Source organism: Sander vitreus, chromosome 8, assembly GCF_031162955.1.
Source record: "Sander vitreus isolate 19-12246 chromosome 8, sanVit1, whole genome shotgun sequence".
Taxonomy (NCBI): Eukaryota; Metazoa; Chordata; class Actinopteri; order Perciformes; family Percidae; genus Sander; species Sander vitreus.
This window is the reverse complement of record NC_135862.1, coordinates 12,986,338-13,199,134: the sequence shown is the minus strand read 5'-3', so window position 1 is coordinate 13,199,134 and position 212,797 is coordinate 12,986,338. Positions and strand designations below refer to the sequence as shown.

At 41.7% G+C, this 212,797-nt stretch overlaps 11 protein-coding genes and 1 long non-coding RNA gene across 17 annotated transcripts; 7 read left to right on the top strand and 5 right to left on the bottom strand.

Annotated features, from left to right (window-relative positions):
• Positions 1-7,395: 7,395 nt before the first annotated feature.
• Positions 7,396-28,656, bottom strand: vwf (von Willebrand factor). The gene is made up of 53 exons (XM_078256903.1): positions 28,488-28,656; positions 28,286-28,337; positions 27,992-28,135; positions 27,616-27,718; positions 27,272-27,480; positions 26,891-27,012; positions 25,548-25,767; positions 24,737-24,859; positions 24,533-24,644; positions 24,375-24,421; positions 24,137-24,273; positions 23,908-24,046; positions 23,427-23,527; positions 23,129-23,324; positions 22,825-23,040; positions 22,213-22,459; positions 21,999-22,093; positions 21,542-21,693; positions 21,343-21,446; positions 21,126-21,264; positions 20,846-20,980; positions 19,838-19,984; positions 19,583-19,723; positions 18,919-19,017; positions 18,656-18,812; positions 17,906-18,073; positions 17,623-17,758; positions 17,202-17,511; positions 15,810-16,977; positions 15,622-15,726; positions 14,993-15,136; positions 14,772-14,915; positions 14,524-14,688; positions 14,254-14,300; positions 13,976-14,153; positions 13,497-13,738; positions 13,213-13,402; positions 12,758-13,099; positions 12,410-12,648; positions 12,093-12,195; positions 11,555-11,626; positions 11,037-11,141; positions 10,721-10,926; positions 10,479-10,628; positions 10,234-10,350; positions 9,792-9,972; positions 9,453-9,493; positions 9,247-9,363; positions 8,821-8,919; positions 8,379-8,507; positions 8,105-8,144; positions 7,916-8,013; positions 7,396-7,709 (listed from the first exon to the last, which is right to left on the bottom strand). Exons 1-53 carry the CDS (start codon positions 28,491-28,493, stop codon positions 7,524-7,526), a joined length of 8,565 nt encoding a protein of 2,854 aa, XP_078113029.1. The 5' UTR covers positions 28,494-28,656; the 3' UTR covers positions 7,396-7,523.
• A 3,687-nt stretch (positions 28,657-32,343) lies between these two features.
• cd9a (CD9 molecule a) lies at positions 32,344-39,053 on the top strand. Of its 3 annotated transcripts, none has more exons than XM_078256900.1 (8): positions 32,344-32,502; positions 35,438-35,540; positions 35,743-35,840; positions 36,281-36,355; positions 36,520-36,621; positions 37,429-37,518; positions 37,882-37,965; positions 38,084-39,053. In XM_078256900.1, the coding sequence occupies exons 1-8, from the start codon at positions 32,434-32,436 to the stop codon at positions 38,147-38,149; spliced, it is 687 nt and encodes a 228-aa protein (XP_078113026.1). In that variant the 5' UTR covers positions 32,344-32,433; the 3' UTR covers positions 38,150-39,053. The 3 variants fall into 3 exon arrangements, with proteins under 3 accessions (XP_078113026.1, XP_078113028.1, XP_078113027.1); XM_078256901.1 differs by lacking the exon at positions 32,344-32,502 and adding an exon at positions 33,938-34,088; XM_078256902.1 differs by lacking the exon at positions 36,281-36,355.
• bbs10 (Bardet-Biedl syndrome 10) lies at positions 38,862-45,022 on the bottom strand. Its single transcript, XM_078256899.1, has 4 exons — positions 44,884-45,022; positions 43,149-43,348; positions 42,085-43,065; positions 38,862-41,156 (listed from the first exon to the last, which is right to left on the bottom strand). Exons 2-4 carry the CDS (start codon positions 43,337-43,339, stop codon positions 40,334-40,336), a joined length of 1,995 nt encoding a protein of 664 aa, XP_078113025.1. The 5' UTR covers positions 43,340-43,348; positions 44,884-45,022; the 3' UTR covers positions 38,862-40,333.
• A 2,847-nt stretch (positions 45,023-47,869) lies between these two features.
• LOC144522090 (synaptotagmin-1-like) lies at positions 47,870-52,428 on the top strand. Its single transcript, XM_078256896.1, has 8 exons — positions 47,870-48,025; positions 49,098-49,279; positions 49,711-49,824; positions 49,969-50,136; positions 50,245-50,412; positions 51,456-51,573; positions 51,982-52,115; positions 52,222-52,428. The coding sequence occupies exons 1-8, from the start codon at positions 47,878-47,880 to the stop codon at positions 52,426-52,428; spliced, it is 1,239 nt and encodes a 412-aa protein (XP_078113022.1). The 5' UTR covers positions 47,870-47,877.
• Positions 50,111-55,734, bottom strand: LOC144522092 (uncharacterized). Its single transcript, XR_013502379.1, has 3 exons — positions 55,306-55,734; positions 51,437-51,542; positions 50,111-50,388 (listed from the first exon to the last, which is right to left on the bottom strand). It is a non-coding gene; the product is annotated as an uncharacterized LOC144522092 (long non-coding RNA).
• Positions 55,735-61,089: 5,355 nt separating this feature from the next.
• otogl (otogelin-like) lies at positions 61,090-88,651 on the top strand. Its single transcript, XM_078256897.1, has 57 exons — positions 61,090-61,365; positions 61,831-61,873; positions 62,184-62,262; positions 62,488-62,566; positions 62,683-62,775; positions 64,097-64,251; positions 65,259-65,380; positions 65,683-65,888; positions 66,480-66,604; positions 66,881-66,987; positions 67,195-67,301; positions 67,408-67,533; positions 67,623-67,731; positions 67,808-67,854; positions 67,936-68,078; positions 68,189-68,315; positions 68,475-68,652; positions 68,725-68,849; positions 69,178-69,387; positions 69,594-69,762; positions 69,911-69,985; positions 70,204-70,247; positions 70,503-70,668; positions 72,529-72,636; positions 72,860-72,998; positions 73,909-74,043; positions 74,263-74,409; positions 74,548-74,667; positions 74,869-74,985; positions 76,704-76,860; positions 77,048-77,074; positions 77,218-77,397; positions 77,480-77,758; positions 77,884-78,001; positions 78,094-78,173; positions 78,816-79,720; positions 80,430-80,607; positions 80,741-80,883; positions 80,967-80,990; positions 81,106-81,198; positions 81,291-81,480; positions 81,921-82,138; positions 82,571-82,712; positions 82,812-82,997; positions 83,130-83,342; positions 83,631-83,735; positions 83,869-83,976; positions 84,126-84,227; positions 84,308-84,412; positions 84,574-84,614; positions 84,723-84,786; positions 85,061-85,239; positions 85,419-85,523; positions 85,599-85,718; positions 85,996-86,041; positions 87,769-87,848; positions 87,982-88,651. The coding sequence occupies exons 1-57, from the start codon at positions 61,293-61,295 to the stop codon at positions 88,180-88,182; spliced, it is 7,863 nt and encodes a 2,620-aa protein (XP_078113023.1). The 5' UTR covers positions 61,090-61,292; the 3' UTR covers positions 88,183-88,651.
• A 1,015-nt stretch (positions 88,652-89,666) lies between these two features.
• On the top strand, positions 89,667-129,424 carry ptprq (protein tyrosine phosphatase receptor type Q). The gene is made up of 63 exons (XM_078256895.1): positions 89,667-89,820; positions 89,977-90,102; positions 90,207-90,351; positions 90,491-90,775; positions 90,870-91,087; positions 92,024-92,204; positions 93,192-93,560; positions 93,658-93,969; positions 94,795-95,088; positions 95,590-95,889; positions 97,460-97,590; positions 97,745-97,874; positions 97,948-98,101; positions 98,254-98,360; positions 98,926-99,023; positions 99,504-99,672; positions 99,855-100,115; positions 100,247-100,407; positions 102,377-102,488; positions 103,248-103,356; positions 104,528-104,642; positions 107,307-107,376; positions 107,541-107,740; positions 107,899-108,127; positions 108,245-108,373; positions 108,479-108,625; positions 108,901-109,064; positions 109,572-110,079; positions 110,219-110,380; positions 110,693-110,872; positions 110,966-111,073; positions 111,516-111,797; positions 111,911-112,192; positions 112,606-112,726; positions 112,839-112,993; positions 113,135-113,280; positions 113,908-114,079; positions 115,480-115,800; positions 115,874-116,149; positions 116,282-116,433; positions 116,709-116,850; positions 117,361-117,636; positions 117,740-118,111; positions 119,298-119,407; positions 119,613-119,799; positions 119,907-120,145; positions 120,503-120,572; positions 120,899-121,057; positions 121,293-121,575; positions 121,737-121,810; positions 121,934-122,033; positions 122,268-122,396; positions 123,308-123,352; positions 124,314-124,340; positions 124,538-124,619; positions 125,534-125,624; positions 125,787-125,863; positions 126,172-126,306; positions 126,494-126,619; positions 126,959-127,104; positions 127,249-127,384; positions 128,612-128,735; positions 128,820-129,424. The coding sequence occupies exons 1-63, from the start codon at positions 89,776-89,778 to the stop codon at positions 128,855-128,857; spliced, it is 10,794 nt and encodes a 3,597-aa protein (XP_078113021.1). The 5' UTR covers positions 89,667-89,775; the 3' UTR covers positions 128,858-129,424.
• A 479-nt stretch (positions 129,425-129,903) lies between these two features.
• iqsec3b (IQ motif and Sec7 domain ArfGEF 3b) lies at positions 129,904-159,745 on the bottom strand. Of its 2 annotated transcripts, none has more exons than XM_078256889.1 (15): positions 158,876-159,745; positions 152,778-152,852; positions 150,028-150,145; positions 148,602-149,003; positions 147,323-148,026; positions 146,456-146,617; positions 144,175-144,297; positions 139,538-139,704; positions 136,637-136,776; positions 136,341-136,472; positions 135,939-136,038; positions 134,897-135,055; positions 134,703-134,795; positions 133,560-133,606; positions 129,904-132,554 (listed from the first exon to the last, which is right to left on the bottom strand). In XM_078256889.1, the coding sequence occupies exons 1-15, from the start codon at positions 159,715-159,717 to the stop codon at positions 132,135-132,137; spliced, it is 3,684 nt and encodes a 1,227-aa protein (XP_078113015.1). In that variant the 5' UTR covers positions 159,718-159,745; the 3' UTR covers positions 129,904-132,134. The 2 variants fall into 2 exon arrangements, with proteins under 2 accessions (XP_078113015.1, XP_078113016.1); XM_078256890.1 differs by having other exon boundaries at positions 132,408-132,537.
• A 732-nt stretch (positions 159,746-160,477) lies between these two features.
• Positions 160,478-167,389, top strand: wash1 (WAS protein family homolog 1). The gene is made up of 11 exons (XM_078256893.1): positions 160,478-160,593; positions 161,739-161,879; positions 163,399-163,510; positions 163,653-163,799; positions 165,124-165,260; positions 165,356-165,491; positions 165,581-165,776; positions 165,882-166,055; positions 166,234-166,392; positions 166,827-166,898; positions 166,996-167,389. The coding sequence occupies exons 1-11, from the start codon at positions 160,586-160,588 to the stop codon at positions 167,136-167,138; spliced, it is 1,425 nt and encodes a 474-aa protein (XP_078113019.1). The 5' UTR covers positions 160,478-160,585; the 3' UTR covers positions 167,139-167,389.
• On the bottom strand, positions 167,204-177,549 carry ddx11 (DEAD/H (Asp-Glu-Ala-Asp/His) box helicase 11). Of its 2 annotated transcripts, none has more exons than XM_078256891.1 (28): positions 177,476-177,549; positions 176,794-176,937; positions 176,502-176,717; positions 176,306-176,392; positions 176,040-176,176; positions 175,538-175,595; positions 174,868-174,975; positions 174,509-174,596; positions 173,930-174,132; positions 173,693-173,767; positions 172,545-172,622; positions 172,410-172,456; positions 172,236-172,315; positions 172,092-172,133; positions 171,945-172,012; positions 171,812-171,850; positions 171,574-171,712; positions 170,899-171,030; positions 170,695-170,807; positions 170,540-170,612; positions 169,779-169,882; positions 169,535-169,684; positions 169,338-169,406; positions 169,115-169,215; positions 168,698-168,782; positions 168,496-168,571; positions 168,229-168,383; positions 167,204-168,135 (listed from the first exon to the last, which is right to left on the bottom strand). In XM_078256891.1, the coding sequence occupies exons 2-28, from the start codon at positions 176,920-176,922 to the stop codon at positions 168,103-168,105; spliced, it is 2,685 nt and encodes an 894-aa protein (XP_078113017.1). In that variant the 5' UTR covers positions 176,923-176,937; positions 177,476-177,549; the 3' UTR covers positions 167,204-168,102. The 2 variants fall into 2 exon arrangements, with proteins under 2 accessions (XP_078113017.1, XP_078113018.1); XM_078256892.1 differs by having other exon boundaries at positions 176,794-176,934; positions 177,476-177,528.
• A 317-nt stretch (positions 177,550-177,866) lies between these two features.
• Positions 177,867-188,377, top strand: fkbp4 (FKBP prolyl isomerase 4). The gene is made up of 11 exons (XM_078256888.1): positions 177,867-178,318; positions 178,856-179,000; positions 179,088-179,230; positions 180,692-180,812; positions 181,051-181,207; positions 181,572-181,662; positions 181,771-181,854; positions 181,952-182,137; positions 183,303-183,446; positions 186,954-187,049; positions 187,177-188,377. The coding sequence occupies exons 1-11, from the start codon at positions 178,220-178,222 to the stop codon at positions 187,276-187,278; spliced, it is 1,368 nt and encodes a 455-aa protein (XP_078113014.1). The 5' UTR covers positions 177,867-178,219; the 3' UTR covers positions 187,279-188,377.
• A 3,950-nt stretch (positions 188,378-192,327) lies between these two features.
• On the top strand, positions 192,328-212,529 carry b4galnt3b (beta-1,4-N-acetyl-galactosaminyl transferase 3b). Of its 2 annotated transcripts, none has more exons than XM_078256886.1 (20): positions 192,328-192,869; positions 196,647-196,702; positions 196,817-196,900; positions 199,442-199,537; positions 199,901-199,991; positions 200,100-200,200; positions 200,291-200,358; positions 202,361-202,439; positions 202,601-202,667; positions 202,902-203,036; positions 203,199-203,308; positions 204,103-204,203; positions 204,517-204,584; positions 204,665-205,871; positions 206,354-206,613; positions 207,392-207,545; positions 207,691-207,763; positions 207,881-208,034; positions 209,110-209,236; positions 210,004-212,529. In XM_078256886.1, exons 1-20 carry the CDS (start codon positions 192,734-192,736, stop codon positions 210,113-210,115), a joined length of 3,279 nt encoding a protein of 1,092 aa, XP_078113012.1. In that variant the 5' UTR covers positions 192,328-192,733; the 3' UTR covers positions 210,116-212,529. The 2 variants fall into 2 exon arrangements, with proteins under 2 accessions (XP_078113012.1, XP_078113013.1); XM_078256887.1 differs by lacking the exon at positions 192,328-192,869 and adding an exon at positions 193,429-193,652.
• Positions 212,530-212,797: the final 268 nt, after the last annotated feature.

Sequence of the window (212,797 nt, the reverse complement as noted above, 5' to 3'; positions counted from 1 at the left end):
CAAACTGTTGTTGGTTTTGTGGTTCTATTCTATTCTATGTGAATTTGCGAGATATTGTGGTCCTCGTGACTACAGCTGTCAGTCATGGCCGCAGCCGTGCCGCAACAAATCCGGACCTGGTGGGTATTGATGGACGGCGGAGCACGCAGAGTACTATAAAATCCACTTCCTCTCACAAATCACAGCAATAAGGCTGCACAAATTAAACCAGGTGACATCCTTTACTGTCAAACTGGGAAAACAACAAATACAATGGGATTAAGAAGGCTAGTCTAAACATAAATGTTGTGTGCATGTAACAAATCTCTTCTGATGTTATGTTTGTTAAGCTAGGCTACTTATTAGCTACATGGCCCTACAGTGTAATGTAACTGAGCTTTTCACATCTTGACTTTAGCAGGCCAGAGTAGCTGGAGAGATTAGCTGAAGCCTAAAAGTAGTTTTATAATTTTCTTGGCTATTGCTAGCCAAGAAAATTCTGAGTAGTGCACAGGATGAAGAGAAGGAGGGAAATGAAGAAGGCAGTAAACTGAACTTTTGTGGTTAATTTGTGTCTGAAGGGATCAGATGGAGTTGATTCAAACCCTTAATTTCTCATGTAAGTGGTACTTTCATAAAAATGTAGATTTATGGGGCACTGTGATTTAGGATTCAAAGACAATTTATTTGTGTTTATGTCCATTTTATTGCACCACTCTCTTCCTGTTTTGATAGATGTATATATTTAGGCTATAGATGAGGCTGTCTAGTCACTCTGGCTAATTTTTTTCTCAAATAAAATAAATCCTTAAAGCTGCACTGATCAATATTTTGTGTTATTAACTATGGAAAAAATAACTAGGTATAATGAAAAAGGGGTCGCTCGTAGTGACAAACAAAAGTTGTTCAGTTCTAAGAAGCGTTTTTAGCAACTTCCAGGTCATTTCTTATGTTTCGTAGCATACAACTTTACTGTTTTGGTTCACTCTCACTGCTCTCTTCAGCACAATTTCCATCAACAGCAGGCAGCTGTTTTAAGTGAAAAAAGTTCTGATAAGCCAACCTAACCAGCACCAAATGACAGAGAGAAACAGTTACTACTAGCGGGTGAACATAGTTGAGCATTCGGCAGCTAAAAAGCCAGATATTGCTCTCACGAGTAGGCCTGTCGCATAGTCAATACATGGACTTATCGCACGATATATGGAAATGAGCTCGGTAGCTTTTGGTGACGCAATATATTGCAATTGATAATTTGTATAATTGAAAATAAAGATTTATTTATTTTGACATACAAATGAATGTTACCAACATTTTAATCGTAGATCGTCTGCTTTCTGTGTTGGAGGAAGAGGTGTGGCTCAGGCATATCATTAAAGGTGCAGTAGGTAAGACTTATAAAACTAACTTTCTGTCATATTTGCTGAAACTGACCTTATGTTCGAGTAACACTACATTAAGCAGGTAATTAAAAAAAAAATCTGGCTCCTCTGGTACCACCTACAGCCTGTAGTGCGATTTGCAAAAATCCACAGCTCCCTGTTCAGATCCAGGGGGGGTGTCAATCACTGCTCATGCACACGCATTCATTCTCCCTTGTGGGGGGAGGGGCTTTAGAGAATGTATTGGGCTTCAGCAGAAAGGGGGGAGGGACTGAGAAGTTGTTGATGTTCAAATTTTTTGGCTAAATCCTGGATCTTCCCAATCCTACCTTAAGCACCTTTAAACCAAAACTACATGTATTAAAATCATAGGATTTATTATTCCCAAAACAAAAAAGTAAACTGATAATTGATATTTACCAAATAATTTTGGTAAAGTTTGTAGCTGATTTGACAATAACCAGTGTATATTCTAAAGCATTTCTTGTTAATAAAACTTTGAATTGCAGCTGTGTTTGAAAGGCTCTGTGACACTAAATAAACCTGTTTTGTCTTAAAGTTGTTATGGGCAGCTCTCTCTCCGCCCTGTTTTGGGTGTTTTTGTTCTGTTTGTCTGTGTGTCTCTGTGTGTATCTGTGCTTTTCCACCTGGAGTGCTGGAGGTGTGTTCAGAGGAAAGTAGGTCAAGGGGCGTGGCCGAATCAACACTGCACAGCCGTTCCTCACAACTGCAGCTCATCCCCAAGATTCATTCCAGCAATACTTAAACCCGGGCTGATCGCCTCTTCGGCGCCAGTTCGTTATCTACACCCATGTGGTAACTTGGCTCTGAGTTCTCGGTTTAGTCAAAGTTGTGTCCGTGTTGTCTTGTGCACCCTAGCGTTTGTCTTTGTTCTCCTGAGCTCATACTTACCCTGTGGTTCCGTCCAGTGACCGCTCAGACCTGCTGCCTCCTCCGCTGTCCTACAAGCTTCCAGCCTCACCATCCAGCCTAATCCTCCACCTGTGGAAACTACTGTGAACTCTTCCCTACCTGTCCGCCTCGTGTCTCGTACGACCTGGATCTTTCCCCCTCGGCTCGCCTCGGAACTCGGACCAGCCAGGAGATTCCCCGCTCAGACAGAACCCACACTGTATCTCTGAGTACTCTTTTTGTTCATTAAAACCTTTACAAACTGCGTTCATTGTCTGTGTGTGAAATCTCTGCGTTCTGGGTCAGAACAAGCCCCTAACAAGTCTAAAGCTACCTGAGACTCGTAGTAAACCTGCAAAATGTCCCTGAAAGAAATGCTCCCGTGTTAATTTAATTATTTTCATTGGATGACCATGTACCTCCAGAAAAAAACTGTATATATTATATTTAACATAAAATAATTTGAGCCAACTTATATTTTGGGGGTTTAGGATGCAAATGAGCATTTGTCCCTTGATTTATACATTAAACTATATTACACATGACTGTAGTGCAACTTAACATTTAAAAAATAGACTAGCTCAACTTAACCAAATTGCCTCAACAGCAACTAACTAGGATTAATTAAAGAAACCCACAAACGAGATCCTGGTTTTAAACTCGCCGCAAACGAGCCCCCAACTTGTTACGACCGGCTCACAGGCCACAACAAAAGAGGGAGATGTACAGCAACGTAACAATAATAAAGTGACATTTATTAAATAATGATGCAACAAGAGAATGATGAGGTGTGATTGTCAGTATCAGTGATGATGAATGAAGGTGTATGGATGTAATGGAGAATGTGAGGTGCATGTTGTCGGTAGTTAACAAAGGGAAAACTCAAACGGAGCGAGAACGTGTTGGTGTGCAGTCGGGAGAATGCGGCCGCCTGGTCTCGGGGCAGACGGGGTTAAATAGTCTAGGAGGACCGGCAAGGTGATCAGTCATCTCATTATCGCCTCTGCTACACCTGCAAGTTAACAAGACAAACCACAGTACACATGTACGACAGGCCCAGGGCTGTCACACCAACAAACATGACAAAATTTTTATGCATTTATTTTATTTGTGTAGCTAGTGTTTGTTTGTATGCAGTAGTTATTATATAGTTATGAGGACTAGTTTCAGTTTTCTCACATCGCCACAGGACTTTTTGGGGGGTGGCGGCAAGAAGCTTGCGCATAAGTGAGGATTAAGGTGAGGGTGTGGGTGCGCAGACCTTATTCCCACCATCTTCACTCCTACCAGACGGACCTCCAGTGGTATGAGGGAACCCATGACGACCTTCGTCTGGCAGGAGTTGGAGGGGGCTGCCGGTGGTCCGGTCAGTTGGACTCCGCCTGTGCCTGTCCCCAGGTGCAGGTTTGTCTTCGGGGTTTACTCCCCTAGCCACTGTACCCTCCCTAGTTAACTCACGTGGCTGTGGGGTTGCCTTCTTCCGCCTTCCCAGCTGTTGTGGTGGTTCTCACAACACCATCTTCCGCCTGCGCCGCCGTTGGGGGTCTTCACTATTTACCCATAGCTGGGGCTATTTACCCATAACTGGGACAGTGGATGGCGGGCATCAGAGCGTTTCTACTCACTGATTGGTCTACATGCCACGTCTTTGCGGCCCACTGCTGCTCCCAGATCCCGTACAACTTAGCCGGAACCACAAGGGACCAGTTACCATGTGTGCCACGGGGAGGCGTGTTCGAGATCTTGGCAGTGGAGAGGCTATGTACCGGCTGAGGAGGCTTACACACTCGGCTCCTCTTTTCGCCCCTGAAAACAAAGGGCTATCCGGTGGCAGTAACTGAAAGCAGAGAGTGTCAAGCAGATGCAGCATGCACTAACTACAAGCACTACTACTCCAACACTACTGCACTGACGCATCACACGCCCTGCGTGAAAATGCGCACACACACACAGACAGACAGACACAGACTCCCCCCCCACACACACACACAGACAGACAGACCCACCCTCACACAGACAGACCCACACACAGTCCCACCCCACACACACACACACACACACACACACACACACACACACACACAGACAGACAGACAGACAGACCCTCCCACACACAGACAGACAGACACTATACAAGTACAAATGCATTTTCTTTTCCTCAGCCAGGCAGAAGCTTTTTGTACCACTTCTTCTTCTTTGGCTTTGTCATTATCTGGTTCTGAAGATCTACCAGCTGGGACCTCATGGTGCTCTCAGTCCTCTCCCAATCCTGCTCTTTATCCCGCTGAGTCAGCTTCAGGCCTTCTGTGGCCTGAATGAGGGATGCCTTGTCCTCCTTCCACTGGTTGAGATTACTCTCCAGCTGCTGCTCAGTCTTCTTCAGAGCAGCCAGGAGGCAGTCACTCACAAAGCTTTGCGCGTCATTCTGATCCACATAGGAGGCTCTTGATTTTTTGCTCTCCTCTAGCAGGGAGGTTTTCTCCTGCTGCCATAGGAGACGCTCACTCTCTAGCTGATGTTCACACTTTTTCTCAAGAGCAGCCATGAGGTTCTTATTGCTTTTGTCCTGCATCTCCAGCTGGGCTCTATGGGAAGCCTGGGATCTTTCCAGTATCTCCTTTGCCTCTTCGTCCTGTTTTAGGAGAGCTTCCTCCATCTTGCTCAATTTATCCTTTAGCTCCTGAGCTTGAGCCCTCTCAATCTCCAGATAGCTCTCCAACTCTAACTCCACGTTGGTCTTACCTACCGCGAGCGTCTGTCTTTCCTTACAAAGCTCAATCTTCTGAGTCTCCACATTGTTTTTAAGGGCCTCATTCTCTCCCTTCATCTGCTCCAATTCGACTTTCAGGTCTTCAGTAATGAAGTACTGCAGGTCGAGATCTTTCTGGGCTTTTCGCAGTCTGTTGCTGAATTTTCCCAGCTGGGTTTTCAGATACTCTGTTTCCCTGGATGAGGAGTGGACACGTTCAGCCAGAGCCTCATCCAGCTGGGCTCTATGGGAAGCCTGGGATCTTTCCAGTATCTCCTTTGCCTCCTCGTCCTGTTTTCGGAGAGCTTCCTCCATCTTGCTCAATGTATTCTTCAGCTTCTGAGCTTGAGCCCTCTCAATCTCCAGATAGCTCTCCAACGTCACGTTGGTGGTCTTACCTACCGCGAGCATCTGTCTCTCTTCACGAAGCTCGATCTTCTGGGTTTCCACATTATTTTTAAGGGCCTCCTTCTCTCCCTTCATCTGCTCCAATTCGACTTTGAGGTCTTCAGTAATGAAGTACTGCAGGTCAAGATCTTTTTGGGCTTTTCGCAGCCTGTTGCTGATTTTTCCCAGCTGGGATTTCAGATACTCTGTTTCCCTGGGTGGGGAGTGGACACGTTCAGCCAGCTGAACTTTCGAGTCACACATCTCCCTCTGCATCAGCTTTTTGTCATGGCTCAAAGTGCTGCCCTCTCTCTGTTGTTGGAGCTGATCGAGGAGATTGGCCAACAAGTCCTCTCGGATTATCAGATGAACTCTTCCCTCAGATTCACATTGGGTGAGCCTCGCCTTGCTGTCCTTCAGTTCACGCCGTACTTGTTCTTCAAGTGAACTGAGATAGAAATTCATTTGCGGTTCAATCTCTCTGGAGTGGAATTCCATGTTTTCCAACTTTGTATTCTGCTGGACCAGTGTCTTTTCTCTTGTTGCAATGTGCACCTTTGGATTGTCACAGTCAAATGACTCTCTGATACAAACTGCTCTCTGAGTGAATTTGTGTCAAAACTAAAGTTGGGTCCCAGTATTCATAGTGTGTCGTTATGACAACAACAACAACATGTATTCTTATGTTTTCAATCCAAATGGTAATTGATTCTATTCTATTTCCATTTTCCTTTTATTCTATTGTTGCTATGCGATACCAGTTTGTTTATGTTTGAATATACAGTATGAATGTATAATTTCTGATGATTCCTAAAATATGGCAAAGAAAGAACACTCTACGAAATATGGAAAGGAAAACGATGGATGTCTTTGCACAATAGCAGTACACACAAGTATGCGCCAGTTGGGACGCCATTTTCTCTAACTCCAATAACCATGTGCGCTCAGCAACTACCGATTATTTAAGATGTGCATTTACCACAATAAAACATTTTTTTTTGTACTTTTATTCAAACTGTCCAATACTTTTTATGTTGGATTTGAAAAGCTGTTTGGCCCCTGCTCATGTTTATCTTGTACATGTTAAAAGTTGTCGTAAAGGAAGCAAACTATGAAGCTATCCCAGTGAGAACAGAACAGTGAGAATTTCCCCATTTTGGGAATAAAGGGCTTTTCACACGGGGAGCGACATTTCACCTGCGTAGTCGCGTGGATTTCGCTCCTTATGTGAAGGACAACGCTCCGCGATTAAACGCCAGGCGATCAATGAATGGTAACCATGGGGATTCTGTGCACTACTGTATCCCTGCCGTCCAACTGATCCAGATCAGCTGACTGTGGTATCATATATCCCTAATCACAGGTCCATTTATAACAAAAAGTGGCAATCCTAGTATTTTCCTAACCACGATCTGTTATTGTTGATAGCTAAAGTTAGCTAAATTAGCATAGTCACAAGATTGCACCCGCTTGTTGCGTCGCCTGTCAAACTGCCCGATCATAATCATCTGATCATAATTACTGATAAAATAAGACACATTCTTCACATTTCTATTTGTCTTACTATATCAGTAATTATGATCAATCAAAAGGTCAAACAAATGATAGAATTATGTTATGCAGTTTTACAGTTTTTCCTCTATTTGCCACACAAGCCATTTACATATGAGGTTTCTGTATAGCATCTTCCAATGCCACCCTGCCAAGACCTTTTGCCACCCTATGTCAAATTTTCTAGATCTGCCACTGGTTCCCCCACTGGTATTTTGTTTAGTTTACTTGAAAAAATGTGATAAATTGATTCAACATTGATCAACTTTTTTGTTTTTAGAATTGTTAGCCAATCTCAAAAACCTGAAGAAAATCTGTTATCACTTTTAAAATATTCAAACATCTAAACAACAAACATCAATCTCGACAAACCCATACATTTCAATAAGAATATTCAGATTACAACAAAATGCAGATAAAAAAGTAGGGCTTACAGAAACTGGCAGGTTTGTTTTATTGTTATTTGTGTTGTTATTTTTTAAATGGGTACATTTTACTTGAATACACACATACCGTCTACATTTATAAACTCTCTCTCGTTCTCTCTCACTCTCTCTTTTTCTCTAGGTACAGTGTTTGGACATACAGTCGCATGCAGTGACAGACAGGACAGTCTGGTGGGTACGAGTGCCGTTGGCACACATGATGGGAACGCTGAGTGGCTCCGTCTCCACAGCCGCACAGCACACACACTCCTGCTCCACAGCATCCCTCTCCAGGGAGTACATGGACTTACTGCGACATTTGCCCTGACAGACAGACAGACAGACGGACAGATGGACAGCACCACAGGGAGAGACAGAAAGGTTGGAATGGTGAGGGACGGTGTTACAGTATGATTTCATTGAACTTTGCAGGCTAATCCTAGGAAGGAAAAGTATTAATCATCCTGTGTGTGTGTGTGTGTGTGTGTGTGTGTGTGTGTGTGTGTGTGTGTGTGTGTGTGGTCTCTTACCTCACAGTAGTGCAATTCTATCTGGTTTTCTGATTGGCAATCATCCACTTTGATGAAGTTAAGCGTTCCTACTGTCCTCCGACACTCTGGCTCCGTACCTTCACACATGTACGCACTCTTATTAAAATCAGAGCATCCAAATTTTTCAAAATAGTGTAAAAGTCTTGCAGATGGCACAGCGCTACTTACACATCTCACAGCAGGTTTTTCCAATCTGGCTGACTTTCCCCTGAAAGCAATCAGGACAGAAACATTCAATACAAATTTATGGCAGACACAGGAGAGGGAATACGGTCTTTGGTGTTTTTTGCCCCCAACGTCTCCTCCCAGGCAGCATGGCAATGGTTATGTTTAGGGTTAAGGTTAGGGTTAGCTGCCTGGAAGGCGCCGCTGGAGGCAAAAAACACCATCGAGCAGGGAATACTGGGAGATGGATGAAGGGCAGATTGTGTAGCGGTCGTACCCCCTGGTCCAGGCAAGTTTGGCGGTTAAAAGGAGGGCAGGTGGTCACTTTGGTTTGCAGGACAAGATCCCCTTTACTGTTTACACTACAGATATACAGGTTGCAACCATCCTCGCTAGTGGTGTTCACCTGGAGGGAGAGAGGCACACACACGTACATACAGTGTTTATGCTGCTAAAAAAAAACAGTTCTCTCCATAAAAATGTACTGAAGTAAACAAATGAAGACAACATATTGCATTTCTAATATAGACAAACTTTATTAGACTGTCTGTTTTTATTTTTATATATATATATATATATATATATATATATATATATATATATATATATATATATATCAAAATATATAAAAATCATCATTACCAACTTTCCCTGCAACAGCAAATGTGTGTGTGAAAGGGTTCATGAGCAAAGCATTGTCTTTTCTGCTAAGCACCTACCTGCAGACTGATCAGTTTTCCATCTGGCCTTTGCATAAAGCAGGCAGTAGGAACACATCGACCACAGCAAGCATCTTCCTCCTTCTGCAAAGTGTAACCCTGAAAACATTGTGGTTAATAGTACTGCATGTTAGTTCATTTCGGAAAACATCAGAAGGACAGTACTTCGAAGACATACATTTGCCTGGACCCTTTTGTGCAAATAAATATTGCACTACTTACCTCTGTGAACGGAGTGAATCACGGAAAACGATGTGGCCACAATTTGATGAGTAGGGATGGAATGTGGTCAGTGGATTAGGAAATCTTTGATGGAAATGATGGACGTTGGAAGTTATTGGTACGTCATGATGATGATGATGATGATAATGATGACCAAAAACAATGGTGATAATAAAAAAATAATAATGAAGGGACGACAGTTACCATCGGGCAAGTGGGGCAGCTGATTCTCCTGCAGGACAGTCTGTATTTCCTCACGGCACCGTCCTCCACCATACACTCACAGTGTGTACACACGTCCACCATCAGCCTCTCCCCTGCCTGCACAAGCACACACAGATGGAGCACTGAAGGAACTATTCAAAACATTCTAACATGATAGAAGAGTGCTACTTTTCTGCGCGACTTACTCCTATCATAGTGTTGTTGAGGACACAGGCATCCATTGGAGCTGTGGAGAGAAAAGCACAAAAAAATGTAATTGGCATTCATTAAACAGAGGTAAGGTCTGGTGAGGATAACTGGCTCTGGGAGGACACCAATGTGAGAGAGCCATCTGGTGGACAGACACTGCGACTGCAACTTAGTATGTACTGTTAGTAGGGTGAAAGCTTGATAATTCAAGCATTTAAAATCATGCCTGCTAGTTGAAGGGCGATCTCCTAACTCATAATGTCATCCTGCTGTACCAAATGGTGTGTCTCTTTATGTTTTCCTAAGTGTGTAAATGCATATGAATGTGTGTTTACTGCAGTGGCAGCGGGGGCAGCAATCCTGGGTGTTGCAGCGTAACTCGGTTCCCAGCGGGCAGGATGGAGTGTCCATAACAGAGCAGCTTACGTTTGTTGCAGAGATGAACACCTCGTCTTTCACTTTCACACACTGATGTAAAACACATTTATCATGTGGAGACTGCCATACCTCTCCCACCTATAAACAGACACAGATATTAGTTTAAAATCATATAAGAGAGGAGATAAAAAGCTGCAATAACAATATATACTTTTTCTGTACATACAGCCAGAAATGTATTTCCTAAGCAAGGGGTTATAAAAAAGACATTACGCTGAATATGAAATTCTACACATTATACCCTACAAAGAGTGCTATTGATGATCACAGGAAAATAATAATTGCTAAGAATTTGTTGCCTATATTGTTCAGGCATGTATGATTTCTCTGCACACATACACGTCTGAGGTTTCCTCTAATCAGTGTGTCCCCGCGCATCTCTCCTGTTGATTCCACACAGCTGTTCGGTGTGCACTTTCCACAGCACTCTCCTTTTGATGGAGTGTATGAGGAGCCCTGAAATATATAATAATAAATATATATAGATTAATGGTTATAGAAGCATAATGCAAACATGTATGTTTGGTATGTGTGTGTGTGTGTGTGTGTGTGTGTGTGTGTGTGTGTGTGTGTGTGTGTCCCACCTGAGGACAGGTTCGATCACACACAGGCGGTGTACACTGAGCAATGTGCAGTGATGTGTCTTTGTCCTGTAGCTGGGTGCAACTGCACTTCTCGCATCTTTCCTCCCATTCACTCCCCACTGGGTGAACAACGCCACCGACCACACATACCTGGAGAGACACACAATATTAAAACATGATAGTTTAAACACTCACAGAAATGGAAACTGATGCATTTAAACAAACACATATTCCATACACACCTTGTCTGGTAGGCAGTTGGTTTCTGTGCAACCACAGTCGTTGGTAGAGGAGGATGTGATGAATCCAGCAGGGCAGGTGTGGGTGTAGTTGTGGCAGTTGCACACACATTCAAACATGTCGCAGCACTTTGTGTCTTTCACTGACAGTTGGCGATGTGAGGGACAAGCGGGGGGAGCTTGAAGAGCACACTCTTCCTTTTTGCAGACTGCGAGGGGGAAAAGAGATTACATGGATGTGTGCTCTTGTTTCATGTCTGTATGTGTGCCAGAGAAAAGCATGAGCTCGAACATAACAGAGAATGTCTACATGACATACCGCACTCGTGAATAGGTTGACATTCCCCAGGATTTTTCAGAACCACAGTCTGACCGTCCTCACAGCGGGGCACTTCAGGCAAGTTGCAAGTCACCAGGTCACACACTGAAAAGTCACAGAGTGAAGCAGTCTGTTAAAGTCGGGCGAGATATACACTCTGAAATGCAAGTGCCTGATAAATAAAGACAAAATGTTCAGCCAAATTTGAATTAATGATTTAAGATGTTTATTTTATTAGCTTTTTAACATAAAGGTGGTAGAGGTGTATTCGTTTGTCGCAACAAATTACACTGAACTTAATGTTGTTGCATTAGGGCTCTGTTGTGTGAGCAATATATTCTGGCGTTCAGCACCAACCTTCCAATATCTATTCTAGGTGCAAATCAGACCTAGTTTCATACATACATATTATATTATATTAAACACAGACAAGTCTGTTCTGCCCACTCTCATTTGAGGCTGCTATAATATTGGATCTCGAAATAGAAATGTTATGCTACATGTTGTTTTTAACATACCACACTCGTACTCTGGGCAGCACTTAGACTCTCTCTTCTCTCTCAGCATCTCACAGGTGCCACATACTGGAGCTACACACACATACAGATTAATCATTATTATTATTATTATTTTCATGTATTGGATACAGCGTTCAAACAATATTTGCAACATAGTACAATATAAGTCTCCATTTTGTGTTTTCAGAATGAACAATTCTTCAAAACAAATGTCCTTTTGTGGTTTCATCCCATATCCCCCCCTCCCCAGTAGCCAGTTAGACACAAAAAAGAACAAACAAAAAGGAAGATGAATCATTATTAAAGTGTTACATCTAAACCAGCCATGCACTACTGGTAATATATATGTGTGTATATATATATATATATATATATATATATATATATATATATATATATATATATATATACATATATATATATACATATATATATATATACATATATATATATATATATATATATATATATATATATTTTTAGCAAAACCAGATTCTGCTGTATAAGCATAAGCCGCAGTAATAGAAGGGGTGCTTGCCTTTGATGTCATTGCAGGGCCGGGCAGTGCAGTTGATGTGTTGTTGGTCCAAACACATGCAAATCAAACATGGGTTCTCATCTGGTACCCAACTCTGCATGTACTGTACAAACAAATCAAAACATGTTCATTTGTATTGGTTGTATCAGAAATAAACACTAGAGGGCGCCCACATAATACTTGATTGGTGAATACTCCAATGTTTGCACCATCCAATTCTATCAGCATGTGTTTCTGTAATTAAGAAGTTAAACTGGGTTTTGAATCATTCCCTCACACATTTACTCATATTTTTCGTATCTTCCCATGTGTCTTACCGTATACGTGTGTCCATGATGGTCAGCACACTGACCGCATGCTTCTGGTGATACACACCGTCCGTGATTCAAAACTGTCCCTCCAGTACAGAAACAGCCCTCAGTAGGTGTGTCCATACAGGATGACTCGTTACCCCTGGCAACCGACCAGTCGCCTCGCAACATCTTTGTGCTACCACAATCCTCTACACACCCTGTCCAACATGCATCATACTCCATGGAGCTGGGACACTGTAATGCTGTAACACACAGATCAAGCTGAAGTTTAGGCTAAGGCTCAGACTGGGTGTTAAACGTCATCCTCTATATTGAAACGTGTACACTTCCACATATCAAAAACTAACTTACGGCAGAGGTGGGGGCTCCTCCAGTCCACACACACACCACTCTGTCTACACAGGCGTGCATAGGCAGAAATGAGCTCACACACATCTGACTCCTCACATGCCTGCTCCTCACACTTGGCAAGGAAGACCTGGACAGGAATATGCGCATGGCATGGTTCAAACACCTCAGAACGTAGGGCCTGACATCCCATCGCTGCTCCAGACACACACACTGCCTTCCGCTTTGGCAGACACACGCCGTCATCTACAGCCACAGTCCAGTCTGAGATGAATGCTGGCTGGTCAGCGGTTGAGCTGCCATTACGCAAAGATAGGATGTTAAACTTTTCCTCCCCACAGGCACCTATACAGAGAGAAAATGGAGGTCAGAGCAATGTGTTACAGTTGCGCTAGAAGCTAATAAAGAGAGACAAACAGGGCTGACTTTTTTTACACTTTTGAATATATGTATGTTACCGCAGAGTCCAGCTGTGTGGCCTGTGGTGGGGGAGCTGAGCAGTCTGATGGTAAACTCGTTGCTCTGAGGAGTGAAAGTCAGGACGTAGCCGTGGTCTGACTTAAGCTGCAGCATCACTCCTCCATAACGCACCAGCTCTAGGCCAGCGAACCGCCACGGCAGTGCAAGTTCTTCCCTATCGATCACTGCCTGCTTGAACAAACACATTAGTTAATAAATAACCCTTCATAGACTCACATATAATCATCAATTTCAGAGTGGAGGCAACAATCACATAGCTTACAGTCATATCATCCTTCAGCAGCACTTTATGCGCTCCGTGGTTAACCTCCATGGCTTTCAAGCAGACCTGGTTGTAATTCGCTGAGTCTTGACAAGGCCCAGTGTGGAGTTTGACCTCTGACCCTTCCTTGGTGCCTCTGCTGACAGTGAGAAGTGTATAGGAGCACAAACCCTCCCCATCCAGCCTCAGTGCCAAGCCGTCAAACCTAACCACATGATTGGTGGAGCTGCCCATACACATGCCTGTCAACACACACACACACACACACACACACACACACACACACACACACACACACACACACACACACACACACACACACACACACACGAAGAAGGAAGAGAGTGATTGAACCTGAGCCAGAAACATGTCAGTCAGTATAAATAGACTGGAATGCAAGTCTCCAGCACTCATTGTTAACAGCCCATGTGGGAAATGAAGTGCACTTTATATAGATGGGTTAAATGTGATGCACATACAAGGGCATTCCCAGTGGCAGCCACAGGTCTCCTGGACTTGGACAGGTGGCATGTTGTTTCTGCAGGCCGGCGGCTCCAGTCTGTCACAGCTGACTTTGTGGTTTTGTACTGTCACTGCGCCACTGGGGTGGCACAGGAGAGAGTGGCAGCCGTCCTCCAGCAGCCATGACTCACCAGGCTGAAACACATGAACAATTCATTACTAGTAGTGCTGTAATGGCTGTAAAAGGTCGCCGTACTATTCTAATTTATAGTCAACATCAGCAGACACTACTCACCTTTCTCTCATTTCCATTATCATCAACACACAGTCCTGGTGGACCAGCTGAGAAACAAAGAAAATAACCAATATCATCATTATGTTCAAACACCATCATTATAATGTATTATTATTAAAACTATACTCTTTGGTATTTAGTAGTAATTATTTTTACCTGGAAAAATTAAACTGAGTGTGTGTGTGTGTGTGTGTGTGTGTGTGTGTGTGTGTGTGTGTGTGTGTGTGTGTGTGTGTGTGTGTGTGTGTGTGTGTTTGTGTGTGTGAGCACCTCTGCAGATTCTCTCTGTGTAACCATGATCTAGAGTCAGCAACATCAGTAATTGATCCATGCTGTTCAAGTGCAGAGTGTTGTCTTGGTTGCCATGGTGACCAAGCACGCTAAGCTCACTCCTGTCATAGCCTGGTCCCACCCCGATGGGGAACACTGACACACCTGAGGGAAGAGACTCTGATCAGTGAAACTAAACCAGATCTGTGACAGAGGAAGATGGAGAATGGAAACAGTGATTTAATTACCTGCTGCCAGTGCCTCATTAGCAGCTTCTTTGACATCATCAGCGGATTTGTCAGTCACCAGCATCACCACAGCCTTGGCTACGCCGACTCTTCCACCGATGACTGGCGAGATGGCTGTCTGCACAGCGAATCGCAGTGCAGACCCTGTAGACAGACAGAGCAGTCAGCGTGTGTGTGTCTGCTTTAATGTGTGTGCACATATTAGTTTATATATCCAATACCTAGTGCGGGGGCAGCAGTGGTCCTGCTTGGTATACTGTCCACAAGGTTCATCAGGTGAGATTTGCTCTGTTCATCCTTCCAGGTGAGATCTGCTGTGTTGGTGTCTCCATACTGAACCACACTTACCTGAGTGCCATTCAGCCCTGCATAAATAAACAAGTTAAATCACTGTAGAAATGCGCTGGAGGGAGATCTACAACCTGGTTACTTAAATACACATTAGTGATTTACGTGTACCTTAATGGTTAGTTATAGTTTTATAGAAATCCTCAAAATGTTCTCAAGTGCACACCTTTGAAACATGTTAGCCCATATAAACATGTCTCCTCTTCTCTCTGTCCCTCATTGGTTACCCACTATCTAAATAAATGACTAGAAAACACTGGGTGACGACACAACACTTAAAAATTATCCAAATGTAAATGTAGCATTCTTTTCCCAAAGCTTATCTGCCCCCTAAATGTCATGAAAACGTAAGAAGTGAAACGTGAAAGATTTTGAAATATCATCGTGAAAGACAGACAAATTGAAGACAGGTAGAAGTAATAACAAAACTACACATCAGTGAAATGCAGTGCACATTACATTAAAAATGTAGTAGGGTATTTGGGGGCTGGGTCACACTTACCTATGTCAGCATTATTGATGAAAGCTTTGACAAATGTCTTCATGTCCTCAAACTGCTCTCCGGCCTTCAACAGGAACAACACATCCACAGGCTTCTTACATGGCACTGTGTAAAGATATGCTCACAAATTAACACAAGCTAAGGACTCCTTATGGAGTGAATGATTGAAACAAATGTGTCTTCTGTACCTGAGGTTGGAAGGCTAGCGAGTGTTGGGAGGACCAAGGGTGGCAGTGTAGGAGAGCGAGGCCTGACTGTGGTGCGTGTGATATTGACTACACGATCTACCAGGGTCGTCAGACGGTCGTAGTCATCAACAATCAGCGGGCGTTGAGGGAAGCTTAATGATAGCAAGTCAATCTCACGTATTTTTGATCCAACACCAATTGGATACACTTGTGTGTGGGTGCTCGTAGATGGCGGGCGAGTTACTGTGTCAGTTGGCGGGTTTTCTGTCACAAGGAAGACCAGCTGAGGAGGGGTGGGGCCGCGTGAAGGCTGGACCGTAGCCATTTCTTGAAAAGTTGTAGTGACAGCTGCGCCTGTGTTCGTCTTACTTCCACCCCTCCAACGGATCTCCCTCAGTCGTTGCCGCAGCAGGGTCCTCTGCCCCCTCAACTCCCACCGATGGATCTCCACAGTGACAGTTACTGAGTACTGGATCACAGTAATACGAATGACCTCCTCCTCCTCCTCCATCAGCTGTGAGATCACTTCCTCCAGGAAGAGGAGCGACTTGGTAAAGTTGACCTCGCCGACTGCATCAGAGCCTTCCAGGATGAAAGTCACATCTTTGGCTGGAGAGATGGAAGATGGCAACGTGGTGAGGGGAGACAGGCCAGAGGGGGAGGTGGATGTAGGAGTGTTGGGGAGATGTTGTGTGGGGTTGGGCTCCAGGCGAGGAGCCAGGGTTGTGGTGGTTGTGCCCTGCCGAGCTTTACCCAAAGTGGACTTTGGCGTTGGAGGTTTCACCACCTCAGGCTCCATCCCCAAGGTACAGAGGTAATCATTCAGCTCTAACAGACGATCAGGCAGCTCACCTGTACTACTCAGCACATAGGCCCTGTTTTCTGGGTTGGCCTTGGTGATGTCATTAATCTGCTCCATGTTTACCCCAGGACCCAGTGCCACTGTCAGGGTGGTGATGGCTTTCCTGCGGAGCATCTTGACCATGGCACGGACAGGGCGAGGGTTGGCACTAGCAGTCAAGATGATGGCAATGCGGCCAGCATTGTCACGTTTGTTTTTGTCATAGATGTTGATAACTAGATACTTGACAGCCTCATCCAAGAAGGCTGCATCTCCTCCTGTGTAATGCAGATCATGCACAGTCTTCTTAAACAGCCACTTCTGAACCTACGGGCATAAATGAGGAAAACAAAACAGGAAGATCAAGTAACCAGGCGTAGACATTTATGATGACATTCCGTTTCCGTGAGTCAGCAAAGCAGCTGATTTCTGGGCGAAATTTGAGTGACTAATGAATTGTTATTCCACAGAATTCTTAATCCAGCACTGAATATTTGTGCCGATAAACAATTTTTTGCTGTGTCACATACGTCCAATATATGTTTATCTACCTGCAGGTCATATGTTTTGACTCCAGAGTGGTATAGCAGCACTGTGGCTCGGGTGTGAGCTGAGCCCATGCGGAATCGTTCAACCACTCCCAGTATAAAGTCTTTGGTTGCCTGAAATTCGTTTTCACTCAGGGCTTCTGAACCATCCAATAGGAATGCCAGATCCATGGCGCGGTCACACGTGCCCTCGGGCATCAAGGTAGTGAAGGGCAGGGTCGTGAAGGTGGCATATGCAGGTGTTGGAGTGGGAGTCGTGAACATGGCAGAGGAGGCACAAACTTCACAGCTTAGTGTGTTGTTGTCACAGTGACTTTAGAAAAGAAAAACAAAGCATCTTAAAAAGTGCAAAGAATCAAATTACAAAGCCATAATTACCAGAAAATATGCAGACTTGTTGCAGAGTGTTCTAATGCAGGATTACCATATCTTGCAGTGGTCGGGGTCATTGTGGTTCAGGATGACCTTGTTGCCGTGGGAAATTCTCTGACCCTCATGGATACACACCTGACACTGAGAGGGATCTACACAACGCATTGCCACCTCATCCAGTAGTTGGCCTAAGAAGAAAAAAGGCTGAAACTCACCTACACTATTTGCATATTTATACATAAATATATCCAATTATTTGTATATTGTATTAACATTTTGCATGCTTAAAATATATTTGCATTTGTAAGAATCTGTATGTCCAGTATTTTTGGCACCTGGGGGGCAGTAGGCATGGCAACCTTCCACACATGAGAGTGAACAGTGCAGGGGATCTGGGTGCTGGCAGGTGATCGGACAGGCAGGGCCACAAGTGTTATACCTCCACTGGCATAACTCCTCCCCTACACCTGGGCTCTTGGGGTTCAGCTCCTCACAGCTTATGGCTAAGGTGACAAAAGTTAAATTACAGAGTTTTATTAACCATGCGACGCAATGTGATCTCTGCTTTTGACCATTCCTAACTACATAGGTCTCTATCTTCAAGATAAATATGATCTCTGACCTGCATAATAAAGTATTCAGTAATGTAGAAAAACAAGATAATTACATCACATCTAATATTAGAGTACAAATCCTTATCGGAAGAAATTCAGGTTAACTATCCATTCAGATAAAATAACTACAAAAGTGTTAACTCTAGTTAATAACACAAAAGGTGTTATGTGGGGTAACAATAGCTATACTGAAAAGTAATGGTGTGGTGACTGTGCTATGTTGTTAAGTTGATCTAAAAAAGGAGAAGAGCTGCATGGGAGTTAACTTGTGTCTTAGACAGAATTCTTTAATTATTATTTTGTTTTGTTTTTCTGCCACTTGATTTTGACAGCTTAGAAGACACTGCTAATTGGTTTAGCTTGATCGAGCAGCCATGATGTATTTTCCTGACAACAAAGTATAATTCAGGCAGAAAATAACTGATGGAAAGGATAAATGTCTGGAGCAATGGAGACATTCTTCACACTCACGGCAAAGATCATTGGATCTCCAGCTGATGGATACACCCCTCTCTGAACAGGCCTGAGTGTAGGCCGCGATGACATCACAGAAACACGCACAGTCGCCCACTGAGGGACAAGAGCATGCTGCCTCCACACACATCTCTACATAGGGCTCTGCATCCACCTAGAAACACATATACACAATACACATGTTAAGAAAGACCAAGTGCATAAACCGAACAATGCATGTGGTGTCGTGGGATATATAATGTGTCTGTAAATACACTCACCTGGCTGTTACATTCTCTGAAGAGAGGACCAGTGATCACACGACATGACTGCTCCACCGTTACCAGCTTGACAATGTTATGGCTGCAAGGCGCGGGTATCTATACACAGAAGAACACACAAATTTAGTGCGACAGTATCTACATCTCATCCTATACTACAAATGTAATAGTTAGTCATTTAAGAATCAAACTAGTGTTTTTGTATTTCTCAGAACATTAACTACAAATCATGCATACTTTACGTGATGGCAAACCTATTTCCAAAGCATAATTTACATTTTAAGGTTGATTTCAAACCTTCCAGGCAACCATTACATTTTAGTTAGTCAGTATGGTACAAAACTCAACTCGCACAGACTTGCCTGAGGTAAGTCATCCATCACGGTAAACATGTAGTCTGCCCATTGACAGCCCATCTGGTATACTTATACTTGCCCACAAACAACAAAATTCCATGGTCCTAAAGTGCCCCAGATCTGGCTGCGAGAACAGAACCATGTATGTTCCATACATGGTTCTGTTCTCGCAGCCAGATCTGGGGCACTTCTAAGCCAGTCATATTAAAAGAGCTGGCCCTAAATTGTCCTGAAACCAAAGCTAGAGAGGAAATATGTTATTTTGTAATTTGAGCGAACTGACCCTTTAATCTAAGAGCAGACTTTACCTCTGTTACATCGGCACAGCTGGGAATAACCTTCCACGAGTTCCCAAAGTGTGAGGAGTCCACCTCCAGCTGATTGTTACTGCTCACCAAGTCGTTGTTGACGTTCCCATCAAAGTTACCACACAGGCCGCACACCCGGCCCTACACACAATAAAATGTATGTATAACAAAAAGAACATGTTTAATATAAAAAAAAATGTAAATAAAACCAACAAGGTCCAATCAGTCAAAAGTAGTGTCATAATACATACGTACCCTGTATGTGGCTGAGATGTGAACCAGGAGGCGAGTTCCCTTGTCCCAGCTGAGGGAAATGTGTTTCCCCAGCAGCACGGTGTAAAACTGACCAGATTGCAAAATCTCCACCTGTGAGCTCTGTAGCACCGGCCTCTTCATCTTCACCTATAAGAGAGAAAGACTCCAGCCATGGATGTATAAACTCACAGGTCGCATCTAAAAAGTTTGGTTGCAAGACTGAGTAAAGCTAAATATAAGTCACGGCCCTAAATCCAACTTGTATTGAGAGCAGTGTTGGGCAGAAGTGGCGCTACAGTGTTTTTTTAACTACTAAGTATTTTAACTACTTCTGTAAACACTTTTCTCTATATTAATCTTATATGCTTATTGCTTTTAAGTGACTAATCAGATACCTAGTTCAAGTTGCGCACATGCTCAAAGGTGCATAGCTACTATGCATGTATAGTACATACAAACCTAAATTACAACCATATTGTTTCATGAAAAACAACAATAGGGCGATAGAAACAGGTAGGTGTAATGCTCTCCCTGAGGAGAAAACACATTGTTTGCTGTGTGATTTAGCTGTGATTAAAGACAAAGTCCATTTCATGTCATTGTTTTTTATATGATGATTTAAGGACTACACTTTTTTAGTGAAATGTTCTTCATTTCTTATGAGTCCTTCTGGTTGTATGATTATAAAAAAAAATGTTGCATTATAGGAAGGGGACCTTTATTGTCACAGATGTTATTTGGGACAGGACACAGAGTTATTTGTTTGCAATGTAATGTTATATGTAAGAAGTTATGTTCATGTCTAATGTCTTTCACCACTGCAACAGTATATTTGGTGTTTTTTAGAAAATCCTATGGGCTGGGCACTTTGTGTGCATAACACACCAAATCACATAACTGGCTACGTGTGTGTGTGTGTGTGTGTGTGTGTGTGTGTGTGTGTGTGTGTGTGTGTGTGTGTGTGTGTGTGTGTGTGTGTGAGTTAGTATGGGTATGTGAGTGTGTTACCTCTCCATGTTGCATTACGATCAACCCTCCCTGGTAGAAGATCGTGATAGCTTTTGCACAGCGATGTCCCACAATTCCACAGGCCTCATTCTCCACCAGCACTCTGAATGAACCCTCCTCTCCATTACACATATCCTATTGTTAGTGAAAGTGGAAAAAGACAAAAGTAGGGAAAGGATAGAGAGATTAAATGAAATAAATGCATGTTGCATTTTCCTGTTTTGACACCAGTCTATTGTTCAATCAACCCTGGAGTTATTTTTGAATTTCTGTCTCTTACCTGGACCAGGACATATTGGCAGAGGCCGGGAAAAGAGTATTTGAAGCCATCAAAAGTGATGTAATGCCCTTCCCCCACAGTGCGGCACACACCATTGCACGCCTTCTCTGTGCAGCGCCACTTCCTGTTCTCACACACACTGTAAACGAGAAGGCCTGTTAAGCGAGCACATTGCAGGTATTCTCCTTCATAACCATGTATGCAACAAGTATTATACCAGGTGTTGCAGTCCACGGAGATGGCCTGTCCTGATGCATATGGCCTGTTGTTATGGTAACAGGGACACTGTTCCGGTGCAATGCAGTCTCTGCGGTGACGTACCTGAAATCAATCCGCTCATCAATCAGCATGTTCTATTTTAGAGGTTTGGTGCTTTATCTAAAACACACACACAAAGATAAGACACCACCACCTACTGTGCCGGGAGGACAGAGGCAGCCAGGGATGCAGGCGAGGCTGACACAAGGCAGATCCAGATTCTGGCATGTTCTGGCACACTCAAGGCCTTTTTTTCCTGCATCACACTCTGTATGGACTAAGGGAGGAGAACACTGGGCTGACCGGCGCTCTGTATACACAAAAACAAACACCAATGTTACAGATCAGTTCAGTAAAATGTAAAATGAATAAGGAACTCAGGAAAGATAATAAAGCAGTTTAACTTTAATTGGCAAGTAAAACTAACAGGATTATTTACAGTGATCAGACCAGAGAAATACTATATTGGCACAGTTGTTTGCTGCATTTAAGGGCGGCAAAATCTCATGGTAAAAACAAATGGTCAAATGAAAGACACCATATTGATAGTGAATTATACAAGTCACAAAACACATGGACATTGAACAGAGCTCCTGTAAAATATTGAAATTGTACCTCTGGATGGTGCCGTGTCATCATCATAGAAGAGGTCAGACAGTGAAGTACTCATTTCAGGGGAGCTGCAGTGCATGGTGCCATTCTCACAGTAGCTACACACACAGGCACACGAGAACAACACAAAAAGTGAACGTGTATCTATTAACCACAATAATCATTAGCACATCATAATTGGCATAGTCTGTGAATACACACATTGACAGTCACTGACCAGATGCTGCTGTGATCCGCGTAGACATCACTAGGCTGGTAAAGCTGTCCATCGTGCAGGCAGGTGCACAGGTCAGCTGTCACACATTCTCCGGAGTCGCTCAGGTACTTTCCAGCAGGACAAAAGCAGCCCTCCTCACACACCCTCTCCCCCTCACATCCAGCCTCAGCGCCAGACAGAGCACGGCACGTCCGGTCGCACACATTCCCACAGGCTTCATATACCTGGCCTCCAGTGCACTCCAGCTCTGACAACATCAAATCCAGGTAGGGTTAGGGATCTAGTCTCAGTTAAACTGTTTTTATTTCTAAGAAATAGTGTACCCAACTTTTCCGTTCCCAGAATTATGATAGATCTTTGTTGTTTGTAACAACTGTTACTGTTGTACTGTACTGTTGTTGCAGTACTCTTGATGATACAAATATTCAAATGTGGTGCTGACATCCTGATCTTCCCCTACGTAGAGCTATGGCTAACCCAGATCATTATTGTACTTTGGCTTTTGCTCTATAATGCTGTTTTCTGTCTAAAAATGGAATGATGTGTTTGTATGGTTACTAGTGTTTGTGCATATGATAGATGAGCTGTGAATGGGTTCAGTGTGAGAGTTACCACAGAGTGAGGGAGACCTCCAGTTGAGCAGCACTCCTCTGGCAGTGCAGGCAGCTGCGTAGGCAGACAGAGCAGAGCAGAGGCACTCCTCACCGTTCATACACGCACACACATCATACCGACAGAACCGCTGGAACGGACCCGGGTTCACCAGATAGTGGCAGGGACTGAACACGTCTGACATCATCACCGAACATGCCTCTTCTGCAAAATGCACTAAAAGGTGCAGGAGGGAGTAGAGGTTAATGATTTTGTGGTTTTTGTGCTGATGTGTGTATGTGTGCATCTGCACGGAAATGTATACCTCTTTTAGGGTTAATGGCACATGGATCAGTCTCATGTTTGTGGGTAGATTCACAGTCTCCGTTGATCCTCCATGACTGGCCAAACGCCTGAGGACCCGCCTCGACTAGACCAGATCCAGACAAGAAGTCATCACCTTGGTTACCATTAAAGTTACCACAGAGACCGCAAGTCTGCCCTTGCCAATGTGGTCCCAGCTGGGGGGAAGTGGACAGAATTCAGTTAAGTTGTGTGCTAATCTTTTTGTTCCATATGTACCATTATCAAAAAAATCCATATACCCATTTAAATTGCTCTACCTTTAAAAGCACACGGCCTCGCCCATCCCAGTCCAGATGAAGGTCATCTCCAAACTTTACACGCACAGAAGACTGCACAGATCTCTGGATATGCAGGCGGCCTGTAAAATTGCACACACAGGGACCTGACTAGTTGAAATCTATATGATGATAAACGATTAACAATCCTTTCAATAACTTAAAATTATTTTGCTAATAATAATGATCACAAAGTTGACCAATCTCCAGATTATTTGATGTTTATATGCTGCTGTTGACTGGATGTCTTCTCTGTTTTCAGAATGGAAATTGTAGTTTTTGTTGCATCTTTGAGGCAATGTTTTGTCCTCTTCAGAATATAACAGGTTAAAGTGCAATATTTTCAGTACTTTCTCTGATCTACTTCAGGCCTTATCATAAGTATGATACCATATACAGAATAATATGCTTAGAGGGTCTATAAAAAGTAGATCTGATCCACTATTGTGCCAAAGCAGCATACCATGATGCATTGGGGTCTGGATGTCCATGCTGTTGACAGAGACAATTCCTCCATGCTTCAGCTTCACTGTCATGTCCTCCAGAGAGGACAGGCTGAGTGTCACTGAGCGTGTGCACACAGCATCCTGATCATCTGCACACTGAAACACAATACCAACAACCAAAATACTGTAGATTATAAGCAGCTAGAGGCATGAAAGTGACATAAAAAAATCCCAAACATCCATTACCTGTACATTCTCAATAATGACAGAAAACCCATTATCTGTGCAATCTCTTGCCAGCAGATACTGACAGTGACCAGTGAAAGTGAAGAACTTGTTGTCAAAGGTCTTGAAGTGAGACTGGCCCACCACCAAGCACTCACCTACACACAGACAATGAAGACATAACACCAGAAATTAGCACTTTATTTACCAGTAGAATGTATAAGTCAGTGCATTGACTACTACTGTACATCTCTCTCACCAGGGCAGCCTTCATTGGTGCATTCCCAGGAACCGTGACGGCACACACTGCAGGAAAGAGACAATTTAGTCAGGGAGCCTTGTATTTTTTAAATAGCAGTATTTCTGTATTAGTGTATTTACTGTATATGTGTTCCAGCATGCATATTGCTCCCTCACCAGGTGTTGCAGTCCTGAGAGATAGTGGATCCTGGTGGAAAATGTCGTCCCATGTGCACACAGGAACACTGAGATACCTCCACACAGCGAATACCATCCAAAACCTTACCCACTGAGAAACAAACACACACCATGTTACAGTACAACTACTAGTAACAGAGCAACAGAGAATGAAAGAAGGAGATACAGTGAGTGGGAGGTTACCAGGGCATGTACAGCCATCCACACACTCTTCCTTGCAGACCTCCTGGATGTTGAGACTATGGCAGGTTGTAGAGCAGGACTTGGTGCATTCACTGTACTGCATCCCAATTGGACACCTGGGGACTGAACACACAAATTGAAATCATTAATGTGACTTCATAGCTTACCACTACTTTCTTTGGTGGAATTTCCATCTTACAAACTCATGCTATGTAAGTTGAGACAGTGGTACCCCAGGTCTCATTCAGGTCAGTGTCCAACATATAATCTCATACACTTTCCAGGCAGAGGAGTACTTCAACTTTGTGCCTCCATAGATTCATGAATGATAAATTAATGTTTTGTTTCAGGTCTCCTTTTGAAGGTCGGTGGGACTGCCACACTTTTGGATACTTCCATAAGAGAGAGAGGTAGGCTAAACTAGGCTTTAGCATCTGTGTTTTAGGCACCTGAAATAACTTTGTTTACATTGAAGGTTCAGCTAAACTTAATGCCTCCAGCATGAGTTTTAAATACACCTTCAGGTGGCGCCTGGATAGCTCAGTTGGTAGAGCGGGCGCCCATATAAAGAGGTTTACTCCTCAATGCAGCAAATAAAGGCCTAAAAATGCCCAAAACATAATCAAAAAATAAATAAAAAATACACCTTCAGGAAGAACTTCAAAAGTTGGGATGGCACATACACTGTACTGTGTAATCCTAAACTCTCCTCAATTGAGAATTCATTATATGCTCCTGTGTAATTCATCAAAGTCTCCCGAACCTTCTTCACGTATGTGAAATGAGTTGTGCTGTCCTGACAAAAACTTACAGCACTGGCTCTCCTCCAGCCAGCCACGAAGGAGTATCCCGTGGGCGTGGCACGTGCGAGCGTACTCCAACAGGAACGGACAGTAACAGTCCTCCTCCTCCCTCTGGTTACAGTGACATGCCTCCTCCTGACACAGCAAAAGGAACGCCTCAGGAGAGACCAGGTGGGCACAGTGCAGAAACACGCTAGACGTCTGCAACACGCTGCAGCTGGACAAAATCTTCACACACACACACACACACACACACACACACACACACACATGCAAGATTAAGTTCAAAGGAGTGATGTGGTTAAATAATGGGAATTCCAGGACCCCAGTTCTTTGTGACTGAAAACATTAGTATTCTTGTTTTGTCATGCATGAGCTGTTGTGTCTTGTCAGCAGTAAATAAGGGGCGATGGGTTCTAACAATGACACTGGGTGGGTTTTAAGATGAGCTACTAGTGTTATCATGATTAAAAATATTTGTATCAACAAAAGGGGGGCCCTGCAGAAAAAGTAACCACTGAGTTAGGCAAACAAAGAGATAAAAGTCACTAAGTACCAGTTGAAATTATAAAACAAAATACTTAGATATATAGATGAAGATATACTGTATTAAGTTCTTAAACTAATATTCTAACTCAGTCAGACTTTGGGTGTTACTGAACAAAGCCCAGTTACACACTGAAGGAGCACCCATTTCCTTCAGAGACAGAGGAAATATCTCAGCATATACTGTTTATATATTGCAGTTAGTGAAGGAAATGGATCACATGATGCTGATGACATCCGTTGGTTTCACGCTAACATGTAGCTTTTACAGGTTTCATCACACCTGGGTGTTCCTGTGGTATAAAATGTTCTCACTAAAACTAGCTGATTTTTCAGCCTACCCACAACAACTATAATATACATGTTACAGCACTGCACTCAGACCTGTCAGATCTGTTTGTTTACCAACTGTTCCTTTTTAATGAAACTCATTCATACTGTATATGCACATTGGCACCAGGACGAAAATGATGAAGTTTCTAATAATAAATAAAAATTGGAAGAAACAAGTTAAAACTTTGACTTGCATAGTCATGATTATAAGATAATAGGTAAAATGTCTGACACAGTTATGAGATTTTGGGGGGCATCTTATGCCTTTATTACATAGATAAAAGAAGAGAGGTGAAAGAAATGAGGAGAGAGAGATGGGTAATGATTTTCAAGCTGATGTGTGAACCGGGGACGTTGTGGTCCATAGTTGGCACCTTAACCCTGGGGCCACCAGGGCAGCCCATGAAATCCTTACAGATGTCCTTACACATGTATGTGAGCATGTGTACGTGTGTGTAAATTGTCCTCTCACCGCTGTGGTCTCTTTTGTGCTGTTACAGGACTGGCTGGGACTTGAGACACGTCGACATGACTGATCAGTTCCCTTCACTGCCCACGAATTCGCAAAATCATAACTGTCCTCTGTCGGAAATCCTGAAAACACACACATAAACGAGTTGAAAGATTTCTCCTTAATCTCATCCTACCACTACTGTTCCTCTTGCTTTCTTTCACCTTGTTATCTTTTCCTGTACTGACCTGCTACTCTTCCTGTTGCTGAGTGCTGGTGACTCAAATCATTTCCTAGATTCCACTAAGAATGAACTCTCCCTTGTTTCATTCTCCAACATTCACATATCCCACATACGCACACAGTTATAGACTTTGACACCATTTGCCCGCCTGATCTTACCCTCTTGAGCAGTATATTCATCAGCTGATACAGAGTTGAAGTTGCCACAGAGGCCACAGGTGCGGTTGGCATGGTGTTTGGTCAGTGTCAAGGCGATGTTGGCTGCATTATCAATGGTAACAGTGAAGCCAAACTCCTCACTCCAGAGCTTATAAAAGCCAAGCTCTGAGCCCACAAACACAGCATGAGATGCATAGGGAACAGATAGTCTGCAAAAAAGGAGATACACATTAAGCCTCCCATAATCATAATCAAACTATGGGGTGAGTTTCTCTGCATTAAGGCAACATAAATACAGACATAGATTATGATTATTGCATGCTATCTTAATTGTATTACTCAACCTTTGTCCTCCTTGTGAAAGCCGTCCGTCTACAGACAGGTGCAGCTCAAAGGCGTCCCCCAGAAACAAAGTGACTCCAGTTCTTTTGCCATTGACAAAATCACCTGGGGATAGAAACACACATTTGTTTAAACATCAAATCTTAGACTGACAATGATGTCTGAATTTATAGTAATGATCTTTGAATCTTAAGAAAATTAAAAGGGAGGATAAATGAGTAAGCTATTTCAAATGTCAGTACAAGTACATACACTGTTTTTTATCAAACCCAAGGCAGTGGCTATGCACAAGCCACTGTGCTGCACTGGATGAGCATCAGATGTAATTAGAATTCAAATCTGTTTGTTTCTTTATAGAATTTTCTGAGTGTGACTCACCCAGCAGTGTGAAGGAGCGATGGCTGCAGTCTCCAGCCAGCAGGTAGCTGCAGTCTCCAGGAAACTCATACAAAACACCGTCAAACGTGTGGATGTGGTGTCGTCCGAACAGACTGCATCTCCCGGTCATACCTGCCACGCAAGCTGGACACACGCATAATACACTTATAAGAACTGACTGTAGAAAGACAAGTGGGGATCTTATGCAAAACATTTTACATGTTTATTGTCTATAAGACAGTGTCACTTTTGAGTACTAAAAAGAATTTGCACATCCTCTGATGTCACACTCACCTGTCAGATGCAGGAGAACCCAAATTTCTCGCAAGTACCTCCACATACACACCTGAAACACAGATTAATATGCCCTCCATTATCATCACCATCACCTATACCAGCATCATCCTCATATCTAAATATCACATTATTGTGTGCTGTGCACTGCCTGTTTAAAAAACTAATCTTTCTTTAGTTCTCAAACTCCAGTTAGTCCTACCTCCATGGCTCCAGTTAATCCACAGAGTTGCAAGGAAAAGGCAAACACAATCCAAAATCGGAAAATCCAAATGTTGCACTTTTAGACCTCACACAGTCAAGGCATAATGATGCAGTGTGATGGTCTGTGTCAAACCTAGGCTCAACTGAGAAGTTGGTTGAATGCTCAACTACCCTGGAATCTATTATATAGCAAAGAACGTACCCCCGCCTATCTGCCACTGGCTTTTCTTTGAGACCCCTCCCCTCGCCAGGTTATGTCAAAAACGGCAGAATATCACTCTGTCCAAAGCTCAGTGCCTGTAGACTAACACCGTCAAACACACTCAGCAGGACAATACCAGGATATGCCCACTGATCGCCTGGCTGAGTGATTGGTCTACACATACATAGCTGTATCGGCGCCAACCCAAACTACTTTTGTGGAAAACACACTTACTGGAGATATCTCACGCAATAACACATGACTAAGCTGCCCCAAATCACACACACACACACACACACACACACACACACACACACACACACACACACACACACACACACGCACGCACACTCTGGGAACGTGTATGGATCAACACTCCCAGGTGCAAACTTCCCCTATCATCTGGCAAAAAGACAGTATTGTGCGTCTAAATATATGCCTATCTAATGCTGTTACCACTTTGCAACACTGTGCTCTGTTTTAAAATGTTTTTAAAGCCCTGTATGCCCTCACAGGTGTTTTCATTAGACCTTTCTTCAGGTTGATGTTGGGTGCAGCAGCTGTGCTGGAAATGGACTTGGTATACTGATAACTATGATAAAGTTATAAGCTGTCAGGTCAGCACACTCTGTACATGTCCACATAGTCCTGAGGGTCTAGTCAGGCATGTTACATGAAAACACCTGTGGGGGGGGGGGGGCACGGGTGTATAGGTGCTTGTGTGTAGGTGTTATTAATAACATTAACAATGGCTCTGTTTTATTCAAGAGTCCCAATAAGCCATGACAGTTTGACAGCGAGTCAGCATGCACAATACCAGGACCCTGGAACTGAAGCAGCTATGTATATGAATTCAGCAGTTTTCCTACTGTGACATATCATGAAATCTTCTATGAAAAGCCCTGTAGACCTTTTTCACAGCAGACATTTGACTTGTCATAGCATGAAAAGAAAAGGTGACGATGGCTCAGTTCCATTAAGTGTCCCAGCAGCAGATGCCAGCGAGCCAGTACACACGATACAAGGACCATGGAACTAGCTCACCTAATTAGAATGCAGTCATTTTTTACAGCGACAGTGACGCTGGTATTGTTTTTACCTGGGGAGTCTGTGTGTGTCATCATGGAACAACGTGTTCCTGGAGACACTTACTGTAGCAGGACTACCACAGAGGTGGTTTTGAGTACTGAAAGGTGTTTCTTTGTCTGTCTGTGGCCAGATTTTCTCATTGCAATAGCGCCACAACTGTGCAAGATGCAGTCACGAAACTTCACAGGTGTGTAGTTGAGATTAGAATGAAGGTTGAGTTCAAAGTTGGGTGGGGTCCAAGCAAAGGCCCTGGAAGTAAGGAGGTAGAGTAGGGAAGGGGCCTTGGGCCCTTTGTTGCGTGTCATTCCCCCTCTCTCTCTCCCCTTTCATGTCTTCATCTGTCCTATGGAAATAAAGGCCCCGAAAAAATTATCTTAAAAAAAAAAAAAAAGATGGTCTCTAGTATAAGTCTAAATTTTTTTAATTTACAACAATCTATCAAGTTGGCAGTTGTAAATTTTAAGAAAATGTTGATAATGGATTTTTGGTCCAGATCCTCTGCAAGTCTTTTCCAGGAGATAAGTGGTCAAAGGACTGTTCTTTCTGGTGAAATTCTTAATAATGACCTGAACTATTAATAATCTTGTTTTCATCATTAATATGGCTCTTAGTTACAACTTATAAACCCTTTATTATGGGTATTATTATCAGAAAGTAGTGCCCAGTGTCTGTGGATATAAAATGTGATGTACACTTAGGTACGCAGTAATGGTTAGAAAGCTTGATGCAGACAGCAAAACCAACATGCACACAATACACATACAGGTGCTGGTCATATAATTAGAATATCATGAAAAAGTTGATTTATTTCAATAATTCCATTCAAGTAAAACTTGTATAATGTATACATTCATTCCACACAGACTGATATATTTCAAGTGTTTATTTCTTTTACTTTTGATGATTAGAACTGACAACTAATGAAAACCCCAAATTCAGTATCTCAGAAAATTAGAATATTGTGAAAAGGTTCAATACTGAAGACACCTGGTGCCACACTCTAATCAGCTAATTAACTCATAACACCTGCAAAAGCCTTTAAACGGTCCCTCAGTCTAGTTCTGTAGGCTACACAATCACAGGGAAGACTGCTGACTTGACAGCTGTCCAAAAGACGACCATTGACACCTTGCACAAGGAGGGCAAGACACAAAAAGGTCGTTGCTAAAGAGGCTGGCTTCCTGCTGCTGACCAACTTTATGGAGATGCAGATTTCATTTTCCAACAGGACTTGGCACCTGCACACAGTGCCAAAGCTACCAGTACCTGGTTTAAGGACCATGGTATCCCTGTTCTTAATTGGCCAGCAAACTCGCCTGAAATTAACCCTATAGAAAATCTATGGGGTATTGTGAAGAGGAAGATGCGATACGCCAGACCCAACAATGTAGAAGAGCTGAAGGCCACTATCAGAGCAACCTGGGCTCTCATAACACCTGAGCAGTGCCACAGACTGATCGACTCCATGCCACGCCGCATTGCTGCAGTAATTCAGGCAAAAGGAGCCCCAACTAAGTATTCAGTGCTGTACATGCTCATACTTTTCATGTTCATACTTTTCAGTTGGCCAACATTTCTAAAAACCTTTTTTTGTATTGGTCTTAAGTAATATTCTAATTTTCTGAGATACTGAATTTGGGGTTTTCATTAGTTGTGAGTTATAATCATCAAAATTAAAAGAAATAAACACTTGAATTATATCAGTCTGTGTGGAATGAATGTATACTTTTTGAATGGAATTACTGAAATAAATCAACTTTTTCATGATATTCTAATTATATGACCAGCACCTGTACTAAAATAAATGATACTACAAATAGTCAAAATTATGTTTTGAATAATAAGAGGTTGGCCACTTTGTGTTTGTTTGTCTGTGTGTGCGTGTGTGCTGCCTGTCTGGGAGAGTGTAGCTCGTGCACCGTGTTCATTCATGTACAGTATATTCAATCCGTGAACGCGCCTTTCTTATACTGGCAAAATTACGTCATCGCACAGCCCGGGGTGCTGCAGGAATTCGCGGTCAAAAAAACACCGCAGGCTGCTGTTCAGGGCATTGCTGTACCGTTGAATGCAGGAAAAAGACACACGCTGAGCACAGACGATAGTATAATGAGATAATGAAAGTAATTTGTAATCTTATTTGGAGACACTAAAAATATTATTAATTGCAATACAAATTGAAAATGCATACTTAGTGTCACACATGTTATTCCAAGTCCCTCTATATGTATATGATCACTATTATTGTGATGAAAATGCCACCAAAATGCAAAAAAGATCGTTACATGAAAAGTGTGTGTGGTGTGTGTGTGTGTGTGTGTGTGTGTGTGTGGGGGGGGGGGGTCCTGCAGGAATAGCAGGCTACAGATTTTTTTTTTTTAATTTACAGATATTTCAGAAAGCAAACGGGAAACCAAATAAAGTAAGAATTTGTAAGAAATAAAGAAAAAATCTACAGGAGGTTTTGCCTTTGCAGCCCGTTATGTGTGGGGGCGGTCCACTACAGGCGCGCACAGCACGGCGCGCGTATCAGTGCCGGCGCGTCTGCAAATAACCTCATTCTGCATACTAGCTGTTATTTAGAAGGTCTTCTATTCCACCGTGGGTTTGAGGTGATACCAGCAATAGTGAGATCTAAAGCTCAAGTACAGCCATGGCTGCACTGTCGGGAGGAGAGATGTGCATCAAATACCTGATGTTTGCCTTCAACCTGGTATTCTGGGTGAGTTTGAAGCGAGAAAATGTATTGTTCTCATAGAAAAATATACATCCTGTCTATGTTTCATATATATATATATATATATGTGTGTGTGTGTGTGTGTGTGTGTGTGTGTGTGTGTGTGTGTGTGTGTGTGTGTGTGAGTGAGTGAGTGAGAGAGAGCTTTGCGTGCATGCGCATTCGTGTGTGAGCAGGATACTATACTGAATGAAATTATACGACGTCCTAGATGCAGAATCATACCAAGCGTCCACAGCCTCGCTTACTTATCACAGTATATTCTAAGGAGCCCCCAGATTTATTTGTGGCACTGGCCACCACTAAACACAAAGTGTCCCAATACGCGTAGAGACCAAGCGGGCAGGAAGAATAATCCCCAGTGGCCAAGTGACCCAGTTCCACCGTGCAGACTACACTCAGGAGTTTGCGCGCACGGCATTCTATGCAATGGGGGGAGGGGGCGGTTTATTGTGGTGGAGAATGTGACTGATATAATAATAATTAAGACTTCTGCTCCCTCACGTGATGTGAAAAGTTGCGCATGTCGGTGAGCCAGACTGTGGATATCCCATAGGCTATTTGTGTCCTCCTTAGCCTGCAGGGTGTGTCTTGTTGTGTCCGTTTGTTTGTCATTTGTGTGTGTGTGTGTGTGTGTGTGTGTGTGTGTGTGTGTGTGTGTGTGTGTGTGTGTGTGTGAGAGATAAAAATGATCCAGGCAACAGAACCAATTTTGGGTATTCAAAAGCTTCAAAGATGCAAAATCTCACTAACTTGATAATTTGTAGAAAATCAACAGTGTCAGTGCGGAACAACAATTTAAGCAAGCAGGAAGGTGACTATAAAGTGTAACTCTGTAAGCCTGTCCAAAGTGCAGATGATCCCCATTAAGCAGGAAGTGAAGATGTGACACTGGTCATAACCCTGTTCATGCAGTCACAAACAACATGACACGGATATCTGATCTCACCCCATGCGCAGCTTTATGTCAGTGGAACAAGAGCAAGGTTCACGGACCTTGCTTTCAATATAAACATCTTCTGGGAGTAGGAATGGGAAGTAGTCATATGTGGGAGCAGTCTATTGATTGTAGTTACACAGTTCAGACACCAGAGCAGTATATATGCTGCTATTCAGGTATTTAAAAAAAAGAAGCTTTTATGTCAACATGCCTTGACAGAGCCCTCTGTGCTGCTACATCCCAGTCAATAAAACCCTCTATGCGTGCACAACCTGCACAAATGCAGTAGTTACAGACACAAACTGTACATCCATGAGAATGGGACATAAGAAAGGAAGGAACACTGGCAGGAATTCATATAGCATACACAATGGAGGTCAGTTTTTCAGGTAACACAGCTCTCTTGCCACTCCCTAACTGAGTAATCAGGTGACGAAGGCGTGGTAATGAAAACACATTCTCTTTCCACCACCTTTTTCAACTGACACCATTATGCTTCACTTCCTCTTGGGAAGAGGTTAGTTATTAAATACTCATAGCGGTGCATTGTGTAGACTGAATCAACATGGCTGTCGCTGGGGGAATCAAGTGTGTGAAATATCTCATGTTTGTATTCAACTTTTTCTTCTGGGTAGGTGTTGTGATTTCCTTTTTGTGTCTTATTGTAGTAGTTGTGTGTGTGTGTGTGTGTGTGTGTGTGTGTGTGTGTGTGTGTGTGTGTGTGTGTGTGTGTGAGAGAGTGTGTGAGAGAGAGATAGAGAGGTGGAGAGACTTTCTTATACATTTGCACTTTTGTGGTTGCTCTAATCTGCCATTTTCTTTAAACTATGGAACATTTAAAAAATATATACAAACAAAGTATACACAGTGAAAAACGAAAGCACAGTAGTATATACACAGAAACACACACACTATCTGAATAAGAGATTGCTATCTTTCAGTAAGGCTTTCAAAGTAAAACATTCACTGACCTTTCTATGCTGACAAGCCCTGTAAGCACTGTAGTGTACAATATGGCATCGTGCCAGGCATTTACAGTGTAAATTACAGGCCTGTATGCTATTTTGTTCACATGAAGACCAGAACATACATGCATGCATGCATAATAACGTGCGGGCAGCTATGTGTTGATGGAGTCACATGATACTTTGTGACAAAATTAAATAAATATGTTGATGAAGAAGGGAATGTGTGAACATAAAAAAAAAGCAAAAGAACTTTGTTTTTTCTCTCTCTTATCTGATTGTAAGACTGGTCTTGTTTCCTAGTTAGGCACAATTCTTGAGGAAGTATAGAAAGAGTGCGTGGTGATTGGGCACGTCAATAAATCATCACATTGGGAGGCACCCTGGTAGCTCACCTGGTTGAGCATGTGCCCCATGTACAAGGGCAGCGGCCTGGGGTTTGATTCCGACCTGCGGCACTTTGCTGCATGTCATTCCCCCTTGCTGATGTCTTCAGCTGTCCTCTCAAATAACTTTCATGTGATGGGTAGCCCCATGAAGCCAGAATAAAAATTGAACCCAGTGTAGACAACATACTGGTGCTGTTGAACAGTTATATATAAAATGAGGACTGTGGAAATCTCTTTCTGGACTGAAAATTGAAACAGAAAAAAAACTGTAAGGATGAGACCTGGAGAAGGCTTCCAGATGGGGCCTGTCAGTGCAAATTCCAAGATGACAACCAACGCAACTGAGAAAAGAAGAGTTATAAAATTCAGACAGCAACAAGATAGATATTAATTGGTGTGGTGTAATCTTAATCAGCTAAATGAGTTGACAAGTGTGAAATATGCATAAACATGGATATGACACATACAAAAAAGTATTAAGCTTAAACTTAATTTCTCACTGTTACACCTATACCTATAGTAAGATTTATCCTGCAACTGTACAGCCAGACTGGCAGTGTGCCATTTAGTGCTATAACTAATTGCAATACTGTATGTGAAAATGTATGTATGTTTTTGTGTTTCAGCTTGCAGGCACTGCTGTCTTTGCTATAGGCCTGTGGCTGAGATTAGACCCAAAGACCAAAGGTCTGTTTGAAGGACCAGACTCTCTATATGTGTTTTACACAGGTAAGATGCACTCAGTCCTTCAGCTGGAACATTAGCCATTAGAATGGAATAGAATAGAATAAATCTTTGTTGTCCACCAGGGTGGAAATATTTCTTTGGCTCCAGCCATGATCATTTAAGCAAAGGTTAAGTAAAGTTTTGTATTATGTCAGCTTTGAGAAACCCTAAATATGCTTGTATGTATCTGATATTCTGTGTGTAGGTGTGTATATCCTGATAGGAGCTGGAGCACTGATGATGGTGGTGGGTTTCCTGGGATGTTGTGGGGCCATCCAGGAGTCCCCCTGTATGCTGGGACTGGTTCGTACCACTTTTATATGCTTCTTTTGACTAACATAAAACGTTGACTCTTTAACAGTTCCTTTCTCTCTGTCTGAGTGAGTCTCTGTTTTGTAGTGATCTCACTCATCAGCACTTGGACTTATTATCCTATTCCACTTGAGCAAGTGTGGATTGGTGACTGGCCGTGGGCTCACTGAGAAATATCGACTACATTTATCGTTGTTTACTGAACAGTATCAAGGCCAGAGAAGATTCTCTCAACTTCCCTGCACTTGTTCCCCCTCCCTCGTGGCTCTAATCTTCTTGTACTAATCTCTCAGGGGGAGGAGCCTATGTAAATTGGGTTTAGCTACACTGACCTTACATGTTCGCACATGCACGCAAAAGACATGCGCACATGCATGCAGGCACACATTCACACGATCAGCTGAGTTTAATTTTGTCTCTCCTTTTTGCAGTTCTTCTTTTTCCTGCTTATCATATTTGCTATTGAGGTTGCGGCTGGAATCTGGGTATTTTCCAACCAAAGCAAGGTAACATGCAAGTTCAAAGAATGTTACATTGCACTGTTCATAGATAAAGAAATATAGCAGCCAAAACCTAAAGTAAATCACAAAATTCAAGGTACGGCAATGAAAAAAAAGTGAGTGATGCATGTATATAAAATATTTTCTCCCGTCTTGCTGCTGTGTTGCAGGTGGTGAATGACATCACAACATTCTACATGCAGACCTACAATAACTTCAAGACAACAGGAGATGAGCGCCTTAAAGAGACTCTGCGGGTGATTCAAACCGGGGTGAGCCACATCTGCTTCATTTCTGCTGCTTTCTAACAATTCAGACTGAATTAGATCTTATCTTAAAGGAATTTGGCACAAAAGGTATTCTCAAGCAAATGCAATGTATTCCCATGGGAGGTTGTCTTTGTCGTGAAAAAAAATGTAATGTCTGTAACACTGCTTTTAACTCCCATATTTAATACAAAGGCAACGTTTCGACCCTGAGACCCAGCAGGGTCGAAACATTACATTTTTTTCACTTTAGTATTTTTCATTTGTCCTGTACCTGCCAGAAGGTGGGATGTGCACACAATTACTTTTATCAAAGTTGTCTTTGTCACCTAGCAATACTTTTCAAAACTCTTCACATCAAGTATTTTCAATAATGTTAGATGACTACAGTAGAAGTTACACATTTAGCAAATTACCTTAAAGGAAAAGTTCCACATTTTAGGAAATAAGCTCATTCACTTTCTTTTGTTAGTGTGATTAGCCTAGAAGACTGGAAGGAAGGGGAAACAGAAAGGTCAACACAACTACCAGTACCTCTAAAGCTTACTAATGAACATGTTGTATCTTGTTTAATTTGTGCACAAACAGTTATGTAAAAAAGGTTTTAGAGAGAGGTATGTGCTTTAACTATTTCTTGCATTTTATACATGTAGTACTTATGTGAAACTCACTTAACTGTGACAACAAGACTTTGGGAACTAAAAATTGAAACAAAATGTTAAACTAATCCTTTAAAACACTTGGAGTTAGATATGTGTTTTTCCTTCCACCATTCCTTGTTCTCTAAAGGTATGATTTTGTGTATGTTTACAGCTGAAGTGTTGCGGGCCAACTGGTACTGTAGTAGGTATTGCCAAAGACACGTGTCCCCGGGGAGAGCCACTTGAGGAACTCATTACTAAGGTACAACTACCCTGAATGTGTGCATAGATTGAATGCCAAAACAGCAAGGTACTTCAAGAGCTAAAGAAAGAAAATATATTTCAATACAAGAGACGATAAAAAAGATCTAACAGTTGTCAGACATGCTTCAGCTCTGTGAGAACTGGAGCAATTACTGTATGTCAAATACATAATGATGGACTGACGTGTGTCATAAGTTAATCAGTCTTCCCTTTGCAGACTAATTCCCTCAGCCTCCTTGCAATGTTACTATGGCAACAATGGTTTACTGGAGCCTGCATGCTCTGAGACTGTCCGTTGTGTGTGCCATACCACAAGCTATGTTCAGCATAGGTTTAAAGGAATCATGCTTGTGTGTTGCAGAGCTGCCCTGACGCCATTGATGAGGTGTTTGACTCCAAGCTATACATTATAGGAGGAACGGGCATCACCATCGGTGTTGTTATGGTAAGTGTGATTAACTGTAACTCATCAAATTCCAGTGTCTGCTGCCCTTGATGATGAACTCAGTGCAGAGAAAAGCCAACACAAACACAAGTAATATACATCTCCCTCTTTCTTACAGGTGTTTGGGATGATCTTTAGCATGCTCCTGTGCTGCGCCATCAGGAAGTCTCGGGAGGTGGTGTGACACCCACCACCACATCCTCAAATCCTTGTTTATGTTGCATGATGTCATTCCTAGAGTCAGATGACTCTCCACTGCCAATAGAAACACTTCTTGTTCAAGAGGGATAATCTAAGCTAGCCTGGGTGCAGATATTTCTGACTATTACATAACATCGGTTATAACTGTGCTGCTGATTAGGCTCACCTTCCTGGACTAGATAGACGCAATGTGGTTATTAGGCCCAACTATAGAATATGTGTCATCTTTGCTTCAGTGGCAATGACACATGTGGCAATGTAGTACAGAAATGTGTAATTTTGTGGTCATTTGATTGAAATTAGTGTTTGTGAACTGCTAATTATTTAAACAAAAGATCATATTATTATATATTATAGTATACTGATCACATTTCTACTATTACTACTATTACTTTTATAACCTACCGACGAGAAGAGTCACAGATCAGGGCCATAAAAATGACAACCACCACCACTTCAGCACAATACAGCAGTAGCCGATGACTTTCTACAGTCCTTTTTCTTACAACACCGAAGTCAAACCATGGCAACTAGTAGCCAATTCAATGCCGAGCTGTGAACTGCTATGATTGAAGTTTCTTCCAGCTTGGTATTAGAGTAGCAGCTCGGTTCCTTCGTTGTTACATTTCATTTGTTCCTTCCTTTCTCCATCTCCTAACTTGCCCTTTTTAAAACCGCCTTTAATTTTTGGCACGTTTTGTAAATGTCTTCTATTTTTATTTGTAACAGATTTATACACTTAGGTGGTTGTATGGTACATGTGGTTTGATTATGTATTTTATAATGTTCTTTTCATTTTACAGATTGGGTTGATTTATACCATATGCACTATGTTTCACTGAGACAAAAAATAATGACAGCCAAATAAACCAAAATGTACTGACTGAGTTCAGTCTGAGGGTTTTACATTATGGCATGCAATCACTCACGTACACACAGTAAAAGTCAAAAGAGCTGTAATTCTTTTATTAAGCTTATTCTCAGACGGTCACTGAGTAAAGTTCATTAACTAGATAGCAACATTTCCACTATTAAATTGACACATTTTCAAATTGACTCTGCACAGCATGTTAGATTTAGCGGTGTAGGATATAGGGGGCATGTAAGGGTTAGAAGGGTGTAGGCGCCTTGATAAGACTGAAAACAACATCCAGGTTCTTTTCCATGTGCGCAGTGGGAAAAAAACATTCTGAATACTCCCCCCAGCTCTCCCCTCTTTGATATTTGCGACCATCAAGCGTGACTCATAGTTTGAGCCAAAGCACAAACAAAGTTAAGAACTGTCTTTGTTTCTGAGTCATGCCATCACGATTCATTTACAGAAAATGTATGATCAAAACTAGGGGCGCACACTGATTAAAGTAAACGGTGCACAATTATGCATGTCAGTGAGTCAGTCAAGCTATTTTTAATGACTTGCTATTTCACCAAAAAGAGGTGAGAATAGAGTTAGTGTTCCTCTGATTATAGCAAAAGGAAGTACACTTTGATTTGGTTGTTGACAGCCGGGTGTTGCCCTCTCAGACACCCCACCCCCACTATTGAGAGAACGCTGATTATAAAAAGGAGTGTGTATATATGTGAGACGGTGTCTTCGTGTTGTTCTGTGTGTATGCCTTTTATGTAACAGAATGTGTACTGGCCAAGGGAAGAGGGCAGGAAAGCTGAGATAAGGAAGAGAAATAGGAAAATAGGAACCGTGATGAGAACTCAAAGAGGAAATAGGTCAACGTCAACATCTACTCACTCACACCACTTCACATTAACACAGATGATAGACTAAATTATTTGATAGCTGCACATTCTGTCCAATACAGAGAATAACACTAAGTTGTTTGATGTTTTCTTTTTTACTGTTATTGCCAAACCTAGCCTTGATTCAGGACAGGTTGATACAGAACCACCGTAACATTTTATTGGCCTATTAACTGCACCACACAATAGTACTGCCATGAAATATAATTTAATATCTCAGTGGAAGTATAAGCTTTCATTACAAATATATGCATCACAAATATATTGTGGTGAGGCAAATAAAAAAAATACTGTGGCCATACATGCAATCTGCATTAAAGTGCAAATGATTTCCTCCAACTATTGAATGATAACTGAGTAAGTACTGAGAAAGAATATGTTTATTGCTTTCATCTTGGGACACAATACAATCTCAGTCTTCAGCCTCGTCCTCTGTACCCTCCCAGGAAATGTTTGCAAGTCTGTGTGACGGAGTGTGTAAAGCTGTGTGTGTGTGCAGCATGGTGTCCACATGGAGAAGACTTGAGACACACTGTAGCACGGCCACAAGCAGCTGGTATTTACAGGAGACAGATTCAAGGCCCGAGTCTGACGTAAAAACTTTAACTGATGATACGTCAGTTTCTCCACAACAATGCTTTATTAGTTTACCCTCCTCTAGAGGACATTCACTATTACCCCGATCCTGTACGAGGATTGTGTTATGTTCTTGTTTGTATACGTGGCTGAAAGGGTGGGAATGATTTTGAATAAAATTCAGGAGCCTGGTTTGAGTCTGCAGGAAACGTCGCAGACTGTAGGAGTAAATATGTCGGGGCACACTTAGTAGAGCATTTGCCAACAGTTGGGAAACAGCAGGGACATCCATAATTGTGTCATCAGAAATTGAGCAACTGCTACCATGTTGTAGGAGGGCATGGTTTAAGAGAAACTCAAATGTCCCACCAGCAGGTATAACACAGCCTGGCTCCAACACACACTGTTGGAAGGGAGATGCCTTGACGATCTGATTGTCCACATGTAAACATGTGCTTTTGTCTGGCTGAAAGGTCTTCTTTGATGCTGTAGTTGCAGTTATACCAATAGGCTCCCAAGTTGAAAGTAGCATGCGGATGGCATCTTGAAATGCACATGCATACTGGTCAGTTTGCCCTTCCCCTGGGCCACAAATGACCAGACTACAGGGTTTGACCGTGACCCTTTCCTCTGAATCATGGAAAGCCACATGGACATACCTGTGGAAGAGAAAAAGAGTTCAATTTTAGCTTCCATGAATGAAACCAGATTAAGAAAATCCTTATACAGGTATGTGTAATCCATTATTCATAATTCTGTGTACTGTTGAGATATTTCTATTATTGTAGACATGATTATAGAATATTAGCAGTTATAGTTACAGTTTGGCATGTTGCAAAAAGAGCTGTGGGCAAATCATTGACGGAGTAGTTAGAATGACCTCGGTTGCAGAGAAAGTTCAGCCGTTAAGTCATAAACTTAGTTTATGCTTTTATGAGTTGGGGGTATGAGATAAGCAGGGACACAGAAGAGGTAATTAAGGTTGTAGGGGGTACCATATGGTTAAAGGTTTACCCCAAAGATTGTGTGCTTCTCAGAGATGGTGTGTTTCTGTGTGAGAGGTTTTATGGCAGGAAATAGTCAAGTAGAGATGTGTGTTCAGGCATTTGGTCAATAAGGTCACAACAAGACAAGGAGACGGGGTGTCTGTCAATCCCATTTGGAGGAATGAACAGACAGCTGCCATCCCAGGATGCATGAAGCATCCCCCATGCTGAGGAGGAGGAGGACCAAGCGCCCAAAGGGAATAAAAAGAGACTGTAAACTGTAAAGAATTGCTCATTTGACTTGGGAGGTATCGGAAACCTCAGTTAGTGAACCCACATGTGCCTTATACCTTAAAATACTGTCACTAAAAGTGTTAATTGTAATCTATCGTCTCAGTGATTTTATTTTAAGTCCATTGGTTAAGAGATCTTTTAACGAATACGCAAAAGAGGATAGTTTATAGTGTAAAACAATTGGGATCAGAATTTAAAGTAAGGGCCTGTGAGCCTAACGGTGCAGAACAAGAAATATCCTCTTCAGTATCTATGTGTGTTACTTTGCATATGCGCAGTAAATGAGAGAGAAAGAAAGACCTCATACCTATGGGCTCCCAGCAGTATTGGTCTGCAAAAGGTCAGTGTAGCAATGTGCTCTGGTTCAATCTTCCAGCAGTCTGAGACAGGTGTGGCCCCACTTAGCTGGGCAAAGAGAGACAGCTCATCTTCACTGACACACTCCACAATGCACATCTCTGCCTGTGCAGCTGAAGCCAGGACAGCAGCAGACTGTTTCACTGCAGACAGGAGCACAGAGGCACCCAAACTCTGTAGCTTTGCAATGACGCACTCTAGTGATCTTTCTGCCCAGGCAGTAAACTGCACAATACTACTCTCCTTCCTTGAATTCTCCTCCCTCCCTTGCTCTCCACATCCCAGCACCAGCACCTCTCCTGCATTGAGCAATTTTGGCTGCAGGCACCCAGTGACAACTACAGCTTTAACTGGCTGGTGCTCAGTCTGAGGGCAGGGTGTAGCAAAGTCCCTGTGAATGACCTGCCCTTCAATCAAACGTGAACAACTAATAGGGAAGCCTGATACAGGTGTATGCAAGGCAGCAAAGTTGTCATTTACAAACTGAAGTGATGAGGACGGTAGGTCACTTTTGAACTTCCAGTGAGTGAGCATTTCACAGGTGAGGTTGCTAATAAAGTCACAGTGAGTGCGACCCAGACGTGAATGAAAGAATGATGCCAGCAGCTTTTGGACACAGTGATTGATTGTGCATGCTGGTAATTTTGTTTTTGCAGTGAAATCCTCCCATGAAAGACAGCATCCATACGGGACCACTCCCATGGCAATGATATCATCCAACTCCTCCAATGCAAATGCCAGCATTTTGTCAGCCAAGTGCCTGGCAGTGGAAGCCTCTGCTGTTTCCCTGGAGTTATAGGTGCGAGACACATTAGGCTCCTTGCAAGCCGTTTTTTGAATCATCCGTAGTAATGATGCCAGCAGTAGGATAAAGGTCTTGGATCCATCGCCTGTTACAGTGCTGTGTTTCAAGACACACTCCACCACCATCCTAAAATAAAGAACACAAATACATCAAAAAGGGAAAATGTCACTTGACAAACACTATCATAGTGAAAGAGTAGTGTGTGTTACCTGGCCAGTGGATGCTCCAGACGTAGCGCAGTGAGAATGCGAGTCCCACTACGGCTCAACATTGCCTGTCCTGTGTCTCGGGTGAACAACACCTGTCCTCCTTCAGGGCCAAAACTGCGGAGGACGACTGACTCCAACACACACACAGTCTGCAGAACATGTTTCAGGTGAAGATGCTCCATCGGCAGCATCCCCACACTCTGAAAGGCACACAGGCTGAGGTTTGAAAGAGGATAGGCAAGGGATTGCTTGCAATTGCAAGTATCAATTGCATAAAATAAATATATGTTTCAGAAACAGGCAACAGGCCCAGGATTTATAATAGGGCTGGGCAATATATTGATATTATATCGATATCGTGATATGAGACTAGATATCGTCTTAGATTTTGGATATCGTAATATGACATAAGTGTTGTCTTTTCCTTGTTTTAAAGGCTGCATTACAGTAAAGTGATGTACTTCTCTGAACTTACTAGACTGTTCTAGCTGTTCTATTATTTGCCTTTTCCCCACTTAGACATTATATCCACATTACTGATGATTATTTATCTAAAATCTAAGTGTGAAGATATTTTGTTAAAACACCAATTGTCAACCCTAGAATATCGCCACAATATTGATATCGAGGTATTTGGTCAAGAATATCTGATATGTGATTTTCTCCATATCGCCCAGCCCTAATTTATAATTTTAAAACATCTTTTCTTTTGATTTAGCATCACAGGCAGTGTTCAGATACACGTTTTTGGCCAGCCATGAAAAGCAACAGAAGGGAATATACCAGATGCATTCAAATATTATTGGCTCAAAATGCTACAAGTGGGCTTTAGAGGCTAAACAATATAATGTATGCAGCGGAGTTGTGCTTTATTTGACACATGGCAAATGTCAATAATGGGCCTTTGCCTACATCTCATATTCTCTGTTTTAAATGTTAAATTAATTACGTACATGTTAAGATAGTCTCACTTTAAAATGCAGTTCACATGAGTATGAATTACCCATAATAATGTATTAATAACGACTTCTAACTCATATCTATGTTTACAATATAATATACATCCACTGTATATACTACTGTAATATAGTATTCAGTATAGTGTAAATGTAGCCAATAATCTTGCAAACGTGCAATGTAAATCTTCTGAGTATCTTCTGAATGAAGAAAAATGGATTAGACTTTTTGTTAGCTTAAGATCTACAAATTGGCACAGACTGTATCTAGTTGCTGTGGTACAGTAAAGTATACATGTAACCACCTGTAGGTCTTTATTAACCGCTGGATTGCCTCTAACCAGCTACAGCGTTACTACACAAGACCCAAAAACATTTAGACTCTGTGGCTTCTGCGCTGTAACTTTACCACAATGTCCATCAACTATGAATACATCTCTACAAAAAGAGGGCTCCTCCTATGTTAAAAGGACCACTGTAGCGTTATGTTAGCTGCGTTTTCACAAAAGTGAATACCCAGCGTTTGTTCACTTTATAGACGTCCTGGTTTACTTGGTAGGCGTTGTTACTACTAACGTTAACTAGCGCTAAGATAACTTATGCACCGTTGACGTTAGCATCTGCTAGCTAGCTGAATCAATGCGATGATGAACTCGTCAGCGGCTGAACTTATTTTATAATAAACCCTAGGAATGACTCAAAAGCACAAGTTCCTAGCTGCCAGAAAAACAGAAATAACCCATTCCTTCCCAAGAAGGCTTTAATCTGAGAGAACTCACCTAACGTTACAGTCCAACAGGTACGCTTTCTCTGTATCCTAGAGACGAGGCTTCTTCTGTGGTTTGTTGCGTAGATGCAATTTAGATCAGAAATGACTATTGCCACCTAGCGAGTCGAGGTATGAGTTGTTTTCTATCCCTACAACCAAGATCAATGTTATACAATGATTTACACTGTATATGTACAAGTAACAAGTACAAGTGTACAAGTAACTGTGCTGGGATTTTCACTTTTTACGTGCATGTGCGAAAGTATTACAAAACCTATAAAGAACATATGCTCACTGCACATGGGAGCTTAATTTTAAATGCTAGTTTGGATGTTTACATAAATCTGTAGACATCATATGTCCTTTCATAATCTGATAATATGACTTTACAGAGTTGATCATAGTGGTGCTAGGTGTAGACAAATATATTGCATATTTGCAGCACATAGGGCTTTGACATGTCACAGTAAAAACACAGAGTAAGGGTTCAGGGTTAGTGTGTTTGCATGCTGGAAAACTGTCACCTTGTAAAGGGTTGCTGGGAAACTCGAAGAACGAAGCCATCATTTAGTTAGTAGTAACAGCGGTGCTTTTCCTACAATGACAAGTCCAAATGTCTTCAAAGACGTCCACTATTCACACCCTCCGTCACTATCACATATGCTATGATGTATTGCAAATGAAAATCAGTTTATTTTTAGTAAATTACATTATATTCAATACATTATTTCATTCATTTTCATAGATATTTAACATCCTTAGTTGAGCTAATAACCACAACACCAGATTTTTATTTATATATTTGCAACTGTTGAAAATAGGGTGTCTCTATATGTGATGACTGCTTTGTCTGACTGAACTGTTGTGATATTGTTTATATGTAATTTGTTCTCAGGTCTCCCTTGTAAAAGAGATCTCTATCGCAATGGGACTTTCTCAAAAAATAAATAAAGCTGAATTTTCTATACACAAATGTACTTAAGGCCAAAAAGAGGGATTTCCTTCATGTCAGCTAAAGATTCCAACATGGGCTTGAGTCAGCTGGCCTCCAGACTGTGTCATAAAAATAATAAAATAGCACACTTTAAGGAGTGAAGATCATAATTGATCTCAAATGTTTGTCATAAGCAAAATGAATACATAGTGTATATTTTTTTTATTTTTTTATTTTTATGCTTCCACTCCCCTGCCCATCCCCCTACCCCCTCTCTTTCGCTCTGTCTAATCCCTCCTTCTGTACAGTATCTCTGTGCATCTCTGGTACCTCAAGGTGAACGGGGCGGGGCCGGAACTTGATCTCTGTGTTGCTGCAGAAACCACATCCTAAGTTTCTATATCAGGCAACATCATCTATACTTAGACAATGTGAGACAGTTCTGCAGCTAGTGCCAGATGTACAGATGCACACACACCAACAGAGCTGTCCACTCTGAATGTAAATGTCCTCTATTGCTGAACTCTCACTATGCTAACGAGCCTTTTAAAAAGCCATGTCACTACACTAATGAATATGCATCAGTGGCCCGGTGAGGGTGACCTGTAGGGATGGGACAGAGGTCACAAGACCTGAATGGACAGAAAAGAACACATAACATGCACAAACACAGAGGGAAGCAACACAAGATGACCGAGCTGCTGTTTCCACCAACCTCAACCCTATCTTGTTCTACCCTCCCTCTTTCTTGCTCTCTCTTGCTCCATCTTTCACACACCTGCACTCTTCTTCTTGATGTCTAAGAACTAGTGATACAAAAACTCTTCCCTGCCTCACTGTTTTCCTCCGCCTCTCCTGCCCTCTCTGGTCCTGTCATCTTTTCTCCTCCTCCTCCACCTCTGTAAGGAAAAGCAGTACCTGTGAGTCTGGACATTGCTGGGGGGACGACTGAATACAGGTATGTCTCTGGGTCCTTTTGTTTTTTCTCTTTGTTTCATCAATTAAAAGTACTTTGATTTATTTCTCTCTCGACTGTGCTGTGTGAAAAGTAACTGTGTGTAAACCCATGAACGCAGGGAAATAATATTAACCCGGTCTGTGACGCTCATTCTGTCGTGTACCGGATACAGGCTGGGGTACAACAAAATAATCACGGATGATTAATTAGTTAGTAACTCTAATTTCTGTGATTTTCTTTGGCTTTTTACTGAAATATTTGCTTCTTCTGAGGGTTGAGAAAACGTTCGATGTCAAGCTAAAGATGCTTTTAGGTAAAGAGCTGAAATGTTGCAGTGACATTATATATCACATACTGTCATGTATTTGCAACCTTTTAAGATCAGTTGTAGAAAGAGTTTAAGCTTCCTTAACAACTGAAGTTGGGGGACCATATGATGTGTATACTGAGTCATTATTATCACTCTGTAGCAAACATGAGAAAAAGACGCCAATTTATACATTTAGTGCGCCTGTCTTTTCAGACAAAACAGACATAAACAGAGATCAGTGTCCGCTTGGGTGTGAGATCACATCTGCTGACTAAAACCCAGATACTCAATACCCGTGATGTCTGCAGAATAAAAAATAACATCAAAACATTTTTGCACTTAGGAGTCAAGTCTCAGCAGTGGGACTTTTCTCTCATAATACTGAGCATGACCTTGGCCCATGATTCTCACTCCGGGCAGCTCACTGTGGAACAGCAGCGGTCCACGCGTGACGCTTCCACTTTACTTGTCCCTTTCCTCTCCTATGCCCCTCTCCCCTCATGTCAGCAGATTTTGCAGACACAGCTGCTTGCATATCCTGTGTTCAAGTGTTAGTGCCAGGCCAGCAGAAACAGGAGTCATTTGACACTAATGGTCATTCAGTGTCTATAAGCAGATTATTGCCACAAATACATCTGATCAATAGCATTTATGGAAACTCTGCTCTGTGTGTTTATGTGGTCTGTTTGTCAAATTAGATTTTTACACATTTGTAGTTGTTATTTAAGGGATGAGATGATATTTTTCTGTATCTCTGTTTCTCTGCCAGTACAATTCTGGCTCTGTTGTCACTCCTCAAATAATGACTGGGAACCGCCAAGCTGCCCCGGCTGCACTGGGCACCCCTGCTTCCCCAACCCACTTGCCAAATGCAACAACCACCCCAGGCCAAAAACAATCTGGAGGCCACAGTCCCAACAAGTTCATGAGTGAACTGCACAGCATCCACAGTGAGTTAGACACCTAACTCATTCTCCATCCCTGTGGACCTTTAGGCAGGTCTGGTATACCAAAAATGCATAAAATCAGCTGATGTACTGTTATGGTGCAGCCATTAGAATTTGCTTCTTGAAAGATGTAACATCCAAGCATCAAAGTTAGGTATATAATCATGTATAAAAATGCATACAGGACAGTTATCTCCCTGCTAGAAGTGCATTATCTGTTTGTATGGAAGTTATGCATTAGTTTAGACATCCCAAAGTTGTTTATGCATACTGCTTGTAAAGCTGTGCGCATGTAAAACGAAAAATCTAAACTGCAAGTTAAAGGTATAATAGGTAACGGATTTTTGGATGTTATAAAAAATAATAATGTATAGACTAATACTAAAGAAATCCCTCGTAATGATCACTTACGACCCACTATAAGTGTGCTTTGCTTCTTATTTTTGTGTGTTTTTAAGGCGCCAGCAAAGAACCTTTGGGCCCAACGTGGGTGTGTAACCCCCAGCCAATAACAGCGTTCACGTTGTGCAGCCTGGTCTCATTCCCAACTAGCGCATTGCCCCTCGCGTCTAATACCAACATACAAGTCTAACTGGTGCACACGCACACACACAGACAGGATGAGGTGTGTGTTCATTTGTGCTTTGGAACACAACCGATGCAAGACAATCAGAAAAGAGTGTTTTATCCCTGCTGCTTTGTTCAGCGCCCCCTCTCTTCACTTTACTCTCTAGCTCGCTCAACCACTGCTGGTCTCTCTCTCTCTCTCTGGCTGTTGAGCCGGGGAGGAGGTGCCAACAAACTCACTACATATCATGGCTTTAAATGCTCTTGTATACTGAATATGTCACTTGCTATCATGGTCATATATTGCTTCAATGATGCTTCAGAACAAGAGATGGACAAATGATAACACCTTACAATATATTTTAATACAGTATAACACCACCACAAAATATGGTCTAAAAATTACCAGACTTGAATCAGCACCTGATATTTTCTTCACTCCCTATATCTTTGATTACATTGTGTTTTCACACTGTGTCCGTGTGTGTGCGTGTGTGTGGATTGGCAGTGCCATCATGGGCTGTTGCTGCCCTTTGCATCGTGAGTTTGTGCGTGGTGCTGTCGTGTGCTGTGTGTGTCTGGAAGAAGTGCATGAAAAAGAAGGACAAGGACAAAGAAAAGGACAAGAAAAAGGGAAAAGAGAAGAGCAACGGAGGCTTTGACACTGAAATGGATGGAGGTTACAGCAAGGTAGGACACACACACACACACACACACACACACACACACACACACACACACACACACACACACACACACACACACACACACACACACACACACACACACACACATTGTTCTTGCAATGTATCACAGTCCTGATGCTGGGGTCACTCAGAACTAGTATAACTGTCAGTATGTGTTTGGACTAATGGATGTTTTGCACGTTGCTCATATTGTAGTAAAGGCTGAGGTCTAAGATGAGATGTTTTGGAGTATTGCGCTATCTTCAAGGATGCAGGTCATATTTAAACAATAAAGCAACTTTAGATGGTAACATTATCTTTGTTGAATTGCTTCTGAATGTGTAATGCTATCCAATATACTGTAACACAGCACAAATATCATTTGATTACTTGTAAAGATATATTTTTACCTGCATGTGATCTGTGTGCGTGCAGCCACTGAAAGAGGAAAGTAATAAAGAAACAGAGCTGGCAGATAATGATCCCAAAGAAGAGGAGAAGCTGGGCAGGCTACATTACACATTAGACTACAACTTCACGGATAATACGGTGAGATGCTGCTATTCACTTTGGCATATTTTTGCCCACCTTCTGCCAACTGTAAAATGTCACAATTTTAATACTTCTCCTCTCTCTGTGAATTAGCCAGATCCTCATCCATTGTTATTACTTTCCTTTGCTATCACATTCTAGCTGATAGTTGGCATCTTGCAGGCTGCTGAACTCCCTGCAATGGATGTGGGTGGTAGTTCTGACCCTTATGTTAAACTATATCTGCTCCCGGACAAAAAGAAAAAGTTTGAAACCAAAGTTCATAGGAAGACCCTTGAACCCAACTTCAATGAGATGTTCACGTTTAAGGTAAATTGAAAAGCCTAGATAAATCAATTATTTATCCTGACTGAGTTCACCATCAGCACATAGTGCATGATATGTTTCAAATGATAGTCTTTGACGTGTGTTCTGTAGGTACCATACACTGAGCTGGGTGGGAAGACTCTGGTGATGACTGTGTACGACTTCGACCGTTTCTCAAAACACGATGCCATCGGAGCTGTGAAGATACCGATGAGCCGTATGGACTTCAGCCAGTCTCTGCAGGAGTGGAAGGATCTGCAGAAGGCAGAGAAGGAGGAGGTGGGAGCACACTGTGAGAGGAGAGGAGTTGAACTTGAAAAAAGGGATGCTCAAAGTCGAATAGGATAACGAAAAAAATTGCTTTTACATTTTCTAAAATTTTTATTTAGTGGGAAACACTACACAGTTTCCTTTTATTAGGGCCAGAGCGCCGACAGCGGCGAAGGCCCTATTGAAACTGAAGGAATTATTATTACAGCAAATAAATCACCTTTTTGAGGGGCTTAACATACTCAAAAACTCACCAAAATTGGCGGTCGCATCAAGTCTGGTGAAAATCTACGTATTTTAAGGGTTTTGGGGTGTAACCCTGCAGTACGTTTAACGTAGACTAACGAAACAAGACGTACAAAAAACATCATTGGAGTCATACCCTAAACCCAACAGAAACTCAGCAGCGTTCCTTTTTGATTGCTGATGGTTTGACCCACCCCCTATGCTTTAAGCACATCCCTTTTTATAACTAATGACCCGTTTGATGTACACTATTGTGTGAGGTATCATTGAACTCAGTAGAGACTTCCGTTTTCATTGGTCATGGTTTGGCCACCCCTATGCTTTAGCCATGCCCCCTTTCACAGCTAATGAAGTGTATGACGTAGAGTCTTGTGTGAGATATCAGTGAACTCAGCAGAGAGTTCCCTTTTCATTGGTGACGATTTGCAGTGTCTGAGTGCCGCGCAAATGCATGGTCGCAAAGATCGGCGTTCGCCAGTAACCCCCGACGCGTGCAGAGTAGCGAGGGCCCGTCCAACGCTGCTTGCAGCTTTAATTCAATGATGTGTTTCTTTGTGTTTAGGTAAAAAAGCTTACTGATGCTTGATGTTTCTTTGGCTTGACTAAAATCAAATACTTTCTCCTTTTGGTATTCACCCCATATTTCAAAGCCAGGAGTACTGCACAGAATAGGCACCTCTGTCTCTGAAGAAGACTGCAGCCTGTTGTGATGTGATATTTCAGCTTCAATGTTTTTTATAATTGTGAAGCCATACTTTTTTAGACAATTCCTCAACAGCATACTCACTTCTTTTTCTCTGTATTAGAGTGAGCGGCTTGGAGATATATGTTTGTCTTTGAGGTATGTGCCAACTGCAGGGAAGCTGACGGTGGTGATTTTGGAGGCCAAAAACCTGAAGAAAATGGATGTGGGTGGATTATCAGGCGAGTCAAGCAGCAAAACAAACTGGATTCACAGATTTAAGTTAGAGCTCCATGTTACTAATGTGCTGGGGGTTTTCAGTACAGACAACTTCAGTGCCATAATAAAGTTAAACTTTTTTTTTTAAATCATTTAAAAATTTTTTTTTAAGAAATACAAATGTCTCAGTACTTTTTTTTTTATAATATGACAGGTGCACCCTAAATAGCCTAGATTTGTTAGCTCTGTTAGACTTATAACTACTGATTTTAGTGTGTCCACTTTCAAGCAGTTTTTTTTAATTCGGGGAAACTGTCAGAAGCTACTACAACAGATGTTGTGTGTCACTGATGGAGTTACAGAAACAGTGCCTTTGTGCCAGGCTGTTGGTCTGTTGCTCGGACATTAAACTTCTCTGTTCTCTCTGTCAGACCCTTATGTGAAGATCCACTTAATGCAGAATGGAAAAAGACTCAAGAAAAAGAAAACAACGATAAAGAAGAACACTTTAAACCCTTACTACAACGAGTCTTTCAGCTTTGAAGTGGCATGTGAACAGCTAGAGGTACATATATTTGCACACACACACACACACACACACACACACACACACACACACACACACAGAGTTAGAAATGCATTAATTTGTGTGTGTGTATTTTCATTTATAGAAGGTGCAGATAGCAGTGACTGTGTTGGACTATGATAAGATTGGGAAGAATGATGCCATTGGGAAGGTGCTGCTGGGCGGTAACAGCACTGGGACTGAGCAACGCCATTGGGAAGACATGCTGGCAAACCCCCGGAGGCCAATAGCCCAATGGCATAGCCTCAAACCAGAGGATGAAATCAACGCGCTACTTTCAAACAAGAAATGAAACTGTGACCTCAGTGGGCTATGACCTTGCAGCATTTACCTCAACTACCGTACTTCCAATTTATGTTCCTACCTCTCCCCTAAAAAAATCGTAACTAAGTAAATCTACCCAATAAAACCCTGTTTTACCCCTGACACTATCCAAGTCACTCTTGGACTTTAAACCTTTTTCCTTCAGTAATTCCCTCCTCCTGCTTCTGCCTAAACTGCAACAAAGAGTTTTAAACAATGTTTCACTATGTACAGTGCTATTAAACCAGAGGACTTTTCAAACCTTTGAGTGTTTCCTCTCTTCTTTGCTGTTCAAAAACTGTACACTACACCTGATATTTAAACATGATTAACCTGCAGAGGGAGACAATTGAAAGGCTAATGAAATGAGATCCTCATATGACTGCTATTATGTCTGTACTTTACATTCGTAATATCAGTAGCGGTTTTTGGCACGGGCATTTAAAAAAAAAAAAAAAAATCCTCTGCACCGCGAAGCAGTTTTCTATTATCTATCATTTCACTGTGTGGGGAATTGGCAAATCAGCGCCCCCTGCAGCTGCAAGCGCCCCTGCTTGCAGAGAAGGTGCTGTGCACAGAGAGGAGCATCTCACTGCGGGCTGCAGCGAGACGTACTTGTGCACAGAAGCTGTGTGAGAAGGGGAAAGGGGAGAGGGGAGCGGGGGACAGTTCACCTCTGGTTCTCCCAAATGGAACGGTAACCCTAACCCATGAGCCTCCTTGAGCTTATCGCTTTTTTGCATGATAAGGATCTATCGGAGATCTACCCCAACTGTAGGACTGCTCTCAGGATTGCAATTACTCTGCCAGTCACTGTGGCTCAAGCAGAGAGGAGCTTTTCAAAACTAAAGTTGATCAAGTCATACCTGAGGTCAACCATGTCCCAGGAACGGCTCACTGGCCTTGCCATCATCAGTATCGATCACTCAATAGGGGAGCAGACTTCATACGATGAAAGGTCAGGTTTTAGTTTTAGTTTGTGTTTTCTGTTCTTAGTGCTATAGTGTAATAATTAGACTCTCTTTAGTGTGTTTTCACATTTGTGTGATGAAGGATTTATGCTATTTAGAATATTATTCTTAATATTTTATATTATTGTTGCTCTCTGCTCTTGTTACATTTTTTATATATCTGATTGTATATATTCTTGGCACACACATATATATATATATATATATATATATATATATATATATATATATATATAATTATAACAACATAAGTGAAAGAGAAAATTATATTTCTCAATTGCACAAATCCTTCATTAGAACATTTGAAAAACACACTTAAGAGAATCCAGTTATTTAACTATTGCAATTACAACAGGAAACACACTTTTAAGGTGCACAATCTCCACCTCCAACATTGCCAAAAGACAATGGGCCTCATTCACCAACCGTTCTTACGAAGAAATGTGTTCTTAAACCCCACTTATGCACTTTTTACAAAGATTCTGACATTCACTAATGTTTTCTTATCTTGGATTTGTTCTTAGCTAAGAACAAAATCTACGAACACTCAAGAGCACTCTTACGCACATTTGAGTGATGACAATTTGCTCCAAATAATTTGCATTTTATTTAATTCTATAGTCGTTTACAATGATAGTATTGTACTGTAATGCATTTCTGATCATTTGTTGAAAAAAAAAATCATAGTATGCAAAGAAACACTAACAATTTACATCAGCACTGATTAAATCCTGCGTTGTTTGGTGATTGATCGCGCTATTTATAGGGCCAAAATGCAGTGGTGGAATGTAACAAAGTACAAATACTTTGTTACTGTACTTACGTACATTTTTCACGTTTCTGTACTTTACTTTAGTAGAATCAATAGTGCATATTTTGACTTTTACTTCGTTACATTTTGCAGCAATTCTCTTTACTTTCTACTCCACTACATTTCTACAACGTTCCGTTACATTTTTTGTACAGTTTTTAATCATAGTTGCCTCTCCACAGCGTCGTTTACTCCTCCGCCAGGCTGCACAAGACTCGTTCATATCTTATTTATTTGGCTGGACCTCTTCACATTTTCGCAGCTTCACACACTTTATTTGCTTACTTGCATGGTTAAAGAAAATTAAACCGTCTTAAAATACATCCAGGAATAAAACCAACCTCATTCCGATTCTAACAACATATTTCCGTTTTATGCTGGTTAGGATAGGAACTTATTTTAAAAGCCAGGCCTTGTTTGTGGTAGTGGACATCTTCTATTTTACTAAAGTAAATATTATTTGTACTTTTACTTAAGTACTGAGATTCAGTACTTCCTCCACCACTGCAACGTAGGCTACAAGTCGACTCCGACAACCATCTCTTGAACGCAGTCACACGCTTCCCAGGAGGTGCACAGGAAGTGTCATGTCCTTATATGGAAATTTGTGGGGCGTTTTCTTATGCTAATTAGGAACAACTGGCACGTGCTTTCAATTACGAAGACATGGGATTCATCAATCCTAATGCTGCGTTCATAGACATCGGAAAAACATTTTTCCGAATGAAAACGTCATCATTCACGTCCCTTCCTGTGGGAATCAGAGGTGGGAAACGCGGGCTAGATTTTGCTAACCGAGTTTCCCAGTTGGTGACACGTTGTTGACAACTGACATTTGATGTAGGCAAATTTGGTTCACTGAACATATTTCAATGACAATAAACTGTTTATTGTGGACAAATGCCTCTGCCAAGAAACATAACATGCCAATATAACAGAAGACGAAGAACACGCATCCTGACTGTAGTGGGGCAGCTGTCCTTGGGGTGTTTGTGTCTGTTTCTCTCTCCCCTTTTCCCTCTCTGTCTGTTTTGCCGGAGCGGCGGAATGTAGGTCAAGGGGCGTGGCCGAGCGATCTATCTACCTGCACTGCTGCTGGCGATTCTTCCATCTCATCTGCCCAGCTGTTGCTGATTCTCCTAATCACGGCTGCAGTATTTAGCCCGGTTGGAACCTGCATTCGGCGCCAGATCGTTAGATTACCAAAGTGGTAACTTGGCTCTCTGTTGTTGAACTACGTACGTTTTTTTTGCCTTCCTTTTTGTTCCTCGTGCTCTGCACTCATCGGTTTCTCCTCTCTTCATTCAGACCGACACTACTACACCTGTTTGCCGCTGTTCTACCAGCTCCTCGCCTCTCTGCCGTGCCACCCTCAGCTGGGATCCATGTGAATGTGTTGGACACACTACACTCTGCTTCGCCCGCTGCTATCCTGTCCCCACCACCAGCGCTGCAAGCTGTCCCTGCCTTCGTTGCCTTTTTTTTGGTGAACATTCATTAAAAGACACTTAAATCTTCCTCTCAGTGTCTGTGTCGTGATCCTCTGTGTTCTGGGTCTTAGCCACAGTCTTAACACTGACCATGTGAACGCTGGCAGTCGGAAAAACAACGTAATCACGGGGGCGGTCCCTGTTATTCCCAGGTGGCATGAACGCAGCATTAGAACACGTGCAAACAATTCTGTTGTTTAAGAACACGTCATGAATCCGACGTAGACTTTTCTTAGGGACTTTCTTAAGAACATATTTAAGAGAAAACTTAGGAAGATATTGGTGAATGAGGCCTCTAATGAACACAATTCTGCACATAATATGACAGTATAAGTTATCAGAACTTAAATAAATATACACTATATATAGTATATACAAAATTCTGCACAATTCTGCATACGCTCAAAGGGGGGTCTCGCCCAGGGTGTAATTCAATGTAGAACCGCCACTGCGTAATATTCACTGTTGCCTTTTGCTAGTGAAACAATTGGTTGTTGTCATTTGTTTGTGACATATGCACTCTAACTCTCCCTGTTACCTCATTGCAACATCTTACAGTAGAAATGTTACTTACGAAAGCTAAGTACACACAGTAAGTTACAGTAAGTAAGTACACTGGTTATAGGGTTAAAGTACAGCATGAGAGACAAATGTCAAGATAATGTCTTAGCAGCATCATCATTTATAGACAGGTTTCTGTGCAGCATCACAGCCAAATGCAGCTGGCTAATGTTTTTTGACACTATTTACATTATGATGAAACTAAACCTGACACTTTATAAAGTCACAGTAATAACGACCAATTTGACACAATGTTCTAACATTCTGCAATTTTAGTTGCTTACGTTTCAATTTGGGTTCTAATGAGCGCCACGAAATTACTAACTTCTTCTCTGGGGACTACCAACGTTAAACTTCAGAACCGCATTCTTGCTCTCCCACTAGTTTCGATAGAGCGAGACTCAGCCTAAGAGCTGTTTTACAGTCGCCGCAGCCAAGCTGGCGCGCGCCATCGTGACATCAAAATGACGCAGATCTTGCCGGTGCGCCCGGATTTATCAAGGGGGTAAGCTTCTCCTCGGACCGCGTAGCTCATATGGCGCCATTTTGATGCTACCAAGCCATCACCTCCCGTTAGCATTCCATTGACTGCCATTCATTTTGGCGCCACTTTGACAGTGAATAACTTTACATCTGAAGCGTTTAAAGACTATTTGTCCATTGTTTATTTCTAACACGACAATGTAAAAAAAGGCTCCATTACCTGTACCTCACGTTATGGCTCCGTAGCAGGCGTTTTGGTAAAAATAGGCTAACGATTGTGTCATAACCACGCAACTTACTGTCGCATAGTAGAGGAATTACCGTATAGTACAGGAGAAGCTCGCAGGCAGTTTCGACTTACATTAGCTGTTTAAGTTTAATTACTAATGTTAACTAGCATTTTAGTTAGCAATAATTTGCCTGTGCCTATGTTATCTCCTTAAATATACCTACGCTCTCCATCTCTGCAAGATTGGGAATGATTGAGATTTCTCTTGGCACAGCTACCAGAAGACTTATAACTTTCAGACAGTTTGCTCACGTCACATCTACGTCTTCAAGCTCAGTTGGAGGCTGCGCAGTAAAACGCTCAGCCCTCACCGGAAAAGTGCTTCTAATGCCGTTTTTCCATTACATGGTACATGCCCGACTCGCCTCGACTCTACTCGCCTTTCTTGGTTTTCCATTACGAAAAAAAGTCCCTTGTAGCTCTAACAGGTACTTTTTTTCGTACCACCTCCGTCGAGGTTCTAAGCGAGCTGAGCCAATACCAAAAGGTGACGTGAAAGCAACAGACGGGGGTGTCCTGAACAAACCCGCCATTTTTAAATAGTTTAGCCAGCTGTGTGTTTTTTTGCTGCCTCCAGCTTCATTTGAAACAAAATGTGTCTTCTGGCTGTGGCAACAACACACCTTCGACGTTCTGTGTGTGTGGTGCGGAGGCGGATTGGCCATCTGGCATTTCTGGCAAATGCCAGAGGGGCCGGACCATTTTTTTTTTAATGTGGGCCGGTCTTGTTAATATTAAGCATTTGGCCAGTCTGCAACGGCCGGCCTGGTCCCGAGATGGGCCGACCGACCCAATCAGAGGTTACTTAAATTGGGACGTTCAGTCAAAATCAAGCATGTCACCTTCAAACTGGATCTCTGTTTGCAGGGTTCAGGCTGTACCGGATCCTCCTGGTGATCATACTGCTCTGGGGGACCGGCTGCGCAGTGAGAAGCCGCGCAGAGCTCCACCGGAGCTCCGACTGCTGTCTGTCCGTGCGGCCGTCTGACGGCATCAGTATTAAATTGAGACAGTTTCACTACTGGTTAAAAACATCTCATTATCGCGTTAAATAGTAGTCTAATTCGGTACAGTTGGTTTTAACGCCTGATGCGAAGTGTAGGCCTATAGGAGTACACATGAAAACCCTGAACAAGCAGCATTGTTCTGCTGCGTCTTTCTGCTGTGCCCCATTCACGTAGTAGTTTTATACTATGTAGGTTAAACTCTGCGATTAATCCGTGGTTCACATGTATGCATGAACTGTGGTGGTCCGTTACACTGTAGGCTATATTAAACATCACTGATTAAGTAGCCTAAGTCAATCCTACATTTTTCAACTTGGGAGCAAGTTGAAAAAGGAGCAAAACATGCTAAAAAGTTGGGGGGGTAAAAAGTTACCATAAAGCCCTGTTCATGCTAATTAAACAACTGGACTTTGTGGTCAAGTGTTGTCGTATCCGGCCCATGTCCCGGATGTGAAAGCCCCCTTACTGGACTACTGAATATAATAATATTCCATTATATTTTGTATTTTGAATTGTTACCTGCCACCAGAATTTTGTAATTTCCTTGCAATAAATATTGACATTTTTACCATAAATTGGTAACTAAAAATGTATCAGAATGCAGGAATTGAAGTCTTTTACCCTCAAAATTTCAGCCACAAAAAACATTTAAATTGCAGAGTTAGAGAGTTAAAACGGATGAAAAGATGGAGAACCAGACAACAAAGGACAACATACTGTAGAGAATGACAGTAACAGCATACGAACGGCATAAACAGGCAGTATGTGTAAATTTGTTAGAAATGTGTGCTCTTTAAAAAGTAGTAAGCATTGTTTGCCAGTTACATTAAATGTTTAAAAATCTGTTACATAAGGTACTGCTTATATTATTTCACCATCTGTATACAAATGTAATTAGTGAATGCACGTGTCCGTGGGTGGGGCTGCATGGGCGTGGTAATGTGGGCTGGTGTGGCTACAGTGCCAGGGCTGAATTTTTGCTTTGTCCCAGTCCGCCCCTGGTGTGGTGCGTTAGGTCGTGGCAGTTCACTGCGGCGCCGCTATGACGATCAGCCAAGCTCGCCTCCGGCATGAGGCAGTACTAAATCTGCAATGGAAAAGGAGGACGGGGCACCGCGGTCGAGCCGAGCCGAGTAGAGCTGGTACTAGCAGTCGAAAAACGCCATGATATCCTTCACTGGTCTCCGTTCAGAGCAACGGGATCTGTTGGTCCATGTCTAACTGTCTATGTGTAAAACACGCTTAAGGCGGGAGTCTGGCACAACCACCTTCAATTGAAAATGTATTGTTTAATTTTGGCAGTCAGCTCCAAAAAGCTTGGCTTCTTTTTCAAAAACTTTGACTTATGTAAATAAAATTTGGTTAAAATAATGATCAAATTTATCACATAATACTCAGAATAAAGCTTTCTATCATATTGAGTGAATCCAAACAATACATTTTCCCAAAGTAATGTGAATTGAGGGTATATGTGAACAGCAATGAAATGTGATAATCTGCTCCAAAGTGTCTTGGTATAAAGGCAAGACCAAAATACGGTAGATGTACCAGTGTTTCATTTAGTTCTCCACAAAAAGTACAGCTGATATCAATGTCTTTTTTCATTTTCTGCAGATAATGGTTAGTTGGGTAAAATCTGCGGAGCATTTTGAAAGAGATCTCTTTAACTTTGTTGGTTAAGAAGAACTTGTGTGGCAATAGCCAAACCTTTTCCCAACAACTACATTTCTGTTATCGCCAATGGTAGGCGGTATGTGTGGTCACACTTCTTTGATAAAGAAAAGAGACGTCATGAGGTCGTCATGCCATCTGCTGGCTGTTAAATCGAACTGCTGCAGCTGAACTAACACAAAACACTAGCTAGCTATACAGTGAATAAGATTCAAAACACGAAATGTATAATAGTATAGCTAGCTACAGTCAGACAAAAAGGTAGGCTAACGTTATGTTTCATTTTTAACGTTGTGCATCGATTAGCCAACGTTAGCATTCCGTTAGCTAACATAGCTAGCTAGCTAATGTTAACATAGCATTCAATGGGCATTACAACCTTACATAATGACATAAAGTAAATAAACTTAAGAAGAAATGTACATAAATACACAGTAAGAAAAGAGGAAAGTAAAAAATAAAACAATGAAAACAACGTTAACGTTATCTAGCTTAACGTTACCTTGTCTTGATTGGGTGAAGTTGTTATGTGGCTTGTAGATCTGAAGGTCCTGTAACGTTACCATGGTTGTACATCCTTACCCACCCGTTTGTAAAGTGGACATGGGACATTCAACAACTTTGAATTGCTGACAGGTGGTTGGTAACCTTTGGCGCTAAAGCCAAACACCAGATAATAGGCGCCAACATCTGTAACGTTAACCGTAATGAGTGGCAAGCTGTTAAGGTCCTTTGACCATTCTGTCTCCTAGCTAATTCGTAAGGATTGATATAATTTCTGATGACGAACGAGATGACAAATGACCGGTGACAGAGACAGTAACGTTAACAGTATCTATCCTCCAAAGATTTGGGCGCCTCCCTAGAATGCTTCGTTATTCCCATTCATTGGTTTGTCTCATATTGTATACAATGCAGTATGCTTGTCTTTAGCTAGCCCAAATATCTTTAGGTCTATGTCTATGTTGTAACGTTAGTTGTTCATGTAATGTTAAAATCCATATGGTTTCGTTACAGTAAGTTTTGAGGTTATCTTACTGTTTTTTGCTGTCTGGCACATTCTGGGTTAACGTTATTTCCGGTTGGTGTCCCAAGAACCTTTGAAACCGTTGATAGGTTTCTGCCAAACTTATCACAAGTGCACTATGCGAATAAAAGGTAATTCCCTTCCCTGGCCTTTGTTGTACCGCCGTTTACCACCGCTTGTGTCTACGTCAAAAGTGTCACACCCAGATCATGTGGTCAGCCAAAAATGTAACCTTAACTTTAGAGGTGAAATCCTCCGTGATGGAGCGACAGAACTGCGGGCTCACAGACCACAGAGCCGAATACCCAAGCCTGTCAGCTGCCTGAGGAGAATGTTGGAGTGACAGAGCACTGCAGGCGTATAGCTACCTGCCCACAGAGGTGTAGGCTACTCGTCATCTGCTCCAGGGGGCTGTCGCCACCAGGTAGGTTTTAACAGGTACGGCCAAGCATCGTCCCGGTGCTACCATCCTAAACCCTTTCCTCCCGGGACCATTGCGATGCACCGTTAACGTTTCGGTGGGACTTCCTTTCGGACTCTGAGATGAACTTAAAGTGGACAGTAAAACGATTTCTTCTTATGTCGTTTTCAATCTCCCACTTGCTGTTACATGAGGGTAAGTCTGACAGTTTACTTCTCCAAAATTTGATATTAGTCTTGCAATAAAGTTCGCTACACATGAATGTGGACTACATTTAACAACACAGATGGACATAGGTCTACCATAGAAGATTCTTTATATTATTAAGTCACACTACCCTTATATTACAAGTTCTTTTAGAATAGTAATCAAGTAACCTGTTATCTTTATTATACGTCATAGGTCATTTGCTTTTATAAATATCATAAAGCATATATTGTATAAAATTACTCTCCCCTTACTGCCCCTTCATATTGTTGTGTCCGAACATGGTATCTATCTGCATGCTAAATCATTACAAATGACACAGATGTGAATTGGTAAAACGTTTCTGATTGGACACTTCTGGATCTACATTTAGCTATTTTATTTATTTATACTAGATAAATAACTGATACCAATTTTGAAAATGTAATGTTAATTATATAACTTTGTGTTTAGGAGCTCAGAGCCGACTTTCAGTGGCAGAAGGAAGACTACAGAGGTAAGTCAAAAGAAAGAAATTATTTTCTGTCATTAATAGTGTGGACAAAATATAAGTAATATTTGGTAAAGAAAAGAAAATCATCTTTATGCTTTTTTAAAGGTAATTCTAACACAGTTGTATAGGCTGACAATGATGAATGCATTTGCACTTTCTGTTTCTGTCACTAGACTCTGTGACAATGTGCACTTGTGCATGTGAGGGTTCAGTAAAGAGTAGTTGGGAGTCCGAATTCAAGTGGGGTAAAGTGCACTTAAGTCTCCCCTCTGACTGTTTCTTCCCACTAATGTGCATGTTTGTGTGTGTGCAGAAGGGCTAATGCACTTCGGAGGAAACGGGATCTCCTTGGGGAGGAGGTTGGTACACTACACCTAAGAGAACCAGAGGAGGTCAGGGCACCCACATGCGCACAACACCCTAACTGGCACAAAGCTGTCTTTGTAAAAAATGAGACACACTCACTAACACATACACTTTCTCCCACTCAACCTGACGCAACTTTTAACTTACAGCAGCAGGTCACCAACGGTACAGCATTGTGCCTCTGATGCTGTTAAACCTTGAGAATTATTTAAGGAACTACTCTAAGTGTTTATTGTTCATTGTTTTCCAAGACATACAGACCGCTGCTGTCGGAGGGTTCTCTGTCACGCAGCATTTTACACAACTACACAGCCAGAGATGCCTCTTCAGGTAAATACGCTACTTCTGAGGTGACCCTAAGTGCATTCACAGAAGCTTAAAACTATCATTATCCAGATAGACTGGGTTAAGTGAACTTGAGTTTGTTCGGGTTTTTTTTTTCCCAGAATATTGCGGCTGCCTCAATGGTGGCTGGTGTCAGGAGGGCGGTGTGTGTGACTGTGCTCAGTTCCAGGCACTGGGAGACCGCTGCCAGATCAGTGAGTAATACACACAAACAACAACGCACCTACATGTATTCCTTTGGTGTCAGATCAGTATTGTCAGAAAATCATCCACATTGCAACCCATTGTTGATTGACAAGCATAATTTCTGGTATGCAGCAGACTAGCTGGTTAGCACGCTTACAACTTTTTTAATAACAGCACACAGTATACAGTTACATACTCAGTTATACAGGAATGTGTATGAGGTTGTTCATGTGTGCGCATCAGACTCACCAATCATTCAACAAATGTTAATTAAATGCACACACTCCAGTATTAATTATCATATTTCCCCAAATCTCTCTCTCTCTCTCTCTCTCTCTCTCTCTCTCTCTCTCTCTCTCTCTTTCTCTCTCTATCTCTCTTTGTTGATACAAATCCACCAGCATTCTATCAATCCACCCCCCCCCCCCACACACACACACACACACACACACACACACACATAGATTTTACTCCCTACAGCAGCAAATATAAAATCACTTGCACTAAGGTAATAGGGTAAGGGCTGAGTGATGGAGTTTTCGGTTTCTATATTCTGAATAGACTCCTCATACAGTTTATCAGGAGATCTGAGGTCACAGTTATTGTAAAGACATTTTTCATTTAAACAAACTTATTTAGTGTTGACAGACACACATGTTGAAAACAATATAGTTCCTGAGGGAACTGCAACTGAACTAAAGCTTGAAATTAAATCCTCAAATAAACCATTTACAAGATTACATAAAACAAGGTTCCTCAAAAAAATCCCTAAAGCCTCATCTAAGAAATATTATCAAGCCTCCCAGCCATAATGTACATTTTGAAGATGAGGATAATAGGGCTGATGCCACGGAACACATCTTCTAAAAAATATTAAATACGATTAGGAAATGTTGTTAATTGAAATATGGGTGTCTTGTAATTAACATATGTAAAGAATCATTTTGAAAATGTACAATTTCCAATTCCCATCAGCATGACAAGCCACTCACTGATAAGATTAGAGGATGTGACTCACAGCCACCAGCCCCCACCCCCTCATATTTTGGGGAGGGTCTTAGGCAGCATCTTGGCATCACTAGCTGGGGATTTCCTGTAACAAAGGGCTTTTTTAGAAAAGTCAGGTATTCATTTTCCACTGATAAGTTTAATGAAATAAAAGATGATGAAATATATAAATATGATAAAAGAGATAGGGTGTATGACTTACCCTCTTAGTTTAACAAAGTGTCAATTTCTGCTGAAATTAATTTGTGTCACCACATGAAACCGATCCACTTCATCATTACGGGAATGTTGTCTGAGTGAATTGCCCATTTCCCCCCGCAGTACCTAACCAGGGCCAGGATAGGGACGGCATCTGCAGGTCGTGGGGTCAGAACCACTACGAAACATTTGATGGAATCTACTTCTATTTCCCTGGAACCTGCTCTTATATTCTGGCCCAGGACTGCCACTCAGCTGCACCACAGTACACAGTGTGGGTAAGAGCATCGAAATGAAATACAGGATAGTCTGGCTTTTTTTTTACAATGACACTAAAATAAAAAAATACACAAGTCACATTAAGAAGCTAAAATACAGTGGTATTTTACTACTTAAACTAACCAATTTGTCTTTATTTGGCATACAGTATGTTTTTCTTGACCTATTACATCATTTTGCAATTAAAATTTGGGTACAGAAGACTTAGGCCTTTTTGACTTCTCTTAGTTATCTCATGTTGCATTTAAAACTCATGTTAAACAGATGACTTTTCCAGACCTCATTTACAGTAAATGATAAGTCTGGTGGTATTCAATATTTGTGTTGCCTACAAGTCCCATGAAAAGACCAAAACAATAAATCTGTCCTACTAACAAGCATTGTTTAGTGAAAGCCTGATATAGCTTAGTCCACTGTGCAATACACCTCCATTGTTTTCCTAAAACACATCAGGAAGCCAAACTGTTACACTGAGAGACCATAAATTGGGAACTGTTGTTTATTTTGAGTCCCCAACAAATGCACAATTTTCTCTACTTCGAGTAATATTTGCTAATAACTACAATGTCCAGCTTTTTTTGGAAATTATTAACAGATTAACTAACCTATTGTTGGTTTTGGTCTCTTTCTGCCATTTTTTAACAATAACAAACATATAGAATTTCACCAGCTTTTTCCATTAAGCTGACAAATGCTAACAACATTCGAACATTTGTAACATTGTTTTTAATAGCTAATAAAGTTACTTCAAAATCTAACTCTGTCCATCCCTTACATCCTCTGTCATACATTGTTTGATAATCATAGTCTAAGTAACTTAAGTATGTGGCAGTTGGTGGCAGCATCATTACCCGACAGGTGACTGTTGTTTTTAGAATGCTAGCTCAGGTTACAGGTCGTGGCTAATCCTTGTTACAGTAATACAGTTCCGTGCTTGCCTTTTTCAATGTCACTGTGACCCTAAAGTTTCTTTTGTTCTCTTCCATCGTTTTTCCTGTCTTCTCAGGTCCACAACAGCAGAGTGTGTGATGGGAGTGTGTATTCATGCCCAAGAGCTCTCAGTCTGTTCTTCCCAAATGAGGAGGAGATCCACATTTCTGGATATCAGGTCCACCAGGGAGGCCGCAGGTGTGTGTGTGTGTGTGTGTGTGTGTGTGTGTGTGTGTGTGTGTGTGTGTGTGTGTGTGTGTGTGCGTGCGTGCGTGCGTGCGTGCGTGTGTGTGTGGTGTTTCTGCTGTAGAAAGAAAAAGACAGAAAGATAGATTTTTTTTGAGGTTTCAATAAAACATCTTGTTACAAAACTGTTAGAACAGAAAGGGAAACAAACAACTCAGTTACTCACCACACCATCCACACAAACCTTGAGCATGATTTTCAAAAAGCTCACTTTCTTTGCCACACTCTTGACGTGTCTGTCTCTAAAATGTCAGGTTAAGTCTGCCTCAGACTGTAGGCGGTCTGTTTATTGAGCGACTGGCTGATTACCTGCTGGTGAAGAGTGTGTTTGGCTTCTCTTTGGCCTGGGATGGAGGCTCGGGCGTCTACCTGAAGATGAGCGAGGAGCACCAGGGTGCCCCCTGTGGCCTATGTGGAAACTTCAACCACCTTGCTGGCGATGACCTCACCACCTCCCGTGGTAAGACCGGTCTGACCACCCCCCATCCTTCTATCCCTTCTCTCAGCACCCACTCACCTCAATTATTATTATTATACACTCAACACTGATTCTAGCCAATTATAGTAGCGGTGGGACCTGAAGAGACTAGAGTGAAGGATTGGGGAGAACTGATAGTTTGGGTTTGAATGGCTGCAAGGAGCAAGAATCCTTCCTCAGATTAACAGTAATATGAACTGCTACTTGTTTGAGCGCAGAGCTGTCCAGTAGAGTGAGGATGAGCTCAGAGAAAGAGCGTAAACAAGTGGAAAGGCTCTGACTATAACCCTAAAATGGACATAGTGCATTTACAAACACCCAGTTTTAATCAGATCTCCTCTAAATGCCCAGTTTAATTATATTTCATCATTCCATTTTATGTTTAATGTAAATATGTTTGACATTGACAAAAGTGTTTGGCAATAAAGAAGCAAATAATGATCTACCTGTTTGAATGGTTCATCAACTGTACAGTATATTTTCCCTGTGTATGTGCTTAACTATTCATTTTCTATATGTTTCTTGTGGCTTGTGTGCTGGGTACACACTCTATGCGTGTTGGTTGTGTGTTAGGCATTCGGACAGATGAGCCTGCATTGTTTGCTAACAGCTGGGCAGTGGACCTGCCTCATGAGAGTGCCTGTCCCTCAGTAGACCTCGACTTCAATGGGCCCTGCCATTCTGAGTCAGACATGGATGTAAGATCCACACTCTACTTAGTATAACTATTGGCATACTCTCAATTGTATGTCACCACAGAACACCATATAACTATCTGTACTGCTTGGCAGAAAATAAAACTAGCATAGTTAACTTTTTCATAATTTAAATATTAAGCCCTCTGTTAAGGTGTTTAGTGAATGGTCCTTGTGTGTTAAATGACTGCAGCAGTGTTTGTTTTACTGTATCTCTCTGTATATTTTATTATATGCATTGCATTTATACCATACCGTATTTATTGTGAATGTGTGCAGGATGCCATAGAGAAATGCAGCGCACTTCTCTTCTTCCCGTTTCTGTCCTGTCATGAAAACATTGACCCAAATCCCTTTGTGGCCAGCTGTGTGTCTGACCTCTGTGTGTAAGTCAAAATAACTTGCTATTGATTATTAATACATTCAACTTTTTCTACACCCTCTGTTCTCCGTGTTGTTATCAGTGAAAGCCCGGATACAGAATAAACCTTCCATCACTAGCTCCCGTATTGGCTTCAGTTGTGGAGAATCTTCAAAGATAATTGCAGTTTCCCAAAAACATTTAATACGTTTATTTATTTATTTTTCTCCAGATCTGATGACGAGGAAACGTTTTGTCGAGCCTTGGTTGAGTACACTCGAGCCTGCTCACATGTTGGATATCCAGTAAGAGAGTGGAGAGACAGCTTCCCTTCTTGTAGTAAGTTACCACTGCAGCTCTACCTACATTTATATTAGGTCAACATTTATTCAATGTTCTGTAATCTGCCTTTGCTTAAAACTCAAGTGTGTGTGTTTGTATGTAGACGATGGCTGCGAGGAGAGTTTTGTCTATAGAGACTGTATCAGTTGTTGTCCACCCACCTGCACATTTGAGAAAGAGTGTCTGGGAACCAACTTGCATTGTCTGGATGGCTGCTACTGCCCTGATGGTATTTCATTATCTTCACAATTTCATAAGTTATGTTTAGTTGATTGACCTCTAAACTAGCTCTAAACTTTGCAATCCTCTTTCCCACAGGTCTTATCCTACAAAATGGAACATGTATCGCTGTTTCTCAGTGTCCATGTGTTTACCATGGTACATCATATGTACAAGGACATGTGCTTCAACAAGGATGTAGTGTTTGGTAAGTGTGAACATGTATTCACGAGTGAGCATATACGGTAGCTTTGCTGTTAACTTATCTGTATGTTCTTTGTTAGCGTGTGCATGGGAGGAGTGTGGAACTGCACTGAGAACAACTGCACAGGTAAGTTTACGTTTTTTTGGAAAGTTACTAAAGGGGAAACTGTGAATTTAGATTCATTACTGTTCCTCTTCCCCCTTCTAGTGGAGTGTTCAGTGATAGGTGACGTATTTGTGACGACATTTGACGGTAGGATGTTTCTCCAGCCGGGGGCGTGTCAGTACGTGCTGGCAAAGAGCCGCAACAGCCGATTCACCGTCACACTGCAATATACTACCTGTGCAGAGGTAGCGTGCATGATTACTTGCATACACACATGAGCACACATTCACCAACCATGCAGTTTCCTTTCTACATAAATATAACCTGTCCTTCTGTGTGGTCTGTGTTCCTACAGCAGCAGGTGTGCATTCAGTCGGTGACAGTGGTGTTGGATGAAGATGTGACTCATCAAATCACTTTGACCAGAGAGGGGGAGGTGATAATTGGTGTAAACCCGGCTCCTGTCCTTCCCTATGTTGATGGTAGGAATTAAAAAAGCTCTTAGATACACCACAGTGTTATGTTACCAATTGCATTATCAAATCCAGTCAGATCTGACACAATTCCTCTATGTACTGTAATAAAAAACAATTATTACACCTACTGTCATTGTGATCATGAGTTTGTTTCTGGGTATATAGATGCAGTAGAAGTGCGGAAGCTGACCTCTGTGTTTACACAGCTGAAGGCGGGGATTGGTCTGAGGCTGCATTATGATGGTCAAGGGGGGCGGGTCTATCTGCAGCTGGATAGCCAGTGGCGTGGACAGACGCTGGGCCTTTGTGGAACCTTCAATGGAAATCTACGAGATGACTTCCTGTGAGCATGTACTTCCCACTTAAAGATCAATGTTGAAAATGTCACTTTACCTGACTATGATTGTGTGTGTAGGTCCCCAGCAGGTATGATAGAGGGCACTCCTCAGCTTCATGCCAACGCTTGGAAGGTTTCATCTGCTTGTGTGGCTCCAGTCAACCTGCCCATCATAGACCCATGTGAGATGAACCAGCGCAATGGTAATAATGGCTTCATCTATTTTTCAGTTTTTTTTTATTATTTTGGGTGTACTTGCTATTTTTTATCTTGATTTAATATTAGGAAAATGGAAAGGGTGAAGGGTGGCCTGAACTCAAATTAAGCCAGAGAATGCCTCACAAGAGGGGAATAAACTTAATGGGCTTAAATGCCAGCAGCTCTACAGACTGCACTGTACATCCTCACATCCTAAATATGATTGTGATACAGTTGTACAGCTTTTAGTTGCAGGGTATCTTAGTTCGTTCAGACTAAAATTTCAAATGTGTTAAACAGGGTTGTGTGTTTGTTTGTGTGTATATATTCTAGTGTTCTATGCCTCGAAGTGTGAGGTGCTTTTGGGGAGTGTGTTTGCCCCGTGTCATGGCTACATCAGTCCAAACATCTACCAGCAGCAGTGCCGCTACCAGGCCTGTCGTTGCGGGAGCAGCTGTTTGTGCACAGCACTGGCTCACTACGCTTACCTCTGCTCCAAACACGGAGTCAACGTTAATTTCAGATCACACGTCTCTGAATGTGGTGAGTACTTGGCTTCTGGGTTGCTTTTATCCTTTTAGCTTTAATCTTTTACAGATTATAACTGTGCTATATGTGTGTATTGAGTGTTTGTGTTTGTTTCAGAAGAGTAACAACATATACAAAGAGTTTGAGAGATGACATTGACTTAGGGGTACAGTATATAAAACGTGTATTACTTTGTGTGTTTGTGTATTTACTGTACACAGGAGTGGTGTGTCTTGGAGGCATGCTGTACCACTCTTGTGTGTCGTCTTGCGGGCGGTCCTGTCGTGCTCTCTCTAGCACGGAGACGTGTAACCCTGACGACTGTGCCGAGGGGTGTGGCTGTCCAGACGGCAGTTACCATGACAATGTGCGCCAGCGCTGTGTGCAACTGTAAGACTTCGCCACCTACATATATCATCCTAACTAAGTCATCAATTGCTATTTGGCAGAAACACACATACAGGAAAACACTAGCACAAAAAGCATGGTCATTAGTTGTGTGTATGTAATTAGAATAATGTCATGAGTTTCTCCTCAGGTCTCAGTGTCACTGTTACTCCATGGGTAGTGTGTCACAGCCAGGGGAGGTGAGCTTCAGCGCCTCTGGCCCCTGGTGAGTCACAGCGGTCTTTGACCTTCACTGAAAAGTGAAAACTCACTTTGGCTGCTCTACTGACTGCACACAGTGTAACATCCTCACACTGTCTGATACGTTTGAGAAAGCAATAAAAGCTTAAGTGAGACGTAGAGCACTAACTTTGTGTTTGATAACATTACTCTCTTTCCCAAACACTCACCTCTTTTTCTCTCCCTTCCTGTCTCCTCCATCAGCCTGTGCAGAAATGGGAAGATGGAGTGTGTGCCAGAGGAAAAAGGTAACCTCTCTGCACTCCCCCCTCCTTTTAGTTCCTGCTCTCGTTCTTTCCAACAACAAAGTGCCGTTTCAAGCTGTGTCCCTCTTGCTGAAATCAAGAGCCTTATGTCTGTGGTTGTAGCTTGTTTCCCATGACTTGCTGTTGCGTTTGATGTTTAAGGCGACTAAGGCATTGATTTTCTTGAGTGTGTGTGTGTGTGTGTGTGTGTGTGTGTGTGTGTGTGTGTGTGCGTGTGCGTGTGCACGCACATTGTAGAGCCAGATAGTGTAGAGGTCGGGGAGTGTCCAGAGGGGAAAGTGTACCACAGCTGCACCGAGCAGAGAGGAGGCGTAGCCTGTGCACCGACCTGCCGTAACCTGATGTTGAACCTTACTTGCCCTCCCAGCACACCATGCATCCCTGGCTGTGTCTGCCCTCCTGGGTAAAATAAGCATCTACTGCTTTCCAATATTGTTATGTATTGGTTTTGTATTTGTATTTGTTTTTCCAGTCCACTTAGCGAAACATACTATATGTTTTTGAGTGATTTCCTACCTTCCAGGAAGTCATGTCTTTCTGTTAATTTAATTCAAATGTGCTTGCAGTTACCATGCAATGATTATGTAACTTTGGCACAAAAACAAAGCATCAGCTTAAGGAAGAAAAATGTTAATTGTAATGATTAGCAAAAAAAGCTAAAAAAAGTTTCTGCAAGTGGATTTTCATACTGTAATTAAAGCGATTAAAACCAGTGGCTGCCTAGAAGCCAGTCAGTAGTCATCCTTAATCAATGGGCAAAACCATGTTTAGTCTTGTGAAGGTGTATTTATTCAAGGAAGACTGACAGAGCATTTAAAGTTGTGTGTGCTTGATAATATACAGTGGAGGGTTATCTTATGTACTTTCCCCACCTACAATATCTTAACAGTATCCAAAATCTACACTTCAGGTCACATACTGTATAGGTTTTACTCACAGAATTGGGAAATTAACACCAGTTAATTTTTGTACAGTTTTTTTACGATCACTATGGCACTTTTTTCAATACTTTTAACAACTTTCCTAAACTCTTAACACAGTTAGCACAACATCCGTCTGTGTAGGCTATACAATTAACCCATTTATTGTTGCTTTGACACAAAATGCATACAGTTAACACACATTTTAAATGCTTGAACTTCTTTTACACACAAGCTCCACCAAGACCAAAACAATGGCTTTTTACTGACCAATTTACAAATGCTTTCACACTGTATGTCAGAACAGATAACAACATGTTCTTAACCTAACTTAAAGGCTAAAGTCAAAGTGAACAGCTGATCATATTGTAAATTGAAACACAAATATATCCCCTGCATTTTATACATGCATTTATTGAGAAACAGCTGATTGAAGTTATGCAAATAGATCAATCACAGCTGATTCTCTTCTAGGAAACACACCACTCAGGTGTTGAGGTTCTTTCAATTGCATGATCATATGGTAGTACAGTAAAAGAGGACCTATTTGAACAATATACTGTAGATGAACACAGAAAATAAGAATAATGCCTTCACGAGGGAGAGGAAGAGGAGTACCAGGACAATTCTGTCTGTCTCCTTTTTTTCATAAACCGTACATTCTATAAAGCTACTCTGAGATGGGTCATTCATTTTTTGTATTGAATCTCTGCAGCAAAAGAAACACAACGGTGGCTGGGTTGGCTCAGTGGGTAGAGCAGGTGCACATATACTTGGAGGTTTATGCCTCGACGCAAATCCGACTTGTGACTATTTCCTGCATGTCTTCCCCCTCTCTCTCTCCCCTTTCTCAACTAGCTGTCCTGTCAAATAAAGGCGGAAAAGCCCAAAAAATAATCTTTAAAAAAATATGCATGCTTTTACTAAACCCAACAAAACAAAAATGTAGAGAGGCTTCAAGAGAAACTGCAGTCCAAAACTCAATCTATGATCGATACAATATACTATTGTCTATTGTATAAGGGCAGTGTTAACATGTGTTAGTGTTTTGGAAGAATTATTTGACTTAAACACATGATTGCATTGTTTTGGTAAACACAGTGTATTGTGTTAGTGAATTATTGTATTTTGAAAATCAGTGTTGGAGTTTAGTTTACAATGTGTGATTTTGAGCATGAAATTAACTGTAACTGTTGCCAATTGTGTGTTGTAGGTGTGTTGGTGCGTTAAGAGTTTAGGAAAGTTGTAGTAAAGTATTGAAAAAATTATCATAGCGATCGTGAAAAACTGTAAGTCAGGTGCAAGTTCTGTACCTCCTACTTGAGTCTGTTTTATCTATAAAGGTTGGTGCTGCACCATAGCGAGTGTTACTTTCCAGAGAACTGCCCCTGTTCCTGGCTGGGCCTTGAATACCTACCTGGAGAAACTGTGGAAACATCATGCTACAAATGGTATTCACCTTTACTGTATTCTCCATTTACTGAGCAGTAATACAACAATATCATTTCCAAATTAACATTTGCATTTGCACTGCATTACATATGTGCAAGTTTCCATGTATGATTAGAACAGATTTCTAACAAATTATATCTCAGAACATATAATTGTATAATTTATAGTACAATGAGTTTCTCTTAACCTTCCTCATGTGCATCCACCTGTCCGTCTCCTCAGTGTCTGTCACCGGGGCTATTTTAACTGCAGCCACTCACCATGTCCAGCTGTGTGTACTGTCTACAGCGATAGACACTACCACACCTTCGATGGCCTCGAGTATGACTACCACTCTGACTGTCAGGTCTACCTGCTTAAAGTGAGTATATTCTGTGTGTGTGGATCTCTGTAAGTACAGTGTTACATGTGCAAATAAAAGTGTACAATGATGTAATTGACTTGACAAATGTATGGACTCAGGCACTGGAATGTGTAATCGAAAATCACATATTTGTACCACAAATGCTAATAAGGTGGTGTCAAAGTGCTTGTGCTCAACTGTGTCAGAGAAGTGTGTGTGAAAGATGGGGTGTGTTTAAGTGCAAAGGAGGAGCAATCGAAAGGAGCAAGCAAAACTGATTTGGATCTGGTAAAGAAGAGCCAAGCTTGTTTCTAACCTTGGAAGAGAGAGTGGTTTTTAATTAGAGCAGCACATTAAGGTGTGTGTGTGTGTGTGTGTGTGTGTGTGTGTGTGTGTGTGTGTGTGTGTGTGTGTGTGTGTGTGCGTGCGTGCGCGCGCGCGTGTGTGTGTGTGTGTGTGTGTGTGTGTGTGTGTGTGTGTGTGTGTGGATTTGCACCATGGTAATGCTAGCAGACGTTGTGCAAAGCTGTAGCGACACAAAGAGACCAGTGTTCATTTTAAACCCCAGGACTCCTACGCTCCCAGGGATATAGAATTAGAATTAGCAGAACAGACATTCCAATTCAAACCTAACAGGCTGCCAGCCACCGTGCAGAGTCAGACCTGACAAGAATGGGGAAGCTGGTCAGAGCTCAGTCTTAATAGCTTGGAATTGCTTCCTCCTCACCTCTCATGTATCCAGAATGACAATGTTTCCGGTCTATCATGTGGTATCCAGATATTGCATGTCTGGCTGCTGTGGCTATAATAAAATGTAAATTGTGAACAAACAAACAAAAACATTGTGTTTTGTGGATGGACAGAGATGAGAGGCTGATGAGACTTCCTTCCCTCGCAGGAGTAATATTTTGTCTTCCCCTCTCACCAGAGTGCAGGAGAAACCGAGGTGTCCATTGTTGCCCAAAACAAGGATTGCTATGAGAGCGGCATTGTGTGCATGAAAATACTGGTCATTCACGTGGGACTTACCAAGATCTACTTCACAGACAACTCTGGCAACCCTGTACGGACTACACACACACACACACACACACACACACACACACACACACACACACACACACACACACACACACACACACACACACAATCACACTCTCTCTTTACCCATCTAGCTATGTACCTGTGTCTCTTTTCCTCTCAAAAATATATAAGTGAAATATATCAATAAAAATCCACTGATTTCTGTGAATATCAGTCTACTTTGTTTGTCTTGCCTCAGAGCCCGTCCACTGTTGTAGGTCGAGGGTCAGAGTTTGAGCTTTGGAAAGCCGGCTACTACACTGTGGTCTACTTCTCCAATCAGGACCTGACCATCCTCTGGGACCGCAAGACGACTGTACACATTAGAGTTGGACCTCAGTGGAAGGTCTGGACTAAGAGTACATTTTACAAATGAAAGTTTTTAGTGTCCTCAGATATACATACATATATACAGTATATACTGTATGTTGACTGTTATGAAATTAATCAGGAAACAGGCTCAGTGTCTTTTTTTCTTATTTAGGGCCTTCTCAGTGGGCTATGTGGAAATTTTGACGGTGTGACAGTGAATGATATGACCACCTCCAGCCACATGGAAGTCAATAATGCACAGACCTTTGGTGATAGCTGGGCCCTGGGACAGGTATGAATCAGCCCAGCTCGATTCTCCCCTGACCCTCATTCCTTTTTCTCTTTGTGTATCTCCCACTCACTCTTTCACTCCTCTCTAGCTCTCTGTTGCTCCTGTAATTTATGTGTGCTTGTCTCCCTTGAGTCCAGTGTGATATTTAAGAGTAATCAGACACTCGGATCACCTTCTATGTGTGTGTTTTGTGTGTTTTAGTGTCAAAGTGACTACATAGTTGAGCGACCGTGTGAAGGCGACTTAGGCAGACAGCCGTACGCCAAGAGGGAGTGTGCTCTCCTCTACAGTGATGTCTTTGCACCCTGTCACAACGTGGTGAGTGCCATTGAACTGATGCACACACATACACATACACACAAACAAATGTCCGTACAGAGTGAGCTATAGAAAGGTTATCTTGCTTGCAGCAGGGGAGTAGGGGTTTGTAAGGGGTTATGGGAACAACCATTAACTGATCCCAGTGAATACACTGTTCCTCAGAGATAAATACCAAATACCACACCAGATCCAACGCTACACACACTGACACACACCTGTATGTTTAGCTACAGTATTGCATGTCTCTATGTGGCCAGCAGATGGTGCTATGTATATATGTAAAGGGGCCACCTCATTAAAACCGTACTTATTTTAATTTTTTAATAATGTGCATGTCACTAACACTCTCAATAGAGATAAGCACAATAGCCATGTAAGTAACTAATCCTTTTATATTTCTTTAACAATGCCTTTGTTCTCACGTGTGATTCATTTAATGTGTATTTTTATAATTTGATTATTGATGTTAATTGTTCATACAGACACATTGCACATGAAAACATCGTTTATTAGCACCTTGTTAATAAAATGTAAGTGAATCCTGTGGTATCCTGTGGCTTTGCATTCCGTTTTTATGACTTAGCTCAGAAACAAATATTGGTACATTAGTTCATAGTATAGTGAGAAAATCATGGCCTTGTACTTCACTTATCATTCTGAGTGGCAGAGAGGCAACTGCACTGATCTGGCACTTTACCAGGCAGAGTTTGTCTCTTTGCTTGGGTCATTGTAAAAAAGAAGTTTCACACAAATAAATGGATCCGACGTGTAGGTCGCTGCTCCAAATCTTTAATATATAAATGCATGGTTAGATGACACTTTCAGAGTTTTTCCTTTTGCATTCAGACAAGAGAAGTGACTCTAGCTGTTCACATTTCTTTTCAAAACAGACGTAAGGTAAGTAAGATTTAAAAACACCAGTGAAGTTCGCCAACCATTCCAGTTTTAGTGACTTTGCTGGAGTTTTCTTCATATTCTCATTGGAGGGAAAAGCACCCATGCAAGGAAGCCACTTCTAAAGCTTGCTTTCTTGAGAAAAAACACTTTTTTTTCACAGTGTATAAGATAGGATTAATTAGTATCAAAAGCAGTATGATACTACCCACATTTCACAGATTGTATTAACATGTTTTTTTGGATTGTTCATAACCAATATAGAAAATAAGAACATGTCTGAATTACTCCAGAGTACCTTTTCATTAACATGGCTGTATGTAATTGCAAGCTGGCTGCTCCACTCAGGATGCAACACCCAACCTTATCACAATTTGAGCTTTTTCTCACATTTAAAAGGATAATAATACAGATTAAAGTTTTGATGGGATGAATTGTGCTGTTTTTGTGCATTACAGTAGCCAGTGTCAAAAACACAGAGGCCCAGTTAACTTTGCCTTTGGACACACCAACTCATTGCTGACGCATTTTGTCTGTGTGTCATAGAGCTCATCTGATCCCCTCTGCACCCGAGGTTGACCCACATTCCTTTGTCCTGATATCTCATCACTCCTTCCCTGTCTGAATTATTGACAACTACTCACCCCCTAAACAGTTTCCCCCAATGAGATTGGCCTGGTTCACTTTATGATTGTTTGTCTGTCTGTGTGTGTGTGTGTGTGTGTGTGTGTGTGTGTGTGTGTGTGTGTGTGTGTGTGTGTGTGTGTACATGTCTGTGTCTGTGTGTGTATTTGTATGACCATGCTGCCCGTACCCTTCAGGTGGATGTGGCCTGGTTCTATAGGAACTGCCTGACAGACACTTGCAATTGTAACCGTGGGGGAGACTGTGAGTGTCTCTGTACATCCATCGCTGCATATGCACACAAATGCTGCCAACAGGGGGTCACAATACACTGGAGATCACCCTCTGTCTGTCGTGAGTACACACACACATGCTCATAGTGCTTATACATACTCTGTGTTGGTCAGAGACGTGAGCCCTGCTTTCCTCTTTGACCCACTTTTACCAGTCCTTCTTTGCAAACACCAATATTTTTGATCTCAGTCAGATTTCAGAGCTATTGAAATGCTTTCTAACTTCTGAGCTTTTTGGTCTTTTTCAGCCTACGATTGTGAATACTATAATCAAGGTATGTATGAGCCTGAGTATGTCGTAAGTAAGTAGTAAGTAGTAAGTCGTTTTCAAGTGTCTTGTTTCCAAACCTTACAGACTCTGATTCCCTGCTAGCTTGTCACCACTCTAATTTCTTCTCTTTCTCTTGCTTCCCCACAGAGCTAGGCGATGGCCCATTTTCCTTGGTGAGTGCTGTTTATAATGACACCATGTTTGGAGTGAATCGCACCAGCAGCTCAGTGTTTCCTCTGGTGAGAGAGGGACCAGGGCAGTTGCCTGCCCCAGGCTTACTGTTCAACTTCATGATCACAGCAGGCTTGCAGAAGGACAGAACTTCACGTGAGCATCCACATTCACACAATGAAACATTACTACTCTTTGTTTTTTGGGTAAATTAACCCCCGTTTGCATATTTTCACAGGTGTCCCTGTGGTGTCACTGGAGTCTGCAGAGAGACCAAATTATTTCCTTGTCGTGTCAGGACGCAGCCGTCTTCAGTTGGAGCGCTGGAGTCGAGGGCCGGAGTTTAATCGCAGGGCAACCTTTATCCAGCACCAGGGACTGTTTCTGACAGGTCGCACCTCATTCGAGCTTGTTGGCCAACCTGGAATCTTTCTTACACTGACACGCACTGCTGCACGAGCTCAGAAATATGACACCTCAGAGGGCTTCAAAGCCAGCAGCAGCTTCAAACTGGAGGGTCAGAAACACATACATGTACCCAACACACATACATACGTGTGTTTACACACACACACACACACACACACACACACACACACACAAAAACTAACAAATCAGGTGTTTTTTCCTCTCCTCTGGCAGAGAGCAGTTTTGTGATACCCTATCGTATGATGTGTGAGTGGCGCTACCAGGCCTGTGCAAGCCCTTGTGTCCACACGTGCAGTGACCCAGATGCCACCCGCTGCCACTTCCTGCCTCCGTAAGAGGCTTGGCTCATTAAAAGACAACTTTTATACAACTAACATAATCAATGCTGAGCTCAGGTGCTGAAATAGTTTCTGTGTGTTGCAGTGTGGAGGGCTGCTTCCCACGGTGTCCCAAGAACATGGTCCTTGATGAAGTCACTCGAAGATGTGTCTACAAAGAGGACTGTGAGTACAACGGATGAGTTAAAATCGGTCTTAAAAATGCCATAGAAAAGTTTTTTGATGCAATACATATATTTATTGTAAATATTTACTTTAATGTATTTTTTATAATCGATACAAAATATGTATTGTAGTATTGGGGTACAACTACCACAGCTGCAACATATATATATGATAAACGGGTCAGGGGTAAGGCTTACCAAATTTTAAACTGCCCTGATTACCCACTCTTTGGGGAGTTTAATCTGCTCCCCTCAGGTCGCCGATTTAGACTACCTATGTTAAGAACTAGATGTGCCAGGGATTCTTTTATTCCTGTGGCTATTAGGAAGCTGAATTCACTTGATTGACATCATTTGAAGATTTTATACAGTATGTGATTATTTATTTATTTATTTATTTATCCCTGTCCATGTTCATTATGACAGATTTACCTGTGTACTGTACAATTGGATTCTGACATTGGTTTTGGGGGAAGGAGTGTCTCCATTGATGTGTTGATGTGTGTCCGGTGTTGTGTTTACAATGTTGTTGGCATCTGGTGGTGCTTTTTCTGTGTATGTGTTTTTAGACATCCTGCTGCACACTAAATTTCCTTTTCTAAGGATTAATAAAGTGGAACTTGAACTTAATCATCTCTACTAGGTGTGTCTCTTCCCCCAACTCCGACACCCTTTGCATATGTGACCCAGTCCAACAGAACTACGACAGCACCAACAACAACTCCAACTACAACCACAACCACTACGACTACTACTACTACCACAAGGCCGAGAACCACAACCACCACCACCACCACATCCACCACTACCACAAGAGCAACAACTACCTCCTCCACTACTGTAAGGCCCACAACCCCCACTACCACTCCCACTACTCCCAGTACAACAATCACCACTCGGCTCACCCCTTCTTCATCTACAACTCCTGCTGCTCCTCCCACCACTATTGTTTCTACCACACTCACTCCCTCAACCCCGCCAACTACTCTCAGCACGACTGAGATGACCCCCACTCAAACTACGGTAACCACAGGGGTCACTACAACCACCAGCACAGCAACACCCTCCATTGTATCCACTGAGGCTACTACAGTCACCCCGACTTCTTCTCCTCCACCCCCTACTACTCTTTCTTCCACCTCCTCGCCCTCCACTCCTACCTCAACCACCATTACCACACCGTCAACACCATCGCCAACATTACCAACAACTTCCACCCCACCTCCTCTATCCTCCGCCTCCACTCAGCCACCACCCACCACAGCCGTCACCACTGCCCTCACCTCTACCACCTCTGTACCTGAAACGCCCACCGAAACCACAACCACTCCTCAGCCTACACCCGCGGGTACAACCATCACCATAGAGACCACCACGCCAACAGACACCTCAACAGTTGTTGTGACAACCACAGCACCATTTCCTACAACCTTCGAGCCCACTACTGAGCCAAGTACCACAGAAATAATCCCAAGCCCTGACACCTCTCCGATAACAGAGGAAGCATCAACCACGCATCCATTCCTCTTGCCCACTTCTCCTTGCACAGTAAGCCTTTCTGTTAAAGTAAACAGTGAAACGGTTAAAGTTCAGTACACACCCGCAAACACATTTTTCATAAAGCTGTACATAATCATTTGGAAGATAAATGTGTGTATTTAACTTGATAAATTGGGACAGTTATGCTAGGTGTACTATGTCATTGATTAATTACATGAATGAATTCACTATTGAAGTGATTATTTCTGTATCTATAGGCCTTTTTCACAGCAGGAATTTTGACTTGCTTGAAACGTGCAGGTGTTACTAATAACATTAACAATGCCTCGGTTCTATTCAAGTGTCCCAGTAAGCCATGACAGTGTGACTGTGAGCCAGCATGGCCCTGAGCAGCTAAATGAAATTTGGGCAGCATTCATTAAATTTTTCATTAAAATAGGGCCTATTCTATTCTGAGAAATGTAGTGCATAAAATGCTTTATGTGCTACTTACAGAAATATTAGTAGAAACACTACATTGCATAACTTAAAACATTTTTATATTCTCAATATGCATAGTATTAAGATATGTATGAATCCATAATCTATCTGTACTATGTAATAATGGGAGGATATGGAGACTGGGGACAGAACAGATGAATAGGAATGCAAATGTTTGAGTTTAGTGATGCAAAAAAAGTCTGCTGATGGCTATGAAGGACTGCTGTGCCATGTAAACAAACTTTGTAAAACAAAATGTGTGTCTTTGTCTCCTCAGCCTCCGTACTCCTACCGCATCGATGAGTGTGCTGAGCTGATCTGTTTTAATGGAGAGCTGCTGCTTCACAACTCCTCTCTACACTGTCGCTACAACACCACACAGCCCCAGTGCAGTCTGTTGGGCCTGCCCATCCTCATCAACACAGACCCCTGCTGTCCACAGTGGCAGTGCCCCTGTACGTTTTGGTTGTTTACTTTGAAAAATCTGAATTTCCCAGTGATTCAGTATAAGCAGGTGTAGTTATTGGAATCCATCGTTTGCCACAACGATCTGTGTTTGATTTTATTGATACAATTTGCTTTTGCCAGGTCGCTGCACTGTGATGTCAGACCTGCGTGTTATCACATTCGATGGCAACAATGTGGCCCTGTATGATAACGGCTCTTACATCCTGGTTAATCTTCCCAGAGAGACTATTATTGGCGCCGTGGAGAAATGTCCGACCAGCCAGGTAACATCCAGAATAAAAAATGAACTCATAAGACATCTGAAAACTATATATTTTATTGTAAAATGTTTTTGTTTTCTTTGTAGAGTGTAAACTCCATCAGACGAACTGTGAGTACAGTCTCTTAATTCCCTACAATTGTGTTTGCATCAAAATCAAAAGCTTTTAATCATTCAATAAATATTATCTTGTATCATTACATTCTCTAATTTCATTCCCCTACAGAGTCCTACAGGTGGAACATCTGGTCTGTGTTTTAAGAAACTGAACATTACTACCTCCTCCTACAGAATCATTATCAACCGACTGGATCGCAAAGTAAGTCTTTTACCTAATTTACTGCCAGGAGTTCAACTTTTTCCACGCAAATAATGTGGTTCCTGTGTGGCTGTGTGTCCATTTTTCTCTAGATGACAGTAAACTACAGACCTGCTAGACTTCCATTCTCCCGTCAATCTCTTTATGTGGAAGACACAGGCAGCATGTACCTGATCCACACACCTGGCGGGGTCAACATACAATGGTATCACAGCACCGGCATCATGGTACTGCAGTACATCACTCCTCATAATGCATCTGTGCCCACTCGAGGCCTGTGTGGTGAGTCCACACACACACACACACACACACACACACACACACACACACACACACACACACACACACACACACACCAGCATTGACTACATCAGCAGTGGCCTCAGCACTGGCTTCTGTAAGTGCCAGCTATCAGCACCTAAAGGCTTAATGTCTAAACAGCAGCATCACTTTGACTTGAGTCATTATGGGATATGACAATTTGAGATGTTGAGAGCCATTTTGTTTAATTAGGCAGTTTCACACACACATTGTCTCACTTCACATATATATATATATATTGCTCACTGACAATGCAGCAGTATAACACACATTCACACACACACACACACGCACACACACACACACACACACACACACACACACACACACACACACACACACACACACACACTCTCACACTCTCACACACACACCAAACATCTGTCTGTCCATTATGTCAGGTTGTTGTGATGGCAACCCAGAAGACGACCTGAAGCTGCCCAATGGTACAGTGGTCAGAGAGGTGGGAGACATGGTGCTCTTCCTGCAGGCTTGGAGAGTCCACACCACTGATGAAACTGAACACACACGCAGAGTCGGAGACAACTGCACCATCGAGGACTGCTCCACCTGTCTCTCCATGCTCCGCCAGAGAGCCTTCATGCCATGCCACAGCAAGGTAGCTACTGTATTTACACAGCATTTTACAAGCATGATCGTCTTTAGCTACTTTGCCATGACTTCAGTACAGAAAAGATAAGTCGATTAGTCAATGAAGGAAAGTTAATCTACAACAATTCTGACAATTGATTTATCATTTAAGCAATTTAGCAAGCAGAAATGCCAAACATTCTCTGGTTCCCGCTTCTCAAATGGGGGTTGTATCTGTTTTATATCATCATCAATGTCTTTGGGTTTTGAAATGTTGCTTGGATAAAACAAGCTATTTGACAACGTCATTGTGTGAAATTGTCATTGCCATTTTCAACCTTGTAACTAACTAAACCATTAATGGTGTCTGTGATCCCCAAAAAAATCAACCCCTCAATAATGTAAATAATCATCAGTTGAAGCCCTACAAGACTCTGGCCGGCTGGTTGTGTGTTTGCAGGTCCCTCCAGAGCAGTTCTGCGACATCATGTGGGCGGGGGACCTGCACTACAAGGATCACCAGTGTGACTTTCTGGCGGCGTACGTGGCGGTCTGCTACACACATCAAGTCTGCGTCAGCTGGAGAAGACACAACTTCTGCCGTAAGGAGACACGGGCAAAAAAAAAATGACATGTACGCAGATGTACTCATTAATGTTTTTCATTTGCTCGTGCATTTCTAAGTGCCTATCACCCTGTAGCATTGCGGTGTCCCCCTGGTAAGGAGTATCAACCATGTGTGAGCACCTGCGCCAGCCGCACCTGTCTGAACACAGAGTACTACGAGGAGACCACCTGCTCCTTCATCAGAGAGGAGTGTGTGTGCCGCAGTGGAACCATCCTGCACCGTGCTGACTCCCCTTACTGTGTAACTGAGGATCGCTGTGGTGAGTGACAGAGTAATTACATGCCTTTGTGATGAATACTGCACTGTCAGAGAGTCTGAATCAGTTTTGGACTGCTTTATGTCACTCCTAGACTCAACATACAGGGCATTTACTTGGTTCTGATGTATCCAGTGTGCACAGATAATGAGGGTAACCCTCGGTCCCCTGGCGAGGTGTGGAATGGCTCTGCTCGCGGCTGCTGTCTGTACAAATGCATGGAGAATGGCTCTGTGGTGGCTGTGGAGCCAGACTGCAACTCTGTCCCTACACCGCTGTGTGAGAGGGAAGGAGAGTATGTACTGGATGTGTTGGAAGAAGGAGCCTGCTGCCCGAAGAAGATATGTGGTGAGTTTAAAGATTAGGTTCTTCTTTGCTAAGCAAATCATCTGATCCAAATACAAACTTCTGGAGATTGTATCTGAGAGATGGTGGTTTAATCTTTTCCCTTCATTCTGCCTTTAAGTCTCACCCTTCAGAGTAATATTATATTGCTGATGATCGTTCACCAATTCCGTAGCTAACCAGTATCCCCAAATACTTCTAATTTCAGAGACCAACAATCATTTCAGTGAACATATGACCCATTAAGTGATATTTCCTCCTTGTCTTTTTTGCTCTTTCACTACTTGTCAGAGTGCAACATGACCATCTGTGACAGCGAAGCTCCACCTTGTGATAATGGGAACCGGCTAGTGATTGGTTACAGCGCTCTGTCCTGCTGCCCAGAGTACAGATGTGGTGAAAACAAACTATTTAATTTCTCTACTCTTTCCAAAGTTTTTAGACATGTTGTAAAATCTTTGTTTAATGTGTTATATTGGCCTGAACCTTTACTTTCACTAAACACTTTGCTGTGACTGGTCTTCCTCAGAGTGTGACCCCATGGCATGCCCTCCTGTGCCTTCCCCCAACTGCAGGGAAGATCAGTTCCTAGTGGAGGTCAGGGGGGGGAAATCCTGCTGCTATTCTTACCTGTGTGGTAAGTTTTAATTGTGGTCCACAGGTTAGTCAGTCTAAACTAAAAACGAAAGTCTTTAGTATGCCATCTGCTTTGTCTCCATCTTTGGCAACTCCGTCAATTACAGCAACAAAACTGAATGTGTTGTTTGTGTTTTTCTGTCTGAGCAGTGTGTGAGTCATGTCTTGAACCCATTCCAACTTGTTCACATGGAGAAATTCTGGCCGTGGATCTAAACTCCACCAACAGCTGCTGCCCACAGTACCATTGTGGTAAGTGTGTGTACTGTATATGTGTGTTTTTGTGTCTGTGTCTTCAAAGTAATGTTTCTACTTTCTCCAATGTGTTGCAGTATGTGATGTCAACCTGTGCCCTGAATCATCTGTGACCTGTACACCTGGTCTCTCTTTGGTTCAAACTGCTGTCCCCGGACATTGCTGCCCGCAGCACCACTGTGGTACACACTCAAAAACACTCACATAATGTATACATCTATTACAGACTATTTTTTGCTGGTGTGTGTTGAGTTTATGACTGGATTCATTTCAGGCATTGTTATGCCTTTCTCGTACTTGCGTAAACTTCCAACACATTTAACTCTCTCTCTGACACTCCCAGAATGCCAATGTGAGGACAGCTCTCTCCCCATCTGCCAGGTGGTAAGTCAGCAAAAAGCTGCATCACAAGTCCCTGTCTATTCAGGTCTTTGCGAGAAGGAAGAAAAAGTAAACAAATTCAGTTAAGTCAGCACTCTGTTTTTCTCTCAGGGGGAAGTGCTGGTCGAGGTTCCAGACAGCAGCACCAACTGTGACTGTCCTCAGCATACATGCCGTATGTGTAACGCAAGCATGACAGCTCACGGACACACACCTGACACTAGGGTGGCAATTGACATGCTGTAGACATTGTTTCATCCACTGCTTCGCGCTGCTTCGACTTCCAGGCTGCCTTGCCATATTTACCATGAAAAAAGGTTTTGTATTGGTCACTTAAAATATGGTATGATTTATTTATCCTATGGTTTTGTTTGTGTGTGTGTGTGTGTGTGTGTGTGTGTGTGTGTGTGTGTGTGTGTGTGTGTGTGTGTGTGTGTGTGTGTGTATAGAGAAGGCAGAGGTGTGTCTTTTCCAAGGGGTAACAGTGCTGAGCCCAGGCCAGTCTCTGGTTCAGTACTTTGAAGGAGAGCTGTGTTACACTGTCCACTGCCTGCATCAAAGAGATCCAGACTCTGGCTTCTATGCAATGGAAATTACCTCTGTCAACTGCTCCCAAAAATGTGGGCCAGTATGTATCCAACACATTTACAACATTTAGCACATTTTGATAGATCACATAATCATTGTGAGAAGCATTTTTCTGATTTCAACTCTTCTTCTTATATAGCTTTAACACCATGCCTCATCCACTTCTCTTACCTTCTGCATCTTGTACTCATCCTTCACTTCTGTGTCTCATCTTTTTAGCACCAGGTGTATGTAACCTCCATAGACCCTCAGGTGTGCTGCGGCTCCTGTAAAAATGTCTCCTGTACTTTTACCAACGAAAACGGGACAACAGAGCTTTTCGCTGTAAGGACAAACACATCTGCATGTGCTTAATGCGCTGCTTTTTGAGCAGTACTGATTCTAATTGTGTGTGTGCAGGCAGGGAGTTCCTGGGTGGAGAACTGTACACGTTACGACTGCATGGAAACAGCAGTGGGAGCGGTGATACTTGCCTCTGGAGTGATTTGCCCGCCTTTCAATGACACAGAGTGTATTCAGGTCCGGACCTCTAAATGTACCATATATCTGAATTTAAGGTTAAACTCAATCACTGCTCACACTTTATGTAACTTACATTACAATCATAGTCTTTTTTTCTTTGATGGAGCAGTTGACACGTACTTATATATCAGCTTTCAACTATCTGCCAATTATGACTGGAGGCTAATTGATTGGTGCACCCATATTATGTATTAAAATGTTAATTTTGGACTCTTTGGTGTCCTTTGAAGCATTTCCCATTAACTCTGGTTTCGCGTCTCGTACTCTCTTGCAGAATGGTGGGGTGGTTCAGAGCTATGTGGACGGTTGCTGCAGGACATGTGAGTCTCCAAATTTATTTGATGCTTCTGGTAATGCTTTGAGCTGTCAATCAGAGGGGTGAGCGCCTTGTTGCCTGGCAGTGGATGGGCTTATTGGCTGAGTGGTTGGGGGTGTGGCCTGTTGTAGAGGGTGGAGATAAAGCCTGTTTTTGGCTGTATTACTACATTTCCCACAATCCCTGGCTTTACCAGTTTGTCCCCAAATCTTCTGTTGACATATTCAAGAGCCAGCACAGCTCAGACAGAAGAGATAGTTGGTGGGAAAACTCAAGAAAATAATAATAATAATAATAATAATAATAATAATGTAAATAGAATGATGAAATATGACATTTTATATAATTACTAAGTCAAAATACAACTTCCTGAACTTGTGCTTTCAAGACCTATTAACTGTCCTTGATGTCTACTTTACAAAATAATATTATGTAATAAGACATTTCTAAGTTGTGTGTGTTAAAGCTTAAAAAAACATGCAGTGGTGACATTTTCGCTCTCTGTGGATTCGGCATTGCAGCCTCGCCCGCTTGCCTGCTTTTGCAGTGACCTTGCCGTTTGGCCAATCAGGGTGCTCCACGGTGAGCGTTTTACCAATGAGGATGCGAGATGGTGCAGGGGTTAGAGTTTGCCCTGCTGAGCTGCTTTTTGTAGTACATTAAATGAGTTCCTTGGCTGGGTGCCTGGAGCGGCCCAAAAAAGCAGTGAAATCCATGTGCATGCCAGCTGCACTGATTCCATCCTCTGTGTGTTTCTGTGTGACGCTGAATTGTGTATTCTGAACCAAACGTAACCTTGTGTATGTTCTCACAACGTTCTTTGAACCCGATGGCTGCGATCCTGACGATGCTCCCAGGTTCTGGAGTGGGTGTTTTACCATTTACCGTTAATCCCATAACCCCCACTGGTAGTACTAACTGTGACACAGGTACCACCATCTTGCACTATCCCACTTACAATGATTCTTTGGCATCCTGACACTCAGTGACTCATTCACTTGCACTTTTATAAGCCTTGTGTGAATGTGTGCGGTGTGAGTCTATTTTTGTTTTTTATTTTGTGTGTCTTGTCTTTTCATGTTTTTTTCCTCTCACTGGTTAATACAACATTAACAAAATCTAACCTTGCATAAATCTCTAGTGCAAAACCATTCATCAGATAATATTCAATGTTAAATATAATAGAAAAGGCTTTGTTATATCAAAGTGTTAACGGCAGTTGTGAAACAAGCTCCAGTGTTAAACAGTCATCCATTAAGAACAAGCTGGAGTTCATTTACTCTTTTCATACATTCCAGCCCTAGACAGAATCCTTTTGACCAGCTTTGATTGGCTTAAAAGTAATGTTAAATTTAGGTCAGTAGCCAATAGGAGAGCCGGATCTCTGCTGTGAGAACTGTGCCCCCCCCCCGTCACCCAACTGTCAATCAAAGCAATCTCCTACTGCTGGGCAACAAAGAGCCCAGCTCAATAGGCCCTTTGATGGTTGTATGAGTGACAGATCTCTGCGGTAAAATGATCAAAGAGTGTGTTTGTGTGTTTGCGTGAGAATATGTTTACCAGTGTGTGTGTGTGTGTGTGTGTGTGTGTGTGTGTGTGCATGCACATTTCTTTTTGTATGTTTGAACTACTTCATGTTTTCTGCTGTGAAACAGAAAGTTACTCTGCTCTGGAGTTACTTCTGGTGTTACTCTGTCTATGCATCTGATGTCTGTGTGAACGTGTGTGTAGGTAAAGAGGATGGTAAGACATGCAAACGTGTGGCCATTCGGACTACCATTAGAAAAGATGACTGCAGGAGCAATGCACCGGTGAGAGAAGAGAGACATGCTAACTAAATGAAGAGTCTAAAACTGCAATTATTATTAGTAATATGAAAAAAACTGCAATTATGCCTTGCCTTATGCCTCCTTCTGTCATCATCCTGTCTCCCTCCTCTTACAGGTAACAGTCTATTCTTGTGATGGGAAATGCCCGTCTGCCACCATATTCAACTTTAACATCAACAGTCACGCCCGGTTCTGTAAGTGCTGCCGTGAGAGTGGACTACAAACCCGCTCCGTCACACTTTACTGCTCTCGCAACGCCACAGTCGTGGAGTACAACTTTCAAGAGCCTCTGGACTGTTCCTGCCAATGGAACTAAATCAATATATTGATCAATTCATTTGATTTGTCACATGTAATCATATAAGGTACAATTCAGGGTCCAGGCAGAGCATGAAAACCAGCCATGTTTCATTTTATTTGTCGTAATCGTAGTTGTAACTGAAAAAAAGTGGGAAAGTAGTTTCAAGTAGTTCTGTCTTCACATTAGTCTTTTCTTCAAAACCTGCTGTGCCAACCCAGTCAGCTTTCTAGTGCTTTCAGGTGATGGTACAATGCCGTTAGCCTCTTATCCTACTGTATATTAACAATATTAACAAACCCAAAAGTTGTTGCGTATTTTATATCCGCTGTTGGGATATTTTGCTTTGTTTTAGGAGATAAATTTGGCCTCTGTACAAATAAAAATGTAATGCAAAGCTTTGTTTCCTTCGAAAAGTTTGAGTTTCTAAAATGTGACCTTTTGTAGTTTCCGTATTTTTAAGTAAAGTAGAGGAATAAAAGATTTAACAGTGTCTTTGTCTGAATTATTGCAAGACTTACCTCATATCCTGCAATGTGACCTTTTCACACACCCTTCCAGTTTCTTCTCAAACCCTTATTAAATGCACACACACGCAGCATCTATAGTGCTGACATGTGTTTGTGTTTCACCTCTGAGAGCTTATTGCTGTGTGGGAGTCACCTCTTCATAACAGAACCCCTCAGTGGACTCAGCTCTCTGTCCGTCAGTCATTTCTCCTTTTCACATTCCTGTCATTCCACATGAGCCAGCACTTTCACCACATCCCAGGTCTGAGCCAAACCATTCTCACCACTGCGTTGTTATGAAAAATGTGGAGCATATGCTTATTTTAGAGGTTTTGGAGACATGTCTGCTGTGACTGACGGTTGGTCATACAAGGGTGTAAGGCTGGTGGCTTTGCCCACTGAGCACATCTCAATTTCCCACAAAGCCCCACCAAATCTCTTATCCCCTCAGTATGCCCCACATCCACAGCCTCCCCCACCTCTCTCCTCAGGAGCCTATAGCTCTGGAGTGGCCATGTGCCCGTGGTTGCCATGGTGAACTGCTCTTATCCCAACAAAGAGCCAGAACAAATTGGGTTGTACTTATACTCATACATCCACAATCTCTCTCTCTCTCTCTCTCTCTCTCTCTCTCTCTCTCTCTCTCTCTCTCTCTCTCTCTCTCTCCATACACACAAGCAGACTGTCTCCTTCACATAAGGGTTTGCTTCTCGAGGAAACAGCCACTGAACGCTGACTTTTAGTGCGCGCTAAATTCAAAGTTCAGGCTCTAGTTTAAACTAAGGTCCAAACAAGTAGAGCTTCCCCATGATTTGAGATAGCTAGGATTATGTAATTTACTTTCAAAGAATTTTCGAGTCTTAAAAAGTTACAAACAGTTAACTTTTTGACGCTCAGCTGTACGTCAGCGAGCCAAATAGTTTGGGACTTTCCACAAGCGATGTTTACGCACAGGGGAAGTGTCTCGGGTTTATTTATGAGCCGACCAATGACTGAAAGCACAGCCATGATCCGCTGTCTCTCGCGTTGGAAGTGACCGTATGTATCCACGTGGATCAGTGACTGTTGGAAGGACTGCTTGATGAGATGAGTGACATTTCCAATGGGTGGAACAGAGCGTCTGTGGTTACTTGCGAGTTTATGCCAGGTAAGCGAAGGCCTGCACCACTTGCAGTCCTGTATAAAGCAGTTTATATTCAATATCCATCGTGCTTATCTATCTTGCCAGATGTATTGGAATTGTATTGAAGGGAGGCTACATAGGATCTTTGGCTTCCTGTGACACTACTTTCCTCCTCCTCAGGTGGTCCTGCTGACCTGTGAACAGCATTTAAACCCTGTTGAGGTTGAAGTTGTATTCCAGTCCTTCCCTTCCACTAAAGATTCAGACACCTACACAGTCATCTGCAGGACTGCAAGTAACCAGCTGGTAAGAACACTAGTACAGGGGATAATGCAGATATACTCTGGTTCAGTTTCATTAGTTTGAGCTTATTTATTTTGAGAACTTAATTAATTGCCACGTCTCTGCAGGTATATGTGGAGCCATTTAATCATTCAGCGTGCTCCCCTGACTGCAAAATGTCACTGCGATTGGTTGAGGACCCGGGAGGATATAACATCACCCTGAGAGCCAGCAGAAATGATGCTACTCTCGAGGCAAAGACTTTTCACTTCAGTGAGTGTCTGTGAACTCTGAATACCACAGTGCGGATGGAAAAAAATAACATACTTTATTAGTGTTTGGTACTGTATAATGCTTATTGATGTTATTATCTTTCATCTTGTCTCTACTCCTCTTTTGTATGCGTGTTCAGTTCCAGTCTCCGTGTCCTCCCTTCATGTATACAGCACGACGACTACTGCTCTCCTGACTTGGAGACTTCACAGACAACAAAGCTTATCCACCTTGAGTCTATACAACACTCAAACACAATCTTTCACACACATCTTAAACGTAAACTCGTCAGAGGCAAACTCTTGGTACACAGCGAAAGGTCTCCAGCCTGGCACATGCTTCAAGGCCAAAGTTGTGGTGACTACGTTCTTTAAACACCTTAATATGACTTTAAAGCAGAGTCTCAGCAGTGGCATGGAAACAGGTACACATTTGCTTTACAACAATCAATCCATCATATGACCACAATTTGCCTTAAAAATGATTGTATTAGTTGATGATAATATTTCTGTCTCCAGCTCAGTGCCCCCCTGACTGGTTGGCCGATGGGAGAAGTTGCTACACTGTGAGAAGGACGGGTTTGACCTGGAGCGATGCCCAGCACCGCTGCAGAGGCCTGGCAGCTGGAAGTCACCTGGCCGACCTGAAGACCCTGGAAGATCTGCTTTTTATTTCTTCTCACCTGCGGAGCCACAACAACCTGCTGCTGCTATGGACTGGACTCAATGACCAGCAGGTAGCTTTATTACAGAAATATATATATTTAAGTGCTTTTTTGAACCATAATAAATAATTACTTTGTACTGTGACTTTCCATTTCCATTGTCAGAATAGCTAATGTTTCTTTGAAAATGTGCATAATGTATTATTTAATTACCTTTCCTCACAACGGATCACATTTGACAATGTTTATGAATATTCATGAATAACTTTGTAGCTAGTAATTTAAATAGGGATTTGTCAAGAAAACCTTGTGATTAAGTATTTACAAAACAGTGCAGGCTTTTTCATATCCTGTAGGAATTCAGCAGTTATTCTGTCCTGCAGATTTTGGTTTTGGAGCGATATGTGGAAAGTTAACCGCAGGACAGTAGATTTGAAAATATCCTCCAGTATAATTAAACTTCCCTGCACAAAATTTTGTCAACACTATAGAACACTTCTGTAGTGTGCACATCGTAAGAAAATAAACATTTTTAGATACATTTTGTGTTAAGGAACCTATACAAAGGAAATGACAATGTCTTTGTTTTAAGACGTTTTAAGAAAATGGCCCAAATAGTTTTATATGTATTGTGAATATACTTGAATGAGGTGTAACATATTAATACTCTTTGTAGGATTTCTTTTTATGATTGAGTTGAATAGTTTAAGAAAATACAGATCTTACAGATACAAATTACTATAAAATTTCAAAGCCAGCCTATCCAAGACAAACTGACAATATGACAGTTTTCCCTTGGGCTGTTTTGACCAAAGCCTGCAGTACGGTCCTCACATGTTGGAGTATATCTGGGCAAAGTGGTTTACTTTTTTAACAGAAAAAGCTCCATGGCAATATTTACTCCCTGAAGAGGAGTTTTGTTTTTGATACTTTATTGACAGTGAGCTGGTGATGTCTGTCTCATGTATACGGCACAGTGCATAATATCTCTCTTCTGTCACCCCACAGGAGGAGGGAAAACCTCTCTGGTCTGATGGCTCAGTGTATAACCTGACGAACACAATGATGTCATTACTGCCAGCCAATCAGACAGACTGTTTTGCCCTTCAGAGGAATGCCACAGGGCCAGGATACTTTCTCACTCCGTTCTTCTGTAACATCCCCTTACCCTTCATCTGCCATTGCCAGAGTAAATAACTTGTGTGATATACCTTTATTAACCACAGCATTTACTGCACACACAGTAGGCTTGTTCGAGATGAGCCAGGTCTGTGCAGGTCTGGGCGATCGCCACCCAATGCATGCTGATTAGATTTGTGTCCGACTTGATCCCGACTTGCTCTGACGTCATGCACACGTGGGCAACGATAACCTCACGAGATCAAGGCGGCCACAGTTTTGAGACGCAGGCAGCGCAGTTGCTCTCCACCGACTGCAAGACCCAGGCGGACCCAGGGCATGCTGGGAAACGCCGGCCTCTCAGCTGATCTAACAGCTGATTGGTTCAGAATCGACTCAACATGATGAGGTTTTATATAAACTTTTTATTGATTTTAAATTGGAGGGATTTTAACTGCTATTTGTCTGATTTAAAGGCTTATTCTGTACAAACCACATGTTGTGTGGCTGATAGTTACGTTTAGAAGTCAGAGAGACTCTCATCTACAGTGTAAATCAGCAACAGATCGCATGTAGAGCATTTTGACAGTTACTCTGTTATAATAAAAACAACTGGAGACTGTGTAGAGCTGATATATGGGTCTGATAACATTTTATTAAATCGGAATCGGACCACAGTGTTCCTGTCACTTCCTGTTCAGCCTGAAGGCTGCTGGAATCGGTTGGAAACTGTCCGACTTGACAGCGGATTTTTGTCACCGCCCCCGGCTGCTGCCGCCTGCTCTCGTCCACTTTACAGGCGAGGCACAGTTCATCTTGAACGAGCCTATTGTTTGACCATTTTGAGGAGTTAGCCTTAAAATATCACTTGTTAAAATGATCAACGCACTTTTTGCAACATCACAGCCCTTTAACCATGATATTGCTCAATCTCAGGGTAAATAACTAATGCAAAATACTTACTAGTTAACCTAAACCATATAACTTGTTAGCACTTCTTTCCCTCATTCCTTCTCAAGTTGCTATGATTTTTACTCTGCTTCTCCCTCTTTCACAGCGCCTCCAGCCCCTGCCTCATTCTCCTTTGACTTGGTTCAGGTGACAGAGCAACACGTAGAGCTTCGTTGGAGTGACCTCTCACCCTTGAACTCTTTTAATCTTTCATCTTTTGAGATATTCCTCCAGTACCAGGAGGAGACAAATGGAGAGTCAGGTCAGGGTGAAGAAGATAGAAGCAGAAAGTCAGAGGACAAAAAGAGGACACAGAGCAGTATTCAAAAAATTGTCAGGGTTCCCATTTCCCTCTCCTCCAGAGGGGTAACTGTGGCAGGTCTGTCTCCGGGGAGCATCTACACTTTCACCCTTCGAGCCTCTCATCCTGCTGGCTCCGCCTGGAGCTTGGGGCAAACACGGACAGCGTACACTAGTGAGTCTGCTGACATCCTGTGACACACACAAGTTAGACAAGCAACATCTAATGCGAACGGATATAAATTGAAATGTGTATGTTCTTTTTCTTTCAGGACCTCCTCCTCCTCAAAATATCACTGTTGGCTCTGTTAGCGTCAGTCAGATTAGTGTACACTGGATGATGATGGATGCACAGGTCAGGGTTGGATGGACATTTGTTTTGCGCTATATGGACATGTCTTCAAGACAAGAGAGAATAGTTGGAATGACCAATATCTCCAGGTTATCTGAGACTGGTGGGCTGCAGTCATACACCGCTGTGATTGGAGGGCTGGAGTCTTACAGGGAATACAGGGTTGAAGTTTACACAGTCACCCAGCATGGGATAGAGAGCTGTGGACAGGCACCTGTGACTGTATCGACGGGTAAGCATGTACAGTAACAGGCCTTTTTCTAAGCAGCCATGACAGTGTGACAGTGAGTCATGTATGAACAATACTGAAACAGGAAATTAAATTGCATTTAGCTGTCATTACTATTATTATTTACACCTGTGATATTCCTACCCGTTCATGTCAAAATGTTAATGATTAATTTCAATATTTGATATTCACATCTAGGAAGGTATTGCTTGAAAATTAGGGCAAAATATAAAAATGTTGTGAGGCCATTTTGCTGTTAATCTGACTAGTTTCTTCAATTCTGGGTGGCAACACCACCTTATTACAAGGTGTCAAAAGTGAGGTGGCATCCTCTCAAGATAAATACTGTGGATTATCTGTAATTGGAATTTGTGATTTGGGTAAGACGCTAAACATCTTAAACTTCACCCCAAAGGTCCAGTCAGTGGGTTTAGTAGAACTGTCTTTTACTTAGTAAATTGTCCGGATGTGATAAAATCAACTCATTTGGTTTCATTTGCTTGATCCTTGCTGTAATGGGCATTTTGCTCGATACATTTGTGATCAAAAGCGATTATTACACACTTATTTGTCTCACTGTTATTGAGAGGACAACATTTGCCTTTTTAGATTTTTTGCATTGTGTCTATTGTGAGTATATGGAACTTTGCTGATCTATTTTGTCAACCAAAGTAGATACAATTGAGATTTTTAAATGTACAGTATGATCTCAGTAATTGTCTAAACAAAAAGCATGCATAATTGTGTTATGCAGATAACTTTGCTTTGACCTACGTTACAGTTACTGTAGTTGACAACTAAATAACGTTCTTCTTTTGTGCCTCGTAGCGGTGAGGGCCCCTCGTGGTCTGGAAGTGTTGAGCACGACAGGAAATCTGACAGTCTGCTGGACCAGTTCACCTGATGACCCACCAGATGGTTATTATATCACATCCCACCCACTCATCAACCCCACTCCAACCTCACTGTGGATAAACCAGTCAAGTCCTGGTGCACACTGGGTAAATGAGTCTGTGTGTGTTAATTTGGGCACATTTACTCCAGGTCAGACATATGAAGTTGGAGTGGTCTCTCTAAGGGGAAAAGACAGGAGCAAGATGACCAGTGTTATACACACCACAGGTAAAAGAAACAACAATTCTGCCTTTAAAGGGTAGGTTCACAATGTTCTAAAACAATTGTCAGGTTCCCAAATGAACATTGATAGAAGTTTGGTTGCTGTAATCATTCTTCCTGTTCATATTGACCAGTAGAATATCCTCTCCAAATGTGTTTTAAATGTAAGTGTTGGGGGCCAAAATCCACAGTCCTCGCTTTGTGCACAAATGTATTCAAAACTTTATCTAAAGCTAAAATAAGGCCTCAGTCGTCTGAGATAGCCAGTGGGTATCAAGCAAAGTTGCAGCATTATCTAAATACAATTTCCTCTTTGTGTTTCCCTGTTAAGTTGCAGTACTAAAAGGCTGTAACTTGATTTGACTAATTTGGAAAGCTGAAGCTTCATACTGTAAGCAAAACATGTTTCATTGCTCTTATGGGTGCCTGACTATTGTTATGTGTCTACCATACTAGTCATTTAAATTATGTAAATCTTTGTCTCTGTTTCTCCCTCTGTATGTGTAGATCCAATGCCAGTTCAGGTAGCAGTCTCTCTTTCAGTGGGCATGAACTCTGCACAACTGTACATCCAGCATCCACAGCTGGGTCTGATTGATGGGGTGAAAGTGTGTGTTTGTCCAGGAATGTGTGACAGTTTGTGTGAGGGATTGTGTGGGAACACATGTGACTGGTACTCCCTCCCTGCTGGTGTTCATATCATAACCCTTAGCAACCTCAGTCCTGGATCAGACCACCAGCTCAGAGTGTACAGCACAAGCCGAGAGAAGATAGGACCACCTTACTACACTCGCCCCATTAGAACAAGTGAGTTACGTCTGTTAATACTAGCCCAAACTAATGCACATACTAGGCACATCGCCGGTGGCAGCAGACACATTAGGAACGCTTCTAACTTAAATGTGTCAGCTTAAACATTGGGCCACTGTAATGATCTCAAAACATAGTGGGTCCTGTTGTAACCTGGAGAAGGTCTCTCCTCACTTTGTCTCTTCACAATTGCACTACTGTAGCTGTCCTCATTTGGCATCAATTAAAAGCACTTTTTCACATCTTTTTTTTTGATTATTAGATAAATTAGATTAAATGCATCCACCCTAATCAATCAATCAATCAATCAATAAAAATGTATTTATATAGCACTTTACAGCAACCAGCAGGTATCCAAAGTGCTTTACATCAGGAATCAAGTATAAAACAACATATACAATAAAAAGAACACAGTCAAATCAGAAAAGGTTACAAAGAAACAGGAGAGTGAAATTGTCACACCACTACTACTTATTAAAAGCCAGTCTAAACAAATAGGTTTTGAGTTTGGACCTAAAAGGAGCTACATCCGTAATAGTGCGACTATCAGGGGGTAACTTGTTCCAGAGTCTCGGGGCAGCAACTGCAACAGCCTGATCACCCCACCATTTATACCTTGACCTTGGGACTTCTAAAACCAGTTGATTTGAAGACCGCAATGACCGGTTGTGCTCACGCAAAGTTAAAATTTCAGACAAATACTCCGGGGCCAGGCCATTTAAGGTCTTGAAAACAAACAATAAGATCTTAAAATCTATTCTAAAACGCACAGGGAGCCAATGTAGGGTGTAGAGAACAGGAGTGATGTGTGCAAGTCTAGATGTATTTGTTAAAAAGCGAGCAGCAGCATTTTGAACAAGTTGAAGGCGTGAGATGGAAGTCTGATTCAGACATAAACATAAAGAGCATTACAGTAATCCAACCTTGAACTAATAAAGGCATGGATAGCCTTTTCTAGATCGTGCCTGTTCAGGAAAGGCTTAACTTTAGCCAGGAGACAAAGCTGGAAAAAGCTCATTCTAACAACATTACTGATCTGCTTGTCAAATTTCATGCTGCAATCAAAAGTAACCCCTAATATTGGCATCACTTTACTGGTTACCTTTTTGGTATTTGTTTAAAGATTTTTCTTGATAACTCAACATTTAGTGATCACAAAAATCAACACCATTTAGGTCAGGCCTCATACTATAAGACAGATGTTATATTGTATGTATATATGTATGTATTGTATTAAAATAAGACAGGTGGCCAAGAGAGCAGAATTAATATCATCTTAAAATTATAATTTTTTGAAACAAAATGATATATGTGTTGTATTATCCTATTGTTTTATTATAAGTTATTAGAATGTTATTAGAGTGTGATGTTTGCATTTTTTGTAAAACGTGGAGACAAATTAATTTCATAATTACTGCAATGATTCAGCTCTTTAAAAAATATGAATAGGCATCATCACATAATCTTGAGGTTTTTAAAATATCCCCAACCAAAGTTAATAAAGTATTTTCAGTATGTTAAAGGAATACTTACAGTATGGGTTGTGGGATATGGTTTGTGATTTTAGGCCTGGCTCCTCCTATCAGAGTGAGGGAAGGTGTGGTGACAGATTCATCTATAGAGCTGCTTTGGGATCCAGCACAAGGACAGGCTCTCAGCTACGAGGTCATCTGCCTGAACTGTGACCATTCACACATGGTAAACAAGAAAAAAAAATCTTCTCCCTGAGATTCATCATGACCAATAGTTAGCATTGTTTTATCTGTCAAACATGAACTCTTCCCCTCTAACTAATGCTGTTACTGTAAGAATTATAATAAGACTCTTTGGTTATATCATCTGTATGCTACAGGTGCAGAAGGTGTTCAGTCAGAGTGCAACGTTTTCTAGTCTGACTCCATGCAGATTCTACCACTTTGCAGTACGAACAGAGAAGGAGTTCTTCACAGACAGTTCCCCTGTCACCATCAACATCACTTCAGGTAAGCCCTCACACACGTACACACACTACTCAATCTTTCTAACTAACTACATGTAATGTGTTTTATATGCCAGCTCCCAGCCCAGTGGAGGTATTTCTTGTCAATAAAACCACATCATCCATACACATTTGTTGGAGTATGATCAGGGGAGTTATGAGTGGACTCATCCTGTCAATCAAAAACAGAACATCCAGCCAAGAACTGATCATTTCTCCTCAAGAGGCCAGGTCAGTCTCACTCTTGTCAGCCAGTGCATACATTATTACAGTTTTATGAGACTGGAATTACAATAAGCAGATCAAAACGTTGCAAGTGCAACATGGATTAATTAAAGCTTGTGCTTAAAAACACTGACTGCTAGAGGTGTGTGTGTTCACAGATCGTACAACTTTGAAGAGCTCGCTTATGGAAGCCAATATACAATTGAAGTGATTAGCACCTGTGGGGAAAGAAGGAGTAAACCGGCTGCTATGATTCTCCATACTCGTAAGTTCAAGAGTCTAAGACGTATGCAGTACCTGGTACCAAATATCGGTTGTGTGTGTAGTAAGATTATAAAGGAAATATATATTTATGTAAGGATTGCAGGTTCCAATGTAAACCATGATAGACAAAGAAGGAAATTATTTCTGTACTTGGTTTCAGCCTTAGTTCACTTCACTGATAACATTTTACTACAATATTTTGCCAGAGTAGGATGGCCGTTTGAAATAAATCATTGTCAAAATACAAATTAGGGCACAAGCTGTGAAGCATCGAGGGACCAGCTAAAAGATAAAGGATGTGCTTCAAGCTTTGCTTTTAATGCTGTTGAACAGTGATTTTACAATGATAATGCATATTATACTTCCACATATTAAATATACCAAATCAATTATTTATATTATTCTAAAAGTTCGCCCCCCAGTACCTCCCCCTGGTGGCTCAAAGTGAATCTATAAAGTATGTAAAAAGTTCACCTCACAGCTGTATTCACGTGTATTTCCCAGAGTGACAGATGACGATGATAATGTGTGAGTATGTCACGTGCTAATGGGAATCTTGTCTCCAGTCCCAGAGGTGCCACGGGAAGTGGCTCTTTCAGAGCAAGTGGTGACGTCTGTGTTTGTCACCTGGAGACCACCACCAGGACAGGTGGAGGGGTACAAGGTAAGACATGTATACTCCTGCACCTGTTCCAAGTAACAATCGCAGAAGGAGAGACAGGCATTATTGGCTGGTACGCCACAGTAACTTTCAGACAGATGTGCGTAATGATGTGCATCCTTCCTTGTCATTTGTCTTACATACACATTACCTAAAATATATATTCAAGGACAAAGAAGGCCACTTGCATCAGGTTCTGCACTCACCTGTTGGTTACTTAGCAGCCGTTGTCGGCACACCACAGATTTGGTTACCAACCCCTTTAAAGATGTATGACCTCCGTAGAGCCACAGCCAGGAAGAATGACCAAGCACATTACATGCATGCACAATACAAACCAACAGAAATAAATGAGAGACATTAGTAGATATTCAGAATTGGTCAAACCAAAAAGTGTCATGTTTACACAGCCTGTCATTGAAACTTGAATTGTTTTTGTCAAGCCCAGAAAAGGACTCTGAAGATGTCTCTTTTTTTTCTCAGCTTGTTTTTGGCCTGCGGTCTGTGGACAGGAAATCATGGATTGAGGTGCTTGTTCGAGGGGCACGTTATGAGATCAGAGATTTGATCCCGGGGTCAGACTACGGTGTCAGCATTCAGAGTGTGCTGGGCTCAGACACCAGTCAGGCAGTCCACAGAGAGTTTAGCACACGTAAGAGACACACACAAACACACAGGTCTAAATTCTGTACAGTATTTCAGAAAGCACTGGACTGTCAGGATAGAAAAAGCAGTTAGAGCCTTCTGCACTCGTAACACACACAAATAAATAATTTAATTGTGGCCTAAGGGATGCAAACTAAAGGTGGAAAATTGCAAAAAAATGTTTTCCAGGCCCAGCAGGATTATGCGCCCTTCATTTAGACAACATGAACTCTTCTTCTGTCTCTGTGAGCTGGGACAGTGCGTTTGGAGAGTTTGACTTTCACAAAGTCACTGTGGCCAACACCTCAGTCACAAAAACACTCACCTTAAACAAGGACGAGCGGGTTGCCGTGGTTACAGGGCTGGTGGATGGCTGCAGCTACAACGTGAGCGCTGCAAGAGTGAGAGGAGTGACAGCAGGGAGTGCTGCCTTTCTGACTGTGACTACAGGTAGACCATAATAAAAGGGCTGCACCAGTCAACACCCCCTTATTATCACCTGCCCTGATCGCCTTTTCGTTAAATTACTGAACTTTCTCCACCTCTCTGACTCCATTTCTCCCTTTCCTGTGCTTTTTGAGTGCCAGCCCGTGTGCACGGAGTGCGTGTCGTGAATGTGTCTGCACGCTCATTCTCGCTACGTTGGGAGCAGGCGGCGGGGTGTGTGGATTATTACCAAGTCAACCTGCTACCAAACCAGGGAAAAGTCACAGTGCACTCTGCACGTGACGGACACATTCAGGTACACACAGATACTCAATGAAACACACACTGATTATATGCAATAACAAGGGCATTTCTGAATGTGTACTTCTCCTAATAAACTCATTATAGACGCTTGGACAACAGGACAGTACAGTTCACCTAAATACAACCAATGCAGTTTTATGAAAAGCAGTAAAAAGGGAAGAGGCCTGGCATTGTAGAGCTCTAGAATTGCAGCTGAGTTATGATACTGAATGTACAAACTACAGACACACACACACACACATGCATGCATTATCTCTCCTCCCATTCAACATTCAAGTCCTGCCCCATACCGTCTCTTCCCGACTGCCAGGTGTCAGATACCCCCCAAAATGTAACCTTACACACCACAAACACAGAGCACACAGAGCACAGAGTTGAGTAATGTATCTCATTATTTATTAAGTTGGCCTCATGAGCTCAACCCTGAATCATTCATTTGCTTAAGCAGCTTTCCCTCGAGAAAGAGACCAGAGGGAGAACGTTAGCCTCGTGCTAATGAGAGGACCCACTCCCCTTCCTGGTTAGCTACTAAATTTTTGGAATACCTCAAGACCAAGAGCCGTTAATATCCAATACGTGGACAACTAGCCCTGTGAACTTTACTCATGACACTAACAGACTTCTAGACCTGGAGTTATTCCTGTTCAGCTCAGTGGATTACCTGTAGACCACTGCTAAAGATTGTGAACTAACACTGGATGCAGCTCTACTGGAGGGGCCTTTAACCTGCTGTGTATAATATAAAGCTAACTCTGCTACACAGCATGGCCTTCTTCATGCTCATACTCTGCTTGGGACAGGTACACTCACAGGTAAGAATTCAACACTCAATATCTGGCATTGCTGTGCACATAGATGTTTTTTACACTCAGTTATACAGAACATTTCACACTTACAGACTGTTATACCGCTAAAATGCTTGGTCATATTTCTGGGAGGTAACATAAGGTATTAGTGTTACTCATTGCCATAGAAACATACTAATGTCATGGGTGCAAATATTGGTTGCAACACACACTAAAGCAAAAAGACTGCAACACTGTTCTACTGTCACGCAGACATAAACTAACAAAGATCCAAACAAGTGCAACCGCGAGCAGAAACAAGCTGTCATCCATTTACAACCACCCACCTTCATATTGATACAGATGGCTGAGGATGTAAGGTTTCTCTTCAAATAGATTTGTGGTGATTCTTTCATAGGCTACATAATAAAATGCAATTCCAGAAGGATGAGTGCCCTTAGGGTTAATGCAGGTTTTACAAATTAATTTAGATTTATTCAGGGTTCTATTTGGGGAGATTTAAAGATGAATGCTGTAAAACCTGCAATAACAAATGACAATTGCCAAAACAAGTAATGAGAAGATGTCCCTTTAGAAAATTGTGATAGGCCATTTTTCCTATTATTTTATATTTTATTGAGCAATATACACTTTTTTATTGTTTATCCAGCTTGCAACAGTATCATAAACAGTGTTAAGTGACATCCAGTTTAAAATCCATTAAACAAAAACACATTTGGAACTTTACGGGATGGTTTCGATGAAGAGATACTTCAGCTGTAGGGGAACCACTAGTGTCACTTTGCCAGACCCTCCATCGAAGCGTGCTGAAGGAGGGTCTGGCTACTTCATATAGCATTTGGGGATGGGAGGGAAACGTGTTCTGGTTTAATGGCATTTCTTTAAATCAATCAGAATCGTCATGGGCCGCTGCAAAATAGTTGTGCGAGAGAAAACTCCGATTGGACAGATAGTCTAGCTAGCTGTCTCAATTTACCATGCAGAGATCTGAGGAGCAGTCAACAATAGTCCACAGAATTTAAAATTCCAACGCAAAGAAAGCGGAAAGAAACGGAAAATACATGCATCCGGCGGAATTTCCTGCAGCACCAGAGCAATCTAGGGAACCTCTGATCTACAGTATATTACTGATTCTGCATTTTTCTGTTTTCACAGGCCGATGTGGTGAATGTCAGTCCGAGGACACAATACAGTGTAACGATCACAGCAGCCTCCTCCTCCAACATCAGCCCTGGAGTCAGCCGCATGATCAATACTAATGAGAGTGGTGAGACGTGCACATGCAAACACTGTTTGTTGTTGTTTTGATTGGTTTTGTTTTTGGGTGTTAAAGTGCCATCAGGCTCTCGTCTGCCCTCTAGTGTTTAATTCAGTCTCTGTATAGCACACACACACACACACACACACACACACACACACACACACACACACGCACACGCACACACACTGAGGGAAAGGAATTAGTACAGTAACTGTGTGTCTGTGTGTGTGTTTGGGGGGGGGTATACTCCCTTCCCTGTTTAATCCCTCGTAGGTAACTTAAGCCCGGGCTTTTGAACCACGGGATGAATGGGTCTGTAGTGAATGTCAGTAAAATGCCACTGCTGTGTGAGGCCTCATTCATCAGTTTGGCCTAAAACACTCTCTCTCTCTCTCTCTCTCTCTCTCTCTCTCTCTCTCTCTCTCTCTCTCTCTCTCTCTCTATCACTCTCTCTCTCTCTCTCTCTCTCTCTATCTCTCTCACACACACACACACACACACACACACACACACACACACACACACACACACACACACTTGGAGGATCAGTCTCCCACAGACAACAACACTATTCTTCTGGGTCTTTACTGTGTCCTGTTGAGTTCTCATATACAAAAGTTGTTATTACAAAAATCAAAAATATCTGATTTGGATGTTTGCTGCATTGATGGTATTGAACACAGTAGATATAGTGAATATAGGATGTGAAAAGACACTCTTCTGTTCTCTTTCTCTCCTTTACACACTTCCATTCTTCTCCTCCAGTTCCTGGCCCACCTTTAAACCTAGAAGGAGAGGCTGTGGGCTCTAATGGTATTCTTCTCTCCTGGACCATGCCACATTATACCAGCAATATTGACGGATATGTCATAAGGTAATTGTTTGTCTTCTTGGAAAACTGTGATTCAAGATTTATTTTGGTCTATTGGCATGGATCCACACAGGTTGTGAGTGTCAAATTCACAATCCAGGAGAGCTTTGTTGTCTTTTTCTATGACAACACAAAATTGCAGTTGCAACTGCCAATGAGGTGCTGAGTCATCATGAGATCATGAAATATAGAATTACAAAATATACAAATCAAATTTAAGAAAGGGTTCTTTTGTTTTCCTCAAGACCGCAGAGGGTGGGAGAGGGTTTTTGTTCTTGTTCAATTTGTGTTCATCTGTTGTATGCACCACTTGACATTACCTGGCACACATTGTGGAATTTGTTCTGTATGTCTGTATGATAAATGGTGCTAAAAAATAATAAAAAATTGATCCCAAAAAAAATATAAGAAAAGGGGAATGCCAATACATAAAGGAAAGAGGAAGTACCACAAAGATACATATCAATTTAAAAATACTAAATATCATACTGTAACATTTGTGAAATATACATTTAGTGTAAAATGCTCTTGGTTTCTATGTACATTTAGGAATTTACTTGAGTAATACTACATTTAAAAATACTCCATTGCAAGTTAAAGTCCTACATTAAAAATCTTACTTAAGTAAATGTACAGCAGTATTATCAGCAAAATTAATTTAAAGTAACAAAAATAATTGCAATGCCAAATGGCCCCTTTCATTATGTCTTATTAACACTGATGCATTAATGTGTGAGCAGCATTTTGTTGTAGTGGGTCTAGGTGGAGGTTTTACTTACCTGTTGGTTGGTAAGTGTTGGGCAGTTTAATTTTTATAACAGAAATCTTACAGTCCTAAAAACCTTATTGTGTAAAGTAAATGTTTTATTATGAAAAAATCTGCAAATATGCAAAAAGTACAATATTTCCCTCTAAATTATAATGGAGTAGAAGTAGCATAAAATGGTAATGGTACTGTACCTTAAAACTGTGCCTAAATACAGTATTTGAGTAATTGTTCTTAACTTATCTTACACTTAACTGTTCTTCCCGCCACTGGCGGTTTTGCACCTGAATCTGATAGAATGTAAATATCTTACTGTTGCTCAGAGTCCTTCATCCCGCCTCGTACTGTTCATAAATGTATAATGTTAGTTGAAAGATGATAATCTTAAAAACTGAGTTCTCCTTGTAGGTACAAGGAGGTGTGTCCCTACCCCGACCCCACCTTTACACATGTGACCAAGTACCTGGACGTACCAGAGACCCTGCTCACTGAATTCACTTCAGGTTCTACATACCACATTCAGGTAGGATACCAATAAATAAGTGTAGCTGATAGGAATCTACTTTGATCAACTCATATCACATAAACAACAAACAAATCATCATCATACAATAAGTATTTCCTAAACATACAGGACCAAATCCCATGGATATTACTGTTGGATACATATGCAATTAAATATGTATATGTAGACCCACACCCAAGCACCAACAATTTTAGTGTATCTCATAACAAGCATGTTCCTATAAACTGTCCTCCCGTATAATCATGTGGACAGATCTCATTGGAACAGACTATTCTCTTGATGTGGCTGAATACTGGTAATTGATCCTGACTGCATTATTAATCCGGTAAACAGATCTATGGATCCACAATGGCTCTTTCCACTGTCTGTTGTCACTGAGCTTGAATGTGATCATGCTTATTAGTTTTCAGAATTCATTAACCCACAGTGACCTTCATACAAAGGGACTCTGAGAGACTGACACACATCGTGATTGTACCTGCACATACTGCATTTGTGTGTGTGTGCATGCATGTATCTTATTACTACATTTCACCTGTGAGTGTGTTGGCCCACTAAGCCATGCACAACACTGAGCTGACAGGCTAGGAAAGTTATATTCATGTTAATATTATCTGAGCGGTAAAAATTATAGATACTGTAAGACGCAACAAATTTCTCTCTTAATGCATCTTGTTGTTTTGTATTTAAGTATTTACAGCTTTTACAGTGTCATTGTTGTAGACAAAAACAATAAAAAATGTCAGGTAATAGAGACAATATCATGAACATCTTTTTCATTACAGTGGTCCTCCAAAGGTGCACTTTAAAATGTCGGATTCACAGAGGCATTGAACTTTTTAGACTGTAGTTTTTGATGTTGTTATTTTGCATTAGACTGTACTATGCAGGTGTTGGGCTTGCTCTCTGTGAATGCTCCTCTCTTGGTTAATTTTCTACAAGTATTTGCATTAAGAAACATTTTTAATGCCAATTAAAAATTTAAAAAAGCCCTGTCTAACCTAATGACCAATCTAAAAACACTGATCTTTTTCTTCTTCCTTGATCAGTTGACATTGTTTTTTAAATATGCAGTGTTTTTCATTGTGCTCCAGTAAGTCCAATAAGACTTTTGAACTTTTGAATTCTTGACCTCTGAGCTTTACCCTAAATCTGTGACGTTATCTCTATATAATTTTACGTTCTGTGTTACAACTTTTTCATTTCTGTATTTATAAATATATGTATATATTTATACAGTAGTTATTACTTCTCATTATGCCTATACATTTTGCAATTACTGTCTTCCACATATTTATATTACCTTATTTCACATTACGTTATATCTATTCCTATATTTTAACTTGCACTATTTTATGTCTTATGTCTTAGATTCTCATTTAGTTGTTTTTTTTACTCATGATTTTCTGTTTTATACAAATTTAATTAGCATTGTTGGAGGGAACCTGAGACCCAATATTTTCTGTAATTTTTGTGCATCTGACAATAAATAACTTGACACTTGTATAAATGTATAGAAAATGAAAGCTGAAGATGGATGTTTCAAGATAAAGTTTTGGAGGTGGCATTCATTATTGTCCATTTTAGATGAATTCTCTATTAGCCTGATAATCAGACTTAAATTGGCATTTCATTGTCATGTCATTAGCCTATTGTATTTGCCTGTATTATTATTATTCGTCTTCCTAAGAAATCCATGTTCCCATGCAAACTCACCAAACTCCAAAGTCCAGTCCTATGCTAAACTTAATCAGTGCGATTTGTGTGCTAATTGTCTTGATGGTGAAGGTACAACAGCCATCTAAAATTCTAAACTTTAAAAATTCATAACAAATCAGCTGTAAATGCTTCAACGTCGCAACTTATGCCAAACTGTAGCCCCAATAGAGCAGAAACTGCTGTTACCTTGTAGCAATTTTGAAGTCCATGACTCTACTTTTTGCAAAAACTGCAAAACTTCTTTAACCTATCTCCGCCCACGTTTGTTTCAATTGACACCAAATTTGGGCAACTTCATCTTCAGACTGTCCTCCACAAATTTACCATCCACATTTTTGATTTATCCAGTCCAGTTTCAGTTAAAGAAAGTCATGTTATTGAGTCAACCCAGGCTGACTGAATAAACTATAGCCCAAATAGCTAGAGGAGTCATCACCTGGACAATAGCTCACTGAGATCAGCGTTTGCATTTTGACGGAAGATTGCGAGTTTAAAGCTCAATGGTCACAATGCCATGTCTTATACAAAATCAACCATTGTACTTTGGACACCTTCCCTGTGAGTTTAAAATGCTTGGCCCTGACCATCGCTGCAGAGCAGCTATAATTATTAATTTATTTTTCATTCATTTGAATTTATTCTGTTTTAATCTTTGAGAAGATAAAAAATGTATGCAGCAATCCAGAGGCTGTGGTGTGTTTACATACTGATAACATGTTCACCTGGTGTATAATGTTGTATCATTGTTGTTCATGTGTTACTGAGATCACTGAATCACCTCTAACAGTGTTGTTCCTGTTGTGATCATTGCCTAAGATTAGGACCTAATTGGGATCTGATGACAGTAACATGAATGAATCATTATAAGTAACCAACCTCTCTCTCTCTCTCTCTCTCTCTCTCTCTCTCTCTCTCTCTCTCTCTCTCTCTCTGTCCATATAGGTAGCAGCCATATCTCCAGTTGGAATAGGAGCCTTCAGCAAATCTTTATACATAAAGACCTCTGAGTCCCGTGGGTGTTCATGCACACACACACACACACACACACACACACACACACACACACACACACACACACACACACATATATATCTCAAAATCTATCAGTAAATGTGTATATACAGTATTGTATGTCTAGGTGTGTGTACACTCATTTCTGTATGCATTTTCCTGCAGCCCCTGGCCTGGTGACCAACTTGACAGCGTTTGCCCAGAACCACACCTTCGTCATGGTTACCTGGTTTCTGCCACACCGCATCAACGGCCTCATCACAAAATTCGCTGTCAAGGCTAAACATGCTCGGACTGGGCAGACGGTCCGCATGCTGGAGGTCAATGCAGAGGACATCATGACCGGCGCGTTGCCTCACTGCAATGTACTGCATTACGATGTCACCCTTTGTCTTTTTGACTGAACTCTTTTTGTGAAATGTTCTGTTAGTATGTATTAGTATTATTATGTATAGGACCGTGTGAAGAACATAGGGCTAAAAATAGAAATCTACATATGTCCTAAATGATTTTGCATGTATAGGATGCAGCCGATATCCTGTCCCGTGCGACTCTCAGTCCTTTGGGGATAACAGCATCGTCTTCACCCATCACCCTTTCCGCCGTGCCCCCTGCAGCCTCCTGGAGTGTGCCCATATCAGTGGGAGTTGATCAGCTACGACCTTACACTGCATATCTATTTGAAGTGTCTGCCTTCACTTCGGATGGAGAGGGGCAGATAGCCTCCACTATGGTCCGCATGCCAGAATCAGGTGTGGGGGGAAAAAGCAAACCAGGCCGTAGCTTTTGTTTAATTTGTGTTATTAGCCTATACAATATTTACTGCATGAAAATGAAAATGATTATTTCTGTTTGTTTGTGTATGGCAGCCCCAGAAGACCCGCCACAGAACCTCTTTATATTGAATATGACGTCTAGATCAATCTCCATATCCTGGAGCTCTCCCAGCATTATCACAGGAAAATTCACCTATGTTCTCTACCTTTATGGACCTACAGGTCAATACATATTAACTCTTGAACACACTTGCATGAATGCATAGACAGATTCAATCTCTAAATTGATAGAAATTCAAAACAAATTCTATTTCTTCTTCATCCCAGGATATTTGTTTGAGAACAGCACAGGAGACACACGGTTTGCTCTGAGTGGTTTGACCCCCTACACAAGGTACACAGTGGCCGTCCGAGCCAAAGCTGCTGGAGAAGTGGGTCCAGCAGCGCAGGATGTTATAATTACATCTGCTGAAGGTGAGACCACTCATAAACTAATGTACTAACACATTGCATTTAGATGAATCTCCATAAATTCACTTAGATTATAAAAACAATCTTAACGATACATATTTAGTTTTTAGATTATTTTTTGGAGGAGAAGGTGATCATGAAAACACAACTGCAAAAAAAGTCAAGATAACAAAATAAAGTCCAAAATAATAATATTCACATGGTAGAGGTGTGTTTTGTGTACTTCTATGTCTGTGTTTGATTCTCTCTGGCTTTTTTTTGTTTGTTTGTGTGAGTAGCACCCAGTGCAGTGCAGGACTTGATGGCAGAAGCTGAGGATTCAGTTTCAATCCGTGTGAGTTGGAGAATGCCTGCCCAGCCCAACGGTCCAATCACCCAGTACAAACTGCAGGTTCTGGTTGCCGAAATTCTGCTGCAGGACATCACCCTCACTACAGAAATGGTAGGCCAGATGTGACCACCATGGTCTTATGGTATTACCACCATAGATTCAGTGTTAAAACCCGAGCCTGTTCAGTAAAAAAAGTTAGATGAAATGTAACTGTTAATCTTTTCATATACTTATTGTACATGAAGCAACATGTTTTTTACAGTGAAAAAATTTTTCAGGTAAAAGACATAATATCATAAACACCTGTACAAGCCATTAGAACAGCCATGATTATATGATATATTAATTTCATATTCAAAAACACCACTACAATAATAAATGAACATATTTTTCAATAGCATTTTTTCATCAACAGTTTATATAAGGTTTATAAGCTTTACAAAAGATTGCAATTGATTTGCAATCTACATGTTTCTCTGTAAATTGACAACTTTCTATAATCATTGGGATTATTGTTAAAAAAACATACTCATATGCAACCTGTAAGCCATGTCCACTGTAATCACCAGAAATCAAAAACTACAGTCAGACTATAAAATGTACTTTTTCTTCCTTCAGAATACAACTGGTTTGCATGAAGATAAGACACTTCCCCCTGATGTCCGTAACAGGGGTCGGCGTAAGAGAACTGCTGAGCTCAGTCTGATTACTTCACCACCGACTTTCACGCCCACTATTTCTGATCGCACACTGCCCACTGGTGCGACTGCTTCCAGCCTCACACACTCTGGACAAAGAAGCGCTAACCCCATTACTAACACCGATGCTCAATCGACTGCTCACTCCGTGGTCACTGAGAAGTCCAGCACCAGCTACGTTTCTGCTTCATACAGCACAAGTATTCAATCTTCTGATTCTGCAGTCTCTGGGACCTTTGCATTTTCTCTTACCTCTGTACCACCTGCTACCCTTCCACCTTGGCTGACAAGGCAATCACATGCTGGGGATATGCCCTCAGATTCCTCCCCCTTGGCCCTGACCCCAGGCCAGCTCCGCTTGTCTACACATGATGCATCAGTTACAGGACACTTTTTAACACGCAGTGCAGCAGCTACTGGTACTACAGGTGGGGGAGCACTAATCATAAACACTGCTTCACTTAACTTCCTGCAGGCCTTAATACAAGGATTTGTATCTGTGCTTATAAATCCTGTGTGTGCGCGTGTGGTCTTGTGTATCCATCTGTGTCTGCATGCATACCGCAGGTGTAACAGTGAGAGAGGAGGTGATGGACGTTTTGTCTGAGGAGTTGTCTTACCTGGTGTCAGATCTGAATCCCTTCACCGAGTACACATTCAGGGTCACTGCTTCCACAACAGTGGGAGAGGGTCCTGCAACAAATATCACTGAGAAGACCCGTGAGCAGGGTGGGTGCTCACATGTTACATTACATTACATTTATTTAGCTCACGCTTTTATCCAAAGTGACCTACAATGAGTTAATTCAACCATGTGGGTACAACCCTAAAAAGTGCAAGAATCATACTGAATCAACTTCACATACACATCACATATGCTGAACTGCTTCAAGTGCTATATTTAGAGACAATAGGAAATAGACAAATCGTTTTTTACATGTCACTTGGATTTATAATTAACTATGTTATATGATAAGGTCTGCAAAACCTAAAAAAAAAACTTTATTCCTAATAATGTCTTGTACTGTATGTGTTGTTAAGTCCCTAGCTCAGTACTTGAAGTGTCCTATAAAAACATCAGCTCCACCTCCATACTAGTGAGCTGGATCCCACCACTCAACCCCAATGGGCGGATCACACATTACACTGTCTATGGCCTCAAACTGCACAGTAATCAAGCCCTGAAGTGGGTTACTAACACTACCAGCATATTGATAACAGGTAGAGTTATTGCCTTTTCTGAACAGCTCTATGCAATCATTATAAGCATTATAATACAGATCTGTCGCTAAATATCTCTGTTCTAATGTATAGATTTGGACAAGTACACTGGTTATAAGCTACGTGTAGCTGCATCTACAGCTGTGGGAGAGAGCTCTCTGTCTGAGGAAGATGACATCTTTGTTGTCACCTTAGAGGACGGTATGTACTGAACACAATCAAACACAAGTGGTCAAACATTTGTTTGAATATGAGTGGTGGAAGTAACAACAAATTAGATAATGAACGTTGAATCTGTCATTGAAAATAATTGAATTAAAACTGCACATGTCAAACCACTGAAAAGATGACAAAGCATCTAGTGTTGTGTTTGTGCAGCTGTTTCACTTTGTTGAATTGTTGTGGGTGTCCAGTGTGTGGCATGCACCTCACACTATCAACAATTCAGTGTCAGTAAATGAATGCCAAAGTCATATTAAACATTTAAGTTGTACAATGTAAATATTGAATGACCAATATTTAATGTGATGCTAGATCAGATAGATTATTTGATTGTTTGATTTGATTGTGTTGACCTATCAATTCAATCACATTTCAATCACAGTGATCCAATGAAAGATCACTCTGGGACTTTCTTCCTCAGAGCCCGACTCCCCCCCTGTGAACCTCTCTGTGGTTGACACCAGCCCCTCCACTACCACATTGGCCTGGTCTGCACCAGAACAGGCCAACGGGATGATCCAACACTACGAGGTCCTGTATGAGAACGAGTCCTTCTCTGCGTTGATGAACACTTCCTCTAACACAATCACTCTGATGAACCTGAAGCCATTCTCCTACTACACCGTGTCTGTTAGGGCATACACGCGTTACGGTCATGGCAACCAAACGTCAGATGCTTTATACCTGCTGTCCGGAGAGGACGGTGTGTTGATGGATGCATCCACCCACGCGAATACACACATGTAAAAACCTTTAGTAACAATATTAACTGTTCCGATTTTAGTAAAGGTGCATCTTCTTGTGTTGTCTCTTCAGTCCCAGGCAGTCCTCCGTATGGCGTTACGTATGAATCGGTCAGTCCCAGCGAGGTGAACGTGACCTGGCAGCCTCCTCTGCTGCCTAATGGGGTCATCACCCACTACAGCCTGGAGCTGTGGAATTCCAGTCATTATCTGAACCTCACCTCCCCAACCAACAACATCCACATCACACATCTGAGGAAGTATGCACGCTACCGCGTCATGGTGCAAGCACACACACGCGTCGGGCCCGGGAACTACAGCAGCGAGCCGCTCAACATCACCACACTGGAGGATGGTGAGAGGGATGGGAGAGAGGAGGAGGGTTTGTTTTCAGTTCCAGAACACTGCACGGATGCATCATGGCTGAGTTTGAAGGGCATCTGACTTTCTTCTCGTCTTTTCCTCCTCAGTTACATCTCTCTGTTTCAGTTCATGCTAATGCTGTTACATCACAGGTATCTGATGCCACGTGACACTCGTGTCTCCCATCAGAACTGAGGAGCACAAACAACAGAGTCATTACAACTAACTCATTTTTTAATTTCAGGGCAATATTCTGTTTCTCTCTGGCACGTTCCTGAGGAGCCGTCAGAGGTTCTTATCTGCCCAGAGCAAATATATTTGTACCACTCATCAATTTTTGTATTGATGATAGGCCATACTCCTGTTTGTGTTATGTTATTGGAAAGTCTTTCCCCTGCATCTCAGCTCCAGACACACCTCCTCAGTTCCTCCACGCCAAGAAGTTGTCAGACTATGAGGTAGAGTTGTCGTGGCAACCACCACTTGAAGCAAATTCAGACATACTCTACTACATTGTCAGAGTTTGGTGAGTTTCTTAATCTACTTCTCTCTGTCTGTTTGACTCTCTGTTGAAAAAGGTTTTTAAAAAAACAAACAACACATTGCAACATAAATGGTTGCCTGGCTCTCTTTGTTAGGAATGAAACGACTGAGCTGTGGCAGAATGTGACAGGGACATCAGTGGTTATTAATGTAGACTCAGAGAGTCGCTACAACGCTTCTGTCTCCAGCTGGAACAGACTGGGAGATGGAGGAGTGCTGATCTACATCAGCTTTAGCACCATCAATGCAGGTGCTGGATGATTGTTAATGGATTTTTAGACAGATAACTTTATCATCCTCTCCTACAAAATATATCTTTACTATGCATTTGTAAGTTTCTCTTTCTGAATATTTGTCTGTGTCCTTTGTGTCTATGCTCCCTGGGTCTCAGAACCAGTTGACCCCCCGCGGAATGTGACTTTTGCAAATGTGACCACTTCCTCCGTCAACTTGCTGTGGCACCCGCCTGCTGAACCTAATGGAATCATTGTACACTACACCATTTACTACTCGTATAACAACACTGTGGCTGAGCAGGTGAGATACATACTGTTTATACTGTAGGTTCCCTCGCACTGATCTCATTAACCTTCCAGCAGCAGGCAGTTGTTTTCAGCTGAACTCACTGTATGCTACCTGCACAGCACCAAACAGCAACAAAAGTGACTAGCTGGTAAACATAGTGAAGCTGTTAGCAGCTGAAGATACAGATATTTCTCTCAGGAGTTGGTGTAGACCAAAACAGAGCTTAAAGAGAATGTTGGACTTACATTTGTCAGGGCACAAACATGATTCCAAAGCTATTTATACAAGTGCTGGATGTGTAAATAGCTCACTGATACTAACTCATAGTTTATTGCTAAGACATGCACAATATAAACGTTATATTTCCATAATATATCAGTGTTGCGTTTATAGCTTGTTCTGTTGCCCCCAAGTGGCCAAAAAAAGCAACACTGAATTCAAAATCTGAATAAATGAGTAGAGAAACATAATAAATGCAGATGTTTCCTGATGAGTTGTGGTGGAACAACAACAACTGACCAAGACACTTAATGTTGAGCTTTCCTTTCATTTGTCACCCATCTGTATATATTCACAACTTTTGATCTTGTTTAAATGCCTTTTTCAGTGTGTGAAAGAAAAACAATTTTTTCTCCACAGACGGTTCCTATTTCAGACTTAGGTGCCCCTGCCTCTCCTGATTCAGCCCTCTCCTACACTCTGACTCGGCTGATTGGGGGCACAAACTACACCCTGTGGATGACCTCCAGCACAGTGCAGGGGGACGGAGGGGTTCAGAGCGAGCCACTAAGCCTGTTCTTACCGGAGGACGGTCAGTCAGACTAACACAATCCCACATACACTAATATATATATATATATATATATATATATATATATATTTATACGTTAAAAAAGACTAGACATGAACATGAAATACTACACATAATGCCAGATAATTATTGCATACAATAATTCAAAGTCTTACTGGAGGGTGAGTCTGCACACTTTTTTCAAAACTCTTCAGCTCAAAAAATTACATAAAAACTCTGCGATTGAAGATGTGACTTTCAGCCTGTTAGTAAAAGGGGATAACAATCTGTCCGGCAAACTGGCTCTATTTTTGTCCGCCTGTGACACTGTGCCTTGACGACAGCCAGTTTGTGTTTCCTTTTGCTAAGCACGACGAAAGTGGTGAGAGTAAAAGAGAAAGAGAGGGCAGAACCCATTACGATATGACAGAGAAAAAACAAAGCCTTACATGCTTTAAGAATGTTTGTGCTGTGCTAATGCTACAATTGCATTTTAGCCACAGAAACTAAAATTTTAAGATAAGATTCAGTTGTACTTAGTCTTTTTGATAGCATCAGTGTGAAAAAAGTGTTAGTTTTTATGTTATTTTCGGAAAAATGGTGGAGACAGCTGCCACAGACTTTGTCACATACAGTTCATATTTGTACGTTGTGATTTTTGTTCTTTTCTTATTAACATAGAATTCTCTGTCTCTGAATGATTACTGCTCATACTGACTCTGTATCTCTGCCTGTGCTCTAGCCGCTCCACTCTCAGCCAAGCACCGGATCTCCAGGGCACCTTGTCTCTCCCGCACAGCCAAGCCCTGTGCTGGGCTCAGACCCCCACACACACCTGGCCCCTCACATCCACTCATTCATCTTATGGATCTCTCAAGTGTTATCTCCCCTTTCCCCTTCATCTCCCTTTTTTTCTTCTCTGTGTACCATGCTTTATTTTCGGAGGGGCGGAGACGATGAACAGGATGAGTATTTACTCCTCAACCCCTTTCTTTCTCAAGGTTTCCAGTGTGCTAGTTTCTCTCTTAAATGCCTCTGTATGTCTCTGGATTGGCTATTATTGTAGGATACTGTTGTTGTGTCTGTTAACTGTGTTGTTTTACTTTGCTGTGTACTTCTCCATTGTTAAAGTAATGTCATGCGGTATTGTTCTATTTGATGTGCTGTTGTTGATTTTGTTAATTGCAACAATGCTGCCAATGATTATGACGGTGCTTGTGACAGATGATGATGATAATGATGATGATGGTGACTGGTGTGCTGTTCATTTTCCCTCAAGTGTCGGAGTGTGTATAGTTGATTGATGTCCTAATTTACTGCCTCATAGTACAGTAAACTCACATCAAAATGCTCAGTTTTCAACCAATGTTGTCACTGGTAGTCAAAAATAGTAACACTATTCTTCTTGTTTCCTTTTTCAGTGCCAAGTGACTCGGTCCAAAACCTGACGGCTCAGATCTTCAGTTCCACAGCCATCATTGTCAGCTGGGACCCTCCAATGGAGCCAAACGGCCGTCCCACCTACCTGCTCACCTTACAGGAGGCCGGCACCCCCCCAGACGTATCCAACCAAGGGGCTCCAGCTGTCAACAAGACCATCAGTCGTAACACAACTGACAATGTCTTCCTATTCACTAGACTCAAGAAGTATTTCCCTTATGTGTTGACTGTTACCCCGGCAACTGGTGCTGGCGCAGCCTACAACCATACCAGCACAATGTATTTGAGAACGGATGATGATAGTGAGTTTATCTTCACAAACATTCACTTATGAAGTATGGTTCATGTATTTATTGTGTAACTGTTTGTCCTTAGTTCCTAGTTCTGCTCCATTGCTGGTGTCCACCCAGAATCTGTCGTCCTCCTCTATCGCAATAGCCTGGCAGCACCCTCTGGAGGCCAACGGGGAGATAACAGAGTATACCCTGACTGTGTTTGGCCCAGGGGGCTCTAGCACATTTCATACCCCCAACACCTCATTCACCCTCACCAACCTACTTCCATACACAGCTTACAACCTTACTGTTACGGCTGCAACGCGTAAAGGCTCAGGGCCTTATCTGCTGCTGCAGCTGCACACTGATGAAGGAGGTTAGTTTGAAAGCAGTTTTAAAATGTCTCTAAGATCCTAATTAGATGATATTTTTTCATGAAACTATGCATGTTTATCTACTGTCTGTTTCAGTCTATCTTCTTCTCTTTCTGCCTTACTTTGTGTTTCAGGCCCCATGTCCCCTCCCCGTAACCTGACTATATATAACCACACAGCAGTCTCAGTGCTTCTGAGCTGGGAGCCTCCTCTGGAGCCCAATGGAGTGGTGATACAGTACGGCTTCAGGATCCGAGACCTCATCACACACACCGTCACACACAGGGTACCGTTAATTTCACACACCGAAAGCTACCCCACTATAACAACAACACTCACACTTACACACTCCAGAGACCCACTCGGTAAAAGTACACACTGTCATACTTCCGGTCGCTCTAATTTCACACTCCAGATACCACTCAGCAGTAACATTATACTTGCACACATATGTGTGCAGATACAATAAAATATTATCCACTCCAGTAAACAGGATTGGATGATTTAATCTTTAATGTGTCCTTTTTTTATGTGTGTGTGTGTTTGTGTGGGTGTGTGTAGAATTCCTCTGGTCCGTCGACCACAGAGTATCTATCGGGCTTCAGGCCTCATAGCTCCTATGAGATTAGTGTTTACACTTACACCAGAGTGGGCCATGGGAATCAGTTCAGCAGCCCTGTAACCTTCACGACTAATGAGTCAGGTAAAGTACAAACTGTCTACACACAAGGGATGTAACACTGATTTAGGTCACTGCTCACAGTTTGTGGTTCTACATTGATTTGTACAATGTGTTGAGTTAAATTCGGAATATCTTCTCTGTAAATTATAAGTACTGTATAAAACATTGTCAGTATTTTACGATCTACTCCAACAAGGTTTAGTTTATGTAATCATTGGACCAATAATAAATAGATAAAAATGTGGTTATGGTTGTTAGTTAAAGAAAATATTATAAGTTTAAGATAAAGCAGATTTTTTGCTTTCACATAAATTATGCACCAGGATTTCTAATGACAAATCTGTAGTGTTTATCTGCAGACTGCATATTTGTAGTTTCCAGAAATTTAGTCCTGTGCAAAGACTTTTTTTCAGCATGTGCGATGAAATAACCAAAGGCTAATACTGAAAATGAATTGGGTTCTTTCCTCTTGCAGTGGCCAGTGAAGAATAAAGCTAGTGCTAATATAACAATGCCATTGTCTGTCTGCAGTGGCTGATGCTGTTGGGAACCTGTCTTGCTCAGGAGTGAGCTGGGATTCAATTCAGTTGTTTTGGGAACTGCCAGCCAACCCCAATGGACAGATAATTTTTTATGAGATTCTAGTGAAGGTAGACTCGCAGTCCTACACACACCAGGCTCACACACCAGAGTACACAGTGACTGGGCTGTCTCCAGACCAGGAGTACACACTCACTGTGGCCGCAGTCAACTCTGCAGGATCCGGAGATAGCCTGAATTGTACTGCTTCCACTCTTTCTGAATCAGGTAGTCAGTCTTCTTGTATTGTGTCGCATTTTGGCTTCCAAGTGCTAATATACAGTAATAGAGAATGAATACTTAATTATATCCTCTTTGTTTCCCTTAACAGCCCCAGCTGCCCCTCGCTTCCTTACCATCTCTCAGGTCACACCTAACAATGTGACACTACAGTGGGCTCCACCGCTTTCCATTCCAGGCCTGCTGAAAGAGTACCACGTCATTGCACAGCTGCTTTCAACTGTTTGTGAACCAAACACACTAACTACTGCACAGCCGCCCCCAGAGGATGAACTGACCTCAGACTGCGTGGACTCTAATGTCACAGTGTCAGTGAATGCATCGGACGGCATTGAAGAGAACCACAGTGTCACACTCCAATCCCTGGCTAAGTACAGATACTACCGCTTCAAAGTGGCTGCTGTGACCAACGCTGGAGTTGGAGAATATACACACTGGAATTACGCACGGACCCTGGCTGGAAGTAAGAAGGTCACAGTGATGAGATGACATTTTTGTGGTTCCAGGGGAGACCCGGCAATTAGTCAGGACCTCAGGATTAATATTTGACTAATAAATCTGTGATGTTTTCCCCCAGGTATTCTAGTAAAAATGATACAGATTGACTAATTTGAATTAGAGCCGGGCGATATATGGAGAAAATCAAATATCACGATATTTTTTACGAAATACCTTGATATCGATACCACAACGATATTGTAGTGTTGACTATTGGTGCTTTCACAAAATATTTACACAATGAGATTTTTGATAAATAATCATCAGTAATGTGGATATAATGACTAAGTGGGGAAAAGGCAAATAATAGAACAGCTAGAACAGTCTGGTAAGTTCAGAAATTTACATAATTTTACTGTAATGCAACCTTTAAAACCAGGAAAAGACACCACTAATGCCATATTACGATATTACGGTATCTAAAATCTAAGACGATATCTAGTCTCATATCACGATATCTATATAATATCGATATATTGCCCACCTCTAATTTGAATCCTATCTAGAATCCTGTCTGGTGTTTCATTATTAACTTTGGACTGTGGCATCTCCTTCACAAGACCTAAACAAACTTAAATTGTTGTCTTGTTATCATGGAAGATCTTTATGTCTTCACATGCTATAGTATTATAGCCAGTTATAGCATCATAATAATGAATGTATAATAACCTGGCGTTTTAAATTTTTCCGAGGTTCACATTCTCATAGCACTATGCAGCTTTTTCTCTTTTTGAGCCCTGTTATTATTCTTATTGAATGAATGGGTTTGATAGTAAATCAGTAGGGAATTATGTGATTTATCATTTCAGTTAAAACATACTAAAATAAAGCAGGCTGCAGATCACCAGCCCTGTCCACAGCAATACAGTACTTCACAAGTAATTAACTGTACAAGCACATCCGCAACTGTAGACAGAAATTTGAACAGAGGCAAAAGACATTTTAGAGGCCATAAGACTACGTATAAAGAAAAGTAAAAACATGGCCCAGGCTCACATTCAAAGAGGTTCCAGCCAATGGCAGGGTAGCATCAATCAATATTAGCATGATAAAAAAGCAACATTTAACAGGCTTTTTTTTTTAAGGCTTTTTGATTTTTAATTTAGTAGCACATCGTAAGCATTCTGTGTTTCTCTTATCTCCTTCCTCAGACCCTGATGACCCTCCCCGTGACCTGAAAGTTACCCCCACCTCCAAAGGCCTTCACATTGCATGGGCCGCTCCAGCTGTTCTCTCTGGACCGACGTCGTATCTTGTGCAGGTCACCTTATTGAGTTTCAGTTTTACAGACACACAAACATGAACATGTCACTAAGATGTTCTCAGAACAGCTCAACACGGTGTTAAGTTGGTCAGATTTTTTAACATAATGGTGTGGTAAAATATGAAACAATATGAAATTACTCCAACTCTAATCATCCACATACAAGCATTTAATCTGTCCATGAACTATCCTGTTGAACCAGGTGGATGGTCCTGGTTTGAACATATCAACAGTCCGAGCTCCAGGAGAGTTGACGACTGTCGTCGTGACTAACTTGACTGCTTTCACTCGGTACTTGGTGACCATCACTGCCTTCATTGGTCCATTGAAGCACGCTGCCAGCCAGGGGAAGGCCATCGGGCCTATTGAATTTCAAACGCTGGAGGAGGGTATGTGGAAATGTACATCTTGGGAGCACCTAGCTGCTGCCCACCTGTAAATATAACCAAATATTTATTATCAATTCTCTCTTGTATCATTTATACTCTGTCCCCAGAGCCCAAAGACCCTCCCAAGAATGTAGTTGTATCAGTTATCCCAGGGGAAGTGAACCGTGTGAAGGTGACTTTTACCCCTCCAGAGGAGCCCAATGGAAACATTACTGCGTACTTTGTATACGTCTATGAAAAGGAACAACTGATCAAGAACATCAGCCTTAATATTACCGAAAGAGACCAAGACATGCTGACTGCTGTCATAGAGGGCCTAAAAGGAGGACATAGCTACAACATACAGGTGAAGAACACACACATATTACACACACAGAGGGCAGTGGTGGCCTAAAGGTCATTACCATCACTGAGGTGCCCTTGAGCAAGGCCCTTAACCCCAACCGCTCCAATGGCGCTGCTCAGTGGCCACTGGAGCACTGGGCAGCTTCCAGGTGTGAATGTGTGTAACTGTGCAAATGTGATCAGGGCATTCCTGCAAAATAGAGGCTTCCTCTCAGTGAAACTTCCCTGAATAAATAAAGTTTAAATAAAACTACCAGTTTAACCTTGTTCAAAGCATTGTTTTCGTTTCTTTAACTCATTCTGTGCTTGTCCCTCTTTCTGCTGTCTCACCTCTGTTCTTCTTTTTGTCGGTTTGTAGATTTCAGCAAAGAACGGGGCTGGTAGGAGCCCACCCAGCCCGCATGTCCAGATAACTACAGAGATCAAAGGTACAAGTTCCTCTTTCTGTGAGTGCTCTGCACTGCTCTAATAGTGTTTCTCCCTTCCTTGTTGCAGCAGCGTAGTATGGATGCAAGACAGAGAATTGCCACTGCACAGTAGCATTGCCTGTTCTGACACAGCAAATGTAACTCAGCAATATTGTGTATTGATGATGTAGAGGACTGAGTAGTGGCCATGTAAATGCAACAGTCTAAAACCAAATTTTTACACACTGTATTCTTTACAACAACCTGTGTGTGTGTGTGTGTGTGTGTGTGTGTGTGTGTGTGTGTGTGTGTGTGTGTGTATTTGTGTTCACGTGTGTGTATTCCAGCCCCAGCCAAGCCAACCCAAAGACCCCAGGCAGTGCTGGGCCATGGAGGGGTTGCCATGGTAACCCACAGGAGTATCACCATTCGCATGCCTGCTTGTTTCTATAGTGACGACAATGGACCAATCACAAAAATTCAGGTCATCGTGGCTGAGTCAGGGGGTATGACTCTTCACAAACATTGACAGCCATCACTTTTAGTTGAATACACTTGGGTATCGGTCTTGTTTGTGCTTTAAGCCTCAAGTAGAATCTTGTTTTACACTATGTCACTCTGTCCTAAGCTCACAAAAGACAAAATGTATGCAAAAGCCAAAGGGCTTAACGTCAGCAGAAATTTGACTCAGTTCCCCTGCAATCTCTTCGCCCTCTAACTGACTTACTCATCCTGTCACAGTGAAGGACATGCAGAACCTGACCAACTGGAAGAATGCATTTTTTGATCGTCCTGCCCCTTACCTGACGGACAAGGGGTTCCCCAACCCGTCATGTGATTTGGGAGACGGGGCGTTGCCCACAGACGCACATGTCAGAGATGGCCGCAGTGTGTCTAGAGGCGGCCGGTCCTCGGTGAGGAAAAATCACACTACGTATGTGATCGGAGAGAACGATGACTGTGTAAAGGAGAACAACACTGATAATTTCTGCAATGGACCTCTGAAGCCAAAAACGGTCTATGTGTGAGTGCACCACACACACACACACACACACACACACACACACACACACACACACACACACACACACACACACACACACACACAGAACAACTTCAACATTTTTGTGTGTAACATGTTTTATAATAATATAATGCTGACACTGATGGTTCCATATTTATCAGGTTTAGGTTCAGAGCCACTAACATCGATGGCCAGTACACAGACTCTGAGTACTCAGAGCATGTCAGAACTGCAGGTATTTATATTCATCTCTGTATTTCTCTTAATCAAAAAATTTAAAACATAAATCCTGTATAGCCCTGTTTGTGTTGTTTTTGTGTAATGTTGTCACCTCTGTCTCCTCTCCTTCTCTCTGTAGTGGACGGGCTGTTGACCAGAGATGAGCAGATCATTCTGGGTGTTCTGCTCTCCTTCTTCTTGGCTGTGTTGCTCATCATCATCATCTGTGGCTCCGTCAAGTAAGATGGCAACAGGCACTCAATCATTTGCCAACACTCATACATTTACCAAAACTCTGCATTGATTGGAATTTAGTATTAATGCACAAAAAATACCCGAAATATAAATGTTCGTAATTTTGCATTGCATAATTAGTAATAAATTTATAAGTTATAATAATAAGTTTCCTTTTTTATTCATTTTAATTCTGTATTTACCTTGTTATTAACCAATGTCTTTGACTGACATGTCAGGATCCATCAGCGGAAAAAGGAGGGTGGGACTTATTCACCCAGAGAGGCAGAGATCATAGAGACCAAGTGTAAACTGGATCAGCTGATCGCTGTGGCAGATCTGGAGCTGAAACAAGAGAAACTCAACCGGTTAGTCTGTGTGTTTAGTTTGAATCCAAAAGTGTCACTTCACCAAATATAACACACATTTTTGGCAGCTGAAACAGAGTGCACACTAAATGAGTTCAAGCTTGATTTAGCTGCTCCAGACGAGAGTTTAAATTTAAGTCAACAAAATGTCTTTGCTGCAGCCAACTTGATGTACGCTCCTGTCAGCACAAAATCTTCTAGTGTTGTAGAGTTTGTGCAGAAAATAGAAGCAGCAGCACTACGAAACAACACAGCATCATTGTGACTTTATAGTTTACCTTCAGTTCTCTGCAGAGTCATCCTGTCTGAATCTCTCCAACCATCCTCTCATACAAATTCAGCGTCAAGCCCTTTTGTTTTTCTTCTTTGGCACACACAAGTGCACAGACAATAAGTGCTGCAAGCTGGTGGGAAAGAAAGTCAAATTCAGTGTTAGTTTTGGTATATCAAGGTCATTGATGGCTAAAATGAAGCGAGAAACTACAGCATAGAAAAGCTTTTAACATGAGTAGTACCCTTGTTTTTATATTTTATTTGCCAATAAAGAAACAACCATTAGGTATGTGCTTTCTAAGCACCTTACTTTCTTATATTGCTGTCCACTCATTTTAGATGTCAAAAAAGCAAAGATTGTAGATTTTTCACAGTTGCATGTTGTGGTCACCGCTAAGCTGCTCCAGCTGTATTGTAAATTCAAACTGGCGTCATCAGGACAGTGTGCCTCTCTGCTTTGTTGAAGCTGAGATCTGTATAAACGCCACCTTTTAAGCTCAGTTTATGTTATATTAACACACTCTTTCTTGTTAATTGTCACATGTATGGCACAAATAATGTTCCTTGCACGTACACAACACTTGCATTGACTTGCCTTGGCTTTGTTTTTCTCTCACTGAGCGCTTTTCTCTCACCAGGTATTCTTCCTTCTTCTTTAGGCGGAAAGAGATTTATGTGATCCAGTAAGTTTTGATCTGTGTGCCGCATTTTGGTTTGTGCTTTGTTTGCATGTTGTACTCCACCTTTCATTTACGTGGGGCGGCTGTGGCTCAGGTTACTGATCGGAAGGTTGGTGGTTCGATCCCTGGCCCTGCAGTTCCGTGCCGAAGTGTCCTTGGGCAGACACTGAACCCCAAATTGCTCCCGATGCTGCGCCATCGGAGTGTAAATGTGTATGAATGTTTATCTGATGAGCAGGTGGCACCTTGTATAGCAGCCTCGGCCACAGTGTATGAATGTGTGTGAATGGTGAATGGTTCCTGTACTATATTAAAGTGCTTTCAGTACTCATTAAGACTAGAAAAGTGCTATATAAATACAGTCAATTTACATTTACCATTATCTGCACGTACGCCATTGTCATGTTAACCATTAAGGTTTAAATCATTAATCTGTGTTGCTTGGTAAACCTTTGGTGGAGGTCAACAGTTGAGTGAATCAGTGACATAAACGTTTCAGCCTTCTCCTTTTCCTCCATCACTGGCAGGGATTGCAGAGCTGTGCCGACACTACTCTTCTTGAGACCATTTTAATTAGTTTATCCACTCACTATCTCCAAATTGCTTGGAAGGCTTAGCTGCCTTAGAGGGCACAAGTGGTAAGCTTTATCAATAGCTAAGGATCTGCGCAGCTACAAGTCTTCAGCAATGCAAAGAAACATCAGCCACAGGGGAATAACCACACGCCTAGTTCAAGTTTACTGATGTTCACAAATTTCTTTAGAATGAAACATCAAAGTCAGTGTTTAATCAAAGTGAATTTGATTAAAAATGGTAAAACTTAATTTGCTTTAACATACAATGCCACATACTCTCTGAACTGAGGATCAGTTCAGCTGTCATGGACAGAATACCACAGTGTGGGTTGTGATTTTTTAGTTAATTTGTTTATTTTGGTTGATGTTTGCTGTCTATTTTTATCTAGGCTTCTCAGCTACAGGAAATCACTCAAGTAAGTCATCCTGCATAATAATGTGAATATACACACAATAGTTGCAGCATAGATCAGCATTTTTTGTATGGCTCAGTATTAAGTATGTTTATTATCCTGAAATAAACTTACAGCAAGTAGCATATTGTTGGAGAGTTTTTGAGAGTTGTTCTCCGTTCTTCACATTCAGTGTATATCTCTTCTTACCTTTCTGTCAGGCCTGTCAACAAAAAGTCTTTTCTGCAGCACGTAGAGGATCTGTGTGCCAATGACAATTCCAAGTTCCAAGAGGAGTTTGCTGTAAGTGTTCGCCTACAACCTGGACCTGTGTTTATCAAACTTCGAAGAGTGTAGAAATACATAAATTGGGATGAAAGAATAGAAAATCACCTGGAATTGACAAATAAAAAATTGGAGCATGAAGGAGAGTCTGCTGTTTGAAAAAAAAAAGTTAGAAGAATTTAGTGCAGACAGTGAAGATGCATGTAAAGTGATTGCAAAAGTGATTTTTTTTTACCTTTTTCCTGTTTTTTTGCACCTCTCACAAATGCAAAACAGAGGTATAACATCCTATCAAATCAGCATTTGGAGATAAAATCTTACAGGGCTGTAAATAGTTAGCTAAAACGACCCTATTCTAAATAATACATACTGCTTTATTTTTTATTATTCATGACCAATGAGATATAGTCATGAAAAACACGTCAGAAGGTGCATGCTCGCCTCTGTCTCTGTACTGCAGCCATCTAGGACCCCAACAAGTTATTCTTAACCAACTTAGAGACTTCTGGTGCTCTCTTAATTGTAATAGTATTTTTAAGGTCAGAAGAAATGTGATAAATAACTTTGAAGTAGGTGTAACAGAGACATTTTACTTTAAAAATATATTTAAAAAATACGGGTCCTGACCCTTAACCTCATGTGCTGTATTACATTAAATGTCATTTAGCTGACGCTTTTATCCAAAGTCGCTTTGGAAGCAATTGTAAGTCACTTACAATTGCTATATATGTCACAGTCAGAGGTCGCACGCCTCTGGAGCAACTAGGGGTTAAGTATCTTGCTCAGGGACACATTGGTTGATGTATCACAGTAGGAATCGAGGTCTCCCACACCAAAGGCATGTGTCATATCCACTGCGCCATCACCACCCCTGTATGTGTGTTTATGTGAATACTGTTGTAATACTATTGTATTACATATTGTCTCTTCAGGAGCTTCCAAAACTGCTGCAGGACCTGGCCACCACAGATGCTGACCTGCCCTGGAACAAATCCAAAAACCGTTTCCCTAACATCAAACCTTGTAAGTGGTCAGGCTGAAAATTAGCTTTCCAGAGTTATGATACCTACAGTATACCAAAATTATGTATGTTATCTCTAACATTAACTGCATATGAATTTCACAACCGCATGCAACAGCTGCATTTCACATGTTTCTACCATATTCTCACTAAACCATGTCTAGACAACAACAACCGAGTGAAACTGCTGTCAGAACCGGGCACTGCGGGCTCTGACTACATCAACGCCAGCTTTGTCTCAGTGAGTACCAGCTATCAGCTGCTATAAATCCCAGTCATTAACATGGTGGGTCGAGCTCACTTGAGTCATAATCAGGTTATGAAAGTAGTTATGCAGGCATGAGGCACATTTGTTGCAATTAGAGGAGTTTGTTCTAGATATTTCTCTGTCCTTTTCTGATTCTGTCAGATAAATAGATAACAAGCAAGCATATTCATTTGTAAGTAAGTGAATAATGTTGATTTATAATTTCAGTAGGTCTGTATGTTCCTGGAGTGATTTTTGTGCTTGCAGATATAAACCTCTGCCTTTCTTTTTCTGTTCTCTAGGGCTACCTTTGTCCCAATGAGTTCATAGCCACCCAGGGTCCTCTGCCTGGCACAGTGGCTGACTTTTGGAGGATGATCTGGGAAACGGGAACGCACACCATCGCCATGCTCACGCGGTGTTATGAGAAAGGCAGAGTGCGTCATGAGAGATTTGCCACTGTTGTGAAATAGCATTCAGAGGACAGTCCAGAGGGCTCATTTCTGGCTCCCTTACAACTCTGTCACAAGGAAGGGTACAGTGTACTTGCTGCAAAGATCTGATCTGTGTGTGTGTGTGTGTGTGTGTGTGTGTGTGTGTGTGTGTGTGTGTGTGTCATTTCAGATTCGGTGTCACAAGTACTGGCCAGAGGACAATAAGCCAATGTCAGTGTTTAGCGACATTCTCATCTCAAAAGTGTCAGAGGAAGTCCTTCCTGACTGGACTGTCCGAACCCTTAAAGTAGAAAAGGTAACTTTCTCTCTCTCACACACACACACACACACATACTGTAAGTGTGCATACTGTAAACTGTGAAACACCAGAAAGACTAATTTGCCATATTTCCATCTAACTGAATAATGTAAACCAAATAAAATGTGGATTACTGTAGGTGCCTTTTATTCTGAAGGAAATGAGCTACCAGATGTTTTACAGGCAAACCACTTAAAGGAGTAGTTCAACAGTTTGAGAAATTCACTTTTATGCTCTCTTATCAAGAGTTAGATGAGAAGATTGCTACCACAGAGGGGTCTCAATCTTGTCATCATTAACTTGTCTTTTTTTCTTTTTCGAAATTCCTCTGTGTAGCACGGGCACTATATTCTGGTTCGCCACTTCAACTACACATCGTGGCCTGAGCACGGAGTCCCAGAGTCCTGCAGCACTCTCATTAAGTTTGTCAAAGCTGTCCGAGCCCACAGGCACGACAACACCACTATAGTGGTCCACTGCAGGTACTGTGGCACGTCAGTGGTGGGTTACTGACATTGCATACACTATAGCAAGGTCCTTAAAAGTAAAGTGCACTAAGTACTTTCTTCTGTTTTTGGTGACTAAATGGAGATTATCAACAAAGTCCATCTCTCATTGTTCCTCAGTGCTGGTGTGGGCAGAACAGGTGTGTTTATTGCTCTCGACCACCTCATTCAGCACGTCAGAGATCATGACTTTGTGGATATTTATGGTCTGGTGGCTGAACTGCGCAGCGAGAGGATGTGTATGGTACAGAATCTGGTGAGTTCACATCAAATACAATAGTGTATTTTATTCCTGTGGTTAGATTTCACAACCCAGAGAGAATAAACAAAAGACAATAAAGTGGTATTATACAGTAGGTTGTCTTAAGTTATTCCAGTAGACTTAAGACTTAACAAAGACCCACAAATGGCGGTGTAGTCCTTTTTTTACTTCATGTTCTGCTGTGATCTCATCCCCCTAAGGAAACATTTGGTAACTTCTTGTTTTGACAAAGGGAAGGATCTGGCAGTGGATTAAAGGCATATGCTGAGCAGGATCCCCCCCTCTTGAAACAGCATGAACCTATCCTAAAATGACTCTATTCCATTATTACTTAGGGAGCAATGGTGTGTATCAGTGTCTGCAGGGACCCTCTGCCTAGTGCCTGTTCTTCTCCTCAGTATTATGGTTTTATTATTTCTAGATATTCTGTACATTTCTTTTGGCAGTAAAGTTTGAGCCTTCAGTGCCTGCTGCTTGATTCGTTCAGTTGGTTTCAGTTCATTTAGTTTAACAAATAGACGCAGAAACTGAACCAAATCCTTCAGGGATGAAGGTTATTATTTATTGTCCATCAAGGTCCCATCGAAAGAGTTGCTCTGTGCATTCATGTGAAGCAAAGCAAGCCACTCTCAAGCATCCATATCTCTCCACTCAGCCAGAGAAGCACACTAATGAGCATGCTTTAAGGGCCAAAAAAGCCTTTTTTTCAGCATATGCACCAGTGAGAAACCTTTATTTGAATGACTGGGAAGCTATCTTGAAACATGGTATACAGTTTTCTTACTGTTAATACATCCATGGTTGTGGCAGCTACAACTGCAATGTCACTACCGGTATGTCGTCTAGGTTTGAGTCATCAAATGATTTTTTTGTTGTCTTCTGTTTAAGCAAGTAGGAAATAAATCTGCACATCAGCTCTGATAGTTTGTGTCCTGAAAGTGAGAAAAAAAAGCCTTGCATCAAGTGACATAATTTTGATTTGCATTTAAGAGATCAACATTGTAAACTTCATGTGTTTTTTCCAATGTTTTGTAAAGAGAACATTGGCATTTGCCATTTTTATTTAATTTTTTTGTCTTTATCAGACAGAAGACAATAGAGAGCTAACAGGGATCATTGTGTGTGTGTGTGTGTGTGTGTGTGTGTGTGTGTGTGTGTGTGTGTGTGTGTGTGTGTGTGTGTGTGTGTGTGTGTGTGTCTGTGTTTTATGGCGTACTTCAGGCCCAGTATATCTTCCTGCACCAAAGTACGCTGGAACTTCTAAACAACAAAGGCAACAGCCAGTCAATCTGGTTTGTTAGCTATTCTGCTCTGGAGAAGATGGACTCCCTGGAAGCCATGGAAGGTAGACAACAACATATAAACACACTCAAATAAACACACTCCCTACAGCACAGTGCTGACTACACACATTTGTACTGGTCTTCAGGTGATGTTGAGCTGGAATGGGAAGAAACCACTATGTAAAGACTGACTGAGGAACACCTTTGCCTGGTGGTGAGGGACACTTGTTGGGAGGCAACCTGTGCACAGACTGGATTGAACTGCCTCCACCACACAAGGTTAGAGGGAGAAGCAGAGGAAACAGGCAGCGAACAGCACAGTTTGAACTGAACGATCTGTCAGTCGACAAAGACTTTGTTGCTCCATTTCAACCCACTTCTCAGCACAGTCATCCCTTTAATGAACCTCTTGTCCACTTGTTTTCAAAGAGAGTGAGAGAAACAAAAGGGAGACAGGTAGAAAGAATTTCAGAAACAACAGGAAGAAAAGAGCGAGGCGATGAGCTGACTGTGAGAGCTCTATCCTATCTGTAAGCATACAGGTACTTTGCACAAATGGATGTCACTGTGTATTGTATTCATTGTATTACGTTGATATCATTTATGTTTTTGTAAGATAATTTATTCGGCCAAAATGTTGTTTTTTTTCACTCTCTTTGTAATTCTGACTATGTCGAAGTGTTGACAGCATTTCCTTTTTGTTTATCCTTTCTCAAGAGTGATTTTCAAAATAAAAGCAACTTGCATTTTTTCTGGCCTTAACACCTAAAGCTAAAACACTTTCCTATGAGACTCGCTTGCATCGAATGTAGCCATTTTGTCATTGCAATATGAAATTAGAAATTATCAACTTGCTCCTTTCATTGTTTAAGGACAAACTCAGCACCCATGAAAAATTAGGTACTCTTAATCTTGTGCGCACACACACATATACACACACACACACACACACACACACACACGTGCAGACTCACAACACAACTTGACATTCCACAAGTACAAGTCAGATTCAATATAGTTTTTTCGTCCATTAATGAATGAGTTCAGACCGGCTGTACTGGGAGGACACAGGAACACCTGTGTTGACTGATTTCCCATAAGCTCCTTCATTCCACCATCCTCCTCACACACCTGGAGCACATTCATTCATTAGAGAGGCTGGGAGTGCTACAGACGCAGACATTGTGGAGACGATTCTGGCGTCAACGCACACAGACATACAGTCCAGGGCCGAGAGTAAAAACTACTTTATTCTTTCATTCTCTTCGAACAGAAAAAAAATTAGAAATATTCCATTAGTAAACATGTTGATCTTTAAGAAATGTCCCTTATAGAAATATGGTGAGGGTGCAAAGATTAATGCTCCACAGTGAGGATGCAGATTGGTGTGTCTCCATGACAACCATGGAGAAGGCGGGGGGGGAAGGGATAAGGGGTCGGGCAGAAAGGAGGGAGGAAATAGAGAGAGGGTAGAAAATGACATCAATCAACCCAACATGCCCTGGCAATAATGATACAAACATATAATCAAACTCCCCCCGTGTACTGTAAATGAAAAAAAAAAAAATAATATCATGCTGTAGAGTACAAGTCAGTCAGAGTTTACACTAAACAAAGTGAGGTTGCTGACTTGAGAAATCAAGCAGTTTCTAAGGGGAATCTAAGCTGGATTTGTTGTTGCTTTGGCAGCTATGTGCATGTCAGTGTGTGCGGTTATGTATGTAATGTGTGTGTGTGTGTGTGTGTGCGTGTGTGCATGATCTGTGATTTAATGCACGTATTCACCAATACAGCATAGCCCTTTACACACCTTAATAGGTGACACAGCCATCTCTTAATAATCCTATGATAATATGACATGGTATAATTTCATGAAGAATGTAGATCTGTATTAATATCAGTGTGTGTTACCATGGTAACTGGAGTGTATTCTATAAAAGCTGCCTGTTTCCTGTCTCTCGTAGCAGTAGGATTTAGAACACCCCCTGATATAATAATAATAATAATAGCTATAATAACTATAATTTCCTTTTTTTTAAACTAGATTCTTCTCTGTACAAATACATAAGTAGATACACACACTAGGCAAACCAATCACTTTTTCAGAATAAATCTATATCATATATTTACAATATATCCAATATATTCTGTGGTGCAAAAGGTACAAGACGTGTTCGGTGTGTCTCAGTCGGATGATTTGCGAACTGCTGTACAAACAGGCTCAAGCTTGAACCATCGACTACGCGATGATGAAATCAATAATTATCCATGGCAACTTCAGTTTCCCCCTGATTAACATTCAGTATAGGAATGCATCTCTGCTTTTATAATTTTCAGTGTGCAAGGAAAAATATAATTGGTGAGAGGGGAGTGATGTTTGTGTGAGGTGACCTTGGTCTACCCTGTGCCGACCAATTTATATTCATTTTTAAACTAAAGCTAAGAGTTTTCTGGGCACAGATGTTGCCTAAATCCAAAGGTAACAACAATAGTCACAATAGGTAACCCATTAGGAGTAAATGTACAGGAAGAGAAAGGCTCCATCTGGCTGTTTTAGCCTTGTTTTGGATTACTCAACTCCCTGCTGCCCATGAGTAAGCAGACTGAACACACATTACACAAGCCCGCTGCTCTCAGTACAACTCAGATATATGTTACAGTGCAGCAAATCCTTTCCTGAGCTCTGTGAGAAACGCCAGTCACACACTACTGTGAAAATATCTGCTCACACAAGTTTAGCAAAACACACAATAATGAAGCACAAAAAAATATGATTGTCGTCAGAAGGTGGGAATAAGTTAGTTTAGTGAGTAGCAACATCCTTGCTTACTGCACTATACTGTACATGACAGGGTACAGATCCTAGAGCCTTTTACCTTTTTCTTGGCCTTCTTCCTCACATGCTGATAATCTGTTCCCTAGAAAATGAAGGAAACAAATGAGCTGCTACTCTTGTTTCTTCACATTATGCAGAGATGAGGACAAAATAGATTGCAGTGAGTTTAGCTCTGCTAAAATGATTCCTCACTGAATGCGGTATCTAATACTATAAACCCTGGACCAAACAAAGAGGTGTGAACTTAACATCAATATCCGGAAAGATGCAAAATCACAAGATCTCTTAAAAAGTGTGAAATCTAGACAGACAACACCATCAGCTACCGGGTGACATGTTGGAGACAAAAGAAAGAGAAAAAAGTTGTCTTTCAGAAATGGCATCAAAACTACTTTATGTTCAAAAACAACACCACTCAGTCAAGCCTATGAATAGAGTCCTGTTGGTTTCCTTTTCATTTGTCCCTTTATTCGTCTCACATAGTATATTCCTCACTTTTGTTTTTTAGCGATGCTTTAATCTCACCATTCAAAGTGAGTCGTCTACTACTCCAGCATGTGTGTTTTGCTGCGTGTGAATGTGAGGCTTATGTCTGGCGCCCAGGGTTCTTAGAGTAGCCGACGACTCAGACGATGCTGCGGGAGCCGCTGGAGTTGCGTCTGCGGGTGAGAGGCATGGTGTGGTGGAGGGGCATGGGTGAGTCAGGGGGACAAAACTGGTGGGGGTGGTTATAAGGTGGAGGGGGAGGCGGCAGAGGAGGCTGAGGACCGTCCCCCTCTCTGACGCGCACAGGTGTGGACATGGCTGACTGGATAAGCTGATGCGTAGCAGGGCCTTGACTGAGGAAGGCCTCCATCCGCCCTCGCCCGCTCTGGTCCACGACAATCACCTTGACGATCTGCTGGCATTGGATGAGTGTTTCTGGACGAAGCTCTCCGGGCTGGACGGGATTGAGCAGGGCGGGTGGCGCAGCCAGGGCCAGAGGCGTTGACTCAATGCTGGGCTGGCTCAGTTGATAGGTCTGCAGCCTGTTGTGAATTGACACCTAGTTTAGGAACAGTCAGAGAACGCATGAGGAGTTACCAGCCTGAACGCAGCCTCTACGCAGCCCTCTGGTGTGTTACGCACATGGGCATGCAGGCATGCAGGTAGGTAGTATGCAGAGCGAGCGCATGCAAAGTACACACACTCTCTCTCTCTCTTTTTCTCTCAATCATGTTTTTACATGATTTACACTTTCAATCATGTTTTTACACACACACACACACACACACACACACCAGCCCAGAAAGAGAAAAGGATAGTGGAATAAGAAGAGATTTTGGTCAGAGATCATGGTGGGAACGTTTTGGATTTTATGTGTGTGCACATGCAAACATGGTCAATAATTGTCAGAATGAGAAGCTAAAAGTTAAAGGGAGTGTCAGGAGAGAAGTGACACCGAGGGCGTGGTGTCTCCCTAACACTTATTTACAACTCTGAAGGACTTACTGAGAGGCAGTAGAGAGGGAAAAGAATGGGTAAAGGAATAAAACAGAGAGAAAACTGGAAAGGGGGAAAACAGCCTCTATCATCTATGCTTAGTTAAAGGAAGGGCTGGTTTTACAGACGCAAACCCACCCACACACACTCGACAGACTGTTAACAGTATCAAGCTTATCTGGCTTTGTAGATGGTATTCTAGGAGCCAGCCAGGCTTATGGTGGCTTGCAAAGGCTTATACAGTGCAGCTGGCAAGCAGCAGCTGATAAAAGAAGGATGCTGAATGGCAAGCATAGTGGCTGCTGATCCACCCATGAGGCACAGAAAGAGACTGTTTGTAGCGCCACTACAGCAGACTCCTCTATACGGCCTTTGTATCCTTGGCTGCAAAGTGGAGATGTGCCTAAGGCGGAGCTCTTTTTAAGCGAAGCATAAAGCAAACTTTATTTTCCGGATGAGGCACAGTCCCTATCTAACCGCACACACACACTCACATACAAAACCACACCCACAGAGCAGGAGACGCAAGCACTTACCTTAGGGAGGCAAGAGTGGGTTTTGCACTTACCTCTAGTGTGTTGTTGTTGCCGGTTTTATCGTACACATCCTGTTGGCCTGTGGGGGAGAAACAGGTCAATTTGTAAGTCAACGGGAAGATTTAGGCTTAATATACAGAATCTTAAAAACAGAATCAGTTCTTCACAGGGGACTGCCATTTGTTTAAATGAATTCAGCATTTTGGGAATACGCTTATTTGCTTTATTTCTGAAAGTAAGATGATGCTAATTGATAGCTAGGCTGGCTCTAGCCAAAGGGTTAAAAAAAATCCAACTACCAGTACCTTTAAAGTGCTTATATTATGCTCATTTTCAGGTTCATAATTGTATTTCGAGGTTGTACCAGATAAGGTTTACATGGTTTAATTTTCGAAAAACATCATATTTTTGTTGTACTGCACATTGCTGCAGCTCCTCTTTTCACCCTGTGTGTTGAGCTCTCTGTTTTAGCTACAGAGTGAGGCATCTCACTTCTGTTCCATCTTTGTTGGGAGTCGCACATGCGCAGTAGCTAGGTAAGGACTACTAGCCAGTCAGAAGCAGAGTATGAGGGTGTGCCACGCTAGCAGCTAGGCGAGCATTATAACGTGTGTTACAAAGTGATGCACGCACATCACGGAAGTAAAGGCTGGACTACAATAGAGCAGTTTGGAGCAGTTTGTGAACAGTGTTTTCTGTTGGAGATGGTAAGTCCCTTTGGGGTGGACTTTGGGCTTTTTCACTTTGTAAACCTATAACATGCACAAAAAAAGATATATAACACAATAAAGGAAGGGAAAAAGCCAAAAAGAATAATATGAACACTTTAAAACTCACCATTTGACATGTGTCTTGTGTGTTTACTTTATACAAAAACCTTTAACCTGGGCACATGGAGAAACTCAAAAACTATAATTTGTGGTTTTAGGGGAAGATACTTGCTAGAACTAACTAACCCATTAATAATAAAAAGCTGACAATTACAGAAACCTTAAGCCCTCTGATCATCATCCACTCCTTTTTTTAATTTTCTTATTCACTGTTGTGGGCTTTTTCATGCATCCCTCTTCCATGAAGCTGTCCTATTTTCTACATTGCCTTGAGTAATGTATACATTGTTATGAGTTAATGTATGCTGTATTATGCATTTTATGCTGCACGAACAAAACCAGCACCTGAGGGAGATCCGTGTCCTGTGTGTGTGTCCACTTGCCCGCCATTGGTGTGTATGCCGTGTGGCTGAATGCCTTGTTGCCTCTCTAATTCCCCTACAATACAAAAAAAGAAAGAAATTTGCAACCAGCCATATAAGGTACAGTGTGTGTTTGTTTGAATTTGCATGATGTTGAAGTGTGTGTGCTTCACTTACACTGGATGTGTATCTGCTCCATCTCGTTGACCTCTGTGATAGCCTCTCGGAGCTCCTCTGCAAACTTCCTGAGCTCTTCTCCGCTCGGGGAGCAGAAACTCACCAGCTGCTTCTTCTCTGAGGTAAACGGGCTCAGCATGGTGATGCCATGGGCGTAGTCTGATGAGAAACCCCGACAACGTGTCAAAGAGAAAAAGAAAGCGCTTTCACCATAACTTTGATTCTAAAAACGGATTCAGGATTTTTCAAAACACTTGAGTGTTGCAACTTTTACTTCAGTTTTTACTTCACAACATATTGCTGCTAAGAATACTTGCAAAAACTCATGTTTTTAGGTTAATGACCAAATGTGTCTCTGTTGGCAGCAGTGGCTTCTTTGAAGCTTGCAACTTGTTTTGCAGAAATATCAGGAAGCTTATACATACTGAACATCAGCAGTTCTTTTTTTTCACGCAAACAAATGTAGCCATGTTGGCGTCCTGACTCAATGAATGTCAATTCAGTAACTTACAGACATTCATCTTCCCCTCAACATGAATTGTATAAAGTTGGGCAATCTCCTTACCACAAGGTCAAATTTTAGAATTTAGAATTTTGATTTAAATTCATTTCGCTCAAACCACCACTTTGCCTGAATACAGATGGTAGATACAGTATACAAGGTCCTCCACATTTGTAAGCTCTGTATTTATACTTTATTCTTTTGACTCAAATTTGGTGCCCATTGCAGGGTCAGTTATATTAGAATATTCTTTTACCATAGACAACAGCTCAAAGAATGATTCAATATGCTTTCCTTTTAAAGTAATACTTCCTATAATCCGTGCAAGCAAGCAACTTTCCTGAAACTATAAATTGACAATGGTGTGTTTATTTTGTTTCACTGGTGACCCCCTTAGCAATTCATTCAAAGTATGTGTCTTGATCAAGGCTTGACAGACAACAATGCTGTTGATGGCTCTGACAGTTAGCTCAGCATTTTTCCAGCACCAGGGTGGAACTGTACTGAGAATAAACTGCAGCGGAGTTAATAGCATCTCACATTCATTGCTGAAGAGGTGAAACTGCATTCCCAGAAGACCCATAGCTTTACAGAAGGTGTATGAGGCTGAGCTTTTCTTCTTGGGACACAGCTTCAGGATCTACAGTAGAGACACATAACACAGAACATGAATTAACATATATGATTATGTATGAAATGGCAATAAAATGTGGTTGCAGTTGCATATTTGGAGTAGCCTACTGTATTAGACATGCCTTTACCTGCAAGGGGGAATTCACTTCTTTTTTTTTCTCTGTTGGTACAGTTTTTTTTACACACATGCTCAGGATCCATACATGCACTAATGGAGAGATGTAAGAGTTCGGTACCGTACTTTGGTCTGTACTGCCACCCCCATTGAGTACCCCCATTGAGTACTGAGTCACAATAGAGGTTCCTCACCAGCAGAAGGTCATTGAAGAGGAAGACCTCTCTCTGGAGCTGGGACAGTTTCTGCTTATGAGTCTTGTTGGCGTCAGGCACCTCAAACAGACGACAGCAGCACACAAGACGTCTGTGGGGCACAGCGAGGATCTACAGAGGCGAGATTAAAGAGATGGAGATGACAGATAGTACAGAGGACAGACTGCAGCGAAGAAATACATGACACAAGAGAAAGGGAGACAGTACAAACAAGTACAGCTCACTAAAAGGAGATATAAGGGAATGACTTGCACATAAAGGCAAATATCACTCACAGTTTTCAGGCCCAGGATGGACTGCTCCACACGGCTCACATAGGTGACGTGGTCTTCGTTGGAGCGGAGCTCTCTTTGTTGGATCCTTTCATAAATGCCTGCGACCATCTCTCTTGGGATGTCAGCTCCGTCATCCACACCTGAGGGAACAAGGGTCAGAAAAAGTAGGAGTGGTCATTATCAAGGTAAGCCCTGCCCCGTCATTTGCTACGCCTGTCAAGCTTTCCATTCTCGCACTGTGCATGCAGTTTACAATAACGGTAGCACATTTATCAATGGAAATTGATAGTATATTTTAAAACAACGTGACCTTGACTTCAGACAGCGACTGTTGATATCAGCTGTAGCCAGGGCATGAAGTTAACTTTTTTGACCACCTGCCACAGTGACTTTTTACCAGCCAATTTTTTTTGCCTCATAAAAGGTGAAAAACAGGAATTGCTGTGTCTCTATGGTCCTATCCTGTCCTATTCATGGTAGCCTACTCGTGGACATTGCGCCGTCATCACGTGCTGTAGTAGGGGGGCCCGCCTTGATAATCCTGCATAGGGGCCCGGTGTTGGCTCGTTACGCCACTGCATATAACTGCAATTTTTGTTGCATAGTTCTTAAAAATAAAAAAATAAATAAAAAAGAAACTTGTTTTGGGTAGAATAATTATTATTACTATTCATTAATGACTCTGGGCTAGGAACCTTACCAAAAAAACTCAGGATGCTGCAAATGTTGGTATAATATGAAAACAGCTGGTGGATTTAAGACACAAAATAATAATGTATTGAATGAATCAAATATGAACATATCTGTCATTGTCAGTGGCTTGTTGATCTTTACATTGTTAGTTAATTTCCTATCCTGGCCTGGGACACATTCATACGGTTTGATAAAGTACTTATTGGACTTTAACTTATAATTGCACTTACAACAACAGCGCAGCTGTCCTCAATTTAGGTCAAACTGTTCATCTCATCTGCGTTTTTTCCTGCATCCACCGTGTGTGATTGTGTGTGTGCGCGTCAGTCGCGGGGGAAACGGAGCAACAGCCCCGCCCGCTTCAGACAGCCGACAGATTGAAACAGCAGCCGCTGACTTTAGAGTGAAAAATCGTTACAGCGTACATTGATGTTACAATGTATACATGTTGGCAGGACGGTCTGAAATGTTTTGCACGGTCTTTCGCTGTACGTTTTGTTGGTAAATGTGAGATGTTCGAGTCACCCACGTCTCGCCTTCATAACAGAAACAAGGAAATTAATTTTACCCGTTCTCACTCCCGCTTGGTCAGTGGCTGCACGTGGGACTGCTGGGATTGTGTGAGTAATGAAAATGCGATAGGGGGCCCCGGCTGTCAATCAATGTCTTCCAGTGATGCGGGCCCCTGATTGGACCAGGCCCGTAAGCAACCGCGTACCCTGCTTACCGATAGTTACGGTAGAGTGACAGTGTTACCCACCAATTGCAAAATTCACCCGCATTTGGCGGGTGGTCGGGTGTTAATTCCATGCCCTGGCTGTAGCTATCTAGCTAATTAAGTTAATGCTAGCTCGATGAGTTGCTTGAAAACATCTCTGGCTGACTTTTTAATGTTTCCAGCTGACATGTTTTAAAACTGTTAAGTTGGATATTCGACAGACATTTACTCTGGATCCTGCAACGTCTTCTTAAGCCCTAGATATGCTTTCTGCACGGACATGAGCTGACACAGAATCGTGGTGAGGCGTTTGAATCTGTTATGGTCGTGTCTAGATGGTAACCCTTGATTCGAGAAAACTCTTGCAAGACACACCCAATAGCGACAGCTCTTAGAGGGCTACGCCTATACTCATAGAATCTGGAGTTACAATACGTAACTATCGGACATGCACTTAAAGGCGAAAACCGGCTGCACAGGACAATTGATGTATTATAAGCACGGGGACCCAGCGAAGGGGTCTTATGGTGTGGACACCCGCAGCCGTCAAGCATAAATCAAGCTTTGTACCAGTGTTGGCATGGTTGGCAGTAGGACAGTTAGCTCACATCCCAATCCTGGAGATCAATGGCTGGAGTTTGATTTAGGGACTATCGATAAATTCCTGTCTAAAGGACTGTCACTGCAGTTCAGCTTAAGGAGAAACCTGTTCAGCTCATAAATTATAACTGACTTGTGTGATATCATATGAAAAAAGATATTGAAATGTATTTTATTGTGGGGGTTTTTCTCTATTAACTGAAGGTGCAAATAAAAGGCAAACTTATATTCTTTAATCTCTGGTTGGAGTAAATGTATGTTGAGAGCCTCAGGTGATGAGATTCCTTCTCGGAACCCTGAGCTCATATTGTTAAATCTAATGCTAAAGTGAGCCTCAATTAAATGGGTCAATGCCACGGTCTCTGGAGCAGAGCTCTGAGTCAAGGATATCAAAAATCTCCTCCTGCACAGCTGATGGTTTTCTTGATGGTAGTGAGTGGAAGCAAGCACCCGCCGCCTCCTTGTGTAATTTACTTCACTTCAAGAAGCTGTCACTCAAAAGACAGTGAGGTTGAGAAAGATAGTGAGGTTAAAGTGAGATTGATAAGAGAGTGCTTGTTGTAAAACTTTGACTTTCCCTCCCCTCTGCTCTCTTTTTCATCCTCCTTATCGTTCTAGCATATCTCTCTGATGGATCTCCTCATTATTTGCAGTAAAAGGTTGGAAATGTGTGTGTACATGTGGTTGCTATATATAACCAATGTTCAAACTCTCTGCTCATGAAACCACTTGCCATAAATGTTGAATGTCTGCAAGACATTATACCACCTCTGTCCACAGGGTCAGTTCACACTCCCTGAGATGACACATGCATACAGCCTCTATAAAAACACACATTCTCTATCTCTCTCATACTGTACATGCTCATACATGTTTTTGGACACACTAACCTCGTAGGTTGCGTATGAAGTCATCAAGGCCCATTTTGCGCTGGGGTTTGATGTTGGGCGAGTACATGTCAGTGTTGAGGAGAACCACAGCGAAGGCCAGGATAAAGATGGTGTCTGGGTTGTGAAACTGCTGCACCACATCAGGATTACACATACAGTACCTCTGGCTGTGCAGGAAAAATAGGACATCAGAGCAATATATCATAAGTGTGACATTTCTCTATCACTTCTCAATATTGGTCTGGATTATTGGCCATTATACCACTATTATAGACAAAAGAAAAATATGCTGTTGGCAAGTACCATCAGCAGCATAAAATCCCAATCATTACAATTTTCAAATATTATTCATATCCTGAGGATTTTTTTAAAGATTTTTTTTTTGGTCAGTGGCTGCACGTGCTATTATTATTTGATAGGACAGCTAAGTGAGAAAGGGGAGAGAGAGGGGGAAGACATGCAGGAAATCGTCACAGGTCGGATTCAAACCCTGGACCTCTGCGTCGAGGCATAAACCTCTCAGTATATATGCGCCTGCTCTACCCACTGAACCAACCCGGCTACATATCCTGAGGAGTTTTATTGCTTTTACATGATAACAGCACATGTACGAGCTAAAACGTTTACTTGAGTGATACAAAGAAATAAAATATGTCACAAACTAAATAAGATTGCAAAGTATTTGCCAGGTTACCACAGGCCAGGTTGTGTATTTAATCCATTCTTGACAAATCATATTGTTTGGCCTTATCTACACACTACACTGACAAAATCATCACAAAAACCAATCCAGCCAGATTCTGTTATTATTAGGATCCATATTCAGTACACACAGACTTGTGTGGAGAAACTTTCCAGCAACACAAAAATAAATGAACATCATCTGAGTGAATATGTTAATAAACTGAGGACCGTGATTTTAAAAAAAACACATTCAGTTGCCAGTTTTTCAAGTAGGCTACACCAGCTAAAACTAATGCAGTCTACTACAACAGTCCTACAATAAAGTATACTTTTGTGAAGCTTTAAATGTTAATATTATCTAATATACTGTTAAATTGTATTGCTTTTTACTAAGAGGTGTTTCTAATATTATATCCACCCCATTTATAATCAATGAGGGCATCTTGAATATTAGAAACACCTCTTAACAGCCTTGTGTCTTCAGGCTCACAGAACCAATACCAAAACCCAAAGCATGTCCTCTCAGCTCGAACTAACACAATCAAGGAGTGCAACATAAAAAGAGATCAGTACAAACTGTTAAAGTTATAAAAAGCAATTAAGAGAATGACCTTTAAAAAGTTGCTTATTCCTGCTGTTAGATGGACACATTCAGACTTATTTTAATGCTGATATCTCAGCAAATGAGCTGCACCATTTTCTGATCTGACTGATTGACTCAAAGACTGACTGACTGTAATTTCCACTCAGATCTGAGGAGCAGTCACTCAACCATAAATGAGACTGACAGGAGACAGGAGACATTTGAAAAGAATGGCTCTGCCCTATGTGAGGTAACGCTGCCCAGTCTGCTTTGGAACCAGAGATGCCGCATTTGGACTTGCTTTGCTCCATCGCTGCCCACAGGCTTTACAAACTCTCCCTTCCACCCCTCCTTCCCACACAGCTCCCTCCCTATCTTTCTTATTGTCACTTACACTTACAAAGTGGGCCATTTCATTGGTGGGATGCTTTTATCTCTGCAGCCAGGCAGGATGCAAACATGCAGAGGGCTACTCTGCTCCAGAGGACTATGTACTTGTCAGAGCATATGCAAGCGAGAGGCCACATCTGAGACCTGCACAATCAGAAAGTCTTTTCCCAGACCCCACACAAGATCTAAGGCCAGAGTACTCATAGGGTATCAATCGACTGCAGCCCAGTTCAGTAGCAATGCCTTTGTTTGAGGGAGAAAAGATCCTGCTCAGCACAAACACAGTGCTACAGATATAATGTGCACATGCACTCACATAGACACACAAAAAACACACAGAGGCACAAATGAGCCTCCTGATTTGCCATCTTGATGTAATTCTGCGGCAAATTCATCAAAGACTGAAAGCCAGGCAAGATCTACTGTATGTGAGTGTGTATGTGAATATGTGCATGGACTGTGCATATGTGAGCCAACAGTTGAGTGAATAAATAAAGCAGTGATAGTGTGTGTGTGTGTGTGTGTGTGTGTGTGTGTGTGTGTGTGTGTGTGTGTGTGTTTGTGCTTCATTCACACATTTTCAAGCGTGGATCTCTGTCTTATGTAACCAGTTTATTTAAACACTAGCTCCCGATCTCTTATCTTCATATCTGCATATGAAAATTGCATGCCAGCTGGCACAAATACCGCTTTGTATAAAAAAAACTACTCATGACAAGAGTACAACACGCTTCAAACAGATGACATAACAACTGTTACGTAACAGACGTGGCATCGGATGTCTGTCTGTCCCAATAAAAGCCCACTGGTTTCTAATCTATACTCGCAGCTCCAAATACAGAGAGCGTTCTTTCTGATCGCTAATGAATTTGTAATCTGCACCCAGGGGCTCAGCACGTATGATTGAGTGAGATGTGATTAACTGATGACCGCGGTGGGTGTTCTGATTGGCCCTCAAATCAGAAGCAGAGAGGGGAAGTGTCATGATGACTGCTCCTTTTCCTCTCTTCTCTCAACACTTTTTGCTTGGAGTAATAACACACACACACACACACACACACACACACACACACACACACACACACACACACACACACACACACACACACACACACACACACACACACACACATCCTTACGTAATAGATAGGGCTGGTGACAGTTTATATATTTAGCTATAAAAACACATCAGTGAGCCAAACATTTGCATTGAGCGACGTGTTACTTAATTATGATGCACATTATGATGGGCCTGGAGTTCATTTTGAGTCAATCCTACATAATCTGTCCTGCTGCTTTAAATACTCACTAGAGCACAAAATGTATATTAATCTGCGGCTGAAATTAGTCCTAAACTAGATCTAGATTGAGTGAATAAAAAAAATGGCAGTCGCTATTCACGGTAGCTTGGCTATTAAAAATGACAAAAATTGGTTGTTTTGTGCAGGATGTCCTGTGTCACGCTAGTTAATTAATTCTCTCTGACCAATCAGTGGTCTGCAGTGTTTTAACTCCACCTTTTAGTATCGGCGCAGCTCGCTTGGACCCTCAACCAAGGTGGTACCAAAAAACACCAGGTACCACCCACAACCTTTGCTAATGGAAACGCAAAAATAATGCTAAATAACCGTTCTAATGTGTAATGAACTGAATAGAACTGGACTGCTTGGTGATAACGCAACTTAATGTTAATGTTAAAGGTTTATGTCTTCAGTAGGAGCCATTGGGCTTGGGGCAGTGTACTAAAAATAATGCCAGTCTGAAATCAAAGTCAGCAGCTCAGACAAAGCTCAGACAAAGCTCAGACACACAAAGGCCACACATTAAGGATGCAGATATGTGTTGGAAGACAATTAATATGCAGTACAATGTCTATGGTGATTTTACTCCCCTAACATTAAATTATACAAGCAACTTAGTTTAATTCAGAAGGACAGCTTGGTTGTTGAGTTCAAAGGGGTAGTGGCTCAACTTATGGTGGTGACATTGTTGGTCATCCTGGGACAAAGAGCAGGCCATCAGCAGAGGTAGATCAAGTGTACAGGGAAATGCAACCAATCACTCCGAAATAAAAAGCAATGATGGCCATTTTTATTGCATTTTTAGTCCTGGGAGCAATCTTTGGATATTACCTGGACATTTCAAGGGCAGTACCAGCCAGGGGATAAGGCACCAATTGAAGCTTCTATTTGTCTGTTTAGGAGATTGTTAGAGGCAAAGCTAGACAGTCCACTTAAAGGCACAAAGGGGGGTGCAAAGTAGGTATCTCAAGGTCCTCTTGGTTTTTAAATGAGTATTTTTCAGCAGATATGCTCATACATTTTAGTGACTGTAGGGCAAGAGGCAGCACTGATAAAACCAGCTCAGGCTAAAACCTCAAAACATGCACTTTTACATATTCATGTGTAATTTTGGATGGAAATGGACACCCGCACATACAAACAGCCCAGAGAAGCTGAAGATTTGGCCAGAAAGTGTCATCCAGGGGAGAAAGTTGTGAAATAGAGCATCTACTTTTGTCCCGATGGAATGCACACTGATTGCCTGCAGCTCAGATTACCGCTGTGAATGGCTGACAATCAAACACTGCTGAGTTTAGTCAAAGGTTACAGGCAATCAGTGTAATCTATTAATGATACACAGCTTTGGTTTCATCAGAGCCTGCCACAGTGAGCTGGCAGAACCAGTTAAACACTATACAGTCTCTCTATTAGTATGCCATTCTGGATATGTCTGCTACCCCGAGGCTGCGAGATGAGATCAGAAAGTACTTTTCTATATTATTGCAAAATATTTATTTATTTATTTTTGCATAGGTGGCCACAGGCAAAAGGTCTATTTATTTCAAAAAGTTCAGAGTGCTCTTACCAGCCCTGCTTAGTCATGTGATGGACTTTTATGTTGTTGAATTGTGTTAAAAAGTGAAGCCAGACCCTGTTAAGTCAGTGAGGCCTGGTTGTGAGTGAGTTGACAGTCTCACCTAAAGGCTTCGATGAGTCTCTCCACTTTCTGTGCTTCTCCCTGAACACGAACATGAGCCTGGAACTTTCTTAGGGCTTCGTCAAGCTCCATGCCTGAGAAATCCATCTCATCCACAACACAACTATTAAGGGACAGACAGAGAGGAAAAAAGAAAGCAAAAGAGAAAGGAGAGAGAGAGAGAGAGAGAGAGAGAGAGAGAGAGAGAGACACTGGGTTTAGTTGTAGTGTGTCACTGTAATGAGAAGGTGAGTTGCGAGTGTGTGCGAGCGTGTGGCAAATGCGTGCGAGTGCATGTGCAGCAAACTATGAGTACCCGAGTGCTGATGGCAAATCTTCCTCTTACAGTCATACCTCCATTACGGAACCACTGACCTGGAAGACGCACATAAAGAAAACATGTTTCCACACTCACACACACACACACACACACACACACACACACACACACACACACACACACATCATACACACACACACACACACACACACACACACACACACACACACACACACACACACACCCACCCACAAACACTTTGTGCAAACATCAATGGGAAAGACAGGGTCTGATGACAGTGGAAGATAAGAGGAAAGGAAAGAGAGGGATGAGAGGGTGAAATAATGAAATGCAAAGAGCGAGAGGGCAAGAGAGAGGTACATGAAAGGCTGAGGGCAGGCTGTAGCAATGGAAGAAGTGTGTTTGCATATTTGTGTTCAGACATGTGTGTATGTGTTTGAGTGAAAGAAAGCAAGGGTGTGTGCTTGTGCTTGTGTGTGTGTGCAGTGACCTATTTCTACAGTCTCTGCAACAACCTCAGCAAAACGCCTCTCTATCCTGGATCTCTGTCTACACTGGTTGGATGCAAAAAGGAGTGTGCAGGCATTAAGTAAATGCGTTTTCATGGATGTGTTGCATTTATGTATGCAAGTGCTACATGTCGTGAGTTTGTGTGTGTGTGTGTGTGTGTGTGTGTGTGTGTGTGTGTGTGTGTGTGTGTGTGTGTGTGTGTGTGTGTGTGTGTGTGTGTGTGTGTGTGTGTTTTATTATGTGTAAATGAGGGGTTAGGTTCCAATAGCTAGTTCTATTCATCAAAGTCAGAGTCAAACAAATCTCTTTTTTAATCTTTTATATACTCTCTTTTTTAATAGCAAAGAGCAACATACAAAATACAAAATTTGATCATTAACTGTAAAGTCAACATTGATGAGATGTCCTATAGGAACATCTCTGGCAATGAAGCAAACTCTGCTCTCAGCTCTCAGCTGATGAGGACCATGTCATGTCAACAGCTACTAAATGGACCTTGAGGTGAGATTGTTAAGTCAAGTCTGTGGAGTCATTAAGTTAAAGGGATACTTTGTTGATTTTAATCCAGCTCTGTGTCATCTTTGTGTGGGCAGTGCGGTCTGCCGAGATCTGCTCCTTCAAGCACTGGCACCACGGACGGAAGCCAAACCCTGTTAATTTTAACACATTGCCCACACAAAGATGACACAGAGCTGGTTTTAAATCTGAAAATGTAATAAATAATCAAATAAAGGTAATTAATAAAGATAATAGAATCAATCAAGTCTACAGTTATAAATGTTAATAAGATGTACATAAATAGATTTTGGTCCAGATGCTTTTTCATAAGCTAAGTGGTCAAATAGAGTGGGTCTTCATGATGAACTATAGGGTGTCATACAGGAGGAGGGATTTTTCATTACCTGGCAACTCAAAAGTTGTTATTTATCAGTGTTTTAAGCTGCCAACGTCTCCTTCCACAGCACTGCCTGGAAGGCACTAGGATTAGGCAATGGTTATGGTTATGGTTAGGGTTAAGGTTAGGTGTCTTGAAGTCAACGGTCGCAGCGCTGCCTGGAAGGAGACGTTGGGGGCTTAAAACACCATCGAGCAAAGTTGTTCTTATTAAAGGGGCACTCCACCAATTTTACACATTAAGGACAGTTTACTTGTCATGAGGACTACCAGTTAGCCTGGGAAAATGTCTTGACTTATGTGGCTCTGGAGAAGCTTTCTAAAGTCTGAGAGAATAACCCTGATGATGTCATCAGGGTCATCTCAGCATGAGCTTGGAAACTATGAAGTTATAATAGAAAGCCTGAGTTTTAAAACAGCAAGTGCACCTTGATTAAAGATTATTTTGTAAAACCTGAAAAGATTCAATAGGGAATTCAAAGGGATTTAAATTCAATGACTGGATTTATTACAGGAAACCCAAACATGTGTATATGTGATGCGTATATTTCAGCATATATAAATAATGAGGACTCACTCAAGGACATCTCTGTTGAATTGCAGCTTGCTGTTCCCCAAGAACTCTCCAATCATCTGTCTGCTCAGGCCCTTCCTCTGCAGCAGGAAGTGAGCCACTCCAATGGCCGTGTCCGGGACGAAACCACGCGTGATCAGGAAATGGATGCCTCTGTCTGGGTTCCTGCCCGCAGATATCCAACAGAGTTAAGAGTTAAACCGTGCTTGTGCGATGTGTTTGTGCGTTCAAGCAGATAGGTGTGTGGGCCTGAGTGAGAAAGAAAATGTGTAACACTGCATTCAAGAGAAAGGGTGTGTGTGTGTGTGTGTGTGTGTGTGTGTGTGTGTGTGTGTGTGTGTGTGTGTGTGTGTGCAAGAGGTTGCACAAAGAGAAAGAGGGAAAGGAAAAGTGCATTCATGCGCAAAAGCTGTTAGCTCTGGACTTCTGGATCAGACCCACTGTCACTGATGCATATGAATTCATTTGCTTTAATTTGTATTAACTAATAATAAGTGCAGGCCGACCGTGCGCTCTATTTATAGAAATTGAGAGGCTCTCACATTGTTCATGACCTCCTTGACTGCCTCTCCTCTTCAACTGCATTTTCCCTCTTTCCTATCTCTCTGTTTCTTCCTTTCTTCGTCCCCCTCCCATCTCTCTATTTTTTTCACAAGAAGGCACTGAACATGCAGCTCCTCCCAACAATCACAAACACTAATGAGCAGCTGCTTAGATCAGTTTTTCAGGGCTGTTGGAGATTTGTTAGACATAAACAGGAATAAGTGTTATTTGGACCCTGAGCGAGAGGGTGCAGAAATATTTTCCAATTTTCGGGTGTGTGTCAGTGTGCGTGCGTTTGTGTGTGTGTTGTGCTGCTGGCAAACTCACACATTGAACAGGTTGAGTCCTATACGGTAGAGGCGTTTGCGGTGTGTGTCTGTGGATAGAGTTGGCGAGCGGCAAGAGGCTGGATCCTGGCAGCGGTCCCTGGGCAGAGAGACAACAAGAGCCTGCAGGGCCTCGGGGCTCGGCACCCCAGGGATCTGCTGAGGATGAGTGTAATGGTACTGCTGGTACTGGGTGTAAATTTGAGCAGGTTGCTGGTTAGACTGGGCTGAGGTGGAGGTAGAAGTGGATGTGGACCCCAGTCTGTCTGAGCCGCTCTCCCCCTCCATTTCTCCTCCTAGAGCTGTCACTGCTGAGCCCCTCCTGGATCCTTGATCAGCCATTTCCAGCTCCTCACTGGGAGGAGGTGCAGGAAACTCTGGCTCCTCTGCTAACTGGCCATCTCCTCCCCCAGCCATCCCGCTCACAGAAGTCTTCCTGCTGCCCAGCTCTCCCCCGCCTGCATTGCCCAGAGAGGTGGTGGTTGTGGTGGTAGCGGTGGAGATGGTGTAGGAGCTATTGCTGTCAATGTGAACAGTGACATCCCTGAAGGCCATGAGCAGTGAGCTAGCACTGCGGGGCAGACAAGCGCTCTCAGCAGCTGCACGAAGGGCCCCGGTGTCCATAAGTAGTCCCTTCCCGTCTCCACCTTCCGACAAGCTCCAACCATGAAGGGCGTCATCAATTGACTGGGCCAAAGAATGAAGCTACAAATATGATGATAAAAAATGACACTTTAACAGGGGCGCACCAGTAGCTCACCTGGTAGAGCTTGCACCCCATGTACAAGGCTGAGACCTTAGCAGCTGCCTGAGTCCGACCCCTGGCCCTTTGTTGCATATCGTATGAAGACCATGGCTTTTTATCAAGCGAGTGGGGGCAGCCAATGTAGTGCAGTCTCAATGTAGCTATAAGGCCAGGTCAAGCTGCTAAGTCTTTGCCTGGGTGATGGTAGGATTGGACACATTTTAATTGTGACCTGACAATGGCACTAGATGAAACAGCAGGGCTCACCAATTTCATTAAGATTTGTCCTCTGGGCACCATGAACGCCTGAACAGAATTTTATGGCAATCCACTGATCTCTCAGTTCAAAAACAGCAAACTTCTATTTTCTCTTGGAAGATTTTGAGATTTTTCAGTCAGGACCACAATGGTGGGACAACTGACTGACTAACTATGTGAAGTTAATGAAACCATATTTCTTGATTTGACCATTTTGCATCCCTACTTATTATTATATCAATTTATGGGAGCTGTAACATGAAATAAAAACACTCACCTGTTCAGAGAAGCAGTCCTCCAGCTGTGTGAGTGTTTGACCAGGGGTTTGAGGTGGGGCTGGACCAGGGGCAGGAGAGCGTCCAGCTGCTGGGGCAGATGCAGGAGAAGGTGGCAGAGAGGTGGAGCGACACGGGGGAGGAGGAGGAGTTTTAGAGCGTAAAGGTATCTGTCCTCCTCCAGGATGCAGGCTGTAACTGTGTCTCTGGGCTGTGTTCCGGTTTCGCCCTGAAGGGCTGGGATGGCGCAGGGAGATCCGGCGGGGCAACTTGCTCTCCGACAGAGAGTTACGGATCTTCTGGAAGTTTTTGCTGAGCTGGTACTGACGGAAGGCCGTCTGGATACGACGGGCTGCCCGCCTCGCTATGAGATGGCCTCCATATTTTTGCTCCAACTCTTCTATCTGGGGATAGGAAGAGAGTGAGGGGGAGTGAGTTTAAATATCAAACATGTTTACAAGGCTCTGAAACTCACTGAAGACACTGCAAGAGTCATATTGCAAAGCACACAGCAGCCACTGAAAAATATTTATTCATCCAGCAGGCAAATATCATGATGCTATTTTGTGCAGATGTCTACAAAAGATTAAAAGAATTTGAGCATTGTCTGAGTCACTTTTTTTCTTAGAAGTATCCTTCTTACTTGTCTGTCCACTCTTTTAAAACCGGTGAGGGTTTATGGCATTAGAACCAAAGTAAACATCATCTATCATCATTCAACTGCTAATACTGGCTGAAGGGCCATGGTAAGGAGGATTGATGGACTGTGACAAAGGTGATTTTGAGAAAATGAATAGAAAGTAAACACCCGTTGGCAAAGCAGCTCATCCCAAAATCTCAGTCCCTCCAAAATGTTGCCCTCCTATATTTTCAGCAAAAGAGAGACGAAGGAGGGGGAGTGGAAGATGAGGAAAGAAGAGACAGAGATGGAGAAAAAGGAGGACAGCCACACATGTGCCTGGGTATGAATGTGTGTGTCTGCTCACAGAAGCACAACCACAAAAAGTGCATGTACGCACACACACACACACACACACACACACACACACACACACACACACACACACACACACACACACACACACACACACACACTTGCACTCGCAATTTAGTATGAGAAATAAAGACATCTCCAGCCGCCAAAAGCAGTTATTAGCTGTTACCATGACAACCTAGCATCTTTCACGTTCCTGTTGCTGTGGCAGTGAAATTGCTGGTGTTCTTTTTCATGTCAACACAGACAGAAATAGATTTGAATGGGAATCTTTTTTGTCACGCAAGACACAATGTCAAATGATCATCCTTTACAAACCTCCTCATGCTTAAACAGGTAGAAGAGTCAGCATTTACTCCGTCCCACACTATGTGCCTAATTACGGGTCCACACACATACACACACACACACATTTTAGAAAATAAAAGACCTACCTGTTTGTTCTTATTCTCCAGGGTGATCTCGTACTCACTGGGTCCCTCTCTCTTGGTGCCCTCCACTTTCTGTCCACCACCAGAGGACGTGCCATCCTCCAAGCTCAGCATCTGTCCACTGCCACGGAAATAAGAACAGAAAGCTATCATCCCTCCCCCTAACCTTCAAAACTCTGCTGTTATCGCAGTCAGGTCATCAACTAAGCGGGATGTTTCCATGGTGAACATTTCAGTGGAAATGTATAACTTTGAGTTTCCTACTTAGAAATGGAATACTGTTTTATACAATTTTCTATGTTCTACTGCTAGGATCTTTACAGTATAAAAGGAGAATAAGTCAGTAACACTTGCCGCAAAGCGAGACAATAACAGACAGACTATCATATCCTCAAAGTCAAACATGGCTTGCAGAAAATGTAGGGTAATAAATCAAACAAATCTTACTCAACATATATTTAATAAACAATCATTTCTACAGCAGCTGGAAGCAAAAAAAAGAAGATATGTTTGAATCTGGTCTGAATCTGACTCAAAACAAAGTCAACTGTGGAGGCTGTCTCCCAGTGCCCAACGCCCCTGGTAGAGCGTCCCATACTTCACTTATAGGTCCCAGGTCCTGTCCACAGAGGGAACAATATTATATTACATGACAGCATTATTTGTGAATGCCATGTAAGGCATACCTTAGCAAATTACTACCAAAGATCTGTTGTGGATAACTTAAGCTTTGTTTATTTTTATTGTATAAAAAAGTGTAGTGGCCAACATCCTGGCATCACACCGCTTCTAAAAGATACAAAACACTGCCATTCAGCACCTTTTATATAGCCAGACTAGACTGATATAAGCATTGAGGTATGATTACACCCTAAAAGGTTCATAATGGTGTGCAATTATGTGTGTGTGTGTGTGTGTGTGTGTGTGTGTGTGATGTTGTGTGCTTGTTCAATCTTTCTCCTACCAGATAATGCTTACTCAAATCATTTCTACACAAAGGGGACTAGTGCTAAACAGGACTGGGGGAACTAAAAAGCCTGCTCATGGTTAAATAATGAGTGCATCACTAAAGTTCCTCTTTGTTTTCTATGATTTGAGCAAATATTCTGCGTTCCCCAGCTAAAAGTCAGAGATAAGGCTAGAGAAGCTTGGTCATATCTTTACATGAGATAAAGTTAGAGAAAATAGACAGAGGGAAAAAAAAGGGGAAGAGAGGGGAACCAGAGGCTGAGAAAGAAACAGAGAGGAAACAGGAAGATATACAGTACAGAGACTGTGTTGGTGTGTGCATGCTGGAGGCTGTCTCGATCAAAAACTCTATGAAAACACTGCCAAGCCCCTGCACGGCATCAGAATACATTAGTGTACATTAGAATACATTAGAGGATTTAAAAGCAAGAATTGAGCTATAAATGCATCTGGACAGCAAAAGCCTCCATAATGATATGGTCGCTATTCTCTCTCTCTCTCTCTCTCTCTCTCGTCACACAAACACCCCCCACACATGCTCACATACGGGGCGCCAACAAACATACCAACCACACACTCCTGCTCTGCCAGCATGTGTGACGTCACGGTGGAAGAGAAATGAACATCTGTCAAATTGCATCTATCAAAGTCCCTAAGAGACTTATAGTACTGTACAGCCAGACAACACACACACACACACACACACACACACACACACACACACACACACACACACACACACACACACACACACACACACACACACACACACACACACACACACAGGCGAGAAAAGGCACGGCAGGTTAGGCTAGAGGCAGATCTCGTGACATCTCTGGGAGTTTTGCGTGCTCTGACGGATTCAGTGGATGACAGTTGTGTAGAGGTGGTGCGGGTCGGCAGCCATCAGGCACACACAATAATAATGAGCTACGGTGTTACACGGCTCCTCTACATCTCATCATCTCAGGTGGTTGTCCACTGCTGCTGTGCCATTAGCTCATCCAATCAGGACTATGTGGGTGTAGATGATGATAGTTAAATCATCAGATCAGAGAAAAGAGAGGGATTCCACACAGACAGATGGTGATATTAATAAACACTGGATGAGAGGCTTGATGAGGAGGGATGAAAAATAAACAGACAGATAGATAATAAGTGGTGATGCATACAAAAACAAACAACACAAGGGGGTAAAGATAAAACAGTAGATGAAGAGACAGTAGAAGTAGACATTACTGGTAAAGACTGGATTTAGAAACAGAACAGAAGATTAAACGATGGGAGAAATTCCAGAAGAGAGAGGGCAAAAAGTAATCATTGAGAAACATTTTTTACAACAGAGCTTTGCTCATACAAACATCCCCAAGTAAAAAGTTATGCCTTCACACACCCCACGCAAAAAAAGAATTATGAACAAACACATACAACAAACACTATTACTGTTACTATGGTAGTGGGACCCCTCTCTCTCTGTCTCTCTATATGTGAATCACCCCTGAGGATGGAAGATCTATAGGTTGTTACGGAGCATTCAACTCTCTCACTGTAACTCCAGGCTTCACATGTCCATAAATACCCCAATTCACACTGGCATACGAGCATGATTAAAAGCCTGGGTGTGGACATGACTCAGTTAGATGACACACAGATAGTGTGTATGTATACAGAGACAGGACGTTTTCAATGGTTGAAGGAGCATACTTCAGGAGCAGTAGGAGCAAAAACTGCAGAGACAAACGTGGGACTAAAAGTGTCTGTGATTGGTGTGTGACTCGTCTTACCCGGATGAGCCAGTGGTGTCAGCCTCTGGATGTTCAGGGGCGGGGCAGCAAAACTGATGCAGCACAGTCTCGCTCCTGAAGGGCAGACAAGAGAGGAGTAGAGGTAAGCAAACAGGGGGAGGAAAGAGGAGAAGCAGACAGAATTGGAAGGACAGCATGTCATTCAGTTATTATTGGCCGTTGCTGGCATGGGCGTAAATCTGATCTAACAGTAGGGGAGGACAATAAACATAAAATTTCTGAAAAGCAGTTTTTGAAGGGGACACAAATAATACAGCCACAATTATACTCATAGAGGACATGTGTACACAGATGAAAGCCTTAATACTATCATTAGTGTAGCATTATCCTTCTTTTCAGTGTTTCTCTCGATTCAATGAAAAAGCTGACTAAATTGACCAAAATATTCTTCTTTAAAACCATGTATTTATTTTTAAGTTGTTTACAATCAAGCCACAACAATACCTTAAAACATAATGACTTATTTTGAAAAAGGGTCCCCATATACAAGAAATACAATGCTTTTGTACACTTAAATTAGCTGATCATAATGTAAATTAGTGAGCCACTAGTAAAGCTCATCTGCTAACCCTGACGGCCACACACCTCCAAAAATATGAACTAAGCTCAACACACTTACCTGAGACTCTACACCTGACTGTCCCTGCCTGGTCTCCCTGTTCCTTACCTAAGACTCTACATCTGACTTTCCCTGGTCTCCCTGTTCCTCAGGTCTTTCTGTCTCCTTTGCCTGTGACATAGTGACGTTAGTATTTCCATAAGCACCCATTCTTATAAAGATGTTACCAAATTGTCTTGATATGAGGACTTATTGTACTTGGCGTTTTGGTGTAAGCCTACTGAAAAAGGATCTTATGTCTGTTTTTCTTTTCTCTGTCATTTTATCTGAGCAACAACAACACAAATCTTTAACGTCAGATGTCTAAATATGAGTTAGGTTCATAGGTTCACCACGCAGTCATATTATAATTCTAAAATGATCTTGCGTCCTCCACATAAATATTAGGTTTCTTCTGGGACAGAGGATATATATTTAACTGATCAGCCACTTAACTTCATATTCAGCAAAACACAACTCTAGATCTTCAATATTAACCCTAATATCAGTTCACACACATAACGTTATGCTTATCGCTGTGGTAACGTTAGTTGTAGTGGGTGCATTTCTATCCAACAAGCTATTAAATAAGCTAGGTAACGTTACATTATATTACACTAACATAGCAAACTTTTTTGTCATGACTAATTTATTAATTAGTCAGCATCATTTCTATTTGAGAAAAGAACAACTTCATCCGATGTTTAATGTGAATAAAACAGCCTTGAACCATAGACTGTATATAAGAATGGACCAACAGATTGCCCGTGACCAACCCGTTGCTCTGGACGGAGACCAGTGAACTGAGTGAAGGCTGTCAGGCCTTTAGAAGCACTTTTCCGGTGAGCACCAAGCGTTACTGCGCAGCCTCCAACTGAGAGAAACGACGTAAATGTGACGTGAGCAACGTGTCTGAAAGTTGTAAGTCTTCTGGTAGCTGTGCCAAGAGAAATCTCAATCATTCCCAATCTTGCAGAGACGGAGAGCGTAGGTATATGTAAGGAGATAACATAGGCACAGGCTAATTATTGCTAACTAAAATGCTAGTTAACATTAGTAATTAAACTTAAACAGCTAATGTAAGTCCAAACTGCATGCGAGCTTCTCCTGTACTATACGGTAATTCCTCTACTATGCGACAGTAAGTTGCGTGGTTATGACACAATCGTTAGCCGATTTTTACAAAAACTTATACTATGGAGCCATAACGTGAGGTACAAGGTAATGGAGCCTTTTATACATTGTCGTGTTTCTTTAGAAATAAACAATGGACAAATAAAGTCTTTAAACGCTTCAGATGTAAAGTTATTCGCAAAGTGATGTCAAAATGAATGGCTGTCAATGGAATGCTAATGTCGGGTGATCGCTTTGTAGCATCAAAATGGCGCCATAGGAGGTTTGAGCTCTGAAGCGAAGCTTATCCCCTTGCCTTGAACCGCCTACTTACTACATACCTGTCACTACCCGATGTGACTGTGAGTCTAGTGCAGATCCTGACCTACAGCAGGCAGTGGACCAAACCACTGTGAGGCAAGGAAGGGGGGACTCAAAATGTTTCTAAACTTAAAAAGCATTTTTTGGGGTTTGTATTGTTTTACTACTTGCACAGATATTTTAAGTATACATCATTATGTTATTTACAATACATAGCATTGTTTTAATGATATTTCTAGGGGGGGGGGACAACCCTTAGATGGGGGGTCCTGACCCCCCCGACCCACATGGGATTTACGCCCTTGGTTGCTGGATGTTTGCCTTGTTTCCATATTCCTCCTTATGTTAAATCTTAGTCCAACATCCCAAAAGACCCTGAAAAGGCTCCCATTAGACTCTTCTGGATTATTTCCATTGGTTCTGTTTACAATTTGGCACTGATCCCGGGGTAAATACCCTATGTAGGTCAATTCAAGGCTGAAAAACATTTAGATTTAGTGTGAGTATTAAAGTATATTTTTGCGTGTCCGGATGTGCTTGTTTATGCCTCTTTGCCTCCAACTCATCAGATCTGTAGTGATTGTGCAGAATTCCCAAACCCAATCTGGACAGATGGTTACACTCCTGCTCTGTCTCTTCTTAAATTCGTCTCTCTCATTTCTCTCTCATACATTTTACATTTACATTCATATTTTAGGCATTTAGCTGGTGCTTTTATCTGAAGCAATTTAGAGTGAAAAGAACAAAAACATCACATCATGTTTAAGTTGTTGCATTTATGGACCCTTTGATCTTCTGGATGCAGGACACCTTTCACCACCAGAGCATGATCATGACTTTAAAGAATATCTTCAAGGTATTTTTTATTTTAGTGGGTGTGAATGCAGGTCACTTTAGATCCTTTCACAATGGGCTGCAAGCATTCAGTTGACAGTGAATTTTCGTGGTTACGCTACAGCAAGTCTTCTGACCTGGGCTCAGCATATTGCTTGTGACACAGACCCACAGTGACAGGCAGTCAGAGTCAGTGCGAGGCTCCGTGTGACAGTTTGAGCTATAAAAAGCTATGTTTTCACGGCAACTTCCACAGACTTAAAGGGACGTTGATGTTTTTTTGTTGTTTTTTTTTTATCAACACTTGGCTTCTATGAATAATACTTCATCTGTAACACCTACCCCATACTGACACATGCATACATACTGTACATACATGAATCATTTGTTCTCCATTTAGCAGCACTTCTGCTGTGGTTCTTGACCCTGGTGTTAGAACTTTGAGAGCCTCCTTGGAGCCCCAAGTGGGGTCTTGAGTGCAGTACCTACCTTTATTGAGTTCATTTATTTAAATATTTGGATTACTTATTTTTTAAGAATGTTGCAGTTCTTCTCTCACTAGACAAACTATTGCCTTATTTTAACAGCTCCCAGGGGTTCAACAATCTCTGAAATGTTGTGTTTTTTAGCACACTAATTTTTTTTCTGTTGTGCTTTCCTTCTCCAGTTCTCAAACATCAGGACCAGAGCCAGATAACAAATAAAATGAAATACACCACCTGTATAAGATCTGACTTATTTTGTCAGGCTGATACAAAACAGTTCAGCCCTGAGGAAAAGGCCAGGTTGCACACACACACACACACACACACACACCACACACTTAGTGGGTCCGTCCATCTGTGTACAAGACATACACAGAAGCTCCAACAACGCTTACAAAGAGAACAGGTGAATATTTCAACAGTACATGCCTCCTGCTGTCGGCCCATATTCTCTCTCCCTGTGCCCCGTCCTCCCTCACACCACCCCTCTCTTCTCTCCTGTTTTGTAAGAGTACTTTAAACGCAATGATTTTCATCATTATTTATATTATATTTATAATTCGTCATTATCCAGTAGAGAGTGTAAGGAAAGAGGGTTGACATGACACAAGATCAGCTCCATTTGGACTCAAAACGTTGCCAGTACATTGTGTGCACCTTCCACTGCGCCACAGGATGCCACAGCCTGTCCCTCTGATGTCCAACCTATCTATTTGTCTGCCAGCAAGATAGAAACTGAGGATCTAGCTACCCCAAATGCACCCTTTTTATCATCTCTGTTTTGGTATCTCCCTGTACCTGTCTCACTCTCTGTGTACTGAAATCCCCCCTTTACTTTTTTCACCACTTTCTCTGCCCCCCCACCCCCATCTATCTCAGCCTCCTTCTCTTTCAGTGGTCCACTCCTATGTCAGCCTCAAGCTCCTTCCTCTAGACACCTCCAAGGGATCCATCAAAGACAACGACTGAGCGTGCATCTCTCCCGCTTTCCATCTCTCTGCCTTTCTCTCTCCTGAGAATGGCTGATTACTGTTCGCTCCATGGGCTAAGTGGGGCAGATAGAAGCCTCAGCTGGAGAGAGACAGAGAATGAGCAGAGGAGAGGAGCCTGCCTCTCCCGTCATAGGACACATACATGTGCAGTGACAACACTGATAACAATGCAAAGAAAGATACACAAACATACTCACAGTCAACCGTACGTAGCCCAAAAGTCATTAATCTGCAGGGCAAAGAAAACTGCCTGATATCCCCCTCACTTGCCTGGCCTGCCAGAAGCAAACTACCAATTAGGTGTTAAGTTATCCAGAGTGACTTAAAATCAATGGCCAGGTGGAATGTAAGGTTGTATTAAATGACACACAATCAGCAACTGCAGGGACAGGAAGACCATTTATTACAATAACTCTGCTGCCTGATCAACTGGATGGCTTACAATAAAATAATAACAATTACTTTATTGTAATTGCTTTCTCACCAGTTAAACTAATTTAAATTATGAAACAGTGGTGTTACACTGATTCCTTTTAAATAATAACAAATACTCCAGTTGCCACAGAGTAAACTCTCCAGAAGGTACAACTCATGTTCCAGGTAAGGCTATAGAAGAGAGCAACAGGCATGCAAACACACACAACTCAAGAGCAGGAAATGTAAGGTGTGGTAGGTGAATCATTCACTGTTGGATCAAATATCAACAACTCTTTTTTAATATACATGTAGCCCCTTTTGCACTCCTCTGCTCCTCTCAACCCCTTCTCTGTTCTGAGTTGCTCCCATCAATGGGCGTGGAGTCCCAGAGAGACCAATCAGGACTCCTGCTGGGATATGACTTAGGAACTGAACACGAACACACACACACACACAGAAGGAGAAATAGCAAAAGATGGGTTTTCTCTCATTAGGTGATGTGCTGATGTACTGTGAGGCTCTGGTGCCAAGCAGGGGGTGCTGGTCTGTGTCTTCTACTTGGATCATTACATAACAAACAGCTGTGGGCCTATATATATATGTGTGTGTGTGTGTGTGTGTGTGTGTGTGTGTGTGTGTGTGTGTGTGTGTGTGTGTGTGTGTGTGTCTCATCTAACACAGCAACATCAGAGGCCCAGAGGTCCCGTGAGAGTTCACAGATCCCATGCAGTAATTAATAGAGAAACCAGCAGCACCGCGGACAGCGACTTGCGGTGTGTCATCATCGCTGCTCCTGTCTCGAGCTGTGACGTAGTGTTTCCACACACACACACACACACACACACACACACACACACACACACACACACACATATATATATATATATAGGCCCACAGCTGTTTGTTATGTAATGATCCAGTGATCGTGATCCAGTTTCTTATTTAAATAATCCACCTCTTCCTCTTCTGGCACAGTCCTTAGCCGACACACACAACTAAAAATCGGAAATTTGCAAGCGCCTTCATTAATTAAACGCCTCTCAATCTGAAGGACCCGCACACGCTCCAAATTATACAGTTGCATTGACGGATGTTACACACTATATATGAAGGATTCAAGACAGGCTACTGTAATCAAGGTAGGAAAATGATTTACGCTGGATCGATAGGCTACTGCAGAAAAATCAGGAGGTTTTAAAAATGTGTAAATACCAACCCTCTTGAATAACCTACCATAGCCTATATATTCTCTATTTCTAGGGCTATTTTAGGACAGACACCACAAATATGCAAACAACCACATAACCCTCTACTCACTCTGATTTCTTAGTCAGGGATCGACAAAGGGTTGTGGGGGTCATCGGAACCAAAGAGCGGCAGCTTTGGCAACTTCCGCCGTTTCCTGGGTCACTTTCAACCGGGGAAACAGTAGACGGGTCTGCCGGGACCAGCTGCATGTCCCCCGGGTCCATAGGTTGGGGAGGCAACGGCTGAACCTCCGGAGCCGCGTCGACCTGTGCTGGTGCAGCCGCATGGTCTGGCAGAGATCCTGCACTAGTCTTGAGCTGGGGGCCCTGAGGGGGGTGGTGTTGATGAAAGCAGCTGGGGTCGGGGTGATGGTGAAGGTGGTGATGGTAAGGATGCTGCTGTTGTACCCTGATGTCCCGCAGGTGCCTGTTCTCGCCGATGAGCTCGTCCACCCGTCTGTCCAGCTCCTCTATCCGCGAGCGCTGAGTCTGAATGAGACTCTGTTGGTTCTGGACGATGGTGGTGAGCTCCCGCAGGTACAGAATCGCCTGCACCGGGTTTTCCAGCAGGCTGGAGCTCATCATCATACCCAAGAAGAGGAGTGAAGACAAGCAGAAGAAAACAATAAGCTGGACTGACGGATGGAGGACAGAGGAGATGCTAAAATATCCGTGAGTGCGGATGAGAAGGTGAGATGTGCTCTCGCTCTCCTCTCCTTGATTCTGCTCGGTTGTGGATGAAGCTGCACCGACCGAGCTACCCTCCGCTTCTCCGGTCGTTTCCCTCCCTCCCTTTCTCTTTCTCTCACCCACTGCGCTGAGTGGTGCTGATGAGAGGAGCCAGATCCAGATGTGACAGGAGGGAGGAGGGGGGGTTGAGGCGCTGGAGGACGGATGCGTCATTACGCACATGAATATGAAAACTACAGAGCAAGGCAAGCATACACCCTATAGGCGGTATAAGGAGGTTCAACATCTGAGCCACTCCACTCTCCTGTGCCTGGTAAACTCTACATCAAATCTGCAGATGCATATTAAACAAATCAGACAATAGTGTATTTTTTTTATTTTCTGGGTATAGCCAACTTATTTTATAGTAGTGTATTATAGGCCTCCGGAATAAGTGTAGATGTTTGTATTGATATAGCATGTGTAGTTATAAAGCCTAGATAGGCAATAATAAAAATCGCAATAAAATAATAATAATAAACAGTTCTATAGCACCTTTCACCTAAGATGCAGTTTATTGCTTTACATTATGGATTAAATAGTACATGTATTATCTGTAATGAGGTAAAAATATATATTACAGTTTAAAGAGCAATTATAATTTCAAATTGAATTTGATCATCGTTTAGAACATGTCGCACGATCTTCCTCAGCAGTTACCAAGCTGTTCTTCTACAATTCAATGACAATTGAGCAACTGACTGTATAAAATACTACACTGATTAAAGTTGCATTTAAATGACGCATAAAAAGTCAGATAAAATAATAATAGTAACAATAATATTTATGAAATCATGCTGTTTTGGTGTTATCGTTTTATTTTATTCTTGAAATAACAGTGTATTTTTATACCTTTGAAAGTTAACGTTAGCCAATGCCTCAGTTCATCCAGACCTTTCTAAGAGAACTTGAAGGCAACACTAACTTCGGCGTGGTCACGTGCTACGTGCGTGTCACAGGGATGCGGAAGTACAGAACCGTTGTTGTTTTGCTAATCAGAAGATAGCCTAGCTAATTCTTTTCGGTAACCGTTACCAGGTAAACAACACCCATGGTCAGGTAAGACTAACATTTTAATAAGACTACATTTTTCAGTATAACATATTATTAAATGTGTATTGTTCGGTTTAAGGCTCACGGCGATTCTATCTTTAGCATGGACACAGCGGCTTTCTTTTGACTGTCAAGTTAACGGCACACTATACAGATTATTTATTTAGAAGATATTTGTTGTAAACAGCTTTAGCGAGGGTTTATTAGCTTTTATATGTTGATATGACCATTAACGTTACAGCTACAGGGGTCAACTTAGCCAATTTACACACTGAAAACCAAAACCTACATACCTTTCCAGCCTCGTCATGTGAGAGTCAGATGAGGTCGAGGATTGTTATATGGACGATTCCTTTTTGCTAAATCCTTTTCTGTAACAAGCAGGTGATTTCATTTTGTAATTAAAGTTAGAACTTACCTAACGGTCTATCCCATGTAATGAGAAGTTATCTGCAATTTCAAGAAGCACTGAGGATATAATCCTTTTTGATGATAAATGCTATTGATATTTTGAAAACTAAATCAAACAATAAACATGTAATACATTTTATGAAAGGAGGAAAATTACTCTTAGAGGAAAACATTTTTGGGAAAACATTTTTAATCATACTGATTGGCATAGGGCATGGCTATTACCACATCAATTCTGCATCACCATTAAGTTAAAGGAAGTACACGTCAACATTTTACACAGTATATATCCTACAAATAGTATATAAAAAACAAATGTAATTTTTGCAATGATTTTTACAAAACTGTTTAACTGTAATGTGTTTTTGTCTCTTATATATAACTTTGTATTATTTAAGTTTTATTCATCCCCAGTTTACTTTTTTTATTAACACAATTTTAATTTAAAGTCATATTCTTGTTTCTCTGTATCATTATAGCGAATATGTGTCTGAAATGTTGTATATTTAATTAAAAAAGAGGTCCAGGGAGCGTTGTTTGGTAAAGAGCTAAGGCTTTAGTTCACAATACTGGCTCTAAATAACGTTATGACAGTTTTATGGCGTTGGATCCAACAACAAGCATCACTCTGAAAGAGTTGACTGAACCTTTGACTATCAAAATGAACAGATGTTCTCTTCCAGTTTCTCTATCATCGGCCTTGTTTTTGATTATAAACTTTTTTCTGTGTTGTCTTTTAGGATGACCCAGAAGCACTGCCTGGAGGGCCAGGTGTACTCTGTGCCTCTCATCCAGCCAGACTTGAGGAGAGAAGAGGCTGTCCATCAGATAGCAGATGCATTACTCTACTTGGAGACCATTTCTACAGATATTTTTAGAAGGCAAGCCCAGAAAAACACACACACACACACACACACACACACACACATACACACACACACACACACACACACACACACACACACACACACACACACACACACATACATACTATAACAGCCATCCGCCCCCAACAGCGCTTGCAAAGAGAACACACACACACATAAAGACACACACCAGCACCCCCTGCTTGGCACCAGAGCTTTATAGTACATCAGCACAAGAGCTAGGGACAATGAAAACTATGGCTTCGTAACAATTCTTAATATGAGTGCATGGCATGAGTGTGTCATTGTTTCATTTTGCGAAAGGATTTGCTGAATAATCAATTTTTTTGCTCGAAAAACACATACAAATGATCTGTTATTTTACCAGTTAAATATTTTTGTTATTTTAGTTAATATTAAGTTAAAACATATTTTTACTGTTTACATCTTTACAAATATTAAGTTAGTAGTTTTGCTTGCATTTCTGTGTTTTAGTGCACTTCTTATAGATGAACTATTTGTTATTAATTTTGACATTTTACTAAATAACTGCCCAACAAAAATGAATTATTGAAAGTAGGGCTGGGCGATAGGGAGAACATCAGATATCACGATATTCTTGACCAAATACCTTGATATCGATATTGCGGCGATATTCTAGGGTTGACAATTGGTGCTTTAACAAAATATCTTCACACTTAGATTTTAGATAAATAATCATCAGTAATGTGGATATAATGTCTAAGTGGGGAAAAGGCAAATAATAGAACAGCTAGAACAGTCTGGTAAGTTCAGAGAAGTACATCACTTTATTGTAATGCAGCCTTTAAAACAAGGAAAAGACAACACTTATGTCATATTACGATATCCAAAATCTAAGACAATATCTAGTCTCATATCCCGATATCGATATAATATCGATGTATCGCCCAGCCCTAATTGAAAGATGAATTAAATATAAAATGAATAGTGCAAGTCCAACTGTTGTAACAATTATTTTTCCATTCATTCATTTTCTATAGTGCATAAAGTCAAAAATGCCAGAAGGTAGTGTGAGTGTTGACACTTGAGAGTAACTAACAAGGCCGGTAATTTAACACAATTTTTAACCACAAAACGGCAATAAAAACGGTTATAAATAAAAAAAACGGTAAATAATGTCAATATATTTAATGGTTTGCACAGTCAAATCCATTTTCAAAGCCACATTTGATCTGTCTGGCACTCTGAAAATAGAGGAACTGTCTCCTGTAACTACATAAAATGAGGGACATTTATTAACAGAATTGTTTAGCCAATACACCTTTTGACAGATGATGTGTTAGTAATTAGATTATTGGTATCAAATGATTAATGGAGTGCAGAAACTCAGCGCCCTGCAGAGTGCATATAAAGGAAATGTGGAATAGGGTGTCTCAAGTTACACACTCCTCTATATTGAAGTGTGTAATACAGTCTCAGACATGTTTTCCTCTGTGTGAGGATGTGTGTACGTCCATTTTCATGTTGGTGTGTATGTGTGCGTTGCTTCCAGGGTGTCTGACAGTGTAGAGAAGAACCGCCGGCAGCTGCAGAGCGTCACTGACCGGATTAGACTAGCTCAGGCCCGTGTCGACAAGATCAAAGGCAGTAAGAAGGCCACCAAGGTAACGCAGCACCTCCACTTTGGCATGCAGCTTTATATTGCTGAACCCATGATACACAATAGAGTCACAATAAGGTGACAAAATCATTGAAAGCAATAATTTGTCCTGTGTCAGTTATATCAGCTCTTTTCTGTGTCAATAGGTTTTCTCCAGTGCTAAGTACCCGGCCCCAGATCGACTTCGGGATTACTCATCTATCTTTATTGAGGCTACAGACCCCTCCTCACAAACCCGCCCCCGACACAGGATACAGAATAAACTTCGACCCTTTGATGAGAAGGCCTTGCAGGTGAGATAAATACATAAAAATGCTGATTATACAAGGAATTCATGCAACAGTAAGAAATGGGACTTTTCAAGAGAGCCATGGTTTCACAAATTGTTGTACAACTAATGTTTTGAAGCCCACAAGCTATAGTTATATAACTAATCTAAAAGAGAAGAAAGTGCGTGCCAGCCTGATAGTGTTAGGGCTGCTTTATACAGCTGACACTGCTAAAACTGCAGGTTCAAAACAGGGATAAATGGAGGCATTATCAATTTCCATTTACATAGCTTTTATCTTACTGCTGATTATTATGACACAGCTCTCACCCCGGTCATACGAGGAAAGGAGGACTTGGAGCTTAAGTCTCGACCCCTCCATATATACTGTAGGAGCAAACTCCCATGACCCCATCATTCTGTCTTCTGTCCCATGACCAGGACAGAGTCCACCTTGCTCCTCCAGAATCACTATCACTGAATCTACATCCAAACCCTTATCTATGATCCTGAGTAATGACCAAAAGAATGAAATTACTGATGGAGGTAGTCTACATGACTCCTCGTAGGGTGCCTGCCCGGGCTCACCCTTAGGGGTAGGGTTAAAAGCTGAGATATCCAGAAGGAGAATAGGAAGGGCTTCTCCTTCATTTTGGAAAGGAGCCAGTTGAGGCAAAGGGAGTATCTGATGTCTCCTGGACGCCTCCCTGAAGAGGTATTATATAACTGATATGGAACCACCTCAGGATCCTTCAGGGAGGCAGGGAAGAACATCTGGGCTGTTTTGCTTAGTCTAGACCCAGACTTGGATTAGTGGAGAAAGATGATGGCTCTTTTAAAATCTTTTTCAACCAAATTTTACCCTAAACAGCACAGAAATCACACGGGCCAGGTTTTTCTGATCTGATAATGTCTGAATATTTAATAAAATATTGCGTGCGTGCGTGCACGGCTCAGCACAGGCTCCTGCATTATTTATAGTGAACACCACAGTTTTTCCATTACCATCTTTGGAAAATGTACAAAACCCGGCATATTTTCTGCTGCGTCTGCTTGGTCTTGCAAATGTTTTTTGTTTTTTTTGTATGTATCTGTGTGTATTTGTCAGAAAGGGAGAACAGGGAGAAATTAAAACACTGCTGGCAGTTTTCTCTGGTGCAGAAATGCATTATTCAATATCCCACAGAAGCAATGTCCCCAGCCATATAATTTGGTATTGTAGTAGTGTGTGTGCGCCCGTGCATCTGTGTGCAGAAGCGCTTTGGTGGCATTTGTGAATTGTGTTATTCAAGATTTAGTTGACATTTTACAGATCTGCCTCTCGCTCTATGTCTATGTCTTTCTTTCAGGAGAAGTTAATGTATTTCCCAGTGTGTGTGAGCAAGAAGAAGAAATCTGAGGATGAGACAGAGGAGGGGCTGGGCAGTCTGCCACGCAACATCTCATCTGTCAGCTCCCTGTTGCTCTTTAATACTACAGAGAACCTGTGAGTCCACACACAAATAGACACAGGTGATAGCTGTGATTAGGATTAGGATTTCAATCTTTTCTTAATATCTTTGGATTTGTGTGCTTTTAAAGATATAAGAAGTACGTGTTCCTTGATCCTCTGGCGGGAGCAGTGACAAAAACACACACAACACTAGAGACCGAAAAAGAAGAGAAGCCGTTTGACGCACCGTTGTCCATCACGAAGAGAGAGCAACTAGACCGACAGGTACGTTATACACCGTTTTCCAACCAAAACACATTGTTAATTTGACTATTTTATATGATTGGTTGTCTCTAATCTTTTCTCTCTAACAGACGGCAGAGTCTTATTTCTATGTGCCAGACCTGGGCCAGGTGCCCGAGATAGATGTGCCATCTTTCCTGCCTGACCTGCCAGGCATCGCAGATGACCTGTCCTACAGTGCAGACCTTGGGCCCGGCTTCGCCCCGTCAGGACCCACACACAACATCCCTGATCTGCCGTCCTTCTCTGAGGAGAGCAACGCACATGGTACACACACACACACACACACACACACACACACACACACACACACACCTCACAATCTCATTGTAGTGTGTTGGAAGCTGTTTATAGACTTTTCATCTCTTTCAGGATCTCCGCTCCAACCTAACATTCCACCTCCTCCACCACCACCTCCTCCTCCTCCTCCTCCTCCTGAGCCTGCCCTCACTCCTGCCATTCCTGCAGGAGCTCCCCCTCCTCCTCCTCCTCCACCCCCTCCTCCTGTTGACAGCCCCACAGAAGTCTCTCGAGCGCCAAGTTCAGGTTTGTGGCATGTGTGCAACTCAAATCTTGTACTGTCTACACACTACAGACTGGAGGAATATGATCGAGCTTGACAGCGTATTAAAGTGGTGAAAACCTGCTCCTAACTTGAAGATTGACATTAATGGGCTTAAACCCAAATTGCCCTGCCACCGCTGACTGTCTCCTCTGTCTGCAGGCCCTGTGTCTGGTACTCCCAACAAGGTGGTTGAGCCGTCAGACGGCCGTGCCAGTCTCCTGGAGTCCATCCGCAACGCCGGAGGCATCGGCAAAGCAAAGTTACGCAACGTTAAAAAACGCAAGATGGAGAAGAAGAAACAGAAGGAGCAAGAGCAAGGTGCCAGATTGTTTGAGTGGGGATGCAGTTCTGCTCGTGTTTTATAACTGTTACACAATGCAGCTTTAACAATGATGAGAAAGTCATGCAATCAAAGCTCAGCGTCACCAGTCCCTAGTTAGCATTCACCCATGAGTTTATACAATGCATCACACTGCATGTCAGGGTTTGTGTATATATCTTGGTTAATTATATTTTAAATTGTCTGACCTAATATCAGTTGGCATATCTTTGCCTTCATTTCCGGTTGGCTGGTCAGGTCACAACCTAACATTTCATATTTGGAGAGCTGCTTATCCTAACTAGATAACAAGTCTTGTTGTCGCTTGTGTGCTCCATTTTGAAGCGCAGCACTGGGGAATGAGTGAAATTACTAATTAAATAAAAATACTGATTGTATGATTATTTAGTAACTGTCCGCCTTTGTCTCACAGCAGTGGGAGCGGCGTCTAGTGGTGGAGACTTTATGTCTGATCTCTTCAATAAACTTGCCATGCGAAGGAAAGGTGAGGAAAACCTTTTATGTCAAAGGAGATTGAAAATACTGAAGCAGTTGGTTGCAACTGCATACAGAAAATGATGTGTCCTGTTCCCTTGTTGTAGGCATATCTGGTAAGGGTCCAGCAGGGGGGGAGTTGGGTGAGGCTCCCGCTGGTACCAGCGGTGCATTTGCCAGGATATCAGATGTCATCCCACCACTTCCTGTGCCACATGCGACAACAGACGATGATGACTGGGAAGCATAACATGATGGACAATGAACACTTGAAGCATTGATAATGAAAGCATTCGATAGTTTTGTGTACAAAGGACTTACATTTTCCTCCAATCACTTAACAATTATAAATTGTTTATTAATTATTATAAAAAGTGAAAAGTTCTCTTGCAGTGTAAAATGGCCAATAATTGGCTTCATAATGATAAGTGCATTGGTTTGTCTAACTAGTTAAACAAAACATCACTAAAACTCCAATAAAACAATTTACTGATAATCATATTCATTGTAAAACATATTTTCATATTATTAGAACACTTAACAATCGTGGAACCATTTCACTAACCACTTTCCATTAAATAAAGGTAATTTTTGAATTACATAACATTGAATGCTTTAAATATTTAATATCTTCTTCAAGGGTAAATCAGTCACATGAATTCCTAAGATGGTGCTGTGTCTGATATCTGCGTAGTATCTGCTTCAGTAATTCATCTCAACATACTGAATTTAAAAATCTATAACACACTGCAGGGCTGATACATCTGAGTCAATCTGATAAATGCCCCTTTGGCCTTTGTCTGCAGTGTGCCATCATATACTTGTATTCATTGTTCTCTAATTCATCTTCGCTTCTCTAAACCACAGAGATTTGCAAGCCAAAACAGAACACAAGAAATAGGCAAGATATGAAAGTTGAAATGTAAAATGACGTACAGAAAAAAGAAACTGGCTCCCTGGTTGACCGTTGAACTCCAGCCAGGAGCAGTCAGAGGTTTGATGGCTTCAAAATGTAAACACAAAGCAGCATATAAAGGGCTGCGACATTCTTTTGATAAGGAACGTATTACAGACGCATTCTAAATGATTTTCAGTAATATTTTGTCATTAGAACACATTACACTTTCACAGTGGCCGCTGTTGCACTGGGTTTCCCCGAAGTTCTTCCTAACCTCTGTCGTGGGAAATGTCCGTTGAGCCCAGTGCAAGTGACACTACACCTGCTTCTGCTTCTTCTCCAGGAAGAACTAGGAAAGAAGAATATACAGACAACAGATGAATATGATTTCGTCACGATACAGTGGTTTGAGTGTGGGTACATGAGTGTACTTGCTTCTCACCTTCCGTAAGGCAGCAAAAGCAGGGCCAAAAGTTGTGTGTGTGCTGGTGCGATCTTTGATCCATGCGGGAAGTTTAGAGAGCGTAGCAGGTCGAGAGTAACGTCTGTCACACAGCACAATGGAGGAAAAGTCGCCACGGTGACGGATAGCTCTTCCTTTGGGCAAATTAAGTCAAATATATATTAACGATTATACTATCTTACTGGCTATGAAATAATTGTTAATATTTTTTTAACATATCTGTAGTCAAGAATATTGCATCATTACCTATGGATTGATTGACAGCCTTCATGCAGAGGTTTTCTATTAGTGCTTGGCCAGGGCTCCTCCCTCCACTGTGAATCTAACAAACAAACAAAACTGTGACGAGATTGACGATGAGCTTCATCTCAGCACTCTTGTGACCTTTTATTTGTTTTGCCAGGTTTGTGGATACAGTGAAACCTATGTGGACGCTTAGGAGTCTCACCAGGTGTTTGTCCAGATAGGACATCTTTTCCTGCAGCTCTGGCGATTTGATGTTGGGATATGGCATTCCCACCATCACCACACACCTGCCACCACATGCACACAGCAAAGAGAATTTAGTACCATATCTTTATTGTCAGGCAGAAAACTTGTATCTACACATTCTGTCTTTTTTCTTTTCTTTTCTGATAAATGCTAGTGGTCACCCTATATATCTGTCTGTGGGTTTTCCAAATATTTAAACCGTCTGACTTATATAATAGATAAACAGCTCGATAATATGTTTTCAAATAAGCCTTTTTTAATTTCCTGAAAAGCTACAGTTTTGTACAAACAAGGTTTGCGCCCGACAGTGACGATATGCTATGCATATGATATGTAACTGCTGGCTGTCGATATGCTCACAAATGACACACACCTGCCCAGGTCATCGGAGAAATTGATGCCCTCACTCATCTTTCCTCCGACCACAGAGAACAGCAACGCTCCTGAGAGCCCGCCGGCGTCCACAGCACACCTCTAACAAAAGGAAGAGACATGCAAATAGTAACACGTGAGTGTCATTCGGAGAGGCAATCACTCATAATGAACATATTATTAATGTTGGTGATGAGGGCTGATGTTTGAGCAATGAATCTTACCTGGATACAGCGGGAGAACTCGCTCAGCACCTGCTCAACCTGGTTGGCTTTCTTTGGCTCCTGGAAGATCTGAGAAAGTAATTGCGATAGCTTATTGACAGTCGGGAAAATTCTCTTTAAGAATGATTCCCTTGAAATATTGTGCCACCCTTGAGTTAAGGTGGTATAAAGACAGCTTTTTAAGTGTGATGATGTACCTTCTTTTTGCTAGCCAGACGAGTCAGCGCACCGCTAGCCTCCCAGTGAGAAACAATCCGCCTCGAGTACTCATACGAAGGGAAGAAGCACACAACCCCGCCTGGGACCACGTTACAAATGTTGGAGAGAATGCGCCCTGTCTCATCCATCTGTCAACAGGCACACAATGGCAGGAGTGCTTTCTGCTACATTCAAAGATATTACAGCAAGAATTTAACAAAACAGCATGTGTGAATCGGTTACCATGCGTGGAGAATCTCTGTTTTGGAAAGTAAAATCCAGCTCCTGACCGGATGGACCGCTGCACAAGACAAGGGGAAGAATGTTCTCGGGAGGAATAACATGACCTACAGACAAAATTACCGGGGAAAAAGTTATTATATTGATTTAAATATTTTTAAATATTTTTTAAATATAACAACACAAACCATAAATAATTGTACATGATCAAATAAAAACAATATTTCATATACAATACAGTTCTGACAGCACATTATGCAGTATGCAACATAACTAAGACTTTCTTGTCTATGCATATAAATAGTGAACATTGGATCATCATCGATCATTTGAGTTGTGTTCAAATTTCACAGATCTTGTAAATCTGAGAACATATTAATAGTACAGGTGTGTGCCAGTGTTGTTCAGGTGGCTTATGATACAACAATCTTCCTAGTTCAATAAGCAAACCTACAGCCTGTGCGATCAGGCAGCAAATGTAATGTTCAACTGATCCTTAATATAAGATGTAATGCTTGTATACAGTGGATGGACAATTAATTCATCGCTTAGTTCACAAGATAGCATATTTTGTATCAGTTATCACCTCAATCACTTGAAACAGGTGCAAGTTCATTGACATGATTCTTATATCTAGTCAATCTGCATGCATAACCCAACCGAAAATTTGCACACATACTAAAAATCTGTTATTTGAGTTTTTGTCAAGACGTATATTATTCATCAAAAAATTCCCACACACAGAAATATTGATAAACACTCACCACAGGAAAACTCAGTGATGCGCTCCTCTCCCACTCCAGCAGAAAACAGTAGCTCTTGTTTGAAGTCTGAAACCTACATATCACATCTTTCAGAATGATACAACTCTTCCACAACAAAGGCTTGGTTTGTTTTTAGTGGATTTAATATAACTTACAGGCTGCATGGTTCCTCCTGCGATGATGACTGCTCTGCACTGCTTCAGCACCTGGGCAAAGTGCACCGCTGGATTCAACAGCAGGAACTTGACACTGCTCTCCGACAAAGTACCTGGACATTAAAACAGAAGGGGTATTTTCTATCACTTTTATTTCCCTACTGTTCTTTATTTGGAGTTGTGTTTTTTTTTTTTAAACAGTACCTTGTCTGTGCACCACCACTCTGCCGTCAGTGTTGCTGTTGGTGAGAGCCATGAAGAAACCTTCCACCTGCATCATGGGAGATGCAGACAGCACTTTCTCTGCCTCTGACCCCTGCTGGTCTGCTGAAAAAACTGCACACATGGGAGCATCACAGAATAGATAAATCATGGTAAAAAACCAGAGGGATGCTACATTGTTCAGTGTGTGTTGATTGCAAAATGCCAGAGTGTAAGAAATGGCCGGATGTGAAAGGCATGGGTATGGTTTGAAAAGAACAATCATATCTGCACATGCAACTTAGACCCAGCTTAACCATAAACACTCTGAACATGTTGGTTTTCCAGTTTGATAACAACATACATGATATCTATTCTCTTGCCTGTGCACTTTACAAACAAGGAAATGTGGGAGATGTTTATGGTAGTAGTTATATTGTGGGTACTGTCTGCAAAAGTGCTTAGTCTGTGTAAAGTAGTAAAATGTCTATTCAGGGGAAAGAGAATTTCCACACATCCCACAATGTAGTTCCATGATAGCCAAATTCTTCTGAAATTAAGTTTTTTTTTTCTTTTTTCTGAATAGGATCCCATTTCTTTCAATAAATTATGGCATGTTGCTACCGTAATGTCACGTCTGCAATTATGATTTTAATATGTGGGTGGCAGCCCTCTGACCTGGCAAAGTGCTCTGGTTGCTCTGCAGCGTTTGAAGGTAGCGGTTTAAGCCCTCAGTGCGTCGGTTCTCCTTATTGGAGCTGCTCGGAGTGTGCAGACTCACACCTGATCCTGCGTACTTCTCCACAAAGCCACCCAGCTGCAGAGTGAATACATGTGTGAGATTTATTAGATTTTACAGTGGATCACTCAATATTTATATGAGGCATAAATCAATACATATATAATAAACGCTTACTTTTCTGCTGATCAGGCTCTTCTCAAAGTATCTCTGCAACTAACGTGAAATTACATTAAAAAAGTCAGAGTTTGCAAGATGGATATGGTGTTTAGAAGCAATTTTAAACAGCAATTTTAACACTTTCAACTACCTTAAACAAGTTGATATTGTCGATCTCAGCCTTGAAGAGGAAGTTGTTGATGGAGAGCATTTCAGTTCCTAAAGATAGAGAAATATTTTTTTCTTAGATGTGTATTAGTGTGTGTTTATGTGTGTGTGTATTACTGTATTTACTAACCTGTTTGTGTAGTCTGGCTCTGTGGATTCTGCCCCACCTTTCCTGCAAGGATTACATTGACATCATAATTGGCATTGCCCAGCAATTTCTCCTCCTACCCATCTTGCAGACTGGCAATAATAATCAAAAACGAAACACACTCACCTCCCAGCACCCGGACAAGCCCCTCAATCACAAACAGAATCTGTTTGATGTACATCAGGTTCTTTGCCTTCAGTCTGCTCCTGATGTTGTGAAAACATAAACAACAAGAGTAGGATGGAGGACAATATTGAATTTCTGAATGAGTGCATTGTGTGACCCTGTGTATATACTCACTTGTAGCGGTCAGCATACTGGGTGAGCTGCGAGTGGACACGGCAAAGCTGTAGAAAATTCACAATTCAGTATATTGCAGAGAACATGCGTAGTTTAAACCTACATTTTGTACATGATGTGTATGAATCTGTTTACCTGAGCTCCATTGAGCTCTGCACTGTGTATACAGGAAAGTGTGTCACTAAGATTGTGAGCTTCATCTATGATCACCACCTGTAAAAAAAAGAAAATAATAATAACATACAGTATATATATTCAAAAAACATTTCTGCTATCAGTAATATGACAAATCAATTCCACTTCAAGTTGTTGAAACTGACCACACAATTCATTTAAAAAAAAAAATGTAATTACTAGGACTGTAGGAGCTAGAGTGCGGATCGGGCCGCATTTTTCTGTCTGAGCCCGGCCCGCGTCGGACAGAGCAGTAACCGAACCCGGCCAGAGCCCGACAGGCATTAAGATATTTATGTCAGAGCTCGTTTTTTTCTCATACTAATGACACATGTATGTTTGCTTGTGTGGAAAGCCCGCTTTTATTGAGCAACTGTAGGAAGGCATTCGGAAATGTCAACAGATGAGCGCATCAGTGCACACGGGGCAACAAGCGCACATTAACACAGGTGTGCACATACATAATAAGCTTTTTTAAATTTAAAATGTTCAATGCCTTATCGCGCTGATGTGACCGAGCCCGACCCGAACCCAAACATCATTTCTAAATATCTGTCCAAACCCGGCCCGACCTGTCGGGTCCCGACGGGCTCGGTTCTGTTATCCATCCTCTAGTAGGAGCCACATAATGTATGTTGTTTATGGTCTCATTTATATTATTTATTGATTATTATATTGTGCACTTATATTGTAGATGGTGGGCGTTTTCATCGCGGTTTGAGCGGAAGTTGATTTTTTTGCTTCACCTATTCACCTGATTTTTTTTTTGGGCTTTGACAGAGAGGGGGTGAGCCTGGGAGCGAACACTTTCTGTTGACCGCCACACTAACACTAACTAAAGTAACTTTACATTTGGTAACTGCAGTACTAGTTGTATTTTACGTGTGGAGGAATAAATCATTGCAATACAATCTTGAGCGCGTCACAGTGTGTTTATGCATCTCTCAGTGTTTAGTCCCTCGCGTCAGCACTTTGTTGGACTGCTTACAGCCGCAACAAGGGCATTTCAACTATTAAAACGTTTCTTTTTGATTTCCATGATAATACTGACAATTGCTGAACAGAAAAACCAAAGCTAGAATCAAAAATAACATCTAATCCTACAGTACCTGCCCCTTCAGCTGGACCCCTGCTGCCTTCCTTGTAGCTTCATGAAGCAACATCTGATAGGGCAACACCACCAACTATGCAGACACAATAAACATAGGCCATACAGATTAACACTAAAACTTGAATCGGCTTATAAAAAGTTAATGACTACATAAAAATACTTTAAAGAAATTTAGGAAAAATGTTCTCCAGAGTAATGAGACACAGGAATGGATGTATAAAGAGGGCAGTATTACCTGTGCAGGGGGAACAGCGAGGCGTGTGGCGTAGTAAGGACATGAATGTGTCTCTCTACCCAGCTTCAGCATCTGTTCTATATCGTGGACTGTCCCCAGAACGTCGTCCCTCATCTGCTGCAGTGCTGAAGCTTTATAATAGGGACACACACTCTTTGCTTGGCCTCGCTTACGTTTGACACCCTCTTCATGATGAGGCTTTTCTACAAAATGGCAGAAAAGGCAGCGTTGTAAGCAAAACTGGTTTTATTTATTTTTATGTTTTTAGACAGCTCTTGAGTTATCTTATCTTATAGAAATATGATTCATAATTCTATAATGGCATTTCTGTTTAATTCTGATTTGTGGCATGTTTTGTGTTGTCTGCCTAATGTTGTTTGCCTGTAACACATTTTTATTGCTGCCTACATTGGATCAGGACACTCCTGAAAAAGATTTTTATTTGATGAAACTTTCCTAATTCAAATAAAAGTTAAATGAAATTTTGAAAATGGCAAATCTCTTACAAGCTTGAAGTTATCTGGAAATGTTGTTCTGTAGGATCAGTAGTTCTGGAGCTAGTGTGTGAGGGGCTCTCACCATGTTTGTTTTTCTGCATCTCAATGCAGCGGTCGTTAATGCGCTGGATGCTGCCCAAGCGGCGCACCTCCTCGTTGACACACAGATTCTGGAAAGTACAGTTTTATGTTATGTTATACTGTCAGATGTCATGTTTAATAATCATGTTTTTACTGATTGAATACAAGTAACACTTCCTGTTAAACGCCAAGCCTTGTGTAAGGTGGATCTAAATTTAGATGTAATGTACTGTTTTTGAACACCCTGTATTTTAGCATTTTAATTAAAATCTTGAGCCATGTAATCGTGCGTGTGTGTGTGTGTGTGTGTGTGTGTGTGTGTGTGTGTGTGTGTGTGTGTGTGTGTGTTTGTACACATACCTGCCGTGAGCCAAGGGTGACCAGACTGATGTCCTTGCTGAAGGGACTCTTTTGAACCTCATGGACAAATTGGGCTAGCTGGGAGTGAGTGCGACTGCAGTAATAAATCTGAGAACATGTATAAAGCCTCACTTTATTAGGGTAATGTGTGACACTCATTATTATTATGTTTTATATATCGGTGGGACACTCATCCTTACAGTTACAATGTGAAATGTCTCTCTTAGTTAGGGGTGGGTATCGTTCAAAAATATTCGATACTGGTACTGATACCGGTACTTGTACCGATACCAATACCGTGACTTTGATACCGGTTTCTAAACGATACTTTGTTCGATACAAAATTTATAAAATAAAAATAAATTACAAAATTACACATAACTGCACAAATCTTTGTATTTATTCTCCAGCACCTACTACGTAAGCCTCTGTGTGCAACGTAGAGTTTTTCCTGCGTGTCTCTACGACATGTAACGTTAGACAGCCAATCACAAACATTATTAGCTCTGCGTGCTTAATGGCAAACTGACGCTGATGAGACTTACTCCTTAGGTATTGAAATTGGGTATTGGATGACGAGGAATTTCTCGACACTCGATACATTAGAGGCAATTCGGTCGTTGCCTAAAAAGTATTGAATTCGGTACCCAGCCCTACTCTTAGTACACACCTTAGTAACATGTTCTTCAACCAGGTCGTCGTCTGAGTCATCTTCAGCACCACAATATCTGAGCATGAGAGCAAACGCACCCTTCTGTCATTGTCTGTCACTGTGATGTAGGACTGGGCAATATATTGATATCGATATATGAGGGTAGATATCATCTCACATATTGGATATCGTAATATCGCAATATGACACAAGTGTTGTCTTTTCCTGATTGTAAAGATTACATTACAGTAAAGTGGTTATTTTCTAAACTTACCAGACTGTTCTAGCTGTTCTATTATTTGCCTTTACCTACTTAGTCATTATATCCACGTTATTGATGATTATTTATCAAATATCTCATTGTGTCAATATTTTGTGAAAGCACCAATAGTCAACCCGCAATATCGATAGCGATGTATTTGGTCAAAAATATTGTGATATTTGATTTTCTCCATAACGCCCAGCTCTCCTGTGATGTATCATTTGATACGATTGGTAACCAATCAATGGCTGCCCTCACCTGCTCCTGGTCTTTGACTCGTCATCGCTCTCATATTCTGCGATGATAAGCTCCTCATCCTCTTGATCTCCTTGTGCCTCGGTTTGTTCCTCTTTACTGAGCTGGAGTAATTTGAATGCCTCTTCATCTTCACAGCTCTACAGGAGACACACACACACAAATACTTTCATATACTGAGTTGTAGACTTGACTTACAGTGATTGTAAATTGTTCGTTCATTTCTGATACCTGGGCTCTTTAAAGTGCCACTCTGTAAGGTCACTTACTTTTCTTTTCATTGCATACTTTAGTTGAACGTTGTTTCTGATCATTTCTAATCGTTCTTCCCTCTTCTTTCTTTTTGATTCCTCCTCCTGACACACAAAAAAACATCCAATAATATTCAAAGGCAGAGCAAGTGTGAAGCCAAAATTCCCAGAGATCCACGCCAAGGTCACATCTGAAATACATTGACATTCTTACCTTTAACTTTGACACCAAATCACGTTCTGCCTTTTTTTGAACAAAATCAGTGATCCAGTCAGGCTCTGCTGATGAGCTGCTGGTGGAGGACTGAGCAGTAGAAGTGGAAAGAACTGCTTCTCCATCATGCAGCAGAGCAGCTGCCTGCTGTCTCCTCTTCTCCTCATAGTCTGTGAGCCAGCTCAGCGCTCCACAAATCAGACTCAGAGACTTACCCTGAATTAAAGCACACACACAAAATTAGCAATGAAATCTAATGGCTTCTGCTGTACTTTCTCTTATGCATACACACCGTTCCAGTAGGACTTTCAAAGATTCCAACTTTGCCCTGGTCAAGTGCACTGTACAAGGCTTGCATAAACTGCTCCTGGATGTTATAGGGTTGGTAGGGAAATGGAAATTGGGCCCTGCCATTCTCCATGTTCGTGAACCTCTACTGGAATATGACACAAGGGTTAACTCAATAAAACATTTCAGCTCAGATATGTTCATCGTGAGCATCAACTGAGCAGCCCACACAGTGTGTTTAGACTGGATTGTATTAACTTTAGCTACAAGCTTTAACTCCTGATAGTGATGTTGTGTCTAACACTTAGCACCCAGACAGGCGCCAAATTCTGCTTTCTGATTGGATTCTGCTTTTGTGCAGAATGATCAATCAATCTTATCAAAGTCCTGACGAATTTCTGATTCAGTTGGCCTTTTACTACATTAACGTTACCTTAATTTACCACAACGAGTAACTCATCATTTCACTTAAGAGCTTTTCAATTCGTCTACATGTTATGTCAAGCAGCTAACATTAAAGGTTGTCACTGCATATCTTGAAAGGAAAACTTTATCGCTAACGTTAGCTGTCTCGAATGTGTAGTTATAGCTAGCTAACTATAAGCTATCTCCTTATTAGTTGAAATCTTATAGTTACTGCTGATCGAAATATTTAAAGAGATGATCGCTATATAATAGCTTCTTACCCGCAGATCTCCTTAAAAAGAGATATTTTACGTCCAACTCCCGGCTATTCAACAACCGCGCCAACAGGCAGCAGTGGAACAGAATCTGACCAATAGCGAGCAAGATAAAACAAAGAGTGCATGTTTTACTATAATGATGTGGTTGCGTGGACGGGGCTATGTACAAATATTGCATGTATTTGTCTTTACTGGACTATTATGTTATTACAGAATATTTGAACTAAGTACACTATTAATTATCTAAGTGACGGCACACTATGTCGTAAATTATGCATTTGCTCAGCTCTTTGTAAGTGCACCGCCTTTCCGGGAGATGCGTATTTCGTATAACTAACGCCATCAACGCGGGTTCATCCCCTGGTTCCTCCTCAATGTCTGGAAAATTCTCTGCCCTTCTTAAGCGTTTGTCAGATGCCAGACTGCAAGACAACGTGGACTTGAAGTAACCTAACCGAAAGCTCATATACAAGTGTATCTGGTGCACAACGGTAGCACGGTCTCAGCGCAGCTATTTGGAAGCTGTGAAGTTAACGTGTATTTTATTTTCAGTAGCATTCACAGATAACGTTAACGTTAAGTAAGGCTAACGAAGAGCTTTAACCAGCGTTAGTTAGCCAGTTAGCGTTCTTGCTGCACTTTGCGTGGTTTGAGAAGTACTTAGTTAGCTTTAGCCGCCACTACTATTAGCCAGTGTTAGTTGGAATTGTGTTGCAGTTCAATAGAGTAGGAGCTGATATCTGCTACATGACAATGACTGCAGAGGAGCAGACAGGTGAAGGACAACACACCATCCCAATGGAGGGAGAGGACATCACACCAAAGAAAGAAGGGGGTGTTTTAAAGGTAACGTTAAGTTATGTTTTGGTACTGTAGCTATATTAATCCAACTAGCTGAGTGGTTAGATGGCTGCTTGTTGTTTATCTACGCATTCGGATAGGCTAACGTTAGCTGTTGTTAGCTAGTCTATCGCGTTCACTGTTAATAAAAACAGCGTGTTGACAACCCCGTAACGCTATTTATCTTGTTCCTACCTTTGGTTTCATAGCTAACGTTAACTTCTTGCCAGGGTGTCAACAACATGGATATTTAGCCATTTCAACCGTCCACATTTCTAGAAGGCTCTGGAACCATGGATACACACACACACACACACACACACACACACACACACACACACACACACACACAGACAGACAGGGGTTTACCTCACCTTATTTAAGAAATATTTGACCGCTTTGATTACCTCTTATGATGCAAAGTACGAGACTGCAGAAATGTATAGAGCTGGCTTTGCATGTCATTTACTAAAATGACATTTTTTTTTTGTAATCCCCTACTCTTTTTTTGATAAGTTCTCCTCATGCTATCTTTTCTTCCAGCTGGTGAAAAGGGAAGGCACAGGCACAGAGTTGCCTATGACCGGTGACAAAGTGTTTGTACATTATGTGGGCACACTTCTTGATGGTACTCATTTTGACTCAAGCAGAGACAGAGGAGAGAAGTTTTCTTTCGAGTTGGGCAAAGGTTGGTTTCATATCTTGCAGACCCATGAACATTCACCTGTCATAGTTCCACAGCCAGTGTTGGTAATCAGTCTTCTTTGTGTTTTAGGTCAAGTAATAAAGGCATGGGACATTGGCGTAGCCACAATGAAAGTGGGGGAGTTGTGCCAGCTCATCTGTAAGCCGGAGTATGCTTATGGATCTGCAGGCAGTCCACCCAAGATACCCCCCAATGCCACTCTTGTTTTTGAGGTAAGCATCAGTGATAACTGGTACTTTAAAGGGATATTTAACTGTTGGAAAGATAAATATATCTTTAAATTGGGTCACTTATGTAGTAGAAATGTGAAATTTTTTTTTAGAAATTGGTGCCTTCTAGGCTGAGAAAAGCCAGAAAATGTGTTTTTGGCTCATGTGGATGAAAGACACCAAATCCCACAATGCACTTGCTTCACTGCTTTAATGTCTACTCCCAAGCCACGCCTACCGTTTACAGACAGACAGTGAGACAGTCAACTCAACTTTAGTGTGTTTTATTCTCATTTCAACCATATACACGAAATAACGTTTTCACCGTGGCTCAGTTGGTTACACAATTAAAATATATGAAAACGACATACTAAACAGGCTACATTTAGTGCACACACATTATAGGCTCCGTAAAGTTCAGCTAACACATAGCTACTAGCATTAGCGCTTGTTGGGCTGTATCACAGAGTATACAAATTTGCGTGGGATGTAAAATGGTCGGCATTTAACAGTCACAAACTCCACCAGCAATTAGCAGTTAGTTGGATACAAGCACTCCCATTTCTGCACCAGGCAGTCCGTGTTAACACAGCCCACCTCCACTAACTAGTCTTACCCGGCGTAGAGCAGCCGGCCTGGTAGCTGGATAGTCCCATACAGCAACCACAAAAACACAGCAGTCTCTGAACTCGCGTTGGGAGTTTCATTGAAGTTGGATGTAGTCCAGTTTGTTGTCTAATGAGCGGACACTTGGAAGCAGGATTGATGGAACAGGTGGCCGGCTAGCGTTAGTTTTCCACAGGCAAACTCGTTCAGCGTTCCCCGCTGATGATGTCCCTTCACCGGCCAGAGGCTTTGAGCAACACCGCTGGTCTCCATAGCAGGTGGGCGAAGCGGTGTCGAGTATTCCATCTGTAATAAAGTGTCCTGCGTATTCTCCGATCTGTACCAATGTATCCCGTTGGTACACGTGTGCGGTAGTTTGAATGCACATAATTGTTCTAAAATTTCCTTCGGGATGAATAAATCTATCTAAAGTTTTGATGCTGAGAAGCCACTAAGCTACGCAAGGATTCAAGATTGCTGACAGCCATTTGGGTTCGTGAAATTTCGGAGAATGACGGAGTCCAACCCCCTATGGGCTATGCGGAAGTAGCTCCTAGTACTGGCTGTAGTCCTTTGATTCTGTGCAAAAAGCTTCAGATGACGCAAAAATCGTCGTTTTACGTCATCGGAAGATTTTTTTGCAGACCCACAATACAGAGATCTCTGGTCTCAGGGGGACATGAGGGAGGGAAGCACAGTCATTAAAAAATACTACCGTGTTTCTACTGAGACAAAGGTTAATGCTAAATCGGTGAAGTATCCCTTTAAACTGTATTCCCTGGTGTGTGGTTGAAATACTGTAAACTATGATCTTTTATGGGTGTTAAGATATTAATTTACACGTCTGCACACTTGTAGGTGGAACTGTTTGAATTTCGAGGTGAGGACATAACTGAGGAAGAGGATGGAGGAATCGTCCGTCGCATTATCACTAAAGGGCAGGGATATTCCAAGCCTAATGAAGGAGCTACTGTTGACGGTAACACATCCAGATACAGCTTTTTCTTTGCTAACATTGAAGAAATGTACCTGCTTATAAGATGATGCAGCATTTATAATAATGATTTCAATATAAAATGGATTTGAAATTGCATTGCTTGTCCTCAGCTGTCACTTTCCCACAACTGTCTATCTAATGCGTGCTAACACTTTTGTGGCTAAATGAAGAGTCTGATTTGTAACACAAGCTAACCCCAGCATTTTTCAACCCCTTTCAGTAACTATGGAGGGTATCTGTGAGGGACGTGTATTTGACGAGAGAGAATTGAAGTTTGAGATTGGAGATGGAGAGGGTCTTGGCTTGCCAGTTGGAGTTGAGAAAGCTATTATGGCTATGGAGCAGGGAGAGGAGGCACTCTTCAATATTAAGCCTAAGTATGATCACATTTACTGAGACCAATACTTACAGTGTTGTGATAGTCAGTGTGTTTTTTTGTTTTTTTTAACGTTTTTCTTTTATCAGATCATTATCAGATCATCTCTCAAACTGTTGTGTTGAATTTGAATTGGGCAATAACAATTCCAGTGTTTAGACTCATCGACTGAAATTTGGCCAACACGATCAGCTACAAAAGTTCTACACTGTGATATGACAAAAAATGAATGAACTTCCGCTACACAATTATCCAATATAAATATAACATCACACTCCAATGCTGTTTTAAGATAAACTGCAACCAATAATACAGCATTTATACCACACTTGAGATTATTAATGTTATGCGTCTTTGATTTGTAGATATGGCTTTGGGAATGCAGGCATTGCAAAGTATAACATTCCTGCCGGAGCAACACTGCAATACAAAATCAAGCTGACAGCCTTTGAGAAGGTAAACAAATCTTGCTGCTGAGTTGCTAACACAACTTGTGTGTTAACGTCAGTTATGTAGCAACATTTTCCCCTCTAAGAAGTGATTATGTCTTTTTGTTTTCTTTAGGCTAAGGAATCGTGGGAGATGAACACCGTAGAGAAGCTGGAACAGAGCAGCCTTGTCAAAGAGAAGGGAACACAGTATTTTAAGGTGATCAGCGGGGTATTGATTAAGCACATAGCTATAAAGAGAATTTTTAAGACATCATTTTTCATGTTTTCTAATGTACTGATTTCATATGCTTCAGGAGGGAAAATACAAGCAGGCTTCAGTGCAGTACAAAAGGATTGTGTCATGGCTGGAACATGAATCTGGTTTGTCAGAGGACGACGAGAAGAACGCAAAAGCATTGCGGCTAGCATCTCATCTGAACTTGGCCATGTGCTTCATTAAGCTACAGGAGCCAAGCCAAGCCCTAGAAAATTGTGACAAGGTATTTACTATCTGTTTTTTACACATCTAACCAAAATGGAAGGAGTCTCTGTCTGTCTATCCTTCAATTCATACTTATTAGCCTTACCCATTAACTGTTACCCCACGAGACGGCGTGCTGGGTACAGCTCCCTCTTTGTCTGTCACTGCAGTACGTTCAAGAAGAGATGAAGACAGAGAGATGTTGCATTGTAAACTTGAACATTTTAAGCATCAAAGTAACTTTCAGAATGAATGTTTTTGGTCCCGTAAATAGCTGGTCCCAAGGGGGTGTCAACTGGATGTAACGTTAGGTGCTAACATTATTTCCATGGACTTGTTTAACATTACCATTTTGCCATTGATTACACAATGAACAATCAACACTGAGCTCTTCGGCCAACTAACTAACGTTAAAGTTAGCCCCTGATGGTTCCATTTTCTTTATGCTAAGACAATATTAGCAAGGCAAATGCTGTTATAACCACGACGTAGCATCGTTCCATTTGTTTTGCATGAAAGCTAACATCTGAGCCTTTCCAAAGGGCTTCTGTGTGATCATAGGCCTTCCAGAAGCTTTGTAATCCAGCCTGGAACTGCAGTGTCTTTTCTGAGACTTTGCACAATAATTCTAGAACAATAAATCCACATCTGAACGGTTATTTATTCATCTTTTTGTATGAAAATGTATCGTTTTACTTTTATCCCTGGTCGTCTTGACTCCCAGAATGTTGGGGGGTGAGCTCCTCCACAAATCAGAGGCCATCTTTCCCGACTATCTTCTTCTTCTCTGGTGTTTTACGGCAGCCAGCATCCGCAACGTTGCAGATGCTGCTACTTTTCTGAATGTTACTTCGCTACTACATATGCTAAACGTGAAAGAACGAGCCTAAATGTAATACATAATGCGTAGATTCTTATTTGCGCATTTGGATAGTATTGAAAGAGGTGTATTGGAGATAAAAAAAAAAAAAGTTCATACTAACTTTTTGGATAAAAGCGTATGGACTTTTTTTTGGGGAAAAATCTAAATAGTTTTTATTTGTGTTAGTAACATTGTTCATTTTTGTTTCCAATGATTGCCAAGACTTGGAGAACTAATTTCAAAAACCAAAACATTTTTCACCCCTGCTGAAGTTTGCATGCCATACTGTTAACCTTTTACTATACTCTGTTCTTAATTATAGGCTCTGGAGTTGGATGCATCTAATGAGAAGGCTTTGTTCCGAAGGGGAGAGGCACTGTTTGGTATGAAAGAATATGACCGAGCAAGAGATGACTTCCAGCAGGTTGTTAAACTGTATCCTGCCAACAAGGCTGCCAAGAGCCAGGTATGTGTCTTAAAGGAAGATTTCAACTACTTTCATGAGTTTGTTACAAATCCTAAAAAGGTTAATACAGAAATAAATGTCCTTTTTATACAGTCAAGACTCATTTAGCTATATTTATTGTGCTATCATCAACAATGAAACAGGCACATGTTGCTGTCTTAAGCCCCTTTCACACATGCACTGCAAAAACTAGACATTACCTGGTGGAGCTGTATGTGAGAACGCAAATGTCCGAATCAGTTGGATTGGACATCAAACGGCGTGCCAGCTCCCTAGTACAAAGACTGATGTGTGATCTCAGATTATGTAATCTCAGATTGAGCCCATATTGTTCTAGAAGGCGCAGACCTCTCTAGTCATGTCTCTGTCAGCGCTGCAAAATATATGCTGAATTGTCCATTTTACAAATATTACTAATGCTTTACGTGGTTGACATTAGACGGTGATGGCATGTGCCTCGGTGTCCATCAGGATCGGGAAATCAATTTACCAGTCATTTGCAGACTCTGCTAGCCTGTGCTAGCTAGAAAGCTAGAAAAATGCAGTCAACTTTTTAACTGCTAGTTACACTTGTTGGTGCAAACTTTTGCTTATGCCCGAGCCTGCCAGACAGGTGAACTGGGACTCCGTTGCCTGCTTGACAGTTAAAGGCGCTGACGCACCAACCCGATAATCGGCTGTTGGGACAGTCTGGCAAGGTCGGTGACACGAGTCTGTTTGGTGTGTTCCGTGCCGTCAGTCGGAGGAGTCGTCTGCATTCATTTGGGCCAATTTGACATGTTAAATCGGCCAGTGGGCAGTCGGACTCAATGACCAATTACCAGAAATGACGAGCGAGATGAGTGTGATGAACACCTCTCAAAATTGAGACAAATCTTTTAAACTGACCTTTATCGATCTGAAATGAAGACAGATTCAGCAACTGCATGGCCCATTTCTCGCTTAAAATGTTTTCAGAAACACGTTTCGGTGAACTATTTTTGTAAAATACGAGATCGTATCCCGAACGAGCCGCCATTATGGTCAGTTTTGAAATTCAGGAGAAGCCAGACCCAGTGATCAGTCCGACGGCCTTTCAGTCTGCCGCCGGTCGGCTGTCGGGTTGGTGTGTCAGAGCCTTAACAGGTAATGAGGGTTGGCTTTCAATCAGAAAAAAAAATCTAAATTTGCATCACTACTAGCTAGCCAGCTGACCGGTCAAGTTTTTGGATGTAAACATCAAGGAAAAGGTGGAGAAGATGAGGTCAATCTAGCAAGACCATCTCTGCAGCCATCTCATGACTACAGAGTCGCTCATCGGGACAGGGAAATCAATTTACCAGTCTCCTGCTGACTCTGCTAGACTGCATAGCCAGTCGAAGTTTGTAAACATCAACTTGCATTGAATTAATTGAACACCGACTGAGATCTTCTCTGCTGGGCATCCTGCTAGCCAGTGTGCAGGTGTCGAACGGTGAGCTGGGTGGGCTCTGTGCCTGCGTGGGTTTTCCAGCAGGTTGTCGAGAGCTGTGGTGTCCTTTCGCCGAGACTTTGCGCCGATTCGATGGCTACATTCAAGTTTGAGGAGCTGAAGTGGCAAAATTTCACTGGAATTGTACCTTGTACAATTTCATGTGACAAATAAAAATGTATTGATGTGTGAATGTAGCCACTCATTGTGCGGAGTATTCACAACAAGCGAGTGGGCGCGTTGATGTTTCTATAATGCAGCTTGCTAAACCGGAAGAAAACAATATCAGAGGGTAAAGAGAGGTGATTTACACAAAGACTGCAACGAAAATGTCTAACTGGTGAGATGTCGAGGTTTCAGGGAACTTCTGTTGGTAATGGCTGACTCTGAAATTATCAGATTTAAGGAACGGCAAGAGACTAGGTTGTTTATGACAAATTACAAACCGGCTATGACCTAGCCATCTCCTACACGATCTACCCAGGCGCCGCCCTTTGTCTGAACCAAACAGAGTATTTCCAGTGAAAGAGAATGTGTCTGACACAGAGAGTCTCCTGAAAACTGTCAAATAAATTGTTGCTGCTGCATTCATTTGCTGGGTGTGAAACTACCAGTCGTAATTACTAAGTAGGTGGGAACATTCTATACAGTAACTAAGGCCAGTGTGAAACTATTCCTAATTATCCTTTATTGGTTTTTGAATAATTATATAATTAGATTGTGAACAGACAGGCTCCTGCTCGCACAATAATTGACATATGTACTTCTCCTGTGGGAACCCAGTGGTATAGCCTAAGGTTGCATCAGCAAAACATCGAGAATTCCCAGTTTGTACATTTTAGTCAGATCATTAAAGATGTGGCACCTTGTGGCCGGGTTGGCTCAGTGGGTAGAGCAGGCGCACGTATACTTAGAGGCTTATGCCTCGACGCAGAGGTCCAGGGTTTGAGTCCGACCTGTGACGATTTCCTGCATGTCTTCCCCCTCTCTCTCCCCTTTTCTCACCTAGCTGTCCTATCAATTAAAGGCAGAAAGGCCCCAAAAAAAATCTAAAAAAATGTGGCACCTTTATTTCAGATGGGGAAATAAAACAGTAAATGTAAAAAAAATCCAAATATTCTTTATTGCTCAGATCCAGGTTGCTAAGCAACAGTTCACTCACAACTCAAAACAACTTCTAACTCTGAGAATAAATCACATTGCATTTACTAATTAACTTCAAACTGCAAACTCATTTTCATTCGTATTTCTTTTTTTCAAATATTTTCTATAGGAAATGTTCCTTTTTTAATAATATATTTATTTTTGATAGCGCTTTTCTAAACACTCAGACGCTTTACAGTTTTGGTTACAAACAGACAAAAGATACGTAGACAAGGTTACATGACAGACAAAAAGAAAAGATAAACACATAGGTGCATGGACAAGCGCAGGCAAAGCAGGAGGGGTGGGCAATGAAAAGGAGGGAAAAACTGAGAGTCTGAACAGGAAAAAGCAAGTTTGAAGAGTTGAGTTTTGAGGGCCTGTTTGAAGGATGGTAGGGTGCTTGACTGCTTGATGTGGTCGGGGAGGGCGTTCCAGAGGGTGGGTGCAGCAGCTGAGAAGGCTCTGTCGCCCCAGGTCCTGATGGTCTTGAGTGTGTTGGCATCGGCGGACCTGAGGAGGCGGGCGGAAGTGTGGCGGGTGAGGAGGTCGGAGAGGTATGGAGGGGCAAGGTTATTAAGTGCTTTGTATGTGAGAAGTATTTTGAAGTAGTCCAGTCTGGAAAGGAGGAGAGGGTGGGATCGAAGATGGTTCCAAGGTTGCGGATGCAGGTGGAGGCGGCAACGTTGTAGTCATCAATGTTTCCAATAGAGTGAAAAGAGGTAGAATCATGTTTTGAGTGGAATTTCCCTTTTTATTTTGTAATACCGTGATTAAATCTTATATCGCCCACCTCTATAATATATGTGGTCAAAGTGCAGTACACATCTAAAGACATGTATTATATTGTGGCTGTACCTGTGCCATATCTGAAAATATGGTTGTCTGACCTCTCCTTCATTATGTTCTGTCAGGTGAGTCTTTGTCAGAAACGTATTAAGGAGCAGCATGAGAAGGACAAACGCATTTACGCCAACATGTTCCAGAAATTTGCAGAGAGGGATACAAAGGTAAAGAATTGTTTTCTAAAACCACCACAAGAGGGGAGGCTATGCATGCTTTTAGATTGTCAAAGAGACTAACTGAAAAGTGAAAAATGCTGATTTCTTTTTTTTTTTTTTTCCTCCTCATCAACAGAAAGAAGCAAAGAAGGTGAAGAGTGAGAGCCAGGAGAATGGCGATGGTGAGATGGAAGTTGAGAACGGAGAAAAGGAAGTTGTGTGCAAAGCAAAGGAATAGATAAAGATGTGACTATTAACGGTTCATCTGAACTTTAGACTTTTGTGACTTCAGCCATTTGTGTTTTGTGTGTCTGTGTGTGTGTGTGTGTGTGTGTGTCTATGAGAGCACTGACTTTGAGAGCGTCTTTGCTGGCTTTCTTTGTGTCGGGGCTTTTTGCTGTGGCAGCTACCCGAGCGGGTGGGACTTCTCCAGCTGACGGCACTTTGGGACGTGGTTTTAATAAATGAGTTGTGTGCCACAACCAACCCCACCCCTGAACCCTTTCAACCCACAGCCTTGAACTGTGCATGTGTTTTTCACAGCGTTTTGGGTAGGGAACAAAGTGCATCCAAGTGTTAAGTGCAGAATTTCACCAGTCAAGGGCTAGACCATTCACCTTGCACTACCCTCTGTCCTCTACCCCTCCTCACATGTAATGCTATCCATCTTACACTCCTCTCATGGGCCTACTGATCAATTTCTGGATTTGTGATGGTTGTGTGCATAAATATGAATGTGTCTGAATGTTAGAGTGACTGTGTCCCAAAGTACGTATGTAGCAGCACTGGATAGGTGAAGTAATAAGACCTTAGCCTGGAATAGCTGTCAAACTTCGAGTTTCTCTCTCCATCTTAAGATGGAGCTCCCCACTAGCCCCCAGGGTACAGGACTGTTCACCTTTTTACTTTGGAAATATTGACTTTGTACTTTTTATTTTTTTTCAGTGTTGTGCTTGTGACTTCTACTATTCTCAAAATGATGAATACAACCAATTACTTAACTGGAATATGTGCATTTTTAAGCAGCTAGAAAGGACATTAATGAGCTTCTCCTAGAGACACTCAAGTTACAATTAAATTTTAGTCTTAATTTACTGTAAAAAGTACATGTATGAACACATGCATATATGGCTCATCAGATTGTCTGTCTGTTAAAGACGGTACGCCAGAATGTGAGCCTTGTACATTGTCAGTCAACAGCACCTGTACAGGGTCAGAAACTTAACTAGGGGCTAATTTAAAACCGGGCTGTGTGTTGAGTTTATCTTTGTCTTTTGGAAGGGTCACTGCTTAGTCTACCCATACAGAGGAATCTAATAAACATAGCTACAACTTGATGGTGTGCGACTGTTACTTCTGTTCCTCACAGTTTCCAGTTACCATGCAGTACTTATTTTTTACCCCTGTCCTGTCGCCTGCTCATAAATCAAATGTGCTGAGGACAAAAATGTTTCTTCATGATGAGCTGTGGGAACTTGTTAAATATAAGTAACCAGCTAATGGTATTTCACAGGAGCAAATAATTCAGCTGAACTTTTACTCCATGATATGGGACTTATTCATACACATTGTCGTGCACTTGTTTTGATTGCTGGTTAAAATAATGAAGTAATAATATAATGAATTTATAGTATAAGCTCAGCCTGAAATTGTAATATTTTACATACTTAGCTTTAAAATGAGAACAAAGTTGCATGACTTATTTTAGACATTTTGGATAGGTTGAACGCTTGAACAATTAGTTAATGATTAATTGATTAGTTGAACAACAAATGTATTCAATAACAATTTTGATAATGAAATTGTTTCAAGCAAGACTAAGGTGAAGATTTTTATGAACTGTAAATTAAACATCTTTGGGTTTTGCACTGTTGTTTGGACAAAGTAAATGGCATCATAATGTAAGGATTTATATTTTAGAGGCTTTTGTGCCTTTTGAAAATGACCCTAGTGTGAAATGTGTTTTCGCACAATGTATTAATTAGTATTCGACCCAGTGTGTACCTGCAGCAGTCAGGATGTCACAGTCTTCTTTTCCAAGGACGGACAGCATCTGATCTGATCCTCCAGCTCTCTCACAGGGACACCGGTGTCACTTTACGGATGTAATCTCCAGTGCAATTACTGCCCAGCACCGCTTGTTCTCTACAGGTAAATGATAAAAGAAAGTGAAGGAGCTATTCATTTTCTATTTACAGTATTTGATTCATTGTAGGTTAGATGTTTGCTTTTTGGAATTACTTTTGCTGCTTCTATATTTTGTTTTGTGACATAGACACTAGTAGCTAGAAAGGGAGGACTCACCTGGGAGGGTCTGTTTTTTTTTTTCGCCCTAGAGCAGCAGGAGCCGTCTTTGTTCTTTGTTTGCCTTTGTGACAGTAGATGAATACATCACAAGAGAGTGGACACACAATCCTTAAAAGGTGAATGCACAATGGCATTTTTATTAGAGATGTTTGATTATGGAAAAAAACAAGGGATTTCTATTGAGGTACCCAACAGGTTTAAACAACTGCCAACAAATTAGGATTATATTCCTTTAAAGTTTATTTGTGGGCCATCTGTTCTGTAATTATTTAATTGCCTAATTATTTAAACTTATGGATGTTATGTTTTCAGGTTGTCCATCCGTCTGTCTGTCCGTCCCAGTCTTGTGAATGCAATATCTCAGGAACCTTTTCAGGGAATTTCTTCAAATATGGCAAAAACGTCCACATGGACTCCAGAACTGATTAGATTTTGGTGATCAAAGGTCATTGTGACCTCACAAAACACATTTTTGGCCATAAGTCAAGAATTCTTACGCTAATTATGACAACATTTTACACAAATGTCTAATAGAATAAAATGATGAAAGGATTTCATATCCAAAAGCCAAAGGTCAACTTCACTGTGACATCATAATGTTAAGCAAAACGCTTTTCTGGCCATTAGTCAACGTCTTAATTCAGGAACAGAAGGGGAGGTTGTGACCAAATTTCACATTTGTTTGGATACTGAATTAGTGAAACTAATATTGGGTGCCCACCTTAAAACTGTGATTTTATAGATCTTAAAGATGTGTGTTAAGCGTTCATGTTTTCCCCAAAAAATACACTTAATACCTTTCATGAAATTCCTTCAAAGTCTTCACTGTTATAGAAGTCTGGACAGACATGGATGTAAATAACTTGACTGGTTGGCGGAGGCATACAACTTCAAGGCGGTAATTCTAGTTAGCTAATAAAATGAACTAGTAATACAGCATCCCAGTGGACAAAGTGATTGAGAGGAAATCTAATATAATAATCTTTGTGTATGGACCAAACAGGGCCAGGGATGACGCCATCACCTTGGTGACACACACTGCGCTTACCCATCTGGACATAGCAAATATGTAAGATTGCTCTTCATTGAATACAGCTCGGCATTTAACTCCATCATTCCCTCAAAACTGGAGACCTTCATCTGCAGCTGGATATTGCCATTCCTGAAGGGCAGGCCCAAGGTGGTAAAAACTTGGCAGCCACAACTCCTCTTTGCTGATCCTCAACACAGGCACATCACAGGGCTGTGTGCTCAGCCCCCTCTTGTACTCTCTGTCTACTTATAACTGTGCTGCTAAGGACAGCTCAAATGCCGTATTTAAGTTTGCTGATGACATGACCATCCTGGGCCTCATTCCGGATAGCGATGAGATAGCCTACAGTAAGGAGAAGAAGACACTAAACAGCTGGTGCCAGGACAACAACCTCTCTCTCTCTCAACATCAGTAAAACTAAAGAGATGATCGGGGACTACAGGAGACAGCAGGTGGGTGTACGCCTCTCCATCCACATTAGTGATGCAGAGGTTAAAAGAGTCAGCAGCTCTAAGTTCCTCGGTGTGCACTGTGCACATCACCAAGGACCTCTCCTAGACACCACACACACACACACACACACACACAGACACACAGTGCCCAAGAAAGCTCGCCAGTGGCTCTATTTCCTGAGAAAACTGAGGAAGTTTGGCATGAACACCAGCAGGTGCACCACATAGAGCTTGCTGATGGGCTGCATCACGGTCTGGTACGGAAACTGCCCACAACAACAACTCACAACAGAGAGTGATGAAGGCAGCCCAGCTCATTATTGGCAACTGTCTCCATGGCTGTTCAGGACATTTTCCACCTACAGTGCCTGCGAAAGGCACAGAGCATCACCAAGGACCACTACAGCCACCCAGCACGCAGACTGTTCTCCTTGTTACCGTCTGGCAGAAGATACAGTAGCAGGGCTGCAAGTACCACCAGACTTCAGTTTTTTACCATCAGGCTCATAAGCTAAATTCCACATCACATATCTGCTTACCTGCTGTTTAGGCTACTTTTTACCTTAAATGCACTATCCACATGACTGCTGCTATTGGGCCACACACAATTCTCTTTTTTTATTTATGTACATCGTGCTATATTTTTATGTGTTAGGTGATGAGAAAGTTATCTCGATGATTCCCCCGATTCGTCCAACGACTGGGCAGTTGACATGGGGAATCAAAGGCAAGAGCATGGGCCGGCGCACGTCATTCAAAGCTCCCAATTTCTCCATTTCCCTCAATACTGTCTTTATTTATCTCACTCCAAGATCTCACATCCCAATCTTATTCTTTTTCTCATGACATTTGTGCAATAGGGCCTACAGTGGAGTAAACCTGCCTCTTCCTTTTACACAAAATCCTCATTTCCATAAATGTAACGTTATATTGTTATATTTTATTTAAATGTCCCATATTATTTGAAATCGTATTGTCATTTGATCTTATTGTCATTTAATCCACCCTGTGTTATAGCTACGCATGACGAATAAAACTTGAACGAATGTAAGGCTGCATACTGGTAGCTACATAGGCTATAGAACGTGTTGGTAAAAACCTTAAAGGAAAAACCACTAAAGGAAGTATTTGTAAATGTGACTACTGGCACAGGTAAATCCAATGATAAACGATGGGTGCTGGCACTGCCCATGTTCACTCCTCTCTCGAAGCGAGGTGTCAAGCTATCTACAAACAAAAGGTGTTTCCGGTATCATATTTCAAAATAAACCACCAGTGACACGCATGTTAAGGTGTTCAATAGTGAACTAAACAATTAATAAAATTAGACATACTATCGGTAATATACAGTGAACTGATGATATTTCATGACTGTACGCGCGTGCACGCATCAATGATTTCTTTTTCGCCACTATAACACAATCATGCTTTTATTTTGAAGGCAAAACGGTCTCTCTTCCGATCTTTTCAGGCATCTTTTATCTGCCCTCGTGAAGTTGTGTGGAGCAAAGTTGGTGTGAGATGTCACTGTTCACTTCGTTGTTTGTGCGGCTTCGTGTGCTCTGAAATGCTGAACTAGCCGTGGCAGAGGTCAGGAGACTCAGGACGGCAGCGCTACGTAAGAAGAAGCAACACGAAGTCCTCTTGAACGTTTTAGATGATCGAGAGTGCTCAGTGTAGATTACCGGCTACCCCAAGTCATGGTGGGATTTTTCACGGCATGAGAGCCACCAGGGGCCGCGCGCACTGGGGATATCCAGGGCGCCGGTAGTGCGCACCCACTGGGAGCAGCGGTGGGTGGCAGACGGACGGACTCGCGGTAGGGTCGGTCCCCTCCTGATGACAAAGCGGGTGACCCGACCGATGAATTACTCGGCAGGAGCTTTCGCCCGAGAGCCAAGATGATCGCGGCGTTTTTTCCCTTGAAGAAGCTGAGACGCAATAGCAAATATCTTCTATTCGCGGCGATTCTGCTGGTCGGAGTTGTGGCCGTCTATCATGAGATGGTTGCTGCAAAAGCATGGAGCAGTAATACCAGTAAGTATGTGGTTGCCAGTCCGGACACTGGTACACACTGTTATGCATCATTTGTGCTTAGATCTAATAAACAACCTGTAACTGCCTACAACAGCTTAATGGAAAGTGAACAAGTAAAAAGCATGATATAATGCAGAAGGATTAGGCTGCATCAAATTTCAAGCGTCACGCAACTACAGGTAAAACTTGTGCAACATCCAAATAATTTGTGTAACAATAACTTCCTTATGTTACTTAAGATGTTCACTTATTGAGACGACTTTGTTTTCACTCATTTCCTTTGCTTATTTTTTTTAAGCTGTACTTTTATAGTGGTGTTGTGGACTGCATTTACAAAGCTGTTTTCTGATATGTATCCACTTCATTTCTAAATATAGAGGAGCACCAATTTAAAAAAATATCCTACAAAAATGCAGGTAATTTCCACACAACAAAATGCAGCTTCATAAATGATCACAGATACTGTGTGGTGTTGCCAAGCCAATTTGTCATGATCTGGACAATAAAGTTGTTAATATTTAAAATTACACAAAAGTACTAGCCTATTTATTGCAGGAATGTTGTGTTGGATTACAATTTAATTATTTTTCACTGATTGTATGTTGAATTCCATAAAGTAGAATATTTTTAGATAACTGTCAATGTAATATGAAGTACCACAGATATTCTGTTTAAATCTTTGTGTGAGCATTATCAGCAATATATTTACATCTTTACATCTTACTTTTACTTTCCATGAATCATGCTGAATGCATTTGTACTGGAAACATGAGCCTACAGCAGGTGAGACAACCGGTCGATTTAAAGAGACGGATCAGTCTGTGTGTTTGAAAAAGAGTGAGGAGGGGGGGATGGGGAGGTCAGATTGTAGGTTTACACTCAGAAGGAAACCTCGTCTCACACTGGGTAATCAAACTTTCTGCCCTTTGCGTTATTTACACCTCAGCATACCTACCTTCTGTTGCATTGCACTCACACCCAAGTATAACATTAGGGTGTCACCACCCTGGCATGGATGGAGATGAAAACAGTGAAAATAGTCAGGTTGGTGTCTGGCTACGAGAGAGAAGTAACAACACATGAAACACACACTTTGAACAAAGCCTGACGTGTAAACGCATGCCTAAAGAGACCTACATTACAGGACTCGTCTATCTACACATTCCTGGGCTGTAGCCCCCTCAACACAGTGGGACTTCTGTCAAGGGAAGAACCCCATATAGCCTTCACACAGAGCTGAAAGAGCAATGTGAAGATGTAAATGTGTAATAGAATGACAGATTGGACACGTAAGAATATGCTGTCAGCATGTTCCAAGTGTTTGTGGTGACAAATGTGTCAAGAAAGTGCATCAGAAGTGTTTGTATATCAAGCCTGAAAGCTAGTTTGATTACACATAGTCAATAAGGTGACATAAGCTTCTTTTTAATGATATTATTTTAAAAGGATAACATGCAGTGTTGCTTCAGTTTTAAACTGCCTCAATTGAAATTCCCTTCACTTTTGTAGAACAGCCAGTAGGAACGCCCTCTTTCTCAAATGACCTGTGATTGGCCCAAGTCTCCGGTCACGGGCTAGATTTTCTAAAACATGGAAACCAAGAGGAGGTGCAGAAATCTAGTTTTCTCTCTGACCACTTGAATTACAATATGCTGAAAGTTTTTTTTATGGAATTTTTGCCAGTGGTGCCAAAACAAAACCTGCCTACCCCAGTTTTACGCATTACTGTTCATAAGTGCATCATCCTTTCATCATCTTTTCACTTTCACCACTGGTCTAAACACTTTAGCTCATTGTTCTACTGTACCTTGTGCACACACACCAGTATCCTACAATCAGCCTGTGTGAACCTTTTATATAACTATGAGACACAAAACTCAAAAGGAGCATAAAAGGGAGTGAAAGTAAATACATTGGTTCGTCATAAAACTACAGTATAAAAAAGAACAAAATTCCTAGTCTTTATTCCATTCTCTTGGGCTCAGTGAGTCCAGTTGTTGTGGTTTTCTCCTGTGCCGCAGAGCAGAAACATGTTCATCACCTACTAACTGCAAAGAAGAAACTGAAAGATTAAGACTGTCGCTACAGATTACCACAGGAGTGCTGTTAGGCTCGGCTCTGCAGATGGGCCTTTAAGGGACGGCTTGTTTTTCCCACATTTAGGCCACACAGGCACTTAAGAACATAGATAACGTATGAAGAGCTGCAGTTAATAAATGTCCCGATGGGGAAATGGCTGCCTGTGTGGGCAGGTGATGTTTTGTTGTGGTGATCCCTTCTACTGGGCACTTCTCCCACATTTTTTAATAATCCTTTGTTATAGAATAAACCGTAGTAGTTGAGTTACTGTTAATAAGTACTTTACACCAGACTGTCTCTAATGCTTACTGTGAAAAACCTTTGGCATTACACTGTCTGCAGTATGCTACTTCCCCTGAAATCTACAAACAAGTGCAACAGTTTGTCTAAAATCTTTCTAACTCTAACAAATTGTCCAGTAGAAATATCTATGTGACTACTTCAGGAGATTAGCTGTGCCAAAATAGACAGAATAATCCAAAATGTCACATTAATACAGTAGCTACAGGAAAAACCTTCAGTCTCTTCGTTGTTTAGAATGGCATTCCCCCCCCTTTTTGAAAGCTGATGGCCTGTAAAGCCCTGCAGCAATTTTCTTTCTATCAACTGAAACATTTCAGCTTTGAATTTCACCAGACAAAGCACTGACTGTCATTTTGAAATGATTGAATTTGGTGACAGAATAAGAAAACAATTGAATTAACCAAATGTGGTGGTGAATATTGTGACAAAAAGTCAACAACAGAAGAAGAAGGGAAGGTAGGAAGACTGAAAGAGTGCAGATGAAGATACAAATATTCCTCTCTTGCTTTTCTTAACCGCCACTCTAGAATTACGTGTGTTGCCAAAATTGGCCCACATGTCTCAAGGGTGTGTGTTTGGAGATCTCCACCCTGGTGATAATGACAGATGCAGAGTCCACAGGGACTGTAATCCCAATTCACTCGCTGACACCACAAGCTCATAACAAAAAGAAAATACACTCCTCCTTTAAAATACACACTGACACTACCCTATAATTTAAAAGATGACGGAAGGAAGGAATAAAATGTCTGCATCTGCTCTGCCAGAGTGCCAGAGACGTTTGCCAAAACACGAGCGCCATAGCATTGAAGGCTGTGAGTAAGATAAGTTACATTCAGTGGTTATCAGCATTGAATTGGAACAGGTAGTGGGTTGGACTCCGTTGGGACACTGGGCTCCATTGTTCATGCAACACAAGCCCACAAGAAATGGATAAAAAAGCATGTATAAGAAAAACTGGAACTCTGGTAACACCTGAAGTACGTGACCTGTTATCAAGTGGTTGAACATCAACATGCTATTACTATATTAGAATACATTTGAATTGCAAAGTAAGGAGAAAGCCAGGCCTGGATTTACAACCTGTTCCACCTCCTTGAAAATCCCAGATTTCTTTCAATGTTATACTTGGGTGTGAGTGCAATGCAACAGAAGGTAGGTAAGCTGAGGTGTAAATAACGCAAAGGGCAGGAAGTTTGATTACCCAGTGTGAGATGGGTCTTCCTTCTGAGTGTAAATCTACAATCTGACCTCCCCATCCCCCCCTCACTCTTTTTCAAACACACACACACTGATCCGTCTCTTTAAATCGACCTCGTGACAGTATTGCCACATCTGTGCACAGTCGAGGCATATTTGCCTGTCAGCTGATTTTGTTTTCACCTACTTCCTCAGGTATGAATCCTGACGCTGACAGTAGCAGCTGGAGGAGGGCCATGTTTGACGAAAGGGTAAGGATGCTACATGGAAAAATAAGTGGTAATAGAAAATATGGTGGTACAAGGGTGTGTGTGGTTGTGCAGGTAGGGGCGAAGAAAACCATGGTAAGACTTTGTGTTTTCCAGGTCAGAAGGGACAATCAACCAAACCCAGTGGAGGATTCAGTTGCTTGGAGGTCCAGCTTCACTACACAAACCTGGAAAGCAGAGGTGTGTTTGTGTTTGTTCACAGTGCCCATATGCCTAAACACTGTCACACCTTTTGAACTTTGAATAACCTGCCCAGGCCTGCCCAGGCCTGCTTATTTCCCTCCCACCTCTGTTCATTTGCCTGTGTGTACAGTATGCAGTTTCCTGCAGCAGAGGCTGCTTCTGCAGCTTCTCCATTGCTCTGTCATCATGTTTCCACTATATTAAGCAGCGCTGTGCTTTGGCCGGTTGTAAGTTTCATGTTTGGGGAAAGCTCTTGCTGTGTCTGGCTCTACTATAAATGTTTTTTCACTTTCATTTCCAGAAAAGTTGTTCTGCCATTATTGATTCATCTGCTGAAAAGTTTCTCAATTAATTGATCAATTGTTTGGGCTATAAAAAGTAAAAACGTAGTGGAAATACCGTCACAGTTTTTCAAAGTCTTCAAATTTCCAAATCCAAACCTAACCATATTCAGTTTAAAAAGAAAAGCTAAAATTCCTCACAGTTTAAAAGACCATTAAATGTCACAACTTTAACCTTCAACTTTAACTGCTGTTTGGAAGGGAAGGTAAGAGAAAAGGGTGCAACCTAGCCATGGTTGAATTTATTTATTTTTAGTCGAGTGGCCTCTGATCACAGACATGAAAACAGAGGGAAAGAGGTTTGTTGAATGATTGCAGCACTGAGCCTGTGAAGTGCCTTTGAGTCATTATTTTACAGCCTGGGTCTCGCTAACCTTTAACTAACTGTGCTGATGACAGCAGAGCGTTTAGCTTGACCACTAATGAAATTTGATGAACTATTGGACTGGTAATACCGAGGCTTTGGCTCTTACAGTACCTGCATTATTCTGCCCCTGTGCTGCAATCGATACACGCAGATCTGATAACACGGCTCTATGACAGATGTCACAGAGGTGTATGTTTACAGGACATCTGGGCCTCTGCTGAAACTTGACTGCTTCTTTTACGTGCGTGTGTTTCCTGCAGACTTTCATCGAAGCGATTGGAGGTGGGGGGAAAGCGATTTCATAGCTATTTCCATTGTCAAACAATTCCTGTGATCCACCCCTTTACCTCTGTATACATATATCTTACTTAAAAGATCAACTTACCCAATAACAAATTAAACATAATTACTCAATTAAAGGCAGTGATGGGAATAACGGCGTTATAAATAACGGCGTTACTAATGACGTTACTTTTTTTCAGTTACAAGTAATCTAACTGATTACTCTTCCCATCTTAATAACGCTGTTACCGTTACTGCTAAAAAAAAGCGGCGCCTTACTATATTTGAAGCTGTTTTTTTCATCAGACCAACTAGATCTCTGAGTCTGAGCCGAGAGGCAAATACTTTTTTTTTTTACTGTTCTTCCTTGGTTAGTGGGCAGTGCACAACACAAGTGCATACATGCTGACGATTGGCTGAGGTTGAGTAAAATGTCATGGTAAGGCAGTCAGAGGTAGAGTTGGACGGGTGTTTGAAAGCACGCATAGTCGGACACACAACGAACAACACAAGCGAGTCAGTCAACGAGAGAGAGACAGGTATGGCGTTATGAAATCATGGAGAGGGTTAACTTCTCCTGCTCCAGTTTCTCTCACTATGACTCTAGAGTCGCTAATCGCCGTCACTCTCTCACTTCTCCCTCGCTCTATCACCTACTCCCCACACACACACACACACACACACACACACACACGCCGGCTCGACGCGCACAAGTATAAACATCAGGCCACTTACGTTATTTGCACTACAAAGAGTGTATATGTTATGTTATGTTATTTATTTTTGGTATAGTGCTTAACAAGTATATTTTAATTTTGCCCAGTTGTGGCCTGTTGAGGTATTGATATTGGTATTGATCCACTATATAAACATAATATCTACATACATGGCATTTGATTTGAGGCTAGTCTCCCTTTGTCCCACAGCAACATTAACATAGTTTAGATGTGTGTACATTGTTTCTGTTAATAATGTATTAAGTGTCCATCTCATTATAATATTCAGACTTATCATAAATAATTGAACATGCACCTGTATTTTAAGTTCCATTAAAGAGGGGTAGGTGGAGGTGGGGTCACATTTGAGCATTTAAAAATGTACTTGAAAGTAACGGAATAGTTACTTTCATAATTTGTAACTGAATAACTAATTTAGTTACTTTTTGGAAGAAGTAACTAGTAACTGTAACTAATTACTTTTTTAAAGTAACTTGCCCAACACTGATTAAAGGAGACATGAAAAACTCCCTTTTTCAGTGCTTGTTCACATACATTTGGGTATCTGGAGTGTCTTCCAACCCACAAACTGTGAAATAAGACAACCCAGTCAGTTTTTTGTCTGATGCCTAGATCAGAAAACATGGGATTCATCAAGCCATTCAGATTTGGTTCCCTTTCCTATGTCACATGCAGGCTCATTAGAATATACCGCCCCCTTAGGTTGCAAAGTACTGAGGCCAGATGGTTAATTGTCCCACTGCTGACTGACTGCAGCAAAAACACCAGTGTGTTCCTAACATCGTCCTCACTCTCTCTTTACTTCCTGTAGTATAAGGGACAGGCCAATCTGCACGTCTTTGAGGACTGGTGTGGCAGTTCTACAGCTGACCTCTGCAAGAACCTGCACTACCCCTTGTATCCTCATGTGAGTCAAACCCTTATGTTCTCAGTTCACTCAGTTTCCATTAATCATGGTTAATTGATGGCTCTAGGAATGGTAATGTTGGTCGGTCCACCATTTCTTTTCCCAGCAACTATTTGATGGATTACCATGAAATGTTGTGCAGGCATTCGTGGTGCAAAGACATCCCAGCACACACTCTGACACAACCGCAGTCAAACACACACACACACACACACACACACACACACACACTCTCTGTTGTCACTCAGAGGTGCATTCTACATCCACGTGCTAGATCCTCATGTCCTTGGGCTCAAGCTGTAGTCTCACTTTGAGTAAACATTGTAACTGATTCTCGGTGTTTCCCTTTCCTCGCTCTTTCAGTCCAGGACTACAGTGCAGAAGCTGGCCGTCTCTCCTCAGTGGACAAACTACGGGCTCAGGATATTTGGTTATCTACATCCATATACTGATGGTACAGCAAATACTTTTTACCTGTCTGTTACTGAGTGCACGCATGCAATACATCTCCCTCAATCGGTCTCTTTATCTCCTTGTCTCCTTTTTTCTGCTTGTCTCTCAGGAGAGTTTGTGTTTGCTTTGAGCTCTGATGACAACTCTGAATTGTGGCTCAGCACAGATGACTCTCCCCTTAACTTGCAGTTATTGGCATGGGTTGGAAAGGTTCGCACATCTGTCATCTTCTCAGGTTGCATGACCTTATACCTAATACTCTCTGTAATATTTGTTTGCATATGGGCTTTCTTTTTCTAGGCTGGCACAGAATGGACAGCCCCGGGCGAGTTTGAGAAGTATGCCAGTCAGACCTCTAAACCAGTTTGGTGAGTTAACATCTACTGTCAACAATGTGGGTAGATATATAGTGTATATATACAGTATACTGGATGTTATTAGTAACATACAGTATCGTACAGTTGACAATTAGCCGACTGGCTAACACGGGCACATTTACAGACATGTTGATTCATGTGCATTGGCCAAATAAATAGTGTGTCTTTGCTAGTTTAAGGCCGACACAGTTGTCAATTTCCCGTCCAGCGCCCATGTCGTTTAAATAGAAAATGCACCTGCGCCCATCTTTGCCCCCATGGGCGTGCTGGTCTTACAGGGAGGTGTGTTCAGGTGAATTCTTGGCGTATTGCTATCTTGAGGCAGGGGGAAGTGACCGCGCCATTGACCAACAAAAACCTGGTCTAAAGTCAATTATTTTAACAACAAATTAGTAAAATGCGCCTAGGCTCGTGCACAGTGCACACACACTATGCTTGTTACACACACACACACAGGGAAGCGCAGCAGCACACAAACATGCAAAAGATTACAAATAAAAGTATTGCAAATCCATCATCATAATAGCAATGCACCAAGGTATAAACAAGCCTGGCTTTTAAAGGGAATGGGAGATGACACTCTAATTATTGCATGTTACGCCCAAAACACACCTATGACTTAATGAAGACACTAAGTACAACCCTTTTGAACCATGCGCCTGGCGCACGGACCCTTTTTTCCACCGTCAAACTAGCAAAAGTGGATTTGGACACGCCTAAACGCACCTGTGGCATGCGCTTCACGCCGTGTGCTTAGATCGTTAAAATAGGGCCATAAATCTTACTGAGTATAGTTCAGTAATCAACCCAGTTCTCGGATTGTTTCTTTGCCTGATAGAAAAATTTCTCCGTAACATCAATGCTACATCATGACTATGTGTGTGTGGTTTGATCAGATTTAACTGCCTGTGGCATCTGCCTCAGCAACATAAACAAAAAGAAAATTGACTGTTGAAAACTGATCGGTGCACCATTATATGGGATGTCACCTTTGTCCTACACGTCAAACCCATGAACGGAGCACATATAAAACAAAACAGACCAACATCTCTCAGTCAAAATAACCCAAACTGTCCTAACTTTAGCAACAACAAAAATGATTCATACAAGGAACTTAAAGTCAGGATATCACAACCTCTGCTGCACCATTATTGTCAATTATTTTTTATTTTTTGCAAGTGCACAACTTAATTGCAGGAGTACCCTTTTAATCACATGAAACCAATGCATAAACGTAGGCACGTCTAATCTAAGAACCTAAGCATGAGCATTTCTATGTAAAATGTATATGAAAGATAGTGTTGTTGATACGGTAAAACTCAACATTTCTGACACAGTTGCTGGAAAAAATTAGACTACCATTTCTAGCTATACAAATATGAGTGGGCTATGGTTTACTGTAACTGAACAGGAAGTTTTGTTGGCTACAAGTTGACACGAACACGAGAAAATGTAAATATCAGCAATTATGATCAACACTTAGTTTATGTACATGTCTGTTGCCTAGTTTGTACTGATTTATTTGGATTTTAAAAAGTTTGAATAGTAGCCAGTAGTTTCAGTTTTAATGAAATTATTCAACATTTGCAGGAATATATTCAGATTAAAAAACTGTATTACCAACAGTGAACCTAATAATAAATAAATAATAATAATAACATATCTACTTGATCAACCTCAAGAGGGGACCTTTTGAGGTTGATCAAGCATTGTTATTTTTTTTTTTTAAATTAAGAACAAAGAGACTGATGCACAGATCTTTAGCTGACTGTGGGAGCTGCTGCAGCCTATACTGTATGTGGTCAAGTCAATTTTATTTAAATAGCCCAATATCACAAATCAGATAAGGAAAAACTCCGCCAAAGAGAAACGTTTAACGGGGGGAAAATGGAAGAGCAGTGAAGCAAGCAAGGACCTAGACAGATCCTGTGCTTAAAGCCACATGTCTGATGTGATTATAATGTAGTACTGATTAATCTTTACTGTCTGACAGGTTGTCTGCTCAGAGGAGGTACTTTTTTGAAGTCATCCACAAGCAAAACGACAGAGGGACTGACCATGTGGAGGTGGCAGTAAGTAGTTGGACTCAGCCGTCATAGACAAGTCCCCTTCTGTATTCTTTGTCTCACTTCATTGGTTCCAACTCTCATGTCCGGTCTGTGCTCGTGTTCATGTGCAACGTGAGTAATAAAGTGGAAGAGACATGCAGTTCTTTGTGTTGATTTTCACACAGTGGCAGCTCCTGGACCAAGGCTTGAGTTTCCGGGTTATTGAATCCAATCACATCTCCCTCTATGTTAGTAAGTACACAAAAAAAACCCACATAGTTCCTGCTGCTTAAAAAATACATCACTCAGTGAATCTTTATTAGTATAGAGTTCAGGGTGAATCTCCATCACAGTGTTCCATAATCCAAAATGGTTTGCCGTTATTTTTCTGCAAAGATGCTCAAATATGCATACCAAGTCAGTGGTTTTGTTGAACAATAAATACAGAGCACTGCATTACTAATGTCCTGTGGCTTTGTCCCACAGACGAGTCGGCTTTGTTAATGAGTGACGTAGCCCACATACCACAGACGGCTGCAAGCCACCAGCACACCCCCACAAAACAGCAGAATGTCGCAGCAGACATGCTGAGAGAAGACCCGCGAGACACTCTCTACCAAAGTGAGAGACATCTCTCTGTTGCCCTATTTCTTTGTAAAACAGCAGATGAATCAACTCATCCTCTGTTTCCTACCATCGTGTGCAAGTATTGTGCAACTTATTTCCTTCTACTCAACGCACATATAATCTTATCTCACATCTGTGTGTTGTGTTTGTTTGCAGTGCCTTTGATAAACAGCAAGTTCCTACAAGATGTCCTGCCTGACTGCTCGTACAAACCCAGCTACACAATAAAAGACTTTCCTCTCCTCCGGTACCAAGGACTGCAGTTTGTATGTATTTATGTAGTTTGTTTATTTAACTTACATTTCTGCTGGTTGTGCTCCAGCCCACATTATTCTTCAGAGCTCATCATTCACACAAAACAGGCTCTGAATACAGTGTTGGGATAACACTGAGGAAGCAATTGTTCTTGTTTATGTTGCTCCAGAGTGACAGAGGAAGCTTTTCCATCTTTCATGGACCTCTATTATTTTGTTTTTAAATGTGGGCCTATTGTCCTGAGCAGTGTTCTAATCAGCAAGAATCTAAATGATGCCAGCATGCATAATGTCCTCTGAAGACCAATTTAAAGAGGATGAAGACATTCTGCACAATTATAAAAAAAAATCTACAATCTCAGTCTCATTATTTGTAACTTTGTGCTGACTTCCTGAAGTGATCCTCCAGGATGTCTGCACATAACCCACCCTAAGACGACATGTTGTTTTTTACACATTGTTTTTTGTGCGGATTAAATAACCCAAAAAGTTATAAGGTGTTAATTAGTGACCTTTAAAAGATAGTTAGAAGATTTTTCTACCTTTGGACACAGCTAGGCTAGCTGTTTGTACCTGTTAAGCTAAGGTAGTAGGCTGTAATTATTATTTTAATATCCATCTTACTTCACATCAATTCTGAAATCTGGTATACATCCAAATAAAAACATGCATGATGTTCTCTTTTTTATCTCAGCTCTGCACACACCTGTTCAATCCCTGTGCACGGGGGTCGGATATTATACAAGGTCTCATGATTCATCAGCAAGCTCTTGTAGCTTTACCAGAGTTTCATTTCATCTCCCCAGGTCCACATGTCCTACATCCACCCCAATGACTACACCCGACTTACACACATGGAGACAGAGAGCAGCTGCTTCTACCCCGAAAGCCCCTACTACATGAAGATGTAAGACACCAGGGATAAACATGACAAATAAATTATAGGTCCATATGTCCTGACTTTGTGACATTCTCTACTAAATGAAATTGCATACAGTAGGCCAGACTAGAATTAGAAGTATGTTTACAGTACTACCATCAGAGGGAGCTGTACCCTTCAATCTACTGAGAATATTTTCACAGCGGAAGATGAAAATGTTTTGTTTTTTATTTTTGAGAGCGAGTCCCATCTGAAAACTGATTTGTGATATTAATGTAATATCAGGCTAATTAACTTCTAAATCTTTACATAATTGTGCGTTTTCTCCTCTTGTCTTCAGGTTCGGTTTCTCTAGATACATGAGATTAGACCGTCCTGATATGCAGGGAATAGGAAACACAGGACAAGGTATTTTGTGCTTTGCTTTTCTTTAAAAATAAATTAAGTTACTTATGTAGTCATTCCATAACACTCTCCTTTCCTGTTAGATTTTGGTTTTGAGAGGAGGAAATCAGTGCTCAATGAGGAGGATGAGTTTGACAATGAAGCCTATCAAAGAGAAAAGGAAGCCAGGCCGGACCAGGTGGATAACGCCCTTTTCCCAGACTATGGTGATGATTATGATGATTATGCTCAGAGACGCAGGCGCAAACTCTTCTCCTTAGTCATGCAAGAAACTAACCACATGCTGAAGAACACCTCTGACACAAGACTGCACATAAATGAGTTGCAGCCTCACACAGATGAGTTGCAGAGGAGGCAAGGGAAAGACAGTGGGCCACAGAAACCAGCTGAGCCTCCGCAGTCAACACAAGTCTCAAAACATCACCCGCCCCTGCAACAAAACCGGACAGAGATGAAGCTAGAGGGTCGGGTTAAAAAAGCAGAACAGATAAAACCAAAAGGAAAGTTCAGACCAGCAAAGAGACAAAAGCCCAAATCAGTAGAGGCCGCTGTGAGACCAGTGGACAGAGAGCAGCTCAAAGCAAAGGAACGACCAGCAGTCCTGTCAAAGCAGCTCAATTCTAAACAGCATTATATCCAGAGGTCCCGTGGAATTAACCATACTCAAATCCAGAGACTCAAAGACTCAAAGCTTCAACCTCTAGAGAGGAATGCTGCTCTGCCTGAAAAACCCACAGTTGCCAAGCAGCGGCGGTTTGTAATCGGAGAGCTCCAGCCAGCCACCACCAAGCGTTTTGCCACTCCCAAGAGAGAAATGAGCCGCCAAGTAGGGAGGCTAAATCAGAGGGACCCAGGTACCAGAAAACGCCTCAGGGATGAGGAGATAGGGATGAAAATGCCTCTACAGGATCTAGGAAATAGCATCCACAGAGAAAAGTTTAGCGCTAAGGGCAAAATGGACAAGAAGCAGTCGGCTATGAAAGAAGTGGAGGACCAAGGGAGGGTAGAAGACCGGGATCATTACAGGCAGGAGGGTGCAAGAGACTCTCTGTGGGGACCAGGAGTTGACTTTGAAGGTGCAGATGACGAGGACCTTACCCCTGCGCCGGTGTTTGACACTGAGGTCAACTGGAGCCAGACCTTCCAGGTCAGCCACCTGGACCTTCAAGCACGTCGATCAGATTGGATCGACCTGCGCTGCAACATCTCAGGCAACCTGCTTCTCCACTCCAGTGACGCTCTGCCCATGGTCAATGCTTTTATGGAACAGCTCAATGAAAAGCACCACGGGTAAGTACTGTATTTGTATATGCATCCGTGACTTATCACCTGAATCATGAAATGCATTTATGGCAGGAATCCCATAGAAAGCCTAATTTTAACGTGAGTTTTTTTTCATATCTAAAATAGGTAAAAAGTAAAACATAATTCAGAAAAGACACAAAGTTTAGTGAGAAGCCTTAGAAAATAAACATATTACATGTTTTTCCATAACTCCTTTCCTGTTTATCATCTTGCAAAGGCTTAAATTTATCTTGGAACTGCTTGGCGGGGCCCGACCCATAGGTTGGAAACCTCTGACCTAACTGAAAAATGAATGCCGGCATGTCAGTCATGAACGTTTGGCACTAGTTATTGATTAAGTATGTCACATCTTGGAATCAATAACACTTCCAATATAATTTATTAGAAGTAGGCTACAATCATGTGCATAGATTGCATAATTGTTTTGAAGCACATTTCACTGTTTTCTGATTTTCTCTGTCCTGCAGGCAGTTTACATTGTCCCGTGTGGTTAACGTGGTGAAGCGCATGGACGGGGTCCAGGGCAGCCGCTACCTTCTGGAGCTGGAGCTGAAAGATGTGAGCGGCCAGCTGCTGCGCCTGTCATACTACATCTACACTCTGATTCGCCACAGCAGGCAACGCAGCAAGGACTTCAATTTCCAACGGCCTAAACCTCAGCTGGTGCTGTGTAACCCGGTGGGCTTCCGCTGGAATCCTGTTGCCACTGTCCACTTCATAGTACCGGGTACATCCACCTTTAACCATTCTCATCACAGCCATTACATTAACCAACTCCTCTGGTTCTTTTGTCCTATGCTGGGCTTCTTTTTGTGTGTTGGATTATTGCTATTCACAAAAACATTCATCATCAATGTACTCAGGTGTTAAAGTTCAGACACATTTCACCATAATTGATGACAGACGACATTAATATGTCAGCATTTACATCTTCAACTCTCCTGTAGAAGGTGTAATATTGACATTAATAGGCATGTCTCAACCACAGAGTCCTTGTCAGTATTTCATTATTAATCAAAGAAAGAAAGGCCTCCGATATGTTTTTTTTGTCCCATTATGTAACCATCTGTGTCAGATTCAGAGCTGTATAAAGACTGAGATCTCAGTGGACTTTTTGAAAAACAGTTTTTGGGAAGGATCTAAATCAGCCAGTCCCTGAATTTTTTTAGGAACAAGTAAACTCCTCCTGGGACAAGATCTTAAAAGTGAAATGTCAAAAGGAAATTTTTTTGTGTGTGTTTACAAAAAAATGTGTCTGCACACTGATTTACCGCAGCTCGCCCCCCAGAGATTGAGTAGAGCAATGACTTTCTACATTATGTCTTCATCAGATGTAATATTGGACAATAGTTGAACTATAATGTGGAAATGTCATAGTTCTACTTAGTAAATCCTTTTTTGGAGCATCCATTCAGTGTGACAGTGCATTTTTCTTGATGTTTTTTCCCCTTTTGTCTATTTATGCATTACCTTAATAACTGATCATTTGTCTGCACAATTCTCAGTGAAAAACCAGGCTCGGTGGGTGCAGCAGCTGATTGTAGACATGGAACAACTGTTCAGAAAAACTGGAGACGCCAACTTCAATCTCATCATTGCTGACTTCAACAGCACTGACATGGATGTGAGGAAGGCTCTACAGAAATCCTCACTCCCCAGGTGTGTGTGTGTGTGTGTGTGTGTGTGTGTGTGTGTGTGTGTGTGTGTGCGCGTGCGTGCGTCACTTTTATACTGAATCTGAACTTATTAAAGCTCATCAGACAGGATATGTATGTACTATAATTATGCCTGTGAAATTTATCAGGTACCAGTATGTAAAGCTAAGCGGGAACTTTGAGCGCTCTGCCGGTCTGCAGGCAGGTATCGACCTTATAAATGTGAGTATTGCTACATCACTTGGCAATAAAGCTTTAAGATGAAGTGACAGATGTGTTAAAAGACAGTAATAATATCGTACATCTCTTTTATACATTTCCCTCCTCATTCTCCCTCAGGATGACCACAGCATTGTGTTTCTTTGTGATCTCCACATCCACTTCCCTCCCTCTATCATCGATTCAATCAGGAAGCACTGCGTGGAGGGATACATGGCCTTTGCTCCAATAGTCCTGAGGTTGGACTGCGGGGCTACGCCATTAGATGCCAGAGGTAGGCGCAGATACACCCATCTTTAGTTCTATTTTAATGTGACCATAGTTCCTTCCTTTTGAAGGTTGTTACTAACCCTAACCCCATAAACATTTTTGTTGTAGCGCTAAAACTTTAATACTTGAGTCATATTTATCAGAAGTCTTTTAATGGAGTGTTTTTTTATAGCAGTAGTTTGAAGCTTAGAACAATGTTGTAATTTACTCCAAATTTGAGTTCTTTAACATGACTAAGAAGATGTTAAATCAGTGAGAAATTCTTGTGTAGGATGTAGGAGTGTAGGATCCCTGTTAGATGTACAGCAAAAAGGGTGACAGACAGTGAAAACACACGACAGAAGACAGCTCTGGGATTTAGTCTTAAACAAAGTAAAATGGAAAGGAGCCATTCAATGGTTGGTTTGGTTTAACCAGTTTAGTAGCCATTCCAAGCCCTTTTGTGTTGTTTTTGCCTGCACATGCGTATTTATGCTGATTATACATGATGATCATTTAAAAAAAAAAGGCCTTTATTTTGACAGGACAGCAGAAGACATGAAAGGGGAGAGAGAGGGGGAATGACATGCAGCAAAGGGCCGCAGGTCTGAGTCGAACCTGGGCCTGCTGCGTCAAGGAGTAAACCTCTATATATGGGCGCCTGCTCTACCAACTGAGCTATTCGGGCGCCCATACATGATGATTATTGCACATTTTCTCACTTTCCTGCATCAAGACTCCCCGTCTTTTTTCTTTGTGTTACTACTGACCCGTCTTAGGAAGCTCACTCTTCCACTGCTTCTTTGTCAATTCGGAGATTCAGTCATTAGAAAAGCAAGATATGTGACCCCAGTGATAGGGGGGAATCTACACAGTTTATTGCCTACAGCCACACGCACTCAGATTTGCCAGGTTGTAACAAATGGCAGGTGTAGATTTATAAAAAGTAATGTTTTTCTGACATTGATATGATATTAAAACAAAGGCATTGGTCATGGTAAGCCACTAAAATGTAAGCACTTTTTGCATTTTCAGGAGAAGTGTGGATGTAAGCGACATTACATTTTAATGAAAATGTGGCCATATCATCGGTGTTGCAGGTTACTGGGAGGTCAATGGCTTTGGCCTGCTGGGGATCTACAAGTCCGATCTGGACGCAGTGGGAGGAATGAACACCAGGGAATTCACGGACCGCTGGGGAGGAGAAGATTGGGAGCTCCTCGACAGGTTTGTCCTCCCTTTCAGAATGTTACTTAATGGATAGACTTGTTTGTTACTCAGGTTTGTTTTGTCTATTTCCTCCATTTGCAATTTCTGTTTTCATTACTTTTATTTTATCAAAAAAAGTTTAAAAAACATTTTAAAGTAGCTGTTGCTACTCAGTATGTTGCTGTTACTGACATGTGATAATGGTCTCTCCACTTGCACGGACCGAGTGTAAGAAGTTCATGCATGTTCCTGATTGTATAAAATAACTCTGGGAAGCGTGGGAAAACACTGACTGCAGCAGATGGCGACATTACAAAATAAGCTCTGGAAGGCATTGAACATGACAGACAGATGATGCTTAACAGTGTGAGAGTATACTTGGGTTGTTTTTTATTTCGCTAAAGCAGTGGATTCCGAAGTGGGTACCTTAATGATAACGAATGATGCAGCAAGATTTATTAGCCTACCTTTTCTTTTACAGTACATTTAGGTGACTGCCCATTTTTCACAATGTGTCCCTACATTTACTCAACTTTTACATCCCCTGCATTTTTATAGTGCACTTTTAATTATTTCAAAACCAGAAATTAAGTAGAAACAAGCTGTTAAATATGCTGTTACTCTGTAACAAGACAAAAAAGATACATTTAACAAAGTAGCATACTTATTTTGTAATTGATTAGTTCTGATTGAGAGTAGGATTAATGTTTCATTTAGTATCGATATTTGTGACCCCAACAAAATGAAATGTAAGTAAACAAACTCTCCTGTGCTCTCTGTTCCAGGATTCTCCAGGCAGGACTGGAAGTGGAGAGGATCTACTTGAGGAACTTCTTCCACCACTATCACTCCAAACGTGGCATGTGGAACCGGCAGGTGAGGCCCAGCCACAGTTGACCTTGTCACCTGCCCGCTGCAACATGACGGTTGCCACGGTCACAACCACGGCAACCAGAGCACTTTAAAATCCGGGCCTGATTCCTGCTACATAACCGTAATACCTGCTGACTGACAGAGGCGGTAACATAGGATTGGATACTGTCTTCATTCACGTCAGCTCTGTGAAGAAAAAAAAGTGGCAGCAGTGACGATCGTTGCTAAGGAGATACTACTGATATGCTCAGAGTTTATTTCACTGGATGTACTGTTGACTACTGTGAGGGTACTGGTCGATGAGTGTCATTGACAAATTATATTACAAACGAAGATACAGCTGTGCACCATGTCACTGATGATCTGCACTACTGGCTGCAAGGACCTGACTTGATCTAAAGACAAAACATACATTTATTGACACACTCCAAGGATGTGTATATACACAAAATTGTTTGTTTTGTTTGTGACAATATACAATATATGTGTTTCACTGCACATGGAAAACACAGCCTTATTTGTAAGTTATGACAAAACTATATTTATTTTATGAATGTTTGTAGGATTTTTTTTTTTCATTTGAGTTCAATGTAATTTCTAGAGATGACATTTCAGAAAATGTACCTCAGTTGAGTGCCCTTCCCTATTTGTTGTATTAAATATTAAATGTGCCTTCTGTTGTGATGGTTATTCAGGTGCTGGGGCCACATAGTGCTGTTTTTACACAGTCAGGAAAAGCCTTAAACTGGAAAGATAATTTTATATTAAAACGATTTTCTTGATTGTATCCTTTAGTTTTGTCAGAGGAGGACAGTCATGGACATGTATGTTTGTGTTTTGCATCACAGATAGTTTGGCATATGAATTAATAATCAAATATCAGAAAACTGAAACAACACATTATTGTGAGAATTTCTGCCTATTCTGACACTGTCTCTTACCAAAGATAATAGTTGAAAGTTGAGTAGAATTACCTCTACATTATTCCTGTGTAGAAAAGTTGAAAATAGGGTTTGTTTTTGACATGATAAGCTATTGAAAATGTATGTGTAAATGTATGCTACAGTATAGCATTAAGGGCCATTTTAGTCAAGAATGTCCGGGCAGACAGCTCTCATTTTTATTGTTCTACCTGCTGAATTGAATAGGTTTTCCAGAAGAATAATTGTTATTATAAATCTCAAAACCTGTTTTGGACTATGAAACTTCCCATTCTAACAGTGGGATACAGATAGGAAACGCAGTGGTTGGAGAATTATCTTGTGTATTTATCATAGTGTTATTTTATTTTCATTTTTTGTTCATTGTTTTATTGTTATTTAAGACAAGACTAATGGCAGCTTTTTTTCTGATTGTTCACATTCTGGTTTAAAGTGACCATATTATGCTCATTTTCAGGTTCATAATTGTAATTTGAGATTGTATCAGAATAGGTTTACATGGTTTAATTTTCAAAAAACACCATGTTTTTGTTGTACTGCACATTTCTGCAGATCCTCTTTTCACCCTGTGTCAGGTCTCTGTTTTAACTACAGAGTGAGACCTTGCAACTTCTGTAAGATCTTTGTTGTCTGTCGCACATGCCCAGTAGCTAGGTTAGGATTATATGAGCTAGCTAGGTGTTTGTGCAACTTCGGCTTGTACAAGGCAGGATTAGCCGGGAGCCTTCTTCTAAATGAGGGCACACTTCCAACTTTGTGTGGAATACCTGCAGAACAGGGTCATGTAAGTAGTTCTATACAATTTATTTTGTAGATTAGGGTGAATTTGTGTGTGTTGTAGCAGTGTTTTGCCATTGAGAATGAGCTAGCATGCTAACAGTTCGCCCCCTAGGCCCCTCGTCTCAGCTAGTGACGTAGAAAGCCGTGCAGATTTTGAACCACTCACCCGGAGACTGAAGGCAGGACACATTCAGAAACCCGTATCTCACTCAAAACAGCATGGATGGGTTTTTTTTCAAAGTTTGTATGCGTGTGGAAGCACCAGAGACACAAAATAACAACCAGAAAAAGTGTTTTTATTCATAATATGGGCACTTTAACAAAGTTGTGCATTTCTTAGCCTTTTGAAATTAATACATGTTGAATTGTTTCACTTGTAATTCAGGGCACTATAAACCCAACACAATTCTGGTCTCCTGGTGGTTTTGATTTGTAACACTGCCAAGAAATGTGTGATGTTACCCTCCCCCATTTATTTTAGTAACAAAGCATTGAAGCTTTGTAAATGTGTTTTTTTGGTTTGGCCAGAGTGTTTGGTGTTTTCTCTTATACTACTCCGTCATCTTTTACTTTGTTGTTTTTAGATATACCTCATCCCTCTCTTTGTGCTGGGAGTTAACCTCTGCCTTATTTTTCGCTTCTGTACCTTCTCTCAAGTTTTTTTTCCCATTTAACACTGCCTTGAAAAATCTAAAGAATAAATCTCTCTTGCCTTCATTTCCATTACATTATGTGTTTTTAATAGTTCAGTGTGCGAATGTGCTGCAATAGCAGCAATCGGAAAATGCACACAAAATACATCAAAACGTGTGTAATGATCGGGAATGGTGTGCTATGACTTTTGTAAGAGATTTGCCAATGTGTGTGTATGGGGACTAACTGTTGAGAGCCAGAGGGGAGGACAGAGGGGGGAACTGCAGTATGATTCTCTGAAATGTTTCCAAACAAATTGCTCTCTCCCTTACAGGTTTCACTCTTCATACAT

What these genes read in the sequence shown, in the direction of transcription:
- otogl (XM_078256897.1), top strand. Translation starts at nt 61,293, where the DNA reads ATGAACTTAAAGTGGACAGTAAAACGATTTCTTCTTATGTCGTTTTCA. An exon ending in GAAACATCATGCTACAAATG is followed by an intron (nt 72,637 to 72,859) that starts GTATTCACCTTT and finishes CCGTCTCCTCAG; the next exon opens with TGTCTGTCACCGGGGCTATT. An exon ending in TAAACTCCATCAGACGAACT is followed by an intron (nt 80,991 to 81,105) that starts GTGAGTACAGTC and finishes ATTCCCCTACAG; the next exon opens with AGTCCTACAGGTGGAACATC.
- ptprq (XM_078256895.1), top strand. Translation starts at nt 89,776, where the DNA reads ATGGGTGGAACAGAGCGTCTGTGGTTACTTGCGAGTTTATGCCAG. An exon ending in GGACTGCAAGTAACCAGCTG is followed by an intron (nt 90,103 to 90,206) that starts GTAAGAACACTA and finishes ACGTCTCTGCAG; the next exon opens with GTATATGTGGAGCCATTTAA. An exon ending in ACTATAGTGGTCCACTGCAG is followed by an intron (nt 127,105 to 127,248) that starts GTACTGTGGCAC and finishes ATTGTTCCTCAG; the next exon opens with TGCTGGTGTGGGCAGAACAG.
- bbs10 (XM_078256899.1), bottom strand. Translation starts at nt 43,339, where the DNA reads ATGCTGCCGATGGAGCATCTTCACCTGAAACATGTTCTGCAGACTGTG. An exon ending in CTGGAGCATCCACTGGCCAG is followed by an intron (nt 43,066 to 43,148) that starts GTAACACACACT and finishes TCTTTATTTTAG; the next exon opens with GATGGTGGTGGAGTGTGTCT. An exon ending in ATACTGCTGGGAGCCCATAG is followed by an intron (nt 41,157 to 42,084) that starts GTATGAGGTCTT and finishes TCTCTTCCACAG; the next exon opens with GTATGTCCATGTGGCTTTCC.
- fkbp4 (XM_078256888.1), top strand. Translation starts at nt 178,220, where the DNA reads ATGACAATGACTGCAGAGGAGCAGACAGGTGAAGGACAACACACCATC. An exon ending in TTCTTTCGAGTTGGGCAAAG is followed by an intron (nt 179,001 to 179,087) that starts GTTGGTTTCATA and finishes TTTGTGTTTTAG; the next exon opens with GTCAAGTAATAAAGGCATGG. An exon ending in ATGCCACTCTTGTTTTTGAG is followed by an intron (nt 179,231 to 180,691) that starts GTAAGCATCAGT and finishes GCACACTTGTAG; the next exon opens with GTGGAACTGTTTGAATTTCG.
- LOC144522090 (XM_078256896.1), top strand. Translation starts at nt 47,878, where the DNA reads ATGACTGGGAACCGCCAAGCTGCCCCGGCTGCACTGGGCACCCCTGCT. An exon ending in ACAACTTCACGGATAATACG is followed by an intron (nt 49,825 to 49,968) that starts GTGAGATGCTGC and finishes ATCACATTCTAG; the next exon opens with CTGATAGTTGGCATCTTGCA. An exon ending in GGATGTGGGTGGATTATCAG is followed by an intron (nt 51,574 to 51,981) that starts GCGAGTCAAGCA and finishes TCTCTCTGTCAG; the next exon opens with ACCCTTATGTGAAGATCCAC.
- wash1 (XM_078256893.1), top strand. An exon ending in TTGATGAGAAGGCCTTGCAG is followed by an intron (nt 163,800 to 165,123) that starts GTGAGATAAATA and finishes TCTTTCTTTCAG; the next exon opens with GAGAAGTTAATGTATTTCCC. An exon ending in CTCTCGAGCGCCAAGTTCAG is followed by an intron (nt 166,056 to 166,233) that starts GTTTGTGGCATG and finishes CTCTGTCTGCAG; the next exon opens with GCCCTGTGTCTGGTACTCCC.
- iqsec3b (XM_078256889.1), bottom strand. Translation starts at nt 159,717, where the DNA reads ATGTGCGTAATGACGCATCCGTCCTCCAGCGCCTCAACCCCCCCTCCT. An exon ending in CCATCCTGGGCCTGAAAACT is followed by an intron (nt 136,473 to 136,636) that starts GTGAGTGATATT and finishes TCGCCTCTGTAG; the next exon opens with ATCCTCGCTGTGCCCCACAG. An exon ending in TCACCTCTTCAGCAATGAAT is followed by an intron (nt 135,056 to 135,938) that starts GTGAGATGCTAT and finishes GTTTCTCATCAG; the next exon opens with ACTACGCCCATGGCATCACC.
- vwf (XM_078256903.1), bottom strand. An exon ending in GCTGGAGGAGAGCCAGTGCT is followed by an intron (nt 24,860 to 25,547) that starts GTAAGTTTTTGT and finishes TTGTGTGTTCAG; the next exon opens with TCCCCAGGTGTCCAATTGGG. An exon ending in CTGCCCAGAGTACGAGTGTG is followed by an intron (nt 11,142 to 11,554) that starts GTATGTTAAAAA and finishes GTGACTTTTCAG; the next exon opens with TGTGTGACCTGGTGACTTGC.
- ddx11 (XM_078256891.1), bottom strand. Translation starts at nt 176,922, where the DNA reads ATGGAGAATGGCAGGGCCCAATTTCCATTTCCCTACCAACCCTATAAC. An exon ending in GAGCCAGACTACACAAACAG is followed by an intron (nt 172,013 to 172,091) that starts GTTAGTAAATAC and finishes CTCTATCTTTAG; the next exon opens with GAACTGAAATGCTCTCCATC. An exon ending in CAGGAGGAACCATGCAGCCT is followed by an intron (nt 170,613 to 170,694) that starts GTAAGTTATATT and finishes TGTGATATGTAG; the next exon opens with GTTTCAGACTTCAAACAAGA.
- b4galnt3b (XM_078256886.1), top strand. Translation starts at nt 192,734, where the DNA reads ATGATCGCGGCGTTTTTTCCCTTGAAGAAGCTGAGACGCAATAGCAAA. An exon ending in TCTACATCCATATACTGATG is followed by an intron (nt 199,992 to 200,099) that starts GTACAGCAAATA and finishes CTTGTCTCTCAG; the next exon opens with GAGAGTTTGTGTTTGCTTTG. An exon ending in TGTCCACTTCATAGTACCGG is followed by an intron (nt 206,614 to 207,391) that starts GTACATCCACCT and finishes CACAATTCTCAG; the next exon opens with TGAAAAACCAGGCTCGGTGG.
- cd9a (XM_078256900.1), top strand. Translation starts at nt 32,434, where the DNA reads ATGGCTGCACTGTCGGGAGGAGAGATGTGCATCAAATACCTGATGTTT. An exon ending in CCTTCAACCTGGTATTCTGG is followed by an intron (nt 32,503 to 35,437) that starts GTGAGTTTGAAG and finishes TTTGTGTTTCAG; the next exon opens with CTTGCAGGCACTGCTGTCTT. An exon ending in TCACCATCGGTGTTGTTATG is followed by an intron (nt 37,966 to 38,083) that starts GTAAGTGTGATT and finishes TCTTTCTTACAG; the next exon opens with GTGTTTGGGATGATCTTTAG.